This window comes from Antechinus flavipes, chromosome 5, assembly GCF_016432865.1.
Source record: "Antechinus flavipes isolate AdamAnt ecotype Samford, QLD, Australia chromosome 5, AdamAnt_v2, whole genome shotgun sequence".
NCBI lineage: Eukaryota > Metazoa > Chordata > Mammalia > Dasyuromorphia > Dasyuridae > Antechinus > Antechinus flavipes.
In genome coordinates this window covers 83,220,646-83,509,003 of record NC_067402.1, presented here as the reverse complement: position 1 = coordinate 83,509,003, position 288,358 = coordinate 83,220,646, and the positions used below count along the sequence as shown (strand labels likewise).

At 34.2% G+C, this 288,358-nt stretch overlaps 1 protein-coding gene across 2 annotated transcripts; it reads left to right on the top strand.

Moving 5' to 3' along the window:
* The first annotated feature begins 86,681 nt into the window (after nt 1-86,681).
* Nucleotides 86,682-262,934, top strand: UBE3C (ubiquitin protein ligase E3C). Of its 2 annotated transcripts, none has more exons than XM_051963013.1 (23): nt 86,682-86,780; nt 122,723-122,776; nt 125,620-125,694; nt 126,292-126,438; nt 126,836-126,951; nt 131,365-131,522; nt 134,535-134,688; nt 137,232-137,452; nt 138,101-138,255; nt 140,791-140,978; nt 161,591-161,677; nt 169,246-169,403; nt 169,556-169,788; nt 182,568-182,672; nt 185,145-185,232; nt 196,481-196,575; nt 197,634-197,766; nt 205,520-205,767; nt 233,240-233,452; nt 248,221-248,409; nt 248,502-248,568; nt 250,846-250,976; nt 261,220-262,934. In XM_051963013.1, the coding sequence occupies exons 1-23, from the start codon at nt 86,715-86,717 to the stop codon at nt 261,388-261,390; spliced, it is 3,252 nt and encodes a 1,083-aa protein (XP_051818973.1). In that variant the 5' UTR covers nt 86,682-86,714; the 3' UTR covers nt 261,391-262,934. The 2 variants fall into 2 exon arrangements, with proteins under 2 accessions (XP_051818973.1, XP_051818972.1); XM_051963012.1 differs by having other exon boundaries at nt 196,478-196,575.
* Nucleotides 262,935-288,358: the final 25,424 nt, after the last annotated feature.

The window sequence follows — 288,358 nt, the reverse complement described above, 5'->3', positions numbered from 1 at the left end:
CTTCAAGTTTCAGATGAGATGCCCCATTATGCTCCTCTGCTCTCTTTACCAAAGAGCAATTCTTCTCTCCAAGCATCTCTCAGATAATTACTGTTGACTCTTCCTATATACTTTATTCACCATGCCATCAATTTACAAATGTTAGGTGTTAGTTCCAATAGCTTTAGGAACTCACCATCACAAGACTGGTAAAAAGGAGTGCTGGACATGAAGTTAGAAGTCTTGGGTTCAAATCCTTGTTCTGTTCTTTGCTAGCTAGATGATCTCTGTTTCCTTATTTGTAAAATAAGAAGGTTGAATTAAGTGACCTCTAAGGTTCCTTCTAATTCTAAACCTATGATCATTTGATCCAGAATTCCCTCCCCCGTCCTTCTTCCTCCCCTCCCTTCCAAGATTTAGTGAAGTCAAGTGAACCTTGGTTCAACCTTGTTCTCAGGTTCTAAGTGCTAGTTTCATTTAGGACATTTGACTAAAAGCCCTTTCTGTAGAACCAAGTCCTGTCGGCATGAAGCCAGCAATTAATGAAAGATGATAAAATAATAAAAGAAGTAATACATTAACTATATTATCCTTGCACATTTGGGCAGTCCTTTTCATTATATCCTCTTTATGGACATCCTCCAGCAATATTTGAAGAGGTACTTTATTGCTGTTCTGTGACTGTTTTGGTTTCCAGACATTAACAGGCTACTTAAATGCTAATGCTCTCTCTTGCTCTTTCATTTTCCCTGTTGGATTTGAAGCAAATATTCAGTTTAGGACACATTCCACTTATACTTTTAAAAAAATCTTCCTTTGTGTGAACAGCGAACTTAAAGAGAACACACACACACACACACACACACACACTAGCAGTACCTTTAGTAGGTACTACAGACATTATCTCCATTTTATAGACCAGAAAACTGAGTATCATCTTGGCCCTGTCTGCTCTGCCCTATCCTAACATAGCATATGTTCACCTTTAGTTTGAAAATTTGACTTTGTCATTCTTGACCATGAATTGTATTCTTACTCCAGTTAATCAGATTGTATTTGTTAAAAAGAAAGAAGTTCATCAGTCCCTTCCCCTTGAGCCAGGACTTGCCCAATAGAATCTGTTCAATACAAAATACATTTATTTAGGATCCAATATACAGAAGGCACCTTTCAGACTCTTTCACAAAGCCTAGCACAAGAGACTCTTGCACCTCCAGCAGAATGAATGTGTTATCATCTTTGTATCAGTCCGATTTCAAGGCTCAGTTTTAACTAAGATCCTTGGTCCATTGTGGAGATAAGTTCTTATGATTTTTCCAGAAGCCATGGCAATGTCCACTCAGTTCTTGCAAACATTGTATTTTATGTACTTGTTGACATTGTTCCTACCTCAGACCAGTTAGAGGAATAAACTATCTTAGTGGGTTGTTGTGAGGATCAAATGAGATCACATTTGTAAAATACTTTGCAAACCTTAAAACACCATATAAGTGCTAACTCATTATTATTATCATTATTATTAACAATAACAATAATCACAGTACTGATGATGATGATGATGATGATGATGATGATGATGATGATGATGGTAAAAAACTCCCACTGTTAGTTCCTAACTCACTAGAGAGGAAAATACCTCATTAAAATTCTCTCAAGAATTCAAATATTTGGGGGCAGCTAGATGGCTCAGTAAATAGAGTGCCAGCCCTGAAGTCAGGAGGATCTGAGTTCAAATCCAGCCTCACTTCCTAGCTGGGTGACCCTGGGCAAGTCACTTAACCCCAATTGCCTCAGCCAAAAAAAAAAAAAAAAAGAATTCAAATTTTGAACCTTACAAGAATTGCAGCACCAGAATTCAGGATGATCTTCTAAACTAAATAAAATATTCCTTAATGCTCAGTGAGATAATAGAGAAAAACATATTGGAAAACAGTTCAGGATTAAAAAACTAGAAAGGGCAAAGACTTGTAGACAACATGGAATCATATGTGTGTGTGTGTGTGTGTATGTATGTATGTATGTATATATATCCTACATGTCATGACTTTTTAAAAGCAGAAATTGAGTAGGTACAGGTCATGTTAAACATCAAAGAATATCACCAAAAAAGAAATTTGTTATATTTTAACTTGTAAAAAAATGACTGATTACCATTAATTTATTAATGATATTAAATTAGAACAAAAATGTGAAGATAAAGTATATAATCAAGACAATCCTAATTCGACCTATTTAAACAAGCTCTTGAGATTGAAAAATGTGTGATAATAGAAAAGATCAAGAAAGTCCATCAGTGTGAACTAATCACCACAATGAGGTGACTAAAAGTCTAAAACCCATTTCAACTAGATATTTACCTCCTTACCAAGCTGAGACATTTGGCAGCTAAATGTTTTGCTGGTTTAGAATATAAACTTTTTTTGTAAAATCTTATGGAGGAAAACAGTTAGAGAGCATGAGATGGCAAATAATAGTGGAAGGAAAATAAGTTCATAGAATGTTTGATGACAGACTTTTCCTAAGCTGAAATAGAAAGAGAACAATTAACAGATAAAAAATGAAAGAGATTTATTAACATTCCTAGAAGAAGAAAAAAGTTATTTTCTCTATAAATGACAGAGGAATACTGCATTTTGAATTTTAACACCACAATCCTCAATGTATAAGAAAGTGAAAATGGCATCAAAGAAAAAGACAACAGTGTGATGGAGTGTGGACAATCTTGAGGGCATTAAAAGATTAATTCTCAAAGCATTTTAAAAAGGGGAGTATCTCAGATGCTTAGAGAAACTTATGGAACTCATCACCAAAAAAAAAAAAAAGAAAAGAAAAATGATAACATACAGATAACTACTGACCCATAGTTCAACTTTTCAACCTCTGCAAAATCTGTAAGAGAATAATCCACAAATTTACCTAGGGCATCTGTGATGAAAATATGAGAAATATGAGAAAAGAACAAACAGACTTTCACAAATGATATTTTTTAGTAGACCACATTTTTAGTTTTATAAGTGACTGCTATAGAGGATACAAGCTTTCATTGTGCTAATTGCCCATTTTTTTCCTTAATAGTATTTTATTTTTTCCAAATACATGTAAGAATAATTTTCAACATTCATTTTTGTAAAATTTTGTGCTTCAACTTTTTTCTCTTTCCCTTCCTTCCTCCCTCTTCAAGATAGCAATCTGATATGTATAACATATTGTTGCATATATGTAACATACAATTCTTCTAAAGATATTTCTCAATTTGTCATGTTGTAAAAGAAAAATCAGACAAAAAGGATAAAAGAAGAAAAAAACTAGAAGAAAAAAGCAAACAAACAAACAAAGGTGAAAACATTATGTTTCAATCCACATTCAGTATCCATAGTTCTTTCTCTAGATATGGATGGCATTTTCCATCCCACGTCTATTGGAATTGTCTTGTATCACCACAATGCTGAGAAGAACTAATATCATACTTGATCATTACATAATCTTACTGTTACTGTGTATAATGTTTTCCTGGTTCTGTTCACTTCACTCAGCATCAGTTCATATAAATCTTTCAGGGCTTTCTGAAGTCATCCTGAAAAACAACTTGTACTCGCAGTAGTAGTAGTGGAAGTGATAGCAGTAGTGGTAGTGGTAGTGATGGTGGTAGTGGTAGTGATAGTGGTAGTGGTAGTGGTAGTAGTAATAGTAAGAGGAGAAGAAGGGGAGAAGGAGGAGAAGAAGAAGATGATGAAGATTAAGAAGATGATGAGGAAGATGAAGAAAATGATGATGAAGATGAAGAAGAGGAAGACGGAAGAAGAGAAAGAGGAAGAGAAAGAAAAAGAAGCAGAAGAAGAAAGAAGAAAAAGGAGAAAGAGGAGGAGCAGGAGAAGAAGGAGAAGGAAAGGAAGAGGAAGAGGAAGAAGGAGGAGGAGGAGGAAAATAAACATTGCTTTTAATGACCACAAGTGTCTTTCTGAAATGTAAGCCCATCTTTTAAAAGTCCATATTCTTCCAATGATGCTGCATGGCTGTATGTATACCGTGTTCTCTGAAGAATTAAAGTTGTAGATTATTCAAAAAGAAATGGAAAGGCATATGGCAGGCATGAATGGGCTGTAATATACCGTACAATGAAGAATTGTGTGAAAGAAGCAACTGAAAGAATGTCATCAGAGTACTGACTGGGAAAGAAAAGGGGTAGTCAAAACAGGAGGAACCAGAAATAACTGAAAGGAGTCCATGTGTCCTAGAAAATCTTGTGAATTATTTATAAGCCATGCACAAAAGCTGGATGAGGCAGTATGATGGGTTACAATCAACACCACTGTACATAGTGCTCTTATAGATGAGCTCATAAATACATCAAAATATCTAAGTATGAGAAGAAAAAGAAGTAAAAGTAAAAAGATCCAGCCAGTCACCAATACAAGTCTTATTCTTTCCTGCTTTTATGACTTTTTTTCCTTTGTCTGAAATGTCTTTCTTTGTCATCCTGTTGAATATTTACTTACTTTGTAAAATCTAGCTCAAAACTCATTATATCACTTTTAGGGAGCCTCCTCTTTTCCTCCCTATTTAATAAAGACCTTTTCTTGCATTGATACACTTATGAAGTAATATTTTGCATTGCAATTGTTTAACTGAGTCATATTCTTCTGTGAGACTAAGCTCTCAAGAAATCAGGGACTGAGTCTTATTCAAACTTTTTATTCCCTTTAAGAGCATGCACAGTTTCCCTTCCCCCCCCCCCGGAATTTCTTATGCCAGTGCAATCACAAATTTAGTCCCAAATCCTACCTTGGTTTAACATGTTACATAAATACACACGTATATGTATATGAGGTTGCTAGATGATTCAGTGGGTAGAGCAGTAGATCTGGAGTCAAGAAGATTTGAATTCTTATTCTGTGGGGACATTTATTAGTTTTGTGACCTAGGCAAGCAACTTTTTGCCTGTTTGCCTAGAGACAGATGGCTCAGTGGAGAGAGCTGTGGGTTGGGAGTCAGGAAAACTAGAATTCAAATCTAATCTCAGATGCTAGCTGTGTGATCCTGGACAAGTCATTTAACGTCTGTTTGCCTTAATCCACTGGGAAAGAAAATGACAAATGACTCCAGTGTCTTTGCCAAAAAAACTCCACAGACAATATGGTCCATGATGTTACAAAGAATTGAACACAACTGAATAACAGCAAAATATATGTATGTACATATATGAATAAGTAAAAATATTTATTTCTATATCATACATTTACAAATAAATTAAATATATTTAAGTGCTATATTTAATGGAGATTTATTATATATATTAAATTTTTTTTGTGATTTCATCAGGACCAATGAAGAATTCTCTCTATTAATAAAGATTGACACCATTTCTGCAATTTATATTTCCATGTAGGGGTTCTTAACTCTTCATGTTTCCCAGAGTCCTTTGCCAGAGTAGCAAAGTCTTATGGATTCCTTCTCAGAGCAATGTTTTTAAATGCATAAAAATATTTTGAATTACAAATGAAACCAATTATATTGAAATTTAATTATCAAAATACTAAAAAAAAAAAACTCACAATCAGACAATAACAAGAAAAGTTTTTGGGACACTCCCCCATCCCACCTCCTATTAAGAACCATTATGAGAAAGGACCCACATGTGCAAAAATGTTTCTAACAGCTCTTTTTGTAGTGACAAAAAATTGGAAAATGAGTAGATGTTCATCAATTGGGGAATGACTGATGAGTTATGGCATATGAAAGTAATGGAATATTATTGTTTTATTAAAAAATATAGTGAACAAGCTGATTTTAGAAAGACCTGTAATGATTTATGAATTGATACTGAGTGAAATAAGCAGAACCAGGAATACAGAGTACACAGTAACAGCAAGACTGTGCAATGGTCAGCTATGACAGACTTAGTTCATAAGTGATTCAGTAATTCAAGGCAGTCCCAATAAAATTTGGATGGACAATACTATCTGCATCCGAAGAGAGAACTGTGGAAACTGAACATAAATCAACAAATGCTATGTTCACTTTTTTCTCTTTTTCTTCTGTTTTGTTTTTCTCTCATAACTTTTCTCTTTTGTTCTGATTTTTCTCTCCCAATATGATTCATAAAGAAATGTATATTAAAAATTAGTGTATGTGTATAACCAGAAAAAAAATTTTTTTAAGTAAGGGGGAAAAAGAATCACTATGATTTAGTTATGTACAACATTTAGAGGTTGTGGCTTGTTCAGAGATGAAATTTGAACCTAGATCTTCTTTTCTCAAAGCCAGATTGCTATTCATTGGCTACAGTTGTCTTTGCATATAATTGGTGTTTAATAATTTTATATAATCCCATTTTAGAGATAAAATTGGATCCTATAGGGAGATCACATAATTGATTTGTGGCAGGATTCGAACACTGATTCTGAGTACAAATATTAAAATATTTTTAAATGAAGTGGACCTTGTAAAATAGGTATATTTGGATAGGTTGAGAGGAAGACAGCATCAGATAATGAAGATCTTATGTTCAGTAGATAGAATATGAAACTTGGAGTTAGGAAAACTTGAGTTCAAACCCTTCTCAGACATTTCCTATTGTTATAATCCTGGGCAAGTCTCTCAGGCTCAGTTTTCTCACCTGTAAAATGGGGATAATAATTGCACTTACCTTCTAGGTGGGTTGTGAGGATCAATAGTGCTATATAAGCACAAACTATTGTTATCGTATAATTTTTTATGTTAAGGAGAGTTTAGACTTGATATAATAGCAATAGGGATACTTGAATGCTTTTATACAATTTTGTTTAAAGAACTAGTTTTACCAGAAGGGAAAAAAGAAGAAAATCTCCTGCTACTGAAATAGGTTTTATTATAATTTTTGCAGTGCTTGAGATCAATTTGCTCAATTAAATTAGATTGTTTACTAATAGAACAATATAGCCAATACATTATACATTAAGATACTCCAAATGCTTATCATTCTGCACGCTTTTCTTTTTCTTTTTCTTTTTTTTTTTTTTAGTGGTAACAAATAAAAATACCCATAACCTTTCAATTTAGTGATTTTCTATTATTCATCATGAAAATCAAAAAGCTTTGCCAGGTTGGAAGTGAAATGTCAATTAATTGTCAATTCTTCATATTGAGTAATTGATTAATTGGCACAATGTTAATCTCTAAATCAGTGGTAATAAATTACTTGGTTTTTAATTTTGACCTTCAGAGTGCTAAAGCTCTTCAAATCACTGCTGTTCCTGCTGGGGAAATGACTGATGAAGCCGCATTCTTCTGTAATTTTTGCTGCTCCTAAAATTTCTACCTAATTGAGAATCATGGGAGTGATTGGAAGCCAACTTTGAGCAAAAGCACTCCCGTTCCTGCCCATACATCAGGAAGAAATTGATGGAAAACTGGGGTATTGCCCTGTATTGAGTCTTAGAGCTCATTTTAGTTGATGATTTTTTTTTTGCAGACCTAATCACTTTAATATCACATAGGATTAATTTAATATGTGAACTATTTATAAAGAAATTTATAGCTAAAATACTGTGTAAATTTTTTTCCTTTTCTCTATTTTTTTTCCTTTTGTTGGGGAGGGGGAAAGAAATACAATTTTCTTCGACACCTGCCACTTGTCATGTTTTGGAATGATTATGAAATCGTATGAAGATTCCTTAAACTGTGTTCAGGGTGGCTTCCATGCTTTTTGAATTCTCCTTGGGAATACACTAATGTAATTTACTACTATCATGATGTCATGCAGTAAATTACAACCAAGAGCTTCCTAGGCATGAGGATCAGTTGATTCAAATTGTTCACATTTCTTTGATACTGTACAATTCCACGGCCACATTCAGGGTTCTTTGCATGATTGTTTTGTGTATCTTTTGGTGGCCTCTCTTCTCTATTAGTAAGGGCCCTTTCCTCTCTCTTACCAGACTTACTCACCTGCTGGTCCTTTTTAAGATTATTATGGTATTAAGTAATAACCATTAGATTCTCCATTAAATTGCTACTGCTCTTGGCCTTCATGGAATACTGGATTCTTGAGAGCTAATGTAGAACAAAATCTTTGGCAGGTCCCCAAAACATACAAAAACTTTGGGTTTGAGATGGTGATGAACTTTCTGCTTGTTCTTCTGGGACTAAACTATCTAAATTTAGAGAATTCATTCATAAGAGAATGGCTATCTGGTAACAAATTTGTGGGCCAGAACAACTCAGGAAACCAACTACTATAGCCTGAAAGGATCTGCCTGGGGAAAGGGATCTCTTGAAGTGTAGAATTTAGGTGTTAACTTCTAGAAGTTTAAGGTCTTCTCAGTGGCATTTTCATTTAATAGAAGGAGGATATTTTAAAAATTCCCCTTTGTAGTTTCTCTAGAAGTATTTATATAAGTGGAGTACCATAGTGGAAGCATTCCTGGACCAATAATCACAAGATTTGGATTCTACCTTTAGCTCTGTTACTAGTTATATAATCTTTTGACCCAGAAAGGTCAAATAACTTTTTCAAGGTTACACAATTAATCAATAGCAGACCTGCCTCAGAAATATTAGTTGATATTCTCAAGCATGAGAAATATTTTTTTCTTTGCAAAGAGCATGGTATTAATTTTGATTAGTCATTAAAGGTAAGATGACCAAAAAGAAAAGTAAGCTGATGTTGCTTCTTTTTTCCCTATGACCAGCAGTTTTAAAAAAGTGCTAAGGTATGATTGAAGCATAGAGCCCTCCATAGTGGAAGAAGACCATACACTTCTTGGTGCTTTAAATAGTTGCAGTGCAGTTGGAGCTTCCTGGGACCTATTATCTGTCTAGGTCAAAGATAAAACTCCAGAGTGACCTTTTTGGGACATTTTCCCAAAATGTCCACAGTGCCACTTTGGATTTAATTCTTTCCTCAGCAGCTGAGAGTTTGTTTAACTTGGTTGTGGAAGATAGAGGAGTGTCCTTTCATTTCCTTGCCAAGTCTACTTGGTCTTTAAGTTCCTAAGGCAATAGTCAATTATCTCAAAAGATAAAGAATTAAGGCTAGTAAGGAACCAGATTAAGGTTTTCCAAGTTTTTCAACAGTGAATTTCATGATACAAAATCTATACTTGCAAGCCTCATTAATATTTACAATTAAGATTACTAAATGATACCAGCCTGAGAGCATGATACCTAGGGAAAGTCATACAACATCAGCAGTCAAACATGTCCTTCTCATCTCTGGCTCTCAGAATTCATCTTTATTCAAGGCTTAGTTCAGGTGCCATCTCCTTTCTGAAGTCTTCCTGTATTACCTAGTGGTTATAACTTCTTTCTTCTCATTTCCCTTGTACTATACTTACTTGAATCTATGTTCTATTATTCTAGTTCTAATGCTCCTTGAGAGTAGAGATTGCTTCATCTTCATATCTCCAATGCCTTGTATTAAACAGCAGGTGTTTAATATTTTTATTTAATTGTAAGATTGGAATGGGTAGGGATTTAATAACTTACCAGTTGATGCAGGCTAACTAATTAATTAAGTATAGCGAAATTTCATTTTTAGCATGGCAATGTATAGGGAAGGAGATGTATATCTGGATGCACAAAGAGAATGATAAATGTTATATAGTTCTCATTCTTGCACATGAAGCTGATGCCATAGCAATTTGGAAGAAACATATATAGAGAGAAACAGTAAACGTGGAGTGAAATTGCATCTTCAACATATACATGATTTCCAGTTTTTCTCCCCAGAGATTGCTAGAATGGATGTTCTTAGGTGAGAATGGGCCTTCTTGTTTGATTTGAATAAGATTTCATCTTGTGGCTAACTATAGAGCTCATTTATTCTTGTGTACTTTCTGGCAAAAGTTACCAAATCCATCAATACCCTTATCCAGGTACAGTAGCAATCTTAGAATTCTCTCTACTAAACCAGTCACATGTAGCTATATGTAGTTATATACAGAATGCTTGGGTAAAAGCCTGGTTTCAGCAGGGAAAAAAAAAACTTTGTTAAAAAAAATCTTAGATCTCATTTGAAAGCAGTTGCTTTTTCGGTACATACAAGTTTCTACAGTAGAAATAAACCAATCAAAATAGGCCTCTGACAAGTTTGAATTCACATAAGGAAAGACTTTTAACTTGACATATACATGAAGCAATGATATACACAAAGGAAGAAGGAATAAGAATATAGGTAAATTTCTAAAAGAGGTATAGGAACACCTGTCTTTCAGCCAGCAGAGAGGAATCTTAGAAAGATAACGTTTGGTTATTTTGGTTTCTTTGGATACAGAAACACACCACACAAGAAGTCAGAAGAATTAGATTTGAATCTCAGCTCTGCTATTACTTATAGCTTTGTGACTTTTAACAAACAGCTAATATCTCTGAATCACCATTTCTTAATCTATAAAATGGAGATCATAGATATAGCTCTGAAAGGGACTATAAAAACCATCTTGGACAAACCCTTCATTTTTCAGATGAAGAAATTTAAGTCCATAGAAAAAAAGTGAATTACCCAAATCTCTACAGCAAATTGGGATTTGAACCCAGGTTTTGTCCCAAAATCCAGCCTTCTTTCTATTGAATCATGATTCCTATCCTTTTTAACTTCTTTGCAGGGTTGGTGTAAGAATCAAATTAAATAATAACTGTGACACCATGGGAAGTTAAAAGCACCATTCAGATATGAGACATTATTATTTTGTCTTATGTCAGACATTGTTGCTTGAACTTGAGACCAAGGCCAGATTGAAAATTCATTTCTACTATTATCCAAGTGACTGGAAGAAAACCCAAGGACACTGTGCCTAAGTGAAATCAGAGTGCATAATTACATATTCAAAGAACATTTCTCATTGTTTTTGAATTAACCTTGCAAGTCTCACAGGGAAAATGTCTTCAGATTTTTAACCTGGAGCTTGCTAATGAAATTAAAAAAGCTTCCTTAGTGGTTCATACTGAAAACCGTGTTTAGCCCTTTTGAACTAATAAGAATACAAACTTTGTATAAAGCCACAAAAGGAAAAATAGAGAAGAAAATTAAAATTCAGGGACAAAGTCAACTCAATTAAGTGTCTCTCTAGAGAGAGTGAAGTAAAAAACTAAGCATGATAACAGGATTGACCTTTGACAAAATTGTGAAGTTGGCAATTTGTCTTTGTTTTTAACCTCTACCCTTTGGGTGCCTGGGCTCTTATTCTGTTCTAAGTGTAAGATGTGTATTGCCCCTGTGAAATATGTATATGTCCACATGTAAAATCTAACCATGTAGGCAGGCAGTTTGAATGGAGGCACTGACATCTCTGAAATCTTGTCCCCTTTCCAAGGGAGATTGCAGTTCCTACTTTGGGGAAAGCAGCAGAAGGGATGATGAATCTGGCTGCTTTGCTCTTCTCTGAGAGGGGATAGTGGACTAGATTTCTGTCTATCCTTCTAAATATTACTGGTTGAGAGGCATGATATTTTAGGTTCAAAACACAAAGCTGCCTACTTCCTTGACCATTATTTATTAAAGGGAAGATAGCTCTTATTTTATGCTTATAGTCAAAACTCCAAAAGCTCCTTCCCCTAAATATTAGGTACACAAAAAACATCACAAAGAATGAATAAACCCACTTGTCCAAGCAGATAAGAGATAATCTTACAAATTAGAATATACCAGAAAGTAATTTAATAGTGAATGAACTTCTTAGTTGGGAGTAAGATGAGATCTTGATTCAACCAACAGAGAGGTTTGTGGGGAGGCAATCTGGAAATCCAGGACATGAGAAATTGTTTTCTCCTACATATCGGCTTTCCAAAATCTCTCTATCCATTGTAGAATTGGTGCTCAAGAGAGTCTGGAATTACATGAATTCTCTCTTGGAGGAGGAATAAAGCATGTTTTTCCTCTCCAAAACCAGAACTTTGCAAACTTCTGCCACTTACACAGTAATATAAGATTGCTCCAGCATTCTGTCTACCAATTCAAATGACCTTCATTAGGCACAGAAGTGTGTTAGTATGTTTAACAACAAGTTCTCTGGGGAGGGAAACCATTTTTAAGTTTAATTTGCATTATTAACATTTCTCTATAACTTTCCTAAATCTAGACAATCAACAGAATGATTAATCAAGCCCCAATTTGTAATGTTTGATGATTTTTGATGTGTTAATGTTCTCTTAGGGCTCTGCTATTTACTTTCTAAAGGAACATTTAATTATCTAATTAACCTATATAGCACCCTCTCCAGAATTCACCCTCTTCCCTATACTTGCAAATTGGGTCTTCAAGAAGGGTAACTATCTTTAGGCCCAAAATAAATTGAATGTTGAATATTCTAAAAATAGAGCTCATGAGATCTCACTAATGTGCTTACTTTAATAGGCAATGCATAACAAGGAGTTCAAAGCAAAAAGCATTTATGAGATGGCATCCTAAGAACAATAGTAGCAAACTTTTTTCCCTATAAGCATAAAGCACACTCCCCACAAATACTCCCTATCAACAGGGAAGAGTGAGCACTCATATAAAGTACAACAGTAAGAAAGCACATATACAGGAGATAAATATAGCAAAATATCTAATGCCTCATTCATTGCAAAACTTTGTCTTTTTACTTGTGATTTCTTTGTGCTGCACCTTACTATTCCTGGCATTTATGCTGAGCAATTTGTTTATCTGGGCTCCCTGAGCCTGTTCTTCTACTACTAGTAGTAGTTCTAACTACTAACTGCTAGGTTCAAATCTCTTTTGTATCCATGGCTGGTTCTCTTTTTGGATTCAAGGGATCACTCTCCTCTTTCCTGACTCAATTTTTTTGCCCTGATTCTTATGGAGTGTGGTATTTCCTTCTGGGCAAGTAGAAGGTATATCTTTGAAACAGTATGCTGATGTTGAAGCACAGGTAAAAGAAAAAGAACAATGTCCTTTCAAGAGTTGGATTTTTCTTCCATAATTGACTCTTTTCACTGCTGCCAAGAGTCACTCTTAGAACTTTTCTGAATTGATAAATTACTTTGAAAGGGTACCTTATGCTAAGTGAAATGAGCAGAACCAGGAGATCATTATAAACCTCAACAACAATACTGTGTGAAGATGTATTCTGATGGAAGTGGATCTCTTCGATAAAGAGATCTAATTCAGTTTCAATTGATCAAAGATGGACAGAAGCAGCTACACCCAAAGAAAGAACACTGGGAGATGAATATAAACTGCTTGCATTTTTGTTTTTCTTCCCGGGTTATTTTTACCTTCTGAATCCAGTTCTCCCTGTGCAACAAGAGAACTGTTCAGTTCTGCAAACATATATTGTATCTAGGATATACTGTAACCTATTTAACATGTATAGGACTGCTTGCCATCTGGGGGAGGGGAAAAATCGAAACAGAAGTGCATGCAAGGGATAATGTTGTAAAAAATTACCCTGGCATGGGTTCTGTCAAAAAAAAGTTATTAAAAAAAAAAAAAAGAAAGAGTACCTTAAATTTAAAAAGGCCAACACCAGGAGCATAATCATTCCTTTCAATTTATGGTTATTCAATCTGATGGCTAGCTGCTCTCTACTTCCATCAAGTCAGACTTTTTTTTTTTTTTTAAGGCCTCTGTACCTATGGGAATGGGATAACAAAACCATCCTACAATTCCATTTAGTTTAACTGATTAGCTTCTTTGTAATGCATTTAAAATTTCAACATATTGTTGTCTCTGCAACCTTAAATTTTGTGGCTAGTCAACTTATTCAGGTTCTAACCTATTTATGTACTGTGACAGAGTTTTTACCTGAAATAACCTGGATAATTGCTGTGACTTTCCATTTTCTTTTGCTTATGCAATAATTATTTTCTTTGAAAACTTTTTTTGCTTCACATTAAAAAAAACAACAACTTTTTTTTGCTGAATGCACTGAATTTTAGCAGACATACATGGGGGTTCCTTTTAAAAACCTTTTGAATGTGGAGAGAGTATTTTAAATAGTTATAAATATACAGTTTAAAAATGTTTTATTAATGTCTATTGTCTATCACAGATGTTTATGACTCCCTCCCTACCCCTGATATTGATGCCTTCCTTATAAAAACAACAACAACAACAACAACAAAAACAATTAAGCAAAAATAACCTGATACAGTGACTAAGTCATCTATCAAATATATACAACTTTCTATCCTGGTAGTCTGTCTCTTTGCTATGAGGAGAGAGTTATGTTTTATTAACTATTCTCCAGGACTTTTGCTGGTTTTTTAGTTACTTGAAATTCAACTTCTTTTAGTCATCTCTCTATTTACACTGTGTATATTTTCCTTTCAGCTCTGTTTATTTAGCTCTACATTATTTCATATAGGTCTTTTCTATTCTTTATCTGGCTAAGAATTCTTCCTCTAGAATGGCTGAATAAATTGGGGCATATGATTGTAAGAGAAAATTATTGCATTATAAGAAATGATGAGGAAGCTGATTTCAGAAAAACCTGGGAAGTATACTTGTACTGATACAAAATAAAGTGGGCAGAACCAGGACAACATTGTATATGTACAATGATCAACTGTGAATGGCTTAGCTTTTCTCAGCAATACAATAACTGAAGACAATTCCAAAGGATTCATGCTGAAAAATGCTATCTATTTCCAAAGAACAAACTGATGAAGTCTGAATGAAGATCAATGCATATTACTATTCTCTTTCTGTACTTTTGTATGTGTGTTTTTTTTTTCCTTTTGGATCTGTGTCTTCTTTCACAACATAATATAGTAATATGTTTTAAATGTTGAACATATATTATCTTTTCAAATTGTTTATTGTCTCAAGAAGATGGGGAGCTGACAATGAGATTTTGGAACTGAAGAAAAATTTTTAAATGAATGTTAAAAAGGGCCTTTACATGTAACTGGAGAAAATAAAATATTATCTTAAAAGAATTTCCCCCCTAGCCATAGTAGTGAAAAGTATCGCATCTCATTCTCTTCTAATTAGGATATAACCTTTTTATATCCAATATGCATTCATTTTAAGCGTATTGTGGTAACTAATGGGAGATATTAGTCAAAATCTAATTTCTGCCAAACTGTTTCCCCATTTTCTCATCAGTTCTTGTCAAAAGGAAGTTCTTCCCCTTAGGAATTTATATTTTGGTGTTTATCAGACACTGAGATATTGTTTTAGTGCTTCTGTTTTTTGCTTATCTAGTCTGTTTCACAGATATAATTTTTAAAATTTTAAACCAATATTAAGCAGCTTTTGATATCTAGTTTCATAATACTATAGCTTGAATGTTGTTAAAGCTATGCCCTTTGTCTTTTTCTTATTATTTCCACTGAGATTCTGGACTTTTTATTTTTCCAACTGAATTCTGCTACTGTTCTGTTGATTCTATACAGTATCTCCTAGATCAGGGATATTTGATTAACATTTTTAAGTGTATATCTTTGCAAGTCTGGTAAAGCCAATGAATCTCTTCTGAAAACAATATTTTTAAAATGCATAAAATAACATACATAGGATCACAAAAGAACCCCATTATATTTAAATACAGTTATGGGGGAAAAATTAAGTTCAGGGATCCCCGATTTAAAATTTCTGCTCTAGGTAATTTGATTAGCATCCAGTTGGATTTTTACATTATGTAAAGCTGCTGCTTTTTCTTTTTTTGTGAGATAATTGGGGTTGTGACTTGCTAACACAGTGTTAAGTGTCTGAGACTGGTTTTGAACTCAGGCCCTTGTGACTCCAGAGCTAGAACTCTATCCACTATGCTATCTAGCTATCCCAAAGGCTGCTTCTTATTTCATATTTATCATGTCACTCCTCTATTCAAAAACCTTCAGTGGCTCCCTATTGCCAACAAATATATAATCTCCTTATTTTGGTATTTGAGACTCTCAAAAATCTGATTCTAGCCCATAAAAATTATGTCACAAAGATGCCTATTATGGGTAGTTTTCTTCATTTAATGGGTGTTGAGCTCAGTCTTACAGGTCTGGGTTCAAATCTGCAGGATATGTCATTGCTCATATGTGAGCAATGAAGCCTGTGAAGCCACGAAAAATCCAAAGTCCAGACATTTATTAATAAAGACAAAAGTCTCACATGTTATTTATTTCCACAGTTTTGATTAAGATATAGCACTATATTATACACAAGTGTTGAGATAGTTCAATCAGGGTATACCAAAACCGAAGGCAATTACAGATGTCACTTAAAAACTAGCTTGCTTTTGTCTTTTTAATTAGGAAGGGAGTTTTTATTCATGTCAAGTAACATAGTCACAGCTGAATTCCTCTAGCCCATATTTATTTTGTTGCTAATACAACTTTCTTTACCAAACTTATTTTAAGTTACTCTGTTTCAATATAATATGCTCTAGCTTAGTTTCTTACCTTACCTTCTTCATGAGTTAATGACTTTGCTCATGTCACACAACTTATTCTTGGAATAAATCATTTCCCCTACTGGCTCAGAAGAAAGGATACTAAAACTAGAGTCGAATGATTTGAATTCAAGTTCCAACTCTGCTATTTGGTCTCTCAGGGAATCAGTTTCCTCGTTCCTAAAACAAGGTAGTTGGACAAGATGATCTCTGCAAAATTCTTTCCAACTCTTCTTGAAGGTGACCTCTGTATTCTTTCAATGGACACTTTGTTTTCTGGGCAGATTTCTTGCATTATTTTTTGTTTATGGTGTTCAGGTTTTTTGATGTGTCATGTTCCTCTGAGACACCAACTATCCTTAAATTGTTTCTGAGTATCCTGTCTTTTAGATCAATATATTCTACTGTTTGAGGATGTATTCTGATGGAAGTGGATCTCTTCGATAAAGAGAGCTTTAATTGATCAAAGATGGACAGAAGCAGCTACACCCAAAGAAAGAACACTGGGAAATGAATATAAACTGCTTGCATTTTTGTTTTTCTTCCGGGTTATTTATACCTTCTGAATTCAATTCTCCCTGTGCAACAAGAAAACTGTTCGGTTCTGCACACATATATTGTATCTAGGATATATTGTAACCTATTCAACATGTAAAGGACTGCTTGCCATCTGGGGGAGGGGGTGGAGGGAGGGAAGGGAAAAATCGAAACAGAAGTGAGTGCAAGGGATAATGCTGTAAAAAATTACCCTGGCATGGGTTCTATCAATAAAAAGTTATTTTAAAAAAAGTTAAAAAGCTTATATTCCTATATGGCAATATGAAAAAAAATAGATCAATATATTCTGCTTACATGGAGATCATACTTAAAAAAAAATTATTGCTTTTTGCTCTTCTCTTTCCAAATTGTTCTGTATATTTGCATTCCCAATTAATTATTCTCTGTTTTGTTTCTTTGGTGACACTTGTAATCATGAATTTATTTTTCTATTTTGTCAATTATTCCTACTCCATAAGTCATAAATTCTGCTCTCACAATTCTTATTTCTCTTTTAAAGCATTCAGGAACAACTAGCTATAATTTCATGCTCTTTTCAAAATCCATATATTTTCTGCCTTATCAGGAGTTGCTTCATTTTTCTTTGTTTTGCAGTATTTATTTATAGATGTCTTAGTTGATCTGAAGGCCATATTCCCTTCTATTATTAATAGCTTTCCTTTTAGTTTATTTACTTAATGCTTAAGATCTTTACCTGAATTTTCTTCTTTTTGAGATCTTTGGCAATTACAATCCTTTCCCCCTGTATCTCTTATTGCTCACTTTCTGATTCTTTCTCTTTTGATAGAGGTTTCTCTGGGGGGTATCATCTCAGATATCAAACTTTCTTCAGCCTTTTTCCATACAGGGCAATTCTTTTGCTGGCCTGAGTGGCTGCCCCCAAGTGATTTCTAGGGGGATAGAACTGGTCCCAGCTGGACCTATAGTCCTTTGCCTCTGAAAAGTGTGATGAATCTATACACACTCTAACTTCCTGTCCCAGTTCTCTCTGTTCCATAGGTTTTGAAGTACTGTTTCAGTGTATGGTACTGGTGAGAGCAAGCTTCTGCCTTTTGGGTTTTTACAACACTAAACAAAGAAAGAAGATAGAACTAAGTTCTACTGCAATTCTGATGTTTAGCATGTGCAGACTTGCCAGAGTGAAATGAGTTGTGAAGGAAGGGATCACTGAATGGGGGTATTATGGTTACAAAAAAAAGCCTCTTTTGGGGGCAGCTAGGAGGCACAATGGATAGAGCACGAGCCCTGAAGTCAGGAGTAATTCAAATATGGCCTCAGATACTTAATACTTCCTAGCTGTGTGACCCTGGGCAAGTCACTTAACCCCGATTGTCTCAGGGAAAAAAAATCCTTCTTCCTGTTAGTTCACTGGATTTTTATCTTGATAAGTTGGTATCCTAGATCATGCTTTATCTCCTGGGCATAATTCCTCATTTGTAGAGGTTTGAGAAGTTATTAAAACAGGAAAAAAAATCTAATCATCTATTTTGTTGATCACATGACTCAGAAGTCTTCTCCTTCCAATTCTTAATGATCTGCTTCCACCAATTTAATTCCTTTCTTCCCTTCAAAGTTCAACTATGCTTCCATTTCTCCCTTGAAATCTTCTCTAATTCTCATAGATAAAACTGTCCTTCCTCTTTTTAATATTTCTCAGAGTATATTTCTCTAGATCACTCTTTTGCACTTATTTCGCCTTTGTATCATGGCTATTTATCTATATATCTTTCCACCTTAATAGACTGCAGACTCTTTAAGGGCAGGACTTGGACTTGTATCTCATCTATGTGTCCATAGAACTTGCACCTAATAAGTACTTAATACTTGTGAAACACAACTGAGTAAATATTAAAAAAAAAAAAAAACAAAATAAAAAACCTCTAACTACAACCTATTTTCTAAATTCTAGTTCTATAAACTTTAGTTCTTTGCTCTACAATTCCCAATGGATGTCCCTAAAATACCTTCAGCTTAACAGATCCAAAACTAAACTCACCAACTTAATCTCTAAGCACTTCACTTGCTCCTTAACATCTCTGATTTTACTCATGATGCCACCATTCTCTCACCCAGACTTGAAACTTTAGAACCATTTTTGATGCTCCCCCTCATTATACTTTCATTGAAATAGATATTTAAAACTATTTCCAATAAGCTGTCAAATCCTGTTGCTTGAATTTCTATAATATATTTCACATCCTTCTCTGCTTGACTCCTTCCACTGACATCCAGGGAAGTCCCTCATTAACTCTTACTTAGACTATTTTAAATGCCTCCTTACTACATTTCTTGCCTCCACTTCCTTTTGTTGTTGTTGAGTTGTTTTAGTCTGACTCTTTTTGATTGCATTTGGGTTTTTTGGGGCAAAGATACTAGAATGGTTTTCTATTTCCTTCTCTTGCTCATTTTACAAATGAGGAAACTGATACAGAATGAGGTGGCTTGTCCAGGGTCATACAGTTAGGAAATGTCTGAGGCTGGATTTGAACTCAGGATTTTCTGGCTTACTTTCTTTACATGGCTGCAAGAATAATTTTCTTATTATATACTTTAATCTCATCTTTCTCCTGCTCAAAACTCTTATTTGCTTTTTCAGTGCTTACCAAATAAAGGACTATTTCTTCAACTTGGCATTCAAGGCCCTATGTGATCTGATTCAAATCCACAGCTTTAGTATTATTTCACGAGGCTCTCTACTTTGTTTGGACTTCTTTTGTGCATTTGTTGCATCCTCATTTATATTTGATTTTTGTGTATGTGGGAAACACAGGATTTAGAGCTGGAAGAGACTTTAAAGATCATCTAATCCAATCTTCATTTTACAGATGAGGAAATTGAGACTTATAGAAGTAAAGGGATTGAATGCACAAGATACTATTCTCTAAGTGAATTTTCTAAGGTTCTTGAAGCCAAAAACATGAGCAAGAACAAAAGGAAATTAGACCTAGGGGCAGGCAAGATAGGTAGTCTCTTAGAGTATAAAATGCAACATGCATAATAAGAGATGCTCATACATTAATTTTTTAAAAATTAATTAACATTTATTTAGTGACAGAAAGTTCTGCTTTCTAAAGCACAAGGTAACAATTCTGTAATCATTTAAATTATATGTTACAGTGAAGACTCAAAATCTCAGGTAAGGGCACAATTTTCAAGCCTTGCCCTGACTTTGACACTGTGTTTAAATCCATTCCTAGAGTTCAGGTTTAGACACTTTCACATTAGATACTTTTTAAGTGACTTGAATTGAGGTATCATGCATTATTAACAGTCATTGATGAGGCTCTGCTCTGCAAAGATTTCAACTGTCACTTATCTGTCACTTGGAATCCCTGTTTCCCTTCAAAGATATAGTTCAAATTCTACCACCCATAAGAAGCCATTGTTGATTCCCTTAGTTGTCAATGTTCCTGGTCCCCAATAGGCTAAATTACAATACACTTAACTTATAAAAGCATAAAATCATAGACTTGGAACTTTAAGGGAATATTGAGGGTTATCTAGTCCAAATGAGGAACTAAAACCAAGAGAAACTTGATCACAGTTACACAGTTTATAAGTTGTTAGAGCTAGGGTTTGAGCCAAAATCCTGTCTCCAAATCCAATGTTCTTTCTACTATACTGCTGTGTGTGTATATAGAAATATATATATATATATATATATATATATATATATATTTTTTTTTTTTTTTTTCCTTCAGTAGGATTAAGTCCTTGAAGACAGGAAATATTTTCATATCAGTATATCCATAATGCTCTACCACAGTGTGTGTTTAATAAGTGTTCATCAAATTGAATTATCCAAATCCCCTCATGTATTACTTTGCAATTATAATATATGGCAATTATGTTCCTTATACATTGGAAATATTCAATAAATCTAAGTTCAACCATTGTTCCAGTTTTATTTCACATAACTTCCTTTTATTCACTCTACATTCCACTAACTGGATATTTAACTTCCCTCCCCATACTATTAATGTATGGATTATATTCTGTAGACTGGAATATTTTCTTCCCCTGATAAAAACTGTTTGAAACTAAGATATGGAAAATGTTTCTTTATTTCTTTCTGGTCTGACTGGTAGCCTATTTAAAGCAGAAGAACAGGATGCAATAGTAAAGCATTCTTTCAGGTCTACAGAGGCAAGAATTTAATTGTGTGTGTGTGTGTGTGTGTGTATGTGTGTGTGTGTGTGTGTGTGTGTGTGTGTGTGTGTGTGTGTGTGTGTTTCTGCATTACATCTGCCACATAAGCTCCTGACTAATATTTAACAATAGGAACAAGTTTTCTACTTTTTTTTTTTTTTTTTTTGAAAAGCAGGGGCTATTAGCATAGACCTTCTGCTTAAACATTTGTAAAATTCTACATTCTGAAAGTGAAGTTTCCCAGGCTAAATCACATGTGTGTAAGCGACAACCTCTTGTGGTAAGAGTACTCATTGACAAAATTTATACTCTTATTTGCTAGACTTGTTTTCAAGAATGGTGGGCAGATGGCTTGACTAGACTTGAATCTGTTGAGGTGACTGACCCTACAAAAGGCTTCCTATTTTGTTTTGTTTTATTTTTTAATTGTAACTGCTAAACAGTGAGACTCTAGATTCATAAGAAGAGAGAGACAGGAGGAAGAATAAATGTAAGACTAAAGGTCACATTTCTTTTCAGAATGTGGGAGGTTTTAACATTTTTTTACTTGATCTGCTTTTCTGCTGGATAATGAAATTCACCCCATCAGAAACCACTTCTGAACATTAAACCATTGTTCACTCTTCTGGTGATGGAGTTTTTGTAGGATTGTATGAAAAAGACACAAAGGAAAAGACACAAAAAAAGTTTATTTGAGGAAAAAAGCCTCATAAATCATTAGGGGTCATGTAGGGTGCTAAGGTCAGGAATAAGAATGTGGGCTTCAACAGTGACAGTAAAATAAGAAGCATTTAAAAATAAGTTTTACTTTTTAAAGTCTAAAAATATAAAGCTATCAATTTTAATTAAGAATGAAACAAATGAAATCTAGGTGTGCCAAATAATTAACAACTTTTAATAATGCTAATAAATTTGGATTTCATCAAAATCATGTTGCTTCTCATGGCTCATTTCAAGGGAAGACTAGAAGCTCTTCTAGCAAGTCTATCACCTGTCTAAATACTGCTGACAGCTTTCCCAGGTACATCAATTATAATTAATGAGTAATAAGAATGCCAAAATGGACTTCTTCAGCACTTGGACACAGAGGCCCTTGCATTTAAAATTAAATCCATTAATTGTAACTACTATACTTTTGTGAACCCACAGGTAGCGCACAAACTCATTCATTGCTCTGGCAATAGTGCCAATCGTTGTTAATTAAGGCATTTGATTTATCTAACCTGGGAAGGGCTGCACTAGAGTGCCCCAAATCAGACTGATAAAGGGTCATTAGATCATATTGTTCAAGACAGTTTGGAAACTGATAGTGAAATATGGCTACAGAATCCTGAACAAAATTGATTGGAAAGAGATACTCTAATGGTTTCAAGTAGAAGTCTGCTCTCTCCATCGTCCAGCAGTCTGGAAGTCACGAGGTAAGAGGCATGTCTTTTCTTCTTGCCTGAGCTATGAAATTTATTTAAAAATAAAAGTTTTTTAATGGCATTTGGCAATTTCCCGACTATTTCAGGTGGCAGCCATTTTGATTCATCAGCTTTGACATTGGCAGCGTGGGAGTCCAGCAAGAGAAAGGAATAAATTAGCTTCCAGTTGGCTTTTGGATCCAGCTGAATGATAAGAAAGATGTTGGAATTTTATGCATGTACCCAGAATTGAATTTTAAAGTTTTATGGAAGCAGGGCAATGCTTAAATAAATGGTTGAAAGTTCTTTGAATTATAGATCATAGCTGAACTGAAAGGGACCTTTAAGCTCAAACCCCTCATTTTACAGATAAATTGTGGACAGGAGATATTAAGTGACTCACCCAGGAACATACAGCTGATAAAAGTGTAAGATGGAATTTAAATCCAGAAGAGAGACTTTTTTTTTTTTTGACATCGTCTGGTCCCTCTACCCACTGCAGTATACTGCCTTCCCTTCCTCTTCCATAAAGCTCTCCCCACATTTATTTCTCCTCTTTCTGGCTGCCTGTTGTCATTTATCATTTGCATTTTTCATTCTGGCCTATTAACATTAAGCAATTTATCATTTTTTTTAATGTACTGTCTTTGTATGGTTTTAGGCATGAAACAGTCCTATGTCCCTTAAAAGAAGTAAGCATCCTGAAGCTAGGTGCTATTTTACTCCATTTGTGTTCTCAAGAATAATTTTTGGCATAAAGAAGCCAGTCAATCAATACTTAGTGAAATTTAAATGAATTGCACTGATTCTGCTACTGATGGTCTAGGAAAAACATCTATATGTCAGATAAAAATTTAAATAATTGGCCAGGTAAATGTATATAAAGTCAAGGAATATCAGACAGCTCCTAGAGAACTGGTTTTTTTTCCTACACTTAAAAAAATTTTAATGGTAATTTATCATTGTAGAGCAATAGGCTCTTCCCGATTTTTTTTTTTAAGGAGACCCTGCATTCATTGAAAATCAACATTTTTCAAAGTAAGGCTAAATAAAACTAAATTAGTCCAATAATGAAGTATAGTGGAAATAGCCCTAGATTGGGAACTCCAATATTTGGGTTATAGTCTTATCTCTATTATCAAGTAACTGTATGACTTTATGCAAATCCCTTAACCTCATCCAGTAAAATGAGTCAGATTATGTGACTTCTAAAAACCTATAATTCTATGAATAGTATGTTTTGGGAAAGTATTCTATGAAAAGTATATAAATAGGCTCTGTGAATGTTTTGTTGATGTTCCTACTCTTCCATTGTTCCTCATTGATTTTTTTCTCTCATGATTCCTTAGACACCACCCTATAGTAGAACATATACACATAATCAGGATGTACAATTAAGCAAAAGAAACAAACGTGTTGACTACGTCTGACAGTGTATGCCTTCTTTTATAGCTGAAGTACATTTTCCCACCAAGGGGAAAGAGGCAAGTGCTACTGTCAGTTTACTGAAGTTACAGTTAATCAATGCATTTATCAGAATTCTCATATCTTTCAATGACTTTTCCCTTTATATCAATGATGTTATTGTGGAAATTGTCCTTCTTGTTCTACTTACTTTGATCTTTATTATTTCACATAAATCCTCTCAAGTTTTCCTAAATGATTCATATTTATCCTCTTCTTACACAACAATAATAGTCTAATACATTCATATGCAAATTGATTCAGTCATTCCAGAAGAGACCAGCATCCACTGTTTCCAGTTGTTTGCTACTGTAGCAAGTAAGTACATTCTGGTTCACTGTTCAGAACCAGACTGCTCTACTTTGGCTCCTTCAAGGTTTTAGGGTATCCTGAAGAGTTGGAGTGTCTTTACTAACATAGTCCCCAGCCATCTTTCTCCTACTGTTGGGGGTGTCAATTATTGGCCCATTTCTATTTAACAACTTAAAATCAATTAACTTGTATAAAGGGATATTTGTCTAGAAGATAGAGCAAGAAGAATGACAGGGAAAAATAATGTGGAATGTTGGAGTGGATGTGGGAAAACTGGGACAGTGATATATTGTTGGTGGAATTGTGAATACATCCAGCCATTCTGGAGAGCAGTTTGGAACTATGCTCAAAAAAGTTATCAAACTGTGCATACTCTTTGACTCAGCAGTGTTACTACTGGGCTTATATCCCAAAGAGATTTTAAAGAAGGGTAAGGGACCTGTATGTGCAAGAATGTTTGTGGCAGCCCTCTTTGTGGTGTCCAGAAACTGGAAACTGAGTGGATGCCCATCAGTTGGAGAATGGCTGAATAAATTGTGGTATATGAATATTATGGAATATTATTGTTCTGTAAGAAATGATCAGCAGGATGAATACAGAGATGCTTGGAGAGACTTACATGAACTGATGCTGAGTGAAATGAGCAGGACCAGGAGATCATTATATACTTCAACAACAACACTATATTATGATCAATTCTGATGGACCTGGCCCTCTTCAACAATGAGATGAACCAAACCAGTTCCAATAGAGCAGTAATGAATTGAACCAGCTACACCGCGAAAGAACTCTGGGAGATGACTGTGAACCACTACATAGAATTCCCAATCCCTCTATCTTTGTCCACCTGCATTTTTGATTTCCTTCACAGGTTAATTGTTCACTATTTCAAAGTCTGGTTCTTTTTGTACAGCAAAATAACCATTTGGACATGTATACATACATTGTATGTAACTTATACTTCAACATATTTAACATGTATTGGTCAACCTGCCATCTGGGGGAGGGATGGGAGGAAAGAGGAGAAAAGTTGGAACAAAAGGTCTTGCAAGTGTCAATGCTGAAAAATTACCCATGCATATATCTTGTAAATAAAAAGCTATAATAACTATAAAAAGAAGAAGAAGAAGAAGAAGAAGAAGAAGAAGAAGAAGAAGAAGAGAAGAAGAAGAAGAAGAAGAAGAAGAAGAAGAAGAAGAAGAAGAAGAAGAAGAAGAAGAAGAAGAAGAAGAAGAAGAAGAAGAAGAAGAAGAAGAAGAGAAGAAGAAGAAGAAGAAGAAGAAGAAGAAGAAGAAGAAGAAGAAGAAGAAGAAGAAGAAGAAGAAGAAGAAGAAGAAGAAGAAGAAGAAGAAGAAGAAGAAGAAGAAGAAGATGAGCAAGAACAAATATATCTTACCCTAAAATCTTGGGGGAGAGGAGGGAGATTTGCCCTGTACTATTTTGGCCTCCCAGGGAGTAGACTCAAAACTTAATTCAATCCCTACATAGCACTGATCCTACTAAGTCCATGTGCAGGCTTGGGTCATAACTGCTACATGAAAGATGGGCAGACAGTCATTGCTGCTCCTGAGAAAATTAGATCCACAGTAAGAAAGGCATACATCAGGAGGAGAGGAAAACGCTGAGACAACATAAACCGAGTGATCAGAAAATGAGAACAAAGCTGGAGATTCCTAGTCTATCCTCTCCTTTCATTTTTGGCTCTCCTGATCTCTTAAAGGAGTTTTTCTAATCTTTGTTTTTTAATAATTTACTTTCTTTCCCATCAGTAGTCATGTGGGAAAAAATGCCCTAAATTACTACTCATTAAAGAAATGCAAATTAAAAATATCTGAGTTACCACTTGATATCTATTAGATTGGCTAACATGACAAAAAAGCAAAATGACAATTGCTGGAGGGAATGTGGAAAAAGAGGTACCCTGATGTATTGTTAGTGGAGATGTAAACTTACTCAAGAGAACAATTTGGAACTGGTCCAAAGGGCTATAAAACTATGCACATTCCCTTACCCAGCAATATACCACTACTGGACCTATAACTCAAAAAGATCAAAGAAAAGGGAAAAAACTAGAATATGATTGATTGTAATGGAAAGCTGTTGTGCTATAAGAAATGGCAAACATGATGGTTTCAGAAAAACCTGGCAAGACTTATATGAACTGATATGCTTTCTCTTTTGCAACATATTGTAAAGAAACCAGTTTTTCTAAGGCCCAGATCCTCAAACTGTGATTTGCAATCTTTTATGGGGGTCTTATAACTGAATGTGGAGGGTTGTAAAATTATCATTTATTATCAGTAAATGTTTGATTTGTATATAGTTATGTTTCTGGAGTCATGTAAAAATTTCTTGGGTGAAAAGGGGTTGCAAGTCAAAAAAGTTTAAGAAGTTCTGAGGAACTGAGATGAACCAAAGAAATTTTATTGATATTTTACAATTTCCTAAAGACAGAGGGGGAAAGGGGGAATTCAGATCAATATTCAGAAACAAATTAATCAAGCAGCTTACTGGAGGTTTAAACTAAAATTCAAGGGGCAGCTTCATCAGCCCTGAAGTCAGGAGGACCTGAGTTCAAATTTGGCCTCAGATACTTAACAGTTCCTAGCTGTGTGACCCTGGGCAAGTCACTTGACACCAATTGCCTCAGCACAAAAGAAAAAAAAAACTAAAAAAACTAAAATTCAACATGGTGAGAGGCATTTTTCCCTTTTGCCATTGTTTCTTCCTAAATCCTCCCTGAGGGATAGGGTCTAGTGTATTGATTAGAGGCTAGATCCACTAACCTAAAGGAGGAGCTGGAAACAGCTGGGTCCAGCTATACCAGTGTAGGGGCAGCCAAGAAGGAATAACTAGCTCTCTATTAACCTTTCACCTTGTACTCAGCACTACTAGAGGCATATCATAGATGCTAGATTAGTTTCCAATAACATTGACAAGCCTTCAAGAATATGAACAAGAATAATAGTGAGCCAAATAAAAAGTTAAAGCAAAAAAAAAATTAAAATGTTGAAGGAGAGTGAGAGTGATTACTTTGAGCAGCTCTTATTCATTTAAATCAAATTCATGGGCAAGCCAAGATATTACCCTTGTGATATCCATGGTCCTCTTCAAGAATGAAGAATGAACAGTAACTTGTGGAATAGGGACTGCTCTTCTATGCAGTTCCAAGGGGATAGAACTAGGTATATGTGAAGCAGATTTTTTTTTGCTCAGTAGAAGGAAGAGCTTTTTAACAATTAGGAAAGAGTACAGAAATAGGATGGTCTGCCTCAACAGAAACCAGGTGACTACTTATTAAGAACATTGTAGGACTAAATGTGTTAGATCTTTGGTGTGAAAATGACATTTCTAACTCCAAATTCTCTTCTTTGATCTTTGTTTCATTAATTCAACACGATATAGTTCTACTTAATATTTCTGAAGAGAGACTCTTCGAAAGCAATTAAGTATAGAAGTACATTGTTGCTGTGGGAACTGAATCCAAGCCTGACCAAAGTTGACACTGATGTATTTAGAATGATATCCTAATATTTCTGAGAGCTTTTGAAGGAGAGGCTGCAGCTCTAGGAACAAACAGATTCCACTCCTACTAATTCTTTTTTAATATTATTTGACTGAAATAGGGATGAGGTTTAGTACCTATTAATTTAGACAAATAAATTGAGTCATTTTGTGTTTTCTTAATTTATTTCTTAACTTATTTAGCTTATTGTAGCTGCTAGAGTGATGATCTTGGACATCAGAAGGAGCAGTGGTCAAATCCTGCCTCTTCATATTTACTAATATACAACTACATACAATTCACTCGGACTCTCTGCACTTCAGGAATTATCAGCTGTAAAATGTGTACAATAATTTCTATACTACATACATTAATGTTCAAAAGATAATATATGTAAAGCATTTTGCAAACCTTAAAATGTACATCAATTATCATTACTGTTCCTGCTAATTTGAAAATAAAACTAAGAACTCTTTTTTTTTTGAGATTGTGTGTGCATGCATGTGTATGAATGAAAAAGACATAAAGCCATACACCAGAAAGAGACAGCAAGTTTGAAGTCTTCTTGAGATAACGCTCTTCTGGCATGTCAAAAACTTTGGTTTTAAAAAATCTCTGATAGAGCCATAATGTCTCATGTTTGATGTATCTGTCAATCTTAAATAGACATATACACTGACTACATAGTTTTGGGTTCACAGGCTGAACCCCTCAAATTCAAGCAGGCAGGGCGGCAGCTAAGTGGCTCAGTGGAGAGAGCAGCAGCCCTGAAGTCAGGAGGATCTGAGTTCAAATCTAATTTCAGACATTTAACACTTCCTGGCTGTGTGACCCTGCACAAGTCACTTAACCCCACTTGCCTCTGGGTGGGGGTGGGGGGGAAGATCACTAGGATCAGAGGATCATAGCTTTAGAGCTTGGAAGAGAAGAACTCAGAGACCATATAGTTCAACACCTCATTTTATAGATGAAGAAATCAAGAACCAGGATAGTTAAATAATTTGTCCAAGTTTCAGAGGTAAAATTTGAACACAGAAATTTGAAATGTGAATGTGAATTTCTTTGACGTCGGAATTGATGAATGCTCTTCTCCTTCCCCAACCCTGTACTAATCTGCATCTCATTGTAAACAGAAAGAATCATATTTATCCTCTGCTGTCAATAATGAGTTGGATTTCACAAACACCTCACAAATATGCTACCTTAGTGACACAGAGTATATTTAAATGCCTACAAAGAGAGTCTGAGTATTTTCACACATATGAAATAAACATGAAACATTTTTAAAAGATTAAAAATAAGGTAAATAAATGAGATAGATCTTATCTTAAAGCAGCAACTACATTCACTTTTACTGAAGGGAAATATGACTTTATTAGTAGAGTAGTGACATAGTGTGACATTTACAAAGCATGGACATTTCTGTGAAATTAGCTATGTTATGCCCCAATTTGAACCTATGAATTGCTTCTGTGGAAATAGGTAGTTAGATCTAGGCCAGTGATTGACACTAGAAAGCACAAAGGTTAGACTTGTCCTGATTTCATTTCATCCACACTCTGACTATATTTTATGGGTTCTTATGCAAGCTGTGATTTATGTTTCAAGAGACTCATGGCTTTTAAAAGTAATTTCTGAAAATGAAAGTTGGTGCCCCTATCATGGAGCTCAATAAGACTCACTTCTCCACACTAATAGCATTGCATGAGCTTGGTTTAGCTTTAATATGTTCTCTGTTGTGCTCCCTTTCTAGTATTAAGCTAGAAAATTGTTCCTAGGGGACAACATTTCATGATCTTTATAGCTCCTCCACAGCACCTAGTACTATGCCTTGCACAGTGTAAGTACTGAAGGGATGTTTGATTTGATTTCTGGTACTCATAAATACACTTAATCTGAGGAATTTGTTCTCAAGCTATAGTTCTTAAATGTTTTCATCCTATAGCCAGCCTTGGTACAGGCAAAATGCTCATACATACAATCATGCTGAACATGGTTGGACAATATTTACATCTTTTCTTTAGCTTCTTTTTTCTTGCTGTTTTGTTTTACTGATGCTTCCCCGTCCCTGCCTCCCCAACACAACGTCTATAGTACTATACTTCAACCCTTTCTCCATCTCCCATTAAACTCAGTAGGTAAAAACTACACCATTAAGGGACTGAGTCTCACAGTGTCAGCCTCATCATGCCCCTATAGCATTTTTCAGTCATTTTTCAGTTTTGTTCTACTCTTTGTGACCTCATTTGGGATGATCTTGACAAAGATTCTGGAATGGTTTGTCATTTCCTTCTTTAGCTCATTTTATAGATGAGGAACTGAGGCAGACAAGGTTAAGTGACTTTGCTGGGTCACACAACTAGAAAATGCCTGAGGCCAGAAACTGAACTCAGGAAGATGAGTCTTCCTGACTCTATCCTATCCTCTATACTATTTACCTGCCCTGTTCCTGTAGTACTGTGCCTCTTTTTAAAAAAAAAAAAAAAAGTATTTTGTTTTTTAATTCTTACTAATATTTTATTTTTACCATTTACATGTAAAGATAGTTACTATGCCCAAAGGACAATCACTCTTTGACCCAGTAGTGTCTCTTCTGGGCCTGAAATCCCAAAGAAATCCTAAAAGAAGGAAAAGGACTCACATGTACAAAAATGTTTGTAGCAGCCCTTTTTGTAGTGGTAACAAACTAGAAATTGGGGGATGCCTATCAGCTGTAGAATGGCTGAATAAGTTATGATATATGAATGTGATGGAATATCATTGTTCTCTAAGAAAGATGAACAGGCTGATTTCAGAAAAGCCTGGAAAGACTTATAAGAACTGATGCTAAGTGAAGTAACTAGAACTGAGAGAACATTGTATGCAGTAACAACAAGATTAAGGGATAAATCAACTCTGGCTCTTTTTACTAATGAAATAATTCAAGGCAATTCCAATAAACTTGTGATGGAAAGTGCCACTTGCATCTAGAAGGAGAACTATGAGACTGAATGTAGATCAAAATTTTGTTATTGTTGTTGATTTGCTTGTTTTTTTCTTCTCATATTCCCTTTTGATCTGATTTTTCTTGCTCAATATGATGAATATGGAAATATGTTTAGAAGCATGTTCAACTATATCTGATTGTTACTATCTTGGGGGGGAGGGACTAGGAGAATAAGAAAAGTTTGGAACACAAGATTTTGCAAAGATGAATGTTGAAAACTATCTTTGCATGTACTTGAAAAAATAAAATACTATTTAAAAAATTTTTACAAAAGATTTTGAATTCCAAAATTTTTTCCCTTCCTTACCTCCCTTCTCCCCAAGATAGCAAACAATCTGATATAGGTTATACATGCACAATCATATTAAACACATTTCCAAATTAGTTATGTTATAAAAGAAAAATAAGAACAAAAGAGAAAAACTATGAGAAGGAAAAAATGAAAAAAAATTGAAAAGAGTATTCTTCAATCTTTATTCAGTTTCCATAGTTCTTTTTCTGGACATGGATGACATTTTTCATCATAAATCTATTAGAATTGTCTTGGGACACTCTTATTGAGAAGAGTTAAGTCTATCAAAGTTGATCAATGTACAAAGTTGCTCTTACATGCACAATGTTCTGATTCTGCTCGCTTTACTCAGCATCAGTTCATATAAATCTTTTCAGGTTTTTTAAAATTTGCATGCTCATTCCATTACATTTATTTGCCACAATTTGTTCCCCAATTGATGAACAATCCCTCAATTTCCAATTCTTTGCCACTACAACAAGAGTTGCTACAAATATTTTTATGCCTATGGGTCCTTTTCCCTTTTAGTAGTGGTGTTGCTGATCAAAGATTATGCAGTTTTATAGTCCTTTGAGCATAGTTGCAAATTATGCTCCAAAACAGTTAGATCAGTTCACAATTCCACCAACAGTGCATTAGTGTTCAGTTTTCCCACATCCCTTCAACATTTATCATTTCCCTTTTCTGTCATCTTAGCCAATCTTATAGGTGTGAGGTAGTACTGTGCCTCTTAAAAAAAGGAGTATGTCTGTCATGTGTTCTCTAAGATTGATATAAACCATTCACTGAGGCTTAGCTGATTTCAGTTTCTTTGTTTTCATTTATATTATTCTGGTCATTTTGTATTTTGTTCTCATCTACTTGAATGGAAAGATATGAAGACAAAAATGTTGCCATTTCTACCTTAATATCTTTTTTAAACCTACCCCATTCCCTTCACTCACTTAGCTGTCACCTTAGTTCATCAAATTCATTTTAATTCATCACATCATGCTTAGATAATTGCCACGGCCTCCTAATTGGTTTCCCTGCCTAAAGCTCTCCCACTCCAATCCATCCTATACATTGCTGCCAAAGAAATTGTCTTTAAACATTGATCTGATCATATGATTCAATTAATTCTGGTGGCTTTCTCTTATCTCTGAAATAAAATATCAACTCTTCTGCTAAACTTTTAAAATTGTGTATAATCTGGTCTCAACTTGGCTTTCCAATCTCACTAGACATTATCCCCCTCCCTATTCCCATGCTGTGAACCCATTCAAACTGACCTTTTCTGTCTCTTCCACAAATAACAGACATTTCATTCCTTGCCTTTGTATTAGCCATCCTACAAGCTTGCAATACACTCTACTTTATTTCGGCTTGGTAGGGTCCTCTTCCTTTAAGACACAGCTCTCTGTAAAGCTTTTTCTAATTCTCCCAAATGCATTTATTTGTAAAGTTTGTGTATAGTGCATAGCACATGGAAGGCACTTAATAAATGCTTCCACCCTACTTCTTCCTTTCTCTTTTCCCCAAATGCCTTGTGTTGTGCATTTATGTTAATGCTTTATATTCAACTTAATGTTATATATATTTCTTTATGTACCTGTTTCTTTGTACTTTTATCCCCTGCTCCTAACATAATGTCTAGTATATCATAGGCACTTAATAAATACTTGTTGATTGAATGAATGAAAATGCACTTACTAAGGGCCTAATATACACCAGACATAGTATTAGGCACTGGAGATACAGACAAAAAAATAAGAAAGGCTTTGCCTTATAATGGAAGGAGGCAATATATATCAGAGAGTTGTGGTGAGGGATGGAAGTTTTGGTGTAGAATAGGAGTTCCTAACCTTTTTTATGTGATAGACCCATTCTCAGAATGAAGTTCTTAAATACTAAAATACATAGGATTTCAAAGGAAACCAATTATTTTGAAACAGTTATCAAAATACTTATTTGTAAAAGTTCCTAAGCATATCTTACCATGTTACTTCCTTGCTCAAGAAGATTCCAAGACTCTCACTTTTCTCTTGAATAATGTATGAACTCCTCCATTAGACATTTAAAGCCCTTCAAAATTTGATTCTTATTTATCTTTCTAGACTGATTGCACATTCTCCAACTAATAGATTCTCACTTGCTATTGTTTATGCATGATCTTCTATTTTCTATTTCTGCCGTTACACAGGCCCCATTCTTCCAAATGAATGACTTTATATTTACTTAACTGTGAACATGTCACTTCTCCTACCACATCCCCCATGTTAAGTCCTATAGCATAAAGCATGTTTTATTTTTGTACTTGTATCTCCATTGTTTAGACCAGTGGCTGCCACTTGGTAGGCATTTAATAAAAGTAGTAGACTCTTACCAATTGTAGATTCAGATCCTACTCAGTTGCACCAGTGCCACAGATGTGTTGACTTCAGATCTAGTTATACTCTATTTAAGTAGTGCTATAATGGGAATAGTTTTGAATTTGGAGTCAAAAGACTCAACTTGTGGTTCTGGTGTTATAAGAGGTAAGTGGTCTTGGCCATTCCTCGATATTGTCCACTCTTCCCAATGAGACACTGTGTCTTTTGGAACAGTGTGCAGCAGATTTTGGGGAGGAATATTTTATAGCTGCCATTGTTAGTAAATGTCTTAGCTTTGAGCCATTCATTACTACTGACTCTCAATGGGAAGCCCACAGTTCATGAATTATAGAGTTAAGTGAGGATACAGCAGGGTACCTGTAGAACATTAGTTAATAGACAATCTCAGAGACCTAGCTACTAATGTGAGTATTTGCTGGAAGATCCCTAGGGGAGGGATGTACCTATGGAAGAGGAGGAAAAGGAAGAAGGAAAGTTATAATTCTACTGTACTTTACCCTGATCAGATCTCATCTGGAGGAATGTGTTCTGTTCTAGGCACCACAGTTTAAGGACATTAATAAGCTAGAGAATAATCATATGGAGATGTTTAGCACAAAAGTAGAGAAGACTGTAAATATTTATCTTCAAGTATTTATTTGATGGATAGTGATGAGGAAAAGAGGTTTGACTTATTCTGCTTGACCCTGAAGACAGAATTAAAGTGGGTGAATGTTGAAGAAGTAGGTTGGTGGATATTGAAGAAAAGAAATACCTAATAATTAAGAGTTTTCAAAAAATGGAATCGGTTGCCTTGGGAGGAACTGGACTTTCCATTATTAGGGTAAGGATTCTTATTCTGCGATCCATGAATTTGTTCTTTTAATATTTTGACAACTGACTTTCAACATAATTGGCTTCATCTGTAATTCTAAGTATATTATATGATGCATTTTTTAAAAAGTATTCTCTTTTTAAATTTTTTTATTAAAATATTATTCTCAAAGGAATCTATAGGTTTCACCAGACTATCAAAGGGGTCTATGATACACAAAAAAAGTTAAGAACTTCTGAATTACAAATGGGATAATTTGTTAGATGTATTATAGGGCTTTCTGTTCAGATAAATTTTAGAGGAGATAACTTCTAAGGTTGCTTCCAATTCAGAGACTGTAAAAATGCAAAATGAAGAGAAGTTCATATGTCAGTTCATAAGATCAGGGTTGAGTTAGATAGGGATGAAAAAAAGTTGAAAAATTAGAAACACACACACACACACACACACACACACACACACACACCTGTTTTTCCTTTTCTATTTGAGAAAAAGAATCTGGGAACTTGAAAACATTCCAACATAAGTTTGAAATCAAGAGCTATGTATTTAAGCCATCCAGAAACTAATCTACTACTGCTTACCTCTGCAGAATTCTAGGTAAATTCCACCTGGGACACATCCTTGTGGCTTTGAAAATTAGCAAACATGACCAGAGAAATGATGTATGGCCAGGGAAAGGTGAATGGATTTATGTTGAACTCAGATCCACAGGAATGTTTTTCTGAGTATCAAAGGCTCACTTTGCACTCAGATGACACTCTTGAGTCAAACCATCATTAGTTTAAAATGTGAGACCTTATAGTCCTCAATCTAATCAAAAGCATGTGGTTAGTTGCCCCATAAAGGTGCACTTTGGCCTTTAGTACAATAGTGACAGGAGCCATAATTCAACCCCTTGGCTGTTAGCAATTAATGATTTTCTAAAGAATGGAGTGTTTTCTAACTTTTGATTCTAAGATAGAACTTCTAGAAAGCAGAGATACTAGTGAGATGACATTGGAATCAATTAGAAAAAAGCTTGTTTCAGTAGTGTTAGGGCTCTTCATCTGAGTTTTTATTTTTTTTAGGATAAAAGTATAGTCTTGAGTATGTGAGAGAGATGTAGTATACTTTGTGAAACTTTGAAAATACTTGCAAAGAAATACAATCAGGTTTTTAAAAAATTGGTGGGGAAGGCTTGTTCCACATGCCTTTAGCTTCTGCGGTGATCCAAGGATTTGATTATTTCTTTGCTAGATGTGGGGCTAGTTTGTATTGGAGACAAGTCTAAATCTGTATGTAGGTGACCAGAGAAGGAAGGGATAAGATATAAAAGATAAATGTAAATTTTGTCTACTTTTACAACTTTTCCTAAGCTGGGTTCCAATTATAGGAATGGTCTAGATTTCCTGAGGAAAGTAATGTTCCCTAAATCCTGAAATACTTAAATGTAGGAACACTTTATGAAACTTGATTAAGGCTCCCCTTACTCTCTGCAGAGTAAGAAACTATAGTTGTGCAACACTGCATATAATGTCAGACTTTAAAAAAAAAATTTGTTCCTTCCCCCCTTTTTTATTCCTTATTATATGGGATTGCTCTTTGGGAAGAGAAAAGTTATATTGGAAATGTAGGTGATATTTAAAAAAAAAGATTTCAATAATCTTGTTTTAAAAAAAATAAACTGAGTTGAGGTAAAAGGAATATAAATAAAAGATAGCATGGGTAAAGAAAATGATTAGAATAGGAGGAGTCAATCAAACGATGGGTTTGGATTAGATTATATTTAAAGTCCCTTCCATCGGAAAAATCTAAGATTCTATATTATAAATTCAGTCTGGGATATTCTTCTCAAGAGTCTTTTTCTATTTCTATTTACAAGAAGTCTGTGATTTTAGGGGCAAGTACACAAGAATGTAGCAAGAAAACTTTAATGAGTTTTCCAGCAAGTTTTCATTTGCTACCCCCTTCTCCCCCTGAAAAGCCACAGCTGATATCCGTTAATATATTTTTCCTCTTTAGGCCCTCTGGCAAATGTTTCACCATACCTCAGTGGAGTTGTATATGGAAGAATAATGCCTTGTTTGCAGCAAACTGGAATAATTTCCCAGCTTACTTTGGAAATTAAAAAAAAAAAAAGATACCAGCTGGGCTTTTGATATTTCACTCTTAGATTCTAAGTCAGGGGAATATATCCAGGACTTGAACCCCAATATAAACTCAACTATGAAAAGCAGAAGTAGAGTGAATGCCTTCCTTCCATTCCACATAGAATAAGTCAGGGGAAGGATTATACCTTCATGACCTAATTTAACATTATCCTCGATTTTTCAACTTCCCTAGAAACAACTATTAAATGTAAACGTATAGCTATGAAATCCTTATTAATAGGAATGAGGGGGGAAACCAATCCACTACCTCCTTTAATAGTAAAAAGCTATCTGCCTAACCAGAAGGATTCAGTGGTGAAAGTAAGAGCAGAGGAGTATCTAGTCAGGGGTCTTCAAATTTTTAAAATAGGGGGCCAGTTCATTGTCCCTCAGACTGTTGGAGGGCTGGACTATAGTAAAAACAGAACCTTTGTTTTGTGGGCCTTTAAATAAAGAAACTTCATAGCCCTGGGTGAGGGGGATAAACGTCCTCAGCTGCTGTATCTGGCCCGCGGCTGTAGTCTGAGAACCCCTGAGAGGTAAGAAGTTTGAGGACTTCCCTCAAGAAGTGAGAAGATAAATTCGAATTTGGCTTTCTTAAAAATTGCAAAAGAAAAAAAAAAGGATGGAGCTGGATAGCAGCTTTGTTCCTTTTCTTTAATGTTAGCAATTCAGATGTATTGGTCTGTCTTAAGTATACCCCAGGAAGACTCAGGTAAGTTCTTCTTCTTTTGTCTCCTTAACAAAGTATGGTCTTTGGTGTGAATTATTCTTACATTGAGTCCTCATTGCTCCTCTGAGACTTGTTTTGGCAGTGACTCGAGTTCATAGCTGGTTTCATCTTTTTTAAAAGGAGTCAGGAGAGTCAGAGGTCTGAAGTTAGACACGGCATGGACCAGAGGCAGACTCAGTTTCCTGGAGAGACGCCTAGTGAGTCTGTGTAGCCCTTCTAAGGAGCCTTGTCAGTGAGGAATTCGAACCAGATAAAAGAACAAACCAATGCGGGGAGTCCTGGACATAGTCCCTTTTCAGGAATCCATTACCACAACCAGGAGGGCAAAGCAATTGATTTGGGAAGCAGGAAAGCAACAGCTTTTGTCAATAAAAAGCTATTACCCTCCCAGCCCGTCTGAGGTGATCCTATAAGAAGTAGACTATAGGGCTAGCCTGTCCACTTAAGCTAAGGTGTTTTCTACCATCATCATGGAGATAATCAAAATTGAAGAGAGTTTCCCTATGCTTTTTTGCAAGTGACACTGTACTGGTTTCCTCAAGCCCAGACTCTGTAAAAACCTTTCTAGTTTTATGGATCTTTATTCATAGCCACTGGAAAGAATTGCTACTAATATTCACAGAGGAAAAACCAGATGAATGAATGTCTATTGCTTGGGGTATCCATAAGTTTCCTGGATACCATCTATATATCAGAATATGTATGTGTATAACATATATGTGTGTATATCTATATAACATATATAATATGCATGTATATACACATACATATATACACATAATATGTATACATATAATTATAATATATATAATACAACACTGAGTATCATACATACATGTTCCAGCTTGAACCAACTTAGGAAAGCCATTTATTAAATTTTTAATGTCAGCATTTATATCTAGGAAACTGGTTAACTCAAGGCTTGATTTAGTGTTTATTGATTATCTAGACTTGAGACTGAAGGAGAAGAATGTTAACAATGCAAATTAAACTTAAAAACATGTCCTGGAGACTTTTTTTTTTCTGGAGAGTTGATTGTTTACTAGCATCCTCCTGTATATACTGATATATAGCACATTAGCTGAGCATAAGGGAGCAGCTAGGTGGGGTCATATGTCAGGCCTGAAATCAGGAAGACCCATCTTCCTGAGTTCAAATGTGGTCTTAGACTTATTAACTCTGTGAAGCATGTCATTTAAGCCTGTTTGCCTCAATTTCTTATTTATAAAATAAGCTGGAAAAATGGCAAACCATCCCAGTATCGTTGCTAAGAAAACCCCAAATGTGGTCACAGAGAACTGAAATGACTCAACAACAAAAACTGGACACATATACTGTGATGACCACATATTTAAAATCAGCAGGAGTCAGGAATTCAGGTTAAGGGAAAAATCTTCAATCTTTCTTGAAGAGGTGAAGAAGGATTGCGATAGCAATATGGGCAGACAGGAAGCCAGCCAGCAGAGGGGGATTGGAGGTGAAGGGCGGTCGGGATAGCAATGTGAGCAGCCGTGACAAGACGCCAGCCAGCAGCCTCTCTTTCCGCTTCCCTTTCCACTCCCCTGCCTCCACCCCCAAAATCGTCATTTCCTATACAACACATCAGGACTTGCACAAAGAGTGGGCGGGAGCCATTCTTTCTACAAGCTTATATATTAATAGAGTATGGTCCAATTACCATTTAGCCTCATGTGCTTGGGACCTCAGTGCATCAACTCGAGCCTCAGCCCATTACAATATACAATGTCTGAAGACTATTAGGTGGTACTTAATAGATTCTTACTTATTAGCTATACGATCCTTGACAAGTTATTTAATCTCTTTCTAGATCAGTTTCTTCATCTGTAAGATGAAAATAATAATAGCATTTCTTCCTAGCATTTTTGTTAGGATCAAATGAGATAATAATATTTATTAAGTACTTCACAAACCTTAAAGTGCTATAGAAATACTAGCTATCAGCCCACATATCTTTAGAGAACTATCTATTTACCTATCAATCTATGACAAATAATACAAAGGGACAATAAGAAAACTACAGAAATCTTTTAATGACTCTAAACATCTCCCCAAAACAAAGGAGTTCAGAAAAAGACATAAATCAAAATTGACAGTATATACAATATTCCACATCCATAGTCTTCCACCTCTGCAAAGAAGGGGAAAAAGTACATTTTCTTAATTTTTCTCTAGGGAAAGGTTTATGTCATCCTGGAATATCCCTCTGTTCCTACATATATATCTCATACTAGGTGATCTTTCTTTTCCTTTTGCCTTCTCACAATGGAAGGTCCTTCTGCCCCTGTGGACCCTCTTGCTCTGAATAGTGATCACCTCTTGGAATTCCCATTTTAAGGAAGAGCTTCCAAGTAGCCACGTTTGCTCTTTTCTTACTCTCTGAGCACCCAGTTCCTTCTTAGTTCTGGATTTCTTTCTCCATCTCCACATCTTTCCTCTTCCTTTAAGCTTTTTTTATGTATTGTCTTCCTCCATTAAACTATGAACTCCTTGGAGGGTAGGATAGGCTTTCTTTAGCTTCTATTTGTATCCCAAAGCATTTTCTGTCCAATTCTTCATGAACTCATTATGGAATTTTCTCTGCAAAGATGCTGGTTTGCCATTTCCTTCTCTGGGATTAAGGAAAATAGAAGCAAAATGATTTGCCTAAAGAAACTGGAAACTGAATGTTCATCAATTGGAGAATGGTTGAATAAATTGTGGTATATGAACATTATGGAATATTGTTGTTCTATAAAAAAAGACCAACAGGATGAATACAGAGAGGCTTGGAGAGACTTACATGAACTGATGCTGAGTGAAATGATCAGAACCAGGAGATCATCATACACGGCAACAACAAGATGATCAATTTTGATAGACATGGCTCTCTTCAACAATGAGATGATTCAAACCAGTTCCAATGATCTTGTGATGAAGAGAGCCATCTACACCCAGAGAGAGGACTGTGGGAACTGAATGTGGTTCACAAGATAGCATTTTCACTCTTTTTGTTGTTATTTGCTTGCATTTTCTTTTTCTTTTTTAACTGGTTTGATTTTATTTTTCTTCTGCAGCACAATAATTGTATAAATATGTATGCATATATTGGATTTTTTTTAATGACTTGCCTAGAGTCACACAGCTGGTAAATGTCTAATCAGGTCCTCCTGACTCTAGTCCCAGCACTCTCTCCTTAAAGCCATCTTGCTATACCCTCTTTAATTCCCCTTTCCCCCTTCCCCCCATTCTTTAAGAAAAGGTATAAAATATCAAATGGGCCAGGCTGCAAAGGGCTGACTATGATATAAGTAACACAATACTTGGTCATTAGAGTGAGAAAGAAAGCTGCAGCAAGCTCCTGGCAGGGCTGTTGCCCCAAGAGAGAAGAATGGTCTGAATATATCAGGCTCCAAGAGGAGAGGACTTGCCCAACTATTCCACACTACTTGGGCTTCCTCTATAAAGACCTTCTAATTGAAAGCCTAGAGAAGAATCAAGCATATTTGTTTTTTACCTGCAGACAATAGTAAGTACTTACTATAGTAAGCATTGTAGATTTAAATAGCTATGAGACATGGAAGACAATAGTCTTTGAGGAACAGAAGATGAAAATGAGTTATTTCACAAAAAGCAATGGAAAAGTGCTTGGCTCCTTGAACAGTCTAAAACTGTTCGAATAACATTAGAATAATGAATATCACTTGGAAAAAGATAAGGTTAAAAAAAAAAAAAGAAGACAATGGCCATCAGCATTTGGACAGTGGTGATCGATTCTGTTTCACCTAGTAAATGATGACATCTGAATCCTTTCCTTTGCTCAGATAATCCTGGGATCCCTTGCAGCCAGAGGTTGTAAGATCTTGACAGTATTCCACAATTCTATGTAGAATCAAAATAGATCCAAAGAAAAACAAGGAAAAAAAGATGGTTCACTAACCAAAAAAAAAAAAAAAGAGGGAAGTAGAGCTATTTTAAATGGTTTAGATTTTAAGTGAAATGCAAAGATTTTATTTTCAAAAGTATATGATTCTAGATGGCTTTTAAAATGGCAAGGCAAAATGAGAGGCTCTTGTAGCGGCAACTTTAGTTTAAAAGATAACTATTGGGGCAGCTAATTGGTGTAGCAGATAGAGCACCAGCCCTAGAGTCAGGAGGCCCTGAGTTCAAATTTGCCCTCAGACACTTAATACATCCTAGTTGTAATGACCCTGGGCAAGTCACTTAACCCCAATTGCCTCAGCAAAAAAAAAAAAATTAGTAATAAAATAAAATTATTTCTGCAAGTACATAGTGATAATAAGTCTGTCTTTTATATATAAGATGTTGTTATCTAGCAACAGCATGAGCCCTGAGTTATTTTTTCCCAGTGATGGGGGATATATTTGCACATTCTTATTTATTCACCTGACACTCTTTGTGATCAATAAAATAAAATCTTTAGGTAACAATGCTATCCTCCCTGCCCCTAAACAAATCTACTTGGAATTAAACTCATAGCCATCACATTCCTAGTCCCCATCTTGCTTATAATATGCACAGATGTACATATTGGATTCTATTAATAATATCCATCATGCTAGATAGATCTCCATGGAGGATTATTAAAAGAAGCCAAAAAGAATCATGATAGGTTGAAAAGGTCTGATGATGAACATAAGTAAAAGGAGTACTAAAAGAAATTATGAATTCACTTGAGGATCAAAATTTGCAAATTTAAACAAATGTTTGCGAAATCGAATTAACTAAATCTTGATTAAGTTTAAACCACCATAGTGTAGATTGATTCTGTCCCAAAACACTGAAAAAATCTCTAGCATCTCTGTTTCTTCAGTTAGATACTGGCCATTTCCTTAGGGTTATTACTGCCTTTGGCCTTAGCTCTTGAATAAACTACTTGTTTCAGAAGAGATTTACTACCCTAACTATATCTGTATCTCAATTTAATGAAAATGTTAAGGATAATTTGATGGTCTCTTGCCAGTGTAATTTTAAATAAAATGTCTTCATTCTTTGGCAACATATTCTGGCCTGATGTTTAACTATAGAAAAGTACTTAATTGAAGTGCTCTTTACATTATTGTCTTGCTAGTGTCTCCTTTTATAGAAGATACCCAATTCTCAGCATTTTACTCTGAGTAAATAAGGAAAAGAAAGTGGAAAGCCATTTATGTTCATTATGTCTTTGTACCAAATATTCATATATATTGCTAGAAATGTAACCTTGGCTAGATATAGCATTTGGAATAATTTCAGACTGTAGCATTTTATATACTCTAGGATCTTACCTTAATATTTTTAGGTGACTTTGAACAGAAGTGTATTAATCTCAGCAAAACACAAGACACTTTGAGGCTGCTCAGATGATATGTATTCAGCACTTTCAGGGAGGAATTCTCCTTGACCATTCTGGCTAGCTAACAGATGTTTAAAGCAGTGTAGACTACTTGCAATTTGGCTTCTAGAGTCTCTGTTATTGAATGACTGCCAAACAAATTGTTAATTGTCTATCCTTTTTGAAAGATGAAAATGGTGGTGGTGATGATGATAATAGTCAGAAATAGAATTGGTACAATGTTAATAAAGAATTACAAGTATTTTGTCTTTATCACTTAAAAAAACCTGAATTCCACATAATGCCCTATAGAATGTATTTAGTGCTTAAAGCAACACTTTGAAAATTTCCATTTCCCTCAATTTTTTAATCACAAAAGTAGAGATCTAAGAATTGGAAAATCTCTTAAGAGGTCATCTGATCCTAATATTTAAGTACATTGGGGTCCATTTAACAAATGAGGTAACTGAAAGTCAGAAAGGTCAAGTCATACAACTAGTAAGTATGACTAGAATAATAAGTCAATCAATAAACATTTATTAAGCACTTACTTTATGCCAGACCCCTGCCAGATCACTGTCTTGTTGTGGCAGAGGAGATTGTGTAATTCAATGAAATAGCTATGTCATGCAGGCTTACCCAAAATGGACAGGTCATATTGAGAATCTTGACAAAAGATGATCCACTGGAGAAGGAAATGGCGAACTACTCCAGTATCTTTGCCAAGAAAACTCCATTCATATTATTAAAATGATAAAAGAGATGACACCAGAAAATGAGCTCCTCAGGTCAGAAGATGCCCAACACACTACTGAGGAAGAATGGAGGACAATTACAAGTAGCTCTAGAACTAATGAAGTGGCTGGGCCAAAGAGAAAGGAAATTTAGTTGTAGATATATCTGGTGATAAAAGAAAAGCCTGCATAGGAATCTGGAAAGGAGTTTTGTGAACCAAGGTAAACCGAATGTGATCAGATTAAACATCCACATCTTGGGTGCCAGTGCATTTAAATGGATAGAAATAGGTGAGTTTAATTCAGGTGATCATTAACAACCTTCTGTGAGTAAGAATCCCTCAGAAAAAGTAGAGCAGGTCAATAGAAGGGTGGGAAAAGTTGTATTAGGATATTATGTAAAAAATTGCAAAAGAATATATTTTTGAATCCAAGGCAAACCATTCAACATCATTTTAATATAAGTCTGCTCCAACTATAGATGTTGAAAAGGTCAATATTGATCAGTTCTATGAAGACCTACAATATCTTCAGGAAATAATACCCCCAAAAAAGATGTCACTTTCATCGTATAGGATTGGAATATTTAAGCAGGAAATTAAAAAGATAATTGGAATAACAGACAAATTTGGCTTTGGAAGACAAAATGAAGCATGGCAGAGATTAATAGAGTTTTGTTAAGATAGTTCACTGGTCATAACAAACACTCTTTTTTTAATAACCCAAAGATGACTTTACAAATGAACACCACCAGATGGTCAATTTCAAAATTAAACTGTTTATATACTCTACAGCCAAAGATGGAGAAGCTCTGTGCAACCAGTTAAAACAAGACCTGGAGTTGACTATGGGCTCAGATCATGAGCTTCTGATTGCAAAATTCAAGCTTAAATTGAAAAATTAAGGAAAATTATCAGAATGTACATGCATAATCTAAATAACCACCAAAATTATGAATATGTAGTAGAAGTGAAGAAGAAACGTAAGGGGTTAAATTAGGTTGATAAGAGTTCCTGAAGAACTACAAAGTTTTCCAGTATTGTACGGGAAAAAACAACAACAACAACAACAACAAAAATCTTTCCAAAGAAAAAGAGTATGATATATAACCTATATCATATTGGGAAGGGAGGAGGAAAAGGGGGAGGAAGAAAAAATTTGGAACTCAAAATCTTGCAAAAATGAAAATAGAAAACTTCCAATCAACTAAGCCTAGAGGGTTATCAAATTGAGTGGATGTCCATCAATTGGGGAATGGTTGAATAAATTACTCATATATGAATGTTATGGAATATTATTATTCTATAAGAAACAATCAGCAGAGTGATTTGAGAAAAGCCTGGATAGACTTATATGAATTGATGCTAAGTGAAGCGAGTAGAACCAAGAGAACATTGTTCACAGCAAACATAAAGATTATGTGATGACCAACTCTGATGGCTCTTTTCAGCAATGAGGTGATTCAGGCCAATTCCAATAGACTTGTGATGGAGAGAGCCATCTGCATCTAGAAAGAGGATTGTGGAGACTGAATGTGGATTAGAATATAGTATTTTCACTTTTTTTGTTATTTGCTCGATTTTTGTTTTTTCTCTTTTTTTTTCCTTTTTCATTTGATTTTTCTTGTGCAGCATGATAAATATGAAAATATGTATAGAAGAATTACATGTGTTTAACAAATATTAAATTACTTGCTGTCTAGGGGAGGGAGTGGGAGAAAAGGAGAGAGAAAAATCTGGAATACAAGATTTTGCAAAGGTGAATGTTGAAAACTATCTTTGCATATATTTTGAAAATAAAAAGCTATTATTAAAAACAATAACTACTACAACAACAAAACCTTCCAATTTTCCACAATTTTGTTTTGTTTATGGGAAAAATCCAGAGAGCTGGGAATTTTCTAACCTGTTCTGCCATTTTCCCAGAATCCTTTCCAATCCTGCCCAAGACTGTGGACAATGTCTCATTGTCAGCCTTGTCCTTCACACAAATAAGTAAAAAGGAAAAAAAAAAACCTCTTTGGGTATAAAATTGGTTATCAATAGAATAAAAAAATAACCATTTTTCTCAGAAGCAAGCATAAAACCATGCTTACTTAGTCCGTCACAAATTTATAGAAAACTTAAACTGGGTCTCACTGCTATTCTATTCTATTTTTATTTATTTATTTATTTATTTTTAATAGCTTTTTATTTACAAGTTATATGTATGGGTAATTTTACAGCATTGACAATTGCCAAACCTTTTGTTCCAATTTTTCCCCTCCTTCCCTCCACCCCCTCCCCTAGATGGCAGGATGACCAGTAGATGTTAAATATATTAAAGTGTAAATTAGATACACAATAAGTATACATGACCAAACCGTTATTTTGCTGTACAAAACATAATAGTTTTTCATAAAAGTTTGTCCCTGGGTGTATCTAATACCTTGTGTTAGGGAGAGATCTGGTGCTAACATCCTGTTAGTTCAGGTTCAATAGTGGGAACATTTTTCCCCACTAAGTCTTTGAACATTTTTCAAAAGATTTATTTTGCCCTAAAGCAACAAGCATGTACAAAAAGGATACTGTGATAGTTTCTATAGACAGTCTTCTTCCCACTCCATCTGAGTTGTTTGTTCTTCATTTTTTAAGAGAACCAATGACATCAGAGGTGATATCTTGACTTGTGGGTAAATTGGATTAGAGTTAGGAAGAATTGGATAAAGTCATCAGGCTCATCCTCTCCTCGTGCGTCATCGAAGTCCAGTGGCAGGACCAGAGTCCACATGGTGGTGATAGCCCAGGATACTGTGGATTACCTTGGCATCTTTGAGTCTTAACAAGTTCTAAGTATTTTATAGAACCTGTTTCAGCTATCTTTCAGGCCTTTGGAACAAATGGTCTTATCTGTTCATTCTGTGAAAGAAAGTCTTCACATACTTGAGTGGACATCTCTCTACCTCACTGATGATTTGGGACCTGTTGATTGTCCTTTTGCCAAGAGAGATTACGGGAAATGTGGCTATTGTGCTTCTGAGAGATACAGATGAGGAATGGATGAATCAGGTAGATACCAAAGGTGGATAAGCAGCCCTGAAAAGGGCTTGATCCTCACACCCAAGGTGCTAGTATTTCTAAAGACCCCCTACATCCCAATCCACATGGTCTCCATGTAGAAATCTTCCTGGTCAGCTGTAATAACTCTTGTGATCTTCAAATAGTTACTAAAAGGGTGGAACTCTATCTCCACATGGACAAGACATTTTATTACCTTTGGTGACCAGGAAGCATAGGAATCAAGGGAGGCAGGGGCTTAATAGATTCAAGGAACATTTTTGTTTCTTTTTAAGAAAATTAATCCACATTGTGTGAAAACTGGGAACCCTAGTCCTAGCCTATCTTGAATTCTTGAAGAATTCTCAAAGAATTAATGTGATAATTATCTTCTCCTACTTTAGATTCTGTTTATGTAAAAAACAAATATTTCTAGAGTGTTACCAGATCCTACGAGGGTTGTTTAAAGCATCAATCTCTTTCTCTCTCTAACACACACACACACACACACACACACACACACACAATCTACTTTGGCTACATGCTCTAAGTCAGTGGTCCAACACTTTTTTTTTATTGTAAATTCTATCAATGGAAATTTTTTATTATATATCCACTAGTATGTCTATAAGTCTATTTGCTTACTCATATATTAATAATTAGGCATGTTATAAAACATATGCCAAAACAGAAATTAAAAATCAATCATAGAGTTTCTAGAAAATTAATCTCTGTGTGTGTGTGTGTGTGTGTGTGTGTGTGTGTGTGTGTAATATCATATCTATGCTTTAGGAATATAATTTTGATAAACCGAAAGATGCCAGCTTTTGGGATAAGAATTCACTATTTGACAAAAATTGCTGGGAAAATTGGAAATTAGTATGGCAGAACCTAGGCACTGACCCACACCTTACACTCTTTACCAAAGTCGAAATGGGTTCATGATTTAGACATAAAGGGAGATACTATAAGCAAATTAGAAGAACAAATCATAGTTTACCTCTCAGATCTGTGGAGAAGGAAGGAACTTGTGGCCAAAGAAGAACTAGAGACCATTATTATAGAATGCAAAATAGATCATTTTGAATATATTAAATTAAAAAGTTTTTGTACAACCAAAATCAATGCAGACAAGAAGGGAAATAATAAACTGGGGGAAAAAATCTTTATATCCAAGGGTTCTGATAAAGGCTTCATTTCTAAAATATATAGAGAATTGACTCAAATTTATAAGAATTCAAATATTCAAGAATTCAATGAAGAATTCTTCAATTGATAAATGGTCAAAGGATATGAACAGACAATTGTCAGACAAAGAAATTGAAACTATTTCTGGCCATATGAAAAGATGCTCCAAGTCATTATTATCAGAGAAATGCAAATTAAGACAACTCTGAGATACCACTACACACCTGTCAGATTGACAAGGAAAGATAATACAGAATGTTGGAGGGGATGTGGGAAAACAGGGACACTGATACATTATTGGTGGAATTGTGAATACGTCCAGCCATTCTGGAGAGCAATTTGGAACTATGCTCAAAAAGTTATCAAACTGTGCATACCCTTTGATCCAGCAATATCTCTATTGGCCTGTTTCTCAAAGAGATCATAAAAAAAGGGAAATGGACACATATGTTCAAAAATGTTTATGGCAGCCCTTTTTAAATGGCAAGGAACTGGAAATTGAGTGGATGCCTATCAGTTGGAGAATGGCTGAGTAAATTATAGTATATGAATGTTATGGAATATTATTCTATAAGAAATGATCAGCAGGATGATTTCAGAGAGGCCTGGAGAGACTTAGATGAGCTGATGCTAAGTGAAATGAATAGAACCAGAGAATAATGTATACAGCAAGAGCAAGACTGTGTGATGAGCAATTCTGATGGCCGTGCCTCTTTTCAACAATGAGGTGATTCAGGTCAGTTCCAATGAACTGAAGAAGAAAGGACCCAGAGAGAGGATTGTGGGAACTAAGTGTGGATCCCAAAATAATATTTTCACTCTTTTTGTTGTTATTTGTTTGCATTTTGTTTTCTTTCTCATTTTTTTCCCTTTTTGATCTAATTTTTGTTGTGCAGCATCATAATGTGGAAATTTTAACATATTGGATTACTTGCCATCTAGGGGAGGAGTGGAGAAGAAAAGAGGGAAAAAAATTTGGAACACAACATTTTACGAGGATGAATGTTGAAAATTATCTATGCATATATTTTGAAAATGAAAGGCTTTAATAAAAAAATAGTAAACCTTAAAGTATCTAATAAATGTTGGCTATAATCACTAAATCAAAATATATATATATCATTTTGGCATATATATAAAGAATGAATTGGAGTGAGGCAAGACTTAAGATAAGGAAACCAATTAGGAAGCTATTGAAATAATCCAGACTATAGGGACTTAATGAGGACTTTGAATGTATGAAAAGAAAAAAAAGTTGTGACATTAGAAGTCATTAGGTGATTGATTGGATATGTGGATGTGGGGTGAGTGAAAATGAGGAATCTTTGTATTGTGAAAACCTGAGTGATTGGAAGGATAGTAATGCCTTAGTGATAAAAGAGAAGATGTGTTATGTTAGGGGGGACAAAATGTAATGATATTTGCAAATCAGATCATAGTCCACCCAATCTTGTTTATCCTAGTTATTCCCTTTGTTTTACCCAAAATGAAAAGGAAGGAAGTATAAAGTTCTTACTTTGTCAAACTCCCAAGTCTAGAACACACTTTCTTAGGATCACAGAAGAAGCCCCCAGAAAGTGATCGGGAGGCAAAATTTTCCCAATCATCACCACAAACCTGCTCTGGATATCAGTTAATTTATATTATCACTTAGAGTAAGGACACCCAATTCAGGAAGGAGATTGGCACTTGTAGCTAATCAAATCCAGTTACCCATACCAGCACATAAATTTTCTCATATCCTACCCCTCTTTCCCATGTATTGTCATCATCGTGGTAGAATCTGGAGTTCTTGGATTCTGAACCACAATGATTAAACTCAGAATAAGAATTGTCTTTGATCGTATGTGTAATTTTTAGAGAAGTTTTCACAACTAGCCACTTAAAACTTTCTCTTTTGTCTTGACATTTACAATAAAAATAGGAAACCTATGTTGATAAACTTGTTCATTTAAGTGAAAAAAAAAACTACTAACAAGATTTGAAATCATATAATATAACTTTGATTAATTTATATTAAAACATGTAATAAGATGCCTTGGTCCATTATTGTCTATGAATAAACAAGAAGGTAGAAATTGATTAAAATCATATTTAGTAAGTTATCAAATTGCAAAAAATGGGGAGACTCATATTACTACAAAAAAATTGATTTTTCCAGGTACCAAAGTAATTTTTATATATATGGTTGGTCACAATGAAATTAAGAAGTTAGGGATGAGATCCATTTCTAATACAAAAGCTCATTGGAAAAATGACAAGTCCAATGATGTTGAATCAAATATTGTAGAAAGAATTTTAAAAAGTGACCTTTATTCTTTGCAATTAAATAAGTGATATTTTTAACCTACCAGTTTTAATTGTATTTGCAAGCTATCTTCATGACAGTACAATACAAGAGAACTATTATGGGCCAGAACTTTGAACTTGAAACAAGGATTCTTACAAAGTGTTGTCAGTGGAATTGATAAAAATAATGGTTATCTAGTTTAGCATGGTGCTTAATAGTTCTCTAAGTTCAATATGACTGATTTATTCTTACAACAAATAATGGTTTCCTAGTGATATAATGATTAGTTTATACTTGGTGTAGAGCATATAAGCTGGGACTCAGAGCCAGAGAAGACAAAGGACTGTATGCAGAATCTCAAGCTCTCAGAGCCAAGGAGAGATATTCATTACATTTTCAGTCAAGTTCCTGGTGGTTCTCCTAATGGAGCAAGGGATTCAGAGCCAGATTCATTCACTTCATCTCACACCACCATGGGGGTTGGCCTCCTGCACTTCCTCCACTGAGAGCAAGGCCAGTTTGGAAGGCTCTCTAGAAAGCTGCCCAGCCCCAGGTAAGGAGACAATAAAGAATTTGGACTTTAACACCTGGCTATTCTTGTGGTGATTACTCAACTGAAACTAAGGCTGCTTCAAGACCTCCAGAAAACTGAACTGAGAACATTTTATTTTGGCACCTGAACGTGGGACTAAGGAAGTACATCTATGATCCAGAAATTAGGATGAGGACAAAAACAGACAAAAAAGAAACTTTGTTAAAGGCTAAAGTAGTGTTTCAGCTGAAATGGGACAAATGTTTAGAAAGGAGCCTTGTCCACTTCAAGAAAAATGTGTCAAAAACATAATTAAACTCATTAAAATCTGAGGTTTGATTGTAATCTGGGAGCAGATCATTGGACATTTAGAAATGTTACAATACACATCTCCTTGGTTCTCTAAGGAAAAAGAATTAGACCCAGACAAGTGGAAATTAGTAGGAGAGCAACTAAGTGAATATTACAATGATAATGGTACTGATTCAATTCCTAAAGAAATACTTTATACATATAACTTAATACAATTGACTTTAAGGAATTATATAAGTGTTAGAATAAGAAAAAAGAAGAAAGAACAGGATGGGGAGGATACTGACAAACTAGGTGAAAAAGATGAAGAATTAGACAAGAAAGGAGTTAAGTACAATTCTGATGAAATTAAGGAATGTGGCACTTCACATCAGAAGCCATTAGGGCATTCCCCAACTGTGATGACTGCGTATTTAAAATCAGCTGGAGTCAGAAATTCAGGTTAAGGGATAAATCTTCAATCGTTATTCTCAGTAGAAGTGGAGAAGAATTGTGATAGCAATATGGGCAGCTGCGACAGGAAGCCAGCCAGCAGAGGTGAAGGGGGATTGTAGGTGAAAGGGGGATCGGAAGTGAAGGGCGGTCGCGATAGCAATGCAAGCAGCTGTGTCAAGAAACCAGCCAGTAGTCTCTCTTTCCACTTTCCTTTCTACTCCCCTGCCTTCACCCACCAAAATCGTCATTTCCTATGCAACACATCAAGACTTACACAAAGAGTGGGTGGGGGGCCATTTTTTCTCGAAGCATATATATTAATAGATTATGGTCCAATTACTATTTAGCCTCACGTGCTTGGGATCTCAGTGCATCAACTCAAGCCTCAGCCCATTATACCCAACACCTGACCTACCCCCCCTCAACTAATCCTTCATGGGTGGAGGGAGAAGGAGAAGGGGGAGGGGCAGTGATATCATCAGCACCATCCATGCAGAAGCTTTGTTCACCCCTATGACAATATTACAAAAGGCATTAGTTAAAGCTAAAAAAGGACAGGATGTATCTGATTTTAAAATAAATGCATTAGTTTTGTTTGAACAAAAACTTCAATTTGATATAATCAAAATTTCCTATTTTGTGATCAATAATGATCTCTAGTTCTTCTTTGATCATAAATTCCTTCCTCTTCCACAGGTCTGAGAAGTAAACTATGCTATGCTCTTCCAATTTATTTATAATCTCATTCTTTATGCCTAGGTCATGAACCCATTTTGACTTTATCTTGGTGTACAGTGTTAAGTGAGGGTCAATGCCTAGTTTCTACCATACTAATTTCCAATTTTCCCAGTAATTTTTGTCAGATAGTGAGTTCTTATCCCAAAAACTGGGGTCTTTGGGTTTGTCAAACACTAGATTATTAAAGTTATTGGCTGTTTTGTCCTTTGAACCTAACCTCGTCCCTTGATCAACTAGTCTATTCTTAGCCAATACTAGATGGTTTTGGTAATCACTGCTTTATAATATAATTTTAGCTCTGGTACAGCTAGGCCACCTTCATTTGATTTTTTTTTTTCATTAATTCCCTTGAAATTCTTGACCTTTTGTTTTTCCATATGAACTTTGTTGTTATTTTTTCTGGGTCATTAAAATAGTTTTTTGGGAGTCTGATTGGTATAGCGCTAAATAAATAGATTAGTTTAGGTAGTATTCTCATCTTTATTATATTTGCTCGCCTGATCCAAGAGCATTTAATATTTTTCCAGTTGGTTAGATCAGACTTAATTTGTGTGGAAAGTGTTTTGTAGTTTTGCTCATAAAGTTTCTGGTTTTCCCTTGGCAGATAGATTCCTAAATATTTTATACCATCAGTAGTTACTTTAAATAGAATTTCTCTTTGTAACTCTTAACTCTTGGATAGTGATATATATAAGAATGCTGATGACTTATGTGGGTTTATTTTGTATCCTGCAACTTTGCTAAAGGTGTGGATTATTTCTAATAACTTTTTAGTAGAATCTCTGGGGTTCTCTAAGTATACCATCATATCATCAGCAAAGAGTAATAATTTGGTTTCCTCATTGTCTAAATTCTTTTAATCTCTTTCTTAACTCTTATTGCCAAAGCTAGCATTTCTAATACAATATTGAATAGTATAGTGATAGTGGGCAACCTTGTTTCACTCCTGATCTTATTGGGAATGGTTGCAGTTTGTCCCCATTACATATGATGCTTACTGATGGTTTTAAATAGATGCTACTGATTATTTTAAGGAAAAGTCCATTTAGTACTATACTCTCAAGTGTTTTTAATAGGAATGGATGTTAGATTTTATCTAATGCAGACAAGATTTGAAGGGAAGCAATAAACTGAGAAAACATTTTTACAGTCAAAGGTTCTAATAAAGGCCTCATTTCTAAAAATATATAGAGAATTGACTCTAATTTGTAAGAAATCAAGCCATTTTTCAATTGACAAATGGTCAAAGGATAAGAACAGACAATTCTCAGATGAAGAAATTGAAACTATTTCTAGCCATATGAAAAGATGCTCCAAGTCATTATTAATCAGAGAAATGCAAATTAAGACACCTTTGAGATACCACTACACACCTGTCAGATTGGCTAGAATGACAGGGAAAGATAATTCCGAATGTTGGAGGGGATGTGGGAAAACAGGGACATTAATACATTACTGGTGGAATTGTGAATACATCCAGCCATTCTGGAGAGCAATTTGGAACTATGCTCAAAAATTTATCAAAATGTGCTTTGATCCAGCAGTGTTTCTACTGGACTTATATCCCAAAAAAATCTTAAAGAAGGGAAAGGGATGGTGGCAGGTCTCTTTATAGTGGCCAAAAACTGGAAACTGAGTGGATGCCCATCAATTGGAAAATGGCTGAATAAATTCAAAAAAATAATATGAATATTATGGAATATTATTGTTTGGTAAGAAATGACCAGCAGGATGATTTCAGAAAGGCCTGAAGTGACTTACATGAATTGATGCTGAATGAAATGAGCAGGACCAGGAAATCATTATATACTTCAACAATAATACTATATTGTGATCAATTCTGATGGACGTAGCTCTCTTCAACAATGAGATGAACCAAATCAGTTCCAATAGAGCAGTAATGAATTGAACCAACTACATCCAGCAAAAGAACTCTGGGAGATGACTATGAACCATTACATAGAATTCCTAATCCCTATATTTTTGTCTGCCTGCATCTTTCATTTCCTTCACAGGCTAATTGTATACTATTTCAAAGTCCGATTGTTTTTGTACAGCAAAATAACTGTTAGGACATGTATTCCTATATTGTATTTAATTTATACTTTAACATACTTAACATGTATTGGTCAACCTGCCATTGGGGGCAGGTGATGGGGGGAAGGAGAGGAAAAATTGGAACAAAAGGATTGTCAATTGTCAATGCTGTAAAATTACCCATGCATATAACTTGTAAATAAAAAGCTATTAAAAAAAAAAAAAGATGGTATTAGAGAATTTGGCTTATGAAATCTTAACCCATAGTAATTAGAAATCTACAGCAAGGACATGTTTAGAACCTGGACAAAATTTGTTGTGACTTTCAGAGTATAGTGAGCTATGTAGAATACAAGCCCAGTGAAATAGGCAAAGTGGAGTTAATATACAAGTCACCTTTGATCAACTAGCAGGTAAAGGCCAATATGCAGATGCTTCAGCACAGATTAATTACCCTTTGATACCATATGAGGAAATTGCTGCTGCTGCTGTTATCATAGCATGGGTCTCTCTCCCAGGAAAACTAGATAGAAGAGAAGCCTTCACAAAAATAGAGCAAGGTCCAAATGAACCCTTTGCTGATTTTGTGGCACATCTGCAAACAGCTGTCATACAATTGATTGGAGAAAATGCAGAATGATAAGACAACTGGCTAAGGAAAATGCTAATGAAGTTTGTAGAAGAATTATTCTGGGACTACACAAAAATGCTCCTTTAGAGGTGATCATAAGTTGCTGTGCTATAGTGGGCACAAATGCCTTTTATATCCAGGCTATGATGCAGAACATAGGAAAACAGGGTCCCTTTGGGCAAAGGACTTCCAGAGAGACTTGTCAATGTTTTCAGTGTAGTAAAGTAGAGCATCTGAAAGCTCAATGTAGGCATTGAGATAGAGTGAAAAGACGGAGTGAGAGAACAAGACCCAGAACCCTATGTACAAAATGCAATAGAGGTTTCCACTGGGTCTCAGAATGTAGATTGACCCAGGGAAATGAGAGGTGGGGCTCAGCTTCAAAACCTTAAACAAAAAACAGGTGAGGTATGATGCCAGCCGAGGTTACACCCAGAGAGTTTTTAGAAGTTTAATATTCTGATATGATCAATCAACAGAGAAACAATCAGATGGGGAAAATGGATTACATGATCAATCAGCTGAAAAGCAATAAGATGGGAGAAAGGGATTACAACTGGGGAGAATACAGGCTTTTTAACCCAACAGAAGAACAGTGTCCAGTGCAAACAGCTCCAATGTAATTGCCAGGTGATGAGAAGAGATCCCCAAACTGATGAATGGAAGGGACTACATAAGTTAACTGCTTAGGAGAAAGGGTTTGGTTGTATCTCTACAGACAGAGAAGGAATCAGATGGGTGGTAACAAGCACCTTGAAAGACACAGAAAAAGAGAAAAAAAAAACCTCAAAACAAAGGAGAAGACCTAAGAAACATCTGACACTGAAAGAGCATGGCTGATAATGAGACTGTTACAGAACTTCAAAACCCACAGGAATCATTAGATTTCCTAAGATGAAAAAGTGTTGATAAGACTGTTGCAGAATTTCAAAACCCGCAGGAATCACTGGATTCCCTGAGACATGATAAGACTGATATAGGACTTCAAAATCTGCAAGAATCATTGGATTCCCTAACACAAGATGAGACTATTGGAGGACTTCAAAACTTGCAGGAATCATTGGATTCCCTGATATATGAAGTAATGTATAATAGATTGGTTTTGGTCTATTTCTAGGACTTAGGGACATGTACAATCCTCATGTTGATTCATGTTATTTGTTATGTAACACTTCCCATGTTGATGGATTTATGTATACCTGTTTCAGGTGAGACCTTTCAGAAATCCACTAATCTGGTTTGATTCCCCATTTCCTTTGGTGTTTTCATCTACCTTCCTGAGATGTCAGGGAGGCTGTGGTCACCTCCTTTTTGAGGAATCAAGGAAGACATGATCACCTACTTTTTGGGGTTCTCACTTCTGTGAGAAGTCAGGGAGGATATAAACACCTATGTTCTAAAACAAAAGAAAGCGAGAGATGTTATAGGCCAGAACTCTGAACTTGAAAAAAGGATTCTTACAAGGTGTTTCAGTGGAATTGATAAATACAATGGTTATCTAGTTTAGCATGGTGCTTAATAGTTCTCTAGATTGGTACCTATGCTTAGAACTTATATATAGTTCTACAAGAGTCACACCTATGATAATGTAATTATAAGAGAGTACATAAGCTGGGACAAACTCAGCCACAGTGAGAGCCAGAAAAGACAAGAGGACTGGAGGCTGAAGCTTAAGCTCTCAGAGTCAAGGAGAGCCAGATTTATTCATCCCATCTCACACCACTTTGGTGACAGGGCTCTCCTCCTTAGCTTCTCCACTGAAAGAAACCAAGACTCCAGAAGGCCTCTAAGAAAGCTAGCCCAGGCCCCAGGCAAGGAAACTAGATGGTAAAGGAGATAATAAAAGATTTGTACTTTAACACCTGGCTATTCTTGTGTTGATTACTCAACTGAAACAAAGGCTGCTCCAAGACCTCCAGGAAACCCACCAAGAACATTATAGAGAATGTTGTTTTGTTTTTTGTTTTCCTTTATTAATAATTAGATACTTTAAAGAAAAACAAATCAAATGGTCCTTTCATCATGGAATTTGCACAGATTGAGCAAACCCAATGACTGAGAACTGGGAGGCGGGAGAAAGAATGATACTGTTTTGAGTACTACAAAATTAGTGTGAATAGATTATAAATACAATGCAGCATACACAAACAAGTTTTGACATAAAAAAATGCTGTAACAAGCTAACAGTACATTAGATAATGCTGTCAAAATAAAGAATTTTATAAACTCAAGACATACAAATTCTTGATTGTCATCATTTTATGCAGAAAGATGGGCAATGAGTATATTACACTTCTAACAAAGACAGTGTTATTTAGCTTCCCCACAGTGAAATTATTACTTATCTACTTGAAATAAGGGGAAAATTAGGTGCTTTCCTCACTGACCTCACAGGTGTTTATCTTAGTGAGTATACAAGTGATATGAAATGGGTACAAAATTATCGTATTTAACAAACATATTTTAAATTAGATATATTCTAAATTTCTAAATTTATTATTTATTTATAAGATTCATTTTATTAAAATTTTGAATTCTGAATTAATGACTTTGGAAAAACTAATGAACTTAACACATTATCACAGGATGCAAATATAAATATATTCAATGTGTAAGACAAAATAAAAAACTATTTTTGGATCAGGCTGTCTACAAAAATATCAGTTATGGTCTCCAAGTAACTTTCACTGAATATTTTCCAGAAAATTCCAATAAATTAAATTTGATTCACAACCAATTTGATATACCTTTTATGTCTTTCTCTGATAGTTGCAAAAAAAAAATTGATACATCAAAAGATTTTGTAAGGCAAACATCATTTTAAAATAAGTTTTATACATCTTTGGCTAAAAATGAAAAAAATGTATTTTCCATTTCTCATAAAGAAAGTTTATAAAATTCCCCTATTATTTTCCACTATAAAAGTCCCTTCTTATTTGCATAAGCAAGAATTTTCACTTTATTTTTGTTTAAAATAAAGTTTAGAAATAAATTCAAAGAGGAACCAGAATTCAGACTGTTTTATGTTGAGCTAAGAATTGTAATAATATTGCAAAGGTTTATGTTGAATTTATATGGTTACTTTGTTATAGTAAACACCTTCTAAGTTATAACTTATTCATCAAAATGTTATTTATATTCAACAAAACCTTTAGAAATAAATTAATTTGAAGTGTTTTGGATAATAGTCAGTATAAGAGGTTTTGGCTAGATTATTTATTTTAATTCTTATAGGCTATCCCAGATAAAATATTCATAATTATTACATAATTAAAACTTTATAATATCACATTTAGAGTATTCAAAATTATAATCCAAATACAATCAAAGAAGTTTACTTGAAGGTTTAAAAACCAACCGAGTTAATTTGATTATTAAGGAGAAAAAATGAGTTTAAAAGCAGGTGACTTAATGGAAGTTTTTTCTAAAAATATTATATGTAGTTTTTAAAAAAATGAACTGAATTATCTTTGAATACACTGTTTTTGAACTCATAATGATCAGAAATTCAGTCATTTCATGTCTGAATTCATTGCACTCAAACAGATCATGTTTGTCAAGCTGCATCCATAAATTGGTTCACTGAAGCATATGGGTTATGTAATTCAATTCAACAGATATTTATAAAGTAGTTACTATGTCCATTATGCTAGACATTAGATCTGTATACATACATAAAGTTATTTTAAACCTAAAAGTGCTACATAAATTTAGTTATTATCATGCAAAGACAAAAATGAAACAAACTTTCCCCATAGGTTCATATTGTACTGGGGACCATAGAATTGGAACATAGGTAATTAAATACTAAGTATATGCAGAGCAACAAAAAGAAGGTTCAAGAAGGAAAGGACATTAATTAGAGTTCTTCTCCCCAGGCCCCCTACTGCTCCAACCATGAAGAATGGGAATGGCCTACAGTAGGAAGCAGAGATTAAGCTATGTCCTGAAGAAAGTTAGAGATTCTAAGAGATAGAGTTAAAGAGAGAGTATATTCTAGAAGTGAGGGACTATTTGGGAAAAATAAATACTATGTCCGAATAATAGCTATCAGGTTAATTTGATTGAAACCTAGTATGTGAAGTAAAATGAAAACTAATTAGAAGGAAAAATTGTGAATTAAAGGCCAGGCTGGAGATTTTGTATTTTATCCTAGAATCAACAAGGAGTCAAAATTTTTTGAACTCAAACAGAGAGCTAAAGATTTTTTAGTAGTCAAGTCAATGAGAATGTTTTTTAAAAGCCATTGATGTGCCAGGAAGTATTAAGCACTGGACAATCAAAGACGGGTAAAAAATAATCCCTATCCATGAGGAGCTCAAAATCTAAAATGTGGGAAACAATATACAAATTTCTGTTGTTCTTCAATCATATCTGACTCTTTGTGACCCCAATTGGGGGAAAAAAATGAGACTTATGCAAGAATTATGAAAAAAAAAAACTCAGCAGTTTCGGAGAAAAGCCAGTAATTTGGAAAAGGAATCATGAAAACTGATTGGAAAAAAATCTTTAAAAATAGAATTGATGAAACAGAAAAAAAAAATCCACTGAATAGAACAACTCCTTTAAAAGTAGAATTGGCCAAATGGAAAAGGAGATAAAAGAAGCTAACCAAAAAAATTAATTAAAAATTAGAATTGGGCAAATGGAAGCAAACAACTCAATGAGACATTAAGACTCAAGCAAAATTTTTTTAAATGAAAAAAAATAGAACAAAATGTAAAACATCTCATTGGAAAAACAACGGGCCTAGAAAATAGATCCAGAAGAGATTAAGAATTATTGGACTATCTGAAAGTTGTGATAAAAAAAAAAAAAAAAAAAAAAAAAACCTGGACATCATTCAAGAAATCATCAAAGAAAATTGCCCTGATATCCTAAAACCAGATACCCCAAAATGAAAACTCGAAGAAATATTGTAGCTAAATTTCAGAATTATCAGGCCAAGAAAAATAGTATAAGCAGTCATAAAGAAACAATTCAAATATCAAGGAGCCACAGTCGGGATTACCCAGGATCTAGCAGCTTCCACATTAAAGAATTAGAGGACCTGGAATATGATATTCCAGGAAGACAAAGGAGCTTGGACAACAACCAAGTGTCAACCCAACAAAATTGAACATTATCTTTCAGGGGAAAGATGGACATTCAATGAAATAGGGGGTTTTCCATCTTTCTTGATGGAAAGAAGAGAACAGAAGCTGAACAGAAAATTTGATCTTCAAATATAAGAGAAGCATTAAAAAGTAAATAGGAAAGAAAAATCACACACATGCTATTTAAAGGTTAAACTGTTGATATCTCTTCATAGCAAGATGATGTTTGTAATCCTTAAGAATTGTATTTTTTCAAAAGAGTCATAAACAGGTGGTGTGAGAACAAGTTGACTTTAATGTAATGATATGAAAAAAATTAAAGGGTAGAAAAAGGATTGTACTGGAAGGACAAGAAAGGGAAGTAAAATGAAGTAAATTATATCACATGAAGAGGCACAAAAGACCTATTACAGTAGAGTGGATGAGCACTGTTTGAATCTTAATCTCATCAGATTTGGCTCAAAGAGAAAATAACATACACACCTCAATGAGTATAGAAATTTATCTTTTCCTACAGAGAAATAGGAGGAAGGGGAAAGCAAAGGAGGCTGATAGAAGGTAGGGCAGACAGAAGAAGGTGGAAGTCAGAAGCAAAACACTGGGGAGAAGGAAAGGAGTGAAAACAGAGAAAAAAGTATAAATGGGGAAAAACAGGAGGAAGGGATATACAGAGTTAGTAATCATAACTGTGAATGGGAATGGGATGAACTCTCCTATAAAACAGAAGTACCAGAGTGGGTTAAAAACCAGAACTCTACAATGTTATTTACATATTTGGAGCAGAGAGATACATAAAGAATAAAGGTCAATGGCTGAGCAGAATAAATTATGCTTCTTCAGCTAAAATTAAAAAAAAAAAGGCAGGAGGCGTCATTATGATCTCAGATAAAGCAAAAGCAAAACAGATCTAATTTAAAGAGATAAGGAAGGAAACTACATCTTACTAAAGGGTATCATAGATAATGAAATAATAATAATACTAAATATACATATACCAAATGGTATAGCATCCAAGTTCTTAGAGGAAAAATTAAATAAGTTTCAGGAAGAAATAGATAGTAAAACTATGCTAGTGGAGGATCTTGATCTCCCTATTTAGCTAAATCCAATCACAAAATAACCAAGAAAGAATTTAAGGAGGTGAATAGAATTTTAGAAAAGTTGAATATGATAAACTTCTGGAGAAAAATGAATGGGAATAGAAAGGAATATACTTTTTCTTAGTATTGCATGGCATTACACAAAAACTGACCATATATTAAGGTATAAAAGACTCACAATCTAATACAGAAAGGCAGAAATATCAAATGCATTCTTTTTCAGATTGTGATGCAATAAAAATCACATGTAATAAGGAGCCATGGAAAAACAGACCAAAAATTAATTGGAAATTAAATAATCTAATTCTAACAAATGGGTGGTTGGGTCAAACAACAAATCACTGACATTTTATTTAAGATTTTTGCATCAATATTCATTAGGGACATTGATCTATAATTTCCTTTTTTTCCTTGGTTCTTTCTGGTTTAGGTATCAGCACCACATCTTATCTATCAAAAGATTTTGGTAAGACTACTTCACCTATTTTTCCAAATAGTTTATTAAAAATTGGAATTAATTGTTCTTTAAATGTTTGGTAGAATTCATTAGTAAATCCATTTGGCCCTGGAGATTTTTTTCTTTTTTCTTAAATGGGGCTTAAGAATTTTGTTTCCTTTTCTATTAATCTGGGCAATTTGTATTTCAGCAAATATTCATCTATTTCAATTAGATTGTCGTGTTTATTAGCATACAGTTGGGCAAAATAGTTCCTAATTATTGCTTTAATTTCTTATTCATTGGTGGTAAGTTCACCCTTTTCATTTTTGATATTGCTAATTTGGTTTTCTTCTTTCCTTTTTTTAATCATTAACCAAACATTTATTTATTTTTTGTGTTTTTTCCATAAAACCAACTTTTAGTTTTATTTATTAGTTCAATAGTTTTATTTTTTTTCTTCAATAGTATTTTGTTTTTCCAAATACATGTGAAGATAGTTTTCAACATTCATTTTTGTAAGACTTTGTATTCTATACATTTTTCCCTTTCTTCTTTATTTCTTTCCTCCCCAAAACAGAAAATATAATTGCTTTTAAACAAATTTCCATATTTGTCACATGCAAGAAAAATCAGATCAAAAAGGAAAAAACTATGAGAAAGAAAAAAAAATTAAACAAATAAAAAATGTGAAAATACTATGCTTTCATTCAAATTCAATCTCCATAATCCTCTTTTTGGATGCAGATGGCATTTTTCCAGCCAAGTCTAGTTCAATAGTTTCTTTATTTTCAATTTTATAAATTTCTTCTTTGATTTTCAAAATTTCTAATTTGGTATTTAATTAGAGTTTTAAATTTGTTCTTTTTCTCATCTTTTTAGCTGTATGCCCAATTTATTCTTTTCTTTCTCTATTTTATTCATATAAGCATTTAGAAATATAATAGAATATTATTGTTCTTTTTTTAAATAGTTTTTAATTTACAAGATATATGCATGTAATTTTTCAGCATTGACAGTTGCAAAACCTTTTGTTCCCTTTCCCCTACTTCCTCCCCCAGATGGCAGATACACCAATACATGTTAAATATGTTAAAGTATATGTTAAATACAATATATGTATACATATCCATATAGTTATTTTGCGTCATAAGAAGGATTGGACTTGGAAATAATGTCCAATTAACCTGTGAAGGAAATCGAAAATGCAGGTGGACAAAAATAGAGGGATTGGGAATGCTCTGTAGTGGTTCCCATTCATTTCCCAGAGTTCTTCAGCTGGGTGTAGCTGATTTTATTCATTATTGAACAAATGGAACTGATTTGGTTCATCTCGTTGCTGAAGAGAGCCACGTCCATCAGAATTGATCATCATATAGTATTATTGTTGAAGTATATAATGAACTCCTGGTCTTGTTCATTTCACTCAGCATCAGTGGCTAATCCCATCACAAAAAACTAGGTATGTACAAATAAGCTGCATATAAGATAAATAGGACATAATGAAAAGAGGGAAGGCATTAAAAGTAAGAGGGATTGGGAAAGGCTTCCTGTAGTAAAGGTGTGACTTGGCCAGTCAGATATGCTTTTTAGAAATATCAGTTTGTTATTGTGTGAATAATGAGTTAGAGAACTAGGATTATAAACTAGGAGTCAATTGTGATAATCCTGACAAGAAATGATGATGATCTGAGATATGCTGTGTAAATTAAACGGCTATACAAGTGAAGATAGGATAGACATGACAGACAGGGAAAACAGAGAATATATATTTGCTTACATATGAGAAAGGCAAGAAGAAGGAAGACTCAAAGATGATTTTGAGATTGTTAAATTTAGTTACTGGAAGGATGGTGGCATCTCCAAACAGAAATAGGGAGATTTGGGGAGAAATGGAGAGAAATCTAGATGGAGAGCAGGTAGTAATATAAGTTCAAGAAAGAGATTTAGGCTAGACACATGGTTTAGGGAGAAAGAGGCATAAAATCATGGTGATTTAATTTATGGAAACTATTAAGATAATCAGAGAAAGAAGAGGAGCTAGGATAGAACCTTGAGGGATTCCCACATATAGTATAATGTAGGATTGTGTGGTTCAGAAATGGTGAGGGATCACCATTTAATATTAAAAAAAAAAAAAAAAAAAAGCTGGAGAGATCTCTAGAAGCAAAGCAAAGTTTATTATACATTCTCGAGAGAAGGGCGTCCCACCCATCCAGCAGGAAGGGAGGAAGCCCTGTCGGCCAGGGTCAACGCTCTCAATCCCTAACGCAAATATCCCCTCCCACCACTGACCCTCATCCTTATTGGCTGAGGATCTTACATTCTAAATGTGGGAACTACCCAAGAAATTGAACTTGACCAATAAGTACATAGTTGCCCATATTTGACTGAAATGGGGAGATGCTGATGTCATGGGAGGATAGCAGGAAGGGGACTTAGGTATGCCCTTGATTCAATGCTTAAAGTCCTTCAGGCCTACTCAAACTCTGAAGAAGATGAAACCTTACTTGATTTTCACAACTGTCTTGAAAGATCTCACCTCATCTCATTCAGGATGATGATGCAGCAAAGGAATTGAACACATATATTGTTGACTTCAATTCAAGAGAAAACAGCCAAAATATAGTAAAATGGAGGTCTTTAATTAGGACAAGTAAGCTGCAGCCCAGGATGCTACACATCAAATGCTGAGCCACTTGAGATGGCTAGAAACAGGATTTATAGCAGTAGTAAGTCAGAGTAGATGGTCAAACTGCAAGTGGGAGAAGTTGGGGTGTCTTCACTGGTTCATAAAGTAATTAGTTTTGCATAATAAGCATAACTTCCTAGAGAAAATTGGGAATCTGGAGAGAGACTTAGGGAGATTTACAAAATAATCAGGACTTCCAAATGACCAAGTCTGGTCAGCTCCAGGCAATTCATTGATCTGGGAACAGAGATAGAGTCAGCTATAGTCAATCTTGCAATGTTAGCACAGGTTCAGTATGTTCATAGTCAAATGTGTTTATTGAAGCCAAAGATGGTATAGTGAACAAAGAGTCAGAAAGACTTGAATTCAAATTCTATCTATTGTGATCTTTAAAACGTTTGAGACATAGTTTCTGGGTCATTTAATAATTTTATTAATATAGCCAGTAAGTTATTAATAAAAGGATAGTGATTTGATTATCTCTCTTAGACCAAAAACAATTATGGAAGTGAACTTACAGTTCAAAACCAACAAGTGGTCCATAAAACAGTAATCAAATCTAATTGATTACATGATGGGAGGTGGAGTATATTAAAATGAAGGACTGAGTATCTCTTGAATAGGGAAAATATCTCTATACCAGACCACCCATGGTTTTAAGCTATCAATTCAAAGAAGGTATACCTTATCCAAGGCTGAATGTTTCCCCACCCTAGATTAAATTCCTTGAAAGGTTGGGTGGGGTCTGACCAAGGTGAGGTGAGTCAATGCAATCTCATTATCAGTAATGATAAGAGGTTATGATTTTGAAACTCTAGTTTACACCACTAGGTTTGCCTAGTCCTTAAAATCCTATTTATATGGAGGCAGTAAGTGTATAAAGAAGTTAAGTAATCTTATAGCTATCAGCTTAAACTATAGATCACTAATCTTAGTAGATAATGGTTTTAGATTGGTCTTAACTTGATGGTTTTTAAATGCATAAAAGTCTGTCTCCCAATGTATTTGGGGTCCAGTGTTAAAGTTGAGGAATTTGTTAACGTTTTCTTGGCAAAGATACTCATGTGTTTTTCCATTTCCTTTTCCAGCTCATTTTATAGTTGAAGAAATGTAAATAAACAGGGTTAAATGCCCTGAGTTACAAGTTAATAAGTGCTTGAGGCCAGATTTGAACTCGGGAAGATGAGTTTTCCTAACTGGAAACCTGGAACTCTATCCCCTATGCCACCTAGCTACCCACTGGCATTTAATAGACATTTAAATTCTTTTTTTTAAAAATAATTATAACTTTTTATTGACAGAACCATGCCTGGGTAATTTTTTATATTATCCCTTTGACTCACTTCTGTTCTGACTTTTTCCCTCCCTCCCTCCACCCCCTCCCCCGAGATGGCAAGCAATCCTATCTATACATGTTAACTATGTCACAATATATTCTAGATACAATATATGTGTGCAGAACCGAACAGTTCTCTTGTTGTACAGGAAGAATTGGATTCAGAAGGTAAAAATAACCTGGGAAGAAAAACAAAAATGAAAACAGTTTACATTCATTTCCCAGTGTTCTTTCTTTGGGTGTAATAGTCCATCATTGATCAGTTGGAACTGATTTAGATCTTCTCTTTGTTGAAGAATTCCACTTCCATCAGAATACATCCTCATACAGTATCATTGTTGAAGTATATAATGATCTCCTGTTCTGCTCATTTCACTTAGCATCAGTTCAGATAAGTTTCTCCAAGCCTTTCTGTATTCATCTTGCTGGTCATTTCTTACAGAACAATAATATTCCATAATATTCATATACCACAATTTACCCAGCCATTCTCCAATTGATGGGCATCCATTCATTTTCCAGTTTTTAGCCGCTACAAACAGGGCTGCCACAAACATTTTGGCACAAACAGGTCCCTTTCCCTTCTTTAGTATCTCTTTGGGATATAATAAGCCCAGTAGTAGCACTGCTGGATCAAAGGGTATGCACAGTTTGATAACTTTTTGGGCATAATTCCAGATTGCTCTCCAGAATGGTTGGATTCGTTTACAACTCTACCAACAATGCATCAGTGTCCCAGTTTTCCTGCATCTTCTCCAACATTCATCATTATTTTTTCCTGTCATCTTAGCCAATCTGACAGGTGTGAAGTGGTATCTCAGAGTTTCTTAATTTGCATTTCTCTGATCAATAATGATTTGGAACACCCTTTCATATGAGTGGAAATAGTTTCAATTTAATTATTTGAAAATTTAGACATTTAAATTCTTATGGGTATTCCAATACATTTGTGATGGAATAAGCCATCTGCATTTCACCCTTGTTATTTGCTTGGTTTTTTTTTTTTTTTTCTTTTTGATCTAATTTTTCTTGTGCAGCAAGATAAATATGGAAATATGTATAGCAGAATTGCACATGCTTATATATTGGATTACTTGCTGTATAGGGGAGGGAATGAGGTAAAATATTTAGAACACATGGTTTTGCAAGGGTGAATGTTGAAAACTACTTTTGTTAAGCAACTGACATGTATTAGTTAATAAATCTGAGAGTAAAAAGATTGAAGATTAATCATTGTAAATATTTTAATGAGTTTTGAGATACTGCTGCAGAACTTTGTTTTAAGGAAAACTAAGAATTAAATTTTGCAAAGTTTAAGGGGTAAATAGAAGTTAGATAATCCTTACTCTTTGGAACAAAAAGACCTACCCAAACTGACTACTCAGAGATCACTCATAGAAAGCAGAATTATTTATTAGAATCTTGAGAATCGGACCCCATCCTGGTCTGTGAGCCAAGTTCACAGCAGGAAAGAGTCACTCCCTTGAAAATGTTCACAGCTTTTATACATTTCAGATAAAGAACCTCCAAAATTCTACCCTCTATATGTTGTGATTGGTCACATAAACCTATATTCCCCTATTTGGTCAGTGAAATGCAGTAGACAAGGTGATATACAGCTTCTTCGGCCATGTAATCCCTTCTTTGGACAATGGAATATAGTCCAGGCCTTATCTAAAATCATGTGACTGGGGCCTATAGGCTGGATCTACTTTAGCTAACAGTCTCTGATCAATATGTGCTTAATCTATAAGTTCTTCACCTTTCCACACATTACCCACTCAACCCAATAAACCTTTTATTTTAGTGAATTGAAGAAAACCAGCTAGTTTGAAAGTAATACAGAATAAATGTGATGACCACGTATTTAAAATCAGCCGGAGTCAGTAATTCAGGTTAAGGGAAAAATCTTCAATCTTTATTGAAGTGAAGAGGTGAAAAAGGATTGCAATAGCAATATGGGCAAGAAGGATTGCGATAGCAATATGGGCAGCTGTGACAGGAAGCCAGCTAGCAGAGGGGGATTGGAGATGAAGAGCCGCCGCGATAGCAATGCGAGCAGCTGTGACAAGATGCCAGCCATCAGTCTCTCCTTCCGCTTCCCTCCTCACTCCCCTGTCTCCACCCACCAAAAATGTAATTTCCTATACAACACATCAGGACTTGCACAAAGAGTAGGCAGGGGCCATTCTTTCTCCAAGCTTATATATTAATAGAGTATGGTCCAATTACTATTTAGCCTCACGTGCTTGGGACCTCAGTACATCAACTCAAGCCTCAGCCCATTACAAATAAATATATCACATACATACATATAAATGTGTATGTTATTGTGTGGGATGGATGCTAGATCCCCTTTCCCAAATTAACTTATCAGAGACATCTTCAGGTACAAAGAGAAAGCATTTATTTAATCCCTGTAGGGAGAAGTCCACACACAAACCTGGGAGCCATCCCAACTCCTACCTGTGCTCCTGGAACCTGGCCAGCTTCCACTTTGTCCAGGACTTAAAAGCAAAAGACCCCAGCCTTTTCATTAGATAGACTAAAATGACATAACTATCTTTGACCAATGGTCACCAATGTTGTCTGCTTCTTGTGGGTCATGTCACTTCCTGTAACTTCACTAACTCCACTAACATCCCAGGATTCAAAACTGGGAATAGGGATCATATGACTTAGGCCCAGTCCCACAAACTTCAGGAAACTTCATCCAATCAGTTCCATTCATTATCAAAAGACCCCATGGAACTCAGGAAGGTTGGGAAATAAGCCTAGAATGAGCTGTCATTGTCCATTGCTTCTCCAGCTGCAAGCTAATCCAGCAGTAAAGTTATAACCAACATCCTTTTTAGAATGAATGAAGAATCCTTTATTCAGCAGTTCTCATGAGAAGTGAGTGTGCTCTCGATTGGGACATACAACAAATACAGAAGTGAGGAGCAAGCAAACTTTCTCAAACTTTTTAAATAGGGGGCCAATTCACTGTCCCTCAGACTGTTGGAGGGCCCGACTATAGTAAAAACAAAAACTTTGTTTTGTGGGCCTTTAAATAAAGAAACTTCATAGCCCTGGGTAAGGGAGATAAATGTCCTCAGCTGCTGCATCTGGCCCGCAGACCGTAATTTGAGGACCCCTTGCTACAGTTAGTTTGGTTCCTTACTCCTTCCTTCAAGGTTCCAATTGGTCAGATTTACAATGAGAATTATAATTGGTCAGATTTACAATGAGAGTTATAATTGGTCAGATTTACCATGCTTATTACAATTGGTTGGATTTATAATCCAAGTTACAAATCTTTCTTATCGGCCCATTCCTTATGTCAGGAAATGTCAGCTGTCCTCTCCCCCAGGGTGTGTCAGTTAATATGCATGAGTTGCTTGCAAAAAGTTTGTGCCTTGTAGCTACTTTAGGCCTGGCTCCTTTATCAGGAACTTTGTTGTTTAGCAGATTTGTTGACACATAAAATGATTAGTTGGAAATCTCTTAAGATGATATTTTACCCCTCTCTTCATTCTTTTTTGGCAATATTTGTGGAAACCAAACTTTTCATACTCCTCACGTATGTATGTATGTAGGTATGTGTGTGTGTGTGTATATATATATATACATATATGTATATATGTATATATATATATACATATATATATGTATGTGTGTATGTAAGGTTGTTGTGAGGATCAAAATGATATAATGATTCTGCAGTGCTCACATCGAAAGAGGCATATGGTAAGCACTATATATAAATGTCAACTATTATTATTTAATTGGATGTAATTACTCTATACTTGATAATTATATATCAGATTTTATATGTGATAGTATAAAATGTCAAAGGTAAAAAGATTAATATTTTCTATTTAAGATAGTTTGGAAATGCATCAAAGTGGATTAAGATGATGTCATCTGACTGGTAATAAGTTTTGTTTCATGTTTTAAATATATGGTATCATGTATTTATTATTGGGTTTCTGAAATTTTCTCTTATGTTTTTAAATTTGTGAAATCATTGCATTAGTATCTAGATGCTGTTAAATTATAAACTGAAAAATAGATATTTGAAATGTTTAATAGGGTATATTTTGTTTTAAATCAGGTAATAAATTTACTATAATAAGGAGTTTTCATATAAATGTTTTTTGCTATCACTATAGAAATTATGAAAGTGTATGGTTTAAAGATACAACTTCAGTTTGATATAATATGATTTTGTAGTCCTCTGAATTTAGGGGAGGCTTCTGTTCTAACAATAAGTCAGTAAATCCCAAATCTTCTGGTTTTGGAGTCTGCCTCAGGGCCTCCCCACACTCCCAATCTAAGAATAACAATCTGTCTGATTCTGAATAGACCACTCTTCAATTCCCTGCTGTCTGATAATACTGTCGATGATAATCTGGTCGGTGAGAACCAAATTCCAGAGAGCACTCCTCTCCTACCTCTGGGCCATAGAATTAGCATGTCAGTGATAGAAAGCTGGAAAAATGTGTCTCTTTGCTTCTATTTCCTTGTCAATTTCTTTTGGAGTCAGCCTGCTTGTTACAATTACAATGGTGTTATAGTTACAATAAACTTTCCCCCTTGACAAGGAAATCGGTTCAAGCCTGCAAATTCTTTTGAGACACCTTATCACTCCAGTCTGTGACCCCAAACTTTTGGGGTCTCTTCCCAACTTCAACAAATTTTTTAATATGAGTCAATTTGTTCTATGTATGGAACCCCAGAATGAGGTTTATTTTAATTTATAAATAAAGAATAAATGAAACATTACTGTTAGGGAAACATGAAATTAATAATATCCAAGCCCTAAACTGTGGTTAGAAAAATTTTGCTACTTAAGATAAAAATTCTTAAGTTTATCATTTACTTATTATTTTGAGTTTTTGATTACAGGAATGATTGTCTGCATTGTCATGAAACAAGTTAAAAAAGGGACATGTGAAAAAACTCTGAGGTACCATCTCACATCTCTCAGATTGGCTAATATGACAAGAAAAGATGATAAGATTTTGAAGAGGATGTGGGAAAACTAGAATACTAATACATTGTTGGTAGAATTGTGAAATCATTCAACTGTTAAGGACCATGCCAAAGTGTGAAGGGGCAGGTCAATTCTCCAAAAAACCTCACAGCTATGAAACATACCACCTCTGAAGAAATTGCAAATTAGCCTTTACTGACACAATGTTGCTTGTGGGTTGGGAATGAAATAAAATGGAAGCAAGAGGGAAGAGGAGAGAAGTCAGAGAATGCAACTGCTTGTATCATTATCATCCTCTCATATGAAGGAATCTATTCTGCTGGTCAGAATTAGATCCCCAGTAGCCACTAGCAGGTTGCTCCTGTAACAAATGGCACCCAAACAGAGACACAAAAAAACCCCACAAGAAATAAAGAAGCAGCATTGCTGGAGAGCTGCTTGTGAATAGGATCCTTCTAGGAGAGTTCCTTTAGTAACCTTTGGGGAAGGAAAGGGAAAAGAGACCGGGTAAGGCTTTTCAGTCGGGTAATTAAAATGGACAACACATCAAAGGGCTGAGCCAGGAGACTGATAATCTTGTGAAAAATGCCGACTCTGACTACAATCCTACTTCTCCTTTTGTCAGAAAGTTTGCCTCCATGATGAACTATTATAATGTTAGAGCAAATGACATCTCACAAGATTCAACATCTGCTACAGCATCTCACCCTGCAACCATTTCAGAGGAATAGGAAAGAAAAGATTTTGTTAGTGCTGTTTGCATTCCTCAGCATATGGACTCAGATAACAGCTGCTTCACAATATTGGACAAACTTATTGATCATGTTGTTGGGGGGGAAATAATCATGTTCCCATAAAACAAAAAATGGGGAATTGTTAAGGACTTTAATTGTTAAAGTGTGAAGAGGTAGGTCAATTCTCCAAAAGCCCCCCACACCTGTGAATCATAATTCCTCTGAAGGAATTGTAAATCAGCCTTTACTGATGTAGATGTTGCTTGTAGATTGGGAATAAAATAAATTGGAGGACAAGAGAGAAGAGGAGAAAAGTCAGACAATCCAATTGTCTCTCAGTCACTAGCCAGTTGCTCCCATTAACAATTCAGCCATTCCAGAGACCTATTTGAACAATACCCAAAGGGCTATAAAACTATTGAAACAGCAGTCTCATTACTGCGTCTGTGTCCTAAAGAAATGATAAAAAAGGGAAAAGGACCTGTATGTACAAAAATGTTTGTAGCAGCTTTTTTGAAGTGGCAAAGAACTAGACATTGAATATATGCTCATCATTTGGGGAGTGACTGGATAAACTGTGATGTGAATGTAAAAATATTATTGTTCTATAAGAAATGATGAGCAGACTGATTTCAGAAAAGCCTGGAAAAATCTACATGAACTGATGATGAGTGAAGTAAGCAAAACCAGGAAAACATTGTATACAGTAATAACAAGATCAACTGTGATGGACTTGCTTCTTCTTGACAATGCAAGGATGATTCAAGAGGCAAAGCATAGTATTTTCACCTTTTTTTTTTTTCTTTATTATGGTTCCCTGTCCCTACCTTTTGGTCTGATTTTTCTTGTACAACAAGACAAATATGGAAATATGCTTAAAAGGATTGCATTTATTTAACGGGTATCAGATTGTTTACTGTCTTGGGGGGGAGAGTGATAAGGGAGGGAGAGAGAGAGAAAAATTTAGAATAGAAAGTTTTGCAAAAATGAATGTTGAAAACTATCTTTTGGAAAAATAAAACAAAAGAAAGAAGGAAGGAAGGAAGGAAGGAAGGAAGGAAGGAAGGAAGGAAGGAAGGAAGGAAGGAAGGAAGGAAGGAAGGAAGGAAGGAAGGAAGGAAGGAAGGAAGGAAGGAAGGAAGGAAGGAAGGAAGGAAGGAAGGAAGGAAGGAAGGAAGGAAGGAAGGAAGGAAGGAAGGAAAGAAGAAAAAGAAAGTGGCCTATATTGTAGTCTGAGAACTGCTGGAGGTAGATGTCTGCCCCTGAGAAAAGTTGAGGGGTTGATTTGATATGTATGGCCTAGGGTAGGATCCTCTTAATTCAGTCTTACCATTGTATTATTTCCTTTCTGAACAGGAAATTTCCCCACCTACTTAGTCTGGTTTCTTGATACCCTATTACTACATGATTAGCTAATAGATATGACTCATGTCTAGAATGAAACTAAGCCAGTTTTTTTCTTGTTATAGTATATGTCACATCAGTCTGTACTCTTGAAGGAGGAGTCTTAATAATTATTTCCCATCTTTACTTTTATAACAAATTTTTAAATACAGGACAAGTGAGCAATAGAACCTTTATAAGTACAATACTAAATCCAATAGATTTATACTGGAATAAATTTGAGTTATTATAATACAACTCAAGTATGAAAAAACTTATAACTTTAATCTATACTTGTGTTCAGATTATGCTATAGGATAATAGCTTCCAAAAGAGGATATTATACAAAGTAATAAGGCAAAGATATAATGTAAAATTTTTTGATAAAATGGAAAAATAAATTTTGAGAAAGTAACAGGATTAGATTGTTTTCTCTGAAAACTATATGCATAAGTATATGATTGATTTCTAAATGTATCTAGTAGGGAAATTCAGTTTTGAGTATGTTTTAGTAATAATTCTTTTATTGAATTATTGAATTAAGGATTTTACATATTACATTCACAATTGTAAAAAAGAACAAATATTTTTCTATTTTTAAAGTAACTGTAATAATTTTAAAAGATAGAAGAGTTAATTTTGTTAGTTAGATCCTCATTTTTTTTTTTTTTAAGATTCTTATATCAGGTACAAAGTTTAGGTAAAGATAAAAACAGCAGTATATAAGAAAATTTCTAAAGTCTCAGGTGAATTATGGGTTCTTAATTTGATGTTCTTTTTTATAGCTCTATAGTTAATGGTTAGCTCCATTAGAATTGATCTGGTTTTCAACACATAGAAAACTAAATACAGTAGGATGTATTAAATTATATTACTTTGTTACTAGCAGATTTTAACAGAATTATTTAGGAATTTCTACAAGTAAATTGGAACCAGAAAAACAGGACCCCATTCAGAGCTACCTTGAGAACAACACCTATTCAAAATGTACCAGAGAAGATATTCAGTAACTAGAGATGACTATATAATACACCTGGGATTCACGCTGTGTTGTTTAAATGGATACTGGGAGTGAATTACTAGGATACAAAGAGACTGAATGTTAGTTAATATTGATCATCACTGTACTGTTTTGATTTTCTGTTTTATGCTTTTGTTTTGAGTTTTCTTGATTACCTTGGTGACATGTAAAATTCTCTCCTCAAATTAGTCCATGGTCAAACTTATGAATAGTTGGATCTACAGTCTGACCTATATAAGCCTGATTAGATTTGATTTATAGGTAAGTCATCAATGGTGGAAGTGGGTTGCTACTCCTCCATGAATCAAAAGGAGGGAGTGAAGCAATTGAGGGGATTTAAATCTGTCTTCCCTTATATTTGGGATCTGGTGCTGGTTCAAACTTTTTAGGCAATTGACATGCATTCCTTACTAAATCCATATGTTTGTAAACTTGAGCCTTTGTTTCCTCAGTCATTTAATTTTTACACTGGTCAAAAATCATCAGCAGCTCACTAAGTCCTGTAATATAAAAATATGGGGGCCCTAGAATCAGGAAAACCAGAGTTCAAGTCTGGCCTCAAGCACTCACTAGCTATGTGATCCTGGGCAAATCATTTAACACCATTTGCCTTGATTTCCTCTTCTGTCAAATAAGCTGGAGAAGGAAATGGCAAATTACTCCAGTATCTTTGCCAAGCAAATCTCAGATGGCGTCACAGAATGTCAGACCGAAAGCACTCAACAGCAATAAATATCTTATTCCATAACCCATTTCCAATTTGCCTTTCTTGCCTTGGAAATTACATAGCATATCTCTTTACCCAAAATATTCCAGTCAACCAGGACTCCAATCATGATGATTTTGTATCTCTCAGTATTCTCATAAGATTGTTCTCATGCACAGAATAAATTGCCTTTCAACTACTTTTCTTCAGAATCATTTTGAATGGGACCAGGTGAAATTTTCTCAAAAAGTCTGTGAGATGAAGTAAATCAGACCTTAGGTCCAAATTGTAGGAAGTCACATGATCTATTAGGCCTAGAGTTCTCCAGGGCAAGAAAGGCCAGACCCTAGGAAGTGACAGGAAGTGATGTGACTCACAGGAAGCAGACAACATTGGTAAGAAATTTCAAGTAGTTGTAAGCCAAATAGTCAAGTAAAAATGAGAAGCATCATTTAAGTTAAAGTATGCAAGCATTAAAAAAAAAAAAAACATTGGTGACCATTGGTCAATAATAATTACTTCCTTTTTAGTCCATCCAATGAAAAGACTTGTGTCTTTTGCCATTTAACCAGCTTTACTATTTCCAGCTTGCCAGGTCAAGCACATGCTGGGAGATGGGAGCTGATATCTGCCTGCGCATGCTTAGGCCTCTCTTTGCAAGGACTGAATAAATGCTTTCTCTTTGTATCTTAAGATATTTCTGATTGGTTAATTTGGGCAAGGGGATCTAGCATCTGTCCCATACAGTTTATGGGGGCTTATCCAGGATCTGTGACTTCTCGGAGAGATGGCTAGGATTCTGATTCATGGCAGCTACCAGGTTGGATTTTCTCTGACTGTCTTTGGGATCAGACCCTGAGCCTCCCTCTCTGTGGAGTATGGGCCTGAAGAGAGGCACCCAGATACAAATAAGAGCCTAAGTCTCTGAAGAAGAAGCCTGAGGGCAAGTAGCCAGTCAGGTAACTTATGCATGCATAAGGGGTAGGAAGGGCTTATATATTATATTATGTGTATCCTTGGGCTGTCCTTATGTGGAAGTGGACCCTGGGATCATCAAGGCTTTGTGAGCTAGTGTCAAAGGGTGAGCCAGAAGGATGTCCTGATAAATGGCACAGAACAGGAGCACTCCAGTTGACTGAGGGAAGAAGCCAACTTCTTCCACCCTTGAAGGTCCGGGTTGAAAGGTCAGCTCTGTGTTTTACAGGAATTCAAGCCATCAGATTGAATACTCTCCCCAGAGAAACTTCTTCAAGGGGTAGCAGCTAGTAGGGGACCCTGGGATCATCAAAGGAAGGGAGCAGTCCAATTCAAATCTTCAGAGCAAAAATGCACTAAAAGAAATATTTCTGTTGTATGTGGGGAAGGGAATGGTCCTCTTCCATGTGATTTTTGTTTGTGTTTGAGTCTTTGTGCAAAATGCCTGTGTTACCTCTGTTCTGTGAGCTAGGTTTTGTTAAAAAGAGAAAAAGGCCTGACTTTTTCCTGTAGACTTCAGCTCTGGACAAGCTGAGAGTTGCAGAAAAAGTTAGTTAATTTTTGAGAGTAATGATTGAGAAGTTTGGCAACTGGTCTTTTCAAGATTCCAAAGTTCTTGGCATAAAACAAATGCTATATGAGTGTTAATTTCTTTACTGGATTTAATTGCTTCATATTTGATAACTTTTGCATGGGTTTTTAGATGTGGTCAACATACAATACCAACATTGAAATAAATGAATTTTGTGTGTGTGTAAAGTAATTTAGAAGCAAATTCAACTAAATTAAAGCTTCCTCAAGAAGGATAAAGCATAAAGAAAGTCTCTTTCTTTTTCTTATCCTTTCCCCATTTCCTGACTGCAGCAGGGACATGTGAGGTGAGAGGAAGAGAAAGAAATTATGCTCAATCAGTTTAGTGAAATTTGTTATTTGAGATATGATAGTAAAAGTAGTTTTATTTAAATTGTAATCCTTTTGCACTGACTTTGGGGAAAAATTTTTTATGATGAATCTCTTACAATTATATGAGACGATCACTATTAAATGGTATGTGCTAGAATTGTGAATTGGTTTACTTTAAGAACAAGATCTTAGGAATTTGTGTGCAAATGTTGAAAAATTATTACTGGAAATTTAAAGCTGTATTTAATTTGATTTTAAGTTAAAATATAAAACAAAGTTCTGGTAGCTTATCTTAGGAAAGGGTGTCAGATGTTTGTATTCCTTAATTAGATAATATGTTGCTTTCTAAAAATATATATTGGGTAATTTGTAAAAATTATGACCTGTGCTTTAAAATTTTGTCAGCTCTGCTGGATATTTGTATAAGTTATTATTATATTAAATCCCTTAGTGTGACATTGTTACGGTCCCATTGGAGTCCTGATTGAGGTATTTCTGCTGAACCAGTTCAGTTTCAGGAGGATAGCTCCTTTCCCATTCTACCATAATGGCCCTTCCCACTAGAGTTCTCTTATGTGGAGGGAACAGTATATTTAACCCACCCCAAGTATGTATGTATGTGTATATATATATATATTAGAGCCTAGGAACTGATCTAATTGTTCTGATAGACTCATCAGGTCTTCCATAAGTGGTTTCATCTCCTTAAAATTCCTCACCTCAGTAGTGCTAAGGGATGCATTAACAAACCCTAACTCCCCTTGGGCTAAGGGCACCTCTTTTAGTGAGTATATATGTGCCCAATCCTTTTACTAAATTCACTAAACTTTTTAAGTTGCTCTATTTCTCTCCTAAGAAGTCTAGGGGAAGGGGTAGAGGGAGTTAATAATTCCTTTGGAAGATTGCTAGGGTTGGAGGTGATTGGAGTTGGAGCAATAGAGGTGGGTTTGGTCTGAGGAGAAGAAGAAGCATATGGGGGAGGGAGAGAGAAAAGAGGGTCTTATGGGTATAATGGGACAGACTGTTGTTCTGCCTCCCCTCTCCCCCACTCCACCTGTATTCCTGACCTCACTTCTCACAGCTCTTTCAAGCTACTCAGAAAAATGGGATCCTCAATTGTTATAGGTAGAAGTTAGTATCTGTGCAAGAGTTGTGAGGACAATTTTAGCCTCTGTTGAGGTAGAATCCTTCTGATTCAGTTTCCCAGTGATATTCTTTTGAATAAGAACCCACCTAATTATTCCTGAGTCTGGCTTAAGGTGGAATTGTTACTACATGATCAATTGAAAACTGGGACAATTACTTGAAGTAAAACTGAATTAAAGATGCTTTATCCTGTATCATGAATGTGCTCTCAGCTCAAGACCTGAAGGAACAGTTTTGACACTATTTAAATCATATCCCTGCTTTTTTCTCTTATAGCAAATTTCTGTAATCAGAGCAAATGGTCTGTGGAAGATATGAGGTACAATACAAGTATATAGATGATATTTTGATTTGCAGTCCAGCCCTGGAGGATTCTCTGGCTAGAGCCATAAAATCTTTAACTTTCTTGCTTCCTGGGGTTAGAGCTTCTTTGTCTGAAGGCCCACTTTGCTAAGTATTTGGGGCCACCTCTCACCTTCTCTTTTACTCATTCGAGAAAGCAGATAATCTTAGCATGCCCTGATCAGGCCAAGGTTTTTAGGACTCTGAAAGCTAAACTAATATTCTGCCTAGGATTTTTTACACTGTACATTGATGGAAGGCAGAGCTTGGTCCTAAGGATCTCTGGAATCATATCTTAGACCCCTTGCTTACTTCTCAAAGATCTATGCTGACTTTAAATATGTTTTGCATGTTTTGCATGATCACGGGGCTATATGGAAAGAAAGAGGATTTTTGACAGCCAAACAATCTCCTATTAAGTATTCAAGGGAAACAATTACTGCAAGCTGTACATGGACCTAGAGAGGTTTCTGTTTCCTAAAGGAAAAGGAATTCATTTCAGGCCAAGGGAAACAAGCTTACAGATCAGCTGTCTGTGCTACTGCCTGTTTGCGCTTGATCATGCATGGTACCTAACTCCTAACTCCTGCATTCCCTCATATAGTTCCCAGGCAAGTAAATTCTGAAAGAAATATTAAAAAGGCCTACACATATGCCCCCTTGCAGGAACTTCAAACTGTTTTTGCTTTTATTAACACTTGTACTAATTGGGTAAAAGCCTTCCCTTGTAAGATTGAAAAGGGCTCTAAGGTTATTGCTAAAGGAGGTCATACTCACTAAAGCCATAATGTTCCACCCATTGCCCCTACTCCTTTAAGGAAACAAAAGCAGGAATTTGGGGAAAACATTCTTTGGTATTTATCCTAAGAAAAGCTGTTTGAATGAGAGGCATTCATGATAATCTCATTTTCTTCTCTCTCCCCTGCTCCCTTCCATCTTCCTCTGGGTGGGGTTCCTGGTTACTATCCCTAGTAACCTCCATAGTAACTCCGCTTTTGTTTATTCTGGTTTTTTTGCTCATATTTGGTTCTTGCATTTTTAATATACTTGTGAGATTTGTTTCTTCCAGACTCCAAGTCATGAAATTCCAACTACTTGGTCAACCTGAAATCACCTGATACCTGATTCTGACACTCAGCACCAGGCACTGCTGCTGAAGTCTATAAGTCACTTGTCTCCCCTCCTTAGTCTGGACCTTATTGGGCAGGGCCAGCTATACACCTCTTGTCAACCTGAAGCAGCTCCAGAAGATGAGACCTTTGATCCTTTGTCCCAAATGAATCTGGGTCTGGACTGCTTAAGGTGGGAATGATGCGACACAGTGCTGTAGTCCTATGGATAACTGGCTGCCAGTTGCCAATTGTTGGTCTGTGATGACTGGGTTTCCAAGACAGATAATGGGAAATGATGGTAGTGGAGTCTCTGATTCCTGCTCATTGCTTTAAGCAGCAATAGCCTGTCACTGGCTTGCTTATATGCTTAATCATAAGAATAGTTCAAGATTTCTTAGCTAAAGTGGTACCTGAAAGTGCAGGTGTTGGTTCTAAATGGTAGAGGACAGGTTACAGTTAATACTGAAGAGAGGGATGAGCCTGAAGGCCTGGGTCACAAAGATGTCCTAATGGAAGAGATATACCAGGATTGGTGTGAGAAATGTTCAAATGTTTGAAAAAGACGGGGACTGAGTGAGACCAAGTGAAGTTTTCTCAAAAAGTTTATGAGATGGAGTGGGTCAGACTTTAGGCCCAAGTTGCAGGAAGTCACATGATCTCTAGGCATAGAGTTTTCTAGAGCAAGAAAGGCCAGACTTTAGGTCCCAGCTTCAGGAAGTGACAGGAAGTAGCATGACTCACAGGAAGCAGACATTGGTGACCATTGATCAATAATGTCTACTTATTTTTTAGTTTATTTAATGAAAAGATGTGGATCTTTTGCTATTTAACCATCTTTACTATTTCCAGCTTGTCAAGTCTAGCAAATGTTGGGAGCTGAGATGCCTTCCGGGTGTGCTTGGCCCTCTCCCTGAAAGGACTAAATCAGTGGTTCTCAAACTTTTGTTTTCAGTGTCTTTATCCTATTAAAAATTATTGACGATCTCTCCAAAGCATTTTTGTTTATCTGGATTATATGTATAGACATTTACCATATTGGAAATAAAAACTATTTTTGAATTTGTAGACCCTCTAAAAGGGTTTCAGAGATCCCCAGGATTCTCTAGACTATATTTTGAGAACCACTGGACTAAATAAATGCTTAATCTTTGTATCTGAAGATGTCTCTGATTAGTTACTTTGGGTAAGGGGCTCTAGCACCCATCTCACACAATTTTCTTCCTTGAAGGCTTACATCAGCTACCAACTCTTACAGGAGTGGGCCTTTGTTTAAAAAAAAAAATGATTCCTATCATAAATCATCGAAGAGAAGATTTGACTTTAACACCACAAGGATATGCAATATATAAGCAGGGCTAAGCTTCTGTAGGAAAGTTCCATCTCTCTCCTATTTATATTATATACTTATACCAGAAATTTGTCTGATAGTTGGGAAGGATGTGGTAACTCTAGGTGAGTAGAACTGCTTTTGTCCTTGGGTGACCAGGAAGCTAAAGAGAGACTGGGGCCAATTAGTTTCCAGAGACACCACTGATTTTTTGTTGTTGTTGTTGTTGGGTTTTTTTTTTTTTTTTTTAGGAAAATGAATCCCTGTCCAGCGGAGCAGGGAAGGGGGGACGTTCTTAACTGTTTTTTGTATCATGGACCCCCTTCTCAGAATTGAAAAAAAAGTAACAATTGAAGGAAAAGCTAAATTTCAGCTGGAAGTTAATGAAAATAAACATGCAATCTCCTCTCTTTCCCAATTCCAAGACTCCAGGTTAAGAAACAAATAGAAAAAAGTAAGTTCCTAGGGGACAGTGTTCTTGTTTCTTTGTGTCTGCACTGCACATATTAAATCCTTTGTCCATATAAAACAAACCAAAAAGAAAAGCTGATCCTTATTAGGATTTGACCTCTCATTTATAAGAAGCAAAATATCTTACCAAGAACCTTATTGACTCGCTGATAGATGCTGGAAAGATTTTTTAAAACTTTTTATTTTCAAAATATAGGCCTAATGCATTCTCCAATTGATAAATGATCAAAGGATGTGAACAGATAGTTTTCAGATGAAGAAATTGAAACTATTTGTAGTCACATGAAAAGGTGCTTCAAATCACTATTGATCAGAGAAATGCAAATTAAGATAACTGCGAGATACTACTACATATTTGTCAGATTGGCTAAAATGACAGGAAAAAATAATGATGACTGTTGGAGGGGATGTGGGAAAACTGGGACACTGATACACTGTTAGGGAAACTGTGAACAGATCCAACCATTCTGGAGAACAATTTGGAACTATGCTCAAAAAGTTATCAAACTGCATACCCAAAGATCACAAAATAGAAAATTTTGATTATATCAAATTGAAAAGCTTTTGTACAAACAAAACTAATGCAGACAAGATTAGAAAGGAAGCAATAAACTGGAAAAACATTTTTACAGTCAAAGGTTCTGACAAAGGCCTCATTTCCAAAATATATAGAGAACTGACTCTAATTTATAAGAAATCAAGCCATTCTCCAATTGATAAATGGTCAAAGGATATGAACAGAAAATTTTCAGACAAAGAAATTGAAACCATTTCTAGCCATATGAAAAGATGCTCCAAGTAATTATTAATCAGAGAAATTTAAATTAAGACAACTCTGAGATACCACTACACACCTGTCAGACTGGCTAGGATGACAGGAAAAGATAATGCTGAATATTGGAGAGGATGTTGGAAAGCTGGGACACTGATACATTGTTGATGAAATTGTGAATATACCCAGCCATTCTGGAGAGTGATTTGGAATTATGCTCAACAAGTTATCAAACTGTGCATACCCTTTGATTCAGCAGTATTACTACTTGGCTTATATCCCAAAGAGATCTTAAAGAAGGGAAAGGGACCCACATGTGCAAGAATGTTTGTGGCAGTCCTCTTTGTAGTGTCAACAAACTGGAAACTGAATTCTCCATCAATTGGAGAATGGCTGAATAAACTATGGTATATGAATGCTATGGAATATTATAGTTCTGTAAGAAACTACTAACAGGATGATTTCAGAAAGGCTTGGGGAGACTTACATGAACTGACGCTAAGTGAAATGATCAGGACCAGAGACCATTATACACGGCAACAATTTATGACGATCAATTCTGACCGACAAGGTTGTCTTCAACATTGAGACTTGTGCAATGATGAAAAGAGCTATTTACACCCAGAGAGAGAACTGTGGGAACGGAGTGTGGAACACAACATAGCATTCTCACTCTCTCTGTTGTTATTTGCTTGCATTTTGTTTTTCTCAGTTTTTTTCTTTTTCTTCCTTCTTGATTTGATTTTTCTTGCGCAACAAGATAACTGTATACATTTGTATACGCACATTGGATCTAACATGTATTTCAATATATTTAACATGTATTGGACTACCTGCCAGATATGGCAGGGAGTGGGGAGAAGGAAGGGAAAATCTGGAACAAAAAGTTATGCAAGGGTCAATGTTGGAAAAATTACCCATGAATGTACTTTGTAAATAAAAAGCATATACGGGAAAACCGGGACACTGATGCATTGTTGGTGGAGTTGTGAATGAATCCACCATTCTGGAGAGCAATCTGGAATTATGCCCAAAAAGTTATCAAACTGTGCATACCCTTTGATCCAGCAGTGTTTCTACTGGGCTTATACTCCAAAGAGATAGTGAAGAAGGGAAGGGACCTGTATGTGCCAAAATGTTTGTGGCAGCCCTCTTTGTAGTGGCTAGAAGCTGGAAAATGAATGGATGCCCATCAGTTGGAGAATGATTGGGTAAATTGTGGTATATGAATGTTATGGAATATTATTGTTCTGTAAGAAATGACCAGCAGGATGAATACAGAGAGGCTGGGAGAGACTTACATGAACTGATACTAAGTGAAATGAGCAGAACCAGGAGATCATTATATACTTCAACAATGATATTGCATGAGGATATATTCTGATGGAAGTGGATTTCTTTGACAAAGAAATCTAACTCAATTTCAATTGATCAAGGATGGACAGAAGCAGCTACACCCAAAGAAAGAACACTGGTAAATGAATATAAACTGCTTGCATTTTTGTTTTTCTTCCCGGGTTATTTCTACCTTCTGATTCCAACTCTCTCTGTGCAACAAGAGAACTGTTCGGTTCTGCATACATACATTGTATCTATACTGTGACATATTTAACATGTATAGGACTGCTTGCCATCTGGGGGAGGGGGTGGAGGGAAGGAGGGGAAAAATCAGAATAGAAATGAGTGCAAGGGATAATGTTGTAAAAAATTACCCTGGCATTTCTGTCAATAAGTTATTTTAAAAAAATAAAATAAAAAGCATACACACACACACACATATAGAGAGAGGCATAAAGGCATAATGTTCACCATTCACTGTTGCAAAACCTTGTGTTTCAATTTTTTTTTCCCTCCCTTCCCCTAACTCTCCGGACATCAAAAGGGAACTGTGGCACAACAAACCCAAAAGGGATTCAGTCAAGATGACATGAGCCACAGATAGATTTATAGAACTTCTTCACCAGGACCTGATCACTGCTGTGAGCAAGAATCCCTCAGAAAAAAAATGGAGTAATTTTCAGTCAATAGAAGGGTGAGAAAAGTCATACTGGTGATGAGGTCCTTATTAACTAGGTGGGGTTGGCAGAGAAAGCCTTGAAATATTGATAAAAATACTTTCTAAGGCAAGCAGGGAAGGGCAATGATGGGGATCAGTTCAAAGTTATAGTCCCACCCTCTGTGAAAATTGTAGATAGTCACACCCTGCTGGGTCCAGTCAGAACTCCGTGTTATATCAAACCCCGAAGTTGAATTTCCTCTATAAATCTGTCTATGGCCCATGCCATCTTGGCTAAATCCTTCTTAGGTTAAGTTTTCCATAGCAGCATTCTGGCATATGGTGACTTTCTCTTCCCCTTCCCCCCCACCTCCTTTGCCCTAGCTCATGCCTCATGGTATCTTTCCTTTTTATAATTAACTTTTTTAGAGTGCTAAATCTCTCTTTGGATTTAGTCCTGCCAGTTAAAGGCATGTACCCACCTCATGGACTATTCCTTTTCTCCTAGTTAATTGTGAGATCCACTAAGGAACTTTTCCTTTCCATTGTTAATTTAAAAAATCTCTTTCCTTGCTAATTATATGCTCTCCCAACTTTATTTCATATTTACCATTCCTTGTTGTCTATTGATTCTCTTCCATGTGATGCTAATGGTGTGAGAATTGAGGTGGAGAATTCTCTGTTTGGTGATGTAGGTCCAATTGGAAAGAATTCAAAAACCCGAAAATCTGAGGCAAAAGGGAATTTTATTGGCGCTAAGAAGCCAGCTTTGCTAGGAAAGACTTCTCAGTGGGTAAGTCGGAAAATGGCAAAGGTTGTTAACCTCTCAGTGTTACTGAGAGGAAAATATCTTCATAGTGGGCAGGAGTCCTGCTAAGAAGAGAGCTTCATTGGCAAAGCATAATCCTACTTAGGACTTCTGCAGAGATCTGGAGTTCAGAATTGCCTTTTATTAGAGGTCTGAGGCTAGAGCTTCCATTCAAAATTGAATGAGAATCCCTCAATGCCCTGAGGCCTAGATTTTCAGGTGGAGATTTCCAACTGAATGAAACCACTTATCTTGATTCCCTGAAGGTAGGCCTCTCCCAGAGGAGAGTTTCTCAGAGTTCAACCCCATTTCTTCCCCCCAAAATTCAAGGGGACACAATTTGCATAACCTTCATTTTGTCTGTAATCTCTTCAAAATAAATCTATCTTTTGCCAAAGAGAATGGCTATTATAAATTCTTCATATGATTAAACTCCAACAATTGCTTTTTTCCTAAATGTCATCATCTGGTGACTAAACCTCAGTCTCATCATTTGCTGCTAGAAAGTGCTGACCTCCCAAACACATCATTTGGCTAGGAAGTGCTATCCTGAACATACTTGTGAAAAATAATACTCTGACCCTCCACAATGGCTGTGGTGAATGAACAAACCCAGGATGAGTGAAGCAGTTTAAACTTTTTAATATATTCCAAAACGCCATATGAATTTAAGCACACAACTCAGATATCAGAGCTAACTCCTCAGCGTTTCTACTGAAGCCCCTTCAGAAGTCTCACATGTCATTCTGATGTGGGGAAGATTAGTTTCTAAATTCCCATTCCCTCCTAGTGAATGTGACCTTAGACTCACAAATCCTGGTCTCTTTGAATTCCAATAGAAGATCCGGACCTGTCCCAGCCCCACCTGGATCTGAGCCAACTTTGGGGCTACACCCAAAAGCCCCTGGAGCTAAGTCTCCTATTATAAAAAGGCCACGCTGGGAACCCCTCTTTGCAGAGATTCCAAACATGGTCGCCATGTGAGGACCCTCTGTCCACTGGACCCTCTGTCCAGTGCCCTCCTTATCTCTATTTTCACCTATCTCCTTACTTCCAAACCTAATAATAAACCTCTTTTATCAATCTAGCTCTCGGGCCAATAAATGCTTTTATTGGGAACTCGGGCTGCTACTGGATCTCATTTACCGCTGTACCCTTGCGCCGAATCCAAGGGGGTTGCAGAGGAGCTTTGCTTGACTCCCTGTCCCCCAAACCTGACACTAGACCTTAACTAAACCCTAATTTCATTTAGGTACCCCAAATCTAGACCTCAACAATTCCATTCCCACCATATATACTCCTTAATATGTCCTTCCATTCCTGATCAAACATCCCATGTTCAAAGATGGCAATTAATCCCACCTTAAGGGTGTGTCAATTAATATACATGAGGTTCATTAAGCATATGTGCTTGCAAAAAGCTTTCCCCCCTCCAAAAAAAATGACAAGATTATCAGCTGGTTTTAGTCCTGGGCCTTATCAGAAATTTTGATCAATTCTATGAAAACCTACATTTTTTGAAATAACACCAAAAAAAGATATCACATTCTTTATAGGTGATTGGAATGCTAAAGCAAAAGATAATTGGAATAACAGTCAAGTTCAACCTCGGAATCCAAAGTGAAGCAGGGCAAAGATAAATAGAGTCCTGTCAAGATACTTAGTGGCCATAGCAAACACTTTTCTTTGAAAACCCAAAGATGACACCACAGATGGCTCTCACCAGATTGTCACGATCAAAATCAGTCTGACTGTATTCTTTGCGACCAAAAAAACTCTACATAGTGCCTTGTACATAACAGTCACTTAACAAACTGAATTGAATTGAAAAGGTTCTAAACTTTTTTGTTTGTGCCCAGGGCAGTCTGGCAGATCTCATTTCAGACTGTTTTTAAATGAATACAACAAAATACATTTTATTAAACATAAAATTAAGGATACGGACATATTTATATGTATACACTCAATGTATATATGAACAGTATAAATAAGCACATGCGCACATATACAAGCATCCCAGGCATATGCAAATTTGTGCAATACACACAATATATATCTTTATACATATGTATATTTATATACGATATATGTAAAAGCAGGCACACCTCTATGTACACATATGTATATATAATATCCATCTATCTGTCTATATGCATATATCCACCCGTCCATCCATAGCCATCCATACATGTATACCCATCTATCGGTCCATATATATGGTTTGGGGACCTTGACTTAATCCAGTATAGAAAGTTTCCCAAAAGGCTTACAACTGCACCAAGACTTTTGGGACACTGTGTGAGACACAGATGGGAAGTGAGGCCCGAACACGGGTAAAACAGAACCGATGGAACCAAGAGGATCCTGACCTTGAGGACCCCAGGCTCAGAAAAGCCGGCTCCCGTTTCCACGTGTCAGAGGTGCTAGCACGAGCCCACGGTTCTGGTCGAGGGCTTCAGCCCCTTACGTGCCTCCCGGGGACGCGCACGCCTGGGACGTGCTCTCGCCGGGTCGATTCCTTTGGCCTGCGCGGTGCGAGGATCGCCGTTGTCATCGATGGCGGGGGCGCGCTCGCTCGCCGGGCCGCGGGGCCGCGGACGGGAACTGCAGTCGGCGGCCATCTTCTTTCCCAAGCCGGCTGCTTCCTAGTGCGGCTTCGGGAGTCCGCCACCTCGGGTCTGGGTGCCCCGCGGCCTCGGTGGTGACCTATAGTGGTGGTGGCTACGGTGGCGGCCGGGGACGAGGGAGGGAAGAGAGGCGCCCTCAGCCCGGGTCACCGTTACTACCCTTTAGCGCGCTCACTCTCCCCCGACCCCCCCCCCAATTTCCTTCGGCCGCCCCCCAGCGGTCCCAGAGGGCAGAGAGAGAGAGGTGGGAGTCCCGGCTCCCTGACCCAGCCCCCTCGCTAGGCAGCCACAGCCCGTCCTCTCGTATCCTCGTATCGGGTCTTGGGCTGGGCGAGCTGAGCTGGGGTCCGCTACCCCCTCTCTCTGCCTTCCCCAGCCCCCGCGGCCACACCTGCCCTCTCCTCCCCGCCCCCCCCCGACCCTCCAGGCCGTGCGGGGGTCGCACCCACCTCCTCCTAGATGGGATAAGCTGTAAAGATGTTTAGCTTTGAAGGGGAGTTCAAAACCAGGCCCAAGGTGTCCCTTGGAGGTGCAAGTAGGAAGGTAAGAGACCTGCCTCTTCTCTCGGCCGCTTCTCCCCCTCTCCCTCTTTGCCCCTCTTCCCTCCTGTCCCCCGTTCTCCTTCCCCAGGAGTGTGTAACATCCCCAACCACGCCCCGCGTGTGCCGGCTTCGGGCTCGGGGGCTTGGGGCCCCTGAACTCGTGCCCTAGGTTCCCTCGCCCATCAGTGCTTTCCCCTTGGAGACACCTGAGGCCCCACCCCGAAGGTGATGGTCGGTGTGCCGGCCCTTGGCCGGAGGTCGCTGGCCCCATTTGTTCCGCCCCCCTCCCCCAATTCCCCCCCCCTTCCCAAAAACTGGGGCTTCCTCTTTGTTGTTAGTCATTGCACGGCTGGTTCCACTGTCTTAAGTTTTCAATCAGATGGAAAAAACTTCTAGTCACTAAGAGGCCGGCTTCCTTTCGTTTTGCTGTTTTTAGAGGGAAGATGTGAGTTTTTTAAAAAGGGTCAGAAGGAAGTGATTTGGCTGCATCGGTCTTGGGCCTTCTTAATAGCATTTTGCTGTTTTAGAGCGATCTATTAAGCTATTTTAAAAAGAGCAGCAAGAGAAGTAATTTGGTTTGAGTTTTATTTAGCTTTACTATTCTCATTGCCCTGTAGGGGAAGGTCAAAACCAACCGAAAATAGTTTTAGTTGGCACTTCCTAGGAATGGCAATCAATGGTTTCTATGTTGTCATCATAGGTGAGGAGCTGTTTATATCAGTAGTGATGCAACATTCTTCTATGATAGATTTAAAGAGGACATTAAAAACTCTTGAACACTAGGATTTTAAAACTGACAGTTTGAAGTTATGAAGTAATTCCATTAGAATCGGAGAATTTCTGTGCATTGCATTTTACAGACAGCAAGTATGCTTTTATTATAATCCTTGCTTTCGGTCTTAATTAAGCCACATTTTAAGTGTTTTTTTGCATCTCAAAGTTAAGAAATTTTTGTTTGTAGAGGTGGCAATTAGAAGAACATAACTTTTTAAGGGAACAAACATTAGGTATTTTTTGCAACTTTGACATCAAACTGTGATTGCTTTTTAAAATATCTTCAGTACAATAAATATCAGGCTTAACTGTGTGTAGAGTAGCAAAGCTATAATTTTAAGATACAAAGTTTAGATTAAGCTTGGTCCATTTCCTCCTGGAATTTATAGTCTAATAGAGGATACAACCCTAAACAGCTGGAATTGCATTAAAGTTGCAAGACAAAGTGCAGTGTGGAATTTGAGGAGTAATACTGTTAATGCTTGTTTGGGGATCTGGAATGACTTCTAGTTGGAGCAGACGGTTGAGTTGGGCTTTAAAGGATGCAACAAGTTAGGGAAACTTTGTGGGGGTGGGGAGTGGGATAGCAGCATGAGCAAAGGTACCCAAGTAGAATGCAGCCAAGTTGGAGTGGGGGTGGGTGCCAGACTGCAGAGTGGTTCTTTTTGGCTAAAATGTAGAATTCACAGAGATGGGGTTTAAATTAAACAGTCAACAAACATTTATTATGTAGCTACTCTGGACCAGGCATCTGGGCATACAAATAGAAATAATAAAACTCGCTACTTTTGGGCAGCTAGTTGGTGTTCTGGAAGACTCCTATTCCTGAGTTCAAATCTGGATTTATACACTTACTAGCTGTGTAATCCTGGGCAAGTCACCTGATTTTGCTTTCCTCGGGTTCCTCATCTGTAAAATGAACTGGAGAAGCTAATGGCAAACGACTCTTTGCCAAAAAACCAAACCAAATCAAAACCAAAATCAATGCAACAAAATGGGCTCAGGAAGGGTCTGATATGATTGTATAGCAACACACACACACATATATATATATATATATATATTACTTGCACATATGCCTTTTGGACATTTTGAGCTGTCCAAAGCAGAACTCATTCATTTTCCTGCCAAGCTTATTCATTTCTTTGGAGAGCCATTTCTGCTCAGGAGCAATTAGGTGGCAAGATTGACTGAGCAAGGAGTCAGGAAGACTTGTGTTCAAATTCAGCCTCAGACATTCACTGTCTCTCAACCCCGTATCCTGTATATTGCCAAGGTTTGTCGATATCTACTGGTAAACCTCCTTCTCTTCTGATATTTGCCATCACTCTCATGTAAGCCCTCATCACCTCATTCCTTGCTGTTAATGTAACTCCACTACTTCATAAACTCTAGGGGCCTATTACTGTCCCCTAGAACAAATACAAAATAATGTGGCACTCAAAAGCTAGTCCCCACCTACCTTTCCAGGTTTACTCCCAACTCTGTCACCATATGCTTTGGCTTCCAGGCTGTACCTTGCCTTTGGGCATTTATTTTCCAAGGGTCTATGTTGGGATCTCAGGATTCCATCACTGCCCTGGCTTCCTTTAAGTCTCAACCTTCTGGAAACTTTCCCTATTCCTTTTAATTCCCTGCTTTCCCTCTTACTTATTTCCTATTTATTTTGTATTTTTGTATGTATATGTATATATTTATTGCCTCCTCATTAGATTGTAAGATCCTTGGGAGCAGGGACTGTCTTTTTTCCGGGTGCTCAAAAGTAAGTGCTTAATTAGTGGTTAATGAATTACTGTGTGACCTTGGGCAAGTCACTTAGCTTGTTTGCTCCAGTTTCCTCTACTGTTAAGTGGTAATCATAATAAGTCCTACCTTCAAATAAATAAGACAATATTGTAAAGTGTTTAGTAGGCTATACACTATTATAAATGCTATTATTATTTATCAAGATACTGCCATCCAGTCACCTTGGCATTATCCTTTACTTCTCATTTTGTCATCACCATCCATCTGCAATCAGTTGCCAAGCTTTGTGATTTCTAACTCTACATCATGTCTCAAATTTGACTCCCTTCCTTCATGTTTATACAACTGCCACTTTAGTTCAGGCTTTTATCATCTCTACAATTCTAATTGACCTTCAGGTCTCAAATGTTTCTCCATTCCACTTCCCATTCACACAGCTCACCAAATGTACTCCTTAAGAACGTGTCTGGTCTTGCCACAGTCTTTACTCAATAAACTGAATAGTTTGCTCATTCACAGTTTGTCTCCAGTCTACCTTTCCAATCTCTTATACACTGTTCTCCTTTACAAACACAATAATCAGTTAATATGGCTTTCTTGATAGTTTTTTTTCTTTTTAAAAAAATTATTATTATTATTATTATTATTTATTTTATTTAATAATAACTTTATATTGACAGAATCCATGCCAGGATAATTTTTTTTTACAACATTATCCCTTGCACTCATTTCTGTTCCGATTTTTCCTCTCCCTCCCTCCCCTAGATGGCAAGCAATCCTATATATGTTAGATATGTTGCAGTATATCCTAGATACAATATATGTTTGCAGAACTGAACAGTTCTCTTGTTGCACAGGGAGAATTGGATTCAGAAGGTATAAATAACCCGGGAAGAAAAACAAAGATGCAGATAGTTCACATTCGTTTCCCAGTGTTCTTTCTTTGGGTGTAGCTGCTTCTGTCCATCATTTATCAATTGAAACTCAGTTAGATCTCTTTGTCAAAGAAGTCCACTTCCATCAGAATACATCTTCATACAATATCGTTGTCGAAGTGTATAATGATCTCCTGGTTCTGCTCATTTCACTTAGCATCAGTTCATGTAAGTCTCGCCAAGCCTCTCTGTATTTATTCATCCTGCTGGTCATATACCACAATTTACCCAGCCATTCTCCAATTGATGGGCATCCATTCAATTTCCAGTTTCTAGCCACTACAAACAGGGCTGCCACAAACATTTTGGCACATTACAGGTCCCTTTCCCTTCTTTAGTATTTCTTTGGGATATAAGCCCAATAGAAACATTGCTGGATCAAAGGGTATGCACAATTTGATAACTTTTTGGGCATAATTCCAGATTGCTCTCCAGAATGGTTGGATTCGTTCACAACTCCACCAACAATGCATCAGTGTCCCAGTTTTCCCACATCCCCTCCAACATTCATCATTATTTTTTCCTGTCATCTTAGCCAATCTGACAGGTGTGTAGTGGTATCTCAGAGTTGTCTTAATTTGCATTTCTCTGATCAATAATGATTTGGAACACTCTTTCATATGAGTGGTAATGGTTTCAATTTCATCATCTGAAAATTGTTCATAACCTTTGACCATTTATCAATTGGAGAATGGCTTGATTTCTTATAAATTAGAGTCAGTTCTCTATATATTTTGGAAATGAGGCCTTTATCAGAACCTTTAACTGTGAAGATGTTTTCCCAGTTTGTTGCTTCCCTTCTAATCTTGTTTGCATTAGTTTTGTTTGTACAAAGGCTTTTAAATTTGATATAATCAAAATTTTCTATTTTGTGATCAGTAATGGTCTCTAGTTCATCTTTGGTCACAAATTTCTTTCTCCTCCACAAGTCTAAGAGATAAACTATCCTATATTCCTCTAATTTATTTATAATCTCATTCTTTATGCCTAGGTCATATGACACCCACTGGAAAGCATTCTTGATTTCCCCAGGATTGTTATGAGTTTGTTGTTCATTCATTCCTCTCTAATTGGGTCCCTGAGACAAACTGTTGATGGGGGTTTTCTTGGTAAACATCCTAGAATGGTTTACTATTTCCTTCTTCAATTTTATGTGGGCAATAGTTAAATGACTTGTCCAGGGACACACAGTTAATGTCTGAGGTCAAATTTGAACTCTGTTCTAGTGCTCTATCCATTATCCACAACTCTACCTATCTAGATGCTCCAGGATAGTCTGTATAAAGACATCTCAAATTCAACATGTTTAACAAACTCAAACTCTTTTCTCCTCAACCCTTACCTTTTTCCTAAGTTGTTTTTCTGTTGAGGACCACTTTTTTTTTTTTTCTCAATTGTATTTTATTTTCCAAATACATGTAAAGATAGTTTTCAGCATTCATTTTTGTAAGATTTTGCATCTCCCATTTTTTCTCCTTTCCTCTCTTCCTTCCATCCCCAAGACAGCAAACAATCAGAGATATAGTTTGTACATGTTAAACCTATTTCCATATTTGGAAAACCACTTATTGGTCCTATTACTCAGGCTTTGCAATTTCTGTCATCCATTCTAACTTGCTATATCATTATCTTTTGCCTTCATTCCTTTCTCTTCACTCAGTCTTCATTGTAGCTTATGTGCTATAACCTCTACCTGGCCTTTCTAGTAACATCCTAATTGATCTCTATTTCTAATCTCTCTTCCAATCCATCCACACACCAGCCAAAGTGATAGTCCTCAAACATAGGTCTAATCACATCAGTAAGTTGATCAGTAAGTACCTCAGTAAGGGAGCGGCTCCCAAATGCCAAAGGGTCAAATGCAGGCTTCTCTGTTTAATATTTCAATTAAAAAAAAACATTTCTTCCAAAACATGTGAAAACAATTTTTAACATTTGTTTTTTAATATTTTGAGTTTACAATTCTCTTTCCCTGTCCTTGAGACGTTAAGCACTTTTGATATAGATTACACATGTTCCCTGTTAGTCATGTTGCAAAAGAGAATAGACTGTTCCACTCCCCCCTCCAAAAAAAACAATAAAAAGAAAATTTATATATATGTATATTCTATATACACACATGTATGTGTGTGTATATGTGTGTAACGTTTAGGTCCTTTAAAAAAAAAAAAAAAACTGCGATATATTCCTAGTAGTGGTATTAATGATTTAGAGAATTTACCCCAAATGTTCAAAGACCTGTGATAAGACATTCTGAGCTCAAATTGGTTTGATCAGCTGCAGTTGGACACACACCATAACTTGACTCTAACATAGTGATCTAATTTTGGTCCTCTTAGAGAATGGACAGCAACTAACTGTTGTTGAGTCAAAGGGTGTGCATAATTTATAATCCTTTGGACATAGATCCAAATTGCCTTCCAAAATGGTTAGATTAATACACAATTCTACTAACAGTGCTTTAGTGTCTCAGTTTTTTTTTTTTTTTTTTTTTTTTTTGCATCTCTAACATTTGTCATTTTCCTTTTCTATTTTGTTAGCTAATTTGATAGATGTGAGGTAGGTGGTACCTCAAATTTGAATTTCTCTAATCAATAGTGATTTAGAATATTTTTTAAAAATTGTTTAAAGGATTGTACATGTTCAACTCATATCAGATTGGTGTTTTGGGAAGAGGGAGAAAAAAAATTGGAACACAAAATCTTACAGAAATGAATCTTAAAATCGATCTTTATGAGAATTTGAAAAAAAATTACTATTGAGGAAACAAGTAAAAAAGAATTTTTATTTAGTATTTTAATTTTCCCATTACATGTATAACAATTTTAATTTATTTTAAAAACTTTGAATTCCAAATTCTCTTCCTTGCTTCATTCCCTTCTCCCCCACCCCATTGAGAAGGCAAGCAATTTTATACAAGCTATACATGTGCAGTTAAATAAAACATTTTCATAATTGTCATGTGAAGGAAAACAGACCAAAAAGAACTACAAACAAAAAACATCAAATCTCAAGAAAAATAAAGACAATTTTTGAAAGTATATTTCAACCTTCATTCAGATACCATGAATTATTTGGGTATGGGAAGCATTTTTTCATCATAAGTTTTTTCAGAATTGTCTTAAATCATTCACTGTATTGCTGAGAATAGCTAAGTCATTCATAGCCTACCATCTTACAATGTTGTTGTTACTTTGTACACAGTGCATTTCACTTTGTATCAGCTTATGGAAGTCTTTTCCAGGTTTTTCTGAGAGCATCCTGTTCTCTCCCCTCTTCCCTATCCCCTCTCCCCATTTAATAGTTTATTTTTTCCAATTACATGTAAAGATAATTCACTTTTATGAGATTTTGAATTCCATTTTTTAAAAATTTTTCTCTTTCCCTCTCTCTAAGATGCCAAGTGATCTGATATAGGTTATACATGTACAAGCATGTTAAACATTTCTACATTAATCATGTTGTGAAAAAAGAAAGAAAAAAAAGTGAAAATAGTGTACTTCAATATACATTCAGATTTTATAGTTCTTTCTCTAGATGTGGATAGCATTTTCCATCATGAGGCTTTTGGAATTGTCTTGAGATGAATCCTTATCTTAACTGAGAAGAGCAAAGTCTGTCAAAGTTGATCATTGCACAATGTTGCTGCTATTGTGTACAATGAATGTTCTGGTTCTGCTCATTTCATTCATCATCAGTACATGTAAGTCTTTTCCAGGTTTTTCTGAAATCTCATTCTTTCTTATAGTACAGTAGTATTCTATCACAGTTAAATATCACATTTTGTTCAGCTATTCCCCAGTTGGTGGGCATCTCCTCAATCTCTAATCTTTGCTTCCCAAAAATAACTGTTATGAGTATTTTTCTCTATGTAGGTCCATTTTTGTTTTTTGGCTCTTTGAGAATGCAGTTCTAGTAGTGGCATTACTCTTTGGACAAAGTTCCAAATTATTCTACAAAATGGTTGAATCAATTTACAACTCCATCAATGAAACAGTATTGTTTCATTTTTTCCATATCCCCTCCAACATTTGTAATTTCCTTTGCTGCTCTATTAGCTAATGTAATAGCTAAGAGGTGGTACCTGAGAATTGTTTTAATTTGAGTTCCTCCAGTCAATAAGATAGAACTTTTTTTTTAATATAGTTATTACTTTGATTATTACTTATCTGAAAATTGTTTATATCTTTTAAAAATTATATCTTTTGATCATTTGTGGAGAATAGCTCTTATTTTTAAATTTTTACTCAGTTCTGTTTGAGTGAGACATTTATCAGAGAAACCTGATTCAAATTTTTTTCAATTGCTATTGCTCTGTTTCTCTCCATCCTATTTCCCCCTCTATTTATTCTTTTCTCTTATACTGTCCCACCTCAAAAGTGTGTTTTTGTTGACTACTCTCCCTCAGTCTGCCCTCCCTTCTAACATCCCTCAACCCCATTCCCTTCTCTGCCTACTTTCCTGTAGGATAATGTATTTTTCTATACCCAATTGAGTGTATATGCATTTCTTCTTTGCGTCAATTTTGAAGAGTAAGATTTACTCACTCCCCCCCTTCCCCTCTACTATAAAAACTTTTTTTTTTGTCTCTTCTATATGAGATAATTTGCTCCATTTTACTCTCCCTGTCCCTTTATTCTCTTACATTCCTCTCTCACTTCTTAATTTTTGTTTTTGGTTTCATCATTTATTCAATTCATATCTGTCCCTTTTGTCCATATATACTCCTAATGCCCTAATAATGAGAAAGTTTTTAGGATTACAAGTATCCTCTTCTCATGTAGCAGTGTAAATAGTAAACCTTATTAAGGCTTTTATGATTTCCCTTCTCTGTTTACTATTTTATGCTTCTCTTGAGTCTTGTATTTGAAAATCAAATTTTCTCTTAATTTCTGATCTTTTTTTTCATCAAGAATATTTGAAAGTAAAGGAAAAAGGACCCATATATACAAAAATGTTTGTAGTAGTCCTTTTTGTAGTAGCAAAAAACTAGAAACTGAGTAGATCCCCATCACTTGGGGAATGGCTGAAAAAATTATGGCATATGAGTGTTATGAAATATTGCCATTCTATAACACGATCAGCAGGCTGATTTCAGAAAGGCCAGGAGACATTTACATGAAGTGATGTTAAGTGGAGTCGGTAGAACCAAGAGAACATTGTACACAGCAACAGCAAGATTATGTGATGACCAACTCATAGAGGTGGCTTTTTTCAACAGTGAGGTGATTTCAGGCCAATTCCAGTAGATTTGTGATGGAGAGAGCCATATGCGCCCAGAGAGGTCTAACAGTACTGAATGAATGTGGATCGCGACATAGTATTTCCACCTTTGTTGTTGTTGTTTGTTTTTTTTCTTTCTCATTTTTTCCTCCTTTTGATCTTGATTTTTCATGTGCAGCAAGATAAATGTGGAAGTAGGTTTAGGAGAATTGCACATGTTTAATCTATATGGGATTACTTTTCTGTTTAGGGGAAGGGGGAGATGGGGAGGGAGAAAAATTTAGAACATAGCGTTTTGCAAGAATGAATGTTGAACATTATCTTTGTATCTATTTTGAAAAATAAAAAGCCATTACCAAAAAGGAATAGCAATAAATAAATAAATAAATTACCAAAAAAAAAAAAAAAAGGTTTGAAAGTCCTTTATTTCATTGAATATCCATTTTCCTTCCCTAAAAGATTATATTCAATTTTGCTGGGTATGTGATTCTTGTGATCCTACAGCTTGCCCTCTGGAATATCATCTTTTATGCCCTCTGAACCTTTAATGTAGAAACTGTTAAATATTGTGTTATCTTGACTGTGGCTCCACAATACTTGAATTTTCATTTCTTTCTGGTGGCTTGCAATGTTTCTTCCTTGAGCTGGGAGCTCTAGAACGTGACTATAATATTCTTGGGAGTTTTTATTTTGTGATCTTTTTCAGAAGGTGGTTATTGGATTCTTTTTAATTTATATTTTTACTATCTGGGTAGTTTTCCTTGATAATTTTTTGAAAAATTATGTCTAGGCTCTTTTTTTGATCATAGATTTTAGATAGTCCAATAATTTAAAAATTATCTCTCCTGGATCTATGTTCCAAGTCACTTGTTTTTCCATTGAGATATTTTACATTGTCTAGTATTTTTTTCATTATTTTGGTTTTGTTTGAATGTTTCTTAATTTCTTTTGAAGTCATTAGCTTCTATTTGCTCAGTTCTAATTTTTAAGGAATTATTTTTTTCATTGAATTTCTGTACTTCCTTTTCTATTTGGCCAGTTGTACTTTTTAAGGAGTACTTTTCTGCTTCTCATTCTATTTGGCTAGTTTTGATTTTTAAGGCATTCTTCTCATTGGCTTTTTGTCTCTCCTTTATCATTTGACCTAATCAGTTTTTTAAGTCTGAAATTTTCTTCAGTATTTTTTGTCTCCTTTATCAAGCTTTTGACTCATTTTTCTTTTCTTTCCCCTCTACTTAGTAGTATTTTGTTTTCCAATTGCATGCAGAACTAAGTTTTAACATTTACTTTTTTTGGTAATATTTATCTTTTTTTTAGTTATAGCTTTTTATTTAAAAGATACATGCATAGGTAATTTTTCAGCATTGACCATTGCAAAACCTTTTGTTCCAACTTTTCCCCTCCTCCCCCAAATGGCAGGTTGACTAATACATGTTAAATATGTTAAAGTATAAATTAAATACAATACATGTATACATGTCCAAACAGTTATTTTGATGTACAAAAAGAATTGGACTTTGAAATATGTACAATTAGCCTGTGAAGGAAATAAAAAATGCAGGTGGACAAAAATAGAGGAATTGGGAATTCTTTGTAGGGGTTCTCTTAGTCATCTCCCAGAGTTCTTTCGTTGGGTGTAGCTGGTTCAATTCATTATTGCTCTATTGGAATGATTTGGTTCATCTCATTGTTGAAGATGGTCAAGTCCATCAGAATTAATCATTATATAGGATTGTTGTTGAAGTATATAATAATCTTCTGGTCCTGCTCATTTCACTCAGCATCAGTTCATGTAAGTCTCTCCAGGCCTTTCTGAAATCATCCTGCTGGTCATTTCTTACAGGACAATAATATTACATAATATTCATATACCACAATTAACATTTGCTTTTATAAGATTTTGATTTCCATTTTTTCCCCTCCTTTCCTCTTCTCTCCCTCCCCCAGAAAGCAAGCAATCTGAAATGGGTTTCATTTTATTCATTTCATGAATAACCATGTATGGTCAAATTAAACATTTCCATTTTAGTTATGTTGTGAAAGATGAATTAGAACAAAAAGGAGAAACTTTAGAAAAAGAAAAAAAAATGAAAAGAGTATGCTTCAATCTGTATTCAGATCCCATATTTCTTTATGTGGATATGGATAATATTTTTTCATCATGAGTTTTTTGGAATTGTCTTCACTCATTTTTCCTGATTTTCTTGCATCACTCTCATTTCTCTTCCCATTTTTTTCCCACCTTTCCTTTTTGATTTTCAAAATCCTTTTTGTTCTCTCCAATGACCTGAGACCAATACATATTTTTCTTGGAGGCTTTGGATATAGGAGCTTTGACTTTGTTATCTTAAAATGTGGGTTTTGGTCTCAGTGTCACCATAGTAATTTTCTAAGGTCCGAATTTTTTTTTCCCATTATTTGCTCAGTCCTCCAGCCTATTTCTTGACTTTTAGTTCATTTTTTGATGTGTAGGGTTCTGTTTTCAGGCTGGAGGACGCATTGTCCTAAGCTTCTACAGTTTTGTGCAGCTGTTTGAAGAGGTATTTCTAGGGATCTTAAGTTTTCAGTTCTTTCAAGGTAGTGTGATCTAAGGAGAGGTGTTTACTACTTCCCTAGACTATGAGCTGGTCTGTGAGTGATCACAAGCAATTCTTTTCTTCCTAGTTCCACTGTGACAGCAAACTCAGTTTTGTTCCTCCTCACCTTTGGATTCACATCCAAGACTGCAACAGGAGTTTTAGCTACACAACAGAGTCCTGCCTCAGTGCTAACAAAGAGGTGCTTTAATCTTCTTCTATTCAACTCTTATCTTCTATAAGTTGAGACCTCCCCATACAGCTGCTGGCACTTCTAATTCAGTGCCTCCCAAGGCCTGCTTCTGGTTTGTTGGTAAGTCGGGCTGTGATTATGCATCTTGTGCTGACCTTTGCTGCACACTCCCTTTGGTACAATAGAACTTTTGTGCTGACCTTCTAAATTATCTTTGGAGTCTTTTGGCTGAGAGGTCTGGAAATTTCTAATGCTGCCACTGATTCAATCACCTGGAGGCCTGCTCCTGGTTTGCAGGGCTGACTGAACTCCACTCATCCTGATGCAATAGACCTTTCCTGCCGACCTTCTAAATTGCTGGGGCTGGAAAATTATTTTACACTGATTTTTTGTGGGTTCTGCTGCTCTAGAATTTGGTTAGTCATTATTTAAAGTTATATGGAGAAGTTTTGGGGAGAACTCAGAAAGGTCCCTGTCTTTACCATCTTGGTTATGCTTCCCTAGAGCATTTTTCATATGACTATAGATAACTTTGATTATTTTTTCCTTCTGAAAACTGCCTGTTCATGTCCTTTGACCATTTATGTATTGGGAATGACTCAGTTCTCTATATATTTGAGAAATGGGGCTTTGTCAGAGAGGCTTGCTGTAAAAATATCCCCCCAGTTTTTTGCTTTCTCCCCTAATCTTAACTGCATTGGTTTTATTTGTACAAAAATCTTTTTAATGTAACCTAATGTAATCAAAATTATCCATTTTATAATTTGTAATGCTCTCCATCTCCTTTGATCCCAAATTCTTATCTAGATCTGACATGTCAAATATTCTATATTCCCCTCATTTGCTTTTTGTTTTTACCTTGTATGTTTAAATAGTGAACACATTTTGACCTTATCTTGGTATACGGTGTCAGCTGTTGTTCTATACCTAGTTTTAGCCAAACTTTTATTCAGTTTTCTCAGCAATTTTTGTCAGATAATTGAGCTCTTGTCCCAAAAGTTTGGATGTGTGAGGGATGTAGAAGACCCTTACCCAAAATGACTACTCAGAGATCCCTCAGTAGAAGGCAGAAAAGTTGTTTATTGAAAAAAACCTCCGGAGGATGAGCCGTCCCATCGCAAGATAAGCTCGCGGTAGGAGGGCTAAAGAAGTAGTAAAGATACATAGCTTTTATACAAGAAATTACATCACAAGTAAGAGAGCATTGAGAAGGGGAGGGGGAGGCATCTAATTGGTTGTTGCTATTTGGGGAGATTGGAATGGAAGGTTTCTGTTTCCCTGAAATCTCCTGATTTCTGGGAAACAGAAAGTCAGGCCTTCAGGCTTAATCAAGCAGACAGTGGTCCAGCTAATAGACTAAATATTGATAAATGTCATTAGTTCACGTTAAGTAAATATGTTTCTAACTGGCCAAGGCTCAAGTAGATATGAGCCTGCACATAGACAGGTCATAGGGGAGACACAGAAATAATAAAATACAGAAAAAGAATTCATACATTCCTGTAAGTTCTTCACCTTATCTATTCCCCACAGATGTATAAAGTATTTAAATCTCGTGATACTCTAGCTTACCTTTCCAGGCTTATTTCACATTGCCTTTCCACAAATCTTTTAGGGTCCTGCCAGATTAACCTCCTTATTTTTCAATGTTGGATGATATCTTCCCCCATTTTTTGGATGAGTTATTCTCCTGCCTAGAATGATTCCTGCACTCCTCCACTTTGTGGAATGCCTAGTTTTCTTTAAAGCTCAATTATAGTTCCAGCTCCTACATTAACTTTATCTTGATCCCTCACTTGTCATCCATTCTTTCATTATTTTGTTTTGATTTTGTGTTTGTGTATAAATAGATAGCTTTTATTTATTTACTTATTCCTGTTTTCATGTATTAGAATATAAATTCTTTAAAAGACGGTTCTGCTTTAGTTATGTCTTTGTATCCCCATTAAAAATTTTTTTTGTATCCCCTTTAACTGAGTGATTGACATATAGTAGTTGCTTAATAAATAATAAATAAATTATGAAGTTGATTATTGAACAGATTAACCCAACTATGTTTGTGCTGGAAAGAGGATTATTCGGGCTATGATGTGTAAAGGACTGTTTGAATAAAGGAAGAAAGCACTGTTGGGCAATTGTAATATTATCTATGGATAGAAAGAATGAGAACCTATGTATTTTATTAGTGAATGGTTCTGGTAATGGAGAGGAGGGGAAGGATGCCAGATATGGTGCTGAAGTGGGATTAAAAATAGTGACTGAGATATTTGGGACTTTGTGTTGTGTGGGACAGTATCATCCACAAAAACAATCAGAGACTCTCAGAGTAAGAAAAAGCAAAAAAGAAATTTAGTACAGTCGTATGGGAAAGGACATCTTCCATCTGACAAGGTGTTTGTCAGCAAAGAACAACTTGGAAAAACAAGATTAAATACGTCTCCCCAGACTGATCTTTTCTCCCATTGGAGAAAACCTGGCTTAATCAAGCAGACAGTGGTCCAGCTAATAGACTAAATATTGATAAATGTCATTAGTTCACGTTAAGTAAATATGTTTCTAACTGGCCAAGGCTCAAGTAGATATGAGCCTGCACATAGACAGGTCATAGGGGAGACACAGAAATAATAAAATACAGAAAAAGAATTCATACATTCCTGTAAGTTCTTCACCTTATCTATTCCCCACAGATGTATAAAGTATTTAAATCTCGTGATACTCTAGCTTACCTTTCCAGGCTTATTTCACATTGCCTTTCCACAAATCTTTTAGGGTCCTGCCAGATTAACCTCCTTATTTTTCAATGTTGGATGATATCTTCCCCCATTTTTTGGATGAGTTATTCTCCTGCCTAGAATGATTCCTGTACTCCTCCACTTTGTGGAATGCCTAGCTTTCTTTAAAGCTCAATTATAGTTCCAGCTCCTACATTAACTTTATCTTGATCCCTCACTTGTCATCCATTCTTTCATTATTTTGTTTTGATTTTGTGTTTGTGTATAAATAGATAGCTTTTATTTATTTACTTATTCCTGTTTTCATGTATTAGAATATAAATTCTTTAAAAGACGGTTCTGCTTTAGTTATGTCTTTGTATCCCCATTAAAAAAATTTTTTTGTATCCCCTTTAACTGAGTGATTGACATATAGTAGTTGCTTAATAAATAGTAAATAAATTATGAAGTTGATTATTGAACAGATTAACCCAACTATGTTTGTGCTGGAAAGAGGATTATTCGGGCTATGATGTGTAAAGGACTGTTTGAATAAAGGAAGAAAGCACTGTTGGGCAATTGTAATATTATCTATGGGTAGAAAGAATGAGAACCTATGTATTTTATTAGTGAATGGTTCTGGTAATGGAGAGGAGGGGAAGGATGCCAGATATGGTGCTGAAGTGGGATTAAAAATAGTGACTGAGATATTTGGGACTTTGTGTTGTGTGGGACAGTATCATCCACAAAAACAATCAGAGACTCTCAGAGTAAGAAAAAGCAAAAAAGAAATTTAGTACAGTCGTATGGGAAAGGACATCTTCCATCTGACAAGGTGTTTGTCAGCAAAGAACAACTTGGAAAAACAAGATTAAATACGTCTCCCCAGACTGATCTTTTCTCCCATTGGAGAAAACCTGGCTAAATCATGGAAATCTAACCCAGAAATAAAAGAATACAGATCAATAATAAAAAAACCTCTAAATTTAAATTTCTCTAGAAAGCTATTATGCTAACAGTTACAGAATTCAAAACCATCATCATCTTTAAAAGAAGTGCTTAAATTCTAATAAAGAAGTAGTGGTGAAGGAGATGGAGTGGATCTCTCAAGACAATTGTGAAAATCCAGTAAAGCTTCACCCTTCTTGCTATTCTGACATTCACTTCTACCTCAACTTAAACCAGATATGGCCAGCTGTGCTCTTATTGGCCAAACTTCAATTTCCTTACATTTAGAATGTAAGACCCTCAACCAATGAGGATGAGGGTCAGTAGTGGCAGGGATTTTTGCTGTAGGGACTATTTAATCTGCTATTCAGTCCATAAGGCCCTTTCTCCCTTGGATTGCTTGCTTGACTGGAGTGAGTGACGCCTGCTTTTTTGGGAGATCATATAATAAGCCTTCATTTTTCTCCTAGAGCTCACTTCTCTGAGCCACACAGTGGGAAATAGCAGTAACTCTTTAGCTATTATTCTATTTGTTATAATAAAGTATAGTTTAAGTTTATATTCCTGGGCGAGTGCCTTCATTCTGTTAATTCCACAATTCATCCACTGTGATGAAAAATAGAGTTTAAAAGAGCAATAGGTTTGGGGGCATAAAAGTTCTTTGATTAGTTGGAAACTTGTATCTGGAACCCAAAAGATAAGTCACTACTAGGAGTGTGTGTGTGAATAGGTATTTGGGAATTATTTGCATAGAGACCGTGATATGATTTAGGATAGCAATTTCTGGTTCCAAATGATGTGTTTGGAATTTTTAACACCAAATGTTGGGATTCAGTTATGTGAAGAATTCACAGTGACCATTCTCTTTGGCAAAAGGTAAATTTATTTAAAAGAGGTTACAGATAAAATGAACAGATACAGTAGACATCAGGAATGGTAAATATGAAGTACAGTTGGGAGAGCATGTAGATAGCAAGGAAAGGGATTTCTAACACTGAACAGTGGAAAGGGCGAGTTCTCTGTGGAACTCACAATTAACCCAGAGAAAGGGATACCCCATGAGGTTGGAGTATGCCCTTAGCTGGCAGGTATGGGGAATGGGCAGAGGGGAAAGATACCAAGAGACCTTAGACAGATTTATAGGAGAAATTTAACCTCTGGATTTGATATAATATGAATTTCCCACTGAACATAGCAAAATAGGGCTACCATTGACCTCCACAGTGGTTAAACTGATCCCCATCAGTATGCTTCCCAGTTTGCTTCGGGGGGGTCCATCTTTGTCTTCCAGTCTAGTTACTCCGAATCTCATCAGTGATAATTGAAGTCTTGGATGTCAAAGAAAATGGCCAAAGATATAACTCTGGGGAACCCTCTTACCTGTACTAATAAGGCGGGAAGAGAATGGGAGCCAGTAAAGAAAGTAGAGTAAAATTTATTAGGAAAGAATAAGAGTATCTGGGAAGCTGGGGGAACTGAATATTCTTTGTGAGGGAGTGATCAGCAGACTTCTGTAACCTTAGGCTACTCACTTAATCCCTTTATTCTCCTTATTTACAAAGTGGAATTAAATTGCAAAACTTTGTCTTCTACTTTTTCCTCCTTCTTCTCACCCTTTCTCCTAGATGGCAACTAATCCAATTTATGTTAAACATGTTAAATCCAATATATGTATACATATTTATAGGATTATCTTGCTATACAAGAAAAATCACTCAAAAAGGAAAAAAAAATGAGAAAGAAAACAAAATGCAAGCAAACAACAACAAAAAGAGTGAAAATGTTATGTTGTGATCACCAGTCAGTCCCCACAGTCCTCTCTCTGTGTGTGGCTCTCTTCACAAGATCATTGGAACTGGCCTCAATCATTTCATTGTTGGAAAGAGTCACATCCATCAGAATTGATCATCCTATAATCTTGTTGCCATGTACAATAATCTCCTAGTTCTCTTCATTTTACTTAGCATCAATTCATGTAAGTCTCTCCAGACCTTTCAAAAATCATCCTGCTGATCACTTTTTTGAGGTTGAGGAGGTAAGAGAGGACCCTAAAAGTCCCAGATGGGTGTGAATTGTCTCAAAAAAATTTGCAGGCTTGAATCTTATCTCCTAGTCAAGGGAGCAAAGTTTTCTTTTCTTTTCTTTTCTTTAACTAATTAACAAAGCTTATGCCATGGACCCACACTTAACACCATATACCAAGATAAGATCAAAATGGGTCCATGATTTAGGCATGAAGAATGAGATTATAAATAAATTAAAGGGACATAGGATAGTTTATCTCTCAGATTTGTGGAGGAGAACGAAATTTGTAACCAAAGATGAACTAGAGACCATTACTGATCACAAAATAGAAAATTTTGATTATATCAAATTAAAAAGCCTTTGTACAAACAAAACTTATGCAAAGAAGATTAGAAGGTAAGCAACAAACTGGGAAAACATCTTCACAGTTAAAGGTTCTGATATAGGCCTCATTTCCAAAATATATAGAGAATTGACTCAAATTTATAAGAAATCAAGCCATTCTCCAATTGATAAATGGTCAAAGGATATGAACAATTTTCAGGTGATGAAATTTTTTTTTTTAATTTTATTTTATTTAATAATAACTTTGTATTGACAGAATCCATACCAGGGTAATTTTTTACAACATTATGTTTCACTTATGTTTCGTTTTTTCCCCTCCCTCCCTCCACCCCCCCCCCCAAGATGGCAAGCAGTCCTATATATGTTAAATATATTGCAGTATATCCTAGATATAATACATATTTGCAGAACCAAACAATTCTCCTGTTGCACAGGGAGAATTGGATTCAGAAGGTAAAAATAACTCGGGAAGAAAATCAAAAATGCAAATAGTTCACATTCGTTTCCCAGTGTTCTTTCTTTGGGTGTAGTTGTTTCTGTCCATCATTTATCCATTGAAACTCAGTTAGGTCTCTTTGTCATAGAAATCAACTTCCATCAGAATACATCCTCATACAATATTGTTGTCGAAGTGTATAATGATCTCCTGGTTCTGCTCATTTCACTCAGCATCAATTGATGTAAGTCTCGCCAGTCCTCTCTGTATTCATCCTGTTGGTCATTTCTTACAGAACAATAATATTCCATAACATTCATATACCACAATTTACCCAACCATTCTCCAATTGATGGGCATCCATTCAATTTCCAGTTTCTGGCCACTACAAACAGGGCTGCCACAAACATTTTGGCACATACAGGTCCCTTTCCCTTCTTTAGTATTTCTTTGGGATATAAACCCAGAAATAACACTGCTGGATCAAAGGGTATGCACAGTTTGATAACTTTTGGGGCATAATTCCAGATTGCTCTCCAGAATGGTTGGATTCGTTCACAACTCCACCAACAATGCATCAGGGTCCCAGTTTTCCCACATCCCCTCCAACATTTCAGATGATGAAATTGAAACTATTACCACTCATATGAAAATGTTCCAAATCACTATTGGTCAGAGAAATGCAAATTAAGACAACTCTGAGATACCACTACACACATCTGTCAGATTGGCTAAGATGACAGGAAAAAATAATGATGAATGTTGGAGGGGATGCGGGAAAACTGGGACACTAATACATTGTTGGTGGAGTTGTGAACAAATCCAACCATTCTGGAGAGCAATCTGGAATTATGCCCAAAAAATTATCAAAATGTGCATATCCTTTGATCCAGCAGTGTTTCTATTGGGCTTATATCCCAAAGAATACTAAAGAAGGGAAAGGGACCTGTATGTGCCAAAATGTTTGTAGCAGCCCTGTTTGTAGTGGCTAGAAACTGGAAAATGAATGGATGCCCATCAATTGGAGAATGGCTGGGTAAATTGTGGTATATCAATGTTATGGAATATTATTGTTCTGTAAGAAATGACCAGCAGGATGAATATAGAGAGACTTGGAGAGACTTACATGAAGTGATGCTAAGTGAAATGAGCAGAACCAGGAGATCATTATATACCTCAACAACGATACTGTATGAAGATGTATTCTGATGGAAGTGGATTTCTTTGACAAAGAAACCTAACTCAGTTTCAGTTGATCAGTGATGGACAGAAGCAGCCACACCCAAAGAAAGAACACTGGGAAATGAAGGTAAACTATTTACAGTTTTGTTTTTCTTCCCGGGTTATTTTTACCTTCTGAATCCAATTCTCCCTGTGTAACAAGAGAATTGTTCGGTTCCGCACACATATATTGTATCTAGGATATACTGTAACCTATTTAACATGTATAGGACTGCTTGCCATCTTGGGGGGGGGGGGTGGAGAGAGGGAGGGGAAAAATCAGAACAGAAGTGAGTGCAAGGGATAATGTAAAAAATTATCCTGGCATAGGTTCTGTCAATAAAAAGTTATTATAAAAAATAAAAAAACAAAGCTTATGCTTGGGTAATTTTTTCAACATTGACCCTTGCAAAACCTTTTGTTCCAAAATTTCCCCTCTTTCCCCCCACCCCCTCCCCTAGTTGGCAGGTAGTCCAATACATGTTAAATGTGTTGAAATATATGTTAAATTCAATATATGTATACATATTTATACAGTTACCTTCCTTGCACAAGAAAAATCTGATCAAGAAGGAAGGAAAAGAAAAACTGAGAAAGAAAACATTGTAAGCAAACAACAACAAAGAGAGTGAAAAATACTATGTTGTATTCCACACTCTGTTCCCACAGTTTTCTCTCTGGGTTCTCTTCATCACTGCACAAGTGGAACTGGTTTGAAGCTTCTCATTGTTGAAGAGAGTCACATCTATCAGAATTGATCGCTGTATAGTCTTGTTACCATGTATAATGATCTGGTTCTGATGAGATTTAGATTTGGGGTATCCAAATGAAATTAGGGTTTCTGGTGGTCAGGGAGTTAAATGAGTTCTAGTGGCAGTGCAAGAGTCCCCTGTAAAGGAATTTACATACCCCAAAACCTAGATTGATAAAGAGGTTTATTATGGGGATTGGAAGTAAGGTTAAAGTCTAATTAGTAAAAGGTGTTGGGTAAAGAGAAGAGCGCACTGGAAATAGTATTCCAGTGGGCAGAAGCTCCTTGGGGGTGCCAAGCATGGTCCTGGCATGTTTGGAACCTCTTCAAAGAGAAGATTTTTAGTTTTGCTCTTTTTATAATAAGAGATTTAGCTAAAGAGGGGCCTTGGATCCAGTCCTAAGTTGACTCAGATCCGATGGGAACTGGGACAAGCCCAGATCTCCTGTTGGAATTCAAAGGGGTGCTTTGTGAATCAAAGGTGCAGGCTTCCTGAACTGATAAGGTATCAGCCAGGAGGGGCTGGGAGTAATCTGAATCACAAATCAGTTTCTTAAAGGGATCACAACCTACTTCATTCCCCCCCTCAAGCAGTTAAAACTTTTTTTTTCCTTTTTTTTATTTTGAAAAAAATTTCCTTACAACATTATCCCTTGCACTCATTTCTGTTCCGACTTTTTCCCTCCCTCCCTCCCCCCCTCCCACATGGCAAGCAATCCTATACATGTTAAATATGTCACAGTATATCCTAGATACAATATATATGTGCAGAACCAAACAGTTCTCTTGTTGCACAGGAAGAATTGGATTCAGAAGGTAAAAATTACCCAGGAAGAAAAACAAAAATAAAAACAGTTTACATTCATTTCCCAGTGTTCTTTCTTTGGGTGTAGCTGCTTCTGTCCATCCTTGATCATTTGAAATTGAGTTAGATCTCTTTGTCGAAGAAATCCACTTTCATCAGAATACATCCTCATTTTTGAAGTGTATAATGATCTCCTGGTTCTGCTCATTTCACTTAGCATCAGTTCATGTAAGTCTCTCCAAGCCTCTCTGTATTCATCCTTCTGGTCATTTCTTACAGAACAATAATATTCCATAACATTCATATACCACAATTTACCCAACCATTCTCCAATTGATGGACATCCATTCATTTCCCAGCTTCTAGCCACTACAAACAGGGCTGCCACAAACATTTTGGCATATACAGGTCCTTTTCCCTTCTTTAGCATCTCTTTGGGGTATAAGCCCAGTAGTAGCACTGCTGAATCAAAGAATATGCACAGTTTGATAACTTTTGGGGCATAATTCCAGATTGCTCTACAGAATAGTTGGATTTGTTCACAGCTCCACCAACAATGCATCAGAGCCCCAGTTTTCTTGCATCTCCTCCAACATTCATCAGTATTTTTTCCTGTCATCTTAGTCAATCGGACAGGTGTGTAGTGGTATCTCAGAGTTGTCTTAATTTGCATTTCTCTGATCAATAATGATTTGGAACACTTTTTCATATGAGTGGAAATAAGTTTCAATTTCATCATCTGAAAATTCTTCATATCTTTTGACCATTTGTCAATTGGAGAATGGCTTGATTTCGTATAAATTTGAGTCAATTCTCTATATGTTTTAGAAATGAGGCTTTTATCAGAACCTTTAATTGTGAAAATGTTTTCCCAGTTTGTTGCTTTCTTTCTAATCTTATTTGCATTAGTTTTGTTTGTACAAAGGCTTTTTAATTTGATATAATCAAAATTTTCTATTTTGTGATCAATAATGATTTCTAGTTCATCTTTGGTCACAAATTTCTTCCTCCTCCACAAGTCTGAGATGTAAACTATACTGTGTTCCTCTAATTTATTTATAATCTCGTTCTTTATTCCTAAATCATGGACCTAGTTTGATCTTATCTTGGTATATGGTGTTAAGTGTGGGTCCATGCCTAATTTCTGCCATATTGATTTCCATTTTTCCCAGCAGTTTTTGTCCAATAATGAATTCCTATCCCAAAAGTTAGGATCAAAGGTTTGTCAAACACTAGATTGCTATAGGTGACTATTTTGTCTTGTGAACCTAACCTATTCCACTGACCAACTAATCTATTTCTTAGCCAATACCAAATAGTTTTGGTGACTGCTGCTTTATAGTATAGTCTTAGATCAGGTACAGCTAGACCACCTTCATTTGATTTTTCTTTTCATTCCCTTGAGATTCTCTACCTTTTGTTCTTCAATATGAATTTTGTTGTAATTTTTTTCTAGGTCATTAAAATATTTTCTTGGTTGGCATAGCACTAAATAAATAGATTACTTTAGGAAGTAGTATTGTCATCTTTATTATATTCACTCGAACTATCCAAGAGCACTTAATATTTTACCAATTTATTTAAATCTGACTTTATTTGTGTGGAAAGTTTTTTATAATTTTGCTCATATAATTCCTGACTTTTCTTTGGTAGATAGATCCCCAAATATTTTATGCTATCAACAATTATTTTGAATGGAATTTCTCTTTCTATCTCTTGCTGTTGGATTTTGTTGGTGATGTATAAAAATGCTGAGGATTTATAGGGATTTATTTTGTATCCTGCAACTTTGCTAAAGTTATGAATTGTTTATAATAACTTTTTAGTAGAATCTCTGGAGTTCTCTAAGTATACCATCATATCGTCTGCAAAGAGTGATAGTTTGGTTTCCTCATTACCTACTCTAATTCCTTTAATCTCTTTCTCCAGTCTTATTGCTGAGGCTAGCATTTCTAATACAATATTGAATAATAATGGTGATAGTGGGCAACCTAAGCAGTTAAAACTTAAATTCATTGAGAGAAAAAAAGGACTTGGGGCATTGAGGCAGAATTGAAGATTTTCTCCTTCAAGGATTTTCAAAGTTCCAGGGTCCCCTCTTCAGTTCTGTCCATTTCACTTAGCATCAGTTCATGTAAGTCTCTCCAAGCCTCTCTGAAGTCATCCTGCTGGTTGTTTCTTACAGAATAATATTATTCCATAGCACTCATAAATCATAATTTATTAAGCCACTCTCCAATTGATGAGCATCTGCTCAGTTTTCAGTTTCTTGCCACTACAAAAAAGAGCTGTCACAAATATTTTTGCACAACACATTGTCTTTAAAAAATGATTTTTTTCCTAGAGAATATTATTTGCCTTTTCCAGTTCAGTGTGTATAGTAGACCCTAAGTAACATAAGTGTCCTCATCTCTTCATCTCCAAAAATTGGTTGTATCGTTGAGATGTGAGAAATGAGATTGAGAGATTCCCAGACAGCACAGAGGTCCCTTGGTGGCTTTGCGAGAATTTGCAATCCAGAAAGGTGAGGTTTGTGGCAAAAATGGGTTTATTACACTGAGAAGAAACAATTACTTCAGTGGATTAAATTCTGAAAGGAATTTTAGCAAAAGCAGGTTTTTAGCAAAGATTACACTGTTGAAGAACCAAATTTTCAGTGGGCTAATTCCAATTAAAATCTTTAGTAAAGAGTTTGGGGTTTCAGCCTTTGATTATTATTATTATTATTATTATTATTATTATTTGGTGGCCTGGAGCTAGGGAGCTATCTCCAGATGAGTTTGGGGGAGTAATTTTCAACTCTATAAAGGGTGGTGATTATGCCCCAGGCCAAGATCTCCAATTGAATTGTAGGAGGAGATTACCATCTGGGAGTTCCCCTAGGAAGGGTTGAGTTTTTAACGTTTCTCCACCACCACCCCCCAAAGATCAAGGGGACACAGTTTACATCAGTGTTAGATGATTTTTAATGTTTCTTTTAATTTTAAGATCTATGATACAAGGTTAAAGTATAGCAAAATTTTGATTATTGTGTTTGGATAATATTCAGTGAGGAAGATGCAGGGTGCTGAAAATAATTTTCAAGGTTTTTTAAGTTAATATGTGTGAAACCACTGGCTCAAATAAATAAATTAAGGAGATTTCTCAAGATGAAAATAGAAAGGAATTTTATTGCAATCATCTGAGAAAGGGCTTCTCCCTTCCAACAAGTAGTTAGGCAAGGAGAGTCTTGGCCCAGTTAACAGACAAGAATTATGTAGAGACCTGGGATAACAACACTCCCTTTGGGTTGGATCTTTGCCCTCATTAGCCAGGACAAATGACCTCACGTTCTAAAAATCATAAATGAGGAAAAACTTTCAACCTAACAACATCTTTACTATTACTAAATGATCTTATATGGGAATTTCAGTGCCAAGGTGGCCCCAACTTAATCTCACAAAGAAAAGGGTTATATGGTTCCAAGTGATCTCTGGATAAAAACTTGGCTCTGGGGCACAGCTGACCACTCAATTTTTAGAACACTTTCTCCATCTTGTGAGACAGCTTTCACAGTCTTTTCACAGTTCACTTCATTCAAGCACAGGTTTCTTGGGGACATGGTTTTATTATCTATTTCTAGTTCAGACCACTTTATTTTTCAATTAAGGAAGCTGAGCCCCAAAGAAGTTTGAATTTCCTAATACTTATCATATTGTTCTTTTGCTGTTTGTCTGTAAGACATCAGGAGAGTGATATCTTGACTTCCAAGTGAATTGGATTTAAGTGAGGTGGGCTGTGCCAGGTTATCCATCTTCCTCTTTTCTCCAAGGTCCCCTGAGTCCGTTAGCAAGACATAGATCAGGGTGAGTGGAGATGCTCCCAGATTCAGTGGGAGACCTTATCTGTTTATCTAAGCTGTGGTGCCAGCTTTAGGGGTAGGTAAAAAATGAGGGGAAAATGGTCTAGGTTGCCTACTCAAAAAGAAAAAAAAATGAAACTGGGAGGGAAAGAACTTAAGGATTTCTGGACACAACTGAACAATTACTCTTTTTTTTTTTTTAAATAGTTTTTTATTTACAAGTTACATGCATGGGTAATTTTACAGCATTGACAATTGCCAAATCTTTTGTTCCAATTTTTCCCCTCCTTCCCCCCATCCCCTCCCCCTGATGGCAGGTTGACCAATACATGTTAAGTATGTTAAAATATAAACTAAATGCAATATAAGCATACATGTCCTAACAGTTATTTTGCTTTACAAAAAGAATCGGAGTTTCAAATAGTGTACTACTAGTCTTGAATCATTACTCTTTACACTAATTCTTTGCCATCAAAATCCAAACCTATTGGGAAGTTTCCCTGGGAACTATTATTGGCTAATTTGTGAGAGCCTGATTGAGTTTAAGGTACAATCCAGTAGCTCTATTTGAATACTAATAAGCCTTATCAAGCCTAGTTTTCCCTAGCTCTATTTCAAGAAATTATAAATGAATGAAACTACTTAGGAAAAAGAGTTAATTGTCACAGTTCAAAAAAAAACCCAATAAGTTTATGGGCAGAGCTTGACAAAGGGAGCCCCGAAACTCTCTCTAAAGTTCCTTGAAAGAGAGATTCTCCTTGAACCCTGCCTCTGAGACCTGCCCCAGGAACCAAGATAAAGTGGTTTATCTAGGTGGGGCTTGTTCAGTTTGGAGCTAGAGAATTCCAACTTTATTGAATTAAAGAAAGACTCATTCAATTCTATTCTATTCCAGCTCAAGTCTACCTAGTCCCTGTCAAAAGCAAACCCCAGCTTGTAGCCAAAACTTCTATTAAAAGAAGAGCCAATTTTAAACAGTCCTTGCAGAGGATCTAATAGGCCATGCTATGCATAGCAGCAACCTCTGCTTGCTGAAATAATATTTTCTTTCAGCTTTATCCTCTCTTTATCTTTCTTACCTATTTCCTTAACAAGACTTTATACCTCTCTGTTGGGATTTCTCCACTAGAAACTTTATGCCACTAAGGAATTCAGTCTTTCTGTTCATGCATAGCAAAGACTGACTTCCCAAATGCTAATAATAAACTTCTTTTTATCAGTCTAGATTTTCGAGTTTGTACATTCCTTTACGAAGGACCTCTGTGCCGCCAGAAGGGTTGCCACAACCTTGTGCTGACTCCTAAGGGGATTTAGGAGAGCCAAACCTCTTCGTTCCCTGATCCTGCCACTAACCTCATCATCTAACTCCCTGACCACCAGGAACCTTAACCCTAATCTCATCAAGCTGAAATTAGAATGTCTTTTGAATAACAGTCTCTTTTTACTAACCATATTGTCCTGGTATTCTTTGCTTTTTGTACATGTATTGAAACTGCCCTCTTATCTGAATCATTTCTTAGACATTAGAGAAGATAGCATTTTGTACCCTTTTGTCCATCTCCAATAATTTTCTATTAAAAGTCTCCAGGGAAAATTATACAAGCTGCTCTTCCCCCCCCCTCCAGGCAATTGGGGTTAAGTGACTTGCCCAAGGTCACACAGCTAGGACGTATGAAGTGCTTGAGACTAGATTTGAACTCAGGTCTTACTAACTTCAGGGCTAGTGCTCTCTCCACTGCGTCACTTAGCTGCCCAAGCTGCCTTTTAAAACCTGTGTCTGTTTTTTAAATCTCATAATTAGAAAAAGTTTTTCATGGTATCTAAAATTGGAGGTGGAAAGTCAAACATATACTCAAGGAAAATGATCTTGCTCACCCCATTCAGACCATGAAAGACCTTGAAAGAGTTATCTAATTTATAATGAAGGTTTTTGAGCTAGGGAAAGGGGAAAAAGTGTTTCATTGATGTTTTAGATAGATAGTCTTGCCATCTATCTACTAGATGAGAGAGAGAACCGTGGGAACAGAGTGTGGAACACATCATAGCATTCTCACTCTGTTATTTGCTTGCATTTTGTTTTCTTAGTTTTTCTTTTCTTTCTTGATCTGATTTTTCTTGTGCAGCAAGATAACTGTATAAATATGTATACATATATTGGATTTAACATGTATTGGACTCCTGCCAGCTAAGGGAGGGGGTGGGGAGAAGGAAGGAAAAACTTGGAACAAAAGTTTTTGCAAGGGTCAGTGTTGGAAAAATTACCCATGCATATGCTTTGTAAATAAGTAAATAAAAAAAAAGAAAGAAAAGAAAGACAGTCTTGGCATTTGTGTTCTTGCAGAATAAAGAAGAGGTACTGGAAGCTAAAGCTGGAATAGCCATTGAAGGTGGAAGTAATTGAATTCGTGCAGGACTTTTTGCATTGCCTAGTACTTTGGATTCCTTTGCTTCTTGACTCCTAACAGAATCATTGTGAAATTGGTAATTGAGGTTGAAAGGTTAATTTTTAATATCTCAAGCATTTATTCAATGTCAACTTTGTGCCTGGGCTAGTTATGCTAAGCTTAGGTGATCATGATAGGCAGAAGCAATTTTTACTTCTTTCTAGCTTTCTTGGATTTCTGGTTCAGAATTTGTTCTGCTTTCTAGATCAGTATGGAGGAATTTTTTTTAAGGGAGAGCTCACTATTGTTCTTCCTGTTATTCCACCATCTTGGTTTCACCCCCAAGTCCTTTCTGAGAAAAAGATAGCTGAATCATCCCAGGGAAAGGGAAACCTCCCAATTGAGGAGAATTTGAGGTGTTTTTCCAGGGCATATGGACACCTGAAGGCCCAAGGGCTTGAAGAGTTTAGGTGATGTTGCACTGGTGGAGGAATAAGTAAAGGCTGGAGGTGGTCACCCAGAATTCTGTTTAAAAGTTGTCCATTAAGTCTAATTAGAGACTTATTCTTTAAAGCTTCTAGATCATGACTTAGGAAGTAAAACATCCTATTTGAGCAGTCAGGGACATAGTTGGACATTGACTTGATCATATATTTTAAGTATTTGAAAGTTATTTGCTTATACAATGTTTTTTGCAGTTGTATAAATCATTCTCTTGGTCTTACAAATCTTCATCAGTTTGTACAAGTCTCTGAAACCAGTGTGTTCATCATTTTGGGGGGCATACTAGCATTACCTACCCGTTTTAATCTTTTGATTAGGCATCTATTTTCTCAATTTCCCCTGTCACCTCAATTTAAAAGAAAAACAAAACCCCTGTCTTGTATATGAGTTGTCAGACAAAACAAATTACCCACATTAACTATATCGTATATTGACTCCATCAGTCTGCTGGAATCATGATTGATCACTACGTTTATTAGAGTTCTTAAGTCTTTCAAAATTGGTTATAGAGGTGGTATTGTATAAATTGTACTAGTCTTCATTCACTTCTTTCTGTATCAGATCAAACAAATCTTCACTTTGCTTTCATATTCTATCATGTATGTTCAGCCTATCCCCAAATTAGTTACCACTGCCTTAGTTTTCACTTTTTTGACACTACAATAATAGTTTCTGTAAATCTTTTTATACATAGCAATCTTTTTCCTTTTCTTTGTTCTCTTTGAGGAATAAGCCTCATGGTGGAATCATCAAAGGGTATGTAGAATTTTATGTCTTTTTGGACAGTTCCAAAATGTTTTCTAGGATGTCTATACTAGTTCATCATTCTACCAATAGTGTGTTGATTTGCCTCTTTTCCTGTGGCCTCTTTAATGTTTTTTTTTTGGTTGTCTTTGTCATTTTCATGAATATGAGGTAGATGTTCATAATTGTTTTAATTTGTATTTCTTTAATATATTTTAATTTTTTTAAACAATAAATTTAAAAGTCTAAATTTTAAAATGATTGCACATGAAACTGCAGCTCTTTTAGGTATAAGCTAATTCCATGAAAGATATAATAGTTATCATGTAAATTGCTTTTTTTTTTTTCTTTACTTCCACCCGACTCCCCTTGATGACAACCATCAAACACAAATGTGTAAAGGGCTGAAACTTCTTGCACTGAGGTCGGACAACCAAGCACTTAAGGCTAACTACCAATTGGACAATACTCTTATTAGCATATGCTTGGAAAATGGCCATTCCCACTATTCTGTGCTGGTCAATCTTTTGGTGTATACAGAGAATTGTAGGAGGGACTAGGGGTGGAGTAAAACTAGCCAGAGTCACTTTTGGGCGGGAAACGAAGAGGAGAGGTCGGGGAGATCCTGCATCCATCCAATTCACTTCTACCCCTAAAGACCAAGAATAAAGACCACGGACTTTTGCTTATCCTGACTCCAGCTGATTCTAAGGCATCCAGGGTGCTAACTCAGTCTTCACACAAATGTGTGTGTGTGTGTGTGTACACACATACATGTATTTGTCAGTTCTTTCTCTGGATGCAGATAGTGTCTTCTATATTCATTTATTCTATATTTATTCAAAACTATTGTTAAAACAATATTGTTATTCTATGGAACATTCTCTTGGTTTTGCTCATTTTACTGAAGCCAAAAATATTTAGAATTTAGATTTAGGATATAAAATTTGAAAAGGCCTTAAAGATTATCTAGTTCAGTCACCTCATTTTGTAGATGAGGAAACTGAGATCAAAAGAAGTTAAAATGATTTATACACGTATACTAAGCAAAAAAATTGGGCTTTGGATCTAGGTTCCGAGGTTCCAGATTCTGTACTCTTCATGCTTTTTCTTAATGTCATCTGACTCATTGATATTTGTAAGAATACCCAACTCCATGTTTTCCCTCTTCACATCTTTCCAGCATTGGTAGTGATGTTTTAAGTAATGTAATAATAATAATATAATAATAATAATAAAACCCATGTAGCTAATATGGGTTCTACATGGGTTTTATTATTATTATTATATTAGTTAAAACATCACTACCAAAGTGATTCCTCTCTCCCTATTTTTATTGTGAATTTAACTGTCATCAATAGTTATTTCAAGATATAAAGAAAAGGGAAGAGAATTGCATCAAATTATGAACTTTTAGTAAATAAGTTTTTTTTTTTTTAAGAAATATATAAGGTTTAGCAAGGTAGCAATTTTTGTGTCACTGTCTCCATTTTGTTTCTTAATGTACATTTAAAATATTTTTTTCCCCTCTCTAGATCTATTATTTCCCACTCCCCTCTACACATTAGACGTTCTCTTCTAACTAATCTAGTTAATCAAATAACAAATTCAAAGTTGGTCATGTCTAATTCTGTACCTCTATTCTATCATTTCTTTAAGAAGGTAATTGCTCTTTAAAATGATTTTGTTGGTTTTTTATTTTTTGGACCAGATATGTCTAATGCAGATCAGTAACTGTTTGAATTTGTCTTAGGGAGGTACCTATAACACTTATGTAGGTAAGTGCCTTATGCTCAGGGTCACACAGTCACTGTATGTCAGAAGCCAGACTTGAATTCAGGCCTTTCTAATTGTAAAGCTATCTATCTGTGACCTGCTACCTATCTGAGTGGTCTATTTTTCTTCATCAGTCTTTTGAAATGATTGGTTATGATTTTGATCTGAGTTCTGAGTTCTTTCAAAGTTGTTTCTGTTCATATAGTCATTGTGTATCTTATTCTCCTAGTTCTCTTTATTTCACTGTATCGATTCATTTAAGTTTCTATATATCTCTGGATCTATCATATTTATAATTTCTTATAATTAGACTTATAATTAGAATAAATTTTTGTTACATTTATATTCTAAAGATTACAGTATTCACTTGTAAGCATTTGTGATGTTTGCTAGGTCTTTGCTACAATAAAAGTAATGATGTAAAATTGTCTTGCTTATCTGAATCCTTTCCCTTTGTCCTTGCTTTCATTTGTTACGTACATGCCTAACAATAGTATTGCTGGGTAATAGGATATGTATATTTTCATGCTTTGGGGTTATAATACTAATTTTTTCCAGAACAGTGGATCCATTTCACAGCTTCACTCACTGTGCATTACTGTGCTTATTCTCTCACAACCCCAATCATTTCTTTTTTTTCCTCCGACAGAATGCTTTTCTTTCAACAATCTTGTGAGGTTGATGCAAGTCTCCTTTTATATACAAGGAGACAGTGTCAGAAAAGTATAGGGACTTGTCTATCGTAATGTATCTGGTTTTTGCTTTGATACCAATTACAAATTCATAATGTTGTAGGACTCCAAATCTTCTCTTCTTTCTGCTACTTTTCTGCTTTCTTGTGAATCTGAAGGACTAAGAAAGAATTTCAGAGCTTTGTTAACATGTGAACAACTTTTTTATGCATATAAATGGAAAAAAAAAAAACTATTTCAAGGTATTTTTATTAGCAGCTGAAGAGGGTCCTCAGTTCCTGACTCAGAGAACTGTGTTTTTCTATTACGTATTGATTCAGTTCAATCTCTTTTAACGTCTGATAGTGATACTAAGGAGTGTTTCGTAAGAGGATGTAGATTTCCTAGACGTCCACTTCAGAAGTTTAGTTTACTTAAAAATCTTCATCTCTTTTACTATATGTAATGATATTTGAAATAAAAAAAATTTTTGAACATGTTTATATAATTTTTTCTTTTAGTAGGACAATTTATTAAAATTAATTTCCTATTAGATAAAATCTTTTACTTTATAAAAATTACATGTTACTTGTAAGCTTTAGAAGTTTTTTGCAGTTTGATCAAAAACTTTTTAATGGGTTTTATGTAATGTTTCAAGATTCAGCTTAAATGTCAATTTCTTTTTTTTTTTTTAAATAACTTTTTATTGACAGAACCCATGCCAGGGTAATTTTTTACAGCATTATCCCTTGCACTCACTTCTGTTCCTCCCTCCCTCCACCCCCGTCCCCAGATGGCAAGCAGTCCTTTACATGTTGAATAGGTTACAATATATCCTAGATACAATATCTGTGTGCAGAACCGAACAGTTTTCTTATTGCACAGGGAGAATTGGATTCAGAAGGTATAAATAACCAGGGAAGAAAAACAAAAATGCAAGCAGTTTATATTCATTTCGCAGTGTTCTTTCTTTGGGTGTAGCTGCTTCTGTCCATCCTTGATCAGTTGAAACTGAATTAGCTCTCTTTATCGAAGAGATCCACTTCCATCAGAATACATCCTCAAACAGTATCGTTGAGGTATATAATGATCTCCTGGTGCTGGTCATTCCTTACAGAACAATAATATTCCATAACGTTCATATACCACAATTTACTCAACCATTCTCCAATTGATGGGCATCCATTCATTTTCCAGTTTCTAGCCACTACAACAGGGCTGCCACAAACATTTTGGCACATACAGGTCCCTTTCCCTTGTTTAGTATCTCTTTAGGGTATAAGTCCAGTAGAGACACTGCTGGCTTAAAGGGTATGTACAGTTTGATAACTTTTTGAGCATAGTTCCAAAGTGCTCTCCAGAATGGCTGGATGTGTTCACAATTCCACCAACAATGTATCAATGTCCCTGTTTTCCCACATCCCCTCCAACATTCCCCATTATCTTTCTCTGTCACTCTAGCCAATCTGACAGGTGTGTAGTGGTATCTCAGAGTTGTCTTAATTTGCATTTCTCTGACTAATAATGATTTGGAACATATTTTCATATGTCTATAAATAGTTTCAATTTCTTTGTCTGAGAATTGTCTGTTTATATCCTTTGACCATTTATCAGTTGGAAAATGGTTTGATTTCTTATAAATTAGAGTCAATTCTTGATATATTTTGGAAATGAGGCCTTTATCAGAACCTTTGAATGTAAAAATGTTTTCCCAGTTTATTGTTTCCCTTCTAATCTTGTCTGCATTTGTTTTGTTTGTACAAAAGCTTTTCAATTTGATATAATCAAAATTTTCTATTTTGTGGTCAATAGTGATCTCTCGTTCTTCTTTGGTCATAAATTCCTTCCTCTTCCACAGGTCTGAGAGGTAAACTATCCTATGCTCTTCCAATTTATTTATAATCATATTCTTTATGCCTAGGTCATGAACCCATTTTGACCTTATCTTGGTGTATGGTGTTAAGTGTGGGTCAATGCCTAGTTTCTGCCATACTAATTTCCAATTTTCTTATCCCCTAAACTGAGGTCTTTGGGTTTGTCAAACACTAGATTATTAAAGTTATTGGCTGTTTTGTCCTTTGAACCTAACCTATTCCATTGATCAACTAGTCTATTTCTTAGCCAATACCAGATGGTTTTAGTAACTGCTGCTTTATAATATAATTTTAGATCTGGTACAGCTAGGCCATCTTCATTTGATTTTTTTTTTTTCATTGAAATTCTTGACCTTTTGTTTTTCCATATGAACTTTGTTGTTATTTTTTCTAGTTCATCAAAGTAGTTTTTTGGGAGTCTGATTGGTATAGCGCTAAATAAATAGATTAGTTTAGGTAGTTTTGTCGATTTCTTATAAGAGGTTTTTCCTAGTATCTATAGCTGTTGGTACCCTCAGCTCTAAGGTCACTTTCCATCTTTTCTGTATTTAATCTTTTAAGTCCCTGTTTATATTTGTATTGTGTGGAGGATTCTTTTTTCCTTTTTTAAAAAAATCTATCCAACACTTAGCTCAGTGCCTGGGATATAGCTATGTAATAGATACTTCTTGATTGATTTTTGTATGATGCTTATTATTTCATTTTAAGTAGTGGGTTCTACAGGTGTCATCAAGTTGAGATTTTTAGAGAGATGTGCCTAGAAGCAGGATTTGAATCCAAGTCTCCTAAGATTTTAAGTTCAGGGTTTTTTCTTCTATACTATACTAGGTCTCATAATAACTCACATTTACCTAGTATTTTAAGATTTATAAATAATTGCTTTACAACAACCCAGTGACTAAATGTTCTTGAAGAGCCCTTCTAATTCCCAGTCCTTTGATACTTTGATCCTTCTAACATCTAATGACTTATTGTTATCAAGAGCTCTCTACAGGTATTATTAGCTCTTCAAACAGTTTCTTTCAGATACTAAATTCTTAGAGTCTATTTTGACCTGACTTTGTTAATGTAATGCCTATGTCTGTTTCTTATCTCCTCAGACCAGATTAAAAGCTGCCTCCAAAAAAGTAATTTTGGGGGCCTGGTACTGATTGCCCAATGGTTCTTTAATCTATTTCTGTTAAGGGTTCTAGTCGTTCAGATTAGAAACCTCAACTTCCTCACTCTCACTCATCCTACATATCTTAGTTGCCAGATCTTGTTTCTATCTATATAATATCTCTTGCATCTGTTTCTCACTTAGCTACTATAATCTAGCCCTTATTACTTGTAACATCCTTCTAATTGATCCTACCTCAAAACTCTTTCCCTTTCAGTCCCACTGAACTGAAAACAATTTATTTTCCTATGTCTGCCAAAGATTTTTTCACAGATTTGACTGAGTCACTATTCCTAAATTGTAATGGCTTCTGATTATTTGAAGGAGTACATATAAAACCATTTAAAACCTTCTACAATCTGGTCTAAGTTATTTTTCCAGTTATTTTATTGCATGTATTCTATTTCATAAATTCGGGCGCCCAACCATATGGCCTAGTTTTTGTGCTTTGTTATATCAGTACTTACAATATACTCTTTTCTTATCTCACTTGTAAATCCATTTGGTCCTGAAGATTTTTTCTTAGGGAGTTCATTGATTATTGAATTTCTTTTTTCTAAAAAAAAAAAAAATTCTTTTTTCTAAAAGGAGATTATTAAGTATTCTAGTTCCTCTTCTATTAATCTGGGAAGAAAGCCTTCATCTTTGTTTCACTGGATTGTTTAGTTTTTTGGTTTTTGCCTCTTGCCTATCTTTTTTAAAAAAGTGTTTCATGTCTTTGCAATGGACTCTTTGTTTCATATGCATTTTTTTCATATATATAATTTTCTCCCAATTACATATTAAAACACTTTTAAAACTTTTGTTTTCCAAGCTTTATCCCTTCCTCCATCTGTCCTCCCTGAGACATTAAGCATTCAGTTACAGGTTATAAATGTGATAATCACATAAAACATTTCTATATTAGTCATTTTGTATAATAAGACTCAAAACAAAAGAACAATTGTCAGTTCTTTCTTTAGAGGTGGGTAACATTTTTCAACAAGAATCCTTTGGAATTGTGTTGTCTTAGCCTCTTGAGAGCAAAAACAGTTGTTTTGCTTTTATCTTTGTATTGGCATATAGAAGGCATTTAATGAATGCTTGTTAATTGGTTGCTTTGAGCAGGTTTATAAATACAAATTAAGTATTTGGAATTTGGCATGTATTGCTGAAGCCAACGCTAACTTTATATTCACAGACTAAAGAAATAAGAAAAATTTGAAATATTTATTTGATTCCAGTTTGAAATTTTATAGGTTTCTCATTTCTGTGTTTTGTTTTTTTAAACACACAAAGAAACAGGTTTAAATGGGTTAATTTGCCCACTAATACTCTTTTCATAAGTTGTTTTTGCTTAATATCTTCTCTTGTGTTTTCTTGTGCTTCTCTAGTGCTTCTCTAGTGACTCCTTATTTTCTCCAAGATTAAATATAAAATTGGCTTTTTTTTTTAAGTGCCTCATAATCTGGACCCTTCCTATCTTTCCAGTTGTATCTTATTCCAATGCAATCCAGTTATTATGGCCTCCTTACTAATTCATTTTCCAACTCATTCGTTTTTATTGGCTGCCCTGTAAGCCTGAAATTTTGTTCTCCTGCCTCCTTTTGGCTTTCCTGGCTTCCCTATCTGTCTCAGCTAAAATCCCATATTTGGCAAGAAACCTTTCCTAGGCCTCTTTAATATTAGTACCTTCCTTCTGAGACTGTCCTGAGCTTATAGTGTATCTATATTGTTTGTACAAAGTTGTATAGTATTTTGCATGTTGTTTTCCCCATTAAACTGTGAATTGGGAACTGGGTGAGGCTTTTTGAAGGGGGTGGGGAGAGAGAGATTTGGTTTTTGTTTTTTCCTTCCTTTGTATGCCCATAGCATACTGCTCGGTATGTCAAGTGTCATCTTTTTTTTTTTTTTTAACCCATCTTTTGGGTTGTCTTGGATAATTTATTGTTTTGGCTAAATTCTTTGGAACTCTGACTAGTATTGTTAAGAATTCCATTTTTACTTCTATGAAGAAATAATTTTCAGTGACTCTATTTTCATCAGATGTTATTAGAAAACCACTGAAACACAAAACCTCTAATTTGCTTTTTGCTCTGTATTGTGCTTTAATTTTACATTCTGTAAAAATGAGCATTTTCTGTCATTCATATCTGTGTGATAAAGTAGAATTTGAAAGCTTTAAAAATGTGGTAGTGTTTTTAAAAAATTGTTGAATGAGTAAATTTACTGGATAGGTCTTTCTAGCTCAAGTCTTGGGATTTTTATAGAGATATTTGAAAGCAAAAAATAATACTTCTCTCCTTTGTATTTTGGTTTTAGGAAGAAAAGGCATCTCTCTTGCATCGTACTCAGGAGGAAAGAAGGAAAAGAGAGGTAAAACAGGTTTTATGAAGATCTTTAAGTTATATTTACTTGTCATAGATATACATTTTAAAACCAGATATTTAATAAGTACCCATTGTTTGCAAGGTGCTAAGAACTTCAGATACAGACTGGGAACTGGGGCTAATGGTTAATTATATTACCTTAATATTATATTACTTATTATATTACTTTTAATTATATGTGCTTTTCTACTAGAAAACATCTGGGAAAATGTTTTAAAAAGTAGTTTCTTAAAATAATAATAATAATAATAATAATAACTGACATGCCACTTCTAGGTTTGCTGATCTTATTTGGGAATCTAACATTACAAAGAAATGGGTATTATTACTTCCATTATACAACTCAGGAATCTGAACTGGCCGAGGTCACTTGATCAGATGAGGTGTCAAAGATCAGATATGAACTTAGGTATTCCTTACAACAACAGCGGGAAAACACCTCCACCTCCTGCCTCTCCACCACAATCAAAAGGATTGCCTCCTTTTTGTGATTCAGAATATAAAAAGAGAAAAGAAAAGTTATGGACTAACTTGCTTATTTGTTTAGATACAAGGGTCCTCAAACTATGGCCAGATATGGCAGCTGAGGACGTTTATCTCCCTCACCTAGGGCTATGAAGTTTCTTTATTTAAAGGCCCACAAAACAAAGTTTTTGTTTTTACTATAGTCTGGCCCTCCAACAGTCTGAGGGACAGTGAACTGGCCCCCTATTTAAAAAGTTTGAGGACCCCTGGTCTAGAAGATAGGTGCAGATACTTTGGCGATGTTTCTGGCTTGTATCCAAACTATTTCAATAAAGTGACTTATCACATGAATTTTTTTGTTTTCCAGTGCATATAAATGTTATGTTTACAATCTACTGTAATCTGTTAAATGTGCAGTGGTATAACTAAAAAAAAATTACATATTTTAATTAAAAATTACTGTATTGGCTTAAAAATGCTAACCATCATCTGAACCTTCAGCAAGCTGTAATCTTTTTTGCTGGTGGAGGGTTTTGCCTTGATGTCAATGGCTGCTGATTGATCAGGTTGGTGGTTGCTGAAGGCTGGAGTAACTAGCAATTTCTTAAAATAAGAAAACAATGAAGTTTGTTTTGGGGCATCTATTCAGTATCCAGTTTCTTGCCATTACAAAAAGGGCTGCCACAAACATTTTTGCACATGTGGGTCCCTTTTCCTCCTTTAAGATCTCTTTGGGATATAGGCCCAGTAGAAACACTGCTGGGTTAAAGGGTAGGCACAGTTTGATAATTTTTTGAGCATAGTTTGAAATTGCTCTCCAGAATGGTTGGATCTGTTCACAGTTCCACCAACAATACATTAGTGTCCCAGTTTTCCCACATTCCCTCCAACATTTGTCATTATCTTTTCCTGTCATCTTAGTCAATCTGAGAGGTGTGAAGTGGTACCTCAGAATTATCTTAATTTGCATTTCTCTCTCTCTTTTTTAAATGCTGAGGAAGAACTGGGCACATTTGTAGCAGAAGGACACTGAATAGAGAGAGATAATACAACAAGCTCTCCAGAGGGATGGGATTGGTCATATGAGTAGAGAGCTTGCAGTGGCAAGAGTCACTTCTTTCATAGTTATCAGAGCAAAGTAGGAAAAATGGGAAGTGAGATTGGACCAGCTAGCATTAGTAAGTACCTATTTATGTGCCAGACACTATGTTAAGGGCTAGGGATACAAAGAAAAGTAACCTACTCCCTTCACCACTACTCCTGCCGTTCCCCTATTCTTCCTGTCTAAGATCTTTAAGAGCTCTGTGTGTGTAAGATATAACATGCAAAGAATTATATACAAACAAAAAAGATGCAAGATAAATTGGAGACAGTATCAAAAGGAGGGCACTAAGATTGAGCAGGACAAGAAGGATTTTTTTTGTGAAAGGTGGGATGTTAGCTGGGACTGTGAAGGAAGCAAGGAAGCTATGAGGTAAGATATGGGAGGTTGAGGACAGCCAGTGTTGAGAAAATGTAATCTGTATGAGTAACTTGAGACTAGTGTCATTGGATGGCAGAATCAGTGAGGAGATTGAAAAGGTGTGAGGAAAGGGAAAGGTATAAGCATTTATTAATCACTTACTTGTACCAGACAATAGGCTAAACACTTTAGAATATTGTCTCATTTGGTTCTCAGAACAACCCTGCCAGGTCATGAGCCTGTGTGACTAGGATGGTAGTAATAGGGAAGTCACCATCTATACTCTATAGATAGAGGGTTTGAGGGAATAAATAATAACTTCAGATGAAAGGCTTTAATATGTAGAATTTGGGAGAAAAAAAGTTCATTATGAATTGCTTCAGTTTCCTTGTAAAGTATGAGGCAAGGATTTCTATTGAGTAGATTGGTGGAAGAGAGTGTATAGGTAACTTAGGAGTTTGGAATAGAAGCCTAACAGAGTCAGTTACAAAAGAGTAGAACTATTGCTGTGGAGAAGTAAGTTGAGATTAGACAATACTAATTTTTACTGGATTCAGTTAACATTGTAATGTGACTTCTTTCAGGAGGATTAAGAAGAATTAGCAGTAGTATTCCCAGACTGGCTTTGGTATGGTGGGACCTTGGTCAAAGCAGTTAATCTCTCCAACCTAGGTTCCTTATTTTTAAAATGTATAATATAGGAATAGTAATAATTCTTTTTCCTACCTCACAGGATTCTGGTGAGAATAAAATATGAGATCACATTTATGAAGGCTCTCTGAAATTATTAAACATTTCTAAAAAGAAAGGAATATTAGTATCTGTATTAGTTTTATAGTCACTTTAACTTTATAGTCACTTCAGTTCCTACCAGTTGAATGATTGTTTCTTTAATTATTTAGGAAGAAAGGAGAAGGCTGAAAAATGCAATAATTATTCAGTCCTTTGTTCGAGGTTATAGGGACAGAAAACAGCAAGTAAGTATTTTTTAATACTATAAAATATTTAGGAGAAAATGTGTAATTTTTTATTTTGCTATGCCTTGGTTACTACTAGTTATGTTTGTTTAATATGTCTATTAAAATGTAAGTGAAAAGTTATGTTTTTTCCTTAAAAACAAATTTTCACTAGAATATATAAGATTTTAACATCAGAGCTGTTGTTTATATGATGACATCTTTAAGATATTTTTAATTTTAACCTTAAAAAATACTTTGAAATTATTTTTGCATGAAAGAATAAGTGAAAACAGAATAATACAAGATGTTTTTCCTAAGATTTTATGAGATAGTTTTTTTGTTTATTGCTTAGCAACAGTTTGAATGCAGATAACAAAATATAAACAGGTTAAAATTACATATAAACAGAGCTGATAATAGAAGGAAGCTGTGGATGATTATGTTTTAGTAGGTATTTAAGAGCCTTGTATTACACTGAGTTTTTATTGAACTTCTAAAGATAAGATAAATTAAAAGTAATAGCAACTTAATTGTTAATATTCCCCATAGTAATAAAAATAGTTTAAAATTAATTAAGGATATAATTGAAAGCTTGTACTTTTTTTCTTTTTAAAGTATTCTATCCAAAGAAGTGAATTTGATCAGTGTGCTAATTTGGCACAGTCTGGTGGAACTTTTTCTGTTGCTAATGGGCCCAACCTGACCCTTTTAGTTCGGCAGCTTCTGTTTTTTTATAAACAGAATGAAGATTCAAAACGTTTGGTAAGTTTCTACATAAAACTTTACAAAGTCTTTAAATATTTTGAAATAGCCTTTTAAAGTTGAAGTATTAATTGGTTAATTAAAATATTGAATTGCTTTTCTAACACATGAAGTAAAAACTTCTTTGTTAACAAGTCTAAGATTGGTTGTTTTGTTTATCAAGTTTACTAATTTATAGGTTGGCAATATTTATGCTTAAACGTTATTTTAAGATAAAAACTTTATACATGTTTAGTAAGTATGAACTCATTTTTAAAATAGATTTATATGCCTATTGGTGATTTATATCACTTCTAATTTTGTTGAGGTTTATAATATAGTATAGTCAGAAAGTTACAGGAACATAAAAATTGTGCTTAAATATTTTTATTAATTTTAAATATGCATTTTGTTTCAGATATGGATGTGTCAGAATTTAATTAAACAGAATTCTCAGTTCCTTAAGCAACTGGATGGTCCTGACAGACTTACCTGCTTATTTCAAATAAAGAGGCTATTGGGCTTATGTTGCAGGTAAAGTTCTTATCATTTAACAGTGATTATAATAGAATATGTTAATATCTTTTCCTTAAGAGTTCTTGTCTTATCTTTTCAGGACAGTGGCTTAACAATGAAATCTTTTTGAGGTTTGAAAAAAAATTTTAGTGTTAGACAGAGCCCCCAATTATAAAATGTAGACAAAGATATATCTGAAATGACTATATTTTATTTTGAAGAATCCATGGAAATGCTTTTTAGATCTCTGGATTTCCACAGAAAGAAGAAATTGGTTCATTGTCATTGAAGGTTATCTTTGCAGTGACACTTTTGTCACTGTTTAAAGTCCCTACTGGAGTTTCATTTGTCGTTTTAAGATAGGTCTTTCTTTTCTTTTCTTTTTTTTTTTTTTTGCCACAATATACATATGTGAACTGTAAAAACCCTAGTTAATTTTCATGTCTTTTAAATTTAATTTAGTAGTGAACTGTGAATTGCATCTGATCTTTATGCACAGCTCTGAATATGCATGAACATGAGACATAAATACAAAATTTAATAATTTTTTAAAAATCCTTTCAGTCTTTTTAAATGCTAGACCTTCATTTATTTATTTATTTGTTTTGGGAAGCTTATACAAATCATGTATTTAATTAGGCCTGCTCTTAGAAACAAATTTCATTTTTCTTTTCTTTTTCTTTTTTTTGGCTGAGGCAAGTGGGGTTAAGTGACTTGCCCAGGGTCATACAGCTAAGATGTGTTAAGTGTCTGAGACCAGATTTAAACTCAGGTCCTCCTGACTTCGGGGCTCATGCTCTATCCATTGTACCACCTAGCTGTCTCCAGAAACAAATTTCTTTTGTCCTCAGATAATACATATTTCTTTGGGACTTCTTGGTCTTTCCAGAGAGTCTATTTATACAATCTTATTACAGTTTTTCAGGTAAACAGAAAGTGGGAATGCAGAAGTTGACATGGAACCATAAGATGAATGGTTTAGTTTGAAACATTTATTGAGCTCAAATATAAAAAGGTGTTCTTCTCTTCCATTCTGTTGGTTTTCAAGGAATTTCAAAACAAATGCTAATCATATTTACTATAACTAATGTGTCCTTGAAGATAATAATCTTTAAAATATAATTAAAATGCTTGATATTTCAGAATAACAGTAATTGTTTTTCAGACTTTTTGAGATCATAGCATTGCTTCATGTCTATAATTTATGTTGATACTAAATTGGTCCTTTCCCTGTCATTTTTTTATACTGACGTAATGAATTAACAATAAAGATTTTCTGGTGTTCACAGTACTACAATAAGCATTGTGGTGAAATGACAGAGGAAGAACAGACATATTTCTTTTCTTTATAATTTATAGTTAGACTAGATTCTTAAATTTCATAGTTTTTCAGAGTTATTGTTAGAGTAGAAGCTCAGTCCATTAAAACATCAATTGGTATTAGTGACCTAAAAACTTAAAAGTTATACTGAAAGTGCTGCATATTTATTGCACCTAATATTCTGTTTTCAGATTTAGTATTTTAATTTTCTGAATTTTTTGCTAGTAGTATTCCCTCAAAGATTACCTACAATCTTCTGTATATTTGTCTTACAGGTTTTAATTTATATATGTTGTCTTTTCCTTGGAATAGAAGCTCTTTAGAATTAAAGACTTTCATGCACAAACATGCATTTGCATGGCAAAGGTGTTTTCAAAATGGTCAACATTGGCACAATTGTTACTTTCACATTTCTTATTACATTTATTGGCTTCTCTGTAATTTGTAAGTTTTTCTTGCCAATTGATCAGCATTTTTGTTGTGGTTAGTGATAATCATATTCTAGTTAGCTAGCAGTTAGTATTATGGCAGATAGGTTCTGACTTTGACACTAATAAACAATTCCAGTAAATTTTTGGGGTCAGGGATCTCGTTGTTTTTCTCTGTTATCTGGAAACAATCTGGATAGATCATTTGCAGAAGGGTAGTTTAAAATCAAGTTTTCTTTAATATACTTTATCCCACAGTAGTATGTCATTCTGCTGAAATGCAAAATATTTGTACATTCCTCTCCAAGGAACAGATCCAGATTAACAATGCTAGTCCAAAGCACATTTACTAACATGAGGCTTTTCTAGCCAACTGATATCATTTCATCTGGATCTTTGCATTCCACACTGAACATCTAGGGGGATAGTGAATTTATCTTCAACACCTTTGGGCTCTGTTTTTGTCTTCTTTTAAAATTCACCTTTGCTACATTGGCTTCTCTGCTGCTGCCAATCTATAAGTGGTGGCTGTGATGTTTTCTGACGTTCGAGCAAAGGCATTTCTTCTGAATTCTGCCTCTATTTACTCATTTTACCCTTGTTTCATTGCTGTTGCTGAGGTTCTTGCTCCTGCCAAACTTCTAAGGCAGTAGACCTCACTGTTGGAGTTTCAAGTCAAAAGGCCTGGTTTTAAATACCAGTTGTACCACGTTTAGTAACTTTTTTGATCTAAAGGAAGCTTCCTAAACCTCTCTGAATTTGTTTCCTCATCTGTAATCTATAGATGTTGATTTTAAAGTTTCCTTCTAATTCTAAATCCTGTAATCTTGTGAATGTAGGCTGCATCCCATAATAAAATCTTTGAAAGGTAAAACAAAATGACTACAGGAAAAAAAAATAAAGTAGTGAAAATTATCAAGAAAAAGTTTGTGAGTTTTTTTTTTTTTTTTTTTTTACATTTTTTTCAAAGGAAACTATACAAAAACAATTTAATGTCACTATTTGTAATGGGCTGAGGCTTGAGTTGATGCACTGAGGTCCCAAGCACATGAGGCTAAATAGTAATTGGACCATACTCTATTAATATATAAGTTTGGAGAAAGAATGGCCCCCACCCACTCTTTGTGCAAGTCCTGATGTGTTGTATAGGAAATGACGATTTTGGTGGGTGGAGTCAGGGGAGTGGAAAAGGAAGGGGAAGGAGAGACTTTTGGTATTGCTTTGCCACGGTTTGCTCAGCTCACATCTCTCTCTGCTAGCTGGCTTCCTGCTTGTTTCTCTTCTTCTTTTTGCTTTTTTTTTGCTGAGGTAGTTGGGGTTAATTGACTTGCCCATGGTCATACAACCAGGAATTGTTAAGTGTCTGAGGCTGGAATTGAACTCAGGTCCTCTTGACTTCAAGGCTGGTGCTCTATCCACTGAGCCATCTCCTTCCCCTTCCTCCTGGCTTCAGGGCTGGTGCTCTACCCACTGAGCCATCTCCTCCTCTTCCCCTTAAAATATCATATAATGGTTGTAACTGATAGGTAGTCAAGCCTAACACTGGTCGCATCCATTGGATGTCTCCTATCAATTTCTGAAAATCATTTAAGGTATTTAGCTACTCTGTTCTTTAGGACAGTTTTTGTACTGTAAGCACCTTAGGGTATACTTCATATCCTAAATATTGAAAAGGAGCATGTCTTTGAATTTTCTCTTCAGCTATGCCCCACGTTGGGCGCCAAATGTAATGACCGCGTATTTAAAATCAGCTGGAGTCAGGAATTCAGGTTAAGGGAAAAATCTTCAATATTTATTGAAGTGAAGATGTGAATAAAGATTGCAATAGCAAATATAGGCAAGAAAGATTGCGATAACAAATATAGGCAGTTGCGACAGGAAGCCAGCTAAGAGAGAGCGACGCGAGCCGAGCCAACCGTGGCAATGGCAATTCCAAAAGCCTCTCCTCCCCTTCCTTTTCCACTCCCCTGCCTCCACCCACCAAAATCGTCATTTCCTATACAACACATCAGGACTTGCACAAAGAGTGGGTGGGGGCCATTCTTTCTCCAAGCTTATATATTAATAGAGTATGGTCCAATTACTATTTAGCCTCATGTGCTTGGGACCTCAGTGCATCAACTCAAGCCTCAGCCCATTACAACTATTTTTGCTTTCCTTAATTTCTTTGTTTCTCTTCTTGATCATCTCGGAGGATAGCTTCATAACTTTAGGTGGTACGTCAATTTTCTTTCCTTTTTTTTTCTTTTTTTCCCCTGAGGCAGTCGGGGTTAAGTGACTTGCTAAGACACTTAACAACTAGAAGTGTTAAATGTCTGAGACCAGATTTGAATTCTGGTCCTCCAGACTTTAGGATTGGTGCTCTATCCACTGTGTCATCTAGCTGCCCCAGATATTTTGGTTTTCTTAAAATCTAGATTTTGGAGGGAGGAAAAGTAAAATATTGGACCAGGATGAGCTTATAAACATCTCTAGCAAATTATATATTTATTACATATATGTTTATATATATTACATATATGTCTTTATATATTCATAACATATACATATAACTTTTGCAAGGGTAGTCTGGAATAGAAGATGAACATATTCTGAATTTTATAAAGTCAGAGATACTTTTTTTGTTACATATGATGGAGTTCCTGCTGTTTAGTAAATGTGTTGATTCTGTTTCCTTTACAGGTTACTACAGAATTGTAATGATGACAGTTTGAATGTTGCACTTCCTATGAGAATGCTTGAAGTATTTTCATCCGAGAATACATATTTATCTGTTTTGCAAGATGCCAGCTATGTGGCATCATTAATTGAACAAATTTTGCACTACATGATTCAAAAAGGTCAGTAATAGTGGTATAGGAGTACTATAGTCTTTTTGATATGTATAAGTAAATGCAGGTTAGATCATCTAACCACATTTAAAAATATATTTGAATAAGTTCTATTTAAACACTGCTTTAGAATCATTATTTTGTAAAAGAATTTTTGAACTTCTTTTGTTGAAGAGAGTACTATGTAAGATGTAAAATTTTGACCTTTGCTTTGTAGAGAAGTTACAGATTTATTTTCTTTCTATATTAGAAATGAGGCGATGTTTACTACTCCAGATTCTGTTCATATTTTCAATATTGGCTAAAAGGACTCAAAATACACTGTAACTTTCAAAAGATGAGACTGATTTCTGTTTGTGATTTGAGGGAATTAATTTCAGAGAGGCAGCCTGCTGTATTAGAGAGGACACCTAGATGCTAGTCTTGATTCTATTGCCACTTGTTAGTCACATAATTAGGACAAGGAATTTAACCTATTTAAACGTCAGTTCTCTTATCTGCAATATGAAGATAATGATACTTTGTAAAGTATATAATCCTTTGAAAATCAGAAAATACTATATGGATGTGAATTCCCATGATCACTTTTATTGTAGATATAACATACAAACACACATGCAAGAGATAGTAAATATACATATTTATCTATGTTTTTAAATACACAGGCAATATTTATGTATATTATGTAATATATATTCCATACATTTAAGCAAATGTTTAACAATTTTAAAATGCATACTACATGTACAAACTATATATTTATTTCATACACATCTAACAAACTATTACATATGTCACATGCCATAGTGTGTGGGTGATTATTAATATCCTGATTACAGGATATTATACACCTTTATTTAATAGATTAGTATTTTGTTTAAAAGTAGACCTGATAAAAGAAAGCCTTATTGAAAGAATGGCACAATAACAAGAATGTGTCAGGAATTGGTAAAGCTAATTTATATCTGACTTGTCTCTAGTAAGGCTTCTCCTAAAATACTTTCAGTATACAAATTTATTTTTTTGATTTTTCAAGATTAAAAAAAGTTCCATTTGATAAATCAGCTAGAGTATCAACAAACTTTAAAGGAGTTTTCTTTAACATGTAAGTTAGGGATAGTTCTTAAAGGTGCTGATATGATTGGAAAATACCTGTTAGAATTAATAATGAAAATAAAATTTTGCGAGAATTTTTTTTTAAAATTTTCTTAGATAGTAAAAAGCTAAATCTAGTAGATTCATCTTCTCCTCTCCTTCCCCCCACTATACTTAAATAGCATTGCAGTGTTAATGTAATAAAAATCAAGTTGTATGGATGGCAAAATTTAATATTGAGTGTATATTTTCAATGTATGTTTAGGTTTATGTTTTAATATAAGAATGAATAGTGCCAGCAAGGAGAATAATGCTTTGTTTTAGTTTCATTGAGGTATATAGTACAACTTTTACCCCTATAGAAAACCCAAGAGATTGCCATTTGCCTTTTGTCACACACAATTGGCATTTGATTCAAACTCATAACTTGACTACATTTTTTTCCATTTTGTCATGCTGCCTCATTTGATATCATTAAATTAATACTTTTCAAAATTGTTTGTAGTATAGCTCTTTTCAGTTATGCTTTAAAACGTAAGTTGTTATCTGAAACTATTAGTGCTTAAAACTGTAGCATTTTATAGTTTTTATATTTTTGTATATTTGATATTCTGGTGGTGTTCATAACAAATGGTTTTGATGATGTAAATATTATTAAAAATGTGATTCTTTTGAAGCATAGTAGTGTTCTCTTAAAAATTCGGCTATTTTGACTTTTATACTCTGAAAAAGTATTGTGTTTAGCTTTTTTTTTTTTCTGGTTTCAAATGTAATAAATATAATGCCACATCAAAAGTGATTTTATAATTAAATCTTACTGTATTTTTAGATTTCTGTTTATATATGAGTGTTTAATATTATGTAAGAATATAAAATGCCCAACATCAGCACAGTGTTTTATTTAGCTTAGTGTTCTGTTTTCATTATGGACAGCAAAGGACATTTTGACCGAAAGTCATTATTCATTTATCTATCTAATGTCATGACAAAATCTTTAAGGGGAGAAACAATTTAAAATTTCAGCTCTGTGATTCACTATTTAGGTGACTTTGGGTGAATTACTTAACTGTTTAACTTTTTAGTTTCCTTATTTGTGGAAAAAAGAGGAGATTGAATTAGGTGTCAACTAGGACATCTATGTCCCTTACTATGATCCTAAATCTCCTTCATTGTATTTATATTGCTATTTTTCATGTTTAGAGCTTGATACTACTGCTAATCATTATGATATATATCTATTATTTTAGATGAAGAGAAGTGTAAGAATCATATGAGGCATTTTTGGTCACATTTCTCATCAAATAGACTGTTAGTACTTATTGTCAAAAAAAAAAATCCCAATTTATAGAAAAACAGAATTAAACAACAATAAGCAAATACTAGTAAAATAATGGATATAATAGGGGACATTTTTAGAGCATTTAAAAAGTTTCCAAGGTCCTTTTCATGCTTAATAATTCTATTACTTTATTGTGTTTTATAAGCTTTATACCAATTTGGACACAATGTCAAACTTCTTGGTGAAATTATGATGATAGGTTTCTAATTTGTATGAAAGTATTATGAGGTTTACTAGTTTTACCTGGCATACCTCATTCATTAAATTATAGTCACACTCCTTATATATGGTACTCAGATTATTTAGTTTGGATAAATGGTGCTTTGAAGAAGTGATGCTTCTTACAGTATATATATTATATAAATATGGGTATGGATATACATACACCACTCTTATAAAAATTAAAGTTTAGAAAAGGTGATATAGGTTTAAACACATACTACTGCTTCTAAAAACCTATACTTACTTTAAATGGGTTTTTTATAGATTTATGGAAAGTCTACTTATGGAAACTAAGTCACTGAAAACTTTTTATAATCTAATTTTGAAGTTTTAGAAATTTGATTATGTAATTGTGTTTCTTTCAGGATATTACAGGTCCCTTTATTTGTTAATTAATAATAAGCTTCCACCAAGTATTGAATATTCTGATGCATCTCGAGTTCCTATAGCAAAAATTTTATTGGAGAACATTCTGAAACCATTGCACTTTACTTATAGCTCCTGTCCAGAAGGCGCAAGGTAAGATTCGGGTAATGTGCCTTAATTTTGTGATTTTTATGACATCTACACTAATTGTATGACTTTAAGGCAAATTTATCATTCAGAACTTCAGTTTCTTAAATTAAAAAAAAAGATTAATTTATTTAAAAGTAAACATTAAAAATAAAAAAAAGAAAAAGATAGACAAGGGAAAATTAAAAAAACATTTACAGATTTATTTAAAACTAAGTACAAAATAAGAAAAAAACAAAATAGAAAAAGATAAAATGGTTATTTTCACAGTCACACACACACACACACACACACACACACACGCACACGCACCTACATCCATATATACATGCATACACACAAAACACATGCATTTACATGTACATAGACACATACCTAAAACAGTATTAATAACAATCTTGGGGCAGCTAAATGGCACAGTGGATAGAGTATCGACCCTAGAGACAAGAGGATTTGAATTCAAATCTGGCTTCAGATACTTAACACTGTCTGATCCTGGGCATGTCACTTAAACCCAATTGCCTCACAAAAGAAAAAATAAAGTTTTAAAAACAAACAATAATCCTGTACAATTGTAGCTCTGGCATGTTTGAATTATTGTTATTATTTTGTTATAAAATTATCTCTTTTGATCTGGGGCTTTTGAAATTTAGCAATAATGTTCCTATGTGTTTTTTTGGTAGGATCTCTTTGAGGTGATAAGCTTTGATTTTTTTTTTCCCCCTATTTCTGCTTTTTCTTCTTTCTCTATCATGTTAGGATAGTTTTCTTTGATTATTCCTTATATTACTGTGTCAAGTTTCCTTTTTTGGTCATAGACTTCAGGTAGTCTGATTATTATTTTTTCTTCTTGATCTGTTCTCCAGAGCTATTGGTTTTCTTATGTTTCACATTCTCTTCTATTTTTTTCATTCTTTATATTTTGTTGTGTTATTTCTTGGTCTCTTACAACTTCACTGATTTTCTTTTTCTTTTCCTTTTTTCCTTTTTTTCTTTTTCTTTTTTTGCTGAGGCAATTGGTGACTTGCCAAGGATCACACAGCTAGGAGGGGTTAAGTATCTGGGCCAGATTTGAATTCGGGTCCTCTTGAGTTCAGGGCTGGTGCTCTATCCACTGCACCAACTAGCTGTCCCTCAGTTCTAATTTTCTAAGAATCATTTTCTTTTAAGAAGTTGGTTTACTTTTCTTTTCTTGGATGATTCTTACTTTTTAGTTTTCCCCCAATCTCTCTCATTTGATTTTTAAAGCCTTTTTTGAATTCTTCTATAAATTCTTTCTAGGCAGGTAAAGGTACTCTTTAGGCTAGAAGAAGCTTTTTTTACTCCTCCTCTGAAGATGAACCAGTCTCCCTATTACCATAGTAAACTTCTTTCTATAGTTCAGTTTTTTCTCCTTTGTCTGCACATTTTTTTTATGAGGACTTATTAGTGTAACCACTTCTAATTCTGGGGTGGGTGGGGGGATGGTGCCTCTGATTTCACTTCAGTTCTCTCCTCTGGCCTGGAACCCCAAACCAAGCATTACACCTTCCTCCACATGGCTGCAAACAGCAGCTTCTCTGCCCCATGGCTTCTGAACTTAACAGGTGTGCTGGATCCTTCTCCTTCAGAGCTGAGTTAGCTGGGGCTGAAGCTGAAATTCCTTATCAGAAAAGATTCCCTCAATCTTCTTTGACTCAGACCCTGATTCCCCACACTTTCTGAGAGGTGATGTTTCTATGGTTTGGGCTGAGACTATCTCCAAATCCAGTTAGCTTCAAAGTTCCCTACTTGCTGTTTCTTTGGGGCTAGTCTGGAAGTGTTTATACTTTATACTGGTTGAGGCTCAATCTTGTAGTATTTTCTTCAGGGTTTTTCAGTAGAATCCCTGTTCTGCCCCAAGTCTTATTTGTTTTTCATCACCTGTATTCGCTGAGGCACAATTTTGTTTTGTTTGAGGGATTTGAGGGGGGGCATGGAGATCTGGAGAACTTGGAATTTTCCAACCTATTCCACCATTTTCCCAGAATCCTCTTCCTGTCCTCCCCTTTTCTTTTCTTTAAAAAGAAGATTGGACTAGATAAATGCCAATTTCTTCCAAGTCTAAAATTTTCAGATTTTATGATCCTAAAATAATTCTTCTATGGAGGGACCATGTGTACATCATTTTCCTGTGATGTTTATCATATATGATTACATATCAATTACTTGATATTTCCGAAGTCTTGGAAGCTGAATTTCCTAAAATATAAAATGAAAGTAATAATTATACTACTAGTCTCAAAGGATTGTTTTGTTTTTACCTTTGTAAATCTTAAACATTCTATTTTCTTAGACTTAATAGTTTCTGTAGAAATATGAAAAAAAAAACTCCTAGTATTCAGTTTAATTGTGAAAAGATAGAATCTAATTAATTTTATAATAAACTAGTTTGTAATATTGGGTGGATCAGTTTTGGTTGATTTAGTATTAATGGATTACATAGAAATATATTAATATAGTTTTGTTCAGGAAATTTATGGAAAAGTTGATTTTGTTTCAAATCATATTTTTTCATTTTTTTTTTTCAGGCAACAGATCTTTGCAGCCTTCACAGAGGAGTTTCTGGCAGCACCTTTTACAGATCAAATTTTTCATTTCGTCATTCCAGCATTAACAGATGTACAAACCATTTTCCCATATGAACTTTTTCTGAATGCACTGGTGGTAACAGAGAGTAGATACTCAAAAAAAAGTGACAGAGCACCATGGCTTTTCTACTTCGTTTTAACTATTGGCGAAACATATTTGGGTATGAAGACAATCGTATACACACACACACACATACACACACACACACACACACACACACACACACACACACATATACAAATAGTTTAGCCATAAGCTATTGATACTCTGTGGGGCTTAAGGAAATAGAGGAGTTTGGGGAGTGTAATGGAGGATAAATATCACTTTGTAAAGGGATTGTTACCTCTTTAAAAAATGATGTCCTCATAGATAGTTTTAATTTATAATGTGCCACTAATGGAAATTTTGTGATTTTTGTATGATCATTTGGCAAAATTTTTTAGGATCATAAAGATCAAAGACCTAAAAAAAAAAAAAAAAAAAAAAAAAAGATCAAAGAAAAGTATTTTCAAGTATAGTTAGATGCTTCTAAAACTTTTTTATTTTTTATTTTTACCCCTTATATACTAAATCTTTGAACTAAATTTTTCTGGCCCCAACTGTTACATTTCTTGATAATTTTTAATGGTAATAATTTTACTACTATATTAAATATCAGTAGTAAAGATACATAAATGCTTAGAAGTTTAGGGCTGTTTAATTTCTAGCCTGAAATTCTTTTTGAGTTTAAGAAAAACATATCCTTAACCAGGATTTTCCAGTGTTTTATAATTTCAGTGATATTGTTTTAATTGGTTGTTTTACAAAGGGACTCTGTCTGAGGAAGGACTACTTGTGTATTTACGAGTACTCCAGACCTTTCTTTCTCAGTTACCTGTTTCAACTGTTGGTGCAAACAGTCAAGATTCTACCAGTGACTCTGAAGATGAGGATGAAGAGATTGATAGTATGATGACAAAACCTGTAAGCATTATGCGGTTGTCTAGAAAAACTAAAGCTTGCTCATATGCGTGCGTGTGTGTGTGTGTGTGTGTGTGTGTGTGTGTGTGATGTTCTAGGTGACTACTCAAAAAATTGGGTTATTTTCAAATAGCTATTTCACAGTTAGTAGTTGTGAAACTTTTATTTGGACTAGATAATTACACAGCTAAATATTTTATGTGTAGTTCTACAAAGTATATTTCTAGTCCTAAAAATAGACCTGGAAGGCACTGATGGGTATGAGTAGGACAAATCATTTATATAGGAACTTGCAATAAGAAAAGAGTAAAAGTATGACAGAAAGTAAGTTACTGGTCCTATAGTACAAATGAGCAATGATAGGTAAATAATGAGATTTTTCTATTGATACCTCTTGATATTAGGAAAAATCAAGAAGAACCTTACATTGTATTACCTCTCTTTAAAAAAGGGACATAGACAAGAGGTATATTATGGGTAGGTATGCCAAGATCATTGAAAAGAACTCTGGAAATAGTGAAATCACATATCTAAGTGTAGTCTTATAATAGATAAATTATTCCTTTAGAATTACTCATTTTGAGGAGGCTAATTATCACAACATCATTTTAGTACTATATATGTGTGACTCTATTATTATAAGTAAAAAATTTTGCTTATCTCTGAGATTGCTAATAATAGTTATAATAATAATAGTTACCTAACTTACCTAAATTCTTCACCCCAAAAAGACAGAATCATGCCTTTAATCTTCAAAAGTTGCTAGGATATGAATAACATTTCCTTAAAGAAGGAAGTTCTATAAATTCTTACTCCTAAAATGCCTTCTGAATAAAGAAATTCCAGTTTTAACATTATATAACTATGTAGATCTTTTTCTTGTTTGAAGATTAGATTATTGAGCGACCATTGTCTCCGAGTGTAGCTAAAATGAAAATTAAAGATTCTTTTTTTGCTATGTGTACCCAAAAATGTCACAAAAAACCACTATTATTTGAAGCCTAAAATAGAAGAAAATGCCAAAAGCACTTACAGTGAGGTTAAGTGGCTTGCTCAAGGTCATGTAAGTAGTAATGGTGATAAAATTATTGACAGTGCAATTAGCATATTAGACAGTGTCCAGTTTTGTGTTCTTGAAAACATATTCAGAAGTGTCTTTACTTTGTATGTCCATGTATTTAGTGGCATAAATGATTAGGTATCAATGGATATTTACTTGGCAGATTTTACTCAAAAGAACTAACTTTGTTGAATATATTTCCAGAAAGGATAAATTGAAACTGTTTTCTGTTTTGTCATTTGGATTTTGAAAATTTCGAATGACCTAATATAAAATTCAGCCTTTGTAGTATAATATTTTGTTTGGAACTTCATCCCTGAACAAATTTGCAGTGGAATTTCTCTTTAGTTTCATATCTGCTGGTTTGCTATAATATGGCTTTACAAAAAAAAGGGATTTGTATTTAAGAAAAAAAGAGAATTAGACTCACACCTGTCTACTTAGAGAATAGTCTTACTCTGTAGTGTAGATCTAGAAGTAGAAAATATTAAATTGACTCCTTCAATAAGTTAGCATTTATGAAAGTTTCTACAGCATTCCATTCACTGTGTTAAGTACTGTGTGTACATGGATAAAACTGAAATGGCCTTTTTCATCAAGGAACTCTGGGAGAGACAAGGTACATGTATATAGCAGTGTGTAAGATATTTACAAAATAAATACAACATAATTTTGAGAAGAAAAGCACCAGTGACTGGGGAGACTGTAATAATTCCATGTAGAAAGAGGTAGTTGGACTGAATGTTGAAAAAAAACTAAGACTTTTGAGAGGTGAAAATGAGAAAACAGTATATTTCAGGAATGGAGGACAACCAGTACAAAAGCATATGGACAGGAAATGGGAGTTGTAGTGTGTGAAGAACAGGGAAAAAAAAATTTGGATCGACTGCCAAGTATGGGGAAGGGGGAATAATAGTTGGAAAGCAGTTTGAGTTCAGGTTGTTGAGGCTTAAAATGTCAAATAGGAAAGTTTATATTTGCTGTGATAGGAAGTCATGAGAACTTGAGTAGGGGAATGCCCTTGTTAGACTTGGCTTTAGAAAAACTTTTTGGCAGCCATGTGTAATGTGGATTGGAGGGGATTAAGACTAGAGAAAAGTGGCCTGTGGACACTGAACTGGGATGGTAGTTCTATGAGTAGAGATAAAAAGATGATGTTAGTGGAGATAAAGGGATGTATTTTGCGAAGTATTTTGAGGTAGAATTAACAAGATTAGCCCATTCATTTAAGATTAAGGATGAGTTAGAGTTTGGAACCAATGATGATTCTATAAAGTTGTGAATCTGAATGATTTAGAAGAATGGTGCTGTCTGGAACAGAAATAGGGAAGTTTGGAAGAAAGTTGAATTCGCTGATATATTGTGATGATGATTTATTAGAGAAAGAGATTAAACGTTAACAATATTTTATGTAAATTAAAAACTTTGACTAATTTCTAACAAAGCATCATTAATGGTTTTTTCTGGTGCATTTTTAGGGAGATGGTAGAATATCTGTGCAGTACATAACAGAGGAATGTCTAAAAAAGTTGGATACAAAACAACAGACAAACACCTTACTAAATATGGTGTGGAGGGATTCAGCCAGTGAAGATGTATTCACAATGATGGCATCTATCTGCCACACATTAATGGTGCAACACCGAATGATGGTGCCAAGAGTTAGGTAAGTATAAACCAGTATTATCATTAAATGAGCAAATCTAGTCCTGGTTAGGCAAAAAATAAAATAATTTGTTGTGACCTTTTCGCATGTACATCAATTTTTTTTTTTTTTGCATGTACATCAAGTTTAATTTTCTGAGTATTTTATAAATAACTAAAACATTGTTTCAAAAGCAAATGAGTATTTGTTCATATGATTGTTTCCTTTGAGCTGTGAGATGGGAAATAAATACAATGAAAATAGATTTCTTAATTTCTGGGCATTCTGAAGAATGAAGAAGAGGATTTAGTGTTTGCTTTATAGAAAATATTGCCTTAATTTCATTAAAAAAATACAAGATTTTATTGATACTGATTCTTATACTGTAGGAGTTGTCTGTTTTATTATAGCTTTTTTATAGCTAAGTTTTTGCCAATTTAACTGACCTTTTAAATTTAAACATCATCAGAAGGTGAGCCGAGACTATTTTTTTTCCTTTCTTCCTCCTTTCTCTCTTTCCTTTCATTCCTCTTTTTCTTCCAATGGTTTGTTTCATAATAGACAATTTAATAAATTTTGAATTTACTTTCAATTAAATTTGCTTTTAACAACTTGGACCTCTTTCCCATCATTTCTCTAAAGCTATTTGTAATAAATGGAAATTTAAAATATATAGTGATATAATTTTATCTTTAGCTACAATTTATTTTTTTCACATTTATTATATTTGTCAGAATCTGTATAGCTTGCACTTTGTTACATGTGTTTCTTATGTATCAGTATTTGAAGGATTCCAAAAAAAGCTCATGATTGAACTGTCTTCTTAATTGGTACCTGAGTCATTGTGATCTGTGATTGAAAAGCCACAATGTACATAATATTTTTTCCTGTCCAATATCAGTTGTTGAAGAAAAATGTATAATTTCCTACTTTTAAGTATGTTGAAAAAAATTTACTGCTTAGGAATGATGTGTGCATGTGTGGCTGAAATGATGTGTAGTTTGCAGACCAGAAATTAATAAAATCCCTTCATCAATTAAATGTTTTATGATTCAATCAAATGAATTAAATTGCCCATTGCAGTTAATAATTATTAGGGTACAGCCTATCCATAATGAATCCATTATTATTTATATTAAATATATCTCACTGTTCCATAAAATATGAGATGCTTCTCTTGGTTAGGAAAGCATGCAGTGAGACGAAATGAATGTATGGAAAGCATCATCAGTTGAAACTGCCTTGTAAACAGTAATATAGCAAACTAATTAGGTGCTATCTTAGCTTACTGGTGTTTATTGCTATTGGAGGAAGTAAGATGTCAGTGAAACTGTGATCTTTCGATTAGGTAATTAGTTCTTTGTAGACTAATTGTATTAGAGCAGGATGTAAGATTTGAGGATCCTAGCAGCTGAACTGGGACACTTAGCTTTATTGTTGCAGTCCATTGCCTTATTTGGTAATTACTGGATTTAAATGCATCATTGCTCTGGCTTGAGGTTTACTATTGAACTATTTCCAGAAGGTACATAATGAGTAAAGAAACCTTATATATAGCCTTAATTTTATGAGTACAGCACCTATTTCCTCTGAGAAACAACTCTTGGAATTTTATTTATGGTTCAAATATATTAGGTTTTCAGTGTTTGAATGTCTTTCATGGTACAACGGTGAGACTCATGTTAGCTGGCTGTTAGATTTGCAGTAGAACTTCAATTAAAACTCATGCAGAAAGATTGTGGGAAAACAGTTGGCGATTCTGTAGGTCTTACTTGGTCATAATAGTGATCGTCTATTCTCATTTTATGTTTTTCTTTTTGCAATACATATTAAAACTTTATCTGAGGTTAAATATTTTAAAAAATTTTAACTCAAATTTATTCTGCTTCTAGTTACTCAGAATTGCTCATTTGTTTTCATTTATTTGTACTGTTACCTTTTTACAACAGGTTGAGGAAAGTATTATTACACTACCTTATTTTTCAAAATGAAACTTCAATTCACAGTCCTCTTTTACAATGAGAGAAAAGCCTTCAAGAGCTCACATTGTTTAGCATTTGAAAATTGTAAGTGGTTAGTTAGGTTTTAAATTTTTATTTTTTCTCAGTGATTTAAAAAATATATATAAAATAAGAATATTTAATAAGTACCATTTTATTTAGATAAATAACCTGTTTTTTTGGGGGGGGATTGTTAGGTATTTTAAAGCAGCATATTTGAAACGTTTTCATGATGCCTTATTTTTTTTAATTATAAATTGTGATTTTACCAAAAAACATATCTTTAGAGTTTTTATTGAGTATATTCAGTTAAATCAACTTATGATCAAAATTTTTGAGAGATTTAGAATAAAATTGTTAGGGTTAGGAAAACTTGGATTCAGATTTTGTCTCTTGATTTTTACATATTATCTCTACAAAGTCATGAAACTTCAGGGGATGCCCAGACAGTTCTTCAGACTAAAAATTTGTAGACTTAAGATTCCATTTGCCATCCTACTTGGAAATCCCATCTAGAACAATATCATAGGTCTGGAATGAAAATATAGGAAAGGGGATTGTTATTGGGAGCTCTTTGTAAAGACCGTCCTTACCAGTACAGGTCAGCAATTTCTTCATGATGTTTTAGAGAACTTGCTCAGGACCCTTAAAGGCCAACTGTCATAGGTCACAAAGCTCATCTTTATCAAAAGTGTGACTTGAATCCAACTCTTTGTTGCTCAGAATACAGCTCTCTATCCATTGTGACTCAGCTCCTTCCAAAATAAGACAAACTATTGCAAACTTTTATACTTTATAAGTAAAATAAAAGTAGAGAAATAAAATTGGACATTGGTGAGAGATGGTATATGGTTTATGAACAAAATAAGGCATAAAATTATGGAATTATAGTATCATAGATTTAGAATTGAAAGGTACCACAGAGGTTACTGAATCCAGTCTTCCCATTTTACAAGTTAGAAAACTTAAGGCACAGAAGGATCAAGTGAGTTGCTGTGTAAGTACTTGACTTATCAAAGTGAGGTCTGACTCACTTTAAAAATAGTTTATCTACTGTATTTTGTAACTGTAGTTTACTTTTACCAAAATAGTTGTAATAGGATAAAGATTAAAGTTAAATTTTACATTAATTTTTACACATAAATCCAAAGGGGATATCTACTTACATAATACTGTTCTTTCTAGAACTTCAAATTTTATAATACCAACATATCAGATAGACTAAGGCTATTTGTGTTTTAAAGATTTTATAGTGGTAGACTAGGAACTATAACTTAAGTTATGATTTCAAGCCTAATGATTTTTCTCCTAGATCATACTTTTTTTCATTTGGGTATTATAATCAGACCTATTAGCTCATTTCCCTTTCTTCTGCTTTTTTTTTCTAGAAGTATATGTGGATAATATACATTTACAATGTCTTTAGTAGCACAAAATAAAAATATCTTGTATTTTTAGTAGGGGGAATTGAATTAGGAAAGTTTTTTTGGTTAGAATAGTAGGATGAATATTCAATTAAAATTAAAATGTAAATAGTTCATAAATTCTAGTTGTGAATTTTAAATCTTCCTGAGAAAGAATATCTATGTGACCTGAAGAATAATAGTAAAATGAAGATTGACACGAATGGACCCTGGGTGATTTTTATTTGAATGAGTGTTTTTTTTTCCTTCTTTTTCTGTAGTACTCTAGTATGCTTAAAGATTATGAACATTTTTTTTTTTTTTTTTGCCACTGAAGTTGTTAAAAATAGCTTTTAATGAAGTTTGTATTTGTTTTCAAACTGATGACTTCTTTTAATTATATTCCTTATCCTTGAGGAGATGGGAGGAAGGGTGGTATGACATATTATCAGATTGTTTGGGAAACATGGTAGGAATTTGTATGTGTACATTTTCTCAGAATACATGATCGTCAGTTTATGTAAGAGAATTTAAAAAAAAAATTTGTTCCATAAGCTGTGTTGATAAAACTTAGATATTCTGTAAAGTCCTTATCATTCTCTTTATTAATAGAATTTTTTCAAGTGACATTTTATGTTTGTTAGAAATAAATTTAGTTGTTTTTCTGAGCATATATAGAGAGGTTGCTAAAGTAGAAACAGTATAGGACTTAAACTGAGGAAACATTTTCTGATTTGGCTTAGAAAAACACTAGCTTTGAAGCCATCAATGAATCACACTTAAATCACACCCCCAGTTTGCTAATTTTTAAAACAAATAATAATACTTGTACTACTCACCACAGTTTAAAGAAAAATTGTGTATATTGTAATGGTTTGAAAGAATATTAGATGGCTTTAATAACTTTTTTTAAATTGAATTTTTAAAATGAATTTTTTGGTTATATTTTAAATTTCAAACTGTCTCCTTCCCTTCCCACCCCTCACTAATTAGAGGTTACCATTTCACACAAATTTATAAATATATGTAAAACTGTAGTGTGCATACTTCTATTTATCACTTCCTTCCCTGGAATTGGATAGCATCTTCATGGTCTTTTGTAGTTTGAGTATTTATAATATTCAGGATAACTTGATCTCCACAGTTCTTCAAACGATTATAGGTATTACTGTGTACACTGTTCTCTTGGTTCTACTCGTTCATTTTCATTATTTCATGCAAATCTTTCCATATTTTTTACTCTAAAACCTATTAAGGCTTGATTTGGTGTTGATCTGAAGGGAGTCAGAAAGAGCTCAAAGACCTGTTTGACTTTCTGCCATCTTGGCTCTGCCCCTTATATATTTTTCTAAAATCATCTAGCTCATTATATCTTGCAACATAGTAGTATTCTGTCACAATCATAAACCACTATATGTTTATCCATTCCCCAATTGATGAGCATCCCCTCCATTTCCATTTCTTTTTCCCCCCAAAGAAGCTGTTGTAACTATTTTAGAATATAAATTCTTTTTCTTTTTCCCTGATCACATTGGGAAATTGACCTAATGGTGGTATTGCTGGGTCAAAGGACATAATGGTAAGATATCTTTTGAAATAATAATCTGTACTTATCTAGGTACTTTGAGATCTAAAATTGCAAGGAGACATGTACATCATAAATATCAGAATTTGATTGCAGTTGTCATGCAAAGGCATGAAATGAGATTGTGAAAATTTCAAATGGAGTTCCCTAATGTTCACACATGCACAACTTTTGTGCCAAGTATTTTTTAAAATAAGCTGCTTAAATTACCCTCTTTATATTAAATTACCTCTTATGTTGAGTTTAAGCACACTCAAAACTGGAAATCTTTGTTTTAGTAATTACAATTCATCACCATTAGGATTAAAAGTTAAGTTCTTTTGCTTCAAAAATAGTTCTTGGATAGAATGATGATTTACATTTTAGAAGTGAAGAAAAATAATTTATCTTTCAATTTGCCTGAAAATATGAGAGTAATAATTTGTTGCCATTTTTAATAAGTTTTATTTAAAACATAGCTTGCTAGGAAGGAATTTCAGGTTATGCTCAAAGATCAAGAAGTATTCTGGGAAATTAGCCACATCACACTTTTTTTTTTCCTAATTATTGATATAAAGTTAATAAATCTACTTTTGATTTTTAAAATAAGGTCAATAAAGCAAAAAAAACAACAACAACTGATAAGTTAACCCCTTTCAAGCCTGGGATTAATATATATATTCTACATAAAGCTTAGATTTTAAGTTAAGTTATAAGCTATAAATTACCCTGAGAGGGTTTAATCAAGCATAATATTAATTTAATAAAGTTTTGAAGAAATTTAGTCATCTTTGGTATACTTTAATAGAACTGTGATTTCTTTGACTTTTTACAACAGTGCATATCACATCCCTATATGATTCTTGTAAATGACCCATAGATTTTCAGTTTGTCTACCCACTATTAGGATCCAAGAATGTGATCAGCTCACTTGTTTTTCCTCCTTTTTATTATGTGGCCAACCTGCTTTATTTCTTGGTTATTCTTATGTGACTAACCTAATTTGTTTCTTGGTCATAATATATCATTTGGCTGTTATCTGTTGTGCTACTTTTTAGACATATACTGTAACCTTGTTTAGTGCTCTATCAAAGGTTATAAGTGTTCAATAAATTGCTAACTCTGATGGCTTTTTTTTCCCCCCTTCTCATTCTGCATCCTTCTTGACTTCTGCTTTGGGGTAGGGTTTATCATTTTATTTCCATTTGACTATTCTCTCTCTCTTTTTTCTGAGGCAGTTGGAGTTAAGTTACTTGCCTAGTGTCACATAGCTAGGAAGTGCTAAGTGTCTGGGGTTGGATTTGAACTCGGGCCCTCCTGATTCCAGGGTCTGTGCTCTATCCACTGCACCGCCTACCTGTCCTACTCTCTCCTTTCTGACTTTTGTGACACTGCTTTCTCCTGATTCTCCTCCTACTGGTCTGACCTTATCTTTCTCCTCTGTTAGATTTTCATCCAGGGAATGCCCACTAACCATGAGTAGCCTTCAAGGATCTGGCCTATGTTTGATCTCATCAGCTTCCATGAATTCAATTATCATCTCTATTCAAGTGATCCTTATATCTATTTATCCAGTCCTAATTCTGCTCTCCTCCAGTGTTTCAACTCGGTTTCAAACTAAATATTCTTTAAATTCCCTATGTCCAAAACTGAACTCATCTTTTCTTCTTAAATTCTCTTATATTCCTAACTTCCCTATTACTATTTAGGGTACCACTATCTGCCCAGTCATGAAAATTTGCTTCCTATGTATTTAAGATTATTTAACTCCTCATTCTCAAACTAAATAAATAAAGACTTTTTGGAATATCCCATATATAATCTTTTGGCTTTTAAAGCCTTTTATAACCTGGTTTTCTTCATAACTTTTTTCATTGTGAAATAAGATGAATACCAAAGTAGCAAAAACTCGTATCTTTAAATTAAGGCAAAGGGATTACTGTAATTCAGGGCATTCCACAGTACAGAAGTCCTGAAGTGCCCATAATGGACTGAAAGGATAGGATGTAAATAAGTTTTAAGCAAGGAGTTTCATGGAATGCACAATTTGGCATTATACAAGTTATACAAGCTGTTTTGCTTAATAATCGAAAGTTCATAAGAAAAGTTATAGACAGGGAAGTGGTGATATTTGGTCAGAACAGTAGGCTCCAGGTGCAGCAGAAGAGAGCTTCACAAGACTGGCTGGCTACAACTGATTTGGAACTGTTCCAACTATGTAGTCCAGGTCAGATAGGTAGCTCCTCTGAGGGCTTCTTCATTCAACACTTTCTAATATTCTTTTTTTTTTTTTAAATTTTATTTTATTTAATAATAACTTTATATTGACAGAACCCATGTCAGGGTAATTTTTTTTACAACATTATCCCTTGTACTCGCTTCTGTTCCAATTTTTCCCCTTCCTCCCTCCACCCCCACCCCTAGATGGCAAGCAGTCCTATATATGTTAGATATGTTGCAGTATATCCTAGATATAATATATGTTTGCAGAGCCGAACAGTTCTCTTGTTGCACAGGGAGAATTGGATTCAGAAGGTAAAAATAACCCGGGAAGAAAAACAAAAATGCAGATAGTTCACATTCGTTTCCCAGTGTTCTTTCTTTGGGTGTAGCTGCTTCTGTCCATCATTTATCAATTGAAACTCAGGTCTCTTTGTCAAAGAAATCCACTTCCATCAGAATACATCCTCATACAATATCGTTGTTGAACACTTTCTAATATTCTTTACCACCTTACTCTAATGCATTTTGAAATCCGGTGAATCCTGACTTTCTTGCTTTTCCTTGTAGGAAAAAAGCTGTATTTCCCAACTTTAGAATTTTCATAGGCTGTGCCTACACTTCTGGAATTCTCTACTTCCTCACTTATGCTTCCTTGGATCTCTGACTTTCTTCAAGCTTTTTCCATCTTGTTTAATTTAGTCTTCCCTTTGAGGTCATCTCAATTTATTGGTGCAACAATTGACATTAGTGTCTTAGGAGTAACAGTTTGAGGAGTAACTGTTTAGTCTAATACTTTACTTACACACACACACACACACACACACACACACAGAGACACATTTTATTGTACATGGTTTGCATGGTGTCTTACCCCATTAGAATGTAAAAACATGCTGTGCTAGATCACTTCCCTTATTGGTCAGTTTCTTCTCAGGCCTCTACTTTGAGGAGGGGGGCCCAGCTTGGCCACCTTTTATTCCCCTCCTGACTCTGCTTTTTGACCTTCTAGATTTTGATTTTCCTTGCACGTATTAAGTTTAATAAATGTTTTCAGACTTGATTTAGATCCAATCTGCAACTCTCCATTGTTCTTTGGCTCACCTAAAATTTTAGCTTTTTGGAGATTAAGATTCAACATACATACGGATGATAACTCTTCAAGTACTCTATTCTGCCAGTTCCTCAGGTTACTAATTCTCTTTTCATAACTTATTCTGCTACCCCATCTTAATTCTGTACCTCACCTAGATGGCTAGACTGTTGATCTTACCATCAGCCTCAAATGTATCACTTCTGTGATTGATAGCCATAGAGCATCACTTATGTTAAGCTTCTCTGTGAAATGAAAAGCCAGAATTTAAAAAACTAAACCTGTAAATGGCTTCTTAATTCAAAGAGGAGCTTGAGATTGTTGAATGTAGTATGCATTTTCCCATTTACAATGTCTAGGATATTTTACTGATCATGGCTATATAGGTTGTCAATCCAACTAGATTTCTTATTTTGACCAATAGGCACATTTCATCCACTTACATTTTCCTGTGTAGATTAGAGGCTTTCTGCAATATTGTCTGAACGAATATAATAAAGTTATGTATATAGATTATCTGTTTTATTTTACAAGTTAATAGCTTCTGATACTGTACATAAACATACAGTATTGTTTTCTATATTTAAACTATTAAAGAGCTGTGTGGGCTTTGAAATAATACATATGAGATGTCATATATTATATGCTAGAATTCAAAGGAAAAATGTGTATTTGGGGGAAAAAAACCAAGTAGTTCTTTTTATTCTTATTCTTTGAGTTTTTATTTGAAAAACCAATTTCAGTCACTCAGTAAATACTAAATTTAACATACATACTGGAAATGATTAATTCATTAATTAATGCTGCAACCATTGCTGTTAGTGTCTTAGAAGTAACAGTTTGAGGAGTAAACTTTCAGTCTAATAATTAGATTTCATAATTGGAGAGAAATGGAATGAAGTGAGTTGCATTTCTTTAAGCAAATTATCATTATAGTTTTATTCTTTTGAATAAATGCAAATTTTCTATGTAACTTGTTTCCAAATGATGGTACTTCTTTCCTTTTGGGATTTCTCATTCTACTAATCTTTAGCCTTAAAAAATGAAAGTTGAGAAATTAACATGGTGGTATATAACTTTAAGGTAAGGAAAATTTAGGAGAGTATTTCCTTAAGGAAACGATTGCAAAACATTTTAGATTTACTTTTTTTTTTTTTTTTAAGAAATGTTTATTTGTGTTTATTTTAAAGTCAAAACTTCTTTATCCACAAGATATAACTAAGAAACTTGGAATTTCTGTTTAACTTGAATTATGTCTGAAGCTTTAGAATCTTTTTGTGAAGTACCTTACTCAGTAGAAAACATAAGTATCTTTCATGTGTAGTTGTATACTAGTTGTTGAATGGTTGTCTCCTACCTGGAACACCTTGCTATTCAAAGAAGGTGTTGAAATATACTTAAGTCTGTTTTGGTGACCTTTATTACTCTGCTTAAACTTGTCTCTTCTATTGTGTCCTCTTCATTAACTTAAATGATCTCTGGGGGAAACTGGTCTCAATTTATGACCTGGGCTGAAAATATGGCCTTTAACTAATTAACTTAATAGTGGTTTCTCAGCTTAATGGATAAGTTTTAATCTATTCCTTTGCTGGGAAAGAAATTTTCTCTACTAGGATAGATGCTCTTATCTTCATCAAAAGAAGGGATCTTAAAGTCCAGATTAGGATATAAAGGTTTTTAATGTTTGTAGTTTATGTAAGCAATTAATGCTTAGTAGATACTCTCAAAAATAATTCACTTATTTTTATTAGGTATTATTAGATATGCTTGATATAATTTCAATAGTTGTGATACCACTTAGATGTCTATACTTCTAATTTAAAGTTCAGATTTTTAGAAAGCAACCTACATATTTGTATAAAATTTTATGTGTTTCAGTATTTAGGGTATTTTTTTTTGCCTGAAGAATTGCTTTATTATGAGATTTTTCCTCCAAAATTTATGGCGCAATTTTGCATATATTTCAAGATACAGGAATATTTAAAAGGAACATGACTTTTAAAAATTCTTTGATTAATAACTTTCATATCTACAAGATATGTTGTAGTGGAAAGAGCTGTGAACTTGGAGTCAGAAGACTTAGGTTTGGGTCCTTGCTCAGACACTTTTTAGCTGTATAATCCTGGGCAAGTAACTTTATGTTTTTCAATTTCCTTATTTGACAAATGAGAAATTGATGGCTCTTAAACCTTTCCAGCTACTGATCTATGGTTGCTATGAATTGATTTCAAATTTTTGAGCTGTATTTGATACTTAAATTGGGCAAATCATTATTCATCAGTTTCACTTTCCAGATTGTAAGTCTTACATGAGAGAGACGGTGATGAGTTAAAGAACTGACCTTGGCATCAGAAGAAAACTAGTTAGGATTGAGGTGTTGAAATAGATAGAACTCTGGGCATTGAGTCAGCAAGATCTCAGTTCAAAGAGGGCCTCAGACTCTAGATATACCTTAACCAACTAAGATGAACCTTAATCAAATAATAGACTTATTGAAAAACCTTGGCAAATCCTGAAATCTTTAATGTTTGCCTCTTTCCTCAGGTGTAAAACTCAGGTGTAAAAAATAGGTGTAAACCCTATCCTTTGTGCAACCTACCTGCCTAAAATATAATTACAATGTTTAATTGAGAAAAATGTTAACTCTTAAAACCAAAACATTTATACACTGAAATCTCATTGGCCTCAGGGTAGTTGTATTTCTGATATTCAATAGAAGATGATTATGTAGTCCTGAAGTTTATCTTTTAATGATGGTGGGAATAAGGATTAACTCTTAAAACCAAAACATTTATACACTAAATCTCATTGGCCTCAGGGTAGTTGTATTTCTGATATTCAATAGAAGATGATTATGTAGTCCTGAAGTTTATCTTTTAATGATGGTGGGAATAAGGATTAACTCTTAAAACCAAAACATTTATACACTAAATCTCATTGGCCTCAGGGTAGTTGTATTTCTGATATTCAATAGAAGATGATTATGTAGTCCTGAAGTTTATCTTTTAATGATGGTGGGAATAAGGATGTGTCTGTGATTTTATCAGACTAAGGAACATTCAAGTGAGAAAACTTCCTCTACTAGTAAAGATTCTTTTTCAAAATCTTCTCCAGATTATGTGCCTGGAAAACTCCTCACTGAGTCCTGTAACAGATTGACATGTAATTTGATAATGTATAACAAAATCTATAAAAATATAATAAAACTTAGGTAATGTGAATCTGTGGGATTCTAAGTCAATGCCTGCCATCAGGATGTGTTTCTATGTGAGTTTGACACTATTGGCCCAGGAGCATCAGAAACTTTAAATTACTTTTCTAGGGCGACATAGCCAATATATATGTCAGAGGTAAAACTTTATCCCCTATCTTCTTAATTTAGGGGCTTAGAAAATGTTAATGCTTTTTCCCTTTTCTTCCAGCTTGTCTTTCACTTCACTATATTTGTAATCCCAATTATTCTCTTATGCCAGACCATAAATTCTGCCATTTCTTCTTTTCATTCAAGATTTCTCTTGAGTCATGAAGGAACATTCTTCTGCTTGTGCTTTAGTGCTAGTGTAGAAATTCATAGTTATTCTCTCTCTTCCATTGTTGGTTCAGTTTCTTTTGTCTTGCCATTGTAGCTATTTTTCTTTCTGTATAATATCTTCTTTCTTGATTTGTATGCTTCTACAGGTAACTTGAGTTTTCCTTCTCCCAAGATCTTTGGTGTTTTTAATCCTTTTTTCTTGTATTTTCTTATTGTTGATTTTACTCCTCCCTCCCCTTTTATGACAAATTTATTCTTAAGGAGAATTTTCATTTATGGTTTCTTGTGTCAGTGCTTTTTTTTTTTCTTTTGAATCATAGTTCTCAGAAATTCATGATTCTTAAAATCACTCATCTTGTTTTCTAGATTAGTTTTTTTTTTTAAACATTGAATGATCTTTCTGTGCTAATTTCTACTTTATATTTTTTATATTAAATTTTGTTCTAGTTTTTGTTGTTGTTGCTGTCTCATGTATTGTATTCTTGAAGGTGGAACACCCACTTCATTTTTTATCTGATTGTTCTTTTGGACTTTATCATTTTCAGAAACTTATCTTCTTGCAAGATCACATCACTACTGAACATCACTCTATCTTCATATCCCCTATCCCTGGGGCTTCTCCTTTCTTCTCATTTTGGAGGGGGTGAAAGGTGAACAATGGAAAGCTTCTCCCAGATTCTCTATTTTAGCAGAGGACCCAGGGGACCTATTCCATTTCCTACCAGGTACTTAGCACAGTGCCTGGCACATAGTAGGCATCTAATAAATGTTTATTGACTGTCTCTTTGTTCTACTTTTCAGGGAGTCTGTTTGATTAAGATTTATCACTTTCACTTACTTGAATAAAGTTTACTACTTTCTCTTCTAAGTCCTTTATAAATCTTGACTCTAAGGCTTTTATTTAATTTTTTTAATCTCTCTGCTTATTTTTTCTAAAGTATTCACATAACTCTTCCTCTCTCCCCCCTATTCCATCCCCCCCTCACCCCCTTTGAGACTGCTGTATTGTAGCTGTATTGCAATTGCTGAGTTGTATTTTCTTTTGATTTACTTATCCCCATATCTTTAGTTGCTAAATTAGGGGTTTGTTCCGGAATCAGACTTCACCATCTGTTGCCTTTTAGGATTATGTTGGTGGTCCCTGCTTAGTCTTTTTTTGGATCTTCTGGGTTTCTGTGCAGATATCTGCTTCCTGGAGTTAGACACCACCCCACCCCGCCATCTCATCCCCCAAACTTTGTAGTTGAAAGTGCTAAATATTCAGGGCCTTTTCTTGTATCCCAGTACAGTTAATTACCTCAAAGTCTCAAGGCCTGAATTGTGCTGTTCTTGGTGCCATAACACTAAGCTATACACTACATTGTATGCTGCCGTTTTCTATTCCTTGAGACTTCTAGGGTCTCCCACCTGAAGACTTTCTGACCTCCCTGAGACTTTCTCAAAGGAGCTCTTCAATCTTAGTGTCTCTGGATACAGAGCATTGTAAGCTACAAGTGTCTCATCTCTAGTCACACTCTATGCTCTGTATTTACTAGGGGTACAGGGACAAAGTGCTTTTCTTTTTCTAGTGAATTCTGGCTGATTTTTTAATATGGTATTTTGTAGTATTTTTTTTGTAGCATTTAGTTTTTCATTTGATTTCTTCATTATTTAGTCTAGTGTGAACTCTGTGGGAGCTGAGTGACCTGTCTCTAGTTCAGATAATTATCTTTTCTACAACTCTGTAGAATGATATTTACAAACTGGCACTTGTACAGAGGAGGCTAATCTACATCGTATAAAGGGTTGGGAAATCTAGTTTTATGAGATATTGTAGAGGGAGAGATCTGGAAAAAAGATTTATTGGAGATAAAATGGCTCATGCATTTATTTAAAAGGCTGTCATATGGGAAAGGGATTATACCTTGTATATTAAAAGAATTCTGTATTTGGAGACAAATTACACTGGATTCAGTTCTAATATCTGCTAGTTGATTTATGGGACTCAGTAAGTTCTTTTATCTTTCTGGGATCCACTGTATTTAAAACAGTATGATTGTAGATTGATAGATGCAAAAGACTTCAAAGTTCACCTAGCTTATAGATGAAGAAATTAATAGTCAGAGAGATTTAGTAAGTTGTCCAAGATTCCACAGATGGCAAGACATCCCTATTTCTAATCAAGGACTTGGATTCCAATTCTAGGACTTTTCCCACCTCATTTTTGTTTATGAAACAGAAATATAAGTTATCTGCTGAATTCTTGGCAGCTTTCATTAAGATGGCAAAAGTGAAGAACAGAGGAATAGCTGAGCCCTTTTATTTGCTGGAATTAAGCTTTTTTTCTTACACTGCTGCTCTCAGAATTGACCTAACTCTCAAACCCACCAAAAGAAAACAAAAACAGAGACTTCTCTGTTCTTGAGAACATTTTAGATCATTAGCTTAGATGAGTCATAGATTAAGAAGTTGAAAGGATCTTGATACTTTTGTCCAAAATGTACCCCTACCTCCCAAGGAATTTGCAGTTCAAATACGATTAATGTAAATGAATGTAAAATGTAATGAATGGAAAAAATTTTATAAAGGTTCCAAAGAATTTGTATTAATTGAATTGTGCATAATAGCTTAAATAGCATGAGTATCCATGAAGTTTTTCCCAGTTAAAAGTAATCCTTTCTTACTTTCTATTCCTATGGTTGGTCAGTTTGTTGTTTTCCTTTATTCTCTAAGAGGATCAAAATGACATCATTATGTTAGAGTTGTGTTACAGAATGTCTGACTTTGGCTGATCAAACCAATATGAGCTTGGAATGCTGCCCTGCAGGTTGGACACAAGTAGTCCCTATGAGCATTTGGTTTGGCTTCTCTAATTTAGCGCATCTCATGTTTCTTCTGGGATAATTCCATTCTGCTTTGCTAATAGAGCATAGCATCTTTTCTGATGAGGGCACACCATGCTGGGTTGTCCTGTGCCATTGTCTCCCAGGTCATATAAGTGATTCTAAAGTTCTTAAGAGAAAGTGTTTTTGTATTGCTTAAGAGTGTTACTTAAGTATTAAGTATTACTTAATTATTACTATACTTAATATTACTTAATACTTAGTTATTAAGTATTAAATATTACTTAATCTTAACTATTACTCTTAAAAGTGTTTTTGTATTGCTTTTTCTGACAATCTTGTAACTCTTTCCCTGTTTGAGTTCTCCATAAAATGATTTTTTTTAGTAAGCATACATTTGGCATTCAGATGCCTTCAATGAGGACAAGCATGGAGTCAAAGTAACACTGATGGTAAATTCTTCACTTGAAAATGCTACAAGCCAAAACTAAAGGGAGAGGAGATTGTGGGTGCATGATTTTTTGTTTGTTGATGTTTGTACACTTAATGAAGTCTCCAAAGCTGAGATACATGAAAATACAGATCAATTCTCTACTGATTGTGCTAATTTTGGCTTTGGTTTAAGAAAACACAGATACTCCACTAGTCAGCACCACACCATCCTATCCATGTGGAACAATCAGATAGCCGAAATGAAGTTTTGAATGTTGTGCTAAGATTTTTTGAACCTTGGCAATATACTTTCCAGAGATGTCCACATTGATAATGAGATTGTCACATGCATTGCCAAAAGCTTTCTGTTCCTACAGTACTTATTGTAACATGTTAGGTAACATATAACCTATGTATACTGCATATATTACAAGTATTTTTACCTCGTGTTATATTCTGTATCAAATCAAAGTCAACTTATACCCATACTCTCTTTTCATGTATATTCCTTCTAACTGCCTTAATAGAGATGGAGTACTTAAGGAGTTACCCATAAAGATTTTAGATTAACTTTAAAAATTAATTATGGCAAACTTCATTGTGTGTGTTTTTGTACGGGCACATATCTATTATTAGAAGCTATTAACAAATAAGACAGTCAATTCACTTATATCACTTGAATACATTTATTCTGGGAACACTGCAAAACTTTTTTTTTTTTGGACTTTTATTTTATTGTAATAGCTTTTTATTTACAATTTATATGCATGGGTAATTTTACAGCATTGACAATTGCCAAACTTTTTGTTCCACAATTTTTTCCCTCCTTCCCCCCCCCCCCATTTCCTCCCCCAAATGGCAGGTTGACCAATACATGTTAAATATGTTAAAGTATAAGTTAAATACAATATAAGTATACATATCCAAACAGTTATTTTGCTGTACAAAAAGAATCGGACTGTGAAATAGCATACTATTAGCCTGTGAAGGAAATCAAAAATGCAGATGGACAAAAATATAGGGATTGGGAATTTGATGTAATGGTTCATAGTCATCTCCTGTAGTTCTTTCTCTGGGTGTAGCTGGTTCAATTCATTACTGCTCTGTTGGAACTGATTTGGTTCATCTCATTGCTGAAGATGGCCATGTCCATCAGAATTGATCATCATATAGTATTGTTGTTGAAGTATATAATGATCTCCTGGTCCTGCTCATTTCACTCAGCATCAATTCATGTAAGTCTCTCCAAGCCTCTCTGTATTCATCCTGCTGATCATTTCTTACCGAACAGTAATATTCCATAATATTCATGCACCACAATTTATTCAGCCATTCTCCAGTTGATGGGCATCCACGCAGTTTCTAGTTTTTGGCCACTACAAAGAGAGACCTGCCACAAACGTTTTTGCACATACAGGTCCCTTTCCCTTCTTTAAGATTTCTTTGGGATATAAGCCCAGTAGAAACACTGCTGGATCAAAGGGTATGCACAGTTTGATAACTTTTTGAGCGTAGTTCCAGATCGCTCTCCAGAATGGCTGGATGTATTCACAATTCCACCAACAATGTATCAGTGTCCTTGTTTTCCCACATCCTCTCCAACATTCTGCATTATCTTTCCCTTTCATTCTAGCCAATCTGACAGGTGTGTAATGGTATCTCATAGTTGTCTTAATTCACTGCAAAACTTTTAAAATGAAATCTATAATCATTCAAAATAATATGATTTAATAATCTACATAGGAAAATCTAAATGGTTTAAGAATCCCTATTATTCAAACCATGATAACCTGGTTGGATAGATAGTCTCTGGAACTATACCATCAATACTTATGTCTTAATTAGACATTACAGATGGAGAAATGCAGAGCACTTTTAACAGTCTCCAGTTTCTCTTTAAAACAAAACCATTCATGATTGTTTAAAAGAATTGGGTTTTTTTCTTTATTTCAAGGAGATACTTGGGATAAGAGAGACTCCTTGAGTTTGAATTATAGAATATTAAAGTCTTCTAAAAAATCGATGTATCAGGTTCTGAAGTTTTTTATCTGGATGACTAGAAAGATAATATTTGTACCCTTAAGAGATATGGATAAGTTCAGAAGAGAGGTAGATTTTTGGGTAGACATAATGAGTTTTATTTTAAACACCATAATAATAGATAATTTTGATATAACAATTTAGGTTTAAGAATAAGAATAAAGGAATTTTAGAATTTATAATCATAAGAGTGGAACATTTGTGGATAATGGTGAAATGGAGATTATGGTCATCTTAATAGTTTGGTAGTTTGAAAGAGTGGATCATGGGAGTTTGAAGAGATTTAGAGTCTAGAATGTTTGAGGGCACATCTATGTGTATAATAAAGTTCCCTAGTGTAAGGACAGCATCTGGGTCTGATAGGTGAGTAGAGGTTAGTAGATTAACCATTCCAAGGATATTTGAATAGAATAAACTTCATAGGCAGAGAGATTGCTTAGGGATGACAACAAGACCTGAGTCAGAAGTGACAATGGGGAGTAAAGAAATAATCAGATTCCTATTTTAGGATTAGTATGTAGGAGAGGGATGAAAGGAAATATAGTGAGAGTCACCATGAAAGAGTGATGAGAATGCTAAAATTGGATCATTAAAAGTATATCAAAGCTTCTTCCATCTTTTCAGTTTATCTTTAGATTTCTTAGATTGGTTGAAACCACCTCTAATTCTCCTTTAAGTGATTTAACATGCTTTGCTTTTTTATCTTTTGTCTACCAAGATTGATTTCTAAACTGTCTTTTCACTGTAATTGGGAGATTTTTCTTTACAGTCTTCTATTTTTCATAAGTTATCTTTAATTTTAGCCTCTATGATTTTAATAATAATAGAAATATAATTCATGTTCATATTTCATTGGATCTGTGATCATTAAAATGAATTCCCTTAATAATACAAACCACAACCCATCATGCCTTTTTGTGCATGTCTTCACATAAAGTTTCAGTATGAGATCTATCCAAGCTGCCTAGGCAATTTGCTCTAGATTTTATGACTTAATGTGAATTCCAGTGCAGTTTGGGATTGTGAACCTATTGTTCCCTTACTCAGTTTGCAAAATTATTCCACTTCCTTTTCTAGTCTTTTTTCTCTTTAATATCAGCCAAAGAAAAACGACAATATGCTTTTTATTCCTGTCATATTTCTCTACATTGCCCTTTGATTGACGTGGAAGTTTTGATTCCCTAGAAACTGTTTTATTTGAGTCAATTAATTCCCATTAACAATGGGAATATTGGTGTTAAAAATGAAGATTTTCTTTTCTAAAAGAAAGCTTGGATAGCTTTCCAAGCTTGATAGAAGCTTGGAGTCATTAAATATTCTATACAATATCCAAATGCACTCTAACCCACTCTCTAGTTCCTGTTCACTTATGGGTTCAGTGGAGTGTCCACAGTGTCTTTTTAAGGTATATGACCTAAAGGTCATACTTTTGCCCTATTATAGGATCATGTATTTAGAATTAGAAGAATTCATAGAGATCATAAGTTCAAACCCTTTCATTTTACAGATGAGGAAACAGACGAGGGTCAGTGACTTGCACAAGGTCAGGTCAGTTAGTAAGACATAGTTGAATCAAAGATTTCCTAATTCCAAGTGAAGCTTTGTCAACTACATCATGCTATCCTCTCTTGCCATAGTTTTTTTTTTTTTTTTTTTAATAACTTTTTATTGACAGAACCCATGCCAGGGTAATTTTTTACAGCATTATCCCTTGCACTCACTTCTGTTCCGATTTTTCCCCTCCCTCTTCCCATCCCCTCCCCCAGATGGCAAGCAGTCCTATACATGTAAAATAGGTTACAGTATATCCTAGATACAATATATGTATACAGAACCGAACAGTTCTCTTGTTGCACAGGAGAATTGGATTCAAAAGGTATAAATAACCCAGGAAGAAAAACAAAAATGCAAGCAGTTTATATTCATTTCTCAGTGTTCTTTCTTTGGGTGTAGCTTTTTGCCATAGTTTGACAAAATTCTAAATTTACTTGGTTTCTTCTGTGTGTTAGATTTCATTTAATAAGCTGTGCAGTGTTCTGAGTTAGTAATAGTTCTGATAGTAATATTCAGAAAAATCATTGAATAGGTTTATCTCATTCTATGAAGAAATCATTTACAATTTTAATGTATCCACAGGAGACCTGTTATTGATGACCATCATTTTTTATTCTACTAAATGAAGCAAATTAATAATAGATTCAGTAGAACCTCATATTCTTTTTATATTTTAAGCAGTTGTATCAGCGTAAACATACGGTATGCTCTAGAATGTGTTTTGTAATTCTACTTGTTTTCTTCTTATGAATTAATCAAGCATCTTTCCAACATGTGTAAATTTCTCAGAAATTTTATGGAGATGTATTAGTATGGCCACTAGTTTTTTTTTGCTTTTATACTCTTTTATACTTTTCTTCACTCTGAAATTGAGGAATGTTAAGAGGACAGGCTTTTCGGAAATGTCTTATCTATTTGTTAGCTATTGAATTGGTTGTTGTATTTTGCCTAGATTTCTACTGTGATAATTTGTCTATACTCAGTTGGCCAAGTGATAACACTTGGGAACCCTTCAGTTTTATGCCAGTCATCATTCTAACTGAGTAAATTAAATTAAAGTGATTAGCAACTTTGAGGTGGTAACTCCCAATGAGAAATATTGCAGTGCATTAGAAATAATATGGTATAGTCGTCATTGTTATGCTAATGGTGTAACTTGTATTCTGATCTTGTATGTACCATTACCATTTAGCCTTTATCTGTATCTATATCTATATCTATATCAAGCTGAATTCTAATCAAATCAACAAGCATTTGAATGCTTACTTTTGCTAGGCAGTGGGAATACAAAGAAAAAACGAACTGGTTGCTCACAATCTAATTGGGGGAAAGCAACATGCAAGCAATTAAACAGCAAGATACACAGTATAGGAGATCAGGAAAGACTTTGTGCAGAAGATAGGATTTCATCTGAAACTTTAAGAATTTCACAGAATCCGGAAAGAAGGTATAAGGAGGGAGAATGATCCGGGAATGGAGGACAGCCAATAAAGATGCATGGAGTAGAAAGAGAGAATTCTGTGTGAGTTGCATATCAAGGAGGCTAGTTTCACTTGATTAGATTATGTGAGGGATAAAAAGTAGGTTATAAGAGTGTTGGAAAGGTCAGAGGCTATACAAGTTATGAAAGGTTCTGAACGTCAAACAGCATTTTATGTTTGATACTGGAGTCTATTGTTTGGGGCACGATAGAGATCTATTTGATGCCTGAGTGGGAAATGGACTGGAATGTGTTTGATGCTCAGAGAATAACCAACAGATTATTATAATGATATTGATGTAACCTAATGAGGGCTTGCACCCTGATTGTTTATGTTAAATGCCTTTTTAGCTAATGACTACTAGTTATCAAAGCCCCCATGAAATTATGTTAAAAGTGTAAATATTTTCCAGTATTTTGCACATCATGTTATCCATGAAAAATAAATATGTATTGTATGAATTTATTGTCATTTTTTTTCTCTCTTTTTTAGGCTTCTCTACAGTTTAGCCTTTAATGCCAGGTTTCTGAGACACCTTTGGTATCTAATATCATCAATGACAACCCGGATGATTACAGGGTGTGTATTTTAAATGCTTGCAAAATGAGATGAAATGATATGGGGCAATCAAGTTTTGATATACAAAGTGGATGAATATGGACAAAGCTATTGCAAGTAGGCATTTTGCTAGTCATTTTAATATATTTGTAATTGGAAATAATTTTAAATGCTTTCTGTTCCTAAAATAAGGAGAATTTTAAATATGTACCTGTATCTTTTTTATTTTGGTACACATAATCTATTTCCACAACTGCATTAAAAATGTTGAGTTATAAAGTTTTTCCTTTTTATTTCCTCTTAAATTTTTTTTTTTCTGGTTATATATGTGCATTCTTTTTTTTCTTTTTAATAAATTTCTTTATGAATCATGTTGGGAGAGAAAAGTCAGAACAAAAGGGAAAAACCACCAGAAAAAGATAAACAAGAAAAAGAAAAAAATGAACATCGCATGTATTGATTTACATTCAGTGTTCATGGTACTCTCTCTGAATGTATATGGTGTTTTTCATTCAAAGTTTATTGGATTGCTTTGGATCATTGAAGCACTGAGAAGTCTTTTATAGTTGATCATTTCATAATCTTCCTGTTATTGTGTACAATGTATTCCTGGTTATGCTTATTTTGCTCAGCATTAGTTCATGTAAATCTTTCCATACCTCTCTAAAATTAATTTGTTCATCATTTTTTATAAAACAATAATATTCCATTACTTTCATATGCCATAATTTATTTAGCTATTCCCTAATTGATGGGCATCTACTCATTTTCCAGTTCTTTGCATCCACAAAAAGAGCTGCTACAAACATTTTTTGCATGTAGGGGTCCTTTTCCCCTTTTTATGATTTCCTTGAGATTCAGACCCAGTAATGGCACTACTGGATCATAGGGTATGGACAGTTTTATAGCCCTTTGGACATAGTTCCAAATTCCTCTCCAGAATGGTTGGATCAGTTCACAACTCTACTAGCATTCTATTAGTGTCCCACATCCCTTCCAACATTATCATTATATTTTTCTGTCATCTTAGCAAATCTGAGAGATGTGAGATAGTACCTCAGAGTTATTTTAATTTGCATTTCTTTAATCAATTATTATTTAAAGCACTTTGTTCATGACTATAGATGTGGCTTCATTTTCTTCATCTGAAAATTGTCTGTTCTTATCATTTGACCTTTTCTCTTTGGTCAAATCTCTGAATTTTCCTTTCTTTTGTAACTTACTTTTAAAAAACACTTTAAAATTGGCTAAATGCATTACCAAAGTGCCCTGTATATTTCTTTTGTGGCTCCCAATAACCTTATCAAGTAGATACTATAGATATGATTATTTTCATTTTACTTATGAGCAAACTGAGGCTTAAAATTTAAACATAGATCTTTTTGATTTTTTTGTTCTCGAACTGTGTACCACATTGTTCCTAAAAATAGTTTCATGTTTACCTGACAATCCATATATATCAGCCAAAATTTATTAAATTCCCTTATTTAAGTGGCAGTTAAACAAAATATCACATTCATTCTTTCTTTATTTATTTTTGCTGAGACATTTGGGGTTAAGTGACTTGCCCAGAGTCACACAGCTAGGAAGTGTTAAGTGTCTGAGATCAGATTTGAACTCAGGTCCTCTTGACTTCAGGGCTGGTGCTCTATCCACTGCACCACCTAGCTTCCCCTATCACATTCATTCTTAAATTCAAAGAAACGTGTTTAAAAATATGTATCATTGTGATCTTTACTAGACAATAGTAAGCAGAGATTTTCCTGTATAAAAGACCATTATTAGAAAGTACTCTGTGCTAGTAATATGCAGATTAAATTTTTCTATTTTCAGGAGTGAAGTGTAAATATTCTCCAAGGTAATAAATAGTCAAGCAATTTCTAGATTTGAATCCCGTTTGAAATGAGCATTTCTTCTATTATTACTTATTAATTTTTATTTCTTTGAATTGTAATAGATTCATTTTAGAAGCTTCATCTTATTGTTTCCAATTCCCACTCTACTGTTTTAGATAAGAGGTTTCCTTGTTCTTTCTGTTGATTGCAAAGTAGTTCTACGTAGAAGCCAGTTAGAGTAAATTTTCTTTAATACCTGTTATCCCAAGCAGGGTTTTGTTGTTGTTGTTGTTAAAAAAAGAAAAAATGAGAAAAGGAAAGTAAAACCTATTTTCTAAGTGGGAAAAACTACAGATATGAAAATGGTGTAGTTGGAGGGAATTTAAGTATTCAAATCACAGTTACAAGCTCACTTCACATCTTGAATTCCTGTATTATCAAGAACTGTTCTGAATACTGGAGTCATGTTTTTTGTTGGTACAAAATTAAATACTACTACAGTTGTTGCAGCATCTTGTGAAGCCCACATCTGGATGGTGGCATAGTGCTCCAAGATGAAAAAACTTAGAGATGATGCCATGAAAGCTGAGGAGTCTTATAAGGAAATCATTTTTGCCTTTTAGGGCCTTTTGGTATTGACCATAGAAATCCCTACCTTGATTTAGACCTATTTAACTCTCCTTTCTAGAAAGAAATAGATGTTGTTGCTATTGTCAAAGAATGTATACTTAGGTTGAATAGCTTGCCGCATTAAAACACTGAGATTGTTATTTAATCCTTTGGTTCTCATAATAATACTATTTAGTGCTATGATGCTATGCATCATTTTTACTGTTATTAAATGATATTAAAAATCAGGTTATTATAAAGGTCTGCACTAACTAAATTAGTGCTCAAACCAGATTTAAAATTCAGTATATCTTTACTCATACTTTACAGTATTTTGTAGGAAATCACATAAAAGAATGAATTTGTTATTTAAATTAACTTTCTTCACTCTAGAGTAGTGCAAACCTTTATTTGTTGAAGTTTAAAGCTGACTTTTTGCCTACCACCTGTTGGCTCGATTAAACTTAACTTAATAGAGAATGAGATTGGGAGTCAGGATGACAGGAAATTTTCACTTACTTGTTGTGGTGTCACAGCTTAGCAACAGATAATGCTTGTAACTCTGCTTGATTATTTCTTATTTGTTAGGAACAAATGCACCTTAGCCAGGAAGTGGCGCTATGATCTGTGAAAGAAAAATAGGATATTAATTTTATCAAATTCTTAATTAACAGCATGGTGCCCCTTCTCTCCTCCCCTCTCCTCCTTTTCCCCCAACAATTATTGATAGGATTGGTGTAGTTATGACAGGTTTTAAAATTACGGTTTTGGTGGTGTTTAATTCATGAAAATATTTAAGTAAACTAATACAGGGCTAAAGTAAATTGAATTTTCTTAACGCTTTAGGCAAAAATTATCTATGTACACTAAATGTTTAGATTGTGTTAAATGGTTAAATGTTTCTTATAATCTGGGAAGGGAGCAAGCATTTTATTAAGCATTTACTATGTGACAGGTTCTATGTTAATTGCTTTACAAATATTATCACATTTGATTGTCTTATTCTTGTTTTACTGAACTCATTTATAATATGTTAATCACTATATGAAGTCTTATGTAATGAGAATTGTAATCAACAGCGATTAGAAATTAATTTTTAAGACTTCTTGCTGTAAAATATTCTTTCTGGGGAAGGACAGAGAAATTATTTTTGTGCTTAATTTGAAAATAATTACTCAAAATTGTAATATAGGATAGTATTAAATAAGCATTTAAATAGGCATTAAAGCTTCAAGTTGCCCTTAATAATGGGCATATATTGTATGTTATAGTTCTAAAAGAAATCTCTTAAGTTTTCTAGTTCCCCCTTCCTAATTTACAGGATTATTTTTAAACTATTCTAAAAGGGTAACCATGCTGTTTTTTAAAGAATTCAAAACTTAATTTCATATTTTAAAAATGTGTATTACAATAATTAAAATCACTTGAACAAAAAATAAATAGTTGGTTCAGGACTGGGTATAGCTTTGTGAAATACCAGTTGATATCCAGGAAGGTAGGTGCCAAGACAGCACGAAGCCTTTACCCAATATCATTTAGTCAATCATTATTCTTTTGCTTTTGAAAGAGATAGTTAAACTCTTTGCAATCTCCTTGTGTCTGACAATGTGAAGAAGTAGCTAAAAGAGGAGGCAGGGCAAATGTCATTGGATTGACCAGTTTTGGGGTCTCCTGTTGCATCTATGGAATGTAGTGGATTTTTCTGTTATGATTCTGCCTTCATTGTTTTAGATTTGTTGAAATTGACATTGAAAAATTGAAATCAGCGATTGGAAGTTTGACCGATATTTTTGCTGATAAGGCATTGATGGGTGGGGTGCATCTGTAATTTTGGTCCCTGAGGGGCAGCTCTTAACTTTATATTGTTTTAAAAACTGTTCCAGAAGAGGAATGTTATCAGGCTGCTTTAGTTACTTAAAGATTCCCTTGCAAAACAGGTTTTCCATATATATGTGATCTCTGTTTATCCTACAGAAATTCAAATCCATTTGTTATTGAAATATAAATGAATAAAAAGTTGATGAGAAATCTTTTATAGAGCCTTTTACTAAAGATGTTAAATATTTATTTCCCTAAAACTCTACTATTGTGAGATCATAAAACCATTTATAATGTGATTTCATATTATACTTCTGTTGTCTTAATGCAACTTTTCTCAAACACTGTTATATAAAAAGCAAATATTCTTTGCAGTGCAAATAGAAAAATGTGCCACCAACAGTACTTTTTATTTTAAAATATTAAATATAAAATGGCCAGAAATATTAATAAGCAACAAATTATTGGTATCAAAATGAGCTTAATTTCTTATATTGTGCTTTAAAATCTTCCTTCCTTTCCTATACATAGGGAACATAATTCCTTAACCCCCCTAACAACCAACACTGTCATATTCAGATCCATTTCTTCCTCTTTATACTAGCTTGATATAGATCTTAATAACTTTTTTGAATTTTAATTTCATCAATAATAGGAGGATAATTATTCCTATCTTCTCTGCCACATTGAAAATGGTGATGATAACAAAGGAAAGCAGTTGTAAATGAAAGTGCTTTTTAAAAAAATAATTCAATTTTGTTTATATTCCATTCCATGTTCTTTCCTTCACCTTCACCCATCCCTGCCCATTGAAAAAGCAAGGAAAAGAAACCTCATTGGAAATATTTATAGCTATGTAAAACATGATTTTGCATTCATTATGTTCCAAGGGAAAAACAAGAAAAGGAAAGAAATAGAAGAAAATATGCTTCCTCCTGCACTTTGAGTTTACTAATTCTGTTTATAGAGTTGGATAGTAGGTTTCAGCATGAATCTTTTGGAATTGTGTTCCATAAGCATTACTAAATCTTTGAGTTACTGTCTCCACAATATTGCTTTTACTGTAGAAATTGTTTTCCTGGTTCTGTTACTTCACTTAGCAATAGTTCATATAAGTCTTTTGTTTTTTCTAAAACTATCCTCTTCGTTATTTCTTATAATACAGTAGTATCCCACTACATTCACATGCTATTATCTGTTCAGTCATTCCCCAGCTTATATGAACATACTTTCCAAAGGCAAGCTGTTAACCTACCACATTTTTAGAAGTAGCAATATTTGTTTTTGTTGTTGTTGTTGTTGTTTATTTTATTTTATTTTATTTTTTTTTGCCCTCTTTCCCCCTCCCCTCTTTCCACCCCAAGAAAGATTTGTATGCTGTATCTTTTCAATATAGGGATGAATTCCGTGAATGCATTTTAAGCTCCAAAGGGTGCTCTTAGAAAATTAGTTTGGGATGCTGATCCAATCAAAATCTTATTTTATGTGCTTGAATAAATGGTGTAGTAGATAAAGGGATTTCTATTTAGAGTTCAGTCTGGACTCAAGTTAGGTTTTTACACATTCCCTTTATAGTCCTGCATAAATTATTTAACTCCTCAATGCTTTAGGAAGCTATGAGTATATGTTGGAGAAAATATGACAGCTAGATAGCAGTTTTCTCACTGGTAATTGCCATCTCTAGTGAAATGACAGTTCTAGGGTCACCATTCTTATTCCTATCTTAAATTTATGTACTTGGATGATTGCTGCTGAATCCCTTTTCTCACATCTTTGAAAAGTTGTAAAGGGACTGCTAAGAGTTTGAATTACTCTGAAGTTATTAGGTACAGAAATTGAAGTATTTATGTAAGGTATTAAAAGCTAGTCTATAATAGATCCTCTTATGTTAAATTTTGTGACTCCTAAACTATTATTATTTCCAATAATATGGGCTATTTAAAACAAAGTAAGGATTGTTTATTAAAGTATCCTTTTCTATTTATCTGCTTTTCTTAAATAATTGAATTTTGGAGTTAGGAAAGAGATCTTAAAGGTCATTTAATTAAGATCTTTCCTTTAACTATCAAAAAAGATGAATCAAGGAGAATTAGATGATTTTGTCCAAGGTCATACAGTTACTGCTTACAGATTCACAAATCTGTGGTATTGGAGCCTCTGTATGTGACTATAGAAAAAAGTCAGAATTATAATTAGGGTCAGAGTCTGTAATGCCAAAAAAACTGAGCAAGACAAGAGATTAGAGACCAATTCAATAGTTTATTAAATGGAGAGAAATACTGGGACCAATGGATCCATTGTTGATTACAGGGCTAGAGGAGACTATCATCTCAAAGAGTCTAGTATGGGGACTGCAAGCTTTTTATAGAATAACAAGAACAATGACATAATGGAGGTGCCTAGGTGGGGATAACCTAATGGAGGGAGGTTACTGATATTCTAATAACATCTAAAATGGATAAACCTTTATCTTGTCAAACATTAAGAAGGAATGTTTATAAAACCTTAATCTCAAACATTAAGAGGGAAAGATTATAACTAAGGCAGAATAACTAAATAGGACAATTGGAGAAACTGGGTCATGACATTAAAAAGGGAACTTTGGCACAAGTCAGAGGAAAAGATGTTTTTTAAAAACTCCTTAATTACTTTCTGGAGCAAGAGAGTAAGCACAAACATTTATTAGAACTCTAAAATTTATTCAAAAGGAAAAAAATAAAGAACTTTTAATCTCAGCAAAGATTTATATAACACCCATTGTTTTGCAAGGCAGTAAATTTGGTTGCTAAAACAGTTACTAAGAATCAAGCATCTGTCCTCATAGAAATTGATGACTTAAAAGAAAAGGTAAACATTTCTTGTGTTGGGATTATACATCTATTTGTCAGACCCCTAAAATATATTGGCAGGATAATGATGACTTTTTCAGGATATCATCTGCAGACATAGGAGTTTCAAACCTCAGTATTTTTTAGGATTATGCTAATTAATTGTTTTTCTGATAGTAAGATTATTTTTTAGGCTTCATAAACTTTTTGCCCCGTTGAATTTTGTACTTGTAAAGGAAACAAAGTTACCAAGTGTTTTGTAAAACTATGGAGTCTTTGGGTTGGAAGGGACTTTATAGGCCATATAGAAATCACTCCTACAACATCTTAGTCTTTTTCTTTTCTGGGATATTTCTAATGGTTTGGTACTCTACATCAGGAAATAATCTCTTCCATTTTCAGGCTGCCCTAATTGGTTCTTAGTTGCTAACCATCATTAATTGATGTACACTAATCTTACATGGCTTGTAAATTTTCTTTTTTGTTCCCTCAATTCAAGGTCCATGGTACCATTGCTTCAGGTCATATCAAGAGGTTCTCCCATGTCCTTAGAAGATTCCAGTCGAATCATCCCACTCTTTTACCTTTTTAGTTCCTTGTTTAGTCATTCGCTAATTTCCATTCATGATAATGAATTCTTCGGTGATCCCATAGAAGGTAAGCATTTTGAAGATTGGCTTTTCCTGATTATATTGCTTAATAAATTTAGGAAATAGCGTGAGAGTAATAGAATTCATTAGACAATTAGCTTCCTATGAAAAATGGCACTAATTTTACGAGAAAATATAACAAGTGTTTTTTTCTTTCAGTTGTAGGTCAAAGACAATCATCAATGATGCCTTTTACATTACAAGAGCTTATAATATTATCACGATGCCTTCGGGATGCTTGTTTAGGAATCATCAAATTGGCTTATCCTGAAACCAAACCAGAAGTTCGTGAAGAATATATTGTAGCATTTAAAAGTGTGGGAGTTACAACTAATACTGAAATGCAGCAATGTATACAAATGGAACAAAAACGATGGATTCAGTTATTCAAGGTACAGTGTGTGCATTTTTCCTTTTAAATTAATATAATTCAAAGGAAATAAACCTTTTTTCCCCCAGCTTGTTTCTGTTTTCATGAGGAAAAAATTATTTTAGAGTACCATTGGAATCCAGCAAATTTTCCAGTTGTCAAATTATTCATGTTACTTTGTTGCCATATTATTTTTATAAGATCTTTTATAGATTTGCTTTTTCTATTTGTCACATTTTATTTGATATGCTGCAGTAAAAATAAGAATATTAATTTAATGTGGGCTTAATGTAAATTATTTCAAAATATCTTCAGTATATTCTTATCCTTTAACTATGGCAGGCAAGAAGTAGTAAGTTATACTGGCTGGAATATTGGCAAGAAACCACCACTACTAAGAATTTAACTATTGGAGAGGAAAAAAAGAGAAAAAGGGTGCTTGACTTGCCATGAAATTTCTGCCGCAAACATATCTAGTCAGCTAAAATTGTTCATTAACAGACTGAGAGCAGAAGAAATGCATTTTCCAAATTGAATGCTAGATTTACAGTCCGTTTAATACCAGTGACCTCTCGCACACTAATGTTCAGTTCGAGTCATCAGCTGTCCCTTCAGGTCTTTTATCACTGCTTTTGTCAAGCTATCTATTTAATTGAAAGAAGTTAATTGAATGAAAATGATCAACTAAGCTTGTATTAATATTGCTAATGGAACTTTCTTCTTGGCCATGTTTGGAGAAAGATGTCATGCTAGACTTTAGGAAAGGCCCATTAATGCTTGCACTTAACCTGATGGGCTAATTAAGGAATGCTTATTCATTCTACAAGTCTACTATAGTCTCTATCCAGCCCATTCTGCCTGATTTTACAACACATTTCACTTATGAGGATCAGCATTAGTAGCAGTGAGGATAGCTGATAATGTTTTGATTGCACTGACTATAGTACTAATGCATCCCTGAATTTACAATTTGTACAGATTGCTGAAATATAGATTTGCACAATTTAATTAAATTACTTGTATTTTCTATTTCTAAATAAACTTGAAATATAAAGGTATTCCTTATATCTTTTTTAAAAATTAGTACCTCATTAGAACTTAGTTTCTCAATTGGAATAATCCATTTTATTTATTTGGTACTTTTAATTATCTTTGCCACTTATAATATGTAAGTCTTCTTTTCTAGTTGTAATTATTAAAACAGATGTTATTTTTCTTTAAGTGTTTAATTAGATCTCAGGATCTTGTTAATTGATACTAGATTTCATATATGATGTCAGAAAGTGGTTTTTTTTCAGTCGTGATATTTAGAGTGAGAGTGTGTATGGGTGTGTGGGTGTGTGTGGGGTGCACCCCACACATGCATGCAAAGGGCATTAAGGATTTTTTTATTTTTGTTGTTAGGCTATAAAAATGCAAATGATTGTTTTAGAATTCCTAGTTAAGCTCCAGAATCTCTTCCTGCCAATTAATTCTTACAGTTCTTAAAGAAAAAAAGTGAAAGTCATCTTTCTTTTCAAAAGATTTGGATTTTTTATATTATTAATTTCAATAGCCACAGTGACTTGAAAATTAATTCCTTCTAAAGATAAGTAAATTTAGATTGCTAATATTGGATGAAAAACACAAAGCACAAAAAAGAAAGACAAAGGCAATCTCTTTCCCCTGTTTCTACCTCTCCTGTGGATTTAATATATTCCTGAGAAGGGGAAAAATAGCACTTAAAAAACTGTTTAACCAAGAGAAGGTTCTAGATTTAGTACAAATGCCACCTTCCAAATGAAGTCTTGTCTTTCTTTTCCCAACTACTAGAACTCTTCTCATTCCAAGTAACTATTTTTGTATGTACATATATACATTCTTGTACATACATACACATATATATATGCATAAATGCATATTATTTTGGACTAGAATGTTCATTACTTGCGGACTTTTTTATTTTTTGTCTTTGCATGTAGTGCCTGCCCCAAAGTAGGTACTTAATAAATGCTTTTTTTGACTAATTAAAGCAAAATCTTATTTACACTGAGCAAGATTTTAATTCTTATAAGAATTTGTCATTAATATAGATTATATAAATGTATTAGCTGTATTTGAAATAAAACTCTTATTTTTATGAAAAGGCAAAATTAAAGAAAATTTTTATCTTAAAATTTTCTTTAGCTTTAGTGGATTTTCTTAAATTTCAAAGTAGAAATTTCTAGGTTTTAACCACTATTTTCATTTTCTAACATTATGATAAACCGTCTGAAATAATTTGTGTGAGAGGTTCTGTTGGCTGATAGCACAACATTGAGTTTTAAGTGGATATGGTCATCTTTCTTTGTCAAGATAAGAATTGAGGTCAATTTGCTAAACCTTCCATTGACACTGCTAAAACAGTTTACACATTTATCACATTTACAAACTCTTCCTGAAGTTTAATTTACAGCCATAATTGCTTTTGCTTTATGAAGAGAAAGAAAATCCTATTTTTGATGTGCCCTTTTGTAGGCCTAAATGAGTATCTTGTACTTAATGTTAACTTATGAGAAATCAGTCACAGAAGCTAAAATGTTCTATACTTGAATTCTACAGTAAGATTTTCTATATGTTGCTGAAAATAGTGGGGAACAGACAAAGGAGTAGATAAGAGGAAATAGAATCTCAAACCCTTGGTACAGTGATAAAAGCAATAACTTTTCTAGTCAAATGGTTGCTTAAAAAAAATGTTAGTTGATCCTTTAAATCAGGTTTTTGACTATAAAGATTTATTGATATTTTAGAATCTTCTGTTTAATTATTTGTATGTATATTTTCTCTCTCCTATAGAATGTAAGGTCCTGTAGGACAGGAACTGATTTGATTTTTGTTAATATATCCCTAACACCCAGAAAATAGTAGGGATGGAGATTAGACCTGTAGTCTCTTTGATTCAAGGAAATCCCAAATGAGGAAACTCTACCGATGCAAATCAGCATCTTAGAGAATTGCTTAGAGCAAAGCTTCTCATACTGTGGGTTGTAACCCAGTCACATAGTTGAACGTGGGGATTATGAAAAATTTGACAACAGTTAAAGATTTCTGAACACAATCACCAACAATTAATTCAAAGTCAAATACATAATGAATCTGAAGTGTTTCTGGCAGTGCTTGTCCGTATTATATTGCAAGACTCCATTGCAGCCTTGGTTCTGAACTCAAAACACTGTACACTTTGCACTATGCATACATGGATGCTATCAGAAACATCTTGACTCAGACTTGAGACAGGGTTGCATAAAACTTGTCTGACAAAAAGAGGTTGCGAATGGAGAATATTTCAGAAGCCCCCGGTTAGACTATAGACAGGTTAAGTGACTTGTCCAAGATCACACAGCTAGTGTGTGTCAGAGATTGACTTCAGGATTGGAGGCCAGTTCTATCCATTGTATCTCTAGTAAGCATTTAATAAATTATTGGGTTGAACCCAGGGTTTTTCTATGGTTCAGATAAAAAAATTAAGGTAATAGAAGTATTTTCTCTTAAGTATTTACTCTGAACATATATGATTTTAAATTATACAAACCCTTGGAATGAAGCCTAAAATGATAATAGAATTGTAGTGATGACCATCTAGGTTCTGTCTTACATAGATGAAGAGACTGAGACAGAGAAATTAGTGATTTTCCCAAGATAATAGTGGGATATGGCTTACTACTTTCAATACAATGTTAATATAGTTTTTTGGACTTCCTAACTGAATACTTATTTTACTTGTGACAGTGTATATTTGAAAATTTCCTTTTTTTCCCTGTTTTTCTTAATTCATCTCAGTGACATTCTATACCCTTAGACTTTTCTTTTTAAAAGTTTTTACTCCCCCCCTTTTAAAACAGCATCTGCATTTTCCTATATGACCCTCTCCTTTCCTTCCCAGAGTCATTCCTTATATCAAAGAATGGAAAGAGAAAAACAAAACACCACTTGTATATAGCTAAAAAATAGATCAAATAATTATAGTAATAGTTCTTTTTTTTGAAAAATACATTTCCTTGTTTTTACATTACTTAAATTCCTTCTGATGTCATTTCCCTACAAGAATGAGCAGATTTTTTTATTTCAAAAAAAAAAAAAAAAAAAGGAAGAAAAGGAAGGAAACAAGCATTTATTAAGCCACCCCTTCTGTATTCCAGGCATAGTGTTAAACTCTTTACAAATATTATCTCATTTGATCCTTACAGCCCTTATCCACATTTTACAGTTGGGGAAATTGAAAGAAACAAAGGTTAAGTGACTTCCTCAGGGTCACGCAGCTGGTAAGTGTCTGAAGCACAATCTGAACTCAAGTCTTCCCGATACCAAGACAGTATTTTTCATCTATCTGAAAAGAAAAAATCCACACAATACTTTTGGGGGATGGACTTTTGGGGGGGAAGAACAACCCCTTGATTTGCAAAAAATGGAGATAGGGAAAGGTGGCTTTTCATATCTTTTTGGGGCTTAGTTTGTTGTTTGCTCTTTATTTTTTATAATTTTGAAACATTCATTTTCAACTTTTTTGTTTTTTTCATTTGTCATTGGAGAGATTTGGTTATTATTTTCTTGGCTCTGCTTGCTTTACTTGACAAATTCAAATAAGGCCTTCCATAGCGTATTCAACATTTTTATCATTTCTTAAGACTTCATAAAACTCCATGAAATTCATATATTGTATGGGACAAGTTAGATATTTATTTACATGATTCCAAATTGCTCTATAAAACAGATATATTGACTCAACTTCACCAGCAATACCTGTTTTCACACAATTCCTATTTTTATATTTGCCAGTTGAGCTATATGTTAGATGAATCCAGAAGGTTGTATTGATTTGCATTATTGTCATTATTAAAGATATGGAACATATTTTCATCTAGTTGTTAAAAGGTTACAGAGTGTTTTTTTGTTTTTTTAAAAAATTGTTTCTGTTCTTTGACTAGCTAACTGTTGAAGAATGCCTTTATCTTATATACTTCTTGTTGTTTCCTTTTTGTTATAGATGGTGACAAATTTGCTAGAGATAATTGATCCAAAATTTATTTCATTGACCACTTGCCTTCTCATTCTAAATGCTTTAATCTTATTTGTGTAGAAACGTGTATATTTTATGTAATCAAAATGATTAACTCTGTTGGTCTCTATCCATAATATATTAAACATCTACTTTTTATCTTTATTCCCAAGTATATGATACTCATTTCTAATAATTTTTTGGGAGTTCATTAACATCAGAACACATATACATTTTGAATTTATTTCAAACCGTGATATGTCAATCTAGGTCTAATTTCTGCCTGTCTGCTTTTCAATTTTCCTATTCTTGTCAAATAGGGAGTTTTGTCTAGGCAATTTGTTTTGGGGTTTACTAAAGATCAGACTTACCAAATTCTATTATTTATGATTGTCCTTTGTCTTGTCCAGTCTACCAATCTCCATTTCTGTTTTTAACGATTATCAAATATTTTTTGATTCTTGGCATTAATGTATTACGAAATCTGGAAATGCTACTCTTCCTTTTCTACCACATCACCCCTCCCCTTTTCATTATTTGATATATTATTTTGGTACATGGTTTTAGATCATACATTAAAGATTGATTTTAAAGAAGAAGGGTTTTTTGGTTTTTTTTTTTTTTTTTTTTGGTGGTGGTGGTTGTTTTGTACGCAATATTTTGTAGCATCCTGTTATTAGACTTAATCCATGGTAGTAGCAATAATTCTTTCAGCCTAGTTCAAGACTCTTTCAGCTTTAGTTATTTCTCATAGTTTTAACCTCAAAACAGGGTTTTGTTTTGTTTTTAAAAAAAAAAGATAATCACAGTATGCTAATCAGAGAGCACCTAAGTAATCCACAGCTTTTGTTCTCTCAAAGCTATTTATCTTATTTCTAAACCAAAATAAATTATAACCAGTCTTAAATATTTTATTTTTTATAATATTTTAATATTTAAATATGTAAATATTGATATCATTTTATAGTGCTTTATAATTTTCAAAGAACTTACATGGTTATTATATGGTCATTTATTTTTTAATTTTCTTTTAATATTTTTAATTATTTTATTTTTCAAATATATGCAAAGATCGTTTTCAGCATTCACCTCTGCAAAGCCTTGTGTTCCAAATTTTTCTCTTCCTTTCTCCCCTTTCTAAGACTTAGTAGTCTGATATAGGTTAAATATGTGCAATTCTTCTAAGCATTTTCATATTTGTCATGCACAAGAAAAATCAGATTAAAAGGGGAAAAAAATAAGAAAAAAGAAAAAAGCAACAAAAAGATAAAAATACTATGCTTTGAACTGCATTCAGTCTCCATAGTCTTCTTTCTAGCTGCAGGTGACACTTCCCATCACAAGTCTTAGAATTACCTTGAATCATCTCATTATTGAAAAGAGCCAAGTTTCATCACAGTTGGTCATCACATAATCTTGTTACTGTGTACAATATTCTCTTGGTTCCGCTCACTTCACTTAGCATTAGTTTAATACATTGTTATTTTTCTTCAACTTTAAAAAATATTATCAAAACTATTTACTTTTGCCATTCATTCATTCTAGTTTGATCTACTATCTGTTTTGCATCTTATATTTCTATCTGTACTCAAAATTGAAATTGATAACCATATCCAGAAGAACTGTGATCATTTAACTAAAAAAGTTTTTTTGTTTTAAATTCTCATATGCAGAAGAACTATGATTATTTAAATAAAAAAGTTTTTTTGTTTTAAATTCTCAACCTAAACATCCCCCAAAGAACATTTCCATACAAACACACACATAAGAACATACAATTTTATGTGAATCAATAATGTCAGTTTCATATTACTTGGTTTTTAAAAATATTTATTAAATTTTATATGTTACTTTGAAAATGATTTTGCTTCATTGTATCAAAGATTCAAAGACTTCTGAATTTCCTATTTTTCTTTAGTTCATTTAAATAAAGTTTCATTGACTTTTTGAGACACCTCTTTGCTACCTTTCCTTCATTATAATCCCTCACCTCCCAATTAAAAATGAACTAGAGCTAAGGGAAGAATCCTTACAACTAGCCATAGTCAAGAAAAATAAATGCATACTGTGGCTGTGTCTCAAATTGTATGTGTCTTTTTTCTTTTTATTCTTTTTCCTCTGACATCTTGAATCTGAAACTTCTCTATCAGGAATTTGATAACATATTTCATCATAACTCCTCTGGAAATGATGTTGGATGTTGCATTTTTCAGATTTTGAATTTGTTTTTCTTGACAATTGTTATTTTAAAAAATATTTTCCTGGTTCTATTTGCTTAACTTTGTTTCAGTTCATAGTATTCCAAGATATTTTGAAATGATCTCTTCTATAATTTTCTCATGAAGTAATATTGAATTACATACCATAATTTGCTCCCTCAGATGCTAGTTCTTCACTTTTGCTTTATTTTCTCCCCTTTTAATCCTTCCTATCCCCTGAGCGTTTAGAAATTTATTTTGCTTGTAGCTCTTCCTTTTCTCAATATTTTCCATCATCTTTAACTCTCCTTCCTCCATCTTTCTTTGTTACCTTTGTCACTGTCCAAGGTATATACTTTCGGGCTGTGATCTTCCTGGGGCCTTCTGTATAGGAAGGCCTTCATCCTTGCCTCTAGACTTTGAGCACTGTATGCTCTAGAAGTCTTTGTCATATTTCTGGTTATTCTGGGAAGGTGGACTTGTTTCATTACTGGGTAATGACTCTGGTTTTGTTGGTGGTCCTATTTCTACTTGCCCATGGACTCCTGGCAGACATTTTATGCCTATCTGTGGAGGGAAACGTTTAGTCCACTATAATTTCTCATTTGTTTTACTTTAAATTTCTTTTTGAGGAGAGGGTATGTATGAGGCAGTTGGGGTATGTGACTTACCCAGGTCGCACAACTAGGAAGTATTAAGTGTCTGAGGCTGGGTTTGAACTCATGTCTTCTTTACTTCAGGGCCTAACCTCTGTCCACTGTGCCATTTGGCTGTTTGTACGTTTAATTTTTGATGGCTGAAATCAGCTCTCACTAGCATGGGACTGTGTAAAGTATACTTAAATTCTTTGTGCTTTAGTTTGATCATCTCTAAAACTGGGTGTGGGAAGTTAGACTACATCAATTTGAAATTCAGTATTTATTTCAAATTCCAGTGCAGCTTTCTTTAAGAATTGCTTTTATAACCATATGCTTTCCAAAGGACTTTCTTGAGAAATAATTATGTATTTTTGATCATAGAATAAAATTCAGATTCAGAGGGAACTTACAGGGCATCTAGCCTGACTTCCTCATTGTGTCCTCACATACCTAGGAAAATCAAGGGACTTGTCTAAACAGGACATTAAGTATTTTGAGTTAATCATGAGGGAGGATGTGTTCTTTTTTCTATATACAATGTTGCAGTAATATATATTTTTCCTAGTCCTCATTCTATAACATTTGGTATCTCTCTTGTTTTTCTGATTTCTTTTGTATTTAAAGTTCTTCATTGCTATGTTTTACTTATACACAAAATTTTCGTTATATTAATACACAATTATTTTACATTTCTCAATTGATAGACATATACTTTCTTGTTACTTACTAATTGATTGATTTTGATCTCATGTCTTTTCATTTTTCCAACACTGAAGATTTGTTGTAAAAATCAGAATAGTGGTAATGAAAGTTAATTTTGAAGAAATAAAACTCACTTTAATAATAGTGGCAACAGGATGCTGGATTCTAGGATTGTGTTTGAAAATTTTGTTCCTTTGATGCATATTTTGTCTTAAGGTTCCAAGGACAGACAAAATGTTTAATTAGAAGAAATGTTTTCCTTAGAGGAGATTGTTATTACATGTAATATCTATGTGATATGTGATAATGGCTCTTTGAAGAATTCTTACAGATTAGGATTTAGCTCAGCATTTGCTTTATTCTTTACTATTAAACTTTTAGTTTTCACCATCTTTTTTTTGTAGCCTCTCTCTTTTCTTTTTCTTATTTTTCTAAAAAGGCCATAAAGTAATTCCTTCTTTCATTCTTTTTTTTTTTTTTTTTTGTTAGGGAGAAGAATGATTTTTTTTTTTGAATCTTTCTGATTTCTGCCATATACATAGTTTGTTTTCGTTGTTTTCATTATCTTATTAAACTAGAGAGTATGAAAGAATATAAACACATTCAGAATTAAAACAGTCTCCTCAGTGAATTCTTTAAAGCTTAGATTAGCATATTTTGGTTTAGGTTCATATTTAAGTGTAGCAGGAATGTGATGAAACAAAATTTAATCTAGAGAAATAATTGTTCTGTAATTTGTAATTTATGTTAAAAATAAAATTTATAATTTTACCATATTTGTAATAGAACCAGGAAAATTGTATGTATGTATGTATGTTGACCATAACAGTATGAAAAAAAAAAGCCCAATACAAGTATTTGTTGTGATATTATGGTCCTAGTTGAGAAAATAGACTTCCTTATTCTCTTTCTGTGGATGGGGTCTTTCTGTAGATGTGAAATAGTTTATATTATCAGATACTATTGATGAGTTGTTTGATTTTATTGAACTATTGTGTTTTTTTTTTTTCTTTTTAAAATCTCTTTTTACTATGGATGTCTATTGGGTAAGGTAGAAGAAGAGATAGATCTCCAAGTAAAAATGAAATAATAACTGTCAATTAAAAATTAGATTTTAAAAAATATAGCAGTGGATTGAAGTCTTTTCAGACATTGCTTCTTTCTGTTGTGTTTCTTAGAAATATTTCATAAGGAATTTTAGCAGAACCTACATAAATATTTTCTTCATAAGATTTTAATGATATATGTGGAATATGAATGTGGCCAATTAATAGATGTGCTTCTGTTTTCCAAAGATGGTATGATTTCTTTTGATGTGGGTACTTTGTCCATTTATGCCACAGATTGCAGCCCTTCCATACTTTGGTAAACAGAGTTAATCTCTACCATCTCTCCAGAACTCGGCATCCTTAGGCCAGCTTAGTCAGCTTTATAGAGAAAAATTTCCCTAGATATATGCCATTGTGGGGTTCTTGCTGAATATATGAATGTGTAGGTTCATAGTCTCTTTTGTTAATTTCTATAGGCATAGGCTATCTCCTCCCGGCTAGTTTCTGACATCTTTTCTTCTTTCACATCCTTCACCAAGATACTTGTTCCACTTTAACTGATGGATTGCCATGCTATCCAAAACCCATGGATTGGGGACTTTCTGTTCTACTGTTGATTCTCAAAGTTCCAATGGCTGGGCATTTTGTCTTTCTGTTTTTGTTTTGTTTTGATTTTTGCATTTTGTTCTGTACTGAAACTAATCTTCCTTATATGTGTTATCTCCTTAATTAGAATCTGAACTTCTGAGCAAAAAATTTCTAAATTTTTTTCTTTGTATCTCTTATTTAGAATATGGTGGCCATTTAAATAAATAATTTTCCATTCTATGAATTATATGTTTGCCCTTTTAAAATAAAAATTTCTTTTAAAATATTTACATCTATTTTTGAATTAGGGAAAAAAGATGTTTTCCCTCATAAAAAGTTATACTGTTAATTAAAAACATTTTTAAAAACTGTAGTAGCTATTTAGATTGATACACTCTTGTCTTTTGGCAAATAAGGAGCATAAATTTTAAAGTTGGCAAGCTTAAAGTTGAGATAGCCTGTCTATCTGTTCTGTGACATTAGAAAGCAAAACAAAAACAAAATTCATATCTAGAAGGTATTCATAAAGAGCATTTTTATAACCTGATCTACATTATATATATTATACACTATTGACTTTGTAGGAAATACTCATTGGGCAAAGATATATTTTGCTTGTTGGGCATCATTTACTCTTGGAGCTGCATGCAATTCAAAAGATCTCACTTAATTCTTAATAGGAGTGATTATCCAAATTGTCCTTATTTTTCAGGGAGCCTATATTTACCTTTATTTTTATTTACCTGGGGCAAAGGGAGGCATTTTACTATTTTTGTTTTGAAACAGGTTCCCAATAATATTCTAGTTTTATACTTCAACTTTTTTCTTTCCTGGACTAAGCTTGTGATATGCTTGGTATAAGGAATTCCTTCTTGAGGAAACTCGCTGTTTCAATTCAGGTTAGCACCTATGGTGTTACTTCTAGTGTTACAGTATTGCTTAAGGTATAAAGAAATTAATTGTCTTCTCTAGGTTCTGCACACAGTATGTCTCAGAGATTGAATTTTCCTTATTCTGATACTAAGTTTAGCTTGATTTCTTTAGGCTGCATTTGAACTTAAAATAATATTTTTTGGATAACAATTTCAACATGATTTTATTGGTCTCCTTTGTAATCATGATTTTTTTAAAAATTTCATACATTTAAAAACATCCTGAGGAGTTTCTTAAGCTTTAACAGGCTGCCAATGGGATTCATAATATGAAGGTTGAAATAGCTTTTTAAAAAGGCAAAAAGTATAGATTTTGAAAGTGAATTGTGAGACGACTTTTGCTAATGCTTTCCTTGCTGATATGCATATATTTGAAAACATTCAGATAAATATTATTTATTTAGAGGCATTATTTATTTAGAGGCATTCTATTCCCAAGCATACCCATTTGCTTTTCTGAAGAATTCCAATGTATTTTTATATAAGCTCTTCTTTTGAATTGGTAGAACTTGGCTGTAGAAGGCTTATGTTTAAAACCAAAATTTTTCTGTTTTTCTACTAGTTATAAACATTTGTCCATGCCAAAGATGACTTATCAAGTATAAAATTACTTAATCTTAAAATTAAGATTATTATTAACTTATGATCAAAATTAATTATAGGTATATCAAATTTATTGTATTTTTAAAAAGCATTTTTAGTCAGTATTATTAAATATCTTCAAATTATTCAATATATAACTCTGCTCTTATTAATTATATTATTTTTGGGGTGTACAGCCACTACTTGTGTTAGGTTGATAAGATCTTGGTAACAGTCCTCAAAAACACACACACACACACACACACGCACACCTATATATAATATTAAAAAGTGATTCTCAAAATGATAATGGGTAAATGTTTCAGAAAAGGAACAAAAATCTCAAGCAAGGTTTAGTCTGAGTATGAAACTTAGATAAATAAAATAAACGAGTACCAAAGCAAAAATAATAAGACAGTTGAATAGATTGTTTTGACAAAAGCAAGATTTTTTTTTTTTTTATATATGTGGTATAAGGAGAATTAATATTAATTTAGGGGAGATAATGCTGTCAAATAATTTTGTGAGTCTGTAGAGTTTTTCCAGCCTAGATAGATTGAATATACAATTATACATGCAAATGGAACAAAAGTCATTACTTCTGTGAGTTTAATCAGAAAAAGTGAAAAAAGGCTTTTTTCAGTTATATGGGTTGGTCACGGGCAAAATGCTTATTTTTTACTTTTGTAATTGTGCATCATGCAATTTTTAATGAGCTAATATATTACCAAATGTTTCCATTTTAAAATTAGGAACAAAATTTCTTATAGATTTTGTAAATTATCTTGAACAAGTCATTTGCTGCTACTTCTGTTAATTTTGGCTCCTTTTCTCTGGCAGATAACTGCTTTGTATGTAAGATACATTGCTGTGATTTGCGAAAGGAAGCACTTTTAGGTAAACTGGTTCTGGTGCTGATATATATAGCTAATTTTAAAATTACTTAATGTATACTTTTAAGTTACTTAAGTGAACGAATTTTGTAGTGTCCTGTTGAATTTGTTTGCCTTTGATTTCTAATTGGTAGTGTTGCTTGCCTTTGCACAATTTTTCTAGCATGACTTATTTATATTGAATAGATTTATTCTGTCTACCTAGGTTATCACCACTCTAGTAAAAATGTTGAAGTCCAGAGACACAAGACGAAATTTTTGTCCACCAAATCACTGGCTGTCAGAACAGGAGAATATTAAAGCAGATAAGGTATTCGTGAAATGTTTTTGTAATCTTTTGCATAAAACCCACCCTATTCAAGTTCATTTTTAAAGATGACCTTTTCATAAAAGTTCTGTTCATTGTTGAGATTTGGGTTTTGCTTTTCACTGTGTGTGTGTGTGTGTGTGTCTGTCAGAAGGAGAGGGAGAGGGAGAGGGAGGAAGAGAGAGAGAGAGAGAGAGAGAGAGAGAGAGAGAGAGAGAGAGAGAGAGAGAGACTAACTTTATATATTTACAGCTATAAGGTCAAATAGTAGAAGACATAAATATTGTCAGTTAACATAATTAAATTATCTTTTTGTTATTAGGTTTGTTCTGTAATAAAGTGTTAAGTTTAAATTCCTGTATTTAATATAAAATTACATTGAATTTTTCCAGGAATGAGAAAACTGGGCTATCAGCTTAAAGAAGATAGAACTAGTTCTTATTCTTATGGAAATTATTTTGTAGGAAGTAGAAACTAAGATTTAGTAACTTTCTGTGATCTTCTAGCTCTATTATCATTTTTCTAAATTAAATGTCACAATTCCCTTGTAAATTGAATGATAGTTTTAGTTTGGCCATAAGATCATGACTGATTGAATTTTATAACCACCTTTGGTAACTTCTGTAGATTAGTTTCTCATAGTGGAGCTATTATAGTTTGGAGTCCTGTACTAATGAGAATGTTTAAATAGAAATGTGTTTTTAAAACTATTTAAAATAAGACATTATGACTCTTAATTCTGTCATTGGCAGTGCACATAGTAGCTTCTCAATAAATGTTTGTTTTTGATGGTGGTGATGAAATACACACATGGATGAAGTGTGCATACTCACACAAATTTCTTCTGCTTCACTTTAAGAATGCCCACTGTACCATGGAATCAATCAGTCAGCAAATACTTATTGAGCTTGTACTATGTACCTAGCACTGTGCTGGGTGCTGGGAGGAACACAAAAGAAGTAGAGGACATGTTCCCTGCCATCAAGAAAGTTACAGTCTTATTGGGGAGAAAAGATGTAAATATTAGAAACATCTAGAGAACAAGATGGTATAAGGGATTCAGTATAAGGTAGGGTTACCTTGTAATCTGTTCATGGCAGCTTAATACTAGAAGTACCAGAAGGATCTCATTAGTAGATTGCATCACTTATAGTATAATTCCACAGTATGGACCTAAAGAACAGGATGGGTGTTAGGCCAAATCACAAAATTTAATAACCATTGGCTCATATGCAGAGATGGCATTCTTGGAAATTTTGAGTGGTACAACGAAGGTTAGGACTAGACAGAACTATTGAAGCAGGTTAAATTAACTTTGGTGCTGTACCACATTGCCTGTATTCTGCCTAGTACCCCATTTTCCCTGAAACATCTCTCCTATTTGTTAGCTTCTGCCAATTTCTTTTAAAGTATTAATTGAAAACAACCCTTGTCTTTGGGTAGTTTTATTATACTGTTATATCTATGTCGTATACCCTCATGCAGGAAGGAATCTTTGTTGCCTCAATCTTCACTTTTAATGAAGACTTGGCATTGTGGGTGACATTCTTAGTCACATTTGATAATATGTTGTAAAGATTTCACTGTGAAAAAGACATCTGTGGAAAATAAAATAAAATATCCTCTTAAAGAAATAAAATAATTTATTATGAGATCTATATCTTTATTAAGAGCCATAAATAAGCAAATGTTCTAGTTAATTATTTGTTTGCCAAACAAGAGGTTCTGCTTTGATGAATCTATATTATTTGAGTATAAGTAAATAAGATAATTGAATAAATATTTGATATTTGGATTTTTGAGGTTTCATATATATATATCACTGGGAAGCCATCTCAACAAATATAAATGTGTTAATACCTGATCAAAACTGATAGAATGATAAAAAATAAATAACTTTTAGAATTGATAGGTAAATTCAGAATTTTTTCATCAAATCCTTAGAATGTTTATCTAATGAAAAGTTTTTAATCTTTAAAAATTTTGCTATGGATTTGAACTTTCTGTCATCAACAGAATATTTGTGTATGATTGAATTAATGAGGAATTGACACAATTTACATTTTTTCTTTGGTAACTATATGATCATTTGCCTTACTTGCAGTCACATCGCTTGAAGGCTTATTGGTCCTTAGCTTGGTTACCTAATGTTTTTTTTTCTGATCATTGTACTCATAAGTGGCAGTTTTTTCATTTATTTTGAATATAATTTTGTAACTATTATGTACATCCACAAATGAAGTCTTAGCTATCAAAAATCTAATGTCATGTTAAATACAAAAAGAATACCTAAGCTAAGAGAGGTACAAAAAACATCTAGAAGAATTTGAAGGAAAATATTTGTGATGCAAGAATGGGATTTGTAACGATATATTATATGATATATATCTAAGCTTCAGCTTAGAAACTGTAAAATTAAGTTAAAGTTTCAGATTTAATATAGGACCTTATTAACAAGGTTTGGTCATTACATAGGTTACACAGCTCTATGTACCATCGGCTAGACATGTATGGAGAGTCCGAAGAATGGGAAGAATAGGTCCATTGCAGTCTACCCTGGATGGTGAGTTCAAATGTGGGTTCATTTCCTCCTTATCCTGCTTTTGTTAACTGATATGTTATTGCCATGTCAAGTGTACATCTCAAAGCACATGATTTTTCATGGCTTTTGCTTTTCTATCCTATGTGTTGTCATTACACAAGTCAGCAGGAAATTTGTTGAGTCTTGATGATGATGATCTTGTTTAGTTGTTTTTTGTCATGTTTGATTCTTTGTGACTCCATATGGAGGTTTTTCTTGGTAGAGACACTGCAATGGTTTGCTATTTCCTTTTCAAGCTCATTTTACAATTGAGAAAACTGAGGCAAAGTGACTTGTTCACAGTTACACAGCCAATGAGTAAGTATCTGAAGCCAGATTTGAATTTAGGTATTTTAGCACTTATTCTGTGCTACTTGGAAGCTTGGGTGCTAGATTTTTAAAAGTTTGAAGACCTTGAGTTTATTCTGGCCATTTTTATTGTATATCCTATAACATGTTCTATAAATGTAAAACAGTAATTTATAAATTTTAAATGAGTATTATGGAGTGAATACACTGCTAATTGATGTTAGTTAATCCTTCAGTAGCCAGCACAAATGTTGAATACTAGATAGAGATCTATCATTGGCACTAGGAGGACTGGGGTCAAATCTCTTCACTTTTCTCTACAAACTTATGTGACTATGAACAAATTATTTAACATCTTGCTAATATATATCAGATGATTGCAACACATTAGCTGATGTAGGGACTTTTCTTACTCTGGTAAAATCATATGTTTGATACAGAAGAAGTAAGGGAAAGCAAAATTGGTTTTAAAATCTAATATTATTAAAATTTTGACAAGTAACCCATCAATTAATTATCTTCTAAATATTTTAATTTTATATTTATAATTCTATACTCATGTTTCTCTTCCTGTTTCACATAAACACTCGTCAGTAGTCTGTGGTTTGGGGGTTGTTTATTCATGTGAACTCTTTGTGACCCCATTTGGAATTTTCTTGGCAAATATGTTGGAGAGGCTTGCCATTTTCTTCTCCAGATAATTTTACATATGAAGAACTAAGGCAAACAGAATTAAGTGACTTGCCCAGGGTCAGCCAGCTAATACATAACAGAGGCCCTATTTGGAATCAGGAAGATGAGTCTTCTAACTCCAGCTCTGGTACTCTTAACTACTATGCCCCCTAGCTTCTCCAGTATATGGTTAGGGTTTCCTTATTTTCTAATGTGATGGTATTGATGAGGAATTAATTTGTATAGAACTTGTGCTAAGGAGATATTTAACTCACTTTTTTTTAATAACATAAGATGAAAATTTTTTTTAGTAATCAGAATTTTCAAAAAAATGTTGTGTTGTTTTGTTATCATTGTGTGTTTTCATTTCAGTTGATTATCTTGTAATTAATGCAGTAACAATAAATAGCCTAAATGTTTTTAAAAAGCAATTTAAAGAAAATTAAAAGGCAAAGTTTCTTCTATTTACTTATTAACAATATTCATTGTAGCTGATAAATTTTTTTGTTGAATTTAATTTGTGATATTTAGACATTTGAATCACTTTGAATAGTAGCCATTAGGTAAATTGTCATTAATTTGTTTGTGGAGAATGTAAATAATTGAATATAAGAATTGTGTGTGAGTGATAGTTATGTTCCAGATTTCTTTCTTTAAAACTTATATTTGACAAGTGTTCTATATTTATAGTAGTTAAAGTGCTAATACTTTAGTTGTTTGTTTTTATGTTTAAAAAAAAAAAACTCCTGTAGTTTTGTCATACTCTGCACATGGGTCCTATTACCCTGATTTTTGATCTCTGCTCCAGAACCACCGGTACACCTCAGTATTCCAAAGTCATCTCAAGGTCAAATACTGAAACAGCTCACATTTCATTTCCTCTCAGTGTCATTACTCTAGATTTAGGCCTTTCTAGTCTTTCTTCTATACAGTTACAATGGTTTAGTAATTGTTTTCTTTGGCTACATTCTTTTAGTCTTCAATCCACCATTCACATGCTCTTCTGATTCAGCTGCCCTTCTGTTCAAGAAATTATAGTGGCATTTTCTTGCCTCTTGGATAACAAAAAAATTCCTCAAATTTGGCTTTAAAAAACCCTTCAGAAACTGGCTTTTTATACTATATTTAGTATAGTACAACTATTATTGTATGATTCAACCAAATTAGCCAACCTTACTATTTCTCATAGGCAGTAATCCTTCTCCAGTGCCTGGGATGCTCTTCTTATTCTCCCTGGTGGAATCATTGGCTTTGACTTCCTGTAGGAGTTCCCTTTTCTTCTTACCTACATTTTAATGTAGGTCACTAAATGAGAAGAGGAGGTTTTCTCTTCTCAACCTCCAATTACTTTTTGCTCTGTATAATTTTGAATGGAAGCATTATGGGATAATCTATAGAGCTTTAGTTTTGGGGCCAAGGAGACCTAAGCCTAGCCTCTGACGCACATAATGACTGACTCAAGTTGTTTAGGCTCTAAGTGCTCTAGACAATTTGCTAACAGCATAAATTTCAGAGAAGCTTTTGACTTGGGTGGGGAAAAAATGAATGATGATTTTCTTATTGGGGAATTCTCCTATGCCAATGATATTATAGGTCCAGTCCTTGTTACCTCTAGTCTTGAGTATCTTATTTATGTGCTAATAAATTGATGCTGAACTAAGAGAATGAACCTAATTTTAAAGCTAAAGGATTTCAGCCTCAACGGATATCATTCCAGCACTTCTCAGTTCCACAAAATTAATTTTTAAAATATGGTCAACATAGTGGGGTAGAAACAAGCAGTTAACTCCATATGATTTGTTTAGTTTCATTCAACTATGTAGAATTAGCCCATTTATTACAAAGTATCAGTGAAACACATACGGCTATGTGTACACACTTTCACTTAAATGACAAAATGTAAAATTTTAAGTAGCTATAAATTGATGAGTAACTCATATTTCTCTTTAAAGATAGAAGCCTTGCTGAAGAAATTTATTGACAGTTATTGACAAGTATAATTGAATGTTAGTAGTTGATAGTGGCCTTTTAAAAAAAATTACACATTCACTTTCTATTTCATAAAATCTAAAATATCATAAGCTAGATTGAATCCAATTAAAAATATTGCCAAATATAATAAATTTGTAGATAAAATGTTTGATAATTATTCAGTGTTTTCAAAGGGTTATATACTAAAATTTTAATAATGATCATGAACTCAAAAAATCTGCTAGATCTTGACATATTAAATTATAGTTATTTTATTTTTAATTTATAAATTAAAACAAGCATTTCCATAACATTATAATAAAAAAGATGACTGCATATGAAAAAAATGTACTGCGTGCAACTTGTCCCTTTTAAATTATAACAAATTTATTTTTTTTAATGATAGCTTTTTATTTTCAAAATATATGCAAAGATAAATTTTCATCATTCAGTCTTATAAAACTTTTGTCTTTCAAAACTTTCTACTTACCTTCTCTCCATCCTCTACCCTGGACAGCAAGTAATAAAAAAAAATATATATTAAACATGTGCGATTTTTCTGTACATATTTCTACATTTATCATGCTTCACAAGAAAAGTCAGATCAAAAAGGAAAAAAATAAGAAAGAAAAAAAGCAAGAAAACAAGAAAAAAGGTGAAAAAATGCTGTGGTCCACTTTCAGTTCCCACAGTTCTCTTTCTGAATGTAGAAGGCTCTCTCCATCACAAGTCTATTGTCTATTGGAATTGTCCTGAATCACCTCATTGTTGAAAAGAGCCAAGTCTATCGCAGTTGATCATCACATAATCTTGTTGTAACAATGTTCTCTTGGTTCTATTCACTTCACTTAGCATCAGTTCATGTAAGTCTCTCAAGGCTTTTCTGAAATCACCTTATTGATGGTTTCTTATAGAACACAATGACATAATGGACATCCACTCAGTTTCCACTTTCTAGCCACTACAAAAAGAGCTGCCACAAATATTTTTGCACATGTGGGTCCCTTTCCTTCCTTTAAGATCTCTTTAGGATACAGATTCAGTAGAAACACTGCTAGATCAAAGGATATGCACAGTTTAATTAGCCCATTGGGCATAGTTCCAAATTATTCTTCAGAATTGTTGGATCTATGTCTCCACCAACAGTGTACATCTTTACCACAACAACCAGTTTTTCCCCATCCCCTCAAACATTTTATCATTATATTTCCTGTCATCTTAACCAATCTGAGAGGTATATAGTGGCACTTTAGCGATGTTTTAATTTGCATTTCTTTAATCAATCATGATTTAAAACATTTTTTCATATAACTAGAAATGGTTTTAAATTCATCTGAAAATTGTTCATATTCTTTGACTATTTATTAATTGGAGAATGGCATATTAAATTTTAGTCAGTTCTCTATATACTTTAGAAATGAGACCTTTATCAGAATCCTTGGTTGTAAAATTTTTTTCCTAGTTTTGTTTGCCTTCTAATCCTGTCTGCATTAATTTTGTTTGTCCAAAACCTTTTTAATATAATGCAATAAAAATTATTTTATATTTCATAGACTTATTGGTTCAATACATTCATGTTAAATAAAATTTAATATAGTATAATAGTTACAAATATTTTGGTTATTCAATTTAGTATACCAATCTTTTACTTTTATATTGGCTTATTTTATTTTACTATTTCTCTAACCACTGGACATTCCTTATATCAAAGAAAGAGTCAATAATACATAGCTGATTAAAATCTTTTAGAGTCAAGATTTTGATCATTATAATTATGTTTTGTTGTGCTTGTACTTGTATTAGGAGTGGGCTCTTGTTCTTAAATCATTTCGGTAATGTCTACACTTTGTGACCCTGTTTTGGATTTTTTTTTTAATGTTAAATATGGGGAAAATATATGTATATCCAAGGCTTAAGTACTTATACAATTATCTTGCTGCACAAGAAGAATCAGACCAAAAAGGAAAAAAATGAGAAAATAAAATTCAAGTAAACAACAATAAAAGAAGTGAAAATGCTATGTTGTAATCCACTCTCAGTTCCCACAGTCCTCTCTCTGGATGTAGTTGGTTCTTATCACAAGATCATTGGAATTGGCCTGAATTGTCTCATTGTTAAGAAGAGCTATGTCTTTCAGAAATGATCATCGTATAATCTTGCTGTTGCCTTGTATAATGAAATCCTGCTTCTGTTCAATTTACTTAGGATTAGTTCATGTAACTCTCTCCAGGCCTCTCTGACTTTGTGAGGCAATTGGAGTTAAGTGACTTGCCCGGGGTCACACAGCCAGGAAATGTTAAGTGTCTGAGGCCAGATTTGAACTCAGGTCTTCCTGACTTTGGGGCTCATGCTCTGTCCACTGCACCACCTAGCTGCCCCTGCTGATTGTTTTTTTAAAGAACAATAATATTCCATAACATTCATATACCGTAACTTATTCAGCCATTCTCCAGCTGATGGGCTTCCACTCAGTTTCCAGTTTCTTGCCACTACGAAAAGGGCTGCCACAAACATTTTTGCACATGTGGGTCCCTTACCCTCCTTTAGGATAGCCTTGAGATACAAGACTAGTAGAAACACTGCTGGGTCAGAGGGTGTGCCCAGTTTGATAGCTTTTGAGCATAGTTCCACATTGCTCTTCAGAATGGCCAGGTTCGTTCACAACTTCACCATATCCCCTCCAACATTTGTCTTTATCTTTTCCTGTCCTTTTAGCCAATCTGAGAAGTGTGTAAGTGGCCTCTTTTGAATTATTTTGCCAAAGATGCTGGAGTAGTTTGTCATTTCCTTCTCCAGTTCATTTTGCAGATCAGGAAACTGAGACAAACAGGATTAAATGACTTGCCCAGGGTCACAGCTAGCAAGTGTCTGACGTTAGAGTTGAGTCAGGAAGATGAATCTTCTTCACTCTAGGCCTGATACTTTTATGTACTATCACCTATTTGCTCTAGTTGTATACTACTAAGTGTTTAACAACTTGCTGAGAGGAATGGTAGTGAAAATGTTTGTATTTAATACTTTCTAAATTTAGTCTCTGTTATTACCATTTTCTCTATCAGTTTAGTAAGTCTCAAGAAAAAAAAAAACTTCTCTACTTTGCAGTGAATAATTTTCTCATCAGTACCACTTCTGTCTGCTTATGACTGACCTAACCTGTTGACACTGATCATTAATCTGAACTATGAAAAGTGCTTAATGAATTCCAAAATACATACTTTGGATTAAGCATTTTACACTAACTCATTTTAATTTAGGTTTTTTTTTTTTAATTTTCAGTCAAAATAATAAGTCAAACCACAATTTATAGGGTTTGTACATTTCCAAAGTGAAATGTTCACACTCAAAATTTTCATTGTGAACATTGAAATTTAACAGTCCCTTTGTGGCTCAGGAACACTCCCAATTGTCATTATGTGTTCTGTTGTCATAGCTTTGCTTACCTTCCTCTTTTATTAGATTACAGGGGTCTTCTAGTATCCTTCTGAATTCTTCATATTCATGCTTCATAAAGCATGCTATCAAATTATATTTACATAGTATAATTTTTCCCAGATAGTAGAAATTGACTTGTTTCCAGTTTATCCTACTATTAAAAAATGTTTCTGTGAATACTTACATTTCTTTCACTGAGTAGTAGGCCTAACAGTGGCATCTCTGAAAAAAGTTATTTGGACATTTTAGTCAATCACTTAAAAAAATCCAAACATTTTAACTTATTTTCTGGAATATTCTTAATGATTGATTCATGTCTTCATCCACAGTGTATTTGTTTTGCTTATATTGTCACATACTTCGTTTTCTCTCTCTCCTCATTCCCTACCCTTTCCTCCATCCCCTAACTGTTCCCATCTTGTCACTTTCGCTATTTTGTTGCATATAAAGTGAAATCTTATAGTTCATGCAGTGGAGAATGAATCCCCCCCCCCCCCCATAATTTGTTACTTATTTTTCTTGGATATCACTTTTTATTTCTTGTTCATTCATTGTCTGACTCTTCATAAGTCCATTTGAGGTTTTCTTGGCAAAGAAACTGGCATGGTTTGTCATTTTCTTTGCAGATGAGGAAACTGATGCAAACAGAATTGAGTGACTTGCCCAGGGTTGTACTGAGTACAAATTTGAAATCAGGAAGATGTTTCTTTCTGATTCCAGTTCTGATACTCCATCCATTGAGCTATCTAGTTACCCATCAGATTCTGATTAGAGATATTTAATGCAGTTTTTTTTCTCATTTGTTACTTTACTTTCTTATTCTAGTTCTATTGATTTTGTTTCTATAGAAAGAGGGGAATCCTATTGTATCCGTATTCATGATCTGTCATATCTTCTATAACAAATTTATCTCATATGAAGGAAGTGTTTTGTGGGTACTAATGTATGTTACCCATTTGTAATTTCTTGTTCTTTCTGTTTGATTACACTACCTACTTTTCTGATCCTACATTTCTTATATCATAGCTTCTAGATCTCTTTCTCTGGGCAAATTTTCATTGGGAATTTATTGTAGCCTATTTATATCCACCAAGCATTTCTTCTTTGCAATCCATAAAATTTGATACTTTGTAGGTTATGGCAGTCATATATCAGTGCTAGGAAGATTCTGGTACTATAGTATTGATGCAGGTATGGTCCCTTTAAAAATTGATTATTCCTTTCTTTCTGATTCCCAACCCCTCCTAGTTGATCAATCCAGGACCTTTTGATTCACAAATTCTGGTCCCTTTGAATTCCAATAGAAGATCTGGGCCTGTCCCATACCCACCCGGATCTGAGCCTACAAGTAGGCTCCTCTCATAGGCCCCTCTAGATCAATCTCTCATTATAAAAGAGTTTAGCTGGAATCCTCTCTTTGCAGAGATTCCAAACATGCCAGCCTTACGCCTGGCATGCCAGAACCTCCAATTACTCCTGTTTCCGGTACCCTTCTTATCTCTACCTTCACCTGTTTCCTAAACTATACTTTAACCTTACTTCTAAACCCCATAATAAACCTCTTTTATCAATCTAGCTTTTCAGGCCTATAAATTCCTTTATAGGGAACTCTTGCGCCTTCATTAGACCTCATTTAACTCTGTATCCTTGCGCCGAATCCAAAGGGATTGCAGGGTAGCTCTATTTGACTCCCTATATCCCAAACCTGCCACTAGACCTCAATTAAATCGTAATTTCATTTAGGTACCTCATAGCTAGACCTCATCAATATATCTGTGATTTCATTTATAGGAGTGATCCATCAGTTATGCAGATTTCATTCCAATAGATAGATGGCATGGTAAATAGAGCACTAGATTCAGGATGTTCTGAGTTCAAATCCAATCTCGTATACTTTTACTAGCTCTGTGACTCTAGACTAGTCACTTAATCCTTTATACCTCAGCTTTGAAAAAATGGGGATAATACTAGCACATTCCTTTCAGGGCTGTTCTGTGGAACAAATGAAACAATATTTGTAAAGCACCTATTTATTACAGTGCCTGCCTGCCATATAGTAGATACTCTATAAATGTTAGCTTTATTCCTGCTGCTGTTACCACTACCACTCTCTTAATAATGTCCTGTCATAAAATCACCAATAAGACTCTCCTTAAATTTCCTTCTCATAGCATAAGTAGTAATGTAGTATATAGTTTTTCTGTCTTCTTTTGGTTGAGCCTAATGACATGTGATTGATCTATCATCTTTTCCTCCCCAAATCTCTGAGAATTTCCTTTACTTCAGAATTGTCAAAGTCAAAGAAGGATTCTGCAGCTGTATATTGCCTTAGAATATGTCAAATTAATGTTATTTTTGTTGTATTATGTTTTTATTTGTTTTGTTAAACATTTTCCAATTATAATTTATTCTACTCTACTAAGAAGTTTGCTAGTAATTGTGCCCAGGGAAGTAAGTTTGACAGATCTAGTTTATATCACTTCTGCATAATTCTTTCTTTCAAGAATTGAGACATGTTCAGTATTTGTCATGTGTCTCTTCATTGTCCTTTGAGTGTTTTTCAGTTTCACTTGTTTTTAAGATTATAGCAATTCCTGACTTAAATGCCAAAAACATATTATGCTAAAAATATTAATTTTCATTATTAAGAAAAAGTTCAAAAATGTTTGTGTGTGCATGTATGTGTGCAACAGTCAACATTATTTACAAAGAAGAAATACTAAAAACTTTCTGAATGTATGTATGTGTAGGGATAAAACAAGGCTCTCCCCTCTCTTTATTATTTAACATAATTGCAGAAATCTAGTTGTTGCAATAAGAAGAAATAAATGAAATGTATAAATATTAACAAAAGAGGGGAATATATTTATTAATAGATGACATGATAGTTTTCATAGAAAACTGTAAATAATCAACAATAGAAAGTAATTAAGATAATTAGTAGTTTCAGTGAAATAACAGCATAAAAATTTAATAAAAATTGCCACCCTTTCTCCACAGAAGTAGCAGAAACAAAGAAGAAAATCTCCAAGCTTAGTGAGGCATGCTTAAAGCATTTATAAATACAATAGCAAAGAAAGAATTAAATAATTTAATGTATTGTTGCTCATTGTTGTACCAGATGTTTATTATATTACCAAAATTAATGTGTAGATTTAATACTCTAAGCCAAGCTGCTAATAAAAATTTATTTGGGGAATAAATGTTTTAGTAATTTTGTGTCAGTAGTGAAAAAAATAAGACAACACTAAAAAAAATAGCACAGCATTTCCAGCTTTCTGAGTATATCATTGCTTCTTAGAAGCCCCATCTTCATTTAGAACCCAGTTCATATGCCACTTCCTGTATGAGAACTTTGGTAATTCAGCTGCCAGCACCTCAACTCTTCCCTTACCTTGTATACATTTTGTCTTCTGTGTGTACATATAATTTTCCTATTCCCATTCCCATTCTTTTAGTTCATTAGCTGTTTCATTATTATATTTATGTCCTCAGTACTTTGCATAATACTTGAGACATAGGTACTTAGCAAATACTGGCGGACCATACATTTCTTTAAGAAAGATATTGTAGGGGGCAGCTAGATGGCACAGTGGATATCAACCCTGAGGTCAGTAGTATCTGAATTCAAATGTGACCTCAAGATACTTAACACTTCCTAGCAATGTGACCCTGGGCAAGTCACTTAACCCCAATTGCCTCAGTTTAAAAAAAGAAAAGAAAGAAAGACATTTGTAACCCAGTATTTCTGTTGAGTGCATAATTGCATTGTGCAGGATTACAACCTTTTTTAAGATAGAAGAATGTAGATAATGCCTTTCCTCTGAGATTATTTTCAATTTGCCTTGTATTCTATGTATGTAGCTGTTTTCATATTGTTATCCCCACTAGAATGTGAACTGTTTAAAGGCAGAGACAATACTTTTGCCCTTGTTGAAAGTAAACTCAGCCCTTGAAACAGTTCCTGACATATTAAGTGCTTAATAAATATTTATTAACTGATTTACAATACAAATAACTTTAATAAAAGATCATAAGAGTTTTATAAATCTGATGGTCTAATTTCAGCTGTCCTAGAATATAGGGATAAAGGATTACTAATATGTGTGATCATTGTGGATGGTTTCACAAAGAATCCAAGAGAGCAGAGGAGAATATATTGGACTCAGGACAAAAGTCTTTGGCCATTGACTTCTTGTGGTACTTCAGCTATCACTGGTGTATAGTGTAAAAGCATGGCTGTATTTTAAGAGAAAATACTTGAATTAAAAGATTGGTTTTGCCATTTTTTGGGAAAATATAGCATGTGGTAAGTGATTCAACCCCTCTAGGCTCAGTTTCTTCATCTGCAAAATAAAGCGTGATTGGGTTAGTTGACTTTTAGTGTCCTTGTAGCACTAGATCTGTCTTTATTTTGAGCTATTTCTTAAAAGATTGGGAAGATGGAACAGGAGACATGGATAGAGAGCATGACATAAACAAAGGCATAGGATCAGAGCATATCTTAGAATAGATAAGAGACAAATTGAGAAGGTAAGACAAAATGGGGTGAAAATGCAATGAATTATTAATGCAGGCAAAGAATTAATTGCATAGATAAAAAAACCATTGAACATCTTGGAAAAAGGAAATGGCAACAATAATTCATAATTATTAATCAATCAAAACAATGGTTTTTAGAAAATGAATTTTATATCATTGTGTGGCATGGGAATTATAGAATTTTATAAAGAGAAAGCTTTTCAGGGTTATTGCAGGACAAAAGCTGAATCTGATTTTTTAAAAAAAAAAAAAAAGGAAGTTATGAATGAAATAACCAAACTTTAAATTTTTATTTTTATAGTAGGTGTGGAACCAGCACCACTTTCAGTATCTGAGGAAAGGCAGCTTGCAATTCTGACAGAATTGCCTTTTGTAGTTCCATTTGAAGAAAGAGTAAAGGTAAGTAAATTCATTTGTTTTGCCTCTCTAATCACTATCTTTTTCAGACACTTTGTTTTATTGTTGAGAACATGGAAAATACTAAGTATGGTGTTATTAAATTATCTTCTTTTTAGCCAACTTTTAAAAAATTTTGTGATGTTAGGTTATAGAGCATTGAAAGTTTTTAAATTTTCATTTTTAACCTTATTTAAAGAAACCTTGTTAAGTATCCATTGTTTACTAACAGTTACTTAAGGTGCCATTATTTCCAAGTAAAATTCTGAAAAGATAATGGTCTACCTGTAAACATGTACCAAATAGCAGTATTTCAAAGAGAGTTAACTATTGTTTGCAATAATATTGCCCAGTTTGTTCAAGTAGAACTATTTTGAAGGTGATCATTGTGCATTAGTCATCCGTTATAAATGTTGGTTTTAAAAAACATAAAGGAGTGAAGACATGTTGTAAGAAAACATATCTTTAGACCATATAATGATTTGCAAAATACTTTCCTCACCCTAGTCCTGTGAATTAGTTAGCATGAGGATTATCGTGAGTATTTATATATGAGGAAGCTAAAACAAAGAGGCTAAATGAATTGCACTACAGCTCTCAACTAGAAAGTATTGGCTCTGGAGTGGGCATTTAGCCTGGTCTCCTGATCCTGAGACTGCTGTCCTAATCCTAATTTCAAGTGTGCATTGAGAAACTTAGTCAGAATCATATTAGTCTTTATGAGTTTTTTAGGAAAATGAATGCCTTAGAATCAGACATAAGTATAATGATCCTCTGTTTATCATGACTGTCTTTTTTGTATTAGGTAGAAAATGGTCACTGGAGAGATCCTCTTTCCCCAGTCCTACTGTGTTTAGTGAATTTTTTTTAGAATGACTAGTGTTTTTTATGCATGTATTTCAAAAAAAGAAAAAAAAATCCTAAAATTTACTTTATATTTTCTGAGCTCCCTCTGCTGGATCTTCTATACTAGTTATTTTTACATATATTGTTTCTCACTAATTGTCAGCTGATTTTCACCCCACAAATATTTTGTAGTTTTCATTTTTTTTGTTTGTCAGATCTTTCAAAGATTAATCTATGCAGATAAACAAGAAGTACAAGGAGATGGTCCATTTCTGGATGGAATTAATGTTACAATCCGAAGAAATTATATTTATGAAGATGCTTATGATAAACTTTCCCCAGAAAATGGTATGTTTAACAATATTATTCTATAATAATTGATCGTCAAAGCAATAAGTTGTCAGCATCCTTTTCACTATGGGAAAAAGTGTTGCATAGTTTGAAAATAGTGAGAACTGGGATTAAATCATTTCTTTGCTCTTCTCATTTTTTGAAGAAGTAAACTCATCTTTTGAAATTTTGGTTTACTGAGTTGTAAATGAAGAGTATTAGTTTAGTTATTTTTAAGAATTACTCCAATTAAATCTATAGTCCTAATTTTTAAATTTTTTTTAAATATCTATCTATCTATTTATTTATAATAACTTTTTATTGACAGAACCCATGCCAGGGTAATTTTTTTTTACAACATTATCCCTTGCACTCGCTTCTGTTCCAATTTTTCCCCTCTCTCCCTCCATCCCTTCCTCCATCTGGCAAGCAGTCCTATATGTTAAATATGTTGCAGTATATCCTAGATACAATATATATTTGCAGAACCAAGATTATAAATAAATTAGAGGAACATAGGATAGTTTATCTCTCAGACTTGTGGAGGAGAAAGAAATTTGTGACCAAAGATGAACTAGAGATCATTACTGATCACAAAATAGAAAATTTTGATTATATCAAATTAAAAAGCCTTTGTACAAACAGAACTAAGGCAAACAAGATTAGAAGGGAAGCAACAAACTGGGAAAACATCTTCACAGTTAAAGATTCTGATAAAGGCCTCATTTCCAAAATATATAGAGAATTGAGTTAAATTTATAAGAAATCAAGCCATTCTCCAATTGATAAATGGTCAAAGGATATGAACAGACAATTTTCAGAGGATGAAATTGAAACTATTACCACTCATATGAAAGAGTGTTCCAAATCACTATTGATCAGAGAAATGCAAATTAAGGTAACTCTGAGATACCACCACACACCTGTCAGATTGGCTAAGATGACAGGAAAAAATAATGATGAATGTTGGAGGGGATGCAGGAAAACTGGGACACTGATGCATTGTTGGTGGAGTTATGAACGAATCCAACCATTCTGGAGAGCAATCTGGAATTATGCCCAAAAAGTTATCAAATTGTGCATACCCTTTGATCCAGCAGTTTTACTTCTGGGCTTATATCCCAAAGAAATACTAAAGAAGGGAAAGGGACCTGTATGTGCCAAAATGTTTGTGGCAGCCCTGTTTGTAGTGGCTAGACACTGGAAATTGAATGGATGCCCATCAATTGGAGAATGGCTGGGTAAATTATGGTATATGAATGTTATGGAATATTATTGTTCTGTAAGAAATGACCAGCAGGATGAATAGAGAGGCTTGGAGAGAATTACATGAACTGATGCTAATTTTTAAGTTTTTTTATAATTTACACATATTGTTATCTGTCTTGAAAGCAAAAGAATATATTAAATCTGATTTCAAAAAATATATATTGCCAAGGACTAAACATACCCAGCTTTATATAAAGCTAAGAATTTTTTTCTATTTATAATGATTTTTACTAAATGCTTTGAAATATTAACATTGCTTTCAAAATTCTAGGTATATAGCCATTTCAAAGGTTGGTACAAAACCTTGTTTAACTTAAATTCAAATAAAAAAATTTTTTTAGATAGATGTAACAGCAGATATGTTGATCAACATATATGTTTCAAGTAATAAGTAGAATATAGCTCAACTTTAGGTAAATTAGGTAAATTTTAAAATTTACAAATTTAGATTTATTTCCAGATTACAAAAATTATTATTGTAACCTTTATTAAAATGATTTGCAATTTTTCAGATGGATTATATATACTTCTTAATATGTTATTACTTCATGCTACCTTTGGTAGCTAAGAGGCGCAGTGGATAGAGTTCTGGGTCTAGAGTCAGGAAGACATATCTTTCTGAATTCATATCTGGCCTCTTGACGCTAGTTGTGTGACCCTGGGTAAATCACTTAACCCTGTTTGCCTTAGTTTCTTCATCTGTAAAATGATCTGGAGAAGGAAATGGTAAATCACTTCAGGATCTTTTCCAAGAAATCCTGAAAGGGGAGAGAGGAGGGAGCACAAAGAATTAGACATGACTGAAAGGAGTGAATAACAAACATGCTACCTTTACATGCAGTAAAAAAAAATTTTTTTTACATTTTATGTCAGTTTCTAGGTCTTCTTTGTGTCTTTAATTCCGTATTTATTATAAATCTGATAGTGGTTTGAAATAACTTTTATTGTTAAAATAATTCCTTTAAGTTTAATTGAAAACATTGTTATTGTTGTACCTTGCTGTTTTTGATTGAAAGATAACAATTCTGGAAAGATTTCCATTGAAAATGATTGGAATTTTTAATAAATTGGTTATAATATACCTATTTGGATAAATTAGCTATTGAGACCAAACAAATCTTCAGGAATTTTGTTAGCTGATGGTGTTTTTTGTTTGGTTTAGATTTGAAGGGATGAATGTTTCTTAATCTTGTTTTACTGTGGTCCACGATGCTGATCTTTATATATAAGAGTGGTTAATATTTTTTTTAATTGAAAAATGAAATCTGGATAACACTTCAGAATATATAAAAAGACAAGAATTTTATCATTCAACAATTTAGAGGAGCCATAGAATATTTTATTTTTAAATGCTTAATATAAATGTGCGTGGGGTATGTGGATATATACATAATATACTTATATGAGTGTGTATGTATATGTAAACAGAAAAGTAATTGGAAAAACATGTATGTTCTTAATTTTTCAACTGTGTCATCAAGAAGTTGTAGTAGACACAGTAACACTATCTGGACAGATGGGCTAAATAAACCAGGTTGAAGGTAATCAAAGGGCCTTAAACTCATCAGCAAATTAGGCATAATGTCTACCCCAAGTATGTAAAGACTTTACCTGTTGGGGTGGATAGATGTGAACAGTTGGTACCATTGGCCATGAAAGTGGCTATAGCAGACATTGTGGAGCATTTAGAACTTGGTTACACATTGAAGATGCCAGGGTCATCTTCTACATTCTGGACCATCCAGTTATCTTGATTTTTATCTTCCCACTGAACGTCTATGCTCTGGAAATTTGAGACTAACTATTTTATGCAAATCTGTCTCACCTTCACAGTGTCATTTGTCCTCTCTGAAAATGAAGGATGAATATTTGCAATTTTTGATTATGCAATTTTTGAAGATCTTGGTGTTTAAGACTTAAAGAGATGATGATCTTTGTCAGTGCATGGGCTAGCCACTCCTTACCAGTTGAGGATTGATTTGTTAAGGAAGTAGATTAAAAAGTGTGATTTCCTGCCTGGGAAGTGTATTCATACATGCGGGTGCGCGCGTGCGCACACATACACACACACACACACACACACACACACACACACACACACACAGAGGATAGGAACCAGCAGGGAAAATTTTACATGACAGAATGGTGAGTCCATTTATATTAATAGAACCTACAGTAGTATCTGAGCTTTTCCTTGAATGTCTTGCACAATTAACCACTATTAATGTTTTAGTCAACAAGAAGTATTTTTAAATGTTTCTTTTATTTTAAAAATTCCAATGTTTTATTCGAGATGATTAAGGGTAAGACTTGAGGGACCTATCCAAAATCAAACTAAAGGTAACTTTAGAATTACTGTTTTAAGGAAGAGGAAAATTGAACCAGGTATATGTCACCAAGTTCTTATATAGACAATAGTGATTTGCTTGAGTAAATTGCTATTTTCATGTGAGATTCTTAAGAAAAAGCCTAGGACAGTCCTCTTTGTAATGGCCAGAAACTGGAAACTGAGTGGATGCCCATCAATTGGAGAATGGCTGAATAAATTGTGGTATATGAATATTATGGAATATTATTGTTCTGTAAGAAATGACTAGCAGGATGATTTCAGAAAAGCCTGGAGAGACTTACATGAACTGATGCTCAGTGAAATGAGCAGGACCAGGAGATCATGATATACTTCAACAACAGTACTATATGATGATCAATTCTGATGGACATGGCCCTCTTCAACACTGAGATGAACCAAATCAGTTCCAATAGAGCAGTAATGAACTGAACCAGCTACACCCAGGGAAAGAACTCTGAGAGATGATTATGAATCACTACATAGAATTCCCAATCCCTCTATTTTTGTTCTCCTGCATTTTTGATTTCCTTCACAGGCTAATTGTACACTATTTCAAAGTCCTATTCTTTTTGTACAGCAAAATAACTGTTTGGACATGTATACATATATTGTATTTAACTTATACTTTAACATATTTAACATGTATTGGTCATCAATGCTAAAAATTACCTATGCATATATCTTGTAAATAAAAAGCTATTAAAAAAAAAAAACTAAAAAAGCCTGGGAAATGCTAAGACTGAGACCACCTGGTCTAACTTCAATTAGCCATTATTTAACTGAACTTTTTTTTTTTCTGTTAGCATCCTTTTCTCCACTTTCCCCTTTTCTCTTATCAGATGCTTGACAATGATTTTTAGTGTACTAGTTCTTACAGGTTATCTGATAATTGATTTGACTCACACCTAAAGTAGGAGGAGAGAAATAGGATCCTTATCTTCTGGATTTTTAAAAAATATATTACAATATCATAATTATCAATTATGATAATTCCCATATTACAATTGGGAATAACATATATTTTTGAAAATTGTAGCCCAGCATTTTGTCTTTAAATATCACTTCCTTGACTTGATGTCTAATCAGTTAGGTTTTTAAGTTTTGGTATGGCAGAAGAATATAAAGATTAGTATGTCTGAAAGTTACAAGTACTGCATTCTGCTTTTAAAAAGATAATAGTGACATTTATAGCACTTACATAAGCTAATGAATCATATCATAAAGTATATCTGTTAACCAGTTATTCTCATATGATTATAAAGTAGAATGGATTTTGCCTGGGAAGAAATTATAGATAGAGCAACAGAGACACCATCCATTTCACATAAGCTAGAATATAAACAACTACATAAACAGCTTGAGAATTTGTATCAGAATTCTGGAATAAAAATAAATATATCTTGAATATTTAACTAAATAAAAAGAAACATCCTAGTGACAATTGGCATTAAATATCTAATAAGAGTATTTTCATAATTACACTCTTGAAGGTGTCATGTACCTTTTGGATTGAATTTTAGTCTTTATTCCAAATGGTTTGAAATATCTTCTCCCAAAATTTTGGGTGTCTTATTTACTTTTATTTTCTTCTATAACAGCTCTAGGAAGAAGTGAATGCTTCTTCCCAGGATTATATAACTTCTACCTCCCCGACAGTTATACTGTATAAATGAGAATCAGAGCAAGTATATAATATGCTCCACCATGCTTTTATTTAATTCTTTTCTTTTGAATAAGGTTTCCATCCAGAGGCATGTTCCAAATTTGTAATTAATTCTACCAAGTTTCATGATGCCTATTAAGTAAAATTTGCCTCCTTGTGGCCTTTAGTTCTTTTTACATGTTGCTTTTGCTGTGGGCATTTGTCCATGGATATCTAAGGCTGTGAGTTTTATTTCTGGCTTCTTTTTTAGTCTTCTGAATCGAGATAGGCATTTGCTAAACATACTGGCCACTAGAACTTCTGATTTTCAGGACTGCTAAATTTTAAAATTATTATTTATTTTTAGCTTTTTTTTTTTTTTTTTTTTTTTGGTAAAAAATCTGGCTTTCAAAGTCTCTCTTTCCCTTCCAGCTCCTTATGTCACAATCAATTCTATCAGTTATACATATGAAATCATGGAAAACATTTTCATATTAGCCATATTGTCCAAAAAAAAAAAAGGGGAGGGGGGGTGCGGACGCAAGAAAAAGAAAGTGGAAAAAATTATGTTTTAGTTTGCATTCAAGCTCTCAAAAATTCCTTTTCTGGAAGTGAATGGCATCTTCATAAGTCCTTCAAAATTGTCTTGGATAATTGAATTGATCAGAATAGCTAAGTTATCTACAGTTGATCATTATACAATATTGATATTACTGTATTCAGTCTTCTCATTCTGCTGATATAACTTTGTATCAGTTCATTAAGTTTTCCCAACTACTATACTTCCTTAATTGCAGCTACTTTTTGTGATACCTATTTTAGTGTGTGTATGTAGTTTTCTCTTTTTCTCATCTTTTAAATTTTAAAACATTTATGATAGTTTTACTAAAGACTAGACAAATGAACTTTGTTTGATTTTTGTAGATATATTTTCTCTATCATTACCCATGAATCCAGTCCATTATTCCCATTTAAATCTTAGTCCATCAATCCTCATCACATTCTTAAATTTCATTTTCTTAGTCTACTTTTCACTTCTGAAATCTGTTTTTCTCTTCTCTCTCTCTCTTGCCATCAGTGGGTAGCTGTGAGAAAAACAACATAAACACTGTAGGATCTTAGTTTTCACACCAGGACTTTGTGAAGTATGAATGAATAAAAAAATGAACAGGCCTTTGCTAAGCATATGCTTTACCACTAGAGATATAAAAAGGTTCTAGGAGTTTCTCCTCTGCTAGGAGTGGTATAACATAGGGAAAGGAATTTTATCTAGGGAATCACAGGTTTTGTGAGTAGAAAAATAAGACAATCTGTTATCTCATTCTGTCTAATAGATCACTTAGGTAGTATTGATTTGACTATTGTTCCCAGAACAAGCGATAGAGATTGAAAACAACTGAAAAGCATGTTTGTATAAGTGTCTGCTAGGCTGATGGCAAGTTGCTTTTGCTGAGTAGATCCTAGTTTTCTGGTGATTAGGGACAGCCAACTACAGTGAGTATGAGTGTCTCAGGTGAATGAAACTTCCCCAGAGTAGTGAAATGATCTTTACGGAAGGGGCTATTCAGGTAAAGATGGCAGTACCTTAGATTCCTGCTGGGTGAGGGATTGTTGGACAAGAGTTGCCTTAAAATTATAAACCATTGTGACAGAAAATAGGTTTTTACACTATGTATTGCAACAACCTCTAAATTAAAAATTATTGCTAGCAAGAAGTCTCTTCTAACCTCATTTTAAAAATGAGAAAACTGACTCACAGTAGTAACTACTGATAGTTATTTTATATAGCATTTTGAAGGATCTGTAGTAGTTTACAAACATTACTCCATTCAAGACTCAAAAAAGTTTTGTGACCTAAGTACTAAAGAAACTGTGTATCTATTTTAAAAATCAAAAACTTGAGCTTGGACAGTTTATGTTAAGTTTAAGTATTCTCTTTGACCACTTAATTAGGGAAATGGCTTCTGTATTTAAATTAGATTTGTATCAATTCGCTATAGAGTTTGGATAGTAGCATTATTTTAGAGTTGGTTAATATAAAATATTTTTCTTCTATAGCTTTCTCTTCTTTACATTGTGCTTATTTTGTTTATGCAATAATCCTTAGTGTATAATTTTTCCCAAAAAATATTTTCATCAAGATTTTTTCCTGCAGTCTTTCAAAATGCTTTATTGATCTTTTTTATTAAGTAAAAAAAAATTAATAAATAACTGCCTATTGTCATTACCTCCTTTTTACTTTGTTGTAATCTTTTTGTTCTCTTATTAGTTTATTCTATGTCAGATTAATCTTATTGTTCATTAAAAACTGGTTTTCCTCCTTAGTTTTTTCCTTTTGTGTTAATAGTGATTATGTATTTTCCTATTTTAAGCTGGCAAAAAATTTTTTTTAAATTAAGATGATGATGAGTTGATTGTAATTTTGTGGGTTTTTTTTTAATATAAATTGTTCTGATGCACAAATCTCTTGAATTATTTTCATTTGTCTTTTCCTTCACCTGTTTTTTTAGAGCCTGATTTGAAAAAGCGAATTCGTGTACACTTACTAAATGCACATGGCCTGGATGAAGCTGGCATTGATGGTGGGGGCATATTTAGAGAATTCTTGAATGAACTACTAAAATCAGGGTTTAACCCCAACCAAGGATTTTTTAAGACCACTAATGAAGGACTTCTATATCCTAATCCTGCTGCACAGATGCTTGTTGGAGATTCTTTTGCCAGACATTACTATTTTCTTGGCAGAATGCTGGGAAAGGTAAAGAATTTATTTTATTTTGGAATAAATTTGTAAACCTGTGTTTTATTTGGGAAATATATTCTCAGTTAATGTTGAAAAATATTGAATTTCTTTGTTTTTGACCTAACCTATACATTTTTGCTTAAAGATTTAGATTTACATTAAATACTAAAATGTTATTGAGAAACATTTTACTGCTTTAGAAAATATATAATCCATGAAAGCCAGACATGATATACCTCATGTGTCTATCATCAAATATGCTTGATTTATAGGCTAGTATGATAGAAATCATGTTCCTCTTTGCTTCCAGAATAAAACTTAAAATTAACAGATGCAAAAAGTGTTCATTTGCTATTACATAACTGTGCTTCCTCTGAAGGGTCAGCTTAGCTTGATATAAGTGTAACGAGGAATTAATTAATAATCATTTGTTTCTAATATAATTATATACCACCAGTGTGCTGTACACTGGGAATACAGTTACAAAGATGATACAGCTTTTGACCTCAGATAGCATATATTTTTTCTCATATATGTTGGCTGTATGACCCCTGGCAAATCTTGCATCTCTGTGCTCCCAGGCAATTTTCTTAAGACTATTAATTTCAGAAAAGTTGCAATATGCATTAGTATTGGGTCCTTACTCCCTGGGATATTCCTACATCATTGATGCCACAAGTCTGTACTTCCTTCCCTGTCCCAAGTTCCCCAAACAACAAAGAAAAGAAGGAAAAAAAATGTTCTGTTCTCTATGGCTGTCTTGCGGGAAAAATGTAGATTATTACAAGGCAGAATTTTATTTTTGGCAAAATAGATTTGGTGAGAGTTTTTTGTTGATAGTTTCCTTTTTGATTTTGTTATGTTTTGTGGGGGGTTTTGGCCACTTTTTTTTAGGTAAGAGTAGGGCAGTGTTTTAGGGTGAAAATATATCTTGGAAGACAGAGGACCTGGGCTCCAATCCTACCTCTCTCACCTGTGTGTTCTTGGAAAAGTCACTAAATTTCTTTGAGTCTCAGTTTCTTCACCTGCAAAATGGCATGATTGAACCTACTTGATTTTTTAAGATTCCTTTAAGCTCTAAATCTGTGACTCAAAGGAAACTAGATCTAAGACTGAGGCCATGGTGTGTGTTGGCTCCAACACTCTTGGTGTTGACAGCAACAACCTTGATGATTGGGAACTGGGGGGGTAGGTGGTGGTGGGTCGTGGTGGTATTTTAGTTTTTTACTTTAAAATCAAGATAGTTATATTGCATTTTTCCCTGTGAGGTAAATACATCAAAATATAGTTACTTTTAGGATCTTTACAACCTTGAAGTACTTTTGAGATTATCAAAGAAAAAATTCAGTTGTTTAGAGTCGTTTTGTTATATATTAAAATAAATTTTTTTCTAATTATTGAAATTAGTCTTACATGGATGATTGATTTGGTAGCTGATATTAATGCTTAAGTAAAGTCTTGGCTCCCATGCTTTTCAAGAATAAATGTTTTTAGAGGCTTCTCTATCTCCCCATAGTTTGTAACATTAAACATTTTTTGTGGATATATAATTTGTGATTGAGGAAATACCTAGTAATGATAACAATTGTGAATTCATTAATAAATTGGTATTTTATTCTTTTTTTCTTTTTCTTTTTTGTTGAAGCAATTGGGGTTAAGTGACTTGCCCAGGGTCACACAGTTAGGAAGTGCTAAGTGTCTGAGGTCAAATTTGAACTCAGTTCCTCCTGACTTCATGGCTGATGCTCTATCCACTGTGCCACCTAGCTGTTCCTAAATTGGTATCTTATAAATCACAGCTACATCTACATATGTGTGCTACATACCTTGATTCTATTAAATATTTTACTAAGGTGACTGCTCCTCTGTTTTAGAACTTTCTGAGATTTGAAGTCTAATGTGCACATGAATTCTTAAACTTCTTTTTGTGACTCTTAAGACCCAGTAGTTTACACTCCCATGTTTTGACAGTCAAGTGATGTAAAATTTTCTGTTTTCTTAGTTTTGATTAAACTAGAGTTTTCTGTACCTTTTTAGTCAATGTCATAACAATTAGAAATTAGACTCACCTCCTTCTTAAATTTATTTCTTCATGCAACTTATTCTTTTTTTTTTTAATAATTATAACTTTTTATTGACAGAACCCATGCCTGGGTAATTTTTTACAACATTATCCCTTGCACTCACTTCTGTTTGTCCCAAATTTTTACCTCCCTCCCTCCACCCCCTCCCCCAGATGGCAAGCAGTCCTATACATGTTAAATATGTCACAGTATATCCTAGATACAATATATGTGTGCAGAACCGAACAGTTCTCTTATTGTACAGGAAGAATTGGATTCAGAAGGTAAAAGTAGCCCGGAAAGAAAAATAAAAATGCAAATAGTTTACATTCATTTCTCAGTGTTCTTTCTTTGGCTGTAGCTGCTTCTGTCCATCATTGATCAATTGAAACTGAATTAAATCTTCTATTTGTTGAAGAAATCCACTTCCATTAGGATATATCCTCATACGGTATCGTTGCATGCAACTTATTCTTAAGCTTTAATTTCAAACATTTGTTTTATTAGAATCATTTATACTAAAATTGCCAGTGTAATTTAATTTTAATACCTTATAAAACTTGTTATAAAAGTGAGTTTGTAACCTTGCAAAAACTCTATTATATAGTATTATAATTCTCATTTTACATACAAAGAAACTGAAGGATGTGTTCATTTATTTCCTGGATAGGGAACAGAATAACTGTCCATTTCCCTAATTTTGTTCAACTTATTACAACATAACAACTTCTTCTGCATCATCACTTAAGAAGTGTTCCTCTTTCCTAGCTGTATGACTTTGGGCAAGTTACTTAACCCCAATTGCCTCAGCAAATAAAAAGAAAAGAAAAAAGAAATGTTCCTTCAGCCTTGACTTGGAACCTTTGGTGATAAAAATCATCCTACTGGTCATTTCTTACAGAACAATAATATTCCATAACATTCATATACTATAATTCATTCAGCCATTCTCCAATTGATGGGCATCCACTCAGTTTCCAGTTTCTTGCCACTACAAAAAGGGCTGCCACAAACGTTTTTGCACATGTGGGTTCCTTTCCCTTCTTTAAGATCTCTTCTGGATATAAGTCCAGTAAACACTGCTCGATCAAATGATAATGCACATTTTGATAGCTCTTGGGGCATAGTTCCAAATTGCTCTCCAGAATGGCTAGATCAGTTCACAATTCCACCAACATTGTATTAGTGTCCCAGTTTTCCCCACATCCCCTCCAAGATTCATCATTGTCTTTTCCTGTCATCTTAGTAAATCTGAGGTGTGTAGTGGTACCTCAGAGTTGGTTTAATTTGCATTTTTCTGATCAATAATGATTTAGAGCACCATTTTATATGACTAGAAATGGTTTTAGTTTCATCTGAAAATTGTTCATATCCTTTGTTGGTCTGATTTTTATTGCACAACATGATAGATATGGAAATGTGTTTTTAAAATTGCACATATTTAACCTATATCAAATTGCTTGCTGTCTTGGGGTTTGGGGATGGTGAGGAAGGGAGAAAAATTTGGAACACAGTCGTATTACAAAAATATTGAAAGCTATCTTTACCTGTATTTGGAAAAATAAAATACTATTAAAATTTTTCTTTAAAAAGAAAAAGTTGGGAGAAACTATAAAAATGTTTCTGTATTCTGATTGTAAATTAAAACCACAAATCATTTTTTTAAGTACCCTTTCATTCTAGGAACCCACAGATTAAAGAATGGAAATGCTTAGAGGAAATCTGGTTGTAGAGAGGAGAGTGTAATTTGTAGATCATCAGGGAAAATTATTCAAATTAATATGCTCATAACTTAGCTTTCAATGAGCACTTAGATGTCATATTTCATTTTATAGAAGGAAAATTGAGCCCCCAAATTTTGATGTGAGTTGTTCAAAGATACTCTTTTGATTATTAAATAGATCACTTTCTACTGTGTAATATTGCCTTCCATCTGTTAAAATTCAGAATAACAAAACAAACGTGGATAGGAGATTTCTATTACAAAAGGGTACTTTTTTTATTATAGGAGAGAATCATTGGAGTGAAACCTTTGAAATCCCATATCTCCTTATTTTATTCATTCCTTAATTGTCTTTCATTCATTTTAGTACTTAGTGATGATTCTTTGGGGAAAGAAAAAAAATTTCCTATAAAGATCTACAGGTAATTGAAGAGTGTGTGTGTGTGTGTGTGTGTGTGTGTTGTGTGTGTGTGTGTGTGTGTGTGTGTGTGTGTGTTTTTGCTGAGGCAATTGGGGTTAAGTAACTTGCCTAGGGTTATACAGATAGGAGGTGTTTAGTGTCTGAGGCTAGAGTTGAACTCAGGTCCTCTTGACTTCAGGGTTGGTGCTCTATCCACTGTGCCACCTAGCTGCCCCTAAGATTATATTTGGAGACAAATATAACTTTGAAAACTTAATGTAGCCATCCTCTTAATATGTCTGATTTACAAAATTTTTTTAAATTTCAATGTATACCTTCAGGAATAATATGTTTTATATAACACCTGTATGTCTAGCTAATATTTTTTCTTCCCAATTTAAGATGGTTTATTACATATAAAACCATATCTATTCTGTTAAGATGTTTGTGCTAAGTACTATATCCAAAAAATTTGTAATCATAATTTTTTTTGTCATGTGATTTCTTTTTACCCTATGATTGATATTTGCCAAAAATCAATAATACACCCTACAATCTGGGAGATGAAGAAAAAAGTCATAATATACCCATATGCAACAACATGAATTTGATAGAGTAATCTGCTTAGGCCTTAAACTGGTGTATATGAAAGCAGACTAGCTCAATTGGAACAAAAAATTACATTTTTTGAGGTGGCATGACTAAAAGAATAAAATAAAAATATTAAATAATAAAATCCTTAGGATGATTTGCCAATTTGAAATTTGTATATTTTATGCACATTAACATTTTAAAGGGCTAATATAACTACTCTTAAGAGGACTTTTCAGAAACAAAAAATGGTGATAATCTTGGAATTAAAAGAACATAACAAATTAAGTTTTTAACAATTGCAGCAAAAGAAAACTTTTGATTATTTCTTTAATATTGTACATATTCACCAAAGGATAAAATGATTGTGCTATTAAATAGCATCCTCCCCCCAGGTGTGTAGGCACCTCTTTTGTGGCATGTTTGGCAAACTGACGAATTAAACAAAAAGATAAGGCACGTCTTTGCCGTTCAATAACTGCCGGCTTTATGGTCTAAGTTAAAGACCTTATTGAATACTCATTCATCCATTTCCAAAGAATGTTTCCATTTATCCATTTGCAGAATATTATTCAAAAGCTTCAGCACATTATTAAAAGGTTCTTTGTAAATAAATTGAACCTGCTACAAAGGAAGCAATTTAGCATCCACAGCAATTTAATATTTGTATGAAAGTAAAATGTAAACATTGTAATCCTGGTGAGTTATCTTAAATCTTACATTATCAAAAAATAAATAACACTAAAATTTTCATAATTTGTATAAAATCGCAGGCATATAGTCATTGCCAATAAAAATTAATATTTCAGCTGTATATGCAATATATTTTAAAGTTACAGTTATTCTATTTTCTTGTTTTTTATTTTGAATTTAATTATTTTAATAATAGTAGATGAAATGTTAAGAGTAGACAAAAAAAGCAAATGATTTTTTAAAATATTAAAGTAGTTTTCCAAAGATTGTAATTATTATTCCCTTTCCAAATTTTATCACTTTTCCTTTTTTTTTTTTGTTTTAGTTTTATGCTTAGAGTCATGTTTGGACATTATTTTAGAAATTATTGCATTTTAACATTTCGGATGCTTTTCATTTCAGTGACAAGTTGGAGAGTCATAATTTCTCTGTGGTCTCAGAAAGTATCTTAAAGAGAATATTAATCTTAATTTTTCAGATATTTTAGAAATCTTCTAAGATAGAAGTACAGTATTTAAACTCTTTAAAATGAAAGGTCTTTTGATGGTTTTGTTGTAGGCTTATAATTGTCTCCTTACCATTTCCCACAGGGAGAGGAGCCTAGCTAGAAATTACCTTATTTGAAATAATAAAAAAAATAGCCCTTCCTTTTGTTGGCAAGATCTCTACATCATCTCCCTATAAAACTTTCATAAAAGCATAGGTTAAAAATTTCCTATTAGGAGGCAGCTAGTTGGTGCAGTAGATAGAACACCAGCCCTGAAGTCAGGAGGATCTGAGTTTAAATCTGGCTTCAGACTTCCTAGTTATGTGACCTGGGCAAGTCATTTAACCTCAATTGCCTCAGCTAAAAAAAAAAAGTCCCATTATACAAAGGTTGAGGACCCCTAATTTATTATAATAATAGGTCAATTAAAAAGTGCTATGAGCTTATAAAACAATTTACAATTACTTATTCTATCCTTTGAGGAATAATTGAAATATTTCCATAAGTAATATGATATAAACATATTTTTATTATTTGCTGAACGTATTCAGAGCTGAATTCTTACTTTATTGGACATCAACTCTAAAATAGTACTGGATCTACTGCATTCTGTTTGTTCATATTCATCCTAATAATTAGCCAGATATTATGAGAATACTTAATACATCATTATTCAATTTTGAAAGCTTTTAAAGACTTTGAGAACTGGAAATGATAAGATATTAGCAACATGTTTTTATATTTTTGTGAAGTTGAAATCAGCAAAAATATTCCTTATATTTTGTTATTTCTTACACTTATCATTGCAGATAGGAGGTGATATCTATACTTTGATAAGGGACCATAAGGCAAAGATAAGTACCTGGCTGAAGATAAGCGGTAGTGTTTTTTGTCCTGGGCTCGTTTATTCTATCCAAAACTATGCTACCAGATTAATTTTTAATATGATAGTTTGATTATATTCACGTTTAAGAGCTTTTGACCAATTATTTAAAAACAATTTATTGAATTATATACTGTGCTGTCTTGATATGTCATGTAGCAATTATTTTGATAACCTTTTTTTGGTTTTGATAACTGTTTGAGCAATTCATATTTTTCTAAACATATTACAATAAATTTTTAGATTTGTGTAGAATGTTCACCAAAGAATTTTTTTGAGAATAGTTTCCTGCTGTACATAATATACACTGAATTTCAGCTATGATAGTATCAGTTAATAGAAATGGCAAGAATGCCGATAGTTATGTATATGCTGGTGGTTTTACTTCAGTAGTTTTCATGGAAGCCCAAAGAATTTCGTTCTTAATGATATTACTTGAATATTTTTGTTTTATCAGTAAATAGGCTCAAATATTTTTCTAGATAGGGTCTAAACAGGAAAGTTACTGGTTTATGCAGAAGATTCCTTTGGGAAGAAAAAAGAAGGCAATTTGTGCCACAGAAAAGGTTTAGCAGCAGCAGGAGTAGCCATCTTTAAAAAATCCTACATTATTCTTAAGACTGAATGGACATTAAAAAAAAATTGCATTCATTTGATTATAGATGCTGGTTTATATTTTGTTTTATTTTCAAACTTAAATCAATGCCATTAGGCATTTTTAATATTCAATATGTATGGTAGGTCACTTCACTATGTATAACAAGCATCCTTTTAGCTATGACCAGTACAATTTATATCCCTTATGATTTGAAAGTCATTTAAAACTCCCATCTTTCTAACAACGCTATTTGCCAGAAATATATTCTTCTATTTGGTCGGATTACTTAATTTTACAGTATGGCTGGCAAGTTAGACTGTTAGCAGGATTATTTGCAAGGTGCCTTTTGTTGGTCTTCAAAAGAAGTACATGAACTTTAAGAGCTAGCTATTCTAGCACCTATGAATTCATTCATTTAATTATGTCTTTCAGACATTGAAGAATCAGAGATTGACTCTGAAGTTATAGATTTAGAAAAATAAGTTTAAATTCTTGGATAGAGAAGAAGAATGCTAATGGCAAAGGGCAAGTGTGAAAGACACAATCCTTGGGTATGACCATAAAGAGAATAGAACAGGAAAGAAGTCCTCTGATTAGATTACTGAACAAAAGGATACTGTTGAGAGCATAGTAAAGTTTCAAAGCCAAAAACATTTTTGAAACCATTTCTTCTTAGTTTCTTTGTTATTATCCAATGGGTTTGACCTCTCCTTTTCATGACCTTTGCTAGATCTTTATTTAGGTTATTTATACTAACTGTGAGTATCCTAAAGGTTTTCTTGGGCTTCTTTCTTTTATCTCCCTATAGGGATTCTTTATTTGGAATCCATATACTTTAAAAAAAAAAATGATGCTTGTATTTCAATTTAATTGTTTTCCTTTTTAATTGTATGTGTTTTGCTTTTATGAATTCTTGTTTATGAACAGTTTTTGAAAAGGCGTTTATAGGCTTCACCAGATTGCCAAAAATTTAAGAATCCTTGCTTTGATACTGTTACTCTTGGTGATCTCCTAAGCTCCCATGGGTTTAATTATCATCTCTGCCTAGATGATTCCTACATCTTTCTGTTCATCCTTACTCTCTCTCCTAAGCTCCAATCTGATATCAGTCACTCTATTTTTAACATCTTGGATTGGATTCCCTCCATAGGCATTACAAACTCAACTTTTCCAGAACAGAACTCATACTTAACTTTCAAATCTTCCATTCTTCCCCACTTTCCTGTTACTGGCATGCGTACAACTGTCTTCCCTTTAGCCTAGAGTTAGATACAAATGTGTCAAATTCTACCTTTACAGCATCTTATGTAGTTGTTCCCTTTTCTTCACTCATAGCCACTTCTCTGGTATTCTGGTTAGTCTGGCCCAAGTATCTCCTTACCCTAATTCATCTTCCATTCAGATGCCAAAATGATTATCCAAAAGCCCACGTCAGACCATGTCACTTCTTAGTAAACTCTATTGGCTTCCTATTATTTCTAATATAAAATGCTGACTTTGGCATTTTATAACCTGGCCCCTTTCTACCTTTTTAGTTTTTTTACATTTTATTCTTCCCCATGGTACCCTATCATTTAACTATACTGGCATTCTTGCTGGTCCCTTCCACAGAATACTCTTATCTACCAATTTGTTACCTTTTTAGTCCCTATCTCCCAAGCCTGGAATGATATACCCCCTTATTATCACTTCCTGGCTTCCTGCATTATTTAGCTTTCTAAAGTAGGACTCATCTCTCTGTGAGTCTTTCCTCTAAATTTGCTTTCCATAACTTCTCTCTATTTATACACTTTCATATTTAGTTATTTGTATATTACCTCTCTCACTTGAATGTGAACTTGTATATATTCTAGAGGGATCTCTTTAAAAATATGTATTTAAAACCAAAAGAAAACATATACAGTTGAGGATACCTTCTATGCTTTCCCATTAAATATCAATAATGCAAGTATCCTTTTGATATAGGTCTATAAATTCTAGCAATAACAAGATAAAAAAAAATATAGTTGCAAAGATAGGCAAAGCAGAAACAAAAAACATGATTTTTAAATAGTCCAGTAATTAAGTAGTCTCTTAATCTTTTTTCCATGTCAGTTTTTCTAGCAAGCTATTTCACATTGTCTTCTATTTTTTTTTTCTTTTAAAAATTTTGTTTTATTCTTCATATCTCATAGTCATTTTTCACTTGTCCAATTTGGCTTTTTAAGAAATTATTTTATTCAGTGAAGTTTTGAACCTCCTTTTCTATTCTCTTCAGTGTTATCATTTGATTTATTCTGATTTTTAAGGTATTATTCAGTATTTTGGGGCCTTTTTTTTTTCATGATTTTCTTGCATTGTTCTCATTTCTCTGTCCAATTTTTCCTCTATCTCTCTTTTTTGATTTTTAAAATTCTTGTTGAACTCTTCTAGGAGTGTCTTGTGTGTCTATGTATGTCTTTGTCTGTGTCTCCTTCTCATTGGTTGCCTGACCTACTGTTTGTGCTCTATCTAATCCTTAGCTATTTTGACTTGATGTCATCTTCTGAGTTTTCATTTCCCAGAATTACCAGAGTAACTTTCTTTGATTATGTTCCTTTTTTGGTTTGCTTGTTTTTCCAGTTTATTTCTTGACTTTTAACTTTTTGTTCAAATTTGGCTCTGCTCCCAGGTTGGAGGGATTTCTGTTTCAAGCCTTTTCTGTTTCAAGGTCTTTTTTGTAACTGTTTTCAGAGCTAGTACTGGAAATTTCTAAGTTTTCAGTTTTTTTAAGGTGGTAGAGGAGGTGTAGTCACTACTCTTCTTGGCCTGTGCTCTGGTCTCTGAGCAACCATAAGCATTCTTTGCCATCCTGGAATTATGACCAGGGTCCATACTGCTCTGTGGGCCATAAGTTCTAAAGGTGCTCCTTGACTCAGGACTTCAATCCAGAAATAAATATGGGCAGTACAACAGAGGCTAGTCTCCAGTCCTGGCACAGACTCTCCTGTAGTCTCCTTCTCATTGGTTGCCTGACTCTTTTACTGTTTGTGGTCTAAAAGCTCTGGAAGCTGCTGCTTTGCCAGATCATATCCTTTGCAGAACTGAATTTTACTCTTACGTTAGTAAAATATACCTTTTCTGTTAACTTCCTAAGTTTTCTTGGGCTGCAAAATTCTTTCACTCCATCCCTTTGTATGTTCTGCCTCTCCAAAATATATTCTGAGGGATTATTTAAAATTATTTGAAGGGGTATTTGGAAGAACTTATGGAATGAAGTTATGTGGCTATATTCTAGCACGATTCTGCCCACTCCGCCCTGTGGTTAAGTTTCTTTTCTTTTCTAAGCTGTGACTTCTGGTGTCTTTTACAAAACCTATAAAATATTTTGAAATATACTCAAAGATTAGTTGAAAGAAGGTCACAGAAATGGGTATGGCCAGGTCATGTGACAGGAATACATAGTGCCAGTTTCAGAATTTGATTGTTGATCCACCCAAATATCATTCCTAATGGTTGTTTTTTTTTTTTTTTTAATGGCATATTTCTTAAGTCTTTCTACAATCCATTAGAGAAGAGTTCACATATTTTGGGGTCTACTTAACTTATCTCTTAGATAAATATACTTTTAGCTTTTAAATTTTTAATAATTGCTCAAGTGACAAAATGGCCAGTAAACAATGAAGCAGTTATTAGAGATTTGCTAGTTTATAGCATTCCTGGCTTTTTTTCTTTCATATTTGTTTTTGTTTGTATAAATGTATATATTCTTAAGTCCAGTGAAACATAATTTTCTTATAGAATTAATGACATGGAAATCTTGTGACTGACCAAGGGCATAATACTTGACTTTTTTTTTTTTGATAATTTTTTATTGATAGAACGCATGCCAGGGTAATTTTTTACAGCATTATCCCTTGCATTCATTTCTGTTCCGATTTTTCCCCTCCCTCCCTCCACCTCTTCCCCCAGATGGCAAGAGTCCTTTACATGTTGAATGGGTTGCAGTATATCCTAGATACAATATATGTGTGCAGAACCAAACAGTTTTCTTGTTGCACAGGGAGAATTGAATTCAGAAGGTATAAATAACCCGGGAGGAAAAACATAAATGCAAGCAGTTTATATTCATTTCCAGTGTTCTTTCTCTGGGTGTAGCTGCTTCTGTCCATCTTTGATCAATTAAGGCTCTCTTTATCAAAGAGGTCCACTTCCATCAGAATACATTCTCAAACAGTATCACTGTTGAGGTATATAATGATCTCCTGGTTCTGCTCATTTCACTCAGCATCAGTTCATATAAGTCTCGCCAGTCCTCTCTGTATTCATCCTGCTGGTCGTTCCTTACAGAACAATAATATTCCATAACATTCATATACCACAATTTCCTCAACCATTCTCCAATTGATGGACATATTTTCATTTTCCAGCTTCTAGCCACTACAAACAGGGCTGCCACAAACATTTTGGCACATACAGGTCCCTTTCCTTTCTTTAGTATCTCTTTGGGGTATAAGCCCAGTAGAAACACTGCTGGATCAAAGGGTATGCACAGCTTGATAACTTTTTGAGCATAGTTCCAAATTGCTCTCCAGAATGGCTGGATGTGTTCACAATTATACTTGACTTTTTCTTAGGGAAATCCCTAGAAGATGCTATTATCCTTGACCCTACACATTCAGTCAAGAAGGTGCTTAATATGGTCCAGGCATTGTATGAAGGACTAGAATTTAAATATAGGAAAGAAAAACAGTCCATTTCCTCTAGAAACCAAAAGGCTATTGGGGGAAGAGAACAAATAAAAGGAAAAAGGAGGAGTAAAGAGAATGGAGAGATAAAAGCTTATGATGGTGCTGATGTCTTAACTCATTCCTCACTTCTTTCTGGCTTCTGAACTGAAATTACACACTCTTTTCTCTAGCCAGAAACAATACCTCTGTACACTTCGCACTTCTAAACACATCTTCATTTTGTATCTTGTATTTATATATGTACATGTCCTCTTATTCTAATTGAACTTTAATTTCCAAAATGGCAGCAATCATACTATACTATCCTCACAGCTGCTTGCACATACTGAATGAAAGACAATTACTGTATTGTACTGTAATACATAACACTGAAGATTTATTGAAGTACATAGAGTCTTTTGAACTTATACTCAGTGGTCCTAAATCAGTGTATTCTTATTTCTTCTGTTTATTTTAGATAGTTTTTATGCCTTTTCACTTTTATGAGATAGTGTGTAGCATGCAAGTATCTGCTATAAGTACTTGAAAAATTAACAATGTTACAAGATTTATAAGATGGAGAAGAAAGTTCCAAGTATGAAGGTCAGGAAAGGCTTGATATAAAGGGTGATATTTAAATTGGACCTAAAGGATGAGTAAAATCTTCTTCCAACTAGATTGTGAATGTTTACTTTGTATCCAGTAAAGCTTTAGTTTATGGCGAGACTTACATGAACTGACGCTAAGTGAAATGAGCAGAACCAGGAGATCATTATACACTTCGACAACAATATTGTAAGAGGATGTATTCTGATGGAAATGGATTTCTTAGACAAAGAGACCTAACTGAGTTTTGATGGATAAATGATGGACAGAAGCAGCTACACCCAAAGAAAGAACACTGGGAAACAAATGTGAACTATTCTCCCTGTGCAACAAGAGAATTGTTCAGTTCTGCAAACATATATTGTATCTAGGATATACTGTAATATATCTAACATATATAGGACTGCTTGCCATCTAGGGGAGGGGGTGGAGGGAGGGAGGGGAAAAATCGGAATAGAAATGAGTGCAAGGGATAATGTTGTAAAAAAATTACCCTGGCATGGATTCTGTCAATATGAAGTTATTATTAAATAAAATAAAATAAAATATTAATTTAAAAAAAAAGCTTTAGTTTATCTCAGAATATGACAAAATTTGAAGTATTCATGTTAATAAAAGCTCATATTCTTCTTCCTAATATCTTCAGCTCATAAACAGCCATTTTTCTTGACTTTACAGTTTAATTTATGCTTCTCTAATTGTACCTCTGAGTTGTTATTTTGCATTTTATTTTTGTATTTTATATATATATATATCATAGTTATATTTATATTTGTATATTTCATTTTTTCTACTACTCTTTGAACTCCATGAGGGCTTTGTTTTCTAAATTCTTTCTCTATGCCAACACTCAACAAACACAGAATACATAAATTTCTTGAACTGAAGTGAATTGATAGATCAAATTTTGTAGGTTAAAGATCACGGGGTCAGCTATAAATCCAGTTCTAGATCGAAATTTTTCAGAAACAAGAATTATCTCTGCATCTTTTTTCTTTATTATTATGAATTTGACTTCATCAACAATATACTTTTAAAAATATGCCTTCTCTATTTAAAAAAAAATACACACACACACACAAGATTGTTTAGAAAGCCATGAATTTCTATGGTAGATCTTTTTATTTGTCTTTAAAGTTTGCAACAAATTTAATATGGTAGTTCCAAAAGTGGGTGTGGTGATTGTCTGTCTCCCACTGAATTTTCTGCTTTCTTCTGGATATTTAAAAGTGTTTCGCTGGTATTTTTTCCTTTCTTTCTTTCTTTCTTTCTTTCTTTTTTTTTTTTTTTTGATATCCCCTCCTTGAAAATTAAAGAGAAAAATAACATATATAACTTGTAGTATAGTGGTTCTCAAACTTTTGTTTTCAGTATCTTTATCTTATTAAAAATTATTAAGGATATCTCCAAAGCGTTTTTGTTTGTCCGGATTGTATTTATAGACATTTATCATATTGGAAATAAAAACTATTTTTGACCCCCTAAAAGGGTTTCAGAGATCCCCAGGATTCTCTAGACCACACTTTGAGAACCATTGATGTAATATATAAGCCAGGTCAAAACATGGCTTCTGCTTCTTTTCTCTCTGTTGGTCTTCTTACTTCCTTTTTCATGTAATTATTTTTAGTGCTCATTTAAAAAAATTTTAAGTTTCAAATCTCTCTGCCTCCTGCCTTTCCCCTCACCCTTTGAGAAGGTAAGCAAAGCATTTCCATATTAGCTATGTTACAGATTTCTCCTTTTTATTTAACCATTCCTCATTTAGTAGACATCTTAGTGTAACTTATTCACTGTTTCACCAACTGTACTTTATAGTGTGCCTGTTATTTTACAACACCCTTCCACTCCAATCTTATTTTCCTTTGTTGCCATTTTTACTCATGTGGTGAATATAAGATAGAATTTCAAGTTTGCTTTAAGGCATGTATTTCTAATAATGGTTTATGTTAAAATTATTAAGAATAAATAAACTTTTTTTAATATCACTTAAAACAAAACTTCAGACCATGAATAAACTTGTAGGTGCAACAGTGAACAGCAGTTTAATAGAGAGATGCTACAATTGATAGAAAATTGAACCTAGAGTCAGGAAAACCCAAATTCAGGTTTGATTTCAATCATTTACTAGCTGTGAGAATATGGACAAGTTACTTGTTTGCTTCAGTTTCCTCAGCTGTAAAAATAGAGGAAATAATACTTAATAGGATATTTTGAAGATCAAACTAAATAATCCTAATAAAGTATTTAGAAGAGTGAAATGGTAGTTGCTGCTATTATTGTTACTTTAGTAGTTAACCTGGTCTAGTGTTCCTGATCTGTTCCGAGGATCGTCTTTTCCATTTTTTAATCAGAGCTAATTTATTTTGATGATTACAGCTTCTTCATGCTACTTAAGAGCTTGTTCCAATTGTTTGCTTTTTGGTATTTATGTAAAAGACACTAAGATTTTAATACTGCACCTGTTTTCTGTGATCTTTCAAATATCACTGACAACAACTCACAAGTTAAATCTGCTAGTTCTTTTAAGACATGAAAGTACAGTTCAAGGATTTCTAAACTTTTTTCCAATTGTGACTCTTTTTTGTTGAGAAATTTTTACATGATCCCATTATATAAATATGTAAAATATGCATACAAATCAAACATTTCCTTATAATAAATGAGATCATGTATGGTCACGATCCACAGTTTAAGAAGATGAGATATAGTTAACTTGTAGCAGTTGAGTAAGTCATCAAGGAAATAACACTGGCTCTATGACCTTCCTCTGAAGGTTTTTGTTTGGCTCATGTTTGTTAGAGATCTTTGCAAACTTTAAATCTGTCTATAAATGTTAGTTATTATTGTTAAGCTTTTGATATGCCCTTTGTCTCTATTTTGTAAATGTTTTTGTACATTTTGAGAAATAGTCAAATTGTATTTTTTTTTAAATGACAGTATTTTTTTTTAATATTCTTCCTCCATTTTTTTTTTTAATAACTTGCCAGGGTAATTTTTTACAGCATTATCCTTTGCATTCACTTCTGTTCCGATTTTTCCCCTCCCTCCCTCCACCCCCTCCCCTAGATGGCAAGCAGTCCTTTACATGTTGAATAGGTTACAGTATATCCTAGATACAATATATGTGTGCAGAACTGAACAGTTTTCTTGTTGCACAGAGAGAATTGAATTCAGAAGGTATAAATAACCCAGGAAGAAGAACAAAAATGCAAGCAGTTTATATTCATTTCCCAGTGTTCTTTTTTTGGGTGTAGCTGCTTCTGTCCATCTTTGATCAATTAAAGCTCTCTTTATCGAAGAGATCCACTTCCATCAGGATACATCCTCAAACAGTATCGTTGTTGAGGTCCTGGTTCTGCTCGTTGCACTTAGCATCAGTTCATGTAAGTCTCGCCAGTCCTCTCTGTATTCATCCTGCTGGTCATTCCTTATAGAACAATAATATTCCATAACATTCATATACCACAATTTACTCAACCATTCTCCAATTGATGGGCATCCATTCATTTTCCAGCTTCTAGCCACTACAAACGGGGCTGCCACAAACATTTTGGCACATACAGGTCCCTTTCCTTTCTTTAGTATCTCTTTGGGATATAAGCCCAGTAGAAACTGCTGGATCAAAGGGTATGCACAGTTTGATAACTTTTTGAGCATAGTTCCAAATTGCTCTCCAGAATGGTTGGATGTGTTAAGTGACAGTATTTTAATTGAAAAAGTATTTTTCTGTCAGCCTTTAAAATATTTAGGAAAAATAGCTTTGCTTTTATGAGTATAGTCTAAACATAAAGTTGAATCTTTCTTTTCTATTTTATAGCAGGTTATTTATGTTTCTGATGCAATTTTTCACTATGAATATTTACTTAAACCTTAAACATATTTTTTGGGGGAAAAGGGGCTGAGGTAGTTAGGGTTAAGTGACTTTCCCAGGGTCACACAGACAGAAGGACTGCTTGCCATCTGGGGGAGGGGAAAAATCGGAACAGAAGTGAATGCAAGGAATAATGCTGTAAAAAATTACCCTGGCATGGGTTCTACCAATAAAAAGTTATTAAAAAAAAAAAAAGTCTTAGTTCAGATTTATATTCAGTTCCTTCTGATTTCAGGGCTGGTATTCTATCCACTGCACCAACTAGCTGCCCCCACCTTAAACATTTTTATTCTTAATGTGTGAGGTTTAAGGGATTTTTTGAATACTATATTTCAGGCGGAGAACAGAGGATATCACATATGGGTAAATTGAAGACATTTTATCATCAGACTTTCTTTTGGTTTAATTGCTTAATATGGATAAAGTAGTAAAGTTCTGTAATGAATAAATAAAATCTCATGAGCATAATAGCTTTGGTTGATTAGAATCTATTCAATTGATTTTGTTGTATATGAATTATTAGTTGGTTATGCTGATAATGGTTTACATGATCTTTTCCTTAACATATCCAATTATTGTCTGATTACAAATGGTTAAATTTTGTATTAACATTTTAAGTAAAGTCTCAACCTTAAGAGTATGTTATAATATTAATAGTGTAGTATTTAAACATTAAATCTTTAAGGAGCAAAAACAGTATATTGATTGATTGTGATATTTATTGGGTCATAATGTATTTAAATTTTCTTTAATGCATATGTTAGTGATTGTTTACCGTGATAAAGTGCAAAGAGGTCTTCACAAGCAATCCTATATGGGAAGAATTACCTCATGTCACTGGTCACTTCTCAATTAAAAGTTCCATTAGCAGATGATTCCTGCTTCTGGTTTGTGTAGTGATTGCATTTTATTGCCTGTAAATCAGGCTTCTGGACAGGGAATAAATAAACAGTTAAAGTATGTGGTAATGGCATCTTGATCTTTTTTCACAGTTAGAAGCACCTAGGTCCATTTAAGTCAATTAAGTTCAGAATATTTATTGAAGTAAATCCTTTATCATATTTGAATTCTACTTGAAAATGGCTCCTTTCCGACTCTAGAATATTGATTTAATTTGAATGGAATGCTTATAAATCAAACTATTTCATGATATCTTGGTAATATTTTTCAGACGTTTAATTGACAGATTATGAAATGTCATGATTTCTAATTTTATATTTTCAAAGAAGTTGGCAGAGATTGGAAATCTGTATATTTACTAGTATTAAATAATATATTTAAATATATTTTTCTATATTGCACGTTAGACTTCTTTTAAAAGTATTTAGTTACTAATTTTAGTTAATCTAGAGAATGCTGGTGATTTAAAGACAGGGGAAAATACTTTCATTTTGAAAATTACTTAGCTTCTCACTGAATATTTCCTTTAGCCTTTTGAATTCAAAAACTCAAGGTCTCTATTGTCGAAAATCTTGATCTGGCTATAGTTTCACCAACTTGAATAGTGTTATGCAAACTCAGATCTTGTAATGTTCAACTTTCTCACTTCTCTAGTCTCCATTTATCACAAAGCTTTAATCAATTTTAGATTTGTTTTCTTCAAGTTAAGCAAATTTTAACAAGCAAGCTTTCTTTTGAAACATTCAGTTATCCAAAATGCTTATAGTTTTTGTGGTCTTGCTTACATTGACCTTCAACTTTTCCAGGAGTCAAAAAAGCAAAGATAGTGTCCATTTACAAATGACTTTTCCTTATCTGAGAATTTTGACCCTTTTGAGATTTGTCTTTGAGGGAGGAGGGGAAAGTTGGAGGAGAAGTGTTTGATGTTAACCGCTATCTACCAAGAAGTAGTGGCATTATTCTCTCCCTCCTGTGAAAATGTTTATTTGAATATTGTTCAAAGATGAGTACACTATTTTTCAAATATGTTTTATGTTCAGATTTGACTTATCTTCCCATGTTGTTTCAACAAAGTTTTTGCCATTTTGGGGGGGGGATTTCACATAATTCCATTACCTAAATATTATCATCATCACAATCTTTGGGAATCCTTATAAAGTGCCATTTTACAGTGAGACCTTCCTGACTTCGGACCTCTTCTGGAACTGGGAATAAGGGAATTGGCTTCATACTCTGTCTCTGCTGTTCACCGCTGTGACCAGGTGCCAATGACTTAATCTCTTTGGATTTCTCAGTTTCTCATTCATAAAATGAAGGAATTGTTATGAGCCTAGATATAGCAAGATATAAATGAGATTCCTCTTTCTTTATTGTTTAGGTTTGATGTCATTTGGAATTTGATTTTACACATACCTTTCTAGGATCAAGTCTGCTGAATAAAGAAGCTTAATTTCTTGGGCTTCATGTGACTTCAGTTTCTTGTAGGATGATGGTGTTATATTATTGGCAGTATCCTTTTGAATAATTGAGTAGTGAATCCAAACTCTACTTAAGATATTTGATTATCCTAATTGGTTACCCTTTTTGATGAAGCCTGGTACAGTAAAGATTTCACTTCATATTGCTGTAGTACTTACTTATAGTTGAAGAAAAGTTCTCATTTTACTTATTCTCATACCAGAGTACCTAGGGTACCTTTTGAATATGAATATCATCATAGAACTAGGTGTAAAGTAAGGAAGAGGTAGATTCAAAACTTGTCTCTTTGACATGGACAACTCATTGCCCTAAGAAAATCTTTTAAAAGACTAGAAGTTTGTTGATGAGTTGGTGGACTTTTCTCATAAACATTCATTTCATAGGTGAAATCATAGATATAGAACAAAAATAAATATATAAAACTAGTCCTGGCAATGTTATAATCAAGGAGAATAAGTTGGAGTCTGTTCTGCTTTAAAGTAACGTGTAAATTTAGTTAGGACTTAGTTGTCTTAATTAGATTTGGCTTAGTCCTTTCTGGAGTTTGGAGATAGAACTTAATAGTGAGATAAGAAATGCTTAGATTTTGTAAATTCTTTTTGTTGTTGTTGTTTATAGTTAACTGCAAACTTCTTCGAGGGATATGCAGGACAATTGCTTTATAAAGATAAAGTCTTATATAATATTTGTCCTAACCCTTGATATCTTAGATTTAGATTTTGGATTATAAGCAGCTTGGTGATTCAGTATCTTAAGTTCTGGATTTAGGGTCAGGAAGATCAGAGTTCAAGTGCCAATTTAAATACTTAATTGCTATGTGACCCTGGGAGGTCATTTAACCACTCTTAGCTCTAATTTCCTCATTTGTAAAATGGGGATGATAATAGTACTTAGTATTTCCCAGGATTGTTGTGAAGTTTATATGTTAAGTTTATATTGGTAGAGCTCTTTGCAAACTTTAAAATAGTGTATAAAAGCTAGTTTTTTTTTTTTTTTAAGGAAGGAGAGAAAAAGAAAGAAAGAAGGAAGAAAGGAAGAAAACTTATTAAATGCATGTTGTTCCTAGGTGTTTGTCATCTGTTATTGTCTATCTCTGTGTGTGTGTGTGTGTTTTAAAAATAATCCCTCATGTATTTGTCAATATTAACATATCAGATTTCTGTAAGAAAATTTTGTCCAGAGAACATTCTATTATTACACTTAGAGCTTCTATCCAGAAAGTGAGAATGAGATGTGATTTTTTGCTGTTCTAGTTAATGACATTTTATAACAATCTATCCTTGAAAAGTCATTTAACTTTATTCTTCTGTGCTCCATTTTCCTCAGGGCTAAAAAAAGGAAATGGGACTAACTGATATCTTAGGGTTTTTTACATTCTATTATTCTAAAGTATGGTTTAATTTAACTTATTTAATTCAAGTATTTAATGCCTGTTTATGGGGTCTAATTTAAGCACTGTATTAGCAGCAGATTACACGCAAAAAGTTAGCAAATAGATCCTGTTATCCAGGTAAGCTCCTTATTAGGGTTTCCTATTGATCTTTGTTCTTGGAAGCTAGAAGATAGGCATTTTAGAAATCATGGTATTGAAGAAGCTGAGGTCCAGAGAGCCATAGGAGACACACACCTTCTAAGTTCCCACAGACGGGAAACAAAGAACAATAAAAGATTTTGATTAAGTATCCAAATAATTGTTGAGAGATAAAACTGTCCTATAGGAGTTCAAGGAAAGGAGAAAGAGTTCTTTACAGATTATCTGGGGGAGAATTCATAGAAGAACCTTTGAAGGCTATGAATACAATCTACAGAAATGTAAGAGAGGACCAGATGTTTATTTAGCGCCAACAAATGTAATATAATTAGGCTGTATAATAAGGAGCACACAATAAAGATTAGCCATAGTATTTGTCATTAAGATTTTAGAGTTTATAAATTATTGCAAATAAACAAAGCTAAGTGAGGGGATGTAATTTTCAGGGCCTAGTTTATTAAAAGAACTCAACTTTAAATATTTAGAATGTTGACTTCTTATCCTCTTTATTTTCCCTTATGGTTTTATTTTTGAAGATACTTGATTAGTATAATCTGAAATAATTAAAATTATTATCTTCATGCCCAATTAAGATGTCTTTAAAATAGGGCATCATTTCTTATATAGTTTTTAGATTAAGTTATAAATGTTCACTTTAGAAGTACCTGAAGATTGATAGTGATGCATTTGAAAAGCATTATTTTTTTATTGATTCTTAATGTAGTAAATTACTAAAGTTATTTGGCAGCAAACAGAAGTGGCCTGTGATGTTGCTCACATTTATTCTCCTGATAGCGCCACAATTTGCATTAATTGCATTGCTACTGCACTTACTTATATTAAAAGGCTTCTTCTATAATTAATCCTTTTTATTTCAAATCATCTTGGCACAATTTCTAGCAATAAACACTCATAAAAGACAGACACTTGAAAAATAACTTACAAGTTTCTTCAATATACCTATTGCTATTTTTTTCATGACATGAAGTTATTGATAGACTTCTAGGAGCAAATGTTGTATGTGGCTAAGAATTAAGACCAATATGAAAAATGCTAAGTGGATTATTTTGCATAAAAATAGACACTTTTTGAAGTTGTGTAATTAACCTGTGTTTAGAAAATACCTTGATTTATGTTTGCATTTGTATCTAACTTGCATACATTATGGAAATTTAATTTATAATCCATTTAGCTGATGCAATCATAGTTTTTAGTGCTATCATTTATTAGTGCTTGTATATTAAATGCTTTAAAGGTTTAAACCTGCCTTTTGTAAAAAATTATACCTCTACATTTACATTTTATGACTCATAGATGGGATTTCCATTTAAAATTCAGGTAGCTCTGATATATTTAAAGAATTACAATGGTTTATTGTTACTAATGCAGGGATGGAAAACATTGACCTTATACAGTGAACATCAATGATTTATATTTCCAGTTTACTTTTAAAGTCAGCTGCACTGTTGAAGGCGTTTGCCTTCAACACCTTGAATAAATCATGCAGTTTTCTGCAGACTGCTCACTTTGGTTTGGAGTCATTATTCATATAGCATTAATGGTGGATCCAAATGATCTACGTGGCTATGTGATGAGGTTAAACATTTCGAAGTTTAAGCAACTTTAGGGACACTTCTGTCTCAGGAAAACAATTAAGCTTTATTTTAATGAGTCCTGCCAGAAGTTTTTGTTTTATCTAAGAGAAATTGGGTAAGCCATATGAAGTGTTCCAATAGTAAAAAGGAAAATAACATAACTTAAACCATTTGTGCCTTTAAAAAATTGTTCATGCATGTGTTTGTGAATAATAAAAATCATTTTCATTGGTAGCATTGGTAACAAATGACGAGCTTAGGTTTGAGGATAGTGATGATAGTAGCTTACATATAGATAGGAGCCAACACTTAGATGATACTTATGGATATAAAGCACTTTATTTATATTGGCTATGTTTAGCCTTACAACCATGAAGTAACTAATGCTATGCATTTTAGAGAGGAAGAAAGAGACTCGAGTGTTAATTTCCTTCCTTAGTGGCTGAGACTGGACTTGAACATAAATTTTTTTATTCCAACTTCATTGCTCTCAGTCAATAGACATTTATTAAGCACCTGCTTTGAGCCAAGCTTTAGAGATTTTTTTAAAAATGGCAAAAGATGGTTCCTGACCTCAAGGAGCATATAACGCAGTAGGGGAGACAACAAACAAAAATGTATAAGCAAGCTATAAACAGGATAAAAAGGAAATAAATAAGAAGGGAAAAGCACTAGAATTAAGAGGGATTAGGAAAGGCTTCCTGTAGAGGAAGGGGATTTAATTGGGCCTTAGAAAGCCAATAGGCAAAATTGAGGAGGGAGAGAATTCCAGGCACAGGGGACAATCAAAGAAAATGCTTGAAAGTAAGAGATGAAGTGTCTTGTTCTTGGAGCAGCACACAGTAAAGGATGTGTCACTGGATCAAGTGAATAAAGTGTAAGAAATCTGGAAAGATAGATTGGGGATATTATGAAGGGTTTTGAATAAACAAAGGATTTTATAGATGCTAGAGGTATAGTGCACCCCTGGAGTTTATCAAGTAGTAGGAATGACATGGTCAGATATGCTTTTTAGGATCAGAATTTGTTCTGTGTTCTAATGTATGAGAGGAAAAGTAAATGAGAAGGAATAGATAAAGAATACTGATGGAAACTTAAAGTGACTGAAATGTTCTTTTATTTTTATTATAATTTTATTTATTTAGTATTTTCCCCAGTTAAATTCAAAACTTTTTTTTCCCCATTTGTTTTTAAGATTTTTGAGTTCTAGGCTTTCTCCCTTCCCCCACCCACAATTAAGAAACCACCTGTGGCATTATATAATAAAACATTTCCATAAAAGTCATGTTGTGAAAGAAAACATAGATCTCTCACCCTAGTGAAAATAAAAATGCTCAAGACAAATTCAGTAAGAGAGATTGAGAGAGAGAGAGAATGAATATGAATGAGAATGAATATTTCGATCTATATTCAGGCTCAATCAATTCCTCCTCTGGATATGGCTAGAAGTTTTCATCACAAGTCCTTCAGTGTAGTTGTAGATGATTGTATTACTGAGACTAACAAAGTTGTTTACAGCTGGTCATCCCAGAACATTGCTATTATTTTGCATACAGTATATTTCATTTTGTCCATGGAGAATTTTCTTGTTTTTGTTTTTTTCCTGAGACTCCTATTCATTGTTTTCTAAGAGAACAATATTATTCTGTCAGAGAAATTTGCTTTAATTTTTTTTTTTACAATTACTGTTGCTAATCTTATTTTCCCTCATTTATTCTCTTTCTCCTTTTGCCCTGTCCTTCCTCAAAAGTATTTTGATACTGACCATTCCCTCCCCTAATATGCCTTCTCTTTTATCACTCACACCCCCCTTCTCATATCCCATTCTCCTCCTATTTTCTTGCAGGGAAAGATAGAGTCCTATACCTCTATTGAGTATGTATGTTATTTCTACTATTTGAGGCAATTCTGATGGAAGTAAGGTTCACTCACTCACCCTCTCCTTCCTTCTTCCCCTCTACTATAAAAACTTTTTCTTGCCTCTTTTTTAAAATGGCAGATAATTTGCACCCTTCCACTTCTCCCTTCCTCTTTTTCCCAGTACATTCCTCTCTCACCTCTTAATTTCATCATTTTTTAAAAAGATAATTCCTTCATATTCAACTCATACTCATGCTCTGTCTATATGTATTCCTTCTAACTGTCATAATAATGAGAACATTCTAATGAGTTTCAACTATCGTTCTCCAGTGTAGGAGTATAACCAGATAAACTTCATTAAGTCCCTTATATTACTTTTTTGATACCCTCCTTATGTTTCTCCAGAGACCTATATTTGAAAATCATATTTTCCATTCAGTTCTAATATTCTCGTCATGAATGTTTAAAATTCCTGTTTCACCTTTTCTTCTGAAGGATAATATGCTCGGTTTTGCTGGGTAGGTGATTCCTGGTTGCAATTCTGACTCCGTTGTTCTCTTAAATATCATATTTCAATCTCTCAGATTCCTTTAATGTAAAAGTTGCTAGATCTTGTTTTATTCTGACTATAGATCCACCATAATTGATGTTTCTTTCTGGATATTTGCAATATTTTCTCCTTGACTTGGGACTTCCGGAATTTAGCTATAATATTCATGGGAGTTTCTATTTTGGTATCTCTTTCAGGAGGTGATCAGTGGAGTCTTTTAATTTCTATGTTATCCTTTCTGGTTATAGAATAGCAAGACAGTTTTCCTCCTTCCCTCCCTCTCTTTCTCCCTTCCTTCCTTCCTTTGCAATTGGGTTTAAATGACTTGCCCAGGGTCACACAGCTAGGAAGTGTTAAGTGTCGGAGACCGGATTTCAACTCAGGTCCTCCTGACTTCAGGGTTGGTGCTCTATCCACTGTACTACCTAGCTGCCCCATCCTTGATAATTTCTTGAAAGATAATATCCAGATTCTTTTTTTTTAATCACGACTTTCCGGTAGACCAATAGTTTTTAAATTATCTCTTCTGTTTTCCAGTTCCAGTCAGTTGTTTTTCCAGTGAGATTCCACCTTTTTCTATTTTTTATTTTTTAATTTTGTTTTGCTTTAGTGTATCTTGATTTCTAATGAAATTATTAGTTTTCATTTGCTCAGTTCTTTTTTTATTTTTGGCTGATGCAATTGGAGTTAAGTGACTTGCCCAAGATCAAACAGCTAGGCAGTTTTAAGTGTTGAGCCCAGATTTGAACTAAGGTCCTCCTGATTTAAGGGCTGGTGCTCTATCCACTACACCACCTAGCTGTCCCTCGATTCTATTTTTTAAGAAATTATTTTCCTCAGTAAGCTTTTGTACTTCCTTTCCCAATTGGCCAATTTTCCTTTTTCAAACATTCTTCTCTTTTATTAGCTTTTTAAGTTTCCTTTTGCCCCTCTCTCAGTTCTTTCCCTAATTTTTCTTCTAGCTGTCTTACTTGATTTCCAAAGTCCCTTTTGAGCTCTTTCATGACCTGACCTCATTCTTATTCTTGGAGGCTTTGGATGTAGGAGCTTCACTGTCTATCTTCTGTGTGTTTGATCCTTCTTGTCATCTTATCATAACTTTCAGTGGGCAGAAACTTTTTTTGTTTTGTGCTCATTGTCCTAGGTTGTTACTCTTCTTTTAAGTTTTGTTTAAGTAGGGCTGTTTGCTGGGTGGAGGGTGCAGCTTGGGGTTTTGTGCAGCTGTTTTCAGATATCCTTCTAGTATTCTGAGCATAAGCATTTTTTTCTGCCCTAGAATTGTTAGATGTGTCTGCATCCTACTGTAGCTGTAAGATCTAATGTGCTGGCCAGCCTGTGCACTGAGACTGCACACCATACTCCCATCCAGTTGCCCCAGATCCTCTCCCTGACCTTCCTAGTCCTCCCTGGTGTCTCTGGGTTGAGAGGTCCAGAAGCCTTCAGTACTGCTGCTGATTCAGAGGTCCTGCCTCACTGACTTTGGGGTCTGGGCCAGCGCTGAAGCCAGGGCCAAGCCTGTGCTGGAATTACACCCTGGGGTCCTACTCTGGTTGCACAAACATTTTCTGCTGACATTCCAACCTGTTTGGTGTCTCTGAGCTGAGAAGTCTGGAAGCCACCAGAACTGCTGCTGATTCAGAGATTGAGTGGGGCTGATGAGGCCAGGGCCAGGGCTGCATGCTGGACTCCCACTTTTCCTGCTGAGCTTCTAAGTTGCCTTCTACTGGAAAATGTTCTCTCTGTCTTTTTTGGGTGTTTTTATCCACTAAAATTTAGAGTCAATATATAAAGATATTTAGAGCAGTTTTTATTATTTAACATGTATTGGGGGAGAGGTTGGGCAAGTTCCTGCTTTTACTCTACCATCTTGGTTCCATCTCCTGAAAAGTTCTTTTTAATGAATTGAAAGTAATTTAATGGGGGCAGCTAGGTGGTGCAGTGGATAGAGCACCAGCCCTGGATTCAGGAGGACCTGAGTTCAAATCTAGTCTCAGACACTTTGACGCTTCCTAACTGTGTGACCCTGGGCAAGTCACTTAACCCCAGTTGCTTCAGCAAAAAAAAGAAAAAGAAAAAAAGTAATTTAATGGAAATATTTGCTAAGCAAGTTTAATTAGCTATATATATTTATAAATAATTTAATCAGAAATTGTAATAAGCTAGTAGTATGACTTAAAGCAGTTTATTCAATCACTTGAACCTTGATTTCTTCATCTATAAAATGGTGAATTAGCTGATTCCTTAGACTGTTATTCAAAAATTCTATAATAAAATCATGGTGGTATATCCCTGTGGTAAGTGTTGTGGAAAAACGATACAGTTTTCATGGAAAGATGTCCACATTAGAATAAGGAGAAATCTTATCTATTTCAGAAGCAAATAGAGTTTGTTATTTAAAAAAATTTTTAGTGATGCTTTTTGTTTTTACATCACATTTATTCCAAGTATATTCTTTCCTCTTCAGTGAATCATTCCTTATAACAAAGTTAGTTGGGAAAAAAACATTTAAAACCATCTTGTACATTTGATCATATCTGACAATATTATAATAATCAATATCAAAGTCCATCAATGTTAGCAATAAAAACAGATGAAAGCATGGAAGAAAGTATCTTTTGAAGTATCAAGCTTGATTATCATAATTATCTAACATGAAATTTTATTTTATCATCATTTCATTTTATGAAGTATCAGCTTCTGTATCAGCTTATTTAATTCTTCCTTTACTTTCTGGGATTCTTCATATTCATTTTCTTGTGACACATTGATATCTCATTAACTCCATGTGGCAGGCAATTCCCTATTCATGGAATTCTTTTTTCCTATCATAAAAGATGCTGCTATGAATATTTTGGTAGACATAGATTGTTTTAGGGTATATGTTTAGTAGTGGGATTTTGAGGAAAAGAGTATAGACATTTAGTAAATATAAATTTTCAATAAATTGTATTGTCTATTCTCATTTATAGGCGCTCTATGAAAATATGTTAGTGGAGCTGCCCTTTGCTGGCTTTTTCCTTTCCAAGCTGCTTGGGACAAGTGCTGATGTGGACATTCATCACCTGGCATCATTAGATCCTGAAATGTACAAAAATTTGCTTTTCCTCAAGAGCTATGAAGGTGATGTGGAGGAACTTGGGCTAAACTTTACTGTAGTGAATAATGATCTTGGAGAGGCACAGGTAAGATTGGGCATTTGATGTGTCATCTTTTTTTTCTTCTTAGCAAAACAAGTTAATGATTACTTCCTAACCCCTGCTGCCTTTAGGCAATAAAAGAGATAAGGCACATATTGAAAAATCACAATTTTGTCATTCTTAATATAGGTATAGCCTTTATTATTTCAGAGTTTGGTGAGCATAATAATGACTCTAAATTTAAAAATAAAGGAAAAGATTTCTATTTCATGATTACAGATGGCTTTGGCTTTTTTAATTAGCTTTTGGAAGTCATTGTTGAAGCATATGATAATAAGAGTCCACTGAACGAACCTGAGATGTTTAGTCTAGGGAAGACAGGATCTAGCAGACAGGGGGATATGAGAATGTTTTCCAGTGTTTGAAGGGATATTGTATCAAAGCGGGATTAATAGTGTTTTGCTTGATTGTGAGGTGCAATTATAATTATCTAACTAGCTGTTTTTTTTCAAATAATAGAACAGAGTGGACTCTAAACATGAGTAAGTTTGATTTTTTTTTTCCCCCCGAGGCAATTGGGGCTAAGTGACTTGCCCAGGGTCACACAGCTAGGAAGTGTTAAGTGTCTGAGACCAAATTTGAATTTTAACTCCTCTTTACTTCAGGCTGGTGCTCTATCTACTGTGCCACCTAGCTGCCCATAAGTTTGACTTCTAATCTTGGTAACATTCTGTAATACATTAGAAGGACTGTTTGTGACCAATCACAAGGAAAATGATGAAAAAGAATGAGTATGACTTCATTAAGAACAAGTCATAACAAATGTCATTTCCCTTTATTTTTAACAATATAACAAAAGTAGTAGCTCTGTAAATACAGTATATTTAGATTTCAGGATAGCACTTAATAAAATCACTCATTCTGTGGTTGTGGATAATTATGTGCTAGAGTTATGTATATTTGTGACTGAACATAGTTATTAATGACTAATTGTCAATTTGATAGTTACGTAGTGGTTCACTTCTATTGATATAGGAGTAATAATGTATTCCTAAACAAGATAGATTGCTTTTCTCCTTGAAAGATAGTAAAATCATCTTTAAGACTTAATGAGTTTACGTTGCTTCCTAGGGCCCTAGGTACAAAAACAGCCCCCAAGGAGGCAACAGTTGCTGGTACCAACACAAGTAGGAAAGCTATTCTCAATTGAATCAATGCTGTGTCCTTGCTAAGTATCTTTTCCATGCTATGATTAAGTGAACTATTAGATGGTCAATAAATGTCTTATTTTGTTCCAGTTCCAAATTCCAAATCACTTGTATGAATCAGGCCTAACTATGACATCTAAATGGATATTCTTGGCCCTATGCTAGTCAACATTTCTGTCAATGACTTGGGCAAAGACAGAGATTGGTATGCCTGTCAGATTAGCAGACGGTGTTACTCTAGGAGGGATTTCTAATATTTTGGGAGATAGGTTACAAAAAGATCTCACTCAGCTTGAAATAATACTGTGTTCAGATTTGAATGCCATATTTTAAGAAAAATATAGATAAGCTAGAGATTGTCAGTAAGAGAGTGACCAAAATTAATAGTTGAGACCTGAGGGAGTCTCCTAATTGGGGAGTCAGGAAGACTTAAAGGGGGACATGAAAGAAAGGAGAGGCAGGATGACACATTGTAAGAGACATGATGTTGGTGTCAGGGAGACGGGAGTTCAAGACCTTGCTCTGCCAATTAGTGATTATCTTACTCTGAACTACTTAGGACTTAACTTTTTAGTGTCCCAGGAAATTCTCAAAGACTTGAATTCAAGAGTAAGTGCCATTTTTGCATTGGTAGAGGGAATTATCTATCTCATTGGGGGTTTCCTTATGAAATCAAAATTTTGGTCCCTCTTTTTTCCACAAACAAATCACTGTGGGGAATGAGGAAAGAAAACAGTACTTGTGTTCAAGTATTTAAAGTGTAAAATGGAAAAGACTTAATCATCTTGATCCTAAAGAGCAGAATTAGGGGTAATGGATAGAAATCATAGAAGAATATTTAGGTTTGATGTAAAGAAAAGCTTTTCTGACAATAGGAAATATTAAGAAGTGGAATGCGTTATTTCAGAAGATGATGAGTTTCCTCTCAATGGAAGTTTTGAAGTCAGAAACTTTGATAAACTTGTTGGAGATATTAGGGATTCTTGGGCTCATTGATCTCTGAATCCCTTCAGGACAAAGTGAAGATGGAGAATACATCTGTTTAATCTCCCTAAAGATAATAATCATTCATCCCTTAATCTTTTCATAACCTTTCTAATAAACTTCACCTTCTTTAATAATTTCCCTGTAGGATATGTTTTCTCTACATGTGTTTGTCTTATGATTCTTTTATTTATTTAATTTTTTCATCTATTTTTGTAAAAGTGCAAACCACCCACATTTTATGAAATTCTCTCAGATAAAAAGTAGAACTACTTGCCATCTAGGGGAAGGTGTAGGGGAAAGGGGAGAATTGAAACACAAGGTTTTGCAAGGGCTAATGTTGAATAATTGTCCACTGTTTTGAAAAATAACTATAATTTAAAAAAAAAAAGAAATTACTGTTTATATTTTCTAGTATAGTGTTATAGGGGTTTTCCAAACGATAGCACTATAATTCTGACTACTTGTCATTTGAGTATGTGTGTTTTTATGCCTTATTTCACCCTAGTTTGGATGTTAGAAAATATGGGTTCTAATTAGGGACCTGCTACTCGCTAACTAAATGTCACTGTCTCTAAGCTCATAGTGTAAGTCTAAGTTCATAAGTTTAACAGTTGAGAAAATTATCCTTAGTTGGCAGTCAATTATTAATTGACATTTCTGTTGAGGAACATTTCTGCTTAGGCTTTTTAGCTGGAGCCTGGAATCAAGAGGACCCGAGTTCAAAATCCAGCCTCAGACATTAGCTGTGCAACTCTGGGCGAGTCATTTAACTTCTGTTTGCCTGTTTCCTCAACTATAAAATAGGTATAGTAATAGAACCTGGATTATTGTGTGAATAAACTAAGTAATAAGTATAAAGCAAAGTAATAAATAAAAAGCATAGTATTTGGTACATAATATGTCTTAATTAAATATTAGATACTATTATTATTATTATAATAACATGTAATCTGCAAGTGTAATCTACAATACACATACCAATTAAATCTGTATTTCTAGAATCTGTTACTTTTAACTAACATTGAAGAGAAATCTATTGAATGTATCACAAAAGATGATAGCATAAAATTACTGTACTCATAGAAATTGAGAGAATTATATATATATATAACATAAAGAGAGTCATGCACTGATAAATAAGTTAGGTAGAAATAGATAACTGTGTTAACTTTCTGACACTAGTTGAGTCCTTTAACCTAGTGAATTCAAGCAAACTTCTAAGATTACAATTTATAGAAGTCTTGATTATGCGCATTAGTAGAAGAAATTATATATGTTAGCTATGCTGATATGAAAAAATAAAAGCAGTAAAAATGTTGAACTTTATTTGCATCGAAATATATAGTATTGTTGTAGTGTATTGGACAGAAAGCAAATCATTTCTACTAGTTTTTAAAGTTTCCGATTTTTCCCTAGTTGCTTTCTTGTTACCTTGAGTATGTCCGTTAGTTTGGGTTACAATTGTCTTTGTATGAAGACTTGATTTCATTTTACATATTTCTTGTTTTCAAAATCACTTTAATTTTTTTTCTTGGTTTTCCAAGTTTTAGAAAATCCATTTCTTTCACTCATTTTACTAGTGTTCCCATGCAGACCCTTATACTAGTAGTATAAATAACTAATTTTGTTTTAGACTTAGTTAAGCATATTTTAAGAAATTTTGAATTAGTGTAAATTTCATGATTATTATCTAATCACCTATATAGCATTGCTTTCTTTTTATTTTCTTTGCCCAACATTTAATGTTACACATAATATTTAATCATAAGCAAAATAGAGTGCAATTGAATTATTAGTGAATAAGAGAATTTCTGTAATGTCAGATCTTGCCAGAGATTTTTCTCCAACAGTGTACATAAAGAACATTATGAAAAATATGGGAGAACTTGATTATTCTCTTTTATGTTAGCTTCAAATAATTTAACTGAAACTTTATTATTAAACTATTTATATGATCAGTTTGACTTCTCCCATAAGTTTACTCCATTCTATACTTTCTTTTATTTAACTTAGCATTCTCAATTTACCAAAGGTTCTCCGTATTTATCACTCAACAATCATATATTAAGCTCTTATTATTTTATTAATACTGAGTGCTGGGAATGCAAAGAAAGACAAAAATATACTTCCTGCTCTCTAAAAGTTCATATTCTAATGAGGGAAATAATATGCCAATAACCATGACTTAGAAGATGTATAAAGATCTGATATGAAATAATTTCAGAGAAATCATCTTCAGGCCTGGAGACCCTCTTGGAGAAGATAGAATTTGTTGACTAAATCCATTCTTATCCATTCCTTTCATAATGAGGAAGCTATGTAGTATTATAAAAAAAGGAAAGACATTAAGTTGAGTCACATGGCCTTATTTCCAGTTCCAGTTCTACCACTAATTGCAGACTTACTTTCGGAAAATCACATCTTTTCTCTTTATCTCAGTTTCTTCACCTGTAAAATGAGGATAAGGATACTCATATTGCCCCTCAGACAGCATTATCTGAAGTAAGAACATATTATAAAGTGCTTTGTTATCCAAAAATACTATATCTAAAGTATAAGAGAGAGTGTAATTATTATAAATTTCTGTCATATCACATAATCCCAGTCACAGGCTAGCCTAGTAACTGCAATTGTAAGTTCCAAAAGGACCAAAAGCACATATACTGGCTGCTGTTGGGAACTGATAGTTTGGAAATGGAAAGGCATGCTGTCATTTAAGGGGTGGAGGGAAGAAGAACGACTGAAAGCAAGGAGTAATTAAAAATAAAAGACCCACTCATTTATCCCAAATTTAGTCTTTATTTGGTCTTGACCATCAGCATGAGCTTCACATCTTTTTGTTTGGCTTTGCTGCCCTCTCATTTGAAAGAAAGTTAAAAATAAGGTCTGAACACATTGCTTGGAAGAGAATCATGTGGCCTCTGTTCCAAAGCTGTATTATACAGTTTCTACCTGTTCTGCAGCTTAAAATTATAAAATATCCAGTCAGGTCAGTTCATTGTAACCTAGGATAATTATAGACAGTCTACTGAAAGTAACAGTTTTTATTTTGACTAGACTAGTTGGTTTGAAATTGTTCTTTTATAGACAGAGTGGGGAGGATGGTGAGAGGGGGCCCGTTTATTTTAGGTGCCATGTGGAATTCCCTAAAGGAAGATATAAACATATCTTTTCCACCAACTTTTCCTGACAGTGATCCTAGGCTTTTTCAGGAGTCATATTCCATGACCTGGAGTAAACCTACTCAACTTTCCCACGTATTCTTTTTTGATTTCCAGAAATGAAGTCAAAAACAATATATTATGTTCTAGAAAGGGTCTAATCTCTATTCCTTCAGATAGATGCTTTTTAGCTTTCTTAAGTCCTTTTAGATATTCAGAGGAGAAAGTGAAGGAATTAAGCTGATAATAGTCTGGTTATTATATTATAAATATATAGTCAGGCTATACTTAGCATCATTGTATGTCCTAGCTGCTGCCCTGTTTTGAGGTGGATATATATATATTCTAAAGTAAACTAAATTTGTTTGTAGAGCAACTAAAATTCCTATAATAAAAGCACCTAAGAATTTAGTTCTGTTATTAAAATTGTTTGAGAAGTTTAAATTTGGTTGATTTTCAGATATATTCTTTAGAAGACCTAGAAAAGGGTTTGACAAAAGTACATTTAGGAAGTAGCTCTAGATTATTTCTGAGAATCTTCTGAATGACTTGTTTCTTTTTAGTTTAGTGTGAAAGGACTAGTTATCCTTTAAATTCATGATAATATCTGCAGAATCAAACCACTGAATTTCATAGTTCATCATAAATGCATGATAATAAGTGATCTTATGGATTGCTAACATTTTTATTAGAACATTTGATTTTCACACAAAATGCACTGTCTCATTCCCCCCCCTTTTTTTAATAAAATTGATATAAAGGCAAACCTTATATCTTAATTTCTTTAAGTTAATGTGCCAAATTTTGCCAAATTAACTTGGAAGAAAATTGTACTCAATTTCTTATTCTCACCTCATTATCATACTTCAATTAACAACAGGTCCTCGCTCATCACATCCTTTAAAACTTGCTAGGATAAGAGTAATCTTAATTGTTAGAACTAGTCAATACATATCAGCAAACCTCAGTGAGGTTTTATCAGTTATGTTGAAGAGAGAAAATTCTATTATTTATGAAAGTCATAAAATTTCAAAGTACAACTAATAACTGATACCTGTTGTAAGCTGTCTTTATTATCAAAATATTCATGGTAGTGATCCACACATCTTAGTATTTTGTCCCTGATAGTAACACTCAGAGAATATATATTTGTTCTTTGTGAAACTTGATACCATATCCCTAATCAAGATATCTTTAAGTGGTTCACATTAAATACAGAAAATTCAATAGTGTCTGAAGCTGACATATTTTAATCAAGTCAGATTTTATGTCACTACAATGATAAAGCTTGATTTTTAAGGGGATTTAATGAAAAGTAAAAGTAGTTTTAACAGTGATTTACTTATTTAAATAATTAAATTGTGACCTCAGTACTTAATTTGAGTAACCAATTTTATCTTGATGCATAACTCAGGAGTGGTTATAGCTACAGAGCCATGGAAATAGACTGCATTTTTAAAGCCTTGAAAGTTTTCCAGCTGCTCTGTTAAATTACTTTTGCTACTGCAATGACTTGCTAATAGCATTTTCCCCATTAATATAGATTGGTTACCCTAAAAGAAAATACCAAAGACACTTCCCTCATGCTACATGATCATCTCTGCTTTTCATCTATATTCATTAGAGTTGAATAATTACTACATTATGAATATAGTAGTTAAAGATATGAATATTGGAACTTACAATAATCTATAGTCCAATAACATTTTCTATAATATTTATCCAGTGTCTGTTTTCTCCTAGAATTGTTAAAAATATTACAAAGTACTGAGTGGAATCAGTCAAAATTAAATTCTTCCATAGCAATCTAATGCATAGGTTTTTCTTCTGCTGGTTTTTATTTTATTGTGCAATGTTCTTTCCAAGATTGTTGTACTAGTGGCAGATAACTGAATTACTCAGAAAATATGGGTTTAATTTTTTTTTTTAATAATAACTTTTTATTGACAGAACCCATTCCAGGGTAATTTTTTTACAACATTATCCCTTGCACTTGCTTCTGTTCTGATTTTTCCCCCTCCCTCCCTCCACCCCCTCTCCTAGATGGCAAGCAGTCCTATATATGTTAAATATGTTGCAGTATATCCTAGATACAGTATATGTTTGCAGAACCGAACAATTCTCTTGTTGCACAGGGAGAATTGAATTCAGAAGGTAAAAATAACCCGGGAAGAAAAACAAAAATGCAAATAGTTTACAGTCATTTCCCAGTGACCTTTCTTTGGGTGTAGCTGCTTCTGTCCATCATTGATCAATTGAAACTGAGTTAGGTCTCTTTGTCAAAGAAATCCACTTCCATCAGAATACATCCTCATACAGTATCATTGTTGAAGTATATAATAATCTCCTGGTCCTGCTCATTTCACTTAGCATCAGTTCATGTAAGTCTCTCCAAGCCTCTCTGTATTCATCCTGCTGGTCATTTCTTACAGAACAATAATATTCCATAACATTCATATTGGGTATAATTTTTAAAATCACATAGCCAGTTTTTCATTTATTATTGTTAATAATAATCATCCTAAAGAAAAATCAGTGTAGAAGCTGTCAATTATTCATTTGAGTTGCATTTTTTTATGGGGCTCTTGTTGGAGAATAAATTGTTGTATAACTGAATTATTGTAAAACTAAAGCTTAAATCAGGGAAATAGTGTTTTTTAAATTTTATTTTGTTATTTTTGTTTATTTTTAACACACATTGCTTTATGAATCATGTTGGGAGAGAAAAATCAGAGCAAAAAGGAAAAACGATGGGAAAGAAAAAAAAAATCCAGGAAAAAAAAGAAGTGAAACATCACATGTGTTAATTTACTTTCAGTCTCCGCAGTTCTTCTAATGGATGCAGATGGCATTTTCTGTTCCAAAATTTATTGGGATTGCTTTGGATCACTGAACCATTGAATTTCATGGTTGATCATGGCACATTTTTGTTGCTATTGTGTACAATGTATTCCTGATTCTGCTTGTTTTGCTCAAGCATCAGTTTGTGTAAATATTTCCAGGCTTTTCTAAAATCAGCTTGTTCATCATTTTTTATAGAATAATAATAATATTCCATTCCCTTCATATGCCATAACTTCTTCAGTAATTTCCCAATTGATGGGCATCTACTCATTGTTTAATTCTTTGCTACCAAAAAAAGAGCTGCCACAAACATTTTTGAAAATGTTGATCCCTTTCCCTTCTTTTTGATTTCCTTGGGATATAGACCCAGTAATGGCACAGTTTTGTTTGCACAGTTGTGTTGCCCTTTGGCCATAGTTCCAGATTGTTCTCCAGAATGGTTCAGTCATTTTGTAACTCCACTAACAATGCATTAGTGTCAGAGAAATAATTTTTTTATTTTTTATTTTTTTCCCATTTATTAAAGCTTTTTATTTTTCAAAACATATGCATGGACAATTATTCAACATTAGCCCTTGTAAAGCCTTGTATTTCGATTTCTCCCATCTTCCCCCACCCACTCCCCTAGATGGCAATTAGCCCGATATATGTTAACATTGTAGAAATATATGTTAAATCCAATCCATGTTTATACAATTATCTTCCTGCACAAGAAAAATCAACTCAAACAAGTAAAAACAAAAAAAAAAAAGAAGAAGAAGAAAAGGTGAAGCAAAATAAAATGCAAGCAAGCAACAACAAAAAGAGTGAAAATGCTATGTTGTGAACCACACTCAGTTCCCATTGTCCTCTCTCTGGTGTAGATGGCTCTCTTCATCACTAAACAATTGTTGAAGAGAGCCACGTCCATCAAAATTGATCATCATATAGTCTTGTTGCCATGTATGATGATCTTCTAGTTCTGCTCGTTTCACTTTGCATCAATTCATGTAAGTCTCTCCAGGCCTCTCTGAAATCATCCTGCTGGTTATTTCTTTTTCTTTTTTTTTTTTTAATATTTTATTTTATTTTATAATAACTTTATATTGACAGAATCCATGCCAGGGTAATTTGATTGTTTCTTACAGAACAATAATATTCAATAATATATTCATATACCACAACTTATTCAGCCATTCTCCAATTGATGGGCATCCATTCAGTTTCCAGTTGCTTGCCACACTACAAAAAGGGCTGCCACAATCATTTTTGCACATGTGGGTCTCTTTTCCTCCTTTAAAATCTCTTTGGGATATGAGCCCAGTAGAAACACTTCTGGATCAAAGGGTATGTACCAGGGAAATAATTTTAATGCAAATATTTTTAAAGATTTTATTAATGTCTTTTGTTTTTACATATCCTTCATCGCCCCTTATGTGTCTCCCTTCTAACAAGGGGATTTTTTTTTAAAGGAAAAAATACAAGAGCTAAACCAAAATCATATCAAAAAAATCTGGCATTATATCCAGTGTTCCACACCCATGGACCTTTTCAACCTCTTCAAAGAAGGAGAAGGGGGAGTGCCTTCTCATATCTTTTTTGGAGCCAAGCTTGGTTATTCTAATTTCACAACAGGTGTGATTGCTTTGTGTTTTTTTTTTCCTACTACATTCATGTGGGGCAGTTTTCTTAAGTGGTTATTCTCCTTTATCATCAGTGGGACTGCTGCTTTGTTTCTATTACAAGTAGGGGAAAAAATGCTACTATAAGTAATTTGGTGTTCAGAATTTTTGTTAATGTCCTTCCTTGAGACATATGCCAAGTAGTGGAATTTTTAGGTCAAAGGATAAGAACATTTGTCACTTTATTTACATAATTCCAAAAATGCTTTCCAGAATAGTTATCAGTTTATTACTCTACCAAAAGTGTGTAGGTTTTGATAACTCCTCTGACTCTTCCCAGCTTGCTTTATGCCATCCCATTTTTTTTTTTAAGAACAATACTTCCCCTCTAGCTCACCAGTAACTCAAATTCTCTTCCTCTCCATACCATAACTCCAGGTCTTTCACCTCTACTTTATTTATTGTCTTCTTCCATTTATATTTAATTTTTGTGAAGGGAGTGGTTGTCTTTCTTCTTTTTCAAGACTACTGACTCACCTTTAGTGTCTACCAATCATCCAGCTCACAAAGCCATCCGCTACTCCTAGCTGTTGCTGGTCATCCTAACTTTTGTCCTGTGGCTTGACATACCTCTGGATGAAAAAGTGAGGCTGATGGTTTGTGCAACTCTGCCTCACTCAAATCTAATTCACCCACAAGTGAAGATATCACTCATTCGTGGTGTCACTGATCTTCAGAATCAAAGAATGAATAGCAACATGTCTTTCTTCCATGTGGTCCCTGTATTTCCAGTTAGAGAATAGTTAGAACAGTTCCTGTCATATAGTGCTTGATATATGCTTCATTTATCTATTACCTATCAAAATTTTTTGATGTTCAGTTGTGTCTGACTCTTTGTGTCTTTTTATACCACAGTACGCCAGTGTTGTCCATAGTTTTTTCCTGGAATGGTTTGCCATTTCCTTTTGCAGTAGATTAAGGCAAACAGGTTAGCCAAAAGTAAATGTTTGAAATGGACATTGAATTCAAGCCTTCTTGAATGCACCCATGCATTCTACCCATTGAAGTACTAGCTGCGTCCTACCTATCAAAATGAATTCTCCTCATATTTTGTCATCTTGAATAGATGTATTTCTGAAGCTTGTTATGTACATCCCTTTTAGAATAACTTTTTTAGTCTCTCTTGATTACGCAGGGTCATTCTCCTGAACATTTATTATTGTATAGAACTATCCCACAGAAATGATTTCTGAGATCAGGAAAGTGAGTAGAACATTTCTTAGTTTTTGTTGAGTGTCGTCTTCTCATTGGTGCACCTTTTGTATGAGATGATAAATCAGGAGCTGTTTTTGGCAGAAATGTAATGATTTTCTTTTGTAGCTTGAGCTATGTCAGTTACTTCTTGTGACTTGTCTCTTTCTGGCATCTTATTTTTTTCCTCTTTCTATATTCATAGCATTTTTACTTGTGAAGTTTGGCTTTTCTGGTTTTTATTAAGAGTATTTGTTTCTTCCTTCTTGCTGAGCTAACTCATAAAATCTTTTTTTTGAATAATTTTGAGATCATAAAATATCTTCATAGTTGAAAAGAAACTATCACTTTGTTACTATCTTTTGTATCTTATGCAACTATATTCTTTATGGTTGCTGCTGTCCGACCTCCAGATAAATTGAAGCAGTACTAAATCTTTGTAATCTTTAAGTTGTTTCCCATCTGATACTACAATTATTTCCCCCTCTTATCTGGAAAAAGTTATAGTACAGATAATCAGTTTCTAGGTTCATTGTTTTCAATTAAACTAAAGATACTCTTTCCTTTTCTGTCCTCAAATTCGTTTATCCATTCATTATTCAATAAATTTTCATTGATTATTCATATATGTGAAGTCTGACTATGGTATGGAAGAAGGATTGGGATAAGATACTGTAATATATTTGTGTCCGCTGCCTTTGATTCCTTTCTTCTTTAATCTTTAAGTAACATAATGAATTTGAGATTTTTTTCCCCATTTCTTATAAATATATTGTTTTAGGAAGATTGAGTTTTCTTGGAGTCTCAAGCTTTTGCATATGTTTTTCTCTCAGAAAGGAAGGCTTCTAATGAGGTAGCTAAGGATAAGTCATGGGTTCTGGAGATAGAACCATGAACTGAACCATGTTCAGTTGCCATCTCCCTGACTGTAATGTTATTTAGGCCATAATAGGAAAGAGGCTTGACATTAGTATTAGTCTAGAGAGGCCACCTCTGAACTGGCCATATTTTAGTCCTCCTAAGCTTCTGATCTTTCTTCTTCAACAGTGAATAAGATTCTTGTGTCTTCTTGTTTCTCATGTAATTGGACAATTCAATCCCTCACAGAAGTTTTGGTGTTTTGTTTTGTTTTTTTTTGATAGAAATGGTTCAGAATTCTGATTCTTTCCTTCACTTGCCCCTCTCTTTAGAAGTTAGAAGTAGGGAAACATAACAAAAGCCAATACATCTCTGCCATCAAGAAAGGAATCATTTCCAATACGGTTCCACATATAGTTACTAGGATTATTATATAAGAATATGTATTTGTAAGGTCTTTGCATAGAGACACATTAGTCATCTGTACTGTCTATAACATTGTTATCAAATATATAGATTTCCTCCAAGGTTAGCTAAATGATATTTTATTTTTTCCAAAATGGAATTCAATAAATAGAAGCAATAGAATACACACACACACACACACACACACACACACACACACACTCGCTCACTCACTCTCAATCTCTCTCTCTCTCTCTCTCTCTCACATTTATTTTTGTTAGCCATAACAAAGTAACATGACAGGATGGATATGGTTGTTCTTTGGAAAAGATTTAATTGTTTTTGCTACAAATCTCTTCCATACTTTATACTGTACTTTCACCGTAATGACAGTTTTGTCTTCAATGAACACATATGCTTATTCAAAAGAGAAGATTCTCTATATAGAGAGAAACCAGCTGTAAATCTGTGATCCCATACAATTTGCCTTCTTGAGAATGCTTATTAAGAGAAGTCATGTCATAAAACTATGTGCCCTGTTGCCTTGCACCATCTAGTGGTATTAGTTGAATATAGAATAAAATCTTCACATCACCAATTCTTTAATGAATTTTCCAAAGCCATTCCTAAAGGGTATATTTCATACTTTTCCAACTGAAATAGATTACAGTAACTTAGCTGTTACACAGTAATTTCATTAAAGCTGTGTGCAAATATTGGAATCTGTTAAAAAGGAAAAATGGGATGTTGCATTTTAATTCTTTATATAGATATACAAATGAATTTTAAAAGTAAGAATGATAATATAAGGTGGTAATTATATTAAGGAAAATGCCAACCTCTTCAGGTTAGATGTTAATTAGAACTCTTTATTATTATTATTATTTTTTGGAATTATAAAATTTTCATTAAAATACTTTGTTTTACTATTTAATATTGTAAAAAACACTTTGGTTTTATGTTTTTAATATAGGATCATAAATAGAATTATGATTTATTACATTTTGGCCAATTTAAAGCTTGTAAATTAATAATATTTTAAAATTTTCTTGAATATATAGAATGTTTTTAAATGTTGGATTTTTTTTACTAGTTCTTTCATATTAGACTTATTGATCCATTAATAACATGATAACTAATCTCACAAGAGTTAATTAACAAATGGAATATGAGCTGAGAAAGGAAGAAATGAAGGTAATGAACACAATTTTAAAATTAGAATCAATTAAGAGCATGGATTCAATAAATCTGAGATCTGATGACCCAAATTGATTGCATTGTATTCTTGTATTGTTGTCATTGTAAAGGCAAGAGCAATTCCTGTGTTTTTTGGTTTTGCTTTTTCAAAAATTTCTCTATTAAAATGTGAAAGAATCAGTTGGAAAAAACAGTAGCTTTTTGAAGTATACTTTCCATAACTTCTCAGATTTCCTCATAAAATACTGGGTAGTTTTCTAGGGCGTCCACATAATTCAGATATTGGTAACTGGTGATCAAACTCTTCTTTTTTAACAATATTCAAATAGTGGTTGGAAAGTTCATTGTGTAACCACATTAGTAAAATTAGTTTTCTGGAAAAAAAAAAACCAAAACAAAACAATATTCAAATAGGTAGGAAATAAAGCTCATTGTAAACACTCTCAGATGCATCCACTAGTATATTGTGTGGTTTTCTCTAATTGCCATTCTCTCACAAGGGAAAGTTCATTTTGGGTGAAAGAAGATTTCTCTAGTTACTTTAGAGCAGGGGTCCTCAAACTACGGCCGCGGGCCAGATGCAGCAGCTGAGGACATATATCCCCCTCACCCAGGGCTATGAAGTTTCCTTATTTAAAGGTCCACAAAACAAACTTTTTGTTTTTACTGTAGTCTGGCCCTCCCACAGTCTGAGGGACAGTGAACTGGCCCCTTATTTAAAAAGTTTGAGGACCCCTCCTTTAGAGTGATCTCACTAGTTATTGTGTAAGTGCAAATGTGTATAAAATAAGCTAGCTTGCTCTTGATTCTTAGTCAAGACTAAGTGTAGATGAAATGAGATCTGAACTCATATAGAGAATCCTCTTATCATTAAGACTACAGAAATAATATCCCACTTCACCAAGTTCATTTTCATTTTCCCAAGATGAATTTCTAAGTTGATTTCTGTCATAATTTCTAACTCATTTCAGACTTTCTGATTTGTTATTTTTACTTTATGAAATAGCCAATTTTTTTTACTAGTGAATTATTAACAGAGGTGTGAATCACAAAAATACATTTCTTTTTTGAAGATAGGACACAATGCTAACTCCTTATAGTATCCCAACAGATGTATTGTTTAAATATACATGTCTGTTTAAAATTATTTGTTTCCTACTTTGAACAGTCGTAGGTTTTAGGATGCCATTTCATACAATGCATTTCCTTTGAAGTATTTTCATCTCAATTTCATTGCAAGTTTCCAAATACACTTTGAGTATTATTAATGTGTATATGTTTCCATTTTTTAATGTTTATAGGTAGTTGAACTGAAGCCAGGTGGAAAGGATATTCCTGTCACTAGTGCTAACCGAATTGCATATATCCATCTGGTAGCAGATTATAGACTAAACAAACAGATCCGACAGCATTGTCTAGCCTTCAGACAAGGTCTGGCCAATGTTGTGAATCTTGAATGGCTCAGAATGTTTGACCAGCAAGAAATACAGGTATCATACTTGTTTAAAAGAGATTTCTTCACTGTCATAGACAAGTTTCTTATTTTTATCCTAAATTTAAAATTTTAAACTTGTCGTTTCAGGTGTTAATTTCTGGTGCCCAAGTGCCCATTAGTTTAGAGGACCTCAAATCTTTCACAAATTATTCAGGTACGTTATTACTACTCTGCCATAAATAGCTTTTATTTATTATAGTTTTGTTCTCTTCTTTCAGGAAAACTCCCAAGTGTTCCATAAGTTGTTTCAGGTTCAATATAACTTTGTTTTGAAACACAAACAACTTTATGTTGGAAATGATCAATCGTATCTTTACTGACGGAAGATGATTCTAGTCAGTAAATAATAAACTTCAGAGAACAATAATTATTATGCATAATTAGAAAATAGACCATTCTAATTAGTCAAGATATTCCAGCTAACTATAAATTGCCATATGTATCTCCTTGATTTACCAATTTTCAAGTCACCAAAATAGAGTGAAATATAAAATACTCGGTATTACATTGAAAATTTAATTGTTCATTTGTAAATTAGATAGTGCTTTATCACGTTTTAAGTCCTTTGGGGGATAATAATCATTATGAACCATCTATTATTATTTTACCAAATGTTTACATAAATATGAATTCATGGAACATTCTTGTACATGCATCTTTTCTCCCCAACTAGATTTTAAATTTCATGATATTAAGAACTATGTCCTTTTTAAAATTTTGTTTTATTGTTTCTTTCAATTGACATACTTTTTTCCTCTCACCCTTCCCCAATTGAACAAAAAATTAAATAGAAAGAAAACTTTTATAACAAATAGGGATAGTCAAGCAAAGTAAATTACATTGGGTATTTCCAAAAATCTATGCAATACATGTATTACATGTAATCAGCATTTTGAGTTTACCATCTCATTATCAGGATCTGAATACCATTTTCCACATTTCATCTTTTGTATAATAAGAACTGTATCATATCCTTTATTTTTTCCACAGCATACCTTCCTCAGTCCTCTCCATAAAATGATTTATGCATAATTAGATGTCTCATAAATATTTTTTAATTGATAGAATGTCAGGTAATAGTTATATTATTTAAAGTTCTGTTTTATACTCTTCTAGCATTGTAATAGAATAAATAATCTGGAACAGTGCTATGTATCAGAAAGAGACTTGAATTTGGGAATCGGAATCCTGGTCTTGACTGACATTAAAAAGCAGTAATCTTAAACGTATCTTAAGAAAATAAATCTTATTTATTAATCTTAATTTATTAAATCTTAAAATCTTAAACAAATTAAACCTACAGCAAGTCTTTTTTAGTTTCTTCAAGAAAATAGTTAAATTGGATTATTACTCTTATCAATCATTATTTCTAATTCCAAAATTCTTTGATCAAGTGTTTCTTTGCCATTTATCTTTTTAAAATTATCTTTTTAAAAGTCTTTACAACAGTTAACTCAGTACTTAACTCTGCTCCATAAATGAATTTCAATCAGATTTCAATACCTTCCACAAAGGTTGCAAGGCATTAGTTTCCACTATCAAGTCATAATTTTTAAAAATTCATTGATCTTACCTTTTTTAATACCAAGAAATTGTCTTATTGTGTTATTATTCTTATATGTATTGAGAACCTTTACCTTTTAAGGATCCTGGCTATTCTCGTAAATAGACTTAAAATATTACATTTTCACTTAGGTTCCAGTTAAGACACTTGAGATTTTGTTGATGTTATTTCTGAGTACATTGACAGTAAAAACAATTATTTTAGTTTTAATAATCACTTATCTTGATTAAAAACTATAAACCATCTTGTTCTGTATTCTCAAATAATGTCTAATAAAATTCCTGGGGATAGGTTGTTAGTCCTGTTTTTAGCATCACCAATAGCAGTTAACAGCCTCCTAATAGAATTAATTTAGATTCAGAAACCATTGACATGAAGACTTACTTTGAGTTAAGAACAGTAAAATATTCTGTAAGTAACTAGGCATGTATATTTATTATATGTAATTTTGTCATCCTTAGTTATTATTTAGGGCTTTCACAAATGAGGTGTAAGAGATGTGATGTAGTTATATTTGTGGTTCCTTAAGGTAAATTTCTTAAAATCTCCAGTTACCAACATTACTTCATTAGAGATATTTTTCCATTTTCCAGCTTTGAAGATTGGATTGGTTAGATCACAATTACATGGTATAATGTAATTAAATCTAATCATTTAAATTCTCACCCTTGTCCTTCCTAAATTTTCTCCATTTGCCCTTGGTATTAGATTCTTTGTATCTCGATGACCAAGAAAAGAGGTATTACTTCACAATCTGCTTGTATTTTTCTAGCACAGGGATGGAGAGAGTGGGCCTCCAAACATGACCATAAACTTTAGTTAACAAGACATTATAAGTGTAATAAAATATTCTTCATTTTTTCATAGGAGGCTATTCTGCAGATCATCCAGTAATTAAGATTTTTTGGAAAGTTGTAGAAAGTTTCACTGATGAAGAAAAGCGCAAATTGCTCAAGTTTGTAACAAGTTGTTCTCGACCACCTCTTTTAGGGTTTAAGGTATGGCCTTTTACTATACTTAAATTTTAAGCATTCATTGTCACAAAGGTAACGGAAGATGTATAATGGGGATTTAACTGACAAATAATTATGAACTATTTTATATGGAAGAGAAGATATTTTGTAACAAGTTGTTCTCGACCACCTCTTTTAGGGTTTAAGGTATGGCCTTTTACTATACTTAAATTTTAAGCATTCATTGTCACAAAGGTAACGGAAGATGTATAATGGGGATTTAACTGACAAATAATTATGAACTATTTTATATGGAAGAGAAGATATTTTGAAATTGCATTTGTATTTGGGTAAACACATCATTTTTTTTCCTTTGGTTCCTAAAAGATTTAATTCCCAAAATTGTCCATTTTAAATGATTAGATTTTTTTAAGAAGTTATTTTTGATGGGTAATTTTCAGTGTGAGACAGACACACACAGAGTAACATTTGTGTTAATGTTTATAAATTTTGACACAGTAGTAGAGTCTACTACTTAAATTTTGTTGTCACTGAAATTCAGAGAGACTTCTAAATAGAATAGAATAAGGTGGAGTAAGCTGGTAGTTGAATGCAAAATTCTTTTTTTTTTTTTATTAATAACTTTTTATTGACAGAACCCATGCCAGGGTAATTTTTTACAACATTATCCCTTGCACTCACTTCTGTTCCAATTTTTCCCCTCCCTCCTTCCACCCCCTCCCCCAAATGGCAAGCAGTCCTATACATGTTAAATAGGTTGCAGTATATCCTAGAAACAATATATGTGTGCATAGCCGAACAGTTCTCTTGTTGCACAGGGAGAATTGAATTCAAAAGGTATAAATAACCTGGGAAGAAAAATAAAAATGCAAACAGTTTACATTCATTTCCCAGTGTTCTTTCTTTGGGATTCATTCATCAATTGAAGCGGAGTTAGGTCTCTTTGTCAAAGAAATCCACTTCCATCAGAATACATCCTCATACAGTATTGTTGTTGAAGTGTATAATGATCTCCTGGTTCTGCTCATTTCACTTAGCATCAGTTCATGTAAGCATCAGTTCATGGTCATTTCTTACAGAACAATAATATTCCATAACATTCATATACCACAATTTACCCAACCATTCTCCCAATTGATGGGCATCCATTCATTTTCCAGTTTCTAGCCACTACAAACTGGGCTGCCACAAACATTTTGGCACATACAGATCCTTTTCCCTTCTTTAGTATCTCTTTGGGATATAAGCCCAGTATTAACACTACTGGATCAAAGGGTATGCACAGTTTTATAACTTTTGAGGCATAATTCCAGATTGCTCTCCAGAATAGTTGGATTCGTTCACAATTCCTCCAACAATGCATCAGTGTCCCAATTTTCCCGCATCCCCTCCAAAATTCATCATCATTTTTTCCTGTCATCTTAGCCAATCTGACAGGTGTGTAATGGTATCTCAGAGTTGTCTTAATTTGCATTTCTCTGATCAATAATGTGAATGCAAAATTCAAAAATGCATAGTATAGTAGGAGATAACCTTTCAGTTTGGGGTTGTTTAGTGTTCCATGTTGTTCCGGTTTTTTTTGTTTGTTTTTTTAATGTCTAGCATCTTCTCATATGGTAGTTGTATATCATAACTATAATATCTTCAAGTAAATTCTTTCATTTTTAAACTGTTTTCGATACATAATAATGTGCTGAAATTGTGTTTATTCTTTGTCACATATATTGTTTGCTTCTTAAATCTTTATCAAATCCTAAATTGTATTTATAAGTAGAATGTTAAAAATTGAAATACTACTTAGCTTCTTATGAAGAGTATTATTATGTGGGTTTTTACTGTTGCTTATCTTATTAGATTACATGGGCCTCTTTATTTTACCATCCCTAAAAGGTTACCTCGTGTAAATTTGCCTGTTATTTTTTGCTTTAAAATAGTCTAGTAAATATTGACTAGTTTTGTATTTATTTTATACATATACAGACATACATACATTGTGTGCATACATTTAATAGGACAAGGTTTTAACACTCAATAGAGGATAGTCTATTTGTGTATTAATTAATAGGCTAAGACACTATCAGTTATATGTGTGCTCATATAGAATGTATAGATAGATAATCATTTTCAATATAATCTATATTTTAAAAGTTCTGTTGAGTTCTTATTTTGCAGTGTTGCTAAATGAAAATTTTCTTAATCTTTCCTGTTCACACAATTTAACAGTTTTAGATTGTGAAACTAGCAAAAAGGTATATTTCTCTGAATGATTAGTGTTTCTCTGAATAAATGTAAGTCTGTAAACCTTTCAACAAAAGTTTTATAGGATATTGGTAGCATAACTAATTGAAAGATTATTCACTTCCAACTGTTGTTTGTCCTTCATTCTGGAAGAGGATAGGGTAAGGGTTGGGGAAAACTTCCTGTAGAAGGTGTGATTTTAGTTGGGATTTCAAACTAGTGAGGTCAAAGTCAGAGTGGAGGAGGAAAAGCATTCCAAGCATCTGGATAGCCAGGGGAGAACCTAGAGCCAAGACACAAGAGCATCTCTTTTGTGGAACAGTTGGAGGCTTTCATTGGATTAAAGCCTGTGTGTTGGTGAATAAGGTGGAGGAATTCTGGAAACAGGAAGGCAACATTTTGTTTTTTCTCAGCATCAGAAATATTTATTTCATTGATAAAAAGTAATTTAGGTCAGTGAATTACACAAAGTATCATAGATCTTACATTTGAGGTTTTATTTGATTTAATTCACTTCTTCTTGAAAAGTGAGTAAATCAGAAGTATTTAAGAGGACAGAAGAAAGAAGCGGGGAATGAGGAAAAGAAGGAAGAAATGAGACAGGATTGTATTGAGAATGAGGAGCTTAATAGAATATTGCAAAGATAAAGGACAATCCAGAATGAGGTAGGAGGCTCTAAAGCAGCCTAAGAAGGCTAAATAAAGAGCAGCAGATTCCCAGCACTATCCTCCATCTGTCCCAAGTCAGGAGACCATGTGAACTGTGTCCCTCGCATGTTGTAAGTTGATGGAGTAATTATACTCTTAATGAAAACATAGCAAAGAAAGTAGCCTTGTCAGTAAGCCACACTTGGGTTCCCAAGTCTGGTTGACATTCTTACAAATAAATACTTTGTGGGTATTCAAATCATGAAAATAGAGATAAAGTTTTCATTTCCAGGGTCAAAGAGGTTCTCTAACCCAAGATGCCTCAGAACTTATTTTATTATGCCACTTCCTCCAGGATTGAATTGATTGTAAGAAACGATTCTGTAGGGTATTCAACATCTTTAACCCTATCTTCTAGCTCTCAATTTAAGCTTGTTTACCTAGAGCTCATTGAGAAAAAAGCTGGTGATAGTGCTGCTATCCAGGCTTAGAAGGTCCCATTTCCATCAGTGAGATTCCAGATTCTTTTTCTAGCTATCATAACCATTTTATATCTGGATAAAGCCCAGTGTAGATAAAAGTTTTTACACTGTCATAAGTAGTTTTTTGATTTGTCCAAATACCACAACCTGAGCTTATAAACAAGCATTTTACTTGGGAAGAGAGTGATTAATCAGTGGATCATTTCCTGTATCAAGTTATCTTTGACTAGCTGGAAATTTTTTTGGATCTGATACTACTTGTTCCCTGTCTACAGTATAAACTCAGTCATTGATATGTTCAAAATTTGGGACTGGATCTGCACTTCCTTGTTCTAGGGTACCCAGATCTGACAGTTATTCCTCTAAAGGACAAATAATGGAGAAATTATGATCTCTTTTTGACAGGAAGGCTTCTGAGTGATGAATTTGTGTTTCAGTTAGTTAGAAAACACTGTAATTCCATGATAACTCTTCTTATGTTAAATAAGGTTTTATGTTATCAACAATCCTTATGTTTTATTTTTTTAATGGTTATAGATATATAATAGTAGATTAAATATGAAAATTGATTAATAGCTTTATATATTTACAATTTGTAATAATCTTAAGTTATATAAGAAAGCTTGTTTTTTAAATGACTGTTTTAAAATTTAGAATTTTTTATTTTTTACTTAGTACACTTAGCAAAATAACTACCTTTGTTAGAATTAGTTCCAGTTTATTTTAAAAAAGAGAATATCTTTTTAGTTCTGAGACTATAAATAGAACAGGCAAGGAAGCTTCATTTGATAGTTATGAGAACCTTTAGTACCAGATTATTGGAGAAGAATAACATTTGCTAAAGCTAATTAAAGTTTAATAAGTTTAATAAATGTGATTGTTACAGACCAAAAAAATCATTAAAGTGCTGTAGAAAATTGTTAAGTTACCATCAGGTCACATAATAAATTGTTGATGATTCTCATTTTGAGCCATTGCAAATTCCCGTTCTACTGTGTTTAATTATGCAAGAAATGGTGCCCTTGACTTAGCATTTCAATGTAGAACTTCATTTTTAACACTTTTAAGACTCAAAGTAGAAATTTCAATTAGCATTGTGAAAGGAACAGTAAAAATGCATCATTTAGCTGTGAAATATGTTTTAAGCTTTCCCCTTACACAATAACTTAACTAGTGCTTCTGACTTAACCTCCTGCCTTCAGGGTTTAGGGTGTGTGTTTTTTTTTTTTTTTTAAGGCTACTTAGCCTTAAAAATATATATATTTTTTAATTTTTAAAAAATCAAATTCTCTCTTTTCAGTGTTGTGGTTTTGAAAATAATGTTCTTCTGTTAGTAATATTGACAAAAAGTTTTAATAATATCCTTTCTGTGCCCTCTTTTGCCTTCCTTTCAGCTTTATTTTCATGTGAAATATTTATATGTCTTATTCCCCTCTGGGATTCTTGAAGATTGAGACCCCTTATTAACAAAATTAACACAGATGAGGGGATTGAATTACATAATTTAGTTCTCTCAGTAACTGTATGTATATATGTATTTTGATTTGGTGAATTGAAATGCATGTAATGTACAATCCATAGCAAGATAAGTGTATTAAGAAGAATCCTCAGAGTTGTGAATGAATCCAACCATTCTGGAGAGCAATTTGGAATTATGCCCCAAAAGTTATCAAACTGTGCATATCCTTTAATCCAGCAGTGTTACTTCTGGGCTTATATCTCAAAGAAATACTAAAGAAGGGAAACGAACCTGTTATGTGCCAAAATGTTTGTGGCAGCCCTGTTTGTAGTGGCTAGAAACTGGAAATTGAATGGATGCCCATCAATTGGAAAATGGTTGGGTAAATTGTGGCATGTGAATGTTATGGAATATTATTGTTCTGTAAGAAATGACCAGCAGGATGAATACAGAGAGGCTTGGAGAGACTTACATGAACTGATGCTAAGTGAAATGAGTATTCTGATGGAAGTGGATTTCTTTGACAAAGAGATCTAACTCCATTTCAATTGATAAATGATGGACAGAAGCAGCTACATCCAAAGAAAGAACACTGGGAAATGAATGTAAACTGTTTGCATTTTTGTTTTTCTTTCTGGGTTATTTTTACCTTCTGAATCCAATTCTCCCTGTGCAATAAGAGAACTGTTCGGTTCTGCACACATATATTGTACCTAGGATATACTGCAATATATTTAACTATATAGGACTGCTTGCCATCTAGGGGAGAGGGTGGAGGAAGGGAGGGGAAAAACCGGAACAGAAGCAAGTGCAAGGGATAATGTTGTAAAAAAATTACCCTGGCATGAGTTCTGTCAATAAAAAGTTATTATTAAAAAATAAGAAGAAGAAGAAGAATCCCCATTTACTGTTTACTAGAAGAAGAAATATATAAAGCATATTCTTTATACTCTGTATATATGTACAAAGTTCTATTGATTCTTACATATTATATATATTTCCAGAAATACAGTTCTGGTTCAGTATTAGGAAAACTCAGTATAATTGATCATATCAACTACAAAAACATCAAAAAATCACATGATTTTGTCAATACGGAAAAGGCCTTTGACAAAATATAACACCTCTTCCTATTTGAAACACTAGAAATCATAGGAATCAATGGAGCCTTTCTTAAAATGATAACCAGTATCAAGCTAAAACCAAGAGCAAACTTGAAGCCTTCCCAATAAGATCAGGGGTGAAGCAAGAATGTTCAGTATTACAAACATTATGAATTAAGTATTGTACTAGAAATGTTATCTAAAGCAATGAAACAACAACAAAAAAAAAATTAATGGAATAAAAAATGGCAAAGAAGAAACAAAACTATAACTCTTTTCAGCAGATAATATGATGGTTTACTTAGAGAATCCACTGTGAAAACGTTATTAGAAACAATGTCAGCAAAGTTGTAGGTTATATAACAAACCCACATAATCATCAACATTTTATATATTACCAACATAATTCAGCAGGAAAAGATGGAGAAATTCCGTTTAAACTGCTGGCAATAAAAAATACTTGGAAGTCTCCTTAACCAAGATAAGCCTAGGGGTTATATGAACAAAATTTCAAAATATATTTCACATAGATACTTTTTTTCATGGATCTAAGCAGTTGGAGAAATATTAATTGCTCATAGGTAGATCAAATTAGGGTAATAAAGATGACAATCATCCTAAAATTAATTTACATATTCAGTGCGAAGAGCTATAAAAGTGTGCGTATCCTTAGACCCAACAATACCCATGACTAAGTCTGTGTACCAGAGAAATCAAAGAAAAGGAAAAAGAACTTACTTAAAGAATATTTATAGCAATTCTGTTTTTGATGGCAAAGAATTGGAAATCAAGGAAATGCCTAAACCAGTTGTAGTAATATGACTGTGATGGAATATTGTTGTGCCATAAAAAATAACAAGTAAGATCATTTCAGAAAAATCTGGAAAGACTTAATATAAACACATGCAAATGCAGTTTCGAGCTTGCCTTATTTTTCTTATTTTTTTGTCTTTGATTTCTTTTGCAAAATGGTTAGCATGGATATATATTTTGCATGACTTTACATGTATCTATAGTCAATATCAAACTTCTTGTCTTCTCATGGAAGGGCAGGAAAGAGGAAGAGAATTTGAAAATCAAAATATTTTAATAAAATAAAAATATATTAAAAAAGAAAGTTCCCTCCTCCTATATATATATGGCCGTGTGTGTGTGTGTGTGTGTAGTCATTTTTATTTATAGTCTGGCTCTAAATGACTATCTAAATGACTAAAACCACTATCAAGCTTGTCACATTCAGTTGTATTAAGGATGTAATTAACAATTCCTAATACCATAATTTTGATAGAGTTTCTGTTGTGAAAACCAAATGGCATAATGAAAGATAAACAGGGAACTGATTGAGTACATTAATAATTTTTTAGTGATAGGGAAAATAAGAATAAGAAAAGTAGATACATGGAACTTAGAGGAGTTTATTGAAATAAATTACTATTTATAATTTAGCATTCTTGAATCAGAGTGAATAGTATAGGTATAATTTCCATCAACTTCTTGCAGCAATTTTTATTGAATATTGGTTTGTTCAATTCTTTCTGACAGTTTTGATATATGTGAACAAAATCCAACCATACCAGAAGACTTCAGTTTATAAATTGTAATTGCTTCTCATTTCTCCATAGCAGGACCAACCTTTCGTATAATAAGAATATGTAATTGCCTATATTATGTTTCTTGTAGGATACTCAAAGAGGTGCCTGTCCAGGCCCAAAATATTTTTACTAACAACTTGCCATGGTGCCTGAAATTCTAGATTGATTGTCTCAGATTAGAGCAATTTGTCTTCATGAGTCTTCTGGTAAAGTGCAAGTGTTATCATCATCACTAATAACTAGTATTGGTTGTCGTGATAATTGTGTTTAGAAATAAGGGCCTGGGATGGGCAGAATGAATGAATAATGAAACTAGAAAATTAACCTTAGCTAATCAGTCTAGTAGAAAGTCCCCTGAGATGTAGAGTTATAAAACTTGAGTTTTAGCCTTGGCTTTGCCATTGACTTGGTTTATGAACTTGAATAAGAATCTCAATTTCTGCAGTAGGCAAAAATAATAATAGTAGTAATGATGATGGTCTCTGAAACCTCCGGAGATTAAAATGTTATTTTTATTCTATAGGAAGTTGTTTGGCTTAAAAGGTTTTAAACAGGAATTGACATGTTCCAGTTGACTGTTTTTGAGCAGATAATTCTCTTTCTATTGTTGGATATAGCAAGTTAGATTTGAAGTTGATTTTTAAAATTTATATTAATTCTTAAAACACTTAATAATTTTTTTTTAATTTTTATTTAATGATTACTTTATATTGACAACATTATCCCTTGCACTCATTTCTTTTCCGATTTTTTTCCCCTCCCTCCCTCCACCCCAACACTTAATAATTTTGAAAGATGTTCTCTTGTTACTAATTTTTAAAGTCATAGTAATAATGGCTCATTATCCTATTGCTGTCAGTGTCTGAAAATAGTATAAATCAACACTTGCTATGGTCAAGACAAAATGCATTTGTTTCATGCTACCTTTTCCCAAAGTGATAGATTTTTCATATTTGATTGAAGGGCTTCAGGGAAAAAAATAGGCTCTACCTTCAAGAAAAATTTCAGCAAACATCTCATGCCATGCTTTACCACATTTTATCCTTTGCATTTTGGAAAGATTTAACTGTATCCTTCTCTGGGTTCTATCAGGGCCAACGAAATAGACAGAAGTTAAATTGTTGGCTGGCAATAGAAAAATGCAGTAAGACTTATTTTACGCGACCTTGAGATTCTTTTTTTTGTGTTTACTTCAGTGTTAGATCCCTTTCATTATAGATGTTGAGCCCAGGCTAATTTTAAATATATACCATTAAGAAAGTATGCTAAAGCACAGCAGCAATAAGCTTAAAATAAGTATATTTTAGGATATCTGTTTTTACTAGCATTAACACTTAGAAATTCTTTTCCAAATTTAAGTAAATACAGCCCTCTTTCGTTTTACCTGAATGTCCTTCCCTATTCTTCATAGCTCCCACTAAGACTGGAATTTAAGAAGCATGAAAAATTCAAAGAAGTAAGGAAAGATTTAAATGAATTAATGTAGATTAAAAACAAAACAAAACTATTTCCCAAAGAGAAATGCACATATTAACTACAAGTAGGTAAATTAAAAGCTAGAAGTAGTCTATGATTTCTTTGGTAAAGGAAATTCCCAGATAAGAAAATTTTGTTTACAAATGCAGATTAGCATCTTCTCTGCCTTCTATGGGATATCAAGAAATACCTGGAATACTGGGAGATTACATGATTTCCCTAGCCACTAGTTGTTACAAGCTGGATGTTAACCCAGGTTTTCCTAGCTCAGAGCAGTTCTCCATCCATTAAAACATTCTGCTTTTGTAGAAAAAAACGAACTATAAAAGGCAATAAAAGATAAATTACTTGTAACTGAAAATCATTGTTCTATATCACTTGAATTAAGCTTTTAATAAATAGTAAATTATAAAATTGGGTACATTGGACTGCTATGTAAAAAACAAAATATATCAGTTAAAGCAGAATCTGAATGTAATTCACTCTGAATGCGTACACTTATTTAAATAATCATAAAACCAAATCAAATATAAAATGAGAATTTTTTAATTTAAAGAAAAGAGATTAGAAGGGAATGTGGAAGCAAACAGGATGTTTCAGTCATGTGGAAATTATGGTATTATGCATGTTCATTTTTGTTTATTAGAACTTTTTTTTGGTTGGCAGATAGCTAGACTTAGAATTTTCATTTTACCCAAAAAAAGGAAGAGTGCTATTTGTGGATAAGACTCAACTGAATTTCTGCCTAAAATTTTCTATATGACTGGTTTCCATATTGATCCAATTTTCTATATTCAATATTCCATATTGAATACAGGGTCAAGTACATGATATTCCTTATAAAAATGTAATAAAGGTGCCAACAAAGAGATGGTAATAATGACATATCACTTTTTTCTAGTGCTTGAAGGTCTATGAAGCACTTTGTTCCTATTAATCCTTTGAAGTAAATAGTAACATACCCATTTTATAGTTGAGACAGAGACACCGTGAGATTAAGTGATTTGCTTATCGTGGTCCATTGTTGGAGCCAGGATTCAAAACCAGGGCTTCTTTGTGCAACACTCTTTCACTGTATGTGTTGCCTTTTAATATGGTTCTTAGTTCACCAAGGGAAAGAAAATATTCTTCGCAAAATATGAATGCAGTGTTCTCTAATGTCTAGTTGGACAAACTGAGCAAGATTTCTTTGTTGACTTTTAATGGTTGTAATTTTAAATTAAATTTAAAAAACAAAAATGACTTTTCCCCATTAATGTATTCTTTCAGGAGTTGTATCCTGCATTTTGCATTCATAATGGGGGCTCTGACCTAGACCGACTTCCCACTGCCAGTACCTGCATGAACCTCCTGAAGCTGCCTGAGTTTTACGACGAGAATCTTCTCCGTAGTAAGCTCCTGTATGCCATCGAATGTGCTGCTGGATTTGAGCTAAGCTGAGTTGTGCAGAGGCTAAATGCAATGTTCTGCAGACAGAAACTAAGCAGTGCCTCCACCATAAGCAGCACTCCTACCAACCAACCAAGGGATCTCAGGCTAGGTTTCTGCAGCTCTTCTTTCTTACCAGATGTCCTAGGTTTATTTTTTAAAACACACATGATTTTATTAAGTAACTCATTTATTTACATGGACACCGCTTTCCAGTGACTCAAAATAACCAATGCTGTGTGCAGTGTGGCTGGTTTAGTGTTTATGCCAAGAAGAGCACATTTTAAGAACAGTGGCAAACTCAGTATATACAATGAATTAACCAAAGATGAAGCTTTTCGCTCTGTGCTGTTCAAATAAAGATAACTTTATGAGCTAGCAATAAAGTTATGGTGCAGCACGTTGCTTAATGGGATATAGATGGGCAAATGTCATCTTGAAGATGTATGCAAATCTCCTGGGCCTGGAAGATTAAAAATGCTTACCATTAAGCTCCCCTTATTGCTTCTCATGTGGTTGAATTGTTTACAATCCTTAGTTGTTGCAACTAAAACCTAAATGCATCTCTTTTCTGCTGCCTTCTCCTGAAATGGTAAGCTTGAAAAATATGTAACATTGGTAATATTTTATTTGTGCTTTTTGAACACACATTTCTGAATCCCAGAAATGGGATTAGCATGCTTATTTTAAGTACTACATTGGGCTGCATCATGATGAGTTGGACATTATATTAAATAGATGTGAAGTATACATGCTTCTTTGTTCTGTTTTTCCCCCTTTTCCCGTCCCTCATTCCTGTACAGATTTCTTTTGGTATGTATCCTCTTCCCATGACATACACACTACCTGCAATAGTAATGACTTTGAAAGAAAGTACATTGTAACATCTATTAAAAATCATTTGAACCGAAGTAATAGGCTTTATCTTTTGTATCTGTAGCCTGCTGTGATCATATTCTTTCTATAACTTCACTCCCTTCAGTTGTCATTTCTGGGCTGTAGAAACCAACTTATTAGTTGTTATTTTTGTGACTTAGCAGTTTTTGTTTCAGCTGCTGAGTTGAGTGCTGCTGTTTAGACAAGATGGTGGGAGGGAATATGTTGTTGAATATGATTTGATTGCCAGGGTAGCATCTTCCTTTGATATAGGAAAGAAGCTATTCTTTAATAATAAGGCACTTTATGGGTTCAAGATTTGTGTTCATATCTAATTTAGCTGATTAAAAACAGAAAGCTACTCAGAGCATCTTCTCTAAGGTTAGATAGGGAAGGGTTGGGGGCAGAGGGTGGGCAATCACCAGAATTTATAATCAGTTTCTTGGTCATCTCTTATGCTGAAAATATTTTACTGTCACTGGAGTTTCTGTTGGATGTCATATTTAATTGACAGTAACCAGCAATATACTTATAAACATGGGAAGACTAAATGATGCTTGTAAGATCTTTACCAGTATCTATATAAATTGTATAATTTCTTAATTTGGGTAATAAATGAAGTGTTCAAATGCTATTTGTAGTCTTGGTATACAGAAATAAAATAATTGTTTTTTCTTTTTCTTTTGCTTTAGACTGCTTTATTTATGTTGAATGTTGCATACTCTACATTATTCTTTTCTTTTAAGTTGGTTTCATGTATGTCAGTATTATGAAAATTAAATATTTAGGATGTAAGATAATTCAGTGATTGCTGTTATTAGCTTTCTTTTATTTTAATCTGAGGCTGTTTATTTGTTCCCCTTATTCTTTAAATATTTTTAAGTTATCTTGATAGTTTTTCTTTTTTTTTATCTCAACTACTGTTTTAAGTTCTAATGCAAATTAAATGGTTGTATTAAATACTCATATTTCCAAGGTTGTGTCAGTCATGCTCCAAGTTAATGTGATTGATTGTATATAAGTAAATACACTAATGCAGATTCTTTTATAAGAACTCTCTCTTAAATCACTAGTTAATGCAGTCTTTACAGAATAGATTCACAAGTGAGTTAAAATCTATCCCTAAAATCCAATACCATAATGGAAAAAAAACTTGACATAGCATGTATAGTTATAAGGCGATTTATTAGGTCCCTAATATCAGCATTATTAGAGGCTTCTTTTTTTCTTAGCTTTTTAAGATATTTGTTTCCTTATAATATGCAACCATGACCTAGTAAAATAAAAGCATCACCATATTCTCCCCAGATCTTTGTATAGTCGTGGAAAACAATGTGGAACATATTTAATTATCAGTCCATTATTTTTTTATAGTATAGGATTTTTGTTACAAGGAAAGTACCCCTCATCCCCAATGATAGGATTTCTACCACTTTTTTTAGGAAATAATTTCAAGCCTATTTCAGTGGTTAGTTAGATAGTAGGTAAATCCTTATAATCATCAATCACTGTTATTGTTCTTTTTGGTACTCTGCTGACAATTTGGTACATTGTACTGACAGTTGTGTGCCTGAAACTAAAAGCATTATTATAATCCTTTTAGATTTATCTGTTGAAGATTTCTCTATGGTCCTATAATGTATTGTGGCCCCTTGTCACATGCTTAAGTTAATCTTTGTACATTGACTTCGTTTTTAAAGATGTTTTTATTACCATGATTCTCGCAGTATTTTAATCTAACTGCTAAATTTCATATTTGAAAGATACTGTTTGCCAGTGTTCCTAGCTATTGAAAATATTATTTAGCAAGAATTCATTGTGAACAATATTAGTTCACTAGTTTCATGTAGTATAAGACATTGTAAAATAGATGGTTCACATTGACAAGCATTCAGTTTAATTGATCAAAATAAAACAAACACATGAAATGGCCAGAGAGCCTTAAAATGACAGAGAATTTAAAAGGTATATGTGAAGGGGACATGATTAAAGTAGCAGTGTCCAGGGAAACCTTTTGAAGTAGCTGGATTTTAAGCCTGGGCTTTAAGTATTTGAAAAGAATTGGTGAGAAAGAAAAACATTCCAAGTTAAGGAGAATAGTGTGACAGTAGGAATTGGTATTTTCTGAGAGTGACAGAAAATAAAATGTCTTAAGTTATTAGGGAACAATAATAACTGTCTTTCTATGATTTTATTTTCCCTGGAAAAGTACTGTGTCATTGGGTAAAGCTCTTTGTAGCTCTTTGGTCATTGAATCCATGATGAAAAGATAGTAACTAATCATTGAAAAGGAATTGAAAAAGAAAATAAACTGGTTCTTTTGCAAGGTCCAAATTAGCACCCTGACCCTTGTCAATTTAATCCAGTTTATGGTGTTATAATGGAAGAGAAAAGCTTTGCCATAATCTCCTAGGTCTTGCTCTGGATTCCTACCTTCACCTCTGTTCTTTACTTGAGTATAACTTACCCAAAGAGCTAGAGGAGGTCTCAGTCTTGTGAAAGAATGCCTGCTCTAAGTGAGAATTCTGGGTTCCAAAGACTTTGCCCCCAATTCACAAGTAACCCATTTATTGATTCCATTCTAATAGCCATTATCCTTCACACATTTACTCATCTGTGACTGACAAAACAGCTATTCCAATAGTCTGACTCATGATAAGATGAAGTGTTTTTTGGTCAAGATGCTGTTGTGCCAGTCTCGTGTTATGGAAAGCAGTTTTGTGACATCAAAGGGAAACAATTTAAGTATCATCCTCCTTCTCAAAACCATCACTGATTTAGGAGGGAATTTGTTCTTCGGCAGAAAACATAAAGGAAATAATAAGAATTCTCTTCAATCTCAGGGTTAGCTCACCTATTAATTATTGGAGACAAGGTCTCATTAAAGCTAATAAAAGAATCAGTGCAATGTAACACATAGGTTTCCAAGATGTAGCTATTTTGTGGTATTCAATTAAAAAAATCCTACTTAACTAAAAAATTTGTATGACTCCCTTGATTCCATTACCTTAATTACAAGATCCTTCTGTCAGTGGCTATTAGAACAATTAGTAATTTATTGAGGCTCTCTTGCCAGATAGTCTCCTATAGAGTGGTAGGTTAAGAAACCAAGTTCATCTTTCATAAAAAGCTTAGAAAAATTTTAGAAAAGTTTTATGGTATGAAAATAAAAGATTTCCCAGGAAGACATGAGAGAAAAGACCAGTAAAATCGGGGAATTGTGGGGATAATATAGTCAATATCTATTACTACTGACTGGAACTACAAGTGTTATACCTTGGGATTCCTTCCACAAAGATTGTCAGAAAGCAGTATGCTCCTTACACGATTATGTTTGCAAACAACTATTTTGATATGCCTTGTTGAAGCTCAGGAAATCTTTTTCATCATTTTCAAAGTGTGGGAATGTTTAAAAGTTAATGAAATCAAGGGGCTTTCATTGACTTGGTAATGTAAAAATGAGCGTAGAGAAAGATAAACGACACTGATATAATCTAGGTGAATAAGTATTCCTTGGAACACTTGAAAAGGAATTGATTTAAGGGTAGTGGTCCTAGTTCTGATTCTCTATTTGAAACAGATAATCTGTGATTCCTTTCCATTCTCAGACTCACCAGATTGTTCCAAGATGAGTATAAAAGGTGAGTATACTTTGAGGAGGGACTTTGGAGGTGGGGAACATTATATCATTATAATAGAACACTCTTAAAAATACCTCATTATCTAATATCTGTTATCCAAGAATTAGTGTGGCCAGTTCAGAAACTAACTCAGTCCTCACAAGGCTGATCAAGTAATGTAGCCACAAAGAATCCTAAGTACTGTCAAGAATGGTTGCAGTCCACATTGGCAGCAGGAATAGCTATACCAATGAGTTCAAAAGATCCATGAAGTGAATCACATGGGTTTTTATATAGATGTGTATATACTGCAAGTCAGCTTTTAACTCTTGAAATCACTTGCAACTCGTTTTACTATGTTTTTACTCTTTTACAAAAAAGTGGATTTGTGTTGTGATTGCTTTCACAGAGATTGTTAGAAAGCATTATCTTTTTCTAACCATGCTAGGTCTTTACCTCTACCCTTTCTACATTTTACTTTGTTCCCCAAGGCTCTTTCCTGGGTCCTCTTCTATTATAAATTAGTTTGCTGATTGAACTCATCAGTTTCCATGGATTAGATTTCTCAATTCTCCTGATAAATCCTAACCTTATTTCCCCTGTCCTTCAATCTCACAGGTCCCAAACTAAATTTTTCTTCTCTTCCTCCCTGTTACCCCTCTTCCCCCTCCTCCAAGCAAGAGCTAATATACTGTGATTATTCACTGCCCAATTCTCAGTTGCCCAAAGTGTTATCTTTTGTCTGTTTATCTTTCTATCTTTATTGGTTATGGAACATCCAGCAGCTTTGATATTTACTATAAAAGAAAGTTAAAGGAGCAATATCTGTCCAAAGTTATCACTATAATGAGAAGAAACTATTTGATTTCATATTATCCATGCAAATACAAAAAAAAATTTTCCATGAATTGAATCTTAATTTTTTTAATTTATTATTTTTATTAATGCTTTTTAATTTTCAAAATATATGCATGGATAATTCTTTAACATTAAGTCTTGCAAAACCATGTGTTCCCATTTTTCCCCACCTTCCCCTCACCTCCTCCCCTAGATGGCAAGTAATCCAATATATGTTTAAAAAAAAATTCTTCCCAGCCATCTGCTTGTCCACTGGTTGCTTCATTAGTATAAGTTGATTGTATAGAAGTGGAAGTTAGAGAAGAATGGACAGGATAGGGGTAAGACAGTAAGTAATCTTCAATAAAGATCAGAAAAACTATTGAAGAAGGGGAAACTGATGAGAGGAGCCCCGAAATGCTCTCTGTTCCCAGATTTGGGGGGAATGCTTGGGAAACTTCCTCAGAGAACCTCTCCCCTGAGAGACCTGTCCCAGGGAATCAAGATAAAGTGGTTTCATTCTGTTAATGTAATGCTGGAGAAACTGAGGCAATATAGAGATTAGAGAGTATTTAATAATTTATTTAATGGGAGAGATTTACTGAGACCAAATGGATCCATGATTTGGTCCCAGGGCTGAATGAGACTATTGTCTCCAAGAATCCAGCAAACAATGTGAGATATACATACACGAGTCTCAGACTCGGGGTAGACTGAGGTGGGGGCGAGTCAGGATGCTGAGAGCGGGAACAGGACTCTGACAATTGGGTTCTGACAGGGTGAGGGGAGACGTGGGGGGAGGAACCCCAGAGATGGGGAGAGGCATCTGGATAGGAGGGTATCTGATATTCCAGTAGCTTGGGATGGGGAGAAACAGTCTGATATTCTAAAATATAAGATTTTTTTGTCCTTATCAAATATTCTGATAAAGAGGGAGGGGAGGTTTTGCAGGACTGAGCTTTGAGAAGTAGGGAAACTGAGTCAGGACTAGGTCAGAATAATTATGGAAACTCCAAGCTGTGGCATAACTATCTAGGTGGGACTAGTTGAGTCCAGGACCACTCCTACTTAGCCCCAGCTGGAGATCAAGATTTCTATCCAGCTCTATTGAGTTGGAGATTAGTCCAGGGACATTCATTTAACTCCAAGATTCTCTATTCTGATTCCAGCTCAAACTGCTCCCAGCTCTCACCAACAACTACTCATATAACAAGCCCAGTCCAACTCCTTGCAGAGGACCTAATCATGCCAAGGAACCTTTCTCTCCCCTTGGCATAGCCCTCTGACTGCTGAAAAGACATTCTCTTTCAACATTACTCCCTCTTTATCTCTCACCTGTTTCTCTAACAGGACCTTACTCTCTCTCTGTCGGGATTTCTCTCCTAGATCTTTATTTCTCTGTCGGGACCCTGCCACTAAAAAAGTCAGCCTGCAACAGCTGACTTCTCAGTTCTAACAATAAACTTCTTTTGCCAGTTTAACTTTTTGGGTTTGTAAATTCATTTACAAAGGACCTGTGCTGACCAGAAGGAGGTTCCCACAACTCCTTGCCCTGTGCTGAATCTCATCAAAATCAGCCTTTTAAAAAAAATTCAAACCAGTTCTCCTTTCAGGTCATTTTTTCTCCTTTTTTTCCAGTACCCCCGTACTCAGCTCATTTTTCTTGTCCTAAACACTGTGAGACTTTCAGATATATTTTGATTTTATTTCAAACATTGTCCTTTCAGTTCATCATCAATTTTGAGACATCCTTGATTGTAGTATCAACCATAGGTTGGATTCCAGAAATCCAGTTCTGAAGGTAAGCCTGCTATAAGTCCATCTTTTCCTTATGCCTCGTCCCTAATCTGTCTTTATCCTCACAATGACCTCATGTTCTCTCAAGTTCTCTCACTGACTACCTATGTTTTGGCTTTACTTTCCTCACCTTCAAATCTAGTTCAACTCTATACCATTCTCTGTTCTTAGAATTCCTGCTCCATCACCACTTCCTGCCTTGCCAGACCCCAACCCCAGATTACCTTATCATCTGTATTCTCTATGACTACTCATGCTTCTGAACAGTGCTGGAAGAAGTCGTACACATTCTGTCCAGATCTTTTACAAGTGTATTTCTCTAACCTCAGCTGTGCCCTCACATAGCAGGGCTGTTTTTTTACTCTTTAAAATTAATTTTCCAATTCCCCACTAAAGCTCTTTCAAGTTGCTTTTCTTCTCATACTATTCCCCCTTCCTCCTACAAGTAAAGAACACTGATTTTATATATATATATATATATATATATATATATATATATATGTACACTTTGCTGGGAAAATAAAGGCCATGTGCCTTTAGCTTCTCCCCTATTTTGCATATAAAAACCCCTTGTATTCTCTCCTTCTTTATTTCAGTTTCTAATGAAGAGGCCATTTTGTACTTTTGATCCCATCTTTGGCAGATGAGCCTTGCAATTTTGCCTCTTCTAATTTCTTCAATTTTTTTTTTTCTCTCCATTGACTCCTTCCCTGATGTCTTACAAACATGCTCAGGTTTCCTCCATCTTTAAATATTTGACTATGTCCACAAATTATCTTTTTTTTTTTCCTCTTCTGTCAGCTAAACTTCTAAAAATGCCTTTTGTATTCCTTGCTTCCACTTCCAGCTACTCAAAATATGGCTTCCAAGTCTCTTCATTTCACTGAAATCTCTCTCAAAAGTTATTGATGATATTTCAATTGCTCAATCCAATGGCCTTTAATCATTTCTCATTTTTCTAGCTTCAGATGCATTCGACACTTTAATATCCCTTTCTGGATATTCTTTCCTCTCTGTTTTTTTGTGGTGTTTCCTCTTGGTTCTGTCTGTCTGATCACTTTTTAGTCTATTTTATTTTGGAAGATCATACATGTCCTTCTCGCATCCCCAGTTGTAGGTATATCTCAAAACTCTGTCCTGGGCTCTCTAACATATCTCTCTATATATTCTCTTGTAATGCAAATATCAACTTTGCAACTATGCAAATAACTTGCAGATTTACATATCAAACACTACTCTTTTCTGTTAAAAACTAGTTGTATCACCTATTGAGTATTTTAAAATGGATGTCCCATAATGGGTCACTCAAGATGGACATTCAGAAGTGAACTCTCCTTTCCATTCATAGTCATCTTTTTTCTGAATGGAATTCCCAATTTTTGACAAGGGCTCCTCCCATCTTTCCAATCACATATTTAACTTCAAAGACATTTTCAACCCTTTAACTTTTCCCTAATCCCCCATAACTAATCAATTGCCAAGTTTTCTTGATTGCATCCTACATTTGTCACATCTGACTCCTTCTCTCCATTCATAATCTGTTATGGGCCAGAACTCTGAACTTGAAACAAAGGATTCTTATAAGGCACTAAGTCAATGGAATTGATAAAAGACAATAAAGATAAAATGGTTTAGCATGGTTCAGTATGATTGATTTAATCTTATAACAAATAATGGTTTCCTAGTCATATAGTGATTAGTTTATACTCAGTGTAGAGCATATAAACTGAGACTCGGAAAACCCTCAGAGGCAGAGGCAGAGAAGACAAAGGACTGATGGCTGGAGCTTAAGCTCTCAGAATCAAGAGGAGAAATTCAATTGATCTTCAATGTTCCTGGTGGCTGGGCTGGTTCCCTGCACTTTCCCCACTAAGACCAAGGCCAGACGGAAAAGGTCTCCAGAAAGCTGCTCAGAATCAGGCAAAGAGATTTGGACTTTAACTCCTGGCTACTCCTGTGGTGATTACTCTCCTGAAACGAAGGCTGCTGCTCCCAGTGATCCCAAGAAAACCAAAACAAAAAAACATTACAATAGTCACTACTTTATTCCTTAGCTTATTTCACTTGGACCAGTATAATAACTTCCTGATTGTCTCCCTGCCTCAAGGCTGGCTCCCTTCTTCAGCCCATCCTCCACAGAGCTGACTAAGTGATATTCTTAAGCATATGATGTAACTATACCATTCTGTTGTTCAAAAAACTGCATGTCCCCCTAGTACTTCCAGAGTAAAATTCCATCTTTTCTAGATTCCTTCTCTAGATTTGTTATATGTTACTTTTCTATATGTGCACTTTTGCCCAGCCAGATGGATCTATTGCTATTCTTTATTCGCAACTTTCCATCTTCTGCCTCTCAGCCTTTTGAGATAGGCTGTCCTTCACATGTAGAAGAAATTCCCTCCTCAAAATTAATCTTGGGAGCAACAAAGGCCTTTCCTAATTTCCCCTTCTTCGTAGGTACTAATACTTGGCTGCTTCATCCCCAAAAGTCGCTCAAATTTATTTGAATTTACTTTTTCAGTGCTTTCATTTTTTTCCTTTCGAATCCCCAATGTCTAGGACACCGAAGATGCTTGTTTATTCTAGTAGTAAAAGAGATTACCATTTGTTACAATTTGCAACAGAAACTGTTTTTAACATTTTCATTTATTGTACCTTTGTCACAGATTGAGGAAATTGAGCATCACAGATGTTAAATGAGTTGCCTATAGTTGCACAGCTTGTTGTAGTCGTTTTTTCCAGTGATCTCTCCCTCTTTGTGACCCCATTTTAGGTTTTGTTGGCAAAGATATTGGAGTGGTTTGCCAGTTTTTTTCCCAGCTCATTTTACAGATGGGGAAACTGAGGCAAACAGGATTAGTTTACTTTCCCACAGTCACATAGGTAGTAAATGTATGAGGCCATCAAGCCTTCCTGACTGTGGGCCTAGCATTCTATACACTGTACCTGTACCTTTGTACTTACTTACCTAGTAAGGCACTATTGGGTCTTCCTGACTTGGAGTCTTGTACTCCTGTGCCAACAGGAAGTTAGATGGTACGGTGATACTTATGACTCCCATGATACCACCCCACAATCACAAAGGCTCATTGTTTGTTTTAATTTAAACCTGAAAAGGTAAAAAAGATTTTTTTTTTTTTGCTTTATGAAAATTAAGTACAAAGGAAAAAAGTCTAGTTAATGAATTTTGATTGTGGCTAACCTCTAACAACTACTATTTGTGTCTTATTTCTAAGTATACCTGCCTAATGCCCAGCCTCTGATGGATGCAGTAGAAATAGTGGTGGCTAGTCACCCGATTATGGCAAAGTCTTTTAACACCTATAGAACTGGAAAAACAACCCTTATCCTACCCTACCTACTCTATAGTTAATGAAAAAACTCTGCAAACTTTAAAGCACTATGTTAATTGAGTTATTATCAATCCTCCCTTAATTCCTAATTGATATGGGTAATTCTGAGTTCTTAAAGGTTACAACAATGGACCATTAAAAAAGTTTTAAGTTTTGACCAGCTGGTCACATCTCTTATGACTTTAACAACAAGTCTAAAATCTGAATAGTTCCTTTCCATTAAATATGGAAAGCAGGTTGTCCTTCATTCTTGATCACCAAAATGTTAAAGTCGAGTTAGTGTCTCCTACTGTGACTGATTAGAGCAATCTGAGATTGGAATGCTCTGCCACAAGTTGGACACAAATAGTCCCTATGAACACTTGGGGTGCTTCTCTAATTCTGTGCATCTCCCATTTCTTCTGAGCTAATTCAATTCTGCTTTGCTCATAGAGCACAGCACCTTCTCTGGAGGGTATATCTTCCATGTCACATAATCAATTCTAAAATTCTTGAGAGACCATGAAGGTGTCCTTATTGCTCTTTCAGACCATCTTGTGAGTACTTACCTTGTGTGAGTTCTCCATGAAATAATCATCTTGCCAAGCATACATTTGCCATTCAAACAATGTGGCCAGTCCAATGCAATTGTGCTCTTTGCAGAGAGTCAGAATGCTCTGCAGTTTAGTTTGAGAAAGGCTCCCAGTGTCTGGTGACTTATCAGTGTCAAGTGATTTCTAGAAGCTTCCTAAGACAATCCAAATGAAAGCAATTCAGTTTCCTGGCATGGGGTTGGTCCAGATTTCACAGGCGTACAACAATGAGGTCGACATTATTGCTCTGTAGTAGGCCTTCAGTTTGGTAGTACTGGTATGTGGTTTTTTATTTGCAGATGATTGTGTATTCAATTCATCCTCTGAAGCTGAGATGCAACAAAGATTGATTTTCTGCTGCTATTGCTAATTTTGGCCTAGCAATACCAGGAAAACAGAGGTCCTCCATCAGCCAGTCCCACACCATCCATATGTGGAACCATAATTACAGCAAAGGGTGAATTCACGTTTTCAATGCTGCGGATAAGTTCACTTACCTTGGCAATATTCTTTCCAGAGATGACCCCATTGACAATGAGACTGACACATGCATTATCAGAGATAGCTCAATGTTTGGGAAGGTCTGGAGGAAATTGTGGGGGAGAAGTATGGGAAGTAGAGACTACATATGAATGACTTTTATAGAATGAACGATGCTTACATTTTTGCCATAGCCAAAAGAGTAAGAGCCGCTCAAAGTGCAAATTGGTGTTCCTCCTAGAAAGGGTCAAAGGGCTCGTTCTCTTGCTCATCCATCAGTGTTCCCTTTAAAATAAAAAAATGGAAGGTGGATTTCTGCATGAAAACCAAGAAGAAAAAAGGATCTTCAGAAGCAAAGAGAAATCCTAACTTTTTTCAGGAGGTGGAAGAAGTACTAGAGGAAGGAAAAACGATTTCATTTTATTTCATTGGACTAGATTGTAACCTCTTTATACTTTTTAGTAAGTTGTCTTCAACAATTTCTATGACCAAAACATTCATTACTCTTTGACCAATCTGGGATTAAACCTCTCCAAATTTATCTAGGCTATCCTCCAAGTGACAGATGGATGGGACCCACATTGAAAACTTTTCCATTAAAAAAAAAAAAAAAAAAGAAAAGGTCATGTCTGATAACTAATAAATTGAACAATTTCAGTTGGCTAAGTTGGTTAGAGTTGGAAAGATCCATTAAAGTTAACATTACAACTTAAAAAAAAAAAAAAGAAAACTTTTCCATTGAATTTAATTTGTTAGAGTGATTATTTTGCTGTCATATCTTTGGAGGACCCTAGGTCTCTTCTATGTCACAAAACATTGAGACATCAGATATTAACACATCAAATTAACTGGAAGCTGGAACTCTGAAGACCTGAAGGGATAAGTAAAAATTTAAATGAGGGTGGGAGGAGGGAAGCAAAGAAAAGATCTAGAACTCTGTACAAGAAGGTCAGGACTGAAGTGGGTTTGAAAGATAGGTAATATTGAGAGCCCTGTGGAACCAGCCAAGAATTCCCTACCCAGAAATTCACGAGGAGAAGGCAAAGAAGATAGATTGCATCCATTTCTTAGTTTTGTATCAACCTATCCTGAGAACTAAAACTCATCCTAAGAAGTAGGTCTGTGGTATCCTGTACTGATGATGGAAGTATTTGAAAGTTGTCTGTGCTCCCTGAAAAACCAACAACTTCCTCTCCCTGAAGCATAGATTTTGGGCCCTGGACAGCATTGAAGAAACAAGGGAAGCAAAAGGAAAAGGTTAGAAAAAAACCAGGGAAGACTTGAAGGGTGGGAGGTCTGGGTCATCTGTAAACTTGTTGGCTCCATTATAATACCTACTTATCTGGTACTCCTACCAAGTAATGCATTATCAAAGCAAACCTATTTTCGCAGACTCTACCTTATTCCCAGAAACTGTGTGTGTATCCATGTGACTATGTGGTTTGTGTGTTGTGGTGCAGAAGAGAGGGAGTTATATGACTTTGCACCAGACACTCTCCTTTGTTCTTCCCACCCCTGCCAGCTCAATCTCTTGCTCTTGCCACCTCATGCCCTGACCCCATCTTCCCAAAGTCAACTTTGTTTCTCATCATTCTGTTTGCCTTTCACTCGAAACAGAGCTGCCCTGCCTGCTCCCTGGTAATAGTTCTGAGTTCACCTGTCATATTTCATAAAAACAAGAAAAGCTAAGAGCTGCAAAATAATAATTAGCTCATCACATGTCAGGGCTGAATTATACTCTCTCATATATTTTGGGATGCCTTGTTTTCTTTTCCATGTGATTAGACTATGTCAAGAAGAATGAGTGATTCAGAAGGATTTAGATCCAGTGGCTAAAATGATGGCAGAGAGATGGGGACAACAATGCCATATCAGATATATATATATATATATATATATATATATATATATTTGTGTGTGTGTGTGTGTGTATGTATCTGATTAAAATATGTATCTGATAAAAGTATCTCTCCAGCTAATAAGCCGCTCATTTTATGGGGGTACTGACAATCAGTGAAGGCAAATGATTTATAATGTTATTTCACTCTTCTGCTCCATTCTCCAAACCCCAAACATATTATGGGTGCAGTGAGCAGATTAACACTCATTGAGAGACTTGTTCAGCACTTCATACTACAGGGTGTCATAGGACATCAGTGCATTGGCTACTACACAACACTGCTAGCAGTATCTTTTCACAACAGTTGGCCATTAATAGGAATGACAGATCATATATGGGGCTTTAGGATTGCAAAGTGCTTCATACGTGTTATTTCATTTTAGCCTCAAAACAATCCTGTTAAGGTAAGAGTTATCCCATTTTATAGATAAGAAAACTGAGCCTCCGATTCAGTGACTTAGTTATGGTATTGAAAAAGTAGCATTATACAGTGGAGTCTATGTTCTGGCTCTGTCACAATCAATTAACAAGAATTTATTAAGTGCTGACTCTCCCAGCCACTGTTCTAAGTGCTAAAGGAGCAAAGTCAGAAGTGAAATTAATTCCCACTCTCAAAGAGCTTACCTTATACATCATATACATATATAGATAGAGACAAGATAGAAAGTAGATGCAAGTAAACGTCTGATTACTCTCTGGTCATTAGCCTACTTCCTCTGGGCGCTGACAGATAATCTTTATCTTGCCTTGCTAGATCCAAGCCTCTGCCTCATTTCCTGGTTATCGACAAACCATGTAGCTGAATGGATTTCCCAAGCATTTCCCAGCTCCTCTCAATGTGCTATCTTCCTCAACTGGAATGTAATTGCCTTGGGGAAAGAGATTTGTCCAGCTTCTAGTTCTTCTTAGCCCAGTGCTCTGTATTTTACAAGTGCTTGGGCAGGTTTTTTTTAAGGGAGAGGGGTTGGGGCTTTTTGGATATTGTGGATAGAGCACTGGGTCTGGAGTTGGGAAGACCTGAGTTCAAATGTAGCCTCAGCCATCTTGTAGCTGAGTGACTCTAGTCAAGTAAGTGTCTGAAGTCAAATTAGAACTCAGATCTTGAAATGGAGAGAGTACAAGGCATGGAATGAAGAATATCTGAGTTCACATATGGCCGCAGAATACTTCCTCGCTGTGTGACCCTAGGCAAGTCACTTAGCCCACCTGCCTCAGTTTCCTGCTCTGTAAAATTACCTGGAGAAAGAAATGGCAAACTATTCCAATATCTTTGCCAAGAAAAGTTCAAATGGTGTCATGAATCAGACACAACTGAAAAATTTTGAACAACAATACTAGATAATTTTAGAGGGAATAGCCTTTATAAATGGGAGGTGGTAAGAAGAAGCTGAGGTGAAGAGAAAAATCATTCCAGGCATGGGGGATGCTGCTACAAAGGAGTATAGACGGGGAAAGGAGTTATGTATATGAAGAACTGCAAGAGGACTAGTTCAATTGACACAAGCATCTACTTATGGAAAGATCAATAGACTAGAAATGTAAGGAGGGGCAAATTATATGGGCAAAGATGTGGAGTTAGAAATGTTGAAAGTGTCTATGGGGAGTAGTAAGTAGTCCACTTCGGCTGGAATATAGAGTGAGCTGGGAACAAAGTTGGAAAGATTATTCATGACTAGATAATGGAGGTCCTTAAATATTAGGTTAAACAGTTTGGATTAATGAAGGTTTTTGAATTAATAAACATCATCATAAAGGTGCATTCAGAGAATTAATCTGATATTGGTATGAAAGATGTATTAGGAGTAGGGGAAACTAGAGTGAATGAATGAAAAATCATTAAGTGGTTATTATTATCAGTCATTGGGCTAATTGCTAGACAGATAAATACAAGTAATCAAGACTTCCCTGCCCTTGAGGGCAGGAGTGTGCTGTTAAATGTTTAGCAACCAGCCGTTGTTAAAATGCATAGACAATACATTTTTTGAGGGGCAGTCCCCCAGCTGAATTCTTCCAACATTCTCTCCTAAAACAATTTTAAAATAATACCTCAAATCAAATTCTGGAGTTGCAAAGCCAACAAAAAGTTAGGATGAAACATTTTCCTAGCCTAAAAAAACTTTTAAGGGATCAGCAGAAGTTTTGACCTCAGGGAACAAGCCTGTCAGAGCCCACACACATAGCAGAAGTAACAGTAACTATAGCAACAACAACAAGCAACAATTTGGGGAGCTCTCATCCCGTAGACAGGGTGTTGGACAATTGGCCATAAAGAGATCACAGGGAACCTGTTACTAGCACTGGGTATAGCTGATGCTGACTGGCAATATTGCCTATACCAATTCTGGGTCAGCATTTCTGGATGGAGAGGACCACTTACAGTCTGTCACAAGAGAACAGTTCTGGTCACATTTCCAAAGCAAAGAGGATCATTTATTCTTAAGGGACCCTTCTTGGGTAAAGGTCTAGTTCTGACTAGGAGCGCGGCAACCAAAATTCTCCCAAATCATACCATCTTGTAAGCACCAAAAGTGCTTTCTGACCCCAAGAACTCACTCTGAAAACAGCAGCACACAAAAAAGCCTGAAATTTGGGGATAGTGCCTCCCCATACCGAGATGAGCTGAGCTTAACTTAAACATAAAGTTCAATATCAAGAAACAGGCTGGAAAAATGAGCAAACAATAACAAATCTGACCATAAAAAGCTAATAGGGTGGTAGGGAAGATGAAGACAAATTGAAGACAATATGAAAACAGGTACCAAAAAAAACCTCAAAGAAAAATGCTAAATGGGCCCAAACCCAACAAGAATTTCTGGAAGAGCTAAAGAGATAAGAATGGTAGAGGGAAAAACTGGAAAAAGAAATGAAAGTGATACAAGAAAATTATGAAAATAGAATTAACTGATTGGTAAAAGAGACACTAAAAATACTGAAGAAAATATCTTAAAAATAGGAATTGATCAAATGAAAAAAGAGGTTTAAAAAAAATCACTAAAGAATAGAACTCTTTAAAAAGAATTGCCTAAATGGAAGAAATACAAAAGCTCATTGAAGAAAATAATTCCTTAAAAATTAGAATTGTGCAAGTGGAAATGAATGACTCCCTGAGATATCAAGAAACAATAAAACAAAGTCAGAAGAATAGGGGGGGAAAGAAAATTTGAAATATCTCATCAGAAAAAAATTAGACATAAAACATAGAGAGATAAGAGGAGAGATAAGAATTTTGGACTCCCTAAAAGCTATAATCCAAAACAAGAGCCTAGACATAGTATTTCAAGAAATTATTAAGCAAACTGTCTTGATATTGTAGATCATGAAAGTAAAATAGAAATTGAAAAAATCCACAGATAATCTCCTAAAAGACATCCTAAAATGAAAACTCGCAGGAATATTATAGCCCAGTCCCAGAGATTCCAGATCAAGAAGAAAATACTTCAAGCAGTCAGTAAGAAACAGTTCAAGTATCATGGAGGCACAGATAGAATTCCATAAGATTCAGTGAGAAAGAGCTCATATTAAAACCAAGGATAATCTATTCAGCAAAACAATGTAATTCTTAAGGTGGAAGGAGAGGAGAGATGAGATGACTTTTAATGAAATAGAAAACTTTCAAACATTCCTGATGAAAAAACCAGAGCTAATTTAAAAATCTGACTTTTATATATGAGACTCAAGAGAAGCATAAAAAGATAAATAGAAAAGAAATCATGAGGAATTCAATAAGGTTAAACTCTTTACATTCCTACGTGATAATTATAACTCCTAAGAACTTTATAATTATCAGGCACTTAAAGGAGTATACATAGTCAGAGGTACAGGTTATCAGTGGAATATTTTTGGGATGATATCTAAAGGAATAAAATTACGGGATGAAAAAGAGGGTGAAAGGTGGAAGGGAGAGGTAAACTGGGGATGGCAGTGGAATTTTCTGACTGAAAAGAAGTGAGCAAGGAAAAGCTTTTTATAATAGAGGGAGAAGTGGAGGGCATGATAGTGAATAGTGCTTGAGTTTCATTCTTATCAGAATATGCTCCATTATATGTAAAAATTTAACTTACCCAATAGAGAAACAGTAGGGAAAAGGTGGGGATAGCAGGAGGAATAATAAAAGAATGGGAAGATTAAGGGAGACAGTGATTAGAAGCAAAATAGACTTTTGAAGAAGGACCTCATAAAAAGAGAGAAAAGGAAGAAACAGAAGAAAATGGGATGAAGGGAAATAACATAGTAATCAAAACTGGGAATGAGAATGGAATGAACTCACCCATAAAATGGAAGCAGACAACAGAATGGATTAGAAACCATTATCCAACAATATGTTATTTACAAGAGACACATCTGAAATGGAAAAAGATACCCCGACTTAAAAAAAAGGGCTGAAGCAGAATCTAATATGCCTCAGCCAAACTAAAAAATTCAGAGGATAGCAATCATAATTTCAGATGAATTACAAGCAAACAGACCAAATTTAAAAAGATAATCAATGAAACTACATTATGTTAAAAGGTACCATAGATAATAAACTAATATCAAACAATTTTACAGCAAGATTCTCCAATAATAACTTCATTTCTCAAATACATACTGAGTATAGAACTGAGTCAATTTTGTAAAAATAAGAGCTAATCTTTGATTAATAAATGGTCAAAGAATATAAACAGACAATTTTCAGAAATTATAACTATTTATAGTCATATGAAAAAAATGCTCTTAATCACTATTGATTAGATTAAGACAAAGTAGAATAACTCTGAAGTACTACTTTTCACATACCAAAAATGACAAATGCTGGAGAGGATGAGAGAAGAATAGATACCCTAATGAACTGCTGGTAGAGTAGGTGAATTGATCTAACCATTGTGGAAAACTCTGTAAATATGCCCAAAGGGCTATGAAATTGTACATATCCTTAGATCCAGCAATACCACAACTAAGTCTGTACTCCAAAGTGATCAAAGGAAAAGGACCTATTTGAACAAAAGTATTTATAGTAGCCCTTTTCTGTGGAGCAAAGAATTGGAAATTGAGGGGATGCTTGTCAATTGGGAAATGACTGAACAAGTTGTGGCATAGGTGATAGAGTACTACTACAAGAAATAATGAGGGGAATGATTTCAGAAAAATATGACAAAACCTGTATCAATTAGTGCAAACTGGAGAGAGAAAAACCAGAAGAACATTGTGCACAGTAATAGAATTGTTGTGATAGTCAACTGTGAAAGACTTAGCTACTCTGATTAATTCAATGATCCAAATAAGTTTGAAAGGTCTCATAATGAAAAAATGCTATTCACCTCTAGAGAAAGAACTGATAATGCATATTGAAGTATAATACTCTGTTTTTCTTGCTTTTAAAAAAAGAAATATGGCTAATGTAGAAAAATATTTTGCATGATTTCACATATGTAATTATTATCTATATTGCTTGCCTTCTCTGGAGGCATAAGAGGGCATGGGAGGGAGGGAGAAAGAATTGAGAATTTAAAATTCAAAAGAAGAAATGTTTAAATTAATGGATTTAAACATTTAAAAATCAGTAAACAAAAATAAATATTTGTTGACAAAAATGTATATTAGTAACATTTTTCTTCATCATTTTCTTAGTTCTAATCAATCAACAAAACAATAAATGAAGCCTTGATTTATAGCTTGCTGATTTTCAAGGTGTAAATGCTCACATTGAAAATGTAACCATCCACTCTCTCAATTTTGAGCAGATTACAAGCAGAATCACATATACAGAGGAGATGGGGAAGGAGAGGCAGATGAGGAGAATAGTGATATGATTTGAAAATGGCTGGGAAATGATAGTAGTGAGAGTTCTGAGCAAAATAATGCAAAAGCTCCTCTATCAACTAGAAAGAGTTCTTCCTCTGCTATCTTTTCAATGGATTTACTTGGAAAGTTTTTGTTTGTAGTGCAATTGATAGTGAAGTGTTAAATGTGCCAGATAGTAAGAAGATAGAAAGGACTAGCTATTATTTGATGGAGAGAAAGAAAATTTGGTTAATGAGTACTTATAAGAGAGACACCAATAAGAGTTAAAAGATATAGGAAGGCTGTCTTAAGTATTTGTCTTAATTCCAGTAGAGTTGGGATAAGAAAATGCCATCTGTGTCTAGAGACAGAACTATGGAGACTCAGTGCAGATTGAAGTACCCTATTTTCATCTTTTTTTTTTTGGGGGGGGGGGCGTTGCTTTTTCTTTCTTGTGGTTCCCTCCTCCCCTTTTGTTCTGATTTTTCTTTCACAGCATGACCAAAGCATGTTTTAAATGACTGAACATGTATAACCTATCTCAGAGATAGCAAGGTAAGGGAGAAAGGGAGAAAAACAACTTGATATTCAAAAATCTCACAAAAATGAGTGTTGATGATAAATATGAAAATGTGTTTAGAAGAATTGCACATGTTTAATTTAACTTATATCAGATTGCTTGCTGTCTTGGAGATGAAAGAGGGAAAAAGAGAAAATTTTAAAACAAAAGGTTTTGCAAAGATGAATGTTGAAAACTATTTTTGCATTTATTTAGAAAAATAAAAATCTATTCAAATAAAAAACCAAATTCTTAAAATTATCTTTACATGTAATTGGAAAAATAAAATAATATTGAAATGTAAAAAAAAAAAAAATTAAAAATATTAACGAATTTGTCTTGGGCTTTCCTTACTTCTTCTGACATGATAGTAGGGAAAGGGCTGTTCAAGGGTTTCTATCAGTCCAGATTTATGACTTTTGTCATTCCAGTATTCCTACAAAAGAGGTAGAGAATAAGGATCTGAATTGTACCAGCTAAGTTACATGCCAATTCTATTCTTGAATAATTTAGCACAAAGCTTGCCCAAGAATTATATCAAGACTACAGTGACATAGCCTCTTTTTTATTGGATTGCTTGGAGGAGCACTTCTATCTTCTCTGGATCAGTATTCACTCCTTGCTGAGGTACTGAGATAAATGTGTGAAATAGGGAGATGGTCAATGATCCCAGCTCTTATGAGCATATGCAGAATCTTCAGGTGAAGCATTTGTGAACGTTCTGAAACGTGTTTCAGATCTTTGAGAGTATAGTTAGAAGTGAGAGGCCCCTCAAAGACACCAGTTGCCTAAAATCTTTATCTTCTCTTGGTTTGACCTCTTATTGCCTCTCAGCATTCCAGTGAGAAAAGAGACAAGATACAATAAGGGAAGAAGCCCCCGGCCTTCTCCAAGAATCACATGTGGCTTTGCCATTTCTCCTTTCATTTTAGGCAAAGGATTTTGGATGTATACAACCAGAAGTTGAATACATGCCAGGGTTTGCAGCCATTTCAGCCATCAATGCCTTGAGGATCAGAGGCCAAACTTTGAGAACCAGCCCAGTGGTAAGTAGGTGAAGACAATCTTTTGGTCTTTGTACATGAATTTGGGGCAAAACTACGTTAAGTCTGAGCCCCTTGTCCTAGAGATCAAGGTGGCATATGGAATAGTGAAGCCACTAGGTGTTGGCAGAATATGTTCTGTTCTGGCTATAGCTTTGAAATAAATATCTCATTGTAAAAAGCAAATTTATGGGCCCATTTTACTTTTGGCCAATTCCTTTCTTCTTTGATTCTGTATCGGCCAAGCAGTGTCATAACTTGAATGGAGTCAATAGGGCTTTTCCCAAGGGTGCTAAAATTTAGGGGTACTGTTAGCCATTATACTCTTTCAGCAGAAAAAAAATAAAATGACTGAACCTAGTCCTGAATTTTCAAGAACAATTCAAGAACTAAAATAGAAAGCTATCAGATTGCCAAACTTTGCCCTCCCTTGTTTGCTTTAAATCATTCACCTCCTTGACCCCTACCATGGCTGAACTGGAGTCCCTGTTACCAGCACTCTTGCCCTATAAAGGTGATTTGAAGGTTTTTATGTTGCTTCTTGTCTTTTGTAAAGCCTTACCAGTGTTCCCAAAGGAAACCAATTCACCTTCATAAATTTCTTCTTTGGTGAATCAGTGATCATTTGAATCATCAAATGTATCACTTAATCATGTCTTATAGTTTTTAGAATCCACCTAGCCCAACCCTTGCACTTAATATGTGCCAGTAATTCCTACTCTAGGGAATCTGTTCTGTATAATGCATCCCTTTGGCAATTTAGTCAAGCCTATAGAACTTTTCTCAAAATAGTTTTTTTTTTAAATACATAAGATAAAATATATAGGATTCCAAAGGGAGCCAATACAGTTGTTGAAATAGTAAAAAGGAAAAAAAAAACCAAACTCAAGTTCATGGGCCTCAGATTAAAAGTTCCAGCTCTATCCAGTTTTACTTAAGGATCCAGAATTTGAATTTAGCCATTGATGAATATCTTTGGATTTTCTTTCCACCATTCCCAGGGTGACAATCAAAGCAGGAAAGTGATGGCCTTATGGGCATATCAGGTGAAGCAGCTTTTAGACATGAGTTGGGGATTTACAGGACTGGGCGCTGACTGATAATCTGATAGCTCATCTGTAAAAAAGGGCCTCAGAAGAACTCACTGTTTCACTGATCTCAACTCCATCTCTAACATTTGGTGTCAGAGATTGGCTATAAATCAGCATGACTGGTAATCTGGAAGCACTTCAGCTAAATGTGTGGGGCTGTTGAATCACATAATCATTGTAAGTGATACATTTAAAATGAGTTGACAGCCAAGATGATCATTGATTAGCCACAGAGCCCAAAGAGGAGATTTATAGAGGTAGACTTGTCCCCTTTGGGACATTTGACTAGCCCAGGGTGAAAGAAAAAGGGAATGAGCATAATTCAGACTTCTAAGTGATATCATTTAAAAATGATGATTAAGATGGTGAAGATTAAGATGGTGTTTATGGAGATCCTTTCTTCCAAAGCACTTCTCAACCATCATTTTATCTATCTCTGTATTTTGCTTCTTTTCCTAGAATCATAAGATTACAGATTTAGAGCTGAAAGGGACCTTAGAGGTCATTAAGCCCAAACACCCCAATTTAGCCTCAGATGAGCAAACTGTGGCTGAGAGCTTAAGTATTTTCCCAAAGTCTCATAGCTAATAATTGCAGGAGGAAGAATTTGAACTCAAGTCTTTCTTATCACAAGCTCAATAATTTATCCACTGTTTCATCTAGATTCCTCTAGGGTGACTGTGAACTTTTCAGATTGAAATCTTGGGAGGTATTTCCATAATTCACCTCATCCACTGCCTAGAAAGTGGTGTGTTTCTAAAGATCTCCAGCAAGGAAGGTAGAAGGGAAAGAAGGGAGGAAAGAAGAAAGGAAGGAAGGAAGGAGGGAAAGAAGGAGGAAAAGAAGGAGGAAAAGAAGGAGGGAAAGAAGGGAGGAAAAAAGAAAGGGAGGAGGGAAGAAAGGAAGGAAGGAAGGAAGAAAGGAGGGAGAGAGGGAGAGAGGAAGGGAAAGAGAGAGAAAGGGAAGGAAGGAAGGAAGAAAGGAAGGAGGGAGGGAGAGAGGGAGAGAAGGAAGGAAGGAAAGAAGAAAGGAAAGAAGGAAGGAAGGAAGGAAGGAAGGAAGGAAGGAAGGAAGGAAGGAGGAAGGAAGGAAGGAAGGAAGGAAGGAAGGAAGGAAGGAAGGAAGGAGGGAGGGAGGGAGGGAGAGAGGGAGAGAGGGAAGGGAAAGAGAAACTTTTGGAACTGTGACACCCTAGGCCAAATGCAGGAATATTTACAAAGTAGATATTTCTACTCTCTCTTCACAGCAATTACACTCTAGTCCTAGTTCCTGGATCTTGTTCTATCTTCATAGTCACTCAAGCACTTATCAAGCATCTACTATGTACCAGTAATGGTCCTAACCCCTGGGATTGCAAACTAAGGTAAAAAACAATCTTTTTCCTCCTCAAGCAGCTATTGGGTGAGACGATATAGAGAACTATTTGCAAATAAAATACATACAGAATTAATTGGAGATAATCACAGAGGAAAGGCCCCTGTAAGAGGGGTGAATCAAGAAAGGTTTCTTAGAACACTGGATTTGGAGTAAGAGATTGTTGTTTAGTTGTTCGGTCACATCTGACTCTTCATGACCTGGTGGACCATATTGTCCATGGAGATTTCTTAGTGAATGAGATGAGGTGAGATCTTTCAAGATAGTTGTGAAAATCAAGCAAGGCTTCATCTATTTCAGAGTTTGAGTAGGCCTGAAGGACTTTAAGCATTGAGTCAAGGGCATACTTAAGTCCCCTTCCTGCTATCCTCCCATGACATCAGCGTCTCCCCATTTCAGTCAGATATGGGCAACTTTGTACTTATTGGTCAAGTTCAATTTCTTGGGTAGTTCGCACGTTTAGAATGTAAGATCCTCAGCCAATAAGGATGAGAGTCAGTGGTGGGAAGGGGTATTTGTGTTAGGGATTAAAAGGGTTGACCCTGCCCCTGATGGTGCTTCCTCCCTTCCATTGTCTGCTCGATGGGTGGGACGCCTTTTTCGGGAAAATGTATAATAAACCTTGCTTTGCTTCTAGAGATCTCTCCAGCTTTTTTTTTTTTTTATATTAAATGGTGACCCCTCACCATTTCTGAACCACACATTGGTAAAGATCCTAGAGCTGTCTGCCATTTCCTTTCCATTAGCTATAGGACTTAGGTCCAAATATTAGCTGTATTCTTCACGACTATTTATGTAGACTCAAGCAAAACATTTCAGTCCTCTAGGTCTCAGTTTCCTCATCTACAAAAAGAAGTGGTTCATCTAGATGAACACTAAGGTCCTCTCCTACTCTTAATTCATGATTTTATAAATTTCTGCCAGATGGAGATATTCATTACAAGTCCCCAGCTATTCTAAATGAGCTCAAATCCACTAACTCAGATAAATTACATCCCAAAGGGGAAAGGCAACCATTTTTTTTTCTGAGTATTTCTTCCCTTTTTTGCTTGTTGACTTCTTATTCAAATTTTAAAAGACAAATTCAAACCTAATCCCTGCCCTGTTGGTAATGACTTTCTCCTCTGGACCTCATACAATACTGTACCTCTCATATAAACTGTTATGTTATGTAATATATTATAGTAATCTAGTTTGTGGCTCCCTTTTCCCCTACACTATATGTTTCAAGAAGGCAGAAACTCTGTTTTCATTAAAACCCTGTATTTCTGTCTTTACCCCACACATTTCTGCATATAAAAGGTGATTAATAAATGTCTGCTTAATATATGGTGTTTAATTAATGATTGTTGTTGGAAACATCTCTCTTCCCTCAGCTAGATTATAAGCATCCTTATGGCAGGGACTATGAAATTTTAAATCTTCCCCCCCCCCCCATAACTAGTACTTACACTACACATGGTAGTAATTTTAAAAAAAAAATTAAAATAATAGTTTTATTTTCTTCTCCGATTACACATTAAAAAAAAAAAACCTGTAACATTCAATTAAAATTTTCTAATTCCAAACTCTCCTCTTCCCTCTCTTCTCTCTCCTTCATTGAAAAGGCAAGCAATTTGTTACAGTTACAGTTACAGAATATATTTCCATGTTAGTCATGTTATAAATACATTGTAATAACTTAATAAACTTTTGTTGAATTGAAATCTGGTATGTAGCTGAGGGGAGGGACTGTGTCTTATCAAGAATTTCTATGTTCTCTAGGTCCCAGAATAGGCATCTGCTCAAAGAATGTCTTAATATTGAAATAGAAATTGAGGATAGATGCTGAATAATATTGCTTAGAGATTGATATCTTGAGTCGGGGAAAGGTGTAGTTCCTGAGCATGACCACAAGGTGGCTCAATTACTGCACACTAAATTCTGCAGCCTTCCAGGATCAGAATAATTACTAGAGAAAGAAAGAAAAAGCATTCAGGAAAAACTGACACTTATTGTCCTGGCTTGTTATAAAATGAGAAACACAAAAAATAAAATAAGAATCACACACCGTGGGGAAATGAAGAAGGAAACCTGCTACAGCTCCCTACACTCCTACTTTAAGGAACAGTCTCGCTCTCCCAAGGCACGGTTTTCACCCTAGAGTTTGGATGCCCAAGTAGGAAATGCTGGGTCAGGGGCATCTCCAGGCAGAGTTATATTGGCAGGCTAGAATGTCAGACAGAACTCACTGAAATTTTCTTCCAGAGATTCCGACAGCGTATCTCTCTGTTCCACCCATCTCCAGGTCCCGACTGCCTCCAACCTCGTTCAGACTTTATTTACCCTTGTCTTCCTAAAGGATCTCCTTGCCCCAAACTTGCTGCTTCAATCTCTTTTCTCGTCATGGCCAGACTAATCCTTTAATGTCCACTCTCCTCATTTCACTCTATGACTTAAAAACTATCAATAATTCCCTATTGCCTAGCAACTACAGTCCCAATTCCTTAATCTGGCATTCAAAACTCTCCTTGATGACTGCAGCCACCCTTTCCTTTCTCTCATCCCATATGATCCACCTTCAAATAGTCTGTTTCAGATGTTGTATGATAGTTAGGTGGCCCAACCGATAGAGCACTTAGAGACTTAAATTTAAGTCCAGTTTCAGACATTTCCAGGCTATGTGCCTTTGGACAAATCATTTAACTTGTATCTGACTCAGTTTGTGCAACTCTAAAATGAGGATAATAATAGTACTTGCCTACCAGGTTTGTTGTAAAGATCACAAGATATAATATTTATAAAGTGGTTAGCACCGTACCCGACCCCTAGTAGGAATTTAATAAATGCTTGTTCCTTCTTCCACTTTCACCTTCCTCCTTACTGTTCAGAACTTTATATCCTTCTTCCTGATTGTGCCTATTCCTGGAATAAATATCCTTTTTTCCTTTTCTACCTATTGAAATCCTTCCAGTCCTTTAAAATTCAGAATAAATTAAGTCTTCATTTAGTCGACTGAGTCAGAAATTATCTCATCTTTCTATAGACTTATCTCTGTACTTTGTTCTTGTCTCTTTCCCAGTGATAGCTCATATTTACATAGTACATAAAGGTTGATGTGCCAACAAATCTGGAATTTATTGTAGGTAATTGTGTATTATCTTACCTTCCCTACTAGTTTATAAATTCCCTGAGGGTAGAGACTAGGTTCTATTGATCATTGAATCTCCAACTAGGTATAGTACAATTCTTGGCAAAAACTTAATAAATAATGTCATCTCACATTCATATGGTGCTGTAAGGTTTATAGACTTCTTTCCCTACAATAATCCTTTTAAATGGATACTGTAAAGACTGGTTTGTTGTTTTTTTTTTTTTAACATAGATTTATAAATGAGATTATAGATAAAATTGATAATGATCAGAGAAGTTGAGGGGCGTGGTAGAAAGAGAAATGGATTTAGACTGAGGAAACAGGGTGCTTAAAATCTGTTTTGGAGATTGGGGGAATAGGAACCACAACTATTTCACAATTTCTTGATGGATTAACAATTGATCCCAATCAGTCAATTGGAATGTAGCAATCTCCCAATCACTTGAGTACCTAATGTCAGAAAGCTCCCACCCCCAAGCCAGTACATGATCAAGTGGATATTTTCATCCTTTATTGTGACTACTAACTTGCTCACTGTCCTTGGATAAGAGACCTTGTAGTTTTGTCTAAAAGGACAGCTTTTAC

Bases quoted from the DNA above. Each gene is read 5' to 3' on its own strand.
- UBE3C (XM_051963012.1), top strand. From the start codon at position 86,715: ATGTTTAGCTTTGAAGGGGAGTTCAAAACCAGGCCCAAGGTGTCCCTT. The intron at 131,523-134,534 runs GTCAGTAATAGT...TGTTTCTTTCAG, and splicing joins GCACTACATGATTCAAAAAG to GATATTACAGGTCCCTTTAT. The intron at 138,256-140,790 runs GTAAGCATTATG...GTGCATTTTTAG, and splicing joins ATAGTATGATGACAAAACCT to GGAGATGGTAGAATATCTGT.